Consider the following 207,907-nt stretch of genomic DNA (forward strand, 5'->3'; position numbering starts at 1 on the left):
ATAATCCTTTGCAAACCTTCTGTTCTGTAAAGGAATTTCCCAACCTGTACAGGGACATTAAAAAAGTTAGTTAGTGGCCTTCAAATTGCCATTGTTCCCACTGTCCACTTCTTAGATATGTGAACAAATGGAACAGAGCATTAAATACAACATTTCAGTTTAAGGTTTATGTTGTGTCTGGAGATCATTTAGAAAGCAGAGAAAGAGCTCCATAACAAGCGACAGATGACTAAACTCACACACAAAGGTTTAATGGAAATAGATACAACACCAGATAAGATGTTTACCCTGGAGGATCTGTCTGATTCATCATGGTGCCCCCAAGACCAAGATTGTGCAAATTCTACCAAAAGAGGGACTGACACCACGGCTAAACATAAGAGTCACCTTCTGGATGTGAATTGTCTCATTTGCATAGGGAAAACTCAACCCTTAGATGAGATGGATCTCAGCCAGTGGACAACATTGAAATCACCATTAAAAAGTCACAATGGAAGACTACAGTGTGGAGAATCTTTCTTCACAGTCAGGAGAGGCCTCAGAGAACATGAAAAAAGATGCTTTAGGTGCTGAACTTCAAGGGATTTTCTGCAGTGTGGAGGTTTCATTCACATGTTTTTTATAAAGCAGTTCAAAGTTACAGCCTTCAAAGTGTTTGGCTATAACACCCACCTTTGCCATGAATTACCAAAGATTATTACAAGCAAAGGATTCATCTTTATGGAATTTGTGTGGGAATTCATGGATCAGTGAATTCAGTGATTCAGTGATTCTGTCACTGTATTCTGTAGCCATGTTTGTTCCTACCTGAATCGCAAACTGAAATACAGAATAGTAAGCACCGACAACATGGAGGTCTTTGTTATTCCGCTGCCTGCATGCCAACCAATACCTCCCAGACTACACCCACTGGGGGGACCAGGTCTTGATAATGACCATCCCCATCTGTTGCTAGGCCATCTTCTTCCAAACCATCCATCCTGGACTTCTTGTCCAAAAAGGGTGAGCAGGGTACAGAAAGAGGAGCTAGATGTCCCTGATAAAAAAATTTTTTCATCTATAATAGATGATGTGGTGAGATAAGAGCTTCAGATGTTGGAACAGGAGCTCCCACCTATTTGGTTTCCCTCCAGGGAACAGAGCTCTGTTCCTCAGGAAGTGTCTATGCCTGAGCTGATAGGTAGTCTGTGTCTGTTGGTAAACACCCTTCAGGATATGGCAACCCAAAATAACAACAACTATAATAATAATGTGTCCACTGATAATAATAATCAACAGCCTGATCCCTTAACAGCAACATTTGGCCAACTCATAACATGACACCCAGTTTGCAGCCTCCTCTTCCTTATGTCACTAATCCAGTCGCCATGGTTGATCAATCAGCCATGTGTGGTCCACCCAATTTTTGGTCTTGTACATTCATTTCTAACATCATAATAACACTCTATAACACACTAGACTTATAATCTTTGCTTTTGTTTATGTTTTTGAATAGAACAGTTTTAGAATTTAGGATGTCTACTCTATATAGTTTTGCAAATAAATATAGGCTTTAGTTTTTTAGAGCATATAACTTTATAAGCTGTTAGGATAACATTTCTGCTATGTTTAAGATAAAAAAAACTTTTTGTAACCCAATAACTAAAAAAAACAGTTTTCATTGCAATGTTCATGCAGCCCCTTGATAAGCAGCAGCACAGCACCCATGCGCACCTACGCCGATGACAGTGACAGCCAGTTGTGGCTTACACGCACACAATAAAAATTATTTATTTATTATTTTGGGTAGCAGCCCCTCGACAGATAGGAGCACAGCACCCCTGCACACCTACGCCGATGACAGTGACGGTGTGCCTGACACGCACACAAAAAAAATTGACAAAAAATGACAATATATTTAATTTTTTTTCAGCTCCAGAACTTGGGCCCAGAGCACAGATTGATGATGACTGGAGTCGGGCAGCACTAGCTTGCATTGCCAAATTGCTAGATATTGTGCGGCTAAGCATAAGTTTTTTTAAAAAAAATTCAGCTCCAGAACTTGGGCCCAGAGCACAGAACGATGACGACTGGAGTCGGGCAGCACTAGCTTGCATTGCTGACATGCTAGTGTGGCTAAGCCTAACATGTACAGACACACAGACAATTATTAGAAAAAAAGACAGGATTTTTCAATTTTTTTTCAGCTCCAGAACTTTAGGCCCAGAGCACAGATTGATGATGACTGGAGTCGGGCAGCACTAGCTTGCATTGCCGACTTGCTAGATCTTGTGCGGCTAAGCCTAACACGCACAGACACACAGGCAATTATTCAAAAAAAAAGACAGGATTTTTCTATTTTTTTTTCAGCTCCAGAACTTGGACCCAGAGCACAGATTGATGACGACTGGAGTCGGGCAGCACTAGCTTGCGTTGCTGACTTGCTGTATTTTGTGCGGTTAAGCCTAACACGTACACAGACAAATATATATTACACAAAGAATACGCTTATTTGGGTCCAGAGCTTGGGTCCAGATGGACGCAGCAGACAGCACCAGCCCAGATGGATCAGCAACAGCCCTGATGGACACAGTAGACAGCACAGCACCAGCGCTGATGGATAAGCAGCAACAGCCCAGGTAGACACAGCAGACAGCACAACACCAGCCCAGAATGGATCAGCACCAGCCCAGGACACAGCAGACAGAACAGGACACAACAGACAGAACAGCACAGCACCTAACCCCAGCCCTACACTACCCACCCTCCCTGTTCAGTCTTCACAGCCCCTTATAAATAGAGACGAAAGCTCTCAGTGCGAGATTTCATCTCTATGGTTTTGCCTCCATGTCAGAGATCTGAGTAAGGCAGGAACATCCGAGCCATCTTGGATCCGACTTGGATCCTCTTCGTTCGGGTGGATTTGGATCTCTTAGATCTGGACCCGCCCATCTCTAGTCATGAGATATCACTATAGTACCCAAATCTGGGACAGGACCGACATTGATGCAAGTTTGTGCTCTAAAGTATGTACTGTAATACAGACATCCCACTTTCACTGCGTTTGACTCCCGACCCACTGGACATGTGCAGTGCTGTGATCTTCCATACGCCATGGAATACTGTAGTGCTATATGGCGTATGGCTTGGCTCCACTGGGCATGTGCCAGAAATCCCATTGCAACCCCTCCACTGGGCATGCACCATAGATCACATTTGTAAACCCCTTGGAGCTGGTTGACAGCCACCACAACACCAACCGTGCAGACATTGAAGCAACTTTGCGCTTTAAATGCACAGTCAGTTTGTAATGCAGAGACCTCTCTCTCAAACAGAGCCCACTACGAGTTACTGGTCATGAGAAATCACTATAGTGTCCAAGTCTGGGACAGCGCCGACATTGAGGCAAGTTTGCGCTCTAAAGTATGTACTGTAATACAGACATCCCACTTTTGCTGCGTTTGACTCCCAACCTACTGGACATGCGCAGTGCTGTGATCTTCCATACCCCATGGCATACTGTAGTGCTACATGGCGTATTGTATGGCTTGGCTCCACTGGGCATGCACCAGAAATCCCATTGCAACCCCTCCACTGGGCATGCGCAGTGCTGTGATCTTCCATACGCCATGGCATACTGTAGTGCTACATGGCATACTGTATGGCTTGGCTCCACTGGGCATGCACCAGAAATCCCATTGCAACCCCTCCACAATCCAATTTTTAATCCCTCAGGCCGGATGACAGCCACCACAGCGCCAACTGTGCAGATATTGACGCAAATTTGTGCTTTAAATGCACAGTCAGTTTGTAATGCAGAGACCTCTCTCTCAAACAGAGCCCACTACCATTTACTGGTCATGAGAAATCACTATAGTGTCCAAGTCTGGGACAGCGCAGACATTGATGCAATTTTGCGCTTTAAACGCATAGTCAGTATGTAGTGTAATACAGACATCCCACTTTCGCTGTGTTTGACTCCCGACCCACTGGGCATGCACAGTAGAAATAGACTCGAAACACCATACTGTAGCGCAACTAGCTTTGTGCTATGTGGGTACTGTATTGGAGCACCATACGCCCCTTTCTTGAGTACACAGTGGCATAAAGTAGCATAGAAATGCCAGGTGGTGGGGAGTTGTGGATAATGTATTGAATACTGAATATGTGAAGATTTAAAAAAAAAAAAAAGGCATTAGCCCCCTAGACCACATGGCTCATCCCATTACTACAGTAGTTCCTAAAGTTATGAAATCACTACAATGTCTAAGTCTGGGACAGTGCCGACAGTATTTACATTGGCGCAAGTGTGCAAATTCAACCGCACAGTCAGTGTGTAATGCTGTACTACTGTATAGTGTACCGAATCACCGCTTCTGTCAGCCAATCATCGGATGGTGATACAGAACATGCATTGGAAATCAGTTGCATGCGCTGTTTAGTTTAGGAAAAGTGACACCTGGCGGACAAAAGGTTGTATTATACATTATGACTTTTTGCCTGCACTACGCTATGCTACATTACAAAATTTTCTGTGTGGTGCGACTCATGGCGTGGTGTGTGGCATGCCTTGTGTGGCACGCCACATATCATATGGAGCAACAAACTAGCTGGGCACATCTGTATTGTAGACAAGAAGAACAGAGCAGGAAATGCATCATTTAAGATTTAAGATTTAAGTCTTACGTTGTGTCTTTCTTGAGAATTCTTGAGTGCCATGCCTTCTGCTTGGAGTGGATTTTCATCCCAGAAGGGATGAAGACATTGTTATTTCTTCCCAATGGACAGAGATCTGAAGAGATATAAATAACTACTTACAGGAAAAAAAGGCAATTTGGAGGCTGTTACACAAAACTGCCTTTGCTTTACTTGAGCTGCCTTCCTTCCATTGTGTACTCACATAGAGTTTTCAGCACAGCCAGGAACCTTGTTAGTGATCGGCCTGAGGCTACTTCCCCAAAATGTGGAAAAGATGATGTCCATCAAAATGAATTACAAATTCTATGAGAAAGACCTTTACCGTCAATTAAGTGCAAAAATTACAGAGGTACCTGTAATGGTGGATTCCAGCAGGGACAAATAAATATTGTGCGAAGAGGATGATGCATACATCACCCCAGATTATACCATCACCCAAGCCTATACCGTCATCCCATCCTGTGTTGTGTATAAATTACAGCTGTGCTCCCTGTTAGATTGGGAATTCATTGTTCATTTTAGTCGATGTGAGCTCCATTTTAGTCCATATCATCACCACACCCCCTACACATCTTCTGACCTGGGCTACAGGAGCAGCTGCACTCTGGAATACAGTTGCATGGAGTTGCCCCTCTGTCTCGCTGAAATTCAGGTAGAGGAGCCATGGGTAGGGACTGAGAGAAGGGATATTATAATCAGAGAACGCAGTTTTAGCCTCTTTATTAAATATTTTACTCACATAGAGTTTTCAGCACAGCCGGGAACCTTGTAGGTGATCGGCCTGAGACTACTTCCCCAAAATGTGGAAAAGATTATGTCCATCAAAATGAATTACAAATTCTATGAGAAAGACCTTTACCGTCAATTAAGTGCAAAAATTACAGAGACACCTGTAATGGTGGATTCCAGCAGCGACAAATGAATATTGTGTGAAAGGGATGATGTATACATCACCCCAGATTATACCATCACCCAAGCCTATACCGTCATCCCATCCTGTGTTGTGTATAAATAAATTACAGCTGTGCTCCCTGTTAGATTGGGGACTCATTGTTCACTTTAGTCGATGTGAGCTCCATTTTAGTCCATATCATCACCACAACCCCTACACATCTTCTGACCTGGGCTACAGGAGTAGCAGCTGCACTGCACTGAGCCATGGGTAGGGACACTATAATCAAAGAACGCAGTTTTAGCATCTTTATTCCATTTTTTTCAACCATATCCTCTATTTTCACCTTTGAAATGTTTATACAAATCTCAGCAGAGGCGTTTGTGATGCCATGGCTAACGTGCACACACACAGATAAAAAAACACCTTGAATGATTGATTGGATTAATTTTTGAGGGGAACTTGGGAGGGAGTGCACCCAAACGAGGCAGCAGTCTCTTGAAAAACAATACATGCAGCACCCCTGCACAGCTATGTTGCTGGTGATAAATGTGGCTAACGTGCACACACACAAAAAAAACACATTAATTGATTGATTGATTAATTGGATACATTTTTGGGGGCACTTGGGAGAGAGAGCACCTGAACAAGGCATCAGCCTCTTGATAAACAACACAGGCAGCACCCCTGCACAACTACATTGCTGGTGATAAGTGTGGCAACGCGCACACACACAAAAAACCCCACATTGATTGATTGATGGATTGATGAATTGATTGGATTAATTTTTAGGGGGGACTTGGGAGGGAGAGTACCCGAACTAGGCAGCAGCCTCTTGATAAATGACACAGGAAGCACCCCTACGCAGCTACGTTGCTGGTGATAAGTGTGGCTAACGCACACACACACAAAAAAAACCCCACATTGATTGATTGGATTAATTTTTGTGGGGCATTTGGGAGGGAGAGCACACGAACGAGGCAGCAGCCTCTTGATAAATGGCACAGGCAGCACCCCTGCGCAGCTACATTGCTGGTGATAAGTGTGGCTAATGCGCACACACACAAAAAAAACACATTGATTGATTGGATACATTTTTTTTTGGCACTTGGGAGAGAGAAAACCCTTGAACGAGGCAGTATCCTCTTTATAAATGACACAGGCAGCACTGTCTCCTGTGTATCTACTTTGCTGATAAGTGTGGCTAATGCACACACAGAAAAAAAAACACTTTTTATTTTTCCACTGGGGGGGAAAACACCCCTGAACGAGGCAGCAGTCTCTTGATAAACAACACAGGCAGCACTGTCTCCTTTGCAGCTACTTTGCTCATAAGTGTGGCTTATGCACATACAGAAAAATAAACACTTTTTATTTTTTGCACTGGGGTGAGAGCACCCCTGAACGAGGCAGCAGCCTCTTGATAAACAACACAGGCATCACTGTCTCCTGTGCAGCTACTTTGTGATAAGTTTGGCTAATGCAAACAGAAACAAAACACTTTTATTTATTTAGTCATTTTTTTTGTCACTAGGGGGAGAGCACCCCTGAACGAGGCAGCATCACCTTTTTTTTTGCACTGGGGGGGGTGGAGAGCACCCCTGGACGAGGCAGCAGCCCTTTGATAAATGACACAGGCAGCACTATCTCCTGCGCAGTTACTTTGCTGATAAGTGTGGCTAATGCAAACACAGAAAAAAACACTTAGTTTTTTTATTTGTTTTTGCACTGGGGGTGAAGAGCACCCCTGAATGAGGCAGCATCCCCTTGAAAAACACAGGCAGCACCCCTGCGCAGCTCATTCACGGGAAAAAAAACTTTCTTTTTTTCACACTGGTGGTGAAGAGCACCCCTCATGGACAGAGCACCCACTGGACAACACAGCAGCAGCCCTTATGGACTGCAGTGACACAGGAGCCACTGAAACTCCCCTCTTCTGTCTGCAGCACAGCTCCTAGTATAGTAGATAGAGTAACACAGGAACAGCCCAGCCCAGCACAGCAGCCAACCCTAGTATGGAGTGGACAACTGCCAGCCAGACAGCCCCTATGACAAGTGTGACAACAGCCAGCCCCTATGCAGCAGCCAGCCCATGACAAGTGACAACAGTAGCCAGCCCCTTAAACACAGTCAGCAACAGCATAGCACAGCCCCCTCCTTCCTCTTCACTCTCCACAACCAGAATGAACATGGCGGTGATCGCAGGACCTTTTATACAATCCAAAACCTGCGAGAATCCGACAGCGGGATGATGTTTTGCCTTATTTTGAGATCTGAGTCAGGCGGGCAAACCCGAGCCGACTCGGATCTGCCTCGTATCTCCTAAGTTCGGGTGGGTTTTGATCTCTGAAATCTGAACCCGCACATCTCTAGTGCCGACCTCCGTGTTTTGGTTTTGGATCTGTATCTCCTTCAAGGTTTTGGATCTGTATTTGGTTTTGCAAACCACCCTCACATGTTTTTTATTTTGATTGGATTTTTTAAATAAAAAATAGATAAAAAAGTTTTAAAAACAGCTAAAATCATGTTATACCCCTTTTCCACCAAAATTCCGGGTCTGACCTGGAGTTGGAACAGGATTCCTATCCGGATCAGACCCGGAATTTAGCCGGCGCCGACTCTGTATATTCCCGAGTCGGCGCCGCTCACACCGCAGTCGGGTCTGCATAGACCCAGCTTTTCCGGCGTGAAAGTGGACGCTTGGAGATGACGTCATCTCCAAACACCACTGAAGCCGGACCAATCGGCTGGCTTGCGGCGCACTGCAGGTCATCAAGACCCGGGGTGCACCGAACACACAGCAGGGTTTCACGGGCTAAGCCCCTGTTAAAGCCTGATATTTACCTGGGTTGGATTGCCGGGTCACTCGACCCGGCGATCCAACCCTCACCCCTTTTATACCAAGGAGCTGCCCGGGTTAACCCTGCAATAACCCGGGTTTTAGCTCCGGTGTAAAAGGGGTATAATTTATGCAATCCAAAACCCGAAATTCAGATTTAAAATCTGAATTCTGAACTGCAAAAAGATCAGAACTATGGCCCGGATTTATCCAGATCTCCTCAGGAGATTAGAACCAAGACTGGGAGTTACCTGGATTCACGAAATTTGGGTGGATTTGGATTTCTGGAGAACCGAACTGCACATCTCTAATTTTAAAAGTAGTCTAGCATTTTAGCAGGTGTTTAACAATTATCTGATTTTTTTACACATCCTCTGTAATGGGAAGGTGTGGAAATCCGAAAGTCCTTGAGATATATATGGAACAAACCAGCCACACTACATATAGTAAACATTTTAATGAGCAGAAATTCTAGCGTGATGACAGCATCAATAAGTAAAATTGTGATACATGCAATATCGACAGTCCCAATATGAACTTACTCTCCTGATTTAAATCATTTAGCAAAGAGGCCCTAATGCACATTATTTTAGTGGAAACATGGAAACATTTTTATTATGTTATAAAAGGGTTGGGTAAGAAATGCCGATGCTGGAAGTCCAACAGAGGAGAATCCTGAAGGATGATGTAAGGTCGTAAGCACCCTAACCCTCCCTTTGGGGTGCCTAACCTTAAAACTCCGGAGTGGTGCCTAACCCTAAGTCAGTCCCACGGGGGTGTCTAAAACTAACCCTGCCCCCTGCAGCCTAAACCTAACCCTCCCGGGGGGGGTGCCTGACCCTATCCTCCTCCCAGTGGTGCCTAACCCTAACCCCCTCTTCCCCTAGTCTGACCCTAACCCTTCCTGGGGGGTGCCTAATCCTAACCCCAACTGCAGCTAAGTGCTAAGGATGGCTGGACTTACCTTGAATGGTCCGGCGTCTTTCGGCATTCCGGCGTCGGGATTTCCATGGCTATCTTAAGTCCCTTGTCGGGCTTCTGCTGTTGGGATAAAGACTGACGGCATTTAGTCCACCAGTCTATAAACTACATCCCGTTATAAAAGTGATAGAAGGCAGGATGTTTACATTTCTAAGCATTTCTTTTGGGCCCCCAACCCTGAAGGTAGTTAGTTACACAAAGCCTCTGCACTTCCCAATGGTTGAATGTGGACATGGCTTGTGCATGTTTTCTGCAGATAAATAGCCACATTAGCATTTTATTGTCTTCTTGCTGCCAACATCCAGTGTGGGACTGGGGCATGAAGGGCCAATCGGGGAAATGCAGTGGTAGGAGTCCATGCTTCCCTTTAATAAATACATATATAGTAAATACTAAATACTGATGGTGCATGCATGATAATGTACCAAACTGATAACAGCAATGCACTATAATGTATGCAACAAAAGTCCTGGGAATGCAGTATAATATAACGTGTATAATAATAGGTACAATAGAGTAAAAGTATATAATTTGATAACACAGGGCCTGATTCAGCATACTGCATAATCGCAATTAAGCTACGAAAATATGCTAATTTCTGCCACCGCTCAGCCAGCATAGAGACGCCCACTACTGCTTTCTCACATCCATAATACCTCGCAGTCCTGCGTATACACCTATACCATTGGAGAACATCGGCCTCTCATGCACATTTACAGCAGGTCTGACCTGTCTCAGAATTTGCAAATCTCGTCGCACGCAGTGAGTACTCAAGCTGCGTAGGCAATCGCAGCAGCTAGTTTATGCACGCCCATGCAACGGCATTCAGATAGACAGGCATCCCTGCGTTTCTGCAACCACACCTCCGTCACCACCCCCAAACGCTCACGGCCTGTCACTCACTCTGCGATGGATTCCACAGTGCATCTGGAATCGAAGTGCAATTTCCACGCACGCGCAGTGCGGTGCATACACATGCGCAGCACGCACCAAAAAGCCGATCTGCGTACGTGGTTGCAGTTGCGATCTATTCCAAATCAGGCTCACAGTCTAGATCCTGACCCCTAGAGGAAGGGGTGTACCCTAAGGCAGTGGGGCCCACCGGGGATTTCCCCTGTACCCCTGTGGGCCAGTCCAACCTTGACAACATCTCACAGGATTGATGGAGAGAGTTTATCCTCAGTTAAAAGTAGGGGTGTGCACCGGCCACTTTTCGTGTTTTGTGTTTTGGTTTTGGATCTGGATCTTTCTTCGTGTTTTGGATCTGGATTGGTTTTGCCAAAACCACCCTTCCGTGTTTTGGGTTCTGGGTTTTGTGTTTTGGATCTGTATTTTTTTTAAAAAAAGCATAAAAACAGCTAAAATCACAGAATTTGTTGGTTTCTCTGCTCCTATGCTATTATTAACCTCAATAACCTTAATTTCCACTCATTTCCAGTCTATTCTGAACACCTCACACCTCACAATAGTGTTTTTATGTCCAAAAGGTTGCACCGAGGTAGCTGGATGACTATGCTAAGCGACACGAGTGGGCGGCACAAACATGTGACCCATCTAGGAGTGACACTGCAGTGGCAGACAGGATGGCAGTTAGAAAAACTAGGCCCCAAACTGTACATAATGCAAAGAAAAAAAAGAAGTGCAAGATGGAATTGTCCTTGGGCCCTCCCACCCACCCTTATGTTGTATAAACAGGACATGCACACTTTAACAAATCAATCATTTCAGCGCCAGGGTCTGCCACACAACTGTGGCTGAAATGATTGGTTCGTTTGGGCCCCCACAAAACAAGCTGGCAATTAATGTGTCCCTGCACAAACTGGCTCTACGGAGGCAAGATGTCATCCTCATCCTCCTCATCCACCGATTCCTCACCCTCTTCAGTGTGTACATCCTCATCCTCACAAAGTATTAACTCGTCCCCACTTGAATCCACCACCACAGGTCCCTCTGTACCTTCTGGAGGCTGGTCTCCCTGGAAGAGCTGATAATTCATTTTGATGAACATCATCTTCTCCACATTCTGTGGAAGCAACCTCCTATGCCTTTCGCTGACAAGGTTCCCGGCTGCACTAAACACTCTTTCGGAGTACACACTGGAGGGGGGGCAACTCAGGTAAAATAGAGCCAGCTTGTACAGGGGCCTCCAAATTGCCTCTTTTTCCTGCCAGTACAGGTATGGACTGTCTGACATGCCTACTTGGATGCTGTCACCGATGTAATCCTCCACCATTCTGTCAATGGTGACAGTATCATATGCAGTGACAGTAGACATGTCAGAAATTGTTGCCAGGTCCTTCAGTCCGGACCAGATGTCCAAACTTGGTCCTGCCTGCCCTGCATCACCGCCAGCGGGTTGCTTAGGATACCTAAGTTTTTTCCTGGCAGCCCCTGTTGCGGGAGAAAATGAAGAAGGAGCCGTTGACGTGTCACGTTCCGCTTCAGCTGACAGTGTGTTCACCAGCAGGTCTTTGCACCTCTCCAGGCTTGTGTCGGCCTGAAAGAGAGACACCACATAGGCTCAAGCACGGTGGCCAAAATGTAGTGGTCTGATTTCAACAGATTGACCACCCTGGAATCCTGGCAAAGCGAATGAAGGGCTTCATCCACAAGTCCCACATGCCGAGCGGAATCACTCCGTCTTAGCTCCTCCTTCACTTTCTCCAGCTGCTTCTGCAAAAGCCTGATGAGGGGAATGACCTGACTCAAGCTGGCTGTGTCTGAACTGACTTCACGTGTGGCAAGTTCGAAGGGCTGGAGAACCTTGCACAACACAGAAATCATTCTCCACTGCGCTTGAGTCAGGTGCATACCCCCTCCTTTGCCTATGTCATAGGTGGATGTATAGGCTTGTATGGCCTTTTGCTGCTCCTCCATCCTCTGAAGCATATAGAGGGTTGAGTTCCACCGCGTCACAACCTCTTGCTTCAGGTGATGGCGGGGCAGGTTCAAGAGTGTTTGCTGGCGCTCCAGTCTTCGGCACGCAGTCGCTGAATGGCGAAAGTGGCCAGAAATTTTTCGGGCCACCCAAAGTGTCTCCTGCACGCCCCTGTCGCTTTTCAGAAAATTCTGCACCACCAAGTTTATTGTGTGAGCAAAACATGGGACGTGCTGGAATTTGCCCAGATGTAATGCCCGCACAATATTGGTGGCGTTGTCAGATATCACAAATCCCCAGGAGAGTCTAAGTGGGGTAAGCCACTGGGCGATGATTTCCCTCAGTTTCTCTAAGAGGTTGTCGGCGGTGTGCCTCTTACTGAAACCGGTGATACACAGCGTAGCCTGCCTTGTAACGAGCTGGCGTTTCTGAGATGCTGCTACTGGTGACGCTGCTGCTGTTGCTGCGTAAGGTGATACATCTACCCAGTGGGCTGTCACAGTCATATAGTCCTTAGTCTGCCCTGTTCCACTTGTCCACATGTCCGTGGTTAAGTGGACATTGTGTACAACGGCATTTTTCAGGACACTGAGGACACTTTTTCTGACGTTTCTGTACAGTCTCTGTATCGCCTGCCTAGTGAAGTGGAATCTAGACGGGATTTGGAACCGGGGACACACTACCTCCATCAATTGTCTAAATCCCACTGCACTAATGGCGGATACCGGACGCACGTCTAACACCAACATAGCAGTCAAGGCCTCAGTTATACGTTTTGCTTCAGGATGACTGCTGTCGTACTTCATCCTCCTCGCTAAGGACTGTTGGAGGGTCAATTGTTTAGTAAAAGTAGTGGTGTTTCTACTTCCTCTCTGGGATGATGAACGACTCCCAGCAGCAGCAACAGCAGCAGCGGCAGCAGTAGGCGTAGCAATGCAGGATCCTCCAGAGGAATCCCGGATAGGAGAGTCAGTCATGCCAGTGACATGGCCTGCAGGACTACTTCCGATCCTGACTAAGGAGGAAATTGACGAGGAGGGAGTTGACGGTGTGGTTTGCAGGTGCTTGGATACAACAGGACAACGGGATTTAGGTGTCCCTGGACTGCTTACGGTCTTAGCCAAAGTTTCTGAACTTGACAGTAACTTTTTATGAACGCGCTGCAGGTGCCGTATAAGGGAGGATGTTCCTAGGTGGTTGACGTCCCTACCCCTACTTATTTCACCTTTACATATGGTACATATGGCAAGACAGTTGTTGTCCGGATTTGGATAGAAATATTGCCAGACCAAAGAGGTGGAATGTTTGGTCTTCTGCCCAGGCATGACCGTAATGGGCTTTTTCATCCCACGGACAACAACTGTCTCCCCCGGAGCCTGATTTAAACAAACCACATCACCATCAGAATCCTCCTCGCCAACTTCCTCCTCAGCGCCAGCTACACCAGTATCCTCATCCTGTTGTACTTCAACAGTGACATCTTCAATTTGCATATCAGCAAGTGGACTGTGGGTGCTCCTTTCAGCACTTGCAGGGGGCGTGCAAATGGTGGAAAGAGCCACCTCTTCCCGTCCAGTGCTGGGAAGGTCAGGCATCGCAACCACCACCACACTTGGACTCTCCTTGGGGATTTGTGATATCTTCTTAGAAAGCACAGTTCTTCGCTGTGCTTTTGCCAGCTTAACTCTTTTGATTTTTTTAGTGGGAGGAGGGCTTCCATCGTCATGTGAAGCTGAACCACTAGTCATGAACATACTAGGGATCGACCTTAGCCGTTCCTTGCCACTCCGTGTCGTAAATGGCATATTGGCAAGTTTACGTTTCTCTTCAGCTGATTTAAATGTCTTTTTCAAGGTCATTTTCCTGAACTTTGCCATTTGGGATTGTATGTGCCCTCTACTATGACATTGGGCATCGGCCTTGGCAGACGACGTTGATGGCATGTTATCGTCTATGTCATTACTAGTGGCAGCAGCTTCAGCACTAGGAGGAAGTGGTTCTTGATCTTTCTCTATTTTATTTTTATCGGAGAAAGTTTGGTCCTCCATTTATGTTATATCGATTTGATATATACGTGCGGCTAAACACAGAAAATAATTTTTTTTTTGGTTTGGACTGGAGTGTACTTTCGGGGGTTACAGCACCCTTAACGGTCAAGCCAGCCGGCCCTTTACTTATGACACAGGCGCACGCTTGGCACTACTTTGTTGATGCACGTGCGGCTACTGCGCACACAATTCACAAACACAGAAAATAATTTTTTTTTTGGTTTGGACTGGAGTGTACTTTGGGGGTTACAGCACCCTTTAACGGTCAAGCCAGCCGGCCCTTTACTTATGACACAGGCGCACGCTTGGCACTACTTTGTTGATGCACGTGCGGCTACTGCGCACACAATTCACAAACACAGAAAATAATTTTTTTTTTGGTTTGGACTGGAGTGTACTTTCGGGGGTTACAGCACCCTTAACGGTCAAGCCAGCCGGCCCTTTACTTATGACACAGGCGCACGCTTGGCACTACTTTGTTGATGCACGTGCGGCTACTGCGCACACAATTCACAAACACAGAAAATAATTTTTTTTTTTGTTTGGACTGGAGTGTACTTTCGGGGGTTACAGCACCCTTAACGGTCAAGCCAGCCGGCCCTTTACTTATGACACAGGCGCACGCTTGGCACTACTTTGTTGATGCACGTGCGGCTACTGCGCACACAATTCACAAACACAGAAAATAATTTTTTTTTTGGTTTGGACTGGAGTGTACTTTCGGGGGTTACAGCACCCTTAACGGTCAAGCCAGCCGGCCCTTTACTTATGACACAGGCGCACGCTTGGCACTACTTTGTTGATGCACGTGCGGCTACTGCGCACACAATTCACAAACACAGAAAATAATTTTTTTTTGGTTTGGACTGGAGTGTACTTTCGGGGGTTACAGCACCCTTTAACGGTCAAGCCAGCCGGCCCTTTACTTATGACACAGGCGCACGCTTGGCACTACTTTGTTGATGCACGTGCGGCTACTGCGCACACAATTCACAAACACAGAAAATATATTATTTTTTTAGCACTTGGGGGGAGCACCCCTGATGGACAGAGCACCCCCTGGACAACACTACAGCACTCCTTTAGGACTGGGACACTGCACAGGACTTTGGAGTGGACACAGCCCCTATGGAGAACTGACTGCACAACACAGTCCAGCCAGCCCCTATGGACTTTGAAGTAGTGGACACAGCCCCTATTAACAACAGCAGCACAGCACAACACAGCCAGCCCCTATGGACTTTGAAGTAGTGGACAACAGCAGCACTACACTACACTACACTACACAGCCCTAACTCCCACCCTCCCTCTTCACTGTCCACAGCCGAGTGAGAAAATGGCGCCGACGCGGGTACCTTATATAGGATCCAAAACCCGCGAGACTCGGAAGGCGGGATGATGACGTTTTGCCTCGATTTCAGATCCGAGTCAGGCGGGAAAAGTCGAGCCTGACTCGGATCAGACTCGGATCGGGGGGGTTCGGGGGGGTTCGGATTTCAGAAATCCGAACCCGCTCACCCCTAGTCTGCAGACATGTAACATTCGTTCCATGTATCACACTGAGTGGGCTGTGTACCACTTGGTTTAATGTAAGTATACCCGGAAAACACCGTCAGCCGCTCCTCATCCTCCGGGGATAAGCCACGTACCGCTGTCTCGGAAGCTGCAGCCATATATATACACACACACTCTCACACATAATCACATTTAGTCAGCACACACACAGTCACACTTAATCAGCACACACACACAGTCACACTTAGTCAGCACACACACATAAAGTCACACTTAGTCAGCACACACACAGTCACACTTAGTCAGCACACACACACACACACAGTCACACTTAGTCAGCACACACACACAGTTGCACTTAGTCAGCACACACATACAGTCACACTTAGTCAGCACACACACACAGTCACACTTAGTCAGCACACACATACACAGTCACACTTAGTCAGCACACACACACAGTCACACTTAGTCAGCACACACACACACAGTCACACTTAGTCAGCACACACATACAGTCACACTTAGTCAGCACACACACACAGTCACACTTTGTCAGCACACACACTGTCACACTTAGTCAGCACACAGAAAGTCACACTTAGTCAGCACACACACAGTCACACTTAGTCAGCACACACACTCACACTTAGTCAGCACACACAGTCGCACTTAGTCAGCACACACATACACAGTCACACTTAGTCAGCACACACATACAGTCACACTTAGTCAGCACACACACACAGTCACACTTTGTCAGCACACACACTGTCACACTTAGTCAGCACACAGAAAGTCACACTTAGTCAGCACACACACTCACACTTAGTCAGCACACACACAGTCGCACTTAGTCAGCACACACATACACAGTCACACTTAGTCAGCACACACATACAGTCACACTTAGTCAGCACACACACACAGTCACACTTTGTCAGCACACACACTGTCACACTTAGTCAGCACACAGAAAGTCACACTTAGTCAGCACACACACTCACACTTAGTCAGCACACACACAGTCGCACTTAGTCAGCACACACATACACAGTCACACTTAGTCAGCACACACATACAGTCACACTTAGTCAGCACACACACACAGTCACACTTTGTCAGCACACACACTGTCACACTTAGTCAGCACACAGAAAGTCACACTTAGTCAGCACACAGAAAGTCACACTTAGTCAGCACACACACAGTCACACTTAGTCAGCACACACACTCACACTTAGTCAGCACACACACAGTCGCACTTAGTCAGCACACACATACACAGTCACACTTAGTCAGCACACACATACAGTCACACTTAGTCAGCACACACACACAGTCACACTTTGTCAGCACACACACTGTCACACTTAGTCAGCACACAGAAAGTCACACTTAGTCAGCACACACACTCACACTTAGTCAGCACACACACAGTCGCACTTAGTCAGCACACACATACACAGTCACACTTAGTCAGCACACACATACAGTCACACTTAGTCAGCACACACACACAGTCACACTTTGTCAGCACACACACTGTCACACTTAGTCAGCACACAGAAAGTCACACTTAGTCAGCACACACACTCACACTTAGTCAGCACACACACAGTCGCACTTAGTCAGCACACACATACACAGTCACACTTAGTCAGCACACACATACAGTCACACTTAGTCAGCACACACACACAGTCACACTTTGTCAGCACACACACTGTCACACTTAGTCAGCACACAGAAAGTCACACTTAGTCAGCACACACAGTCACACTTAGTCAGCACACACACAGTCGCACTTAGTCAGCACACACATACACAGTCACACTTAGTCAGCACACACATACAGTCACACTTAGTCAGCACACACACACAGTCACACGTAGTCAGCACACACACTCATACTTAGTCAGCACACAGAAAGTCAAACTTAGTCAGCACACACAGTCACACTTAGTCAGCACACACACAGTCACACTTAGTCAGCACACACAGTCACACTTAGTCAGCACACACACAGTCGCACTTAGGGCCTGATTCAAACCCACTCGCGAGCGGCTGTCCGCTCGCAAGTGGGTCGATGTTCTGGACTGAGCATGCGCACGACGGAGGGAGCTCCGTCGTGCGCATGCACCAGATGCGACGAGCGAAGGAAAGTCCTTCGCTCATTGTGTCTGATCAAAGGGGGCTTGCTGTCGATGTTGATTGACAGCACGCCCCCTTTGGTAGGCGTGCCGGGGGCGTGCCTCCCTGACGGGGGCGTTCCCACGGGAACGCCTCCCATCAGAAGCCGGCCCACTGACATCACTAGTGATGTCAGTGGGAGTGATTTTGGCTCTGATAGAGCCAAAATCACTCCGGAGCTTGCGGTTGAAAACCTCAACCGCAGGCTCCGGCTCGCAGTTTAGATGGTCGCGATGGTCAAGACCATCGCGGCCATCAAACTGCACGCTCGTATAGCCTGTGGGTGGTGACCCACAGCTATACGAGCGTCCAGGAGGACGCTCCATTTTCATGGAGGCCGGCCCTCATTCAGAGCGTGCGCTCTGCTCAGAGCATACGGCTCTGAATGAGGGCCTTAGTCAGCACACACATACACAGTCACACTTAGTCAGCACACACACTCACACTTAGGGCCTGATTCAGAGCTGCTCGTAAGCGGCCGCTCGTTCGCTCCGAGCGATGTTTGCCCAACTGCGCATGCGTACGGATCATTATACGCATGCGCGAACCAGTCAGTGTGGCCGAAAATCATTTGTTCGCTAAATAGCGAATGCCTGCTATTTTGAGTGACAGAATGAGGCATATGTGGGTGGTAACAGGGGAAGGTGCTTGAAAACGGGGAGTGGAGATCCGAACGCAGGCGTGCTTAAAGGTCAAAACGGGCGTTTTAAGGGTGTTCATAATTAAAACAGCAGCGTCATTGACCACGTCACTGGGTTATTTTATAGCCAGAACTGCTCGCAAGATTGTGGTAGCAAAAACCAACCACAAGAATTGCGAGCAGTTCATACGCTGGTCGATGTATTCGATTAATCTAATAAATAGTGGACATGACGTAGGATGCGAGCGGCCAGGGGGCGTAGTTTTCCAAAAAACGACCGCAAGTTTTGTTCGCTCGTTCAGACCTAGAGGCGTGAACAGACCGCAAAGAGCGAACGGTTCATTTGAATAGCCACCCCTATTTTCTGGACGAGCGAGCGGTAATTGCGTCTGGCTCTGAATCAGGCCCTTAGTCAGCACACACACAGTCACACTTAGTCAGTACACACATATTTTAAATAACAAAACAACAAAACGTTTATGTCACTGTGACACTACATTTATATGCCCCACTCCACCCTCCACTTACCTGGTATGGGTGTAGAAGACAGGAAGCAGGCACTCCTCATCTCTTCCCTCTCTCCTCTATGGGTATGATCAAAAAAAATTATTTTATCATTCAGCTCCTCTTCGGCTCTTCCCACTCCCGCGATAGGCCACGCCACCTTTCCCATTCTCCAGCCACTTGGAATTGTGGGTAGGGAAACCTGGCTCCCCATTGGTTGACAGCGGCCATCTTTTTGTAGCCTAATATGGGGGCAGCCATTTTATTTTAGTCTCTGTTACCTGAATCGGATCTCTCTCTGTGCAGCAGCATGGGAGCCAGAGCATTGCATCCTGTGCACAGTTGCCAAGTCCGCTTATAACAAGCGGAATTGGGCTTCTTTTTTTTTAAAGTTACTTCTTTTTTTTGGAAGTAGCTTGTTGCTTGTTTTTGGGCTTATTTTTTTAAGGTTGCTTGTTTTTGGGCTTATTTTTTTGTGTGCATTGCTGAGGCAACCCTGGAGGTAATTAAGTGTGTGTGTCTGTGTGTTTTACACTGGTAGTGACAGAGGGAGGGGGGAAGGTTGTGTCTGGGGAATAGAGGGCAGTGGACAGGGTGAAGTTGTAGGGGACAGGCAAGAAGGAGAGGTAAACTAGATGACAGAAATGAGGCAGGTACATGGGGAGTTAGAATGACTGAGGCTGTTAAAAAGAGGGGATAATGGAATTAGACAGGTGACAGGAATGAAGGAGGTAAAGAAGAGGGGTGAGAGAAATGCAGACAAGAAGAGTCAGATAAAGGAAAGGTGGGTACACACTAGATGATATGTCGCCTGATCCTGCGGATTGGGCTGACATATTGTCCAAATCGGCCAGTGTGTACCCACTATGCATGACCCTGCGCACTCCTGCGGGTCGTCCATCAGGGTCATTCCGTCTGCCTGCATGTAGGGCCGATGGAACGACCCAGATGCAGACGCCGGAATAGTGGATGGAGCCGGTGCCCGACATATCGGATGTTTGGACACCACATCAAACAGTATGTATCGACCGCCTGATATATATTGCGTGGTCGGGCGTCGCATTGCTGGGTACACACATCGGCAAGTGTATACCCAGCTGAAGACTGGCAAGGGAATGAGGTATGAAAAGAGGGAGGAGGTAAAAATATGGAGGCTGGTGTAGAGGGAGAAAAGCAATAGAGGCAGATAAGGCTGTGCATACACTAAAATATTTAGGTTAGAGAAGAAGGGGAATAAAGGAAGTTAACCAGGTAGAGAATGAGGACAAAGAGACACCCCCATAGATTGGGCTTTTTTATTGGGCTTTTTAGGATTGGGTTGGGCTTGTTTTGGGCTTGCTTTTTGCTTATAGGTTGCTTGTTTTCCATTTCAGAGTTGGCAACACTGATCCTGTGCTGTCTGCCAGTGCCTGCTGGCCCTGAAATACTAGAATTGTATCGGCCCGGGGGGCAGATGGCACCCTGCCCCTGGCCCAGCCCGCCACTGGCCACACTACATATAGTAAAGTACTGTACAGTTTAATGAGCACAAATTCTAGTGTGATGACAACATCAATATGTAAAATTGTGATACATGCAAAATCGACAGTCCCAATAGGACCTTCCTCTCCTGATTTAAAGCATTTACAATAAAGACCCCAATGAGCAGTATTGTAGTGGAAACATGGAAACATTTTTATTATGTTATAAAAGTGATAGAAGGCAGGATGTTTACATTTATGTGCATTTAGTTTTGGGCCCATAACCCTGAAGGTAGGCACACACAGCCTCTGCACTTCCCAATGGTTGAATGTGGACATGGCTTGTGCATGTTTTCTGCAGATAAATAGGCACATTCACATATTATTGTCTTCTTGATGCCAACATCATGCAGGCAGAGCAGGCAACAAAAATCTTGGGGTCTGGTACACCTATATTTTTGGGGCCCCCATCCCGCACTGTGCCCCAAATCAATTATATCCTACCAAGTGCCCCCAAATAACAGTATATGCCGCACTGTGCCCTAAAATCACAATATATGCCACAGTGTACGCTAAAATAACATAATATGCCGCACTATGCCCTAAAATCACATTATATTCGACATTGTACCCTAAAAACACGTTATATGCGTCACTAACAGAAAAACAACCAAAAGGAGCAGAATAGCTTACCAGCACCGGGCTCTTTCAAGCGGGGGTGTAATGCCAGAGCAGGAGGACACACTTCACTGGATTCCTCTGCCAAAGCAAAAATGCCTATTCGCACTACTCGCAGCGGAGGGGTCGAATTGACTGCCAAATAAGATTTGTAAGAAAAGCATGAAAATGCGGGGAGACCATCCTGGACCCCCCAAAATGGATAATTTCATTAGCAGGATTGTATAGAAGGCTGTTTGTGAGAAATAGGTAGGTACTGTAGGTCTTTAAATGGTGTCAAATGGCTGATTTGTGTTTTTATTTTTAAATGCAAGAAAATTATAAAAAAAAACCTTTTTCATTTAATCTCAAACTAATTAAACGAAAAATGCAAAAATAAAAATCTAGGAAAAAGGTAATTTTGGGGTATTTTCAGTGCACCTTGAAATGTTTTTTTTCTAAATTATAAAAACAATTATTTTTTAACTAAAATATTATTCTAATTAAATTTGGGGTGACTAAACTAACGAAAAAGTAGATTTGGGGGTAATTTGAGGACTTTTTATTTTTTTTACCCCAAAAAATGACATGTAATTATTGGACTAATTAATATATTGGAAACTTCCAAATGCCTAATTAGTCATTAGGGGGGGTGTCCAAGGGGTTCAGCACAGAGGACCTCATTCAGAGTCGGTCGTAAGTGGCCGCTCGGTTGTACCCAGCGATGTTCACTAAACTGCGCATGCGTAAGATTCGCAATGCGCGTGCGCAAACTAGCTGTTGCGATCGGAAATGTCTCTCTCCTTGAACACAGCCAGGTCGTTAGTTTAAGTGACAGAATGAGCCGTTTGAGGGAGGTAACAGGGGAAGGTGCTTGTGAACGGGGGAGTGGAGATCCGAACGCAGGCGTGCCTGAATATGCAAACGGAGTTTAATGGGAGTGCATAATTAAAAAAGTAGTGTCATGGCACACGTGACATGGGAGGTTTTTACACTGGCTAGATCGTAGTGCTTGAGTGAGGTTATGGTCAGCCTTAAGCTCTGCGAGCAGCTCCGATGGGTCCAGATGGTCTCGATCAATCCTTATATCCCCAGAGATGACATGTGTTGCGATCGCAAAGGGGGTGTGTTTTAGTCTTACGGCCGCTTCTTACCCTCGCTCGTTCAGCCAGCGAGCCCATCTTAGCGACGCATCTTGCGATCGCTTCATTTTCATATCCGGCCCCTTTTCCCTTATGATAGAGCGGACCTAACGACCGACTCTGAATGAGGTCCAGTATCCCAACATTTTAACCTTAAAATAAAGATTTTCCTTTCCATCTCTCACCCTCAGGGAGGTGTGAGTGGAAAGTTCTGATTGATTCAGTATGAGTTGCTAATTGGATTGCAAAATGAATTCGATATGCGAATTCGAAGTGAAAATAGCAACTTGCACCTCGCAATTCACACCTAATAGGATTTACCCCTTAAATGGGCCCATTGAAGTCTATGGGGACACAGTGATTAGCCATTCTCAGCCAACCAGCAGGCCTGTAACCATGGTAGGGGCCGCTGGTTAGATTTGGCAGTCTGCACTCCGGGTGTATAAAATCGGAGATCTGACACCGCGAGAATGGTGCTTTGCCCCATTTTTGTTTCTCGGATGTACTCGGAACAGGTAGGTCCAGGTGGGTTCAGTTTTCAGGAAACTGAACCCACTCATCTCTACTTTAAATAGATTAGATAAAAGAACCTATGTAAGAGAATAATGCTTTGTGTAAGATTAAATATGTATTTTTGTGCAATTATGCATGCATCAATCAAAATACAGTGAGAGACATGGTAAAGCCTTTAGTTACTTGCATGAATTCACTATATGGTTACTGTTGCCAAATCAGCTTTATGTACAGTAAGTGACCATAAAGTAATCACTGTGAGCAAGATCTACAGTTTCCTGTGCTGCCTCAGGGATATGTCCAAAGGCTAACACGTGTCTAACATAAATTGGTAGCTGCTAATAGTGGTCTGTTTAAAGATGATTTGTCTCATTCCTTAAAACTGCAGCATATGTAGAAGGACAGTACTGTAGGTAGAGATGCTCCACCAATGTGTTACTGCCAGGAACCATTGTTTTTTTATGAGAATTCATGTAATTCATGTAATTCCACAGGTGCAAACCGTAAGAGTTATTGAAGGTTGGCAATGTTTCCCACACCGTGTAATACATTTCCCAAGCTGGGTATGGAATAGGATAAAACCGCAGAGGATGAAGGTAAGTGATGTTTCCACATATGCGATCGTTATTGTCCATAAAATCAGTTGTGTTACAGAGCTGTTTGACAGCACGGGTAAAGAGAATCGGCCCTTGTTGTCCATACACTTTGCTTTCATAGTACCGAACAAAATCTTCCAAACATTTCCTGGGAAAATAATGATGGGAAGAGAATCCAAAGGCAGCATTGCTGGAGGACCCAGAATGCGATGCAGACAGAAAGACCTGATTTGCGATGGTCTGCACTGAGATGATGTCAGTATCCATATAAATGCCACCAAATTTCCATATCAGTGCCAACCTACAGCCATTAGAAGCAACATGGACCCAATGGATTTCTTCTTTTAGATTGACCTGCAGGTAGAATATAAAACAAAAAAAGTGTCAGTATTTATTAGATAAAGGTAAATGGAGATTAGATGTTCCCCTGTTTTTTATATAAATGCATGTTAAAAATAATTCTGCAAAATAATTCTATACATATTTGCATATTTACAGGCTTTTAACTTTCAATGTTAATTCATTATGGATGCTTCTACTTACAGTTAATAACTTAAAATTCTCTGGAGGGTAATTAGGTTTAGAACTCGCATGGAGTTCTACCTAATTACCGGAGGAATTCATCATTCCTACTCTCCATAACTTTCTATTCCGAAAAGCTGTCATTTTTGCGATGACAGATTTTCGAGAAATAGATAGTTTTCCCTCTCTACACTAACTTACAGCAGCTGGAAACAGTGCTGCGCATGCACTGTTACATTCGTAAAACCAGCGCATGCGCAGCACTACCTACAGCTGTGGTAATTTTGTGTGTCCCCCCCAACCCCCCTCCCCCCTCCGCATACCTTCCCCCTGTCCCGCACTTACCTGGCCGCTGCAGCGCCTCCGGCTCCGGTGGCTGGTCTGACATGTGTTCTCCCGGCAGAACACTGTACAGTTTAGAAAAAAAAAAAGTTTTTTTGTCTTCTAAACTTTATTGTGTTCTGCTGGGATAACACAGTGTCCGAGCAGCTGCCGGAGCTAGAGGACGGACCAGAGCACCGGAGGAAGACGCGGGGGAACCTCACCAGCAGGAAGCGGGTAAGTGTCACCTGCTATTCGCCACCTCACAGTGGCGGATAGTAACTCCATCAAATTCCGAAAATACATAATTTTCGGAATTTGATGAATAGCATAATTTCCATATCCCCATACTAATGTACTAATGTATTGGCTGTGTGGAAATTAACGCAGCGCGACTTAACCAGGATGTTAAGATACTTCATGAATACTAAAATAACTGTATTTAAGGAAAATTACCTTAAAAACTTTATTTTAGTGTTGATGAATAGGCCCCAATTAGAGATGTGGAAAAAAAAATCCATTTCATAAACCAGTCTAAAACAGGTACTGCACCACATATTACAAAGAGAATTATCACCATGCACTAAAACAGGGATATGCAAGGAAAGAGACACCGTGCACCACTGGAAAAGATGCCAGAGAAGAAGAAAAGTGCCAATATCTGTAAGTGGCCAGAAGATGATATGTCAAGAGTATGCTGTTAGCAAAGGAGACAGTAGGGAAGAGCTACTACCTTTAGTCGGCTGTCTTCTATCCTGCATGACACATTTTTTTTTCTCAGAACCAGAGTACAGGGCCTTAACACAATCAGGCCACCAGGCTGTGCCCCATTGCCCAAGCATGCTGTTCAGTAGATGCCTATCTGAAGGCCACTAAAGCCCCTAAGACATCAGCTGGAATACCCCTTCACTTGCTTGGGCTACAGATTTTACCCCACTAGATCACCAGGAAGTAGGCTGCATATACTGAGGGGGTGTGTAGTCAGGAAGCTGACGGTCTAAAAGCTTTCCTTTTTTCCTTTTATGCGGGATGGTGTGATGGAGAGTATGAGTGGTGAGATACCCACTTTCAGGCTGCATTGTCTGGACATTTTGTGATGAAGATTGTATACACTTCAACATCGACGCAACATCAGATGTACCATCGACATATGTGGTAGCCTACAGTTTACACTAGCTACTCTCCATAAATCAAACTAAACATGGCCTCTGAAGCAATGTGTAACAGGTATTCTCTTTCCTTTATTTGTTACAATAGACCTCTCTATATTTCTTTCCCTTTAGTGCCTCCACCCAAGTCTTGGATTTTCTTACGCTATACCTGGAGCGGACTTGGGAACACCCCTGAATGGTAAGTATTGGTTTTGTGTCATGTTATACCTTAATTTCAGACTGGTAACCTACCAATGACAATTATAAATATGCAGCAGCAATTATTCATTTCACTATAACATCTATGTTTATACTCAGAATTACACACAAATTAGTTACATAGTTTATTTTACTGCGACTCTCTGTTCTGCTGAAGATGAATTCAGTTAATGAACAATGCAGTAATCACAACATTTTTGGAATAACATTTACACATTTATCAATTAAGCTGAGCATTAGTTCATAATATTTCTCTATACAAATGACATACTGATAATAACCCATTTCCTTTAAAGCTTTAAAGAGATTACCCTCTCATATTCTGTTCTTAAACTCCCCTTATTAGTCAATGTGAATGGCCATGCTCGTTGGTGCACATGCTAGTAGATTAATATGCATTTAAGTTCTGAAATCCCGGGGTATAGGGAATTCCTAAAATTAGTCGCTTCTCATCCAATGGGCTTTAGTAGTGATATGCAACAGTCTGTAGAGTTAGTCCTTATAATCTTCGGTTAGCAATTGTGTATGAATATTGATATAATAGGCAGAAGTCTATGGTGTCTGAGGGCCAGACCTATAATGCTGAGCTGGTGCTGGATGTTAATATAACTAATTTCTCTATATATACGTATCTGAGGTGTTATCCAATAGTGCTTACTATAATATTCTGAAGTATTGGTGGCCTGAAATAATGTAGTAGAACTTTACTTTGCATGTAGTCTTTAAGCTAATGCACTATTGGACTGATTTTAGACTTATCTCTGTCTCCTTCTTTCTCTTCCACAGACACAGCAGCGCTGACTAGACTCCTCCTAGGGGCTGGGCCTCAGACCCTCTGGTTGGCTGACTGTCATGTTTCGCCTTCTCAAATCTCAGTTATAAGCAGCACTCTCTCTTGATCCTCCCCCTAATATCTAATTGCGGTCACCTCAGCATCCCTCCTTCAATTAATTCCTGGTTTCCAGCTCTCCAACACCAGGCACAGCCTCCTCTGCTCAGGTAACCAGCCGTCACCCACTCTGGGAGAACTGCTCAACCGCCAGCTCCAACTGTGCCTTTACAAATTGTCAACAGCCCCCTTTCAGTGCCAGGGATACTGCAATAGTCCACAGTCCTCTGAATAAATTATCCCACTGTTAAACCCCTGCATATACATTACATTACAGTAGCACACTAAACATATTTATAAATTATACACAACTATAAATATACTATTTGCATGCTTATAGGTGCCTATTTTAATATTGCCAGGTGTTACAAATGGATTTGGAACTGGAATGCAGCAGCGTTCCTAGCCACTCCCATGACACTGCCAAAACATACCCATGAAACTGACCCTTTTTCGATCACTTTAGATCACTTCCCAGCAGGGTCGGTGTAGGGTGTTCGTAGCCTCCCTGCAAACTATAAATTTGCACCCTCCTCATTTCCATAATGGTCCCTTGTGTCCTAGCTCTCCTTGAACCAGGGGCGTATTTATAATGGGTGCAAGGTGATTGGTGCACAGAAGCCAGGGGAGTCACACAACACACCCTGCACCCAATTAATTATACTTACCTTTCTGTCGACCCAGCACAGTCTGCAGCGCTGCATAAATCACCAGGAAAAGTACTTATACTCTTACACGGCTACTTACTGAAGCCTCGTCAGGACGCAGAATGTGTGTGGTGCCGCTGGTGGTAATGAGGAGCCACTTAGCCAGGCAGGCTCAGTCCACTGCCTGGCTGTCATTCAACAGCATGTCATTCTCAGCGCAGCTGGGAGGGGAGGAAGGGGGGGACCCAGCCAGGGGAAAGAGCCGCTCGGTTTAGGGGCAGGCTCAACTTGCTGCTTGGCTGCCATTCAGTTTGACAGCACAGGCTCATCAGCAGGTTAGGCACAACAGGAAGGGAGGAAGTAGGGCTAGCGTAAACAAGAGTGGCGATGCCGCTGGTAGTGGTGAGCAGTGATGTGCGGGCAGTGTTGGACTGGGGGCTACTGGGGGCAGAGGTAGTTGTGGCTTCAGTGCAGCACTGGGAGGAGAATTCTGTGTGCCACGGGGCTACTGTGGCCAAAGTAATTGGCTGGACACTGAGGGCAGAGCCTCAGTTGCTGGCTGGGTGCGGGAGACCGGCGGTGCCACGGGGCTACCACTTTGGCAACAGTGATCGGGACACTGGGGGCAGAGGTAGCTGCTGCTTCAGTGCAGGGCTGGGCGGGGAACTCTCTGTGCTGTGGGGCTACCCGATCATTGTGGCCACAGTTGTCAGGACACTAAAGGCAGAGCCGTGGCTGCAGAGCTGGGTGGGCGACTTAGGGTGCCACGGGGCTACCCGATCACTGTGGCCAGGGATCAGGAGTAATTTGAGGCTGAGTTGTGATTGCAGAGGGATCGGGAGGTCCCTCTGATATAGGCAGCTGCTGGAAGATTAGCTTCCTGCAGCAGCCTAGGGAGCGTTTCTGACTGGTCGCATCAGATGTGACCATGTCAGTGAAAGCCCAGCCTGGTGTGATCACATCTGATGTGCCCACGCCAGGCAAGTGGTTAAAGTACCTGAACCTTTCTGTGTGTGTGTATTTATATGGAAAACATCAATTCATTACCACATCTGCAGCTGCTCCTACTATTATACCCCCACTCAATATTACTATACCCCCAAAACAGCTTCAATATACACACCCTGGTAACAACAATATACCTTTATAATATTAATACACCACCCAATCACATAAAAATTAACATAAACACACCCACAGATAACAATAACATTAATGTTCCCCACCCGCATATTGTATTCATTCACCCATACCCTTCCCATGCACTTACCTCACCATGAAGAAAGCTGCCTGGTCTCAGCACACTGCAGAGCTCAAGAGAAGGACTCGGAGGATACACCCAGAAGCTGGCAGCTAGGTAGAGGAGAGGATGGGACAGGGACTATGGAAGGAGGATAGAGGATGAGAAGGACAGAGACAGGGTAGAAGGAAGGGGTCAGAGACTCACAAAAGAGTAGGGGCAGAGTTTAAGGCAGTGGAGGAAGCAGAGACAGTCTTAGGCCTGTTTCACACTTGCCAGTTTTGACCGGGCGGCAAAAAACCAGGCAGTAGCTGGCTGGTTTTTTCAGGCACTCAGGAGCTTATTCAGACCCGGTCGTTAGTTTTACGAGCTCGCAACCAGGTCGATGTTGCTCCAGTGCGCATTCACACGACGGAGCCGGCTCCATCGTGCGCATGCGCGAGACCTGGCTAACGATGGGTGATCCGTCATTAGGGGTCTCGTAGCAGACGGGGCGAGTTGTCAATGTTGAGTGACAGCTCGCCCCATTTGCTGGGCGGGCCGGGGGCGTGCCCGGCCAAACGGAGGCATTCCTGAGCTGCGTGAAAGGACCCTCCTGCTTCCCTGCATCACTACATTTCACACCCAGCAAAAAAAGGGCTGTTTTTTTGTTGGGCCGGTCAAAACCGGCAAGTGTGAAATAGGCCTAACAGGCAGCAGCTGCAGAAGTGGCCAGCCCCGACCATGACAGCAGTCATGTGACCCACTGGGCAACTTAGGGGGAAGTTGACAGCCAGAACATGCTGGGCAGTGTCAACCCCCGCACCCCCAATGCGGCCCGCTAAGCCTCACACCCTCACAGAAAGGAACAGTGCCACCACCCAGTCCGAGCCTGCGTGCGGGTAAGGAGCCGTTTAGCTAGGCAGGCTCAGTCCGCTGCCTGGCTGTCATTTAACACCATGTAAGGCTCAGCGCAGTAAGGAAGAGAGGAGAGGGGAGGAAAGGGAGGGCCCCGGTCAGGAGAGGGTACAGCAAGGGGTGATAGACTGTGTGTGTGGAGAGCAGCTCAGGCTCAGCTGTGCCAGGTGCAGTGGCAGCCAGCAGCAGCAACAACAGACTCAGCAGCAGCTGCAGGGAGAGCGCCTTTCCAGTCTGGCACCTCTCTGCAGTGCAGGAACTGCTGAGCGGGTTGTGCTGGTCCTGCCTCCCGGTCTCCACTATGAAAAACAGCCAGGGATCGCAAACCTTTTCTCACCTGTTAACAATGCTGTTTGATTCAGACCCACTTGCTAGATGCGTTCACATGAAGCCATCATCTGCCAAAGTATGCAAATCCTGCGATTGCAGAACAAGGCATTAGCATGCCCACTATATCTTGGCGTGTGATTGTGGTGTGTATAAAGACACCCCCCAGCTTGTCCTAAGACACCCACTTTCTCTTAGTAACACACATCATCTCCAGGAAGTCTATTCAACAATTGGTAACATCGAGTAACATCGGACCCATGCGCATATCCATTTGTGGCTGACCATACCCTACCACAAGCACTGCGAGTGCTTCAGTGTGTAAATCAGCCACATGATGTGTCTAATGATGCTGTGTCTTAATTATGCATGCCTCTGAAATGGCGTTAAGACGCACAGACATGCTTGTAATTACACCACCACACCCCCGTTTCCATCCCAACCCCTGTCACAACCCACAAATGGCTCATCCTGTCACTCATTCTAGAGAGATGTCTGTGTACAAAGGGTGATTGCTTCACGATCGCATGGACTGGTTCACGCACATGCACTGCATCTTATACGCATGCGCACACTGCAAACATCGGCAGGCTACATGCGAACACAGCCTAGAAAATGGGTCTGAATCAGGCCCTGTGTTTGAAGTGCAGTGCCAACCTCATCAGTCCGCCAGGTAATACTGGCCACACTAGTTTTTTAAAGGCAGTCAGCAAATCATTGTTTGTTTGTTTTTTTATAGTGCAGGAAAGTCATTTATTAATATTACTAATAGTAATAATAATTACTTGGGGTGGTTTAAAAAAAAGTGTTTTTTGTTGTTAAAAGCAGGCAGAGATACTTTTATATATAACATTAACGGTCAGTTGGTCAAAGGCCACCACTTTAATACTATCTGTGCAGTGTGTCATGATCGGTGGACATTTTTTATTTTTTTAAACTGTAAAATAAAATTCAGGATTTGTTATGGAACATGATGATCAATCAATAGAACAGCAGGAGCAGCAACCAAGCACTAGTACTGCAGCTGCTGCCACCACCAGTCATCATGACGATACCACTACAACATCATCTACTAAAGTCAATGCTCAAGAGCATAGAGGATTTTAGTCAGGGCATCTAAGATCCCAAAATGCATATTTTACTAGATTGCCAAAGAAAAAAACACCTTTAATAAAGTGAAAGTTTTAGGCAGAAAAACATAAAATTGCCAACATACCATACACCACACTCGGTGGCAAATATTGGCTCTGACCTTGTCCTTTATTTATGAGTGTAGGTTCTGTAGCTGCCATCAGTCAGGCATCTTCTTCTGCCTCACATGACGATGCAAGAGCATCTCACTCTAAGTCTAGAAGAGGTGTCAAAAAATTAAAAACGTAATATCAGTGGTGAGACAAACCACATATGCAGTAGAACAAACTTTGTGTTGTTCAGGAACATCACAAATCCCTGAGGAAAGTCTAAATGTGTCCGCGAATGCTATGTGTGAGCCTGACCTTCCTGATAAGGTACTCATAGAGATGCCTCCTTGCACCAATTCTGCACCTCTCTGCCAATGTGGGAATAAGCAGCACAAGTCAAGACAATGCTGATCTAAATATTGAGGATGCTATGGTGGAAGTGCAACAGGATGAGGTGAATATTTATGTAGCTGATGCCGGAGTAATTGAGGATGTTCATAGGGAGGATGTTGATGATGAGGATGATCTTTGTGTAAGTGAGGCATCAGTGGAAGCAATTCTTGCCCTTGATAAGAAGAAGGCCATTTTCATGCCTGGGCATAAGATGAAAAATCCACCTCTTATATGTGGAATTATTTTTACCCAAATCCTGACAACAATTGTCTTGCCATCTATAGCATTTGTAAAACCACAGTACGTAGAGGTACGGACTTTAACCATCTAGGAACCTCATCCCTGTTACGTCATTTGCACCACGTTCATGAAAAGTTTTTCTCTAAATGAGAAACTTATGCTAAAAAAGTAACAACAAGCAGTCCAGCATCAGCTAGCTCTCTTCTCTCTGGTAGACCCCAGCACCTGCAATCTCTACCACCAACACCTTTATCATCAATATCCTCAATAATGATCAAAAATAGTGCTGCATCCAATTTGATAAAGCTAACTGACTCCTCCCCTTTCCAGGACTCCTCAGAAGAATCCTTGAGTACTAGGCCTGCTGCTGTTGGGGGTGGATCTTCATCCCAGCAGGGGACCAAGAAAACTACTAGTACTGTAGTATTTTACAAAAACAATTGGCTGTTAAACAATCCTTTGCTAGAGGAAGTAAGTACAATATGACATCTCTCACCCAGTTGCAAAGCGGATCATTGACGGCATGACAGCTATGCTAATATTAGATCTACGTACAATATCCTCCATTAATGCAGTGAGTTTTGACAGCTAATTAAGGTCCTGTGTCCCCACTACAAAATTCCATACAGATTAAATTTTACTAGAAAAGCAATTCCCCGCCTCTACATGGACGTTATAAAAAACATCAAAGAAATACAAAAAATAGGAATATGCGCTACTTCTTGGAAAAAATTGACAAAGTTATTGTTCAGATACCATCCAGGGGTAGAGAGTATCCCCCAAAGTCCAACTTGCTTTAACCCGTATTTTCAGATGTCATGGTAATTTTCCATGTTCCCTTGTGACACTCTGTCAATATGGAACCTGTGCTGTGAACTGCTTTTCAGCTTGTCTGGGGAAAATGCTAAAGTCTTCCCATTGTTCTTCTCACACTTCACATGCTCTCATGAAGGAACAGGCAATCTGGAGCTTCTTGACCACTTCTCTGGATGTTCGTGATCTTCTTTATCTGTCCCTTTGCTCTGGTGACGACTCAAGTAGCTGCAGAGGTATGACAGGGAGAGGAGAAGTAGAGTGCCCCTCTACTTTTCCTCTCCGTGTCACACCTCTGCAGCTGCTTCATTGCCTGTTCCTTCATAAGAGCATGTGCATTGTGAGAAGAACAAGGGGAAGACTTTCTACCCCTGGATGGTATTTGAAGAATAACTTTGTAATTTTTTTCCTAGAAGGAGTGCATATTACTATTTTTTGTATTTCTTTGATATTTTGTGTAGTATTGGTGATACTATTAGGATTGTTGCTGCTCCCGGTGTTTTTGCACAGAAGAACTATATTGTTTTATGTTATAAAAAACATAATTATTGGCCTACAAAATGCATTGTACCCACTGTCCACTTAACCACAGAAATGTGGTCAAGTGGAACTGGGCAAACTAAAGATAACATGACTGTGACATCCCACTGGGAGCACCAGCAGCATCTAAATGTTAGGAACTTAGGGTTAATCATGCAAGATCAAGTCTAGTGTCAGCCTTGAGGGCTGATTTGCATTGACTAGTCGTGGCCAGAGGGCTGAGGGAGTGGTGCAGCCCCTGGGCTGTTGTAGCAACCTTGAGGGCTGGGTTGCTTTTACTAGTTATAGCCTGTGGGCTGAAGGTGAGACACAGCCTTTGGGCTGTTGTAGCAGCCTTGAGGGCTGGTTTGCTTTTACTAGTAGTGGCCTGTGGGCCGAAGATGAGATGCAGCCTTTGGGCTGTTGAAGCAGCCTTGAGGTCTGGTGAGTCTTTTTATGAAAATGTGAACAAGACGCTGAAATGCTACCAATGTTGCCGAGTTGACACTGGCGTCGGTGCGCTGGATTGCACACTTGGGATGCTGAGATGCTACCAATGTCGCCGGGTTGACACTGGTGTCGGTGCGCCGGATTGCGCACTTGGGATGCTGAGATGCAGGGCCGTAACTAGGGTGGTGCGACCATTGCCATGGCACAGGGCACTGCAGGGCAGGGGGCGCTGTTTGGGCCTGTGAATTTTCCTGATTATTATAATTTTCACTTGTAGCTTCCTCTTCTTTTATCCCCAATATCTCCTGGACTCCCCTATCTCTTCCCTGGCCCTTCACCATGAAGCCATGGCCCTTTTTCAGGTGCGCTATCTTATGTCCCTATTTAAAAAATGGGGGAGGGCAATGCTCTCTCTGACACAGGGCACTAAAAAGTCTAGTTACGGCTATGCTGAGATGCTACCGATGTCACCGAGTTGACACTGGCATCGGTGCGTCGGATTGCGCAGCTAGGATGCTGAGATGTGACCAATGTTGCTGGGTTGACACTAGCGTCGGTGCGCCGGATTGCACACTTGAGATGCTGAGATTTGAACCGTGTCACTGGCTTGACACTAGCTGCCAGACGCTCTCATGCGCCCAGGATGGAAGTATACTCTGAACCGCTGGGATGACACCCGTGGCTGAGGGCAGAGATACACACTGTGCTGCTTAGATGACTTGAGCAGCACACAGCAGATGGAATGCAGACCGTGCCGCCTGGATGGAATAAACGGCAGTGAATAATACTCAAACTGGACACAGGTACTCGACTGAACAAACAGGAGACTGGAACAACCAGAAGCACAAGTAACTCTATCACCGGCATGGAGTGAAGGGCTTGCTGTAATTTAACAGATACATGGTCCAGTCAGAGCAAGCTCTGCAAGCATCCCTAATGACAGACCAGTATGCAGCTGGCCTGTGCAAACAGACAAGACAATTAATGAACAGCTGATACTGCACACAGGCAGACAGTTAATACTGAACACATGTGATCAGCACACAGACAGGATTAAATGCAGTGTCTCAATAGCAACTAAATGATCTGCTTACCGCAGATCCTAACAGTAATGCTGGGCATACACTCTACAATTATCTGTCAGATATCTGTCAAATCTGTCTGGTGGGAAGGAAAATCTGGTCCATTTTCTAGTGTTTGGGAGCAAATTTCTAATGTTATTTGCTCCCATACATTACCAGATTTTCATTCCAACCAGCCAGATTGGACAGATATCTGACAGATAATTGCATAGTGTATGCCCAGCATAAGCTGCATACACACATAAAGATTTTCTGTCCAACCATCCAACTAGTTGATTGGTTGGAATGAAAATCTGGTAAGTATGAAAGCAAATGACAATCAGCAATTTGCTCCCAAACGCTGGAAAATGGACAAAAACTGTTGTTTGAACAAATTGTTTAGATCAAACATTTAACAAACTTGTCTGACGACCATTTTCATCTGTTTTCTGGCATTTAGGAGCAAATTGCTGATCATCAGTTACTCCCATACCTTACCAGATTTTCATTCCAACCAATCAACTAGTTGGATGGTTGGACAGAAAATCTTTACGTGTGTACCCAGCTTAACAAATGCAAGCTTATTCAGAGGCAGCCTACTCTCTGTATGACTGGTTCACTAAGAGGCATACCGGTGTCAACCTCTTAGAAAAATTAAGGGATGACATTGAAAAATGGCTTACCCTGCTTGGACTCTCCTCAGGATTTGTGATTTCTGATAATGCCACAAATATTGTAAGAGAATTACAGGTAGGTGATTTTAAACACATCCCATGTTTAGCTCAGACAATCAATTTGGTGGTGCTGAAATGACAGGTGCATGCAGGAGATGCTGTCTGTGGCCCCAAAAATGTTTGGGACATTTTCAGCATTCAGCAGCTTCATGTACAGTAGAAGATTGCAGTACCTGTAAGAACAGTTCAGTTTGCCCTGCCACCAGCTGAAGCAAGAGGTAGTAACAAGGTGGAATTCAACCTTTTATATGCTTCAGCAGATAGAGGAACAGCAAAAAGCCATCCAAAGCTACACTATGAGCCATTAGTCCAGTGCAGTGGAGAATACTTTCTGTGTTGTGCAAGGTGCTGAAACCCTTCAAAGCAGTCAACTGTGAAATTTAGTCAGACACTGCCAGCTTGAGGCAGTTGATTTCCCTATTCAAACTTTTGGTGACCGTGCTTGATCCTAGGTTTAAGTCATACGCCATGTATTTCTTTCAAATGGTCAGAGGGCCTGATTCACTACAGATCGCTATTGCGATTGCAGCTGTGATTACGCGCGCAGATCTGCTGCGAAAATATGCTAATGAATGCAATCGCAAAGTGGTCGCACAGCCAGCATAGAGACGCCCACTACCGTTATCTCACATTTGTAATACCTTGCAGTGCTGCTTATTCATCGGGTACATCAAGTAACATCAGCCACTCACGCACAATTACAATAGGTCTGCCCTTACTCAGAAATTGCTAACCTCGTCACACACATTGAGTACTCAAGCTGCATATGTCGTCGCAGTGGCTAATTTATGCACACCTATTCAACAGCATTCAATAGGGCAGGCACGCCTGTGTTTCTCCAACCACTCTCATGTCACAACCCCCAATAATATAAAAAATATAAAATAATTTGAATATTTTTATTGTCATTTAAAGGCCAGCACTAGATTTTGCAATTTTTTTGTTTCCATTTTATAGATATAAATGTGGATTATTGATCATATAGACTAATATGCAAATGGCTTTTAAAAAATGTAACAGACGAATGTTGAATGAATGAATGTTGGATCGCTAATTAGTTATGACAATGAGTAGTCAGGCTATAAAAGGAGCGTCTTGGAATAACAATGCTACCCTTGATTAGGTGTGACACAGATAATTGGCTGAAAAGAGCAGCTAACTGAAAAAGTGTGCATGAATCCAGTACAGGATGGACCTCTGATGTGCTAAAGACTTTGTTGTAAGCTTTCACGTATGCTTCCAGGTATGTATTGACATATAATTAATGTCCAGTACCGCATCTTTCTGTTTTGAATTACATAGATGTTTTTCCCTAGAGGAAGGGCCATCTGGATTGCAGACTTTACTATTAGTTTTATTTATATAATGAAACTGTGTATTTTTGTTTTACTTATTTAAATACTTTGGATATAAAAGGCAGGGTCTTAGAGACTTTGGAAAGATGATATACTGCGCTCAGCTAGCATGTAGCAATATCTGTATAGTGTATGTTAACAGAATTGTTGGGCTAATATTATCTCTACCTGGATATTATGAAAAACAATAGGTATGCAAAATCCTACCAAACCACTTCATACTATGTTATAAAAGTCAATTTATTATCAAAAGGGCTAAACCATGAAAAACAGAAAAACTGCACATGCACACAAATGTATATCCTACCAAAGTATCAAGAATAGAATCAATTGTGGCTGAGAAAATACATGGGATATGAACATGTAAAGAATGAGCTGGTGAATATTGGATATCAGACTGAAGAAATCGTGCTATTATAAATAATGCAATGCACTAAAGTCATACTTGCCGACAATCAGCTCCAGCCATCCGGGAGGGAGCTGATTGTCGGCTAACAGCGGGGGGGCGGGGGCGGTCATTGGGGGTGGAGCCGGGGGCGGGCCAGCCAGTTGGTGGTACATTGGGGTTGGAGCCGGGGCAGAGCTGCACAATCGCGTCAACGTGGCTCCGCCCCTCTTCACAATGCCGTTATTTTCGGCAGTGGGAAGCAGGGGGTGGGGCCGCGATGATGCGATTCAGCACGAATTGCGTCACCGGCTCCCCCGCTGCGAGGGTTTCTAATCTTTTCAGGGGGGAGGACGGGAGGGTCGGAGGCTTCTGGGAGGCTTGCCTGCCTTTCCGGGAAGCCGGGAGTGGCACCCGAAAATCGGGAGGCTCCCGGCCAAATCGGGAGGGTAGGCAAGCCTGACTAAAGTGCACAGTCCCAAAATAGATCTAATTGCTGTGTGTCAGTCTTGTGAATCAAGAAGCGGCATCCCGCTGTATGAGATAGAAAAAGTCTGTGTTCAGTATAGAGTATGATGCCCGGGGTGATCTTCTCGGGGATAGGAGTACGATGTAATGCCGTGGAGATGTGGCCTCCTGGTGAGTATTCTCCTGTTTTTTCATCTTAGAGACTTTGGTCCCTTATACTGGACACACTGACATGGCAAAATTGTCAATTCAGGGGCTCAAATAATTTTTTACTTCACCATGATCTCTGTAAGATGTTCCATGCCTCTATTTTCCCTGTTACATTGGGAATTACCGCAGGCTATCTTGTACACAATTTCTGATATTGGGATGGGGTTCTAAGCAACTGGAACTCCATCAACTGTGTGCCTGAGGCACAGATGGACTTAGAGGTGAAGATGAGACAGAGTACACCTAAAAGGTGGATAAAAGAAAGGGACAAAACAAGGGGATTGGTTAGAGAGAGACAGACACAGAAAGAGAAAAAGGAGAGAGCGATATGCAGATAAAACAGACATACACACATACAAAGTGGTGAGTGGGTACAGACATTTTTGGGCAGTGGCAGCACTGGTGTCAGTGACACACAGTGCGGCAAGTAAACTCCATGCTTGCAGCCGAAAAGAGGCAATGCCTCTCTGGGATTGTGGACTAGGGCCCTCATTCAGAGACGTATGCTCTGAGCAGAGCGCACGCTCTGAATGAGGGCCGGCCTCCATGAAAATGGAGCGTCCTTCTGGACGCTCTATAGCTGTGGGTCACCACCCACAGGCTATACGAGCGTGCATTTTGATGGCCGCGATGGTCGAGACCATCGCGACCATCGAAATCGCGAGCCGGAGCCTGCGGTTGAGGTTTTCAACCGCAAGCTCCGGAGTGATTTTGGCTCTATCAGAGCCAAAATCACTCCCACTGACATCACTAGTGATGTCAGTGGGCCGGCTTTTGACGGGAGGCGTTCCCGTGGGAATGCCCCCGTCAGGGAGGCACGCCCCCGGCACGCCTACCAAAGGGGGCGTGCTGTCAGTCAACATTGACAGCACGCCCCCTTTGATCGGACACAACGAGCGAAGGACTTTCCTTCGCTCGTCGCTTCTGGCGCATGCGCACGACGGAGCTCCCTCCATCGTGCGCATGCTCAGTCCAGAACATCGACCCACTTGCGAGCGGACAGCCGCTCGCGAGTGGGTCTGAATCAGGCCCTAGATGCACACCCCCGGTTTCATGGTTTCCCCTAGATACTCCCCCTGCACTGCTGGCTCATCCCTAGTGAACAGGAACCAGGAGCTGCTGTGATGTTAGGGCCTGATTCAGACCCGGTCACAAGTGCTAAGCGCTCACAACCGGGTCGATGGTGGCCCATAGCGCATGCGCACGACGGAGCTGGCTCTGTCGTGCGCATGCGTGAGACCCGGCCAGCGACGGGTACTCCATCGCTCCGGATCTCGCAACAAAGGAGGCGAGCTGTTGATGTTGAGTGACGGCTCGCCCCCTTTGGTGGGCGGGCCGGGAGGGTGGCTGTCCAAACAGAGGCATTTCCATGAGAACGCCTGTCGTTTGGGGGCGGCCCCACTGACACGAGTGATGTCAGTGGAGAGATTCCAGCTCTGTTAGAGACGAAATCTCTCTGGGGCTTGTGACCATGAGACCCTACCACAAGGGCTCGTCGCAAGACCGGGTCTGAATCAGGCCCTTAGTGTGCAGTGCCTGACTCCCTGTCACTGAAGAGCTGAATTTTAGTGTTATCCCCCTCGGAGGGTGCACCTGGTGTGGTCTGCACCACCCTAGTTACGCCACTGCACATGGGGAGATAGTTGGAGAGAGATACACTAAAGTAAGCCTACCAGTACTGAAAGTAGGGAAGAAGAAGCTCTACTGAGTGATAAAAGTTACATAAACCACTGGTGCTCCCCATCCTGTTCTAATGACCCTGTGTTGAGTCCTGTCTAAGCTGGATGATTGGTTGAGACCAGATCTTAAGTTAATATCGGGCGACGCCATCTTGTGTTGCCCCTGATGATGCCATCTTGCGTCCTTAGCATGAAACCAATGTATACGATGCTATAGGTGATTATTAGCGTTGTGTGTCTGCATTGCTACCGCATATTGTTGAAAGTCCTACCATATCCCATACGCACATTAAATGAAACATAAAATATATGACGCACAGCGCACAGTGGCGCTGTTTATCATAGCACTCTACACATAAATGCACCATGAATATTAGCGACTTTACACAATACTCTCACACTTACACATACCAAAACTTATAAAAAGGTTCCTCCACATTAAAAGCTTAATATTAGAGGTTTTATTAGCAAATACTTATGTTGTGAAATGTAATGTATACAATATTTAAGGTACCTAAGCTAGTAGACCTATCATGTTTGGTACCATTCTAAATCACTGTTTATTTGCAGATTTATGGTTCAACCCGCAAATCAATAGCATCATGCATTTGCAAGATATGAACTATATGAAATTAGTGGTTAGAATGTGAAGCTGTGTATTTTACTAGTTTAAACAAAGTTCTTCGGTGGGAAAACCACACAAAGCAACATCTCAGGAACTGGGACATACCCCTAGTGATGCTATATGAACTGTCCAATGACCTGCATCGTACCAGAATGTCCAGGAGCATGACCCAATGGAAACCTGTTAACTAGTTTCTTTGTTCTGGGAGGGTATATAGCTTGCATACTGGTTATAGCATACAGCCATTCTTCTTGGATGACCACAGGCTTCTGGACTGATGACTGTATGCTGGGACCAGTGCGCACGCATATGTATTGGGCTGTATTGTATATTCTGTATTTAATTGTCTTTGTGCTAATTGTGCTAGATGAAAGCGTGTAACTATCTTTTATTGCAATAAGAACTTTTTGTGCGTTGGAACCACAATTATTGTCTGGATGGTGATTATTTCTCTCTAGCAATTTAAGGGTATTCATAGATGGGGGCTCGCAGTTGATATCACACCACCATGATTCGCACGATAGCGAACAGACCTAGATTCCGCACCAAAGGGTGGAAGGCGCCATAAGCAGGCAAGAACGCACTGTGTTTGAAACTCTGCTACCATTCAGAGGTGTGGAATCCATGTCCTTTATTGTGTGATCTTAAGGGGCACTGATTAGGAACTTGAAGACATGAGAGAAAGGTTAGTTTCTTTTATTGTCTGTCCATGTTTTGTTTGTTAGTCGCATTATTGTGTTGTCGACTAGTCACAAAATAGCGTAATATTTTTATTTCCGCTCTTTTGTGTATCAGTCGCATTATTGTGTATGCGACTAGGCGTACAATAGCGTATACGTGTTTCCGGTATTGCTGCCACATGTTAAAACAAATTGTTTAAGATTGCATTGTTGTATTGATGGTGTGATTACATTGTTTTGAGTCATACTGCCATATCTGAGAAAAAGTTTAATTTCTTTTCGGCGCAGAAAAGGATCATGATAGATGTATATTTGTGATGAGAATAGGGGTACTGTGTGTTCCCTATTACTAGGGGCACTGTGTGTTCCCTAGAGCTAGGAGTACTGTGTGTTTCCTAGGGTAGACATAGCAGGTGTATTGCAGAAAGGGGTACTGTGTGTTCCCTAGAGGTAAAATTGGCTCTCAGTGTGATAGCAATATCCATTGATCAGTTAGGTTCTTTGGGCATTGCGATTGAACCACATGGTTGGGGCAGACCATGATTGTGAACTGAGTTGTGGTGGAGGAAATCACTGCTAGTGGAAAGTACTCGAAAAGGGATTTTTGTTAGGGGTACTGTGTGTTCCCATTTGTTAGGGCTACTGTGTGTTCCCTATCCGGAAGGCAGAATATTGTATAGGCGGCATTCTGCTGCTTGTTGTGTAGGTTGACTGTAACGATTAGCGAGTTGGTTGTACACAGCGGGTGAAGGTGAGTGGACGCAGCCTGTGAATTTGTCCACCGGTCTAAATTTCTATTGAAAAGTTCAGAATTTTGGCCCAAGATGGGTGCTAAACAAACAGTGGAAACGTTAGATGATGCGCTGCTTTTGGAAGGACCGACAGGTTCGGCACAGCATATAATGCATACAAAGTACGGAGCGTATGCAACTACACATTGTGGTGTATGGATTAAGATGACGAGGAACTGTGTGAAACCTTTTCCGAAGATTGGCAGTTTTGATGTGGAAATATTGAACAATGTTAGAGACAGCATCTGTGTGGTGAAATCTCTGAAGAAAAGAGTAACATATTGCTTGAAGCTGTGGCAGCATGAGGGAAACATGTGGCTTAGCGGTGTGCACACGGTGCAAAATAGCGTCGTGCTCACGATGCAAGGGAGCGCACATGCAACACTAAATAGCGTTGTGTGCACGCCACAAGGGGGCGCGTACGCATGGCAAGGTAGCGTTGCGGAAGGTACAGTTAGTAGCGCAAGTGCACCTCCACTGCCCTACGTGGTGGGAGGTGTAGATACAGCCCATAACAACAATGATAAAAATGTAACAAGTACCCTCTCCTGAATAATTATAAGGAAAATGTTTATGAAGCAGATGATGAACCTGTTGTAATGTCAGCCATTTCTCATGCAGTTCAAATGTTAAATGTTCCTCCACAGCAAGTACAGGAAGTGCCCTCACCAATGGTAGTAGTAGAAGTGCTACCACCCGCAGAAGCTGTAGCAGAATCTGGTGTAAATACTATTATACATTGCAGTAGTAGACTGAACCCCCCAAGTACAAAGGCCAAAGGTAACGGTGTGGTAGGCATGCATCCAGTCCGGACAATAACAGTTCCCAGGTGGTGTGGTGCATACAAGGGAGGTAGCAATGCATTGTCCATGGATGAGAGCGGAGCTACATTTCATAATGACAGATTTCCTTGACCCTAGAAAAGAGTTAGCAAAGTGTCAGAGATTTATAAAAGATTTAGGTAATGCTAATGAGCCAACCAACAAAGATTGGCGTTATTGGTATTATGGGCATGTCTTCCACACAATACTGACGTGAAAAAGTTTATCACGGCTTGTGTATTGGATGGAGATAGTCCCTTAACTGACGAAAGTAATCAGGACAACATAACCCGCATAATCACCCAATTGGCCGTATATTTTCCAGTGGTAGTTAACTGGAGTAAATTTTTTACAATTAAGCAGAAGGAGAGTGAGTCTACAGAAGATTATTTCACCAGAGCGCTGCAGACTATTACCCAGTACACTGGGATAGAGGACATAAAAGATAGCACGCACCACAGGGAAATGGTCATCATGGTACTTATGGATGGTCTTAAAGACAATCTAAAGACCAGGGTTCAGACCTCACATCCTGGGTGGAGGGGAATTACGGTAGACACTCTCAGGGAAACTGCTATTGAACATGACAAAAACATTATCAGGAAGCGTGAAACACAGAGTGAGAAGCTAAAGGCTGTTAGCATTCAAGCTCTTGAAACAATGCATCCACAGCCACCAGACACTTACCTGCGCAGCTACAATTTCTCAATACATATCATCCTGCACAGTCATAAATTACACAGCCGTACCACACATAACACACACAGCCACAACCCCCATATCCACATCCTCAGCCATTATCTTTCCACACTCCCCAACCCACACAACAACAACCTTTCAAACCATACCCACCATGAAGGTGTTATAACTGTTAACAGAAGGGACCCCTAATTAGGAACTGTAAGGGGCCACCTAACCAGGGAGCTCCAAAACATCCCCAGAATGCAGGAAACTTCCAGCAATCACCTGTTCACATAGTGGCAGTAAATGCTTTATTGGAGCAGGACAGTCAGCTCTAGGGGTCAGGTCATACCTGTAGTCTACAGCCAGTCAGGTTAACTGGGAGTACTGGGGAAGAACCTGTAATGATGGTTGATGTAGCTGGTACTAAACATACTTTTCTTGTAGACACAGGGGTGACCAGATCAGTGTTAAAATCTCCATCTAATTTACAGGTGACCTGCAAGACAGTACCAGCAATGGGTGTAATGGGTAAAGTGCAGCATTATCCTTTAACCGAATCTCCAGAGGTTACTATTGGGCCATTGCATACCAGGCATTCCTTTCTCCTGGCAGCGGCGGCTTCTACTAACCAACTGGGAAGGGATTTGTTGTGTAAAATGGGATGAGTATATTTTTAGATATCCCAGAGAGAGTTGCACAGGAGGTAAGGGATATATTGGACTCTCCACAAAGGTTAATGCTTTACTCTACCATCCTAGAGCAAAGTCCATCACAGGTAAAGGAGATGTTATCTGAAATACCGGGTTCCCTTTGGCCCAAAGATGGACAGGACACTGGATTAATGGCAAATGTAGCTCCTGTAATGATCAACTTAAAAGTGGGAAGATAGGCTCCAAAAATCCCTCGGTACCCTTTAAAACCATAGGTGGAGCTAGGGGTGTATCCCATAATCGAGACATTGCTACATCAGGGGATTTTAGTCCATACAGCTAGTGTTGCCAACAGCCCCATCTTTCCTGTTTAGAAGAGTAATGGGAGGGGTTATAGGCTAGTACAGGACCTTAGAGGGGTTAATAAGGTAGTTGAGAGCTAATTCCCTGTAGTGCCAAATCCAGCTGTAATTCTCATGCAGATCCCACCAAATGCAACCCATTTTACTGTTATTGACCTCTGTTCTGCCTTCTTCTCTGTCCCTCTTCATCCTGACTGTCAGTATTATTTTTCCTTCACATACAAGGGGGTACAATACACATGGACACGGTTTCCCCAGGGCTTCATAGACAGCCCCAGTATCTTCTCCCAGGCCTTACATGACTGTTTACAATCCTTTCAACCTGCCAATGGATCTGTTCTAATACAATATGTAGACAATTTGTTGTTGTGCTCTGATCGTTTATGTCATGTTTAAATGATACTAAACTACTGTTGCTTCATCTCTCACAGAGAGGATACAATGTTGCTAAGGTCAAATTACAGCCATGCCAGACTAAGGTTAAATACCTGGACCCTGTCTAACCCAGGGCCTATGGCATTTGACAACTGACAAAATACAGGCCATACAGACCATGACACTGCTACAATATCAACAGCAAATCCGTACCTTCTTGGGCATGTGTGAATACTGCAGGATGTGGATCCCAGGTTTTTCTAGTTTGGCCTTACCTTTGCAGGAATTGGTGTCATCCTCAAAATCCGACCGTGTCACACACACTGAGGAAACAGAGCAGGCTTTCCTTAACCTTAAGGATAGTCTGACAAGAGCACCTGCATTGGGGATACCAGATTAAGAAAAACCTTTTGATTTATATTGTACGGAGGCTGATGGCTGTGCAGCAGGTGTCCTCACACAAAAACATGGTGATGCTAGTAGACCTGTAGCATACTAAAGTGCCCAATTGGATTGTGGCAAGATCACTCCCAACGTGTTTAAGAAGTGTAGCAGCAACTGCTCTTTTGGTCAGTAAGAGTGAGGATGTAGTATTAGGTCATGATATGATTGTTTATACACCCCATGCTGTACCTGCCTTGCTGAATTCTGCCCAAACCAGACATGTTTCCTCAGCTAGGTTCACGAAATGGGAACTAGCTCTAATAGCACCTGCAAATATCTCCATTAAACGGTGAAGTACGTTAAACCCAGCAATGTATTTACCATATGTGCCTCAGGATGCATAAAGGGTGGAGAGAGGTGAGTCGCTGGTGGAAGGTGAGTTTTGCAGGTATACTGATGCACATGATTGTATGGAATATTTAAATCAGACATTTACTGCAAGACTTGACATACGTGATACACCTTTAGAAAATATAGATGTGACATTTTACACGATTGGGAGTTGTCATAGACAAACTGACACTGAAGAGTTATGTACAGGTTATGATGTTGTAAATGATAAGGATGTTATAGAAGCCGAACCCCTTGGTCCACCTCACTTGGCCCAAGTGGCAGAGCTAGTGGCACTAAGAAGAGCGTGTGAGTAGGCAGAAGGCAAATCTGCTAATATATACACTGACTCTAGGTACACCTTTGGAGTCGTACATGATTTCGGAGCTCTATGGCATCTTAGAAATTTTCTGACAGTAGCAGGCACACCAGTAGCACACTCAAAACATATAAAAGGACTATTGACAGCGATCCAACTACCAAAGGCAGTATCCATCATTAAGTGTAAAGTCCACATGTGCGAGGAAGACCCAGTGTCACTGGGCAATAACAGGGCAGACGAAGCTGCCAATTAATCAAATGATGATGTTTCATACTATTGATATTAAGAAATTAATTGAGATGCAAAATTTGTGTTCCATTCAGGAAAAGGCAGTCTGGAGATCAAAGGGATGTGGACAGGAGTCCTCTGTACTCTGGAGAGATGGACAAGGTAAGCCGGTGGCACCCAAGGCATACTACCCAAGTTTGGCTGAGGCATCGCACGGTCTGACTCACCTGGGAAACAAGGTATGTGCAAGTTGGTCAGGGCGTATTGATGTGCACCAGGTTTCTCTTCCCAAGCTGAAAAGAGGGCAATGTCCTGCTTGACATGCTTGAGGAAGAACGTTGGAAAAACAACACCAACCGAGCCATCCCACATCCCTCCGACAGACGGACCTTTTCAGGTAATACAAATTGATTTAATCCAATTACCACCCTGCAGGAATTTCAAGTATGTATTAGTTTGTACCGATGTGTTTTCTAATTGGGTAGAGGCATATCCAGCTGCCACTAATACTGCTGCATTTACTGCTAAAAAGATCGTTCAGGAATTTGTATGCAGGTACGGTATCCCTAGAATCATAAAAAGGGATAGGGGTACTCATTTCACTGGTGACATCTTCCAGAACATGTGCAAGTTAATGGGTAATAATAGTAGGCTTCACACCCTATACCGACCGCAAGCCAGTGCCAAGGTGGAGAGGATGAATGGTACTATTAAAAACAAATTAAATAAGATCATGGCTGAAACTGGAATAGGTTGGTCAGAAGCTTTACCGCCAGTCCTTCATAGCATCAGAACAACTCCTAGACCCCCTTTTAATTTGTCCCCTTTGAGATACTGTTTGGGAGACAACCTCATCTGATTGTAAGTCCACAGGAAGACTTGAAGAGTAACAATGAGGTTACTGTAAAGTATCTTATAACAATGAGTAAACAGTTGAAACAGCAGCAGCAGAAACTTAAAATGTTGTCACCTGATATGCCAGAAACAAACTGTCATGATGTTGAACTTGGAGAATTTGTTATGATCAGAAATTTCTGACGTTCAGGTTGTCTGACAGATTGGTGGGAAGGTCTGTATCAAGTGTTGCTGACAAGTACGACATCCTTGAAAGTAGCAGAGAGAGATACCTGGGTCCATTCCACTCACTGCAGAAAGGTCAACTATCTGGTGGAGATACAAGGCGGAGTCAAGGCAGATAACATAGCCCTGTCAATTGCGAGCTTGTTCCGGGAGAGTTAAAGACTGCAGTGAGATACCTGAGCTAGGGAAATTTACAGCCCATTATTCCAGCAATGGAATGGTGGGCTGGGGTTGCATTCCTATTTTCTTCCAGAGTTCTCATCATCCTTTTTTGGTTCGGAATGTCTTGTTTCTGTAACGGTGGACAGATAATGGAGGGAGAGGTCGAATGTGATATCGATGGAGTGCAATCAGGAGAAGGAGCCATACAATCTCAAGGGCGGTATCTGACCAAACTCAGTACAGTAATTGCTAAGAGATCTGTTAGCCTGGAAACTCGGAGACAGTGTGAAGGGTTATCATCTGAGGAATATTGTATTTGTGAGTTTTGTGGGTCCCTAGTCGATGAGAGATGCATCCAGCCGTGCCAGCCTAAGTATAACCAGAATTGGGGTGGTTATCCTGTAGAGGATTATCATAACATGGTGGGCAAAGTTTTAAACCAGACTGACTGTTGGGTGTGCTCTCACGTGCCTCAGGGACAGCATAATGTAGGGTTAGTGCCATTTCCATTAAATGTCTCTGAGGTATTAGAATTGCAAAAAGGGAAAATGCTGGATGGAAAATTTCTTATGTCCAAACCACCTCATTTTAAACTCCACCAGTACCAAGTAGATAGATCACTTTTGTGTTTGAACATCACCAACTTCAACAAACCAGGAAGTTGGGAGGTGACTGAGAATAACCAGACGATGACCTTTTTACTAAGAGCCGATAATGAACCTATAACTTTTTAACTTTTACGCACAATTAGATTAAGTGGGGGACACTTCCAGTATCGGTATACACATAGTGACACCAAAGAAATGGTTAGTAGGGTACCAGAAGGGTACTGTGCCAGGGTTATACAACCAGAAACATGTGTTAGTTAGCTGGGAGAACATGAGATAGGAACATTTGCTAGGGAAATGTGTTTAATGATTATGATGCATTCTATTCCTTATGTTCTCCCCGATGATGTGTATTTTATATGTGGAAGGAAAGCGTATAAGTTGCTCTCTCCAAGTTCAGAAGGTTTATGCTACCTGGGAAGGGTACTTCCAGAGGTTATGACCCTTACACATGGTGAAATGCTTCGTATTCATAAGAATACACCATCTCCATATCTTCATACACAGTATGAACACCAAGACAAAAGAAACATGATACCTGGTGATGTACATAAAGCCACACAGTTGATTAGTGAAACAACTGGCTTTCAAGTTTTAGTAGCATTGGATCCCACCAGGATGCTTGGGGTACTTCAATTTTAGATATATACAAGATCTTGCCAAATTGATAGATAATATCACCGAGATATATGATGACATGTTTAGGTACAAAGGTAAGGAGTTACAGGCCTACAAGAAAGAACTTGTGCAACATAGGATAGTGTTAAATTATTTAACAGCTGTCACTGGAGGGTACTGTGTGACTTAGCCAACAAATTTGGTGTAAATTGTTGCACGTACATCACAAATAACACTAGTGACCCCAAGGAGGTGATAGACTGGAAAATGGACGAAATTCTGCAGCTAAAATGGGAGTTTCGGAAGAACCATAATGCTTCAGTGGCTGAAGTAGAGGAAAAGGTAGAAGAGTGGTTCTCATGGTTGAACCCTGTAAAATGGTTCTCCAGTCTAGGAGAGTGGGTCCAGGAAATTGTTGCTAGTGTAGGTAAACTCCTGATCCTCATATTGGTTGTCATTTTAGTAATTGAATTAGGTGTCAGATGTGTTCCTCCTGTGTTAAAGTGTGGAAAATTTAATGCTAGCGTAAACTGGGAAATAGTAGAAATAGTATGCATACTAAGGTAAATTAAGAACTGCATTACAATTCTGAACTAGAATATACCATCAGATGATGTATAGATTTAGCCATGCATGAAATGTATTATTAAATGTTATTTTAAACATCCTAAATAATGTAAGTCCCTATCCCCTTCAAGACTTCCTTTTATAGGTTAGGTGCATCCCCACATCTTTCCCATGATTTTCCGAGATCTGCGGTGTGCGTATAAGGGTAAATTTATGTCCCTCCCAGGGACACATTATTGATGGTTTAATGACCACATTGTGCCATCCCATAACATAAATTTAAATAATATTTCATAGTGTATGACTGAATAAATTTAAGACCAGAGTGTGAGAGCATATTGTTTGCTATCAAAGGGTGGACTGTCAAAGCCGGATTATTGGCTGAGACCAGATCTTAAGTCAATATTGGGCGATGCAATCTTGTGTTGCCCCTGACGATGCCATCTTGCGTCATCAGCATGAAACCATTGTGTACGATGCTGTAGGCGATTATTAGCATCGTGCATCTGCATTGCTACCGCATATTGTTGAAAGTCCTACCATATCCCATATGCACATTAAATAAAACATAAAATATAGAAGACGCACAGTGGCGCTGTTTATCATAGCACTCTACACATAAACACACCACGAATATTAGCGACTTTACGCAATATTCTCACACTTACACATACCAAAACTTATAAAAAGGTTCCTCCACATTAAAAGCTTAATATTAGAGGTTTTATTAGCAAATACTTATGTTGTGAAATGTAATATATATGATATTTAAGGTACATAAACTAGTAGACATATCATGTTTGGTACCATTCTAAATCACTGTTTATTTGCAGATTTATGGTTTAACCTGGAAATAAATCGCATCATGCGTTCACAAGATATGAACTATATGAAATTAGTGGTTAGAATATGAAGCTGTATGAGGTGTTTTTACTAGTTTAAACCAGTTCTTCGGTGGGAAAACCATACAAAGCAACATCTGAGGAACTGAGACATACCCCTAGTGATGCTATATGAACTGTCCAATGACCTGCATTGTACCAGAATGTCCAGGAGCATGACCCAATGGAAACCTGTTAACTAGTTTCTTTGTTCAGGGAGGGTATATAGCTTGCATACTGGTTATAGCATACAGCCATTCTTCTTAGATGACCACAGGCTTCTGGACTGATGACTGTATGCTGTGACCAGTGCATTGGGCTGTATCTTATATTCTATATTTAATTGTCTTTGCGCTAATTGTGCTAGATGAAAGCATATAACTTTCTTTTATTGCAATAAGAACTTTTTGTGCGTTGGAACCACAATTATTGTCTGGACAGTGATTATTTCTCTCTAGCAATTTAAGGGTATTCATACTCCCAATGCATGCTTTAACCTGGAAACCCACTTTAGACTTTTAGCACCACTGCTAATCAAATCACAGTATTTATTTATTTATTTATTTTAAAAAAAACTTTTATGCATAAAAATATAATAGTTTAAGAGATTAAAAACATTACAGATGTGCAGAATTCCAGAGCAGTGTGCTGAAAAGTTTCTCCTGGTAATAAGGCAAAAATTGAGGTGTTAGCTGCACAGTGGCACCTGTGGTGAGTATAACTACTATATCATAGAAGCCCTCCCTCCAACATGACCCCTTCCAATTGGTACAAATTGCTTTGCTCCTGGAATTCTTCTTAATTGGTGATTGCAGCCACCTGTGCTGAAACACCTATCTCATCTATTAACTAGTTCAACACAAGTGTCTGCAATCATTAATTAGGTGGGAAGTCCAGGAGCAGAGCATATTGTACTGGGTGGAAGGGGTCATATTGGAGGGTAGGTAGAAGTTGTCTGAGCCCATGTAGCATTGTGGCACTGCAAGCCCCAGCCAGCATCAAGACATAACAGCACAGGGTGATTGAAGTGTGTAGCACCAGTATGAAGATATCTTTGTTCCAGAACTATAATTAAGATTGCACCAGAAAAAAAGGGGATGTTGTTGTTAACCCCAGCCATTTGGAGACAGTAGAGGCAAGATCAAGGATCAGCCATTTTGTTTGATGCAGATACTATCTGTCAAAACCTTACTGTGATTTGAAGAATAGCAAAACTCAGACTGTATTAAAGTTTCATTTAACTACAAATCAGTAATAGTGTGCAAAAGCAGTATACAAAATTCTTTCTGAAAACCAAAAAGAGTTCAGCATGTACATTCTGTATCCTACTCTGTTACTCAGGAAACTTTGTGACTGTTAAATACTGTCAGTTCTGTGGAACCACAGATCCCATACCGTCCGGAAGGTCATTTGTCTTAACACCAGAGTATTAAACCACAACACTATTGCTATAACATAGAGAGTGTTAGTCAGTGCAACTATTGTGCCGATATAGGAACGTCATTTTTAGGCAATAAACTTTCTGCTGGATCTGATTTATTTCACCTGTTCACTGAAGGAACTATTGTCTGTCACCACTGAACCTTAACCTCCAGTGAGAGACTGAGATATTTTGTGGGACTTTATTTCTACTATGGGAAAGGATACACCACAGTGACTTCATCTTCCTAGAGGGTACAAGACTATTTGAGCACCAGGATACACTTTACCACATTGCTATTGTGTTCAGGGTTTTAGCTAAGCCACGTCTGTGCTAGAAAGTAGTTCTGGAACCTGATTGAGACACTATTGTGCGTTATCTGAAGGAAAGTTGCCTCTCTAATTTAATTGCTAGGTTAGTTATTTAGTGGTGTCTAGGTTCTTGTATGTTGAAATGTATATTTCCTTGTCCATTGAAGTGTCTATTTAATTGCCAACAGACAAGTTATTGAATTGTCCAAAGACATTTTGTTGTCCATAAATGTGTTATTGAACGTGTTATTTCTAGAGATGAGCGGGTTTGAATCTCAGATATCCGAACCCACCTGAATTTTGAAATCCGGGGTGAGAACTGAACATACGGTAAGTTCCCCCGCCGGCCCCGGATCTCAAACTGATGCAAAACCATAGAGACAAAATCTTGAGGCTCGCAAGCTTTCATCTCTATGTATATAAGGGACCATGAGGCGGCTGCCATTTCACTTCGGCTGTGGAGACAGAACACGGAGGGTGGGTAGTGTAGGGCTGGGAGAGGTAGTACATACCTGTGCTGGTGCTGTGCTGTCTGCTGTGTCCTGGACTGGTGCACTGCTGTGCTGTCTGCTGTGTCCATCTGGGCTGGTGCTGTTGTTGATCCATCTGGGCTGGTGCTGTACTGTCTGCTGCATCCATCTGGGCTGGTGTTGATCCATCTGGGCTGGTGCAGTGCTGTCTGCTGCATCCATCTGGGCCCAAGTTCTAGACCCCCCCAAAAAATATATTGTCCTTTTATTTTTTTTCTGTGTGTGCATGTTAGGCTTAGCCACACAAGATACAGTTGCAACCTAGTGCTGCCCGACTCCAGTCATCATCAATCTGTGCTCTCGGCCCAAGTTCTGGACCTGAAAAAAGCAAAACAAAACAATAGTGTCTTTTGTCTATTGTTTTTCTGTGTGTGTGTTAGGCTTAGCCGCACAAGATACAGCAGCAACGCAAGTTGCAACCTAGTGCTGCCTGATGCCAGTCATCATCAATCTGTACTCTGGGCCCAAGTTCTGGACCCGAAAAAAAAAAAAAAAAATAGTGTCTTTTGTCTCTTTTTTTTTCTGTGGGCGCATGACTGCACGTGTGTGAATTTTGTAACCATACCTTGGCTACACTACTGGTGCTTGTGGCACTGCTTCAATACCACAGAAAATATGGAGGGCTGTCACATGACTGGAGAGCAAAGCCAAGAACCACATGTTGTAGCTGCCACCAGCAGTCATCATGATGATGCAAGGCCATCAACTTTCTCATCCTTTATGAAAGCACATGCCCCAGGGCTTAATTCATGCATTGGATATGGTAAAGCTACTTTTACTGTAGTAAAGAAAAAAAATCAAAAGGCAAGCTGCCTTTAGATAAACAAAAAATTGGCAATATGCCATTCACTCCACGAAGTGGCAAGGAAAGGATAAGGCCTTGGCCTTTATTTATGATGACTGCTGGTTCTGATAGCCTTTCTGCTTGTAGTAGTAGTGGTGGTGGTACCATTAAAAAAATGAAAGTTGTTAAGAAGAGTAAAATGGCTCCGGAAAAACCAACTGTGTGCCCATAGAAATCAAAATCACAAATCCCCGAGGAGAGTGCAAGGTGTCCATGGTTGCCATGTGTGAGCCAGACTTAAATACTAGTGTACTGGAGGATCCTCCAAGTTCCAACATTTGTGTGCCCTCTGTAAATGTGGGGAAGGGCAGTCAACATCTTGTAGATGTAGTCAGTGAGGATGCTTCTGTGGAATTGCACATGAAGTAGGAGGATATTTTGGTAGTTGAAGGCGCTAAGGATGATGAGGATGTTGATGATGAAATTTTGGTGATGAGGATGTTGATGCCGAGGATGTCCTTTGTGCAAGTAATGCAACAGCTGTTGCCCATGGATTGAAAAAGCCTAAACCCATTGTTGTCATGCCGCGGCAAAAGACAAAAAATCCACTTCTCATGTGTGGAATTATTTCCACCACAATCCGGACAACAGTTGTCAAGCCATATGTAACCATTCCCAAGCAAGAGTGAGTAGAGGGAGGGACCTAAACCACCTAGGAACCTCCTTCTTGTTACATCACTTGGATTGCATTCATCAAATATCAAAGTGTATGTTGCCAAGTTCCGAAATTCAAAATGTAACAAGTACAGTGTCACCTACCTGCTCCCTCACTGAGGGATCCAAGTGCCTTCGATCCCACCACCAACACCTGCATCATCAACATCCTCATTCATCATCGGGAGTAGTCCTGCTTCATCCAATGTTATTATTTGAAGCATGATTGACTCCTAAGAAATCGAAAGCACAGATAGACAGGCGCTAAAGATACTAATATTTAATAAGAAGACCACAGTAAATAGTAAATTAGACACTCAAAAAATTAATAAAAATACATATAGGCCGCCGATGTTTCTAAGGCGGAGAAACGCATAGAGAGAAGGACGGGACGTGAGACCGCAAGCCGGGCAAGTGAGTCACTGACCACTCTACACTAACCACTTTACACGGAGGAAGAACAATAACGCTGCACGCTGCACACCGACGGGTGATTGCACCGGAGCCGATCCCTCTCCTCCGTGGATTACTGTGAGGCCACTGCATGTGAAAGATAAGTGGGGAGTACGGTATGACTTATGGTCACAACTGGATCGTGAGTGACAGACCCTATAAAGCATGCATCCTTGAATGTGCACTATTCTAAAAAAATTTTTTACATTTTTATTCTCTGATATATTGAACAGAGCTGTCTGCAGCTGTGCGGTCTACACGTATTAGGAGTGGCTTCAAATGTTAGAAACAGCCAATGCTCCTAGATGAACAATCTATAAGCCCAGCTCCTAAGGGCTCAATCTATATTCTAACTTTTTTTCAGAATATCACTGGACATCAACAGTCCCCTTAAAAATCCGTTGTGCCACATAGGCTGGAATACCTTTATTATGGTGTACTAATTAACATTCTCCTACAGTCTCAGATGTGTGAGAGACATTAATATATATATGTCTACACGGACCATCTAAGAGCTATGTAAACATCAACACCTTTAATGTTATTTGTGATTGTTTATATGCAAGCCACTATACACTGCCATTGTTGCTACATATTTACAATTTATCTTGCAGGTTTATTATTCTCTGCTTGGTGCAGATTGTATGCAATTACAACAAGTATTGCTTTTATTTTCCTATTCACTTTTTATTGTCTTAGTTGAAGCAATTCTCTAAATTTATTTATATATATATTTTTATTTTATTTTCATTATCCCATTATTATGTCATTTTAGCATTTCCTATCCTATATGTATTTTTATAAATTTTTTGAGTGTCTAATTTACTAATTACTGTGGTCTTCTTATTAAATATTAGTATCTTTAGCGCCTGTCTATCTGTGCTTTCGATTTCTTGGTAATTTGTTGGGAGGGTCCAGATTCCTCCACCTCTATGACGGCTGCTTTATACTAATTAATCCCCTGGTCCACTACACACTCCCTACATTTATCCTGGTCCACTGAGGTGGTTATAGTCCAGTGCCTATTTTTTGTCTGTATGATTGACTCCTCTCCTATCCGTGATTCCTCAGAAAGATCCTTGATGATTATGCCTGTTGCTGTTGCTGTGAGTGGATCTTCATCCCAGAACGGGACCAGGAGGAAGACTAGTTGTAGTTTATCCTCCAAAAAACACTTAATTGTCAAACAATCATATGCAAGGGCAAACAAGTATGACAGCAATTGCACAGTTGCACAGCGGACTACTGACACCATAACAGCTATGCTGGTATTAGATGTGCGTCCAGTATCCGCAATTACTGCAGTGGGTTTTCAACCGTTAATTGAGGTCCTGTGTCCTTGCTACCAGATCCCTTCTAGATTCCACTTCGCTAGAGCAGCAATTCCAAGTCTGTACAAGGACATTAAAAAAAACCTTATTAATGTCCTCAGAAATGCCGTTGTACCCACTGTCCACTTGACCACTGATATGTGGACAAGTGGGACAGGGCAAACTAAGAATTACATGACTTGTGACAGCCCACTGGGTAGGTGTATTGCCTGCAACAGCAGCAGCAACATCTACCAAAAGACAGCTGATACAGAGGCAGGCTACTCTTTGTATAACTGGTTTCACTAAGAGGCATACCATTGAGAACCTCTTAGAAAAACTCAGGGAAATCATTGCTAAATGGCTTACCCCACCCACTCTGACTCTCCTCTGGATTTGTGATTTCAGACAATGCCACCAATATTGTGAGAGCATTACATGTAGGCGAATTCCAACACGTCCCATGTTGTGCTCACACAATTAATTGGTGGTGCAACATTTTAAAAAAAATGACAGGGGCGTGCAGGAGATGCTCTCGGTGGCCTGCACAATATTCGGACATTTTAGACATTCGGTAACCACTTGTCGAAGATTGCATGACCAGCAGGTACTGTTAAATTTGCCCTGCCATCAGCTGAAGCAAAAAGTAGTAACTCGGTAGAATGCTACCCTCTATATCCTTCAACGGATGGAGGAACAGCAAAAGGCCATCCAGGGCTATACAAAGGCCTATGACATAGGCCATGGAGGGGGAATGTACCTTACTCAAGCACAGTGGAGAATAATTTCCATGTTGTGCAAGGTTCTCAAACCCTTTGAACTTGTCACATGTGAAGCTAGGCCCTCATTCAGAGCCGGACGCTCTGAGCAGAGCGCTCGCTCTGAATGAGGGCCGTCCTTCATAAAAATGGAGCATCCTCCTGGATGCTCGTATAGCTGTGGGTCACCACCCACAGCACATACGAGCGTGCAGGATGATGGTCGCGATGGTCTTGACCATCTCGACCATCGCCAGTGCGACCAGAAGCCTGTGGTCGGGGTTTTCGACCACAAGCCCTGGAGTGATTTTGGCTCTATCAGAGCCCAAATCACTCCCACTGACATCACTAGTGATGTCAGTGGGGCCGGCTTCTGACGGTAGGCATTCCCTTGGGAACGCCTCCGTCTGACAGGCATGCCCCCGGCACGCCCACCAAAGGGGGCATGCTGTCAATCAACATCGACAGCATGCCCCCTTTGATCAGACACAATGAGCGAAGGAAAGTCCTTCGCTCGTCGCGTCTGGCGCATGCGCACGACGGAGCTCCCTCCATCATGCGCAGTGCACACCATCGACCCACTTGCAAGTGGACAGCCACTTGCGAGTGGGTCTGAATGAGGCCCTTAGTTCAGACACTGCCAGCTTGAGTCAGGTCATTCCCCTCATTAGACTTTTGCAAAAACAGCTGGAGAAACTGAAGGAGGAGCTGAAATGGAGCGATTGCGCAAGGTATGTCAGACTGGTGGATCAAGCACTTTGTGAGGTTCTGATTTTGTTATGGACCCGGGGTGGTGATAGGAGCAGACACAGAAGCAGACTTAAAATAAAAAAGTGGAGTTTTTAGTAAGTGGCTTAGAAGACAAGTGAATGGCAAATGAAAAAGTACAGGTAGAGCACTAAAGTGCACTTGATAACTGTAGTGGGGGTTAATGGGAGAATGTCCAGATAGTGACAGGCAAGAACAGTCCAGTATACAAATATGGTGAGCTGTAACAGAATGCAGGTATGATGAGCTGTAACTGAATGCAGGTATGGTGAGCTGTAACAATTGCAGGCAGAGTTAGTGAAGTCCAGCTGGGAGTGAATGGAGGCAAGGTGCAGGTAAACAGCAGGTTCAGGTACTCAGGCAGGTGAAAAGGTATATGGAGGGTGCAGGGTAAGTCCAGCATGTTGGATCAGGCAAGGTTCAGGCTAGAGCATTTACAAGCAGGCAGGTAAGGCACAGGTACTCTCTCTCAGCCGCAGCTGAGAAACACGTTGCACTGGCAAAGGAAGGAAGGCTCTGGACCTTCCTAAATACTCAGTGCTGCGCTGTGACTGGCTGGAATGAGCACATGACCTACCAGGATTGGACAGCTGGAATCACATGGCCACAGGCAAGATGGTGGCGCCCATGACAATGGAACGGAAACACCGCCAGACCTCACCAGGCCTAGTGACAATGTGCCCGCACAGAACCACACGCAGCCAATGCCCCTCACCAAACACCAGCACTGCTGCCAGAGACCCCCCCACCATAACGTAATACCCGGTGACTACCATGCCGAAGAACCCTGGCCGTGACAGTAACCCCCCCTTATGGATTGCCTCAGGACACTCACCAGGCTTCTCCGGATGGGCAGCATAGAACCTCTTGATGAGTGCAGTAGCATGGATATCTCGGGCATAGGTCCAACAATGTTCCTCTGGGCCATAGCCCCTCCAGTCCAGTAGGTACTGCAAATGTCCTCTGAGGAGACGGGAATCCAAGACCTGGGAGACCTCAAACTCCATGCCCCTTTCAGTCTGGACACGGGGAGAAGCAGGCAGGACTCTGTGGAATTTGTTTAACACCAGGGGTTTCAACAGGGAGACATGAAAGGAATTGGGAATTTTCAGATAAGGGGGTAGCTGAAGGCGATAAGCCACGGGGTTAATGATTTCTATGATGACGAAGGGCCCGATGAAGCATGGAGCAAATTTCATAGATTGTATTCTAAGCCGTAGGTTCCGGGTGGACAACCAGACCTGGTCTCCAACTTGCATACGTGGTACTTTCCTACACTTCTTATCAGCTTGAAATTTGTAATGGGAGGACGCCTTCTCCAGGTCAGTACAAACTTGAGACCAGATTGATGCATATTTCCATACAGTGTCTTCTACAACTGGGACATCAAAGACGGGCAGGCCTTGAAATTCATGGACCCGAGGATGAAGGCCATAGACAACTTGGAATGGTGTTTGGTTCATGGAAGAGTGGTAGGAGGCATTATGAGCAAATTCAGCCCATGGCAGCAATACAGACCAATTGTCTTTGGAAGATGTCATAAAAATCCTTAGGAAGGTCTCAAGTCTTGATTAACCCTCTCAGTGGAACCATTGCTTTGTGGGTGATAAGCTGTAGAAAAATTTAGCTTTACTTGCAATACAGAACATAAGGCTCTCCAAAATTTTGCTGTGAACTGAACACCACGGTCAGAGACTATCCCAGCAGGAAGACCATGGAGACGGAAAATATGCTGAATGAACAAGTAAGCCAAGTCAGGAGCAGAAGGCAATTTCTTTAGTGGTATGTAATGGACCATTTTAGTCGAATCGGTTTACTACGACAGAGATGGTAGTGAACCCTTGAGAATTCGGCAGATCCGTGACGAAGTCCATGGAGAGATGCGTCCATGGACGTGATGGAATAGGTAGTGGCAACAACTCACCAGCCAGAGCCTGACGTGAAGATTTATGCTGGGCACACGAAGAACATGAAGAAATAAATTCCGACAAGTCTGCTTTCATGGATGGCCACCAATAGCCTCTCTTTAAAAATTCCAAGGTCTTCCGGGTACCTGAGTGACCTGCAAAGCAAGAGGAATAAGCCCAGGTGAGGAGCTGCTTCCTTAACTCCGGGGCCACAAAGGACTTCCCAGTAGGGGGCTGTAACTGTAAGGTGGTGAAGACTTTTGACTCCAAAACAGGGGTATTTTGTTGATTCTCTGATTTATCATCACAGAGGAAAGATCTGGACTGGGCATCTGCCTTTTGATTAAAGGCTGCAGACTGGAAGGTCAGGGTGAACTGGAACAGAGCAAAAAATATTGCCCATTGGTCCAAATGAAGACTCACGCACTGAAGATTCATGAGGAAGAGAAGATTTCTATGGTCCATGAAGACAGTGAAGGGAAACTTGGCCCCTTCTAGCAGGTATCTACATTCTTTTAATGCTAGCTTTACTGCTAAAAATTCTTGTTCAGCAATGGCATAATTTGTGTCGGCAGGAGAAAATTTATTGGAAAAAAACCCACAGTGATGAACTCGATTATCATCATAACGCTGGGAAAGAACTGCATCCACGGCCTCTGATGATGCATCCACTTCCACTAGAAACAGCCTATCCAGATCTGGTTGTCGTAAGACTGGAGCTGAAATAAACTCCTGTTTTAAAAGTTGGAAGGAAGTCTCTGCCTCAGGTGACCATAGGGCAGGGTTAGCGTCTTTTTGCGTCAACGTGGTAATGGGAGCCAATAATGATGAAAATCCTTTAATAAAATGTCTATAGTAGTTGGCGAACCCAAGCAATCTCTGGATGGCTTTCAAAGTTTGAGGATGGGACCAATCCAAAATCGCCTGCACCTTCTTGGGGTCCATTTCTAGATTGGAGCCAGAGATGACGTAACCAAGGAATGGCACACTGGAATCCCCAAAGACACATTTCTCCAATTTACAGTAAAGGTGGTTCTTTCTCAGACGGGACAATACTTCCTTCACATGTTCATGATGTTTTGTTACAGAAGACGAAAAAATCAATATATCGTCCAGGTAAACTACAACCGATACATACAACAGGTCCCGGAAAATCTCATTAACAAAGCCCTGAAACATGGCAGGGGCATTGCACAACCCAAAGGGCATCACAAGGTATTCAAAATGTCCATCTCTAGTATGAAAGGCGGTCTTCCATTCATTGCCAGCACGAATGCGGATGAGATTATAAGCCTCTCTCAGATCCAGTTTTGAGAATATGATGGACCCTGTCAAACAACTCTGTGATCAGTCCCATTATCTGTGGGGAGGTAAGACGATTGCTTGTTGCTCAGAAAAAACATCAGAGAACATCTGGTACTCCTTGGGAATAGCTAGAGATGTTAACGAAGCTGTCTTTCTTACAGGTTGTATTTTGGGAAGACAGGATTTCTGACAGTCAGTTCCCCATGAAAGAATCTGCATTGAACACCAGTCTATCCTGGGATTATGCTGGCGTAACCACGGTCGTCCTAAGATGATTTCTTGAGAAGCCTCTGGTATCACTAACAACTTTAAAGACGCGGAGTGGAGTGCCCCAACATGAACTAATACTGGTTGAGTTTCCTTGGTAACCACTCCTTTAGCTAGAGGACATCCATCTACAGAAGTCAGGGAAATTGCGTGCTTGAGAGATGGACAAGGAATCTGTAGTTTATCGACTAGGCTGGAAGTCATGAAGTTTCTGGCTGCTCCAGAGTCTAATAGAGCAGAGACAAAGACAAGTTGGGCTTGAGGTCCAAAGCTAAGGAAATTTGGAAATATTTAGTATTTGGGGACGGGCACATAACTCCTAACTTGATGTCCCCAAGGTCAGTTAGGAACAGGCGTTTCCCGACTTTTGGGAGCAGGAGGCCACCAGGTGACCCGAATCTCCGCAGTACAGACAGAGGTTTTTTAGCATCCTTCTCTGATGTTCCTCTTTGAAGAGATGGCTTTAGTTCACCTGCATAGGCTCCTCATCTATAGGAGGATGGGGTGGATGGGTAGGCAATGGAGAAGTAAATGACCTTTGCCGGTCAGTTCTGTGCTTTTCAGCCTGACGTTCTCTGAAGCGTAGGTCAAATTTGTTGCAGAGTGAGATCATATCATTTAAATTATTGGGAAGCTCACGGGTAATCAGATCATCTTTTAATCGATCAGAAAGGCCATGCCAAAAGGCTGAGGTGAGGGCCTCCTCATTCCACTTAAGCTCTGATGCCAAGATTTTAAACTGTATGGCATATTGGCTGACAGGACGGGTTCCTTGTCTCAGGGTCATGATGCTGGACAATGCTGACACTGTGCATCCAGGTTCATTGAAAATCCATGCAACTAATATCTCTGAATTTCTATGACCATATAGTCTTCATATACTGTTGCAGGTATTATTCAGTGTGCTGAGGTACAATAGGGGGTTAAATCCCCCTCCTTTTTTCTACTTAGTATGATCCCTCCCTTTCATGCACCTGATTAGTACTGCTAGATTGATTGAGCAGCTGCCATTTTTGTTTGTTTGTTATGAGTTGCATGAAGGAGCCAGCATTAGTAGGGCATGCTGGTTCTAGTAGTGCTAGTTGGAGTTCCCAGGGGTGACTCCCAGGTAAGCTGGCTCTCAATTTGGATGCATTTATGTATGTGCCTTTATCATGAGGCCTTACATTTGACAAAATTATATATGTGCCTTTATCATGAGGCCTTATAATTGGTATATTTTACATTTGGGGTGAGCGTTTGGGCGTAGGGCCCCCAGGACAGGTCTGGCTGGGCCTCCTCAGGGCATCACCACTTGATACACATAGTTGCTTTTCACATCACCTTTTATGTTTGTTTATTATTCATGTATTTTTTTCACATATATTTTAACCTCTCATTCCACACTTAATGATTACTCACGCACAGCTATACTTTACACTGCACTGTCACTCTTTTTCCATTTTCGTGTGATGCCCTGGGGGGGTCCTGGGCTGGACGTTTTTGGGGGTGCACTGCGCCCCGGACGTGAACCCCTTAGTGTTAGGGACTGCTGGTAACAGAGAATCCGTGACGTGGCCCAGCAGCCTCCCATGTATTTGCAAATGCATGCAACTAATATCTCTGAATTTCTATGACCATATAGTCTTCATATATTGTTGCAGGTATCATTCAGTGTGCTGAGGTACAATAGGGGGTTAAATCCCCCTCCTTTTTTCTACTTAGTATGACCCCTCCCTTTCATGCACCTGTTTAGTACTGCTAGATTGATTGAGCAGCTGCCATTTGTGTTTGTTCATCGAAAATCCACCTGATTGAAGATACAAAGTCTGTATAGTTATCCAGCAGCGAGTCTGGACACTCCCAGAGGGGAAGCCCAATCCAAAGCCGAGCCGGTCAACAAAGACACGATGTATGCCACTTTAGTTCTAGCGTTGGGGAAGTTATCAGGCTGTAATGTAAAATGTATATCAGACTGATTTAAAAACCACGACAGAGTTTAGGATTACCGTCAAATTTACTTGGCATGGGAAGATGTAGATGAGGGGATACCCTGGTCCCTATATTACCAGGCACAGGAGGAGGTGTAGTTGCTAATACCCCAGGGGTGATTAATGAGGTTTGCAGATTATCTTGGCATTTAGACATCTCCTGTAGGAACTGGGCCATTTGATGTTGCATAGCTTCCAGGTTTTCTAAACGACCAGCAATACAGCAAAATAAATCCACTCCAGACTCCTGTTCCATGGCTAGATCCATGGGGCCAGTGCAAACTGTGAGGTTCTGATTTTGTTGTGGACCTGGGGTGGTGATAGGAGCAGACACAGAAGCAGGCTTAAAATTAAAAAGTGGAGTTTTTAATAAGTTGCTTAGAAGACGTGGGAATGGCAAATGAAAAAGTCCAGGTATAGCACTAAAGTGCACTTGATAACTGTAGAGGGGGTTAATGGGAGAATGTCCAGATAGTGACAGGCAGGAACTGTCCAGTATACAAATATGGTGAGCTGTAACAATGCAGGTATGATGAGCTGTAACTGAATGCAGGTATGGTGAGCTGTAACAAATGCAGGCAGAGGTAGTGAAGTCCAGCTGGGAGTGAATGGAGGCAAGGTGAAGGTAAACAGCAGGTTCAGGTACTCAGGCAGGTGAAAAGGTATATTGAGGGTGCAGGGTAAGTCCATCAGGTAAGATTCAGGCTAGAGCGTTTACAAGCAGGCAGGTAATGTACAGGTACTCTCTCTCAGCCGCAGCTGAGAAACACGTTGCGCTGGCAAAGGAAGGAAGGCTCTGGACCTTCCTAAATACTCAGTGCCACACTGTGACTGACTGGAATGAGCACATGACCTATCAGGATTGGACAGCTGGAATCACATGCCACAGGCAAGATGGCGGCGCCCATGCCAACGGAACAGAAACACCGCCAGACCTCACCAGACCTAGTGACAATGTGCCCGCACAGAACCACACGCAGCCAATGCCCCTCACCAAACACCAGCACTGCTGCCAGAGACCCCCCACCATAACTACCTCACAGGTAATACCCGGTGACGTCCATGCCGAGAAACCCTGGCCGTGACACCCTTGATTCACTTCACCAGGATCCAAGAGTCATCAATCTGTTGAAATCTGAAAAATATATTTTGGCGACCATGCTGGATCCTAGGTTTAAGTCCTAACTTATGAGTTTTTTTTCCAACAGACCGAAACCTAAAACTATGCAAAGAGCTGTTGATAAAAAAAATTTCAGATGCAGCCACACGTGAAACGCCATAATCTTCTCCTTTAGTTTCTGCAGCTGCCAGGAAAAAAGTAAATATTCCTTACAGAATGCCTGCTGGTCATGCAGATCGTTCACCAAAAAATGACAACTGGTTGGGCCTGAGAGAACTGCCTACTAGTGACATGTCTACCGTGACTATGTGTGATACGGTCTCCATTCACAGAATGGTGGAGGACTATTTCAGAAATAACATCTTAATAGGCATGTTAGACAGTACCTTTCAGTACTGGCAGGAAAAAGAGGCAATTTGGAGTCCCATAAACAAACTGGCTTTGCATTACTTAAGTTGCCCACCCTCCAGTGTGTACTCCCAAAGAGTTTTCAATGCAGTTGCCAACCTTGTCAGTGATCGGCGTAGGAGGTTACTTCCTCCAAATGTGGAAAAGATGATGTTCATTAAAATGAATTACAAATTCCACGAGGAAGACCTCTTCCAACAATTACATAGAAAAATTACAGAGGCACCTATGGTGGATTCCAGCGGGGATAAATTAATATTGTGTGAAGAGAGGATATACACACTGATGGGGATGATGAGGATGAGGACGATGACAACTTGTAATGTACTGTAAAGCCAGTTTGTGTATGGGATCATTTTCATTTCCATGTCCAATGCACATTGGCAGCTTGTTTAATGGGTCCAAACAAACCAAATGATTGGTTTGTTAAACTGTGAATGTCCTGTTTCATATACAACATAAGGGTGGGCGGGAGGGCCCAAGGACTATTCCATCTTGCACCTTTTTCTTTTCCATTATGTGCTGGTGGGGCATTGCTACATGACATTTTAAATTAATATTATGGTTGGTTTGGGAACCAATGATTTGTTTTTAAATTAATTTATTATCAATTTTACAGCCAGGGGCTTCACCAATGAATTTATTTTTATTAATTATTCAGCCCGGGGCTGCACCAATGAATTGTTTTGAATTCATTCATTATCAATTTTACAGCTAGGGGCTGCACCAATGAATTTCTTTTTATTATTATTCAGCATGGGGCTGCACCAATGAATTGTATTTAAATGTATTTATTATCAATTTTACAGCCAGGGGCTGCACCAATGAATTATTTTTAAATTAATTTATTATCAATTTTACAGCCAGGGGCTGCACCAACTATCAACTATCAATTCTTCAATCCTCAAGGGTATCCCAACCATCATCTTTGCAGTCTTCAAATCTATTAATAACACTGTACAACAAATTAATACTTTACATTTGTTTCCTTTCTAAAAATAGTCATACATTACTAATTTGAGGTCAAGAAAAACTAAATGATTTCAGAATGTTTTTACTAGCTCTTTTTTTTTGAGCTACACTACTTGCACTATACTGTATGTACATTAGTAATATAGTCATAGTGAAAAGCTATTTTAAAATAATCTGATATTTTCTTGATAGATAATAAAATAACAGTTTTTTTAATTCAATCAATCACAAATAAGAACACAAAACGAAACAAACATACAGCATCTGAAACAAACATACAGCATACAAAAGTACTATATAATATAGTGGCCTATTCATGGGGGTTCTTTCTCTTTGTTTGTCACTTGTACTCCTCTTTTGGGGCATCTCTTATCACTGTACAACAGTAGTGATTCACCTACCCTGATATCTTTGTTCCATTGCTGAAATGTCTTGGTGGAATCGCTCGCTATGCTTGTCACTCAGTGCACCACAGTTATCTTGTGTGGGTAATCCTGTGATTTGCATATATTTGAATAGGGGAGGGGACAAATACGTGATTCATTTAATTGGGTTATTAGGCCCCGCCCCCTCTGCGTGGAACACAGATTGCTGGTAAGATTCTCTCCATTCTGCCCACTTCACTAGGAATACCCCTACATCATCATAAATGGGCTATATCTCGGAACTCAGAGCTAACTGAGAGTATTAAATGTCATATTCATTCTTTGCATGCTGAAATCAATTAGAAGTAACTATTTTCACATCGGAAACATTTTCATTGTTGTGCAGTGTATTTATATCAATCCGTTTTGAGCCAGCAAGCTGGATGCAACATTTTGGCCCTTTAACTAGATGAAAAAAATCAATATTGTGAGCTGTGAGCTGGTCAAAATTGACTGGAAATGAGTGGAAATAAATGTTATTGAGGTTATTAATACTGTAGGAACAAAAAAAGGCCCATTTTATGTGATTTTATTATTTTATTTTTTAAGAAAAAATCCAGATACAAAACAAAACACGGAGGTGAGGTTTTGGCAAAACCAATCCAGATCCAAAACCAAAACACGGGGGTTGGCGCACATCCCTAGTTATTTCCAGGTTGTCTTTATCCATCTTAACCTTTTTTGATCCAGAAAATAAAGGGTTAAAGGATCTTGATGTCAGTTATTGAGTTGATAGTAAATAAGCTTTACCAGTACCTTTGCCTCTCTGTTACTCATATTCATTCTCATTTCAGCTAAATCTACATTGCTAGGAAGGAGGAAGAACTACGTTGAAGAACGGAAGTAAGTCTTGGCATTGTAGTCACTCCCTTCCTCCAGAGTTACATTGCACCTCGTTCTGAGATTCGAATTTGGAGGGAAAATCCAAACTGAACCAAACCCATATCTCTACAAAATATAACTAGGACTTATGTAATATCTATCATACCCCTCCCCCCACAATGAATGCAAAGTACAATAGCCCTATTTGTAACTCAAATGAAAAAAAAATTATATATTTAATGGGGGGGAATTTGAAGGAATGGGTATGAAATACCTCCGGCCGCATGGCCGGCGGTTCGATTCCCATCAGCGGCAGCCTGACAGGAGCAGAGCGCAAAGCAGCGGAAGCCCGACAGCGCTGGAAATCCCAATCGTGGATAGGTAAGTATCCACTAACCTAACCCCCCTTACCCTAACCCTCCTTAGGGGTGCCTAACCTTAACTTCCCCCCCAAGTGCCTAACCCTAACCACCCCCTTCCCCGCTACCTAAACCTAAGTCCCCCGGGGGGTGCCTAACCCTAAGTCCCCCCCGGGGGTGCCTAAACCTAACCCTCCCTCCCCCTAGCCTAACCCTAACCCTCCCGGGGGGTGCCTAACCCTAAGTCCCCCCCCGGGAGCCCTAAACCTAACCCTCTTCCCCGCGGCTGTCCGCTCGCGGCGCCCGGCATCACTACGATAGTGATGCCAGGCGCCAGTCTCCCGGCCAGGGAAATGCGGGCATCTACATCTAGACTCCCGGCATTTCACCCTTGCCGGGATAAGACAGTCGGGAACCTGGCTGCCGGTATTTAGGCAGTCGGCTTCCCGATTGCTTCCCAATTTGAATGTCCATGAATTTTCCCACATGTCGCACACAAGAATATGGGGTTTAGAATCGTAAAATGGATAAAGCCGTGCAAAGTTTCATGTTATTGTGCCCAAACAGATGTTTCGGTGCCCAAAAACCGGACGTTTTGTGGATTTCTGCTCGCCACCTCAGGAGGTCGCAAGCAGAAATCTAGGCGCCTGTGGTATTTGCGTGCGATCAAAGCAACAATTGAAATGCTATGTCGGACACCCATTGCTGCAGCCATGCACAAAAACAACTGAATTCCCCCCAATAAATAATATTTTTAACACCATTGTGTGGTGACAATAAATAAACAATTAAGCAAAATAATGGTAGTAGCCGACAATTAACCTTTTATAGTAGTACATGGGGCCAAGCTGTTTGGATAGTGTTGGATAAAATAAATATATAAATATTTATTTTTCTATGACATATATTATTTGTGAATTACATTGCAATTCAATTATATTTGTGCTTGACACTCACTGTTCCAGAATTTTTTGGTCATCTGAAGTGTGGGTAATAGCAACTCATATTTTTCACTCATGCTCTATAGTAGGTGTTCTGAACTTCAGTCCCCAAGTTCCACTAACAGGTAGAGATGTGCGTTTCGGTTATTCAAAAATCCGAATCCAGCTGAATTTCGTGAATCTGGTCTCCTGAGGAGATCTGGATAAATCCAAGTCATGGTTCTGATCGTATATCGGTCCAGAATTCTATTTTAAATCTGAATTTTGGGGTTTGGATTGCACAAGTTACATGATTTTAGCTGTTTCTAAAAACTTTTTGTAATTTTTTTGTAAAAAATCCAGATCTAAAAGCAAAACCAAAAGACAGCGCATATCTCTACGAACAGGTCATGTTTTGTGGATTTTTTGTAATCAAGCACAGATGAGGTAATCTATTTTTCTGGGTCAGTAATTATCCTACCTGCTTCACAGACAGAAAACATAACCTGTTTGAAAACCTTGAGGGTTGATGCTTAGAATCAGTGTTTTATAGCAAAGTATAATGAAAAATGAATTGAATAAGACTTTTCATGCCTGATCTATTCTTTCTCACGGGAAGTAACATAGGTGGGTCAAATTCTTTTTCATTTTCTCTAATGCAAACTGGTAAACAATTGAATGGAGAAAAGCTAAAACTGTATTGCGTTTTTGCACATAAGAATAAGAAATTAATTGACCCCTCAGGATCCAAAAATTTTAAAATCTTGGGAAACTTTTGACCTGAGGTTTAGAAAATAAATGACAATGCAGAAGAAGACAATTTTCTAACTGGAATTTTTACATAATAGAGAACACTGCATACAAATTTACTTTTTTTTCTCTACCTTCAAGGGATATATGAATAAAGTATGATGCTTTACCTTTTCATACCAAGCGAGAAGTGGCGTGTCTCTAAAAACCTCTTCATATCTCAAAGGGAAGAAATACACATTCTTAAAATTTGACAGTGTTGGAAAATATTTCTTTGCTGTGTCTTCAGAGTTTGTATTATTCAATCCTTTCATGAAGTAAATCACTGGTTTTTCACTATACACTCGAGCTGCAGACTCAATAGCACATAACACCTGTGAAGGTTGGTGCATCCTGTCTGTGGTCTCCAAGAAAATAATACTATCACCCCCTCCTAAAATGTCTGATGGATTTAGAGAATTGGAGCCAATGTCTTCTGTTATTTTATTGGAAAACAGTCTATTTCTGAAGCCATTAAATATATCTCCTTCTGAGCAGAAAGACTTGTAGTGATGAACAAGCTGAAGATTGAAGGTTTTGTAGTGGAAACCAATGACTACCAATAGAAGAAAGAAGGTCAATCTCTTCCGGGCTTTTATCATTGTTGTAACTGGCAGTCAGACTGCAAGAGAAAGCACATTACTTTATGGTATGTCGAAACAATCTAATACAAGTTAACACAATTTAACATTGCAACAAAAATCTAAGGGGTCTATTTATCAAGCAGTGAAAAATGTGGAGAAGTGAAACAGTGGAGAACTTGCCCATAGCAACCAGTCAGCTCCTACCTATTATTTTATAGACTGTACTTGATAAATGCTACTTCAAAGATGATTGGTTGCTATGGGCAACTTCTCCACACTTTTCACTGCTTTATAAATAGACCCCTAAGAAACTAAAGCAAAAGAAAATGTATCACATACAGTAATATGGGGATGTAGTTAGTATCCTGGTGGTTGAAATGCTGGCACTTAGAATTACCGTGCTGGAATCCTGACACCAGTCAGAATCCCGGCGCCAGTAACCTAATTACTGGCATTATGACAGTAAGTATTTGGAGGAGGGTTAGGGTTAGGCTGAGGGAGGGAGGGTTAGGTTTATGGACAGGTTTAGGATACTAACTGAAAGGTGTCGGTATTCTAACCCTGCCACATGCTGGCATCGGGATTCTGACCACCTGGATCCTTATCGCCGGCATCCTGACGGTAAGTATGGTTAGGCACTAGGAGCAGGGTTAGGGTTAGGCTGTGGGGGTTGGGGTAGGCTGCAGGGGGGAAGGTTAGGGTTAGGCTATGGGAGGGAGGGTTAGGTTTAGGCAATGATTTAGGTTTAGGGATAGGTTTAGGATACTTAGTGACAGGTGTCAGTATTCTAACCCTGCCGCATGCTGGTATTGGGATTCTGACCCCCTGGATCCTGCACATAACACATTACAACAACTCTATAGTCATTTATACAGTATAGTCCATTCTTAATTACTCATTATGAGAAAAAGTATATTTATTGAAGGTGGATGGTGTTAAAATAAAAGTAGATTGAATTTTGAGGTGACATTTCACTCTTTCCACCATTAGTATTTTCCGGTGCATTTACAACTCTAGGAGCAGATTTATTTTCTTGGTGCAGTTTCAAGATACTTGAAATCCATTTGATGTAGAAAAAGTGCCAGTTGCTCAATCACAAAACCAATGCAGTTTGTAAATGAGCTTATTAGTGTCTTAAGAACATTCTTCTTAACCATTTAATACTCTTTTATTAAAATAAATAAATGAACAAGGACAACAGGAAACAGTGACACTTCATGTAAAATATGCAGGCTAGTTGACATTTATTATTTTCCATATCTGCCAACACATGAATATATTTTTCTGTGTCCTCTGCTGCTGGATCGGCACATACAGTATAAGCATAACCCGGTCCATGATGGCTAGTGACTAGAGATGTGCGCCGACCCCCGTGTTTTGGTTTTGGATCTGTATCTCCACTGCTTTTGGATCTGGATCTGGTTTTGGATCTGTATTTTTTCCCAAAAATGATATAAACAGCTAAAACCACACAATTTGGGCCTATTTTTGTTCCTACAGTATTATTAACCTTAATAACAATCATTTTCAGGCATTTCCATGCATTTTTAACCACCTCAAAGCTCACAATATTGATTTCACTATTTTTCACCAATGTAGGCCAAAGGCTGCAGCGAACTGACTGGCTAAAGAAAGCAACAGAGCAGCGGCACAAACGCACGGCAGTTTAAAAAAAGATAGGACATCTATGAAACATTGCCACACAGCAGTGGTTGACAGGATGGCAATTTAATAAACTATAATAATGTCAGTCGGTAATGCACCAATTGTGCCAAATGCATAGAAATGAGGTGCAAGATGGAATTGTCCCTCTGACACACTCTTATGTGGGATATTAAAGACATGCATAGTTTAACAAACCAAGCACTTTAGTGACTAGGACTGACACTTTCGTGGCTGAACTCCTTGGTTTGTTTGGGCCCCCACAAAACATTTTTTTGAAGGACTACTTTCAATTAGTGGTGGAGATTGCATGTGCTGGTCGAAACTGATGGAAACTGATACTAGAATGCTTGTTATTAATTTACAAATTATTATAAATTTGTTAAACAAATTGCATGAACTCGCTGTAAATGATGTAACAGGGAGGAGGTGCCTAGATGGTTAACGTCCTTTCCTCTGCTAACTTTGGCTTTACAAATGGTAGAGATGCCTTCACAACTGTTGTCAGAATGTAGACTAAAATAATTCCACACCCAAGACGTGGCTTTTATGGCTTTCTTTTTATCATGAGCAAGAACTGCTACCACTGGTGGCTGGTTACGCAAACCACATCCTCATTAGCTTCTGATAGGACACAAATTTCCCCCTCATCCTCCTTTTGCACTTCCTCCACACTATCATCCTCATTTTTTATTATTTCACCACCTAATACTAGCACAGCCATCATGGCGTCAGTGATCCGCTATGAAACTGGGTGACATATACTTACTTCCTCTATCAAAGGACTGTTTAATAGTCAATTGTTTTTTAAAATTACTACTAATTGTAGTCTTCTTGGTCCCTTTCTGGGATGAAGATCCACCCCCAGCAGCAACAAGTGTAGCACTCAAGGATCCTTCTGAGGAATCACGGATAGAAGAGGAGTCAGTCATACTTATGAAATTGGATGCAGAACTACTTCTGATCACAAGTGAGAATGTTGATGATGATGCAGGTGTTGGTGGTGGAGATTGCAGGCGCTTGGATCCAGATAGAAGGGAGCAGCTAGGTGACACTGAATTGATTGTTGTTTGTTTTTTTTGTCCCCGAAGTTTTAGAATTTGAAATACCTTTTCCAATTTGATGAATGCGCTGCAAGTGACGTAACAGGGAGGAGGTTACAAGATGGTTAAGGTCCTTACCTCTACTCACTGTTACTTGGCAATGGTTACAAATGGCTTGGCAAAGGTTGTCCAGATTTGGCTGGAAAAAATAATTCCATACAATGGAAGTGGATTTTTTTGTCCTTTGCCCAGGCATGGCAACAATAAGATTTTTCCCACAATGGGCAACAACTGTTGCCTGATTTACAGTTTTTTCACAAAAATCCTCATCATCATCAACATCCTCATCATCCTTGTTGTTATCGCCAACTACATAAATATCCTCCTCATCCTCCTCGTGCAATTCCACAGAAGCATCCTCCATATCTACATCAGCATGTTGACTTGTGCTGCTCATCTCCACATTTGCAGAGAGCAACAAATGGTGGAAGGAGGATCCTCTTCAAGTACAGTATTAAAAAGGTCAGGCTCACACATGGCAACCACGGACACGCTTGGACTCTGGGATTTGTGATTTTTTCGGAGCACACAGTTGGTTCCGGTGTGTTACTTGTCTTAACAATTTAAAAGTTTTTTGTACCTCTCCTACAAGCAGAGGGACTTAAATCATCACTAGAACCACCAGTCATAAATAATAAAGGCCAAGGCCTTATCCTTTCCTTGCCACTTTGTGTAGTGAATGGCATAATGACAATTTTTTGTTTCTCTAAAGCTGACTTAGCTCTAGATTTTTTTTTTCTTTAACAGGGTAAAAGTAGATTTTTTTTAGCCTGACTTTTTGGCCTGACTTAAGCCCTGGTACATCGGCCTTCATAGATGATGTTGACGGCCTTGCATCATCATCATGACTGCTGCCGGCAGCTACAAGACTGGTATGTGGATCCTGCTCTCCTGTCATTTGACTGTCCTCCATACTCACTGCGGTCTTACAGCAGTGTCACCAAGCAATTATAGCGCAGCTAAGTTGCGGCTAACGCACACAACAAACCACACACACATTTTTATTTTCACACTGGTGGTGTGGCAGGCTAACATGCACACACAAAAATTGTTTTTATTTGAACACTGGTAGTATGTGGCAGGCTAACACGCACACAAAAAAATTGGATGGATAGAAATTGAATACTACCTGCGCTTACTCTTGGGGTAGTAGTATGAGCAGCGGGCACTAGGAGTAATCCCCTCTCCTAATTAGCAAAAGTAAAAACAATAGTTGTGCCTGCGCTTGAAAGATGGTGAGGTGGTAATGAGATAAATGAATATAGAGATAACTAAGTACAAATGGTGAGTATTTTATTTATTTATAAGTTGCAGAGTTTTTATGGAGTCACAGTGCTCCTTGTCTACTAAACACTTCTGATGCAGGGTGGGAAGGGGGGAAGGTAGGAAGGTATAAGGAAGGGGGATAATGATGGATGCCGGATGGAACACGGAGGTGACTAGTGCCAAAATGGTTGGGACTAGTAATTGTTGTTAGAGGGGGTTGTGTGTGTATAGCACACTGGATATGATCATTGAGGGTGGGTAATTGTCACATGGAGCATCCAAATAGATAGTGGAAAAACAGAAAAAAATTTAAAAAATAGGATGAAAGATGGATAAAAATGATAGAAAAAAATTCTAGGTAATGGCGCTCTGGAGGGGCGGCGTCCCGTGCCCTCCGGTCCGTCAGCTTACCCTATGTCCTGTGAAACACCACGATCCTCCACTGTCCTTGGTGGTAATCGACCCGCACATCTCTGCCACTGGTCCATGGCTACTGTAATAGTAAATAACTACTTCAGTGCCCCGTCGGCCACCCACCTGGCTTGTATAAACTATGGTAAGACTGATTATTACCCTTTGCTCCCCCCCAAAGGGTCACCCCAGTTTCCCGCCGGGCCCATCACTACTTGCTTGTACTGAGTGTGGTCGGGGGTCGGATGCTGGCATTATGACGTCATGCGCATGATGCTGTGCAGGCCCTCCTCACTGTATTCCTGGCCTCCTGCTGTGACATCCATCCACCGAGGAATAGGCTCAGCAGGAAGGGCAGCCAGGAACCAAACTGAAACTGACCACTGCCGCCTGCCCAGCACATAGAGAGGCAGTTCACCTGTGTGCCTGCAGCTCTGCACTGTCCTCCACTGTCTGTCACAGCGGATTTAGGGTAAGTAAAAGCGACATCATGACAGAGAGTGTTAATTTTATTAAGATTGACAGTGATCCCAATTAATTATACATATAGGCAGCTCTGGTCTTCATATATATATGTGTGTGTGTGTGTGTGTGTGTGTGTATGTGTATATATATATATATATATATATATATATCATCCACACCGGCGGCACTCAGGTACATAAAGGCGTCTCAACACAGGGGTATATACCGACGTTTCGGAGCCATTTATTGCTCCATCATCAAGGTCACAAATACAATACAAACATCACATATTTATACAAACACCTCACCTAAGTGGACCCACGTGTTCCCACGTCCGGTTCCGGGTCGCATCCGAGTGACGTCCACCAGCCACCGCCGGCGCCCACGTGTCAGCCGCTGGAGAGAGGGGGCGTTCCCAGGATGAGTCACCGTTACCCAGACAACAAGCATAGGCCAAATGCCCATGCCCGATATCCGTCTAGGACAGACTCTAATCCTGGCCACGTCATCCCACACCTCCAACATAACACACCCACGCGAGCACAATCAGCCGGAAATCTGGTTACACACATCTCAACGGACCTCATACCCAGATAACCAGGGAAACTATATCCACACACATATAAATATACATACATATAACATCATATCATAAAGAATACATACATTTATTAATAAACATCTATATAGAAAATATTAACTCATAGAAGGTAGTTATAACAAATTCCTGCTCGCAATTTAGTATATAATCCACAGATACATTAACACATAAGCACATTAGCACAATCAAGGGACCCATCACTCTCAGCCCCATATACCAAATCTATTCAAGTATACATAAGTACCCAATAGATTCACCCAATCTATCATATATATATAACAAACTATGCCTGTATAACTAATGTGCCACTTAAATACCTACCACAAAGAACCTAGATATTACTCCATATCGCAACCCTAGTTGCAATAGGTCAATTATAGAAAGCAGTGGAGCCCAAGATTCTCATTTAGACCCCGTGGTGCCAAGGAATCCAACCTGTAGATCCACCGCGCCTCACACTGTAGAAGCTTAAGTGATCTATTGCCACCTCGAAGGGCTTTTGGCACATGATCAATGATCATATAACGTAACAACGACACATTGTGTCCACTTTGTGCGAAATGGCGTGCCACCGGTTGATCACTACTGCCTGAAGAAATGGCAGCACGGATCGCTGACCGGTGTAACGCCATTCGCTCTCTTAGTGTTCTATCGGTCTTTCCCACATATGTGAGTCCACAGGGACAGGTAATAAGATAAATAATAAACCTAGTAGTACAGGTTACTCTATGCCGTATCGAATACTTATGTCCACTATAGGGGTGACAGAAGCTGCTACCTGTAGTCAATGAGCGACAAGTCAGGCAGTCTAAACACTTAAAACATCCCAGCTTAGGACGAAGAAAACGATCAACATTAGTCAATCCTAATCCTGTAACATCAGTTCTCATCACCAAGTCACGAATATTGCGTCCCCTACTATAGCAAGACATGATACGAGTGTCCTGTAGATTTAAATCAGGGTCAGTACCCACAATAGGCCACAATTCCTTGGTAACATTACGGATCCTATTACTGTGAACATTGTAGTGGTTTACCCATGGTATGCATCGTTCAATCTTATCTGTCACTTTCCGTGATTTAAGTAACTCAGCCCTAGGAATCATAAGTGCTCTGTCTTTAGCCTGACAGAGAATCTCCTCCGAGTATCCTCGTTCTCTAAATTTTACCATCATCTGTTCTATTTCTTGAATGGCTATCGACTCATCGCTACAAATTCTGCGAGCACGCAGAAATTGCGAAAAGGGCAGACCATATTTTAGAGGTTTAGGGTGAAAACTCCCACTATGTAGAATAGTATTCCTGTCTGTGGGTTTACTGTATAGCCGAGTAGCAATCCTATTATCTACCAGTGTTACCTGAACATCCAAAAAATTAACACTGCTATCATCAACAGAAAAGGTAAACTTAATGGGACTGTTAGATAAGTTATGCTGCTCAATGAAACTGAGTATTTCTAACCTAGTGCCCGTCCATATGAGAAAGATATCGTCTATGTATCTGGCATAAAACAGAATTCTGCCAGACACATAGGCGTTCTAAAAAAAGATCTCATCTTCTGCCTGAAACATGTAAGCATTGTCGTACGAAGGGGCCACATTTGACCCCATCACCACGCCAACGAGCTGAAGATACAAGTCACCATCGTACATATAAAAATTCCTAGTAAGAATCATTTCAAGCAGATCGATCACAAGGTTAACATCTGGACCAATATATACTGTACTCTCATTGATCAACTTCCTCACTGCCCTTAAACCTTCTTCATTAGGAATTATCGTGTATAAGCTGCTTATGTCAATGCTGCATAATAAACTACCGGTGGGTATCTCAGAAAGCTCAGAAATTCTATTTCAAAAAGTTGTGGTGTCCAACAGGAACTTGGGGTGTTCCTTGATGCACAGCTGCAATAGTGTGTCTAGATACACAGCTAGTGTCTGAAACAACGACCCCCTGGCCGAAATAATCGGTCGTCCGGGGGGGTTGTCCAGGCACTTGTGTATCTTAGGTAACGTATACAATAAAGCTGTGATAGGACACTGTGGAATCAAAGCTTCACACAACTCATTAGAAATAATCCCTTGATCAACTGCACTTAGCAATTTCTCACGTAGCTGTTTAAGGAATATATCTGTGGGGTCCCTGTCTAATTTCCTATACACCAGTGCATCTGAGAGTTGCCTCTCTATCTCTTGTTTATACAATGACAAATCTTGGATCACAATGGCCCCGCCCTTATCCGCAGGGCGGACCACTATGTCCGTGTACTGTGATAAATCTTGTAGCGCATGCCATTCACCAGCAGATAGATTATTATATTTATATGTCACCACATTAGAATTTTTAGAAGATAATTTAGTTACTTTCTGGTTAAGCATGCGTGAGAATCTTTTTATTGCCGCATTGGTGGACATAGGTTCAAATTGCGATCTTCTCTGTAGCTTGCGAACTGTACCAGGAATTTCAGATTGTCCCTGTTGCATAGGTTTAGGCAAAGCCTTAGCGCCATTGTAGAATTCATGTAGCTTTAGTTGTCTTGTTAAGCGATATTTTTCTATCTCCAATTGCATCCCATCAAATTTAACAGTGGGCACAAAAGACAGACAACGACTTAGAACTTTCATTTCTAGGTCAGTCGATATATGGGAAGAGATATTAATTATTGACGTTTTCTCTGGAGAGGTGGTCTCCCCATCCTCCTTCGATTGCGACCGCGGCCCCGTCCTCTGCCATTGTCTACCCCTTCTGGTATATCTCCTCGCCCTCTTTGGGTAATACGGTTGTTCCCACCAATTCCTAAAGGGGCCATGTAGCGAGTTTGTCTACCGAGGCTATTATCTGAGTCACTGGTGTTAAAGTTGTATGTGGATGAGTCAGAGTTATTCTGCTCCCTCCGAGTTCCCCGTCTATCTATACGGCGCTGTTCATTACGGCCATTGCCAATCCAATTGTACACACGATTATGTTCGTAATCTGCCGCCACTTTCACCATCTTGAGCTTCTTAAATTGAATAAGATCATATTTATATTTAGCCACTTGGTTATTCAATTTCTCCAACCAGTCAATGCTTGTGTCAGCTTCAAAAGCAGTTTTATGTTCCTTCTCAAAGCTAGATATTTTCTCTTTAATAGCTGCAAGCTCTTGCCCCGCTTCCTAAATCACAAGAAGCATAAGGTCGTAGCTGCACTTCAATAAGTGCACAGCTATCCACCTTTTGCAAAAGCTCATATTGTGGCGGCCTATAGTGGGGCAATTCCTAACACGGAAACCCCGGGGAATCCGTTTTTGTTTATAATAGTCACTTAAAGTTACACCATGGTAGTGAAAATCAAGTTCCTTCTGCTTTAGTCTAAGCCAATCACGATATAGCTGCTGTAACGATCTAGTAGCGTCATCATCATCAAAGCATTCTTTAAACAAGATTGCTTCTGCTTCAGAGTCAGAGAATCTGAGTGTACTACCTTGTGTTAAAATAGCCATATTAATGGTCTCATAAGTCTCTTCTTCAATTCCATCAGTGCCTTCAGCCATGATGTACAATTGTCAAACCTACACCAGTAGGAATCAAACAAAATGATGAGGAGTCTTGTAGTAAATAAAAAATGTATGGGTGCCTGCTCAATGTAAGTTGCTCCTGAATAGCAGCCTACATCAATACATGTTCCATATCGAGTGGCACTCCCAACACTACACACCAAAAAAGGCCCTGGTGCCCTCCGTCAGAGACCAACTCGAGAAGGTCCCAATGTATCATCCACACCGGCGGCACTCAGGTACATAAAGGCGTCTCAACACAGGGGTATATACCGACGTTTCGGAGCCATTTATTGCTCCATCATCAAGGTCACAAATACAATACAAACATCACAAACACCTCACCTAAGTGGACCCACGTGTTCCCACGTCCGGTTCCGGGTCGCATCGGAGTGACGTCCACCAGCCACCGCCGGCGCCCACGTGTCAGCCGCTGGAGAGAGGGGGCGTTCCCAGGATGAGTCACCATTACCCAGACAACAAGCATAGGCCAAATGCCCATGCCCGATATCCGTCTAGGACAGACTCTAATCCTGGCCACGTCATCCCACACCTCCAACATAACACACCCACGCGAGCACAATCAGCCGGAAATCTGGTTACACACATCTCAACGGACCTCATACCCAGATAACCAGGGAAACTATATCCACACACATATAAATATACATACATATAACATCATATCATAAAGAATACATACATTGTTTCAGACACTAGCTGTGTATCTAGACACACTATTGCAGCCGTGCATCAAGGAACACCCCAAGTTCCTGTTGGACACCACTACTTTTTTAAATAGAATTTCTGAGATACCCACCGGTAGTTTGTTATGCAGCATTGACATAAGCAGCTTATACACGATAATTCCTAATGAAGAAGGTTTAAGGGCAGTGAGGAAGTTGATCAATGAGAGTACAGTATATATTGGTCCAGATGTTAACCTTGTGATCGATCTGCTTGAAATGATTCTTACTAGGAATTTTTTTATGTACGATGGTGACTTGTATCTTCAGCTCGTTGGCGTGGCGATGGGGTCAAATGTGGCCCCTTCATACGCCAACGCTTACATGTTTCAGGCAGAAGATGAGATCTTTTTTCAGAACGCCTATGTGTCTGGCAGAATTCTGTTTTATGCCAGATACATAGACGATATCTTTCTCATATGGACGGGCACTAGGTTAGAAATACTCAGTTTCATTGAGCAGCATAACTTATCTAACAGTCCCATTAAGTTTACCTTTTCTGTTGATGATAGCAGTGTTAATTTTTTGGATGTTCAGGTAACACTGGTAGATAATAGGATTGCTTCTCGGCTATACAGTAAACCCACAGACAGGAATACTATTCTACATAGTGGGAGTTTTCACCCTAAACCTCTAAAATATGGTCTGCCCTTTTCGCAATTTCTGCGTGCTCGCAGAATTTGTAGCGATGAGTCGATAGCCATTCAAGAAATAGAACAGATGATGGTAAAATTTAGAGAACGAGGATACTCGGAGGAGATTCTCTGTCAGGCTAAAGACAGAGCACTTATGATTCCTAGGGCTGAGTTACTTAAATCACGGAAAGTGACAGATAAGATTGAACGATGCATACCATGGGTAAACCACTACAATGTTCACAGTAATAGGATCCGTAATGTTACCAAGGAATTGTGGCCTATTGTGGGTACTGACCCTGATTTAAATCTACAGGACACTCGTATCATGTCTTGCTATAGTAGGGGACGCAATATTCGTGACTTGGTGATGAGAACTGATGTTACAGGATTAGGATTGACTAATGTTGATCGTTTTCTTCGTCCTAAGCTGGGATGTTTTAAATGTTTAGACTGCCTGACTTGTCGCTCATTGACTACAGGTAGCAGCTTCTGTCACCCCTATAGTGGACATAAGTATTCGATACGGCATAGAGTAACATGTACTACTAGGTTTATTATTTATCTTATTACCTGTCCCTGTGGACTCACATATGTGGGAAAGACCGATAGAACACTAAGAGAGCGAATGGCGTTACACCGGTCAGCGATCCGTGCTGCCATTTCTTCAGGCAGTAGTGATCAACCGGTGGCACGCCATTTCGCACAAAGTGGACACAATGTGTCGTTGTTACGTTATATGATCATTGATCATGTGCCAAAAGCCCTTCGAGGTGGCAATAGATCACTTAAGCTTCTACAGTGTGAGGCGCGGTGGATCTACAGGTTGGATTCCTTGGCACCACGGGGTCTAAATGAGAATCTTGGGCTCCACTGCTTTCTATAATTGACCTATTGCAACTAGGGTTGCGATATGGAGTAATATCTAGGTTCTTTGTGGTAGGTATTTAAGTGGCACATTAGTTATACAGGCATAGTTTGTTATATATATATGATAGATTGGGTGAATCTATTGGGTACTTATGTATACTTGAATAGATTTGGTATATGGGGCTGAGAGTGATGGGTCCCTTGATTGTGCTAATGTGCTTATGTGTTAATGTATCTGTGGATTATATACTAAATTGCGAGCAGGAATTTGTTATAACTACCTTCTATGAGTTAATATTTTCTATATAGATGTTTATTAATAAATGTATGTATTCTTTATGATATGATGTTATATGTATGTATATTTATATGTGTGTGGATATAGTTTCCCTGGTTATCTGGGTATGAGGTCCGTTGAGATGTGTGTAACCAGATTTCCGGCTGATTGTGCTCGCGTGGGTGTGTTATGTTGGAGGTGTGGGATGACGTGGCCAGGATTAGAGTCTGTCCTAGACGGATATCGGGCATGGGCATTTGGCCTATGCTTGTTGTCTGGGTAACGGTGACTCATCCTGGGAACGCCCCCTCTCTCCAGCGGCTGACACGTGGGCGCCGGCGGTGGCTGGTGGACGTCGCTCGGATGCGACCCGGAACCGGACGTGGGAACACGTGGGTCCACTTAGGTGAGGTGTTTGTATAAATATGTGATGTTTGTATTGTATTTGTGACCTTGATGATGGAGCAATAAATGGCTCCGAAACGTCGGTATATACCCCTGTGTTGAGACGCCTTTATGTACCTGAGTGCCGCCGGTGTGGATGATACATTGGGACCTTCTCGAGTTGGTCTCTGACGGAGGGCACCAGGGCCTTTTTTGGTGTGTAGTGTTGGGAGTGCCACTCGATATGGAACATATATATATATATATATATTTATATATTCTATATATGTATTGGGAGGGATGTGTGGGTTGTGTTGGGGAGGGGGCCCAGAGATATCTGTGTAATGGGCCCCAAGATTTCTGTTGCCGGCTTGTCGACAGTAGATGTATAACAATATTCTTCCTTTATCCTTATATCCAGCCACTTACATAAGAACTTTCAAACATATTACCCATCTGACCAATCAAAACTCCTCCCCTTTGGGACCAGAAGTCAGATGAATTCCAAATGCGTTTCAATAATGACTTCCAGCTTCCCTGTAATGTTTAGAAACCAGAAGCTCAGCGCTTGGTTCTGCATTCCACCTGCTTATTTGGTGGAATGCATTGCGTAGACACAGTGCCATCCCTCCCCATGGTGTCACCCGGTGCGGGGAGGGACGTTGAGTTGCGTGATGGAGCTATGCAGCGCCAAAATTGGGCATGGCCTCACAGAAGGGGCATGGTCTTGCAGCCAAACCCCTGTTATCACTTAGAGGCAGGAGGCGGGGGTGGAGGTGTGTTCAGTGCCGGCTGGCTCCCACACAGTGTCAGGAGCCGAGTGCTGCATTTAATTATGCAGTACAGCACCCAGCTCCTGTCACTTAGGGGGAGCCTGCACCTTGGTGTCACCCCTCGATGAGTGACACCCGGGTGCGGCCTGCACCCCCTTGTGATGCTACTGCGTGGACAAGATATGCACATTCCAATGACAACTGGTTTCCATATAATGTTAGAAACCAGAAGTTCAGCATTTTGTTCTGCATTCTACCTACTCAAAGGGTGTAGTACATTGTGCAGGGAAACAGGGAACATAAATATAAGTTCCACTTGCACATTGCAAAATAAAGAAATAGATGATAGTTTTTACTAAATTAGGAGTTATTGCATAATGACATCATAAGAAGTTATAAACATCAGTACTTCTCATAAAATTCCATTATATTTAGTACATATAAGAAATGCTATTGTTCACAATACACATTCCATATATAGACAATAGCATGTGTAATTATATATTATATATATATTTTGTGATGACTTGGGGTATTTAGCTCAGTAGATCGGTGTCAGTGGTGCAGTGTTTAGTGATCAAATGAGGACCCATGCAGATCTTCCAGGTAAATAAATGGAAATGGTACTTTAATGTCAGCATAATCGGGAAACAAAAATAACAAACGCCTAGCCCATCAGGGCAACTAACTTACTTCTTCAACCATCTCTACCGTGGGTGCAGCTAATCTGCTAACAAAGTCTCTCACAGTCTCTGTGCCTTCCCTGTATCCTCCAGGTATACAGTCGGCCCTGGCTTCCTCAGCCTGCAGCCCAGCTGCCTCAATGTCACTCAGTCTGAGAGTTTGTGGTCCCCCTTGCCTCCTGCAGGTACAGACCCAGGCCTCCTGGCCCCCAATGGCTCGCTCGTCTTCACTGGGCTCTCTGCTGCCACAATCCCACATGGACTGTTTCCCACAGCAGTCAGACTGGTCTGCCTTCTCATCAACCCACACATGAGCTCTATCCACAAGGCAGCCCTTACACAACTTCCCAGAATCCTTTTCTTCTCTGTGTGGGCGGATCTCTCCTGCCCCACACAGAATCTGCTGCTCACCAGTGCCATCTCTGGTGATACTGCCACATATCCCCCTCACCAGCTTGAAACTCCTGAGTTCAGCGACATGGGACAAGGCATTCTCATGACAAAGTCCCTCTTCATTATTCTCCGAACCATCCACCGGATCCAAGATCATCCCGACTCTGGTCATTTCTGGCGATCGCATCCTCCAAGTTCCAAAGGTAATTTTTCTCCTTACTTTTTTCCTAACTTTATGGTACCAATGGTGGTACTTGCTTTCTTTATGCAGTACTTGAGGCTCACCCTTGGCTACTGCAACAGGTATTAAGAACTTGAAGTAACTTTTTCCAAAGCGACATATTTCATCTTTACTCTTGCCACTTAAACCTATTAAAGGCACATCTTTAACTTTCAGCCTTAAAGCCCTGTATTGGCTACTGGCATATTTCACCGATGGCCCCTTGGAAGAAGAGGAGCCAACATTATCCTGAGAGTTACCAGCATCACAACTTCTGTACCTTGGCTTTATGTCAACTGACAACGTACTGGCACAGTCAATCTCAGATTCCGGACTCCTGTGTACACGTAGGATACTTGAATATTTACTCCATTGATCCACATAATTTATCTCACGGTTTTGATGGCTATCTGCCATTTCATTAAGGCATAGATCTCTTGGATTTTCTGGTGCCCCAATTTTTGAGCCTTGAAAATATAATGAACAATTTCAACATGTTCCACGAGCACAGGTTGAAGTTCACTCTCCACAGAGGTCTTATTTCCCAATTCACTTTAGCTGGACTACTTGCTTCAAGCTTTATCATGTGAGACCACTCCACTTCCTCATAGACAAATACAGCAGCACTGTAAATTACATCCTGCTTGCATGAAGGCATTGTTTCACATACATGAGTATGATTCTTTACAAGACTCCCAGAATTAACTTTCTCCAAGGCTCTGCTTTGTGCTGCAAAACTGTGTGATTGAGTCACCTTCTCACCACACTGAACACTCGGCAACAAGAGAGTCTCATCCTTTGAAGTCATCACTATCTCCATAGACTTCTGTACATCCTGTACCTTTGCTTCACAGGTCATGCGATCACCATCTGTATATGTCAGTTCTTTATTATCAACTTTGGACACAGTTTTACAATCTGGACCTGTGCCCCCTTTGGAGGACTTCATACCCTCAGCTATCACTGCAAGCTGAAAGTCACTGCAAGGAATCTCATCCACTTTTTCAAGACGGACCTTTAAGGAATTTCCCAACTCCGATACTTCTGTTCCTTCTTGTACACTGGTTTTGTTAATGAAGACATCTCTATGGTCCCATTGCTGCTGAAAGACATCATTATGGAACATCTTACTTAGTTCCTACAATTCATTGTTTGTCCGTTGCTCATCACACAAGACACTCGGCACCGGTAGCATATCACTCTGTGTGCCAGCATTTTCAGGATCAACTTGAGCCAATTGCTGCTTGTGGTTATGTACTTCTGCCACACTGGGTTCAGCAAAGACATCAGACGCCATTTTAGGTCCAGAATCCAACTTCAGAATGTTATTTAACTTCTTTTCCTCTTCTGATTTTCTTACTACCGTGTGGAACTTTATTTGAGCCATAGACAGCTGCTCTTCCAGCTGGGCAATTTTCACCATGGCGCTTTCTAACTTGTTCTCTGAATGCCACAGAGTGCGCTCCACAACTTCGTGTTCAGCAAGTCTCAACTTTTGTACAATTATTTCAGACTCTGCCACGTCCAATTCACTCTGTAACTCCAGTTCTTTGGTACTCCTCTCCACTTGGAATCTTTACAACTGGTTCTGTGTACTAAGTAAACACTTCTCCAGGTTCTCACTCTGTTCTTGCAACTTCCAAGCCCTGCCATGGGCAAGGTTAAGCTCTTTCTCCAAAGATTCACTTTGCTTTGCGGCTTTATGCAGACTTTCCTCCAGGAGTACATTTCTTTCTGTCAGACATTCTGAAACTGCTTTAGCTGCAAGTAAATTGGAATGGAGAGTTTGTACTTGCTCCTTACAGCTGACTTTAAGACGGACCATCTTCATCTCTTTTCCTTCACGGTCAGTCTCCCACTGAGCATGAGTCTGCAACATCTGGAGATACTTCACTTTTACTTCACAACACATTTCCGCTAGAGAATTTCTCTCCAATTCACAATCTTTAAGCTTTACTTGAGTGGACACAATTAAAGAGGCTTTTTCTTTTAATACCAGAGTCAGATCCACCATTTTCACTTGCGTGCGCTCTACATCATTCTGATGTCTCTGGACATATTCTTTCAACTCTTCTACTTCCTGCTGAAGTATCACACACTTTTGCTGCATTTCAACAATATCTTGCTCTAAAACATCATTCTCTGCTAGGAGCAGATCATTCTCATACTTTGTAACACATTGGAACCTTTTAGCCTCCTCAAGGCATTCAGACATAACCGCTAATTTGAGATCTGTCTCTTTAAGAACTTCAATTTTTTTTTATTTCTTCCTGCTGAAATGCCATTTTCAAAGACGACAACCCACTCTGTAACGTCTTTTCAATTTCGGAGACTTGTCCTCCAAGTCGCTTATCTGGTCACAATAGCGCATAAATGTTTCACGCCAAACTTCACACAGAGAAATGAAATGAAATGAGAAACAAAGGCATAGAATCAAGCAACCTAATAGCAATAAGAAAATGTAAATAACTGAAATAAACAAATCAGAATAAAATTAATAAATCCCCCCCAAAAAACACATTAGTGCACCAAAGAAAACCTGTCATAACAAAAATATCAAGATAGAAATTAATTAAACACTGTTAAAAAAAGGATATAAATATATATGTTTATAGCAGCCCTTAAGGATAGCACTCAATGGTATGTAAGCCAATGTTCAAAGAAAAACATTAAATGCTAGCTCCTCATTAAGCCCTCCAGGATGTACTGTCCAGAATCTGTAAATGAGTTCACATTCTTTCTGCAGTAGTTATCATTTAAATTCCACAGGCAACTGAAATTACATAATTTCTTTCATAATAGCCAGAGAGATTCAACAGCATATACCTCCTTCCATGTCCCCAGTGCTTTAGACCCCCCTTGATCAAATGTCTCAATTGAGACATTCATGAGACTAGTCAAACAGGATGTGATGCCATACTTACATAAACAAAAATGGTTATTCTCTAATGTAACCAATAAGGAAAGATTGACAATCCAACAACTGAAAAATAATAAATCAATCATCTTTCCCCCCGCCGATAAAGGCGGGGGCATGGTTGTAATGAATAAGAGTGATTATGTCAGTGAGGTACATAGACAACTTGCTGACTCTACATTTTACAAGGTACTGATGTTTGATCCCACTGGTGCCTTTAAGCGTGAGAATAATTTGATTATCCATATGGGCCTTTCCAATGACTGGCTGGATGAACATACTGATCATCCGGTGATCCCGCTCCTATACATCTTACCCAAAGTACATAAATCTCTCATGAAACCTCCGTGGAGGCCGATCATCTCTTCCCGGGGGTCTTTGTGTCAGTCATTGTCACAATACATAGACTTTTTCCTCCAGCCAGTCGTTGGTAATACCCCAGGCATATTGAAGGACACCACAGCCTTTCTGCTCAAGTTGAAAGACTTTAGATTGCCACCAGAAGGTTTCCTGTTAGTGACCCTTGATATAGTTAATCTATATACTATCATTAACCATGATGAGGGGAAGAATGCTATCAGAAAGGCCATTTCAAACAATATCTTGTATACGGGTCAACTTACTGAGTTTTTTCTCCTTTTGATTGATGTGATTCTACATAAAAATTATATTTTTGAATATTCAATTTGCCTCCAGCTACAGGGAATGGCTATGGGGTCGAATATGGCCACTGGCTATGCTAATCTCTACATGAATGACTATGAGACAGGACACAATTTGAATAATAGGTCATTCTCCAGGTATATTAAATTATACTGTAGATTAATTGACAATATTTTCTTTATTTTGTACGGGGACATGACAGCCCTTGAGCAATTTATTTTGGTCCTTAATAGATTAGACAGCACCATTAGGTTCACCTGCTCTAGCAGCCCTCAAGCACTCAACTTTTTGGATGTGACGATAGTCATTATTACAATTTATTTTGGTCCTTAATAGATTAGACAGCACCATTAGGTTCACCTGCTCTAGCAGCCCTCAAGCACTCAACTTTTTGGATGTGACGATAGTCATTATTAATCAGAACTTTGAGACTAGCATTTACAAGAAACTGACAGACTTGACATGGTTCTTCTGGTGGATAGTGTTGACCCAATAACTTCTAATAGTGGCAAACTTCAGCAGATGCTTAAAAATATGGGGACTGATTTAATACAATGGGGCTATAACCAGGTTGAGGTGGATGAAGCAATCCTTATATGTTTTCCCTTAAATGTTTTCCCTTAATAGGGAGTCCTTACGTAGGCTGAAGGATGGACCCATTCAGCCACCCTGGCTCATTTTCCCAACCACATACTCCATTTCCTCGGGCAGGATAAGGGAGTCAGTCCTAAAACACTGCCATATCCTTCAATCTGATCCGATTCTTAAGGATTCATGCCATAATAATCCCATTTTTGCCTACAAATGGAGTAGTAACTTAAAAGACCTGGTGACCAATGCTGATATTAGCTCGGGGATCGTAAATGATATCTGGCTATCACTCAAGAGTGGTGTCTTCCACTGTAGCCGATGTGTCAACTGCAGGTTTCTTTTGACTGGAGATAATCTTGTACACCCTACCATTGGACTACAGTTTTGTTTATGACAGCGGCTTAATTGCGAGAGTAAATACGTGGTCTGTGTGATCATATGTCCATGTCAGAAAATGTATATTGGCAAAACTACTCACATGCTAAAGGAAAGGATAGCCATGCACCGTTCCTCTATTAAAAAAGCTCTTTCTACTGTAGAACACAGCACACCACCAGTTGCGAGACATTTTGTCGATACCGGTCATAACATCAAGGATTTTCGTTTTATGGTACAAATTAAACCATCTAGAAGAGGGGGAGACCGTGGTAAAAAACTACTGCAGAAAGAATGTGAACTCATTTACAGATTCGGGACAGTATGCCCTGGAGGCTTAATGAAGAGCTAGCATTGGCTTACATACCGTTGAGTGCTATCCTTGAGGGCTGCTATACACATATATTTAAATCCATTTTTTGACAGTGTTTAATTGATTTCTAACTTGATATTTTTGACAGGTTTTCTTTGGTGCACTAATGTGTTTTTTTCTTTGGGATTTATTATTTTTTCTGATTTTTTAATTTCAGTTATTTACGTTTTCTTATTGCTATTAGGTTGCTTAATTCTATGCCTTTGTTTCTCATTTGATTTATATATGGGAGTATTGGTGCCTGTCCGACAGATTGGGTTTGTGCTCACCTAATACAATTACGGACCTATCGATGCCATTATACAAGTGATTTTCAATCTGTTTAATGATGATAGATTGTGTTTACACACCACATGTGTTTTTTATGCACTGGTGTGTAATTGGATAGTGGTCCTACGTCAGATCCCGCTGGAGAGACCTGAGTGGGCGCTGTACCCAGTGCAACTCTGCATTTCCATGGTTATGAGCTGGTGACATGGCGCCGCAAGTTCTGCTGGGTACCCATCAGCACGCTGGTGTTGTCGAGTGGACCTGGCTACAAGGGATAGCGGCGCAACAGGAGAGACTTATTCACGCTGCTGATTAGGCACCTCTTCTCCCTATTTAAATACCGTAGCTTGCTTGACTACTTCCATGTGCTCATGATTAAGGTGTTTGTACAATGAAACGGCTGCTATGATTGGTCACCAGGCATTTGATAAGTAACAAAAAAATGTTTAAATAATATATTTCCTATTTGTATGCAAAATTGGAGTGTTTTCTATGTAATTTTTTTGTGACTACAGCACCTATCATCTATTTCAAGTGTGTGTGATTTTTCTCCTTTTTTCTAGAAATATATATATATATATATATATATATATATATATATATATATAAAGCAGCAATAGCAGCAGTCCTGTTAGAGATGATCAGCGCACCAAATTGAATGCAAAAAAAGTCTTTATAAAGCACATAGCATGTATCCCATAATCAGTTCCACAAAGCTTCCAAGCATGCACAGACACTGTAATGACTGCATGAAAGCAGGGGAAACACTTCCCATATAAATATATAAGCATTAATACTCATCGCTTCATGTTAAGAACAATGATCAGGGTAAGCAACCCGATGCCCATGCCCGACAGCAGCCGTTTCGGTGCATACATGCACCTTCCTCCTGGGGCAGCATGTATGCACCGAAACGGCTGCTGTGGTGGTGGATTTCAGCGGGGACGAATTAATACTTTGTGAGGATGAGGATGTACACAACACTGAAGAGGGTGAGGAGTCGGTGGATGAGGAGGATGAGGACGACATCTTGCCTCCGTAGAGCCAGTTTGTGCAGGGACAGATTAATTGCCAGCTTGTTTTGTGGGGGCCCAAACAAACCAATCATTTCAGCCACAGTCGTGTGGCAGACCCTGGCGCTGAAATGATTGGTTTGTTAAAGTGTGCATGTCCTGTTTATACAACATAAGGGTGGGTGGGAGGGCCCAAGGACAATTCCATCTTGCACCTCTTTTTTTTCTTTGCATTATGTACTGTTTGGGGCCTAGTTTTTCAGACTGCCATCCTGTCTGCCACTGCAGTGTCACTCCTAGATGGGCCACGTGTTTGTGCTGCCCACTCGTGTCGCTTAGCATAGTCATCCAGCTACCTCGGTGCAACCTTTTGGAAAAATACTTTTGTGAGGTGTTCAGAATAGACTGGAAATGAGTGGAAATTAAGGTTATTGAGGTTAATAATAGCACAGGAGCAGAAAAACCCACAAATTCTGTGATTATAGCTGTTTTTATGCTTTTTAAAAAAAAAATACTGATCCAAAACACAAAACCCAGAACCCAAAACACGGAAGGGTGGTTTTGGCAAAACCAATCCAGATCCAGATCCAAAATCAAAACACAAAACACGAAAAGTGGCCGGTGCACACCCCTAATATCTATCTATCTATCTATCTATCTATCTATCTATCTATCTATCTATCTATCTATATATATATATATAATGTGTCTGGAACAGGTGGCACTCAGACGGCTTTCACAAAACTTCGTCAAACCCGGTTGTAAGTCAACATTTCAGAATATTTATTGAGTCCTTTGTCGGGATAAGGAAACAAATACAAAGACACACCTTACATACATAACACCACGTGACATCGCCGGAAGTCTGTGTGCAACACAGCTTGACAGTGCTAATTAACAGTGCAAAAATACCCAAAACTCATAAATCACTAACTACAAACAGGACATGATTCAAATGTAGCAGTATATCCATGCTCATACATGAAACCCGAGCTGCAGATGATATGTTACAATCAGATACATTTGAAACAGACAAAGCAACACAATAACACATGATGAAATGTCATCACTAGAACTTACGAGGAATGCATAAGGGTGTGGGTTAGGCTAGGGGAAGGGGGAGGGGGGGGAGGGTTAGGCACCCCCAGGGGAAGGTTAGGGATAGACACCTCTCCCGGGAGACTTAGGTTTAGGGTGTGGGGAAGGGGGGTTAGGTTTAGGCACTTAGAGGGGGGTTAGTGTTGGGCACTTGGGGGGAGGTTAGGGTTAGGCACCCCTAAGGGAGGGTTAGAGTTAGGGTAGGGAATTAGGGTAACAGTACTTACCTTAATTAGCGGTCGGGATCTTCACCTCTGCTGGGCTTCCGCTGTTGGGATTTGAACCACCGGCCATGCGGCTGGCGGTAAATCAAACAAAGTTTTGTGAAAGCCGTCCGAGTGCCGCCTCATCCTGTCACATTACATTGGTGCGTCCGTCAAGGTCGGGCACACAAGTGGAGGGCAACAGACGTGGCTGTTTGTTCACAGCAGGGGAGTGCCGGCCATTGCATAGTTTCTACTTTGGATTGGGTCCAGTTCCCAGCACTGGTCTGATCGGCAAGGCTCAAGATTTTTCACATATTCATCAGGTTGACATTCGTCTTTTTTGCTTTCACGTGTGTTCATATTAACAACACCGGCTGCAGTTTGAGCAGACATGGTTGATATCAAAGGCAATGCTACACAGATTCAGCTCGATCTAGGTGACACATTCAGCTTTTCGGAGAGTGAAGCAGAATCTATCATATTTGCACAATGCCTCCAAGATAACACTGTCACCTCCAATGAGAAATTTTTCAGGGAATGGATAAAATTAAAGAAGTGAGAAACAGACTTTTTAGTATCTCGGCATCACCCTTTCTGATTATTTCAAATGCAAAAAAATCCTGAGGGGGTTCAGGATCAAGAACGTCCCAACCATTGGATGCCATAACATATCATTCTGTAAGAAATGGGTGGCGATATTAAATAAGTGTTACCTTGACCTCGTGCTATTGGTTATCGAAGAGGCCAAGAGAGAACTGAACATCATGAGAGACAAATTAAGTGATTTTTGAGGCCACTCACAAAGGGACTATGGAGACATACTGAATTCACAGGTGGAGCAATACACCATGGAGCTGATCAAGTTCAAGAAAAATACATTTAAGAAAGTAAATGAGGATTATGAGAAACGTGTATGGGTGGCTGACTGGCTCTACTCAATATGCTACATGGTTTCAACGTAAAAGATACCAACAAAAACGTACTCTGTTTTAATACTGCCTCACCGGGTAGTTCTTCAGCGCTGTTGAGTGACAGTGACGGTCACTCTGATTCCTCACTCATCGCTGTTAACCCTTTAGGAGCTTGCACAAGGGCACATTCCTCAGGCCAAAGAGAACCCAGACGAGGAGGTTGAGACAGTACAAGTGGCAAAAGGCAGGCTCTTGCCAGCACAGGACTTAGTGTTTAATCTTTCTGATAGCATATTGACCAGTTATGAAATTAAGGTCCTCAATCGTGGTCTCTCCTTTGTTGCATATGTGGGCTTAGGTCATTTCCAATGGCAGGTTGAGAACTTCAAACTAAACAGAATGCTATGTTTGAAAGAATTCTTCAAGGAGAACAGACCCCCATGCCCTAACAACAGTGAGTACCTGAAAAAGTTAGAGCCATTCAATCTAGATCGTGTTTTAAACCTCCCTCTACTAACAGTTCCATTGAAACTTTTTCTCGTTTACTTAATGATGCTGTACTCACTGATGTGTCCAAGGAATGTGGACAGTGGTACAGATATCCTAATTTATCTTATCCTGAAAGGAAAGCTCTGCATGATTTGTGTAAATGTGAGGATATTGTTATCCGTCCCTCCAAAAAGGCGGGTTCGATTACCATTTTGAATAATCAGATTATAAATTGGAGGTTTATCGTCAACTAGCAGATACTGATACCTATGAGAAATTGAGGTTGAACCCAACCATGAGATTTAAATGTGAGCTAGATGACTTAGAAGCCATGGGGGTACAGGAGGGTTTCATTTCTGTTGAGACAAAAAAGGCCTTATCTATACAACACCCTATTGTCCCCATTCTGTATATCTTGCCCAAGGTACACAAGACACTGCACAGACCTCCGGGCCAACCGATCATTGCTGACAGAGGGTCGTTATATCATGCAGTGTCTGTATACCTGGATTGTCCTGTTCAGCCTTGCATTCAGAATGAATTTACATACTTAAAGGATACTACGATGTTATTGAACACTTTAAATTTTTACCTGTTAGCCGGGATTAGACAGTCAGGATGCCGACGGTCGGCATTTAGACCATTGGCATCCCGACTGCATACCGTTCTTTTACCTGTATTTTTGAACATTTAACTACATTCATCTACACTGCCTATATCACACAGCCTCCACTCCAGTTTTCATCTCACTTATTACCTTGTCCACACCTTTACTTCAACCACCCCCCTTATTCAGTTCCCACATTATCCTCTACTCTATTGTACCTACTTTTTCCTCCCTTATCTGCCACCTCTAGTCTGCTCCACTTGCTGTTCCCCTTTTCTTCTCTTCCAAGTCTTCCTTCCAACCCTCTGCTTCTCTCCCCCACCTTTCCTGCTCCTCCACTCTATACCACATCCCTCCCTTTATTGCCTTGTTACCCCACCAGTAAGTACCATTCCCACCTGTCTCTGCCTGTCACCTCTGGAGCAGCCAAGAGCCTGGGTACAGCAACATCCTGGGGGCCCTCCTGGAGGGGGTGTGGCCACTGCATTTTGGGATTGGCTGCACCTCTTTGTGAGTGGATCTAGCATGTGAGAAGCACCCACCAGTGGCGTAACTAGGGTATTTGAAGAACAGAGCAAATGTAAAAATTGAGTTTCTCCCATGTGCGTGGGCCTTCTGCCCCTGCTACAAAAAGTGGGCGTGGTCACTTAAAAATGGGGTGTGTCAACATGACACACCTCTTTATCATCACTCTGAACATTCCTTTCCATATGCACCTTAACACCAGTAGTGCCCCTTATACAGTACCCCCAGTATGCAATGTCCCCAGCTGTGGTCCTTCTTATGCTGGCCCATAGTAATGCCCCTTATACAGTACCCCCAGTAGTGGTCCCCCTTTTGCAGACCTCCATTAGTTCCCCTTATACAGTACCCCCAGTATGCAATGCCCCCAGTAGTGGTCCCCCTTATACAGCCCCTTATTAGTTCCCCTTATTCAGTGCCCCCAGTAGTGGTCCCCCCTTATGCAGTGCCCCATGTAGTGGTCCCCCCTATGAAGTGCCCCTAGTAGTGGTCCCCCTTATGCAGTGCCCGTGGCAGGCATAACCATGGCAGGCATGGCCACGTCCCTTGAGAAAAAAAAAGGGAAAAAAAAACATGTGCGCTGGGGAGGGGGCGCTGTGAGCCCCTCAGCCCAGTGCAAAGCCAGGGGGGGGGGCGCAATCAGTGTGATATGGCATAGGAGATAGCTATAATTTTCTGTATTCTCATTGGTATGCATTATTAATTGCCTAATTGTATTTTTTGTAGTGTGATCCAGTTATCAATCCTTAGCAGGATTGATTTTTCTGCATATACTACAATATCATTGTGTCTTTACATGAGACAACTGAATAGGAAACCATTACTGTCTGTGTTTGCAATAGCATGCCCTACCAATTATTTGATTGTCCATCTATATAGTACGATCTAGCTATCATCTTGATAGTATACTAATTATACATATATACTCTAACTACCATCATTTAGCGCTGTTCAACCACTTCTCTTCTATGCCACTGCATCCATTGGGCTGCTGCGAGGGAGGGGGGGGGCAGTGCCGGACCAGGGCCCCCGCTGGGCCCCTCTGGAAGCCCGGGCAAATTGTACCAGCTCCCTCTTCCTCTCGTCACCCCTGCCAGCTGTAGTCCCCCCCCATGCAGTGTCCCCAGTAGTGGTTCCCCTTATGCAGGCCCTCAGCAGTGATCCCCCCTATACAGTGCCCCTTATACAGTGGTCCTCCCTATTTAGTGCCCCCAATAGTGGTCCCCCCAGTGCAGTGCCCTTTGTGCCCCTATTAGTTAGCCCTTTATATAGTGCCCCCAGCAGTAGTCCCCCCACCATGCAGTGCCCCAGTAGTAGTCCCCCTTATTCAGGCCCCCAGCAGTGATTCCCCCTATCCAGTGCCCTTATTTAGTGCCCCCAGTAGTAGTTTCCCCCCTTCCAGTAGTAGTCCCCAGTAGAGGTTCCCCCTCCTGATGCAGTGCCCCCAATAGTAGTGCCCCCCAGTAGAGGTCCCCCCCAGTAATGGTGCCTCCAGTATTAGTAGCCCCCCCCCCGTAATGCAGACACACAAGTTTAAAAAAAAAAATACACTTACCTGAATCCACACTACGGCTCCAGCCACTGCTCCCGACGCTGCACGTCAGTCCTCCAGGGCTGGCGCGCTCTGCATTATTGGAGAGACATCATGACATCTCTCCCATTACCCACTGCAAGAGCCGGAAGACAGAACGCATGAGTGAGCTCCAGCTCAGCTCTTGCAGTAGGTGCCGCAGCAGTCAATGAGAGTCTGTCTGACTCTCATTGGCTGCTGGTTAACACACACATCGCTGCCTTGCTGGTGGCAATTTGTGTGTTAAACTGCACAGCCTGAGCCTGCCTCCCACCCTCCTCCTGGCACTATTGGGTAAGCGCTCAGGGGGAGGGAAGGGGCTTAGCTGTGCAGCACAGGACCAGTGCTGGGAGCAGGGAAGCCTATTGCCGGTCCTGTGTAAATTTGTAGCGCTGACCAAACACACTGCGGTCGGCACTACACTGCCTAACTAGATCAGGACGGATCATGGCCAACAGCACACACACACACCCCCGCACCGCCTGTCCTACAGCACCCTGGGCACATGCCCCACTCACCCTGCCCTAGTTACGCCACTGGCACTCACTCACAGAATCATGGCATAGCACCCAGCAGCAAGGACAAAAGTATTCACTATAAAGGATGGCGGGACAGTCCCTTAATATCTGCATCTTTAGCTGGATGTATTTAGATGCTATTATGTAACACAAAAATTAAAGTGCAACAACTTTATTTTGTACAGTTTTCATGTAAACAACACATAAATAAAATCTATTTTTAATTATAGAGATAAATGAACAAATAACTTAGGTTTGACATAACATAAGGTCATCTTAAAACACATATTCCGCAGCATATATCCTAACCCACTGCTCCATGCTCCTTCCTCAATTATCTGTGTTGCCCCTGTCTGTCTGCCCCTCCCCTTTAGAATGTAAGGTCTCGCGAGCAGGGCCCTCATCCCTCATGTGCTTCTCCTTCCCCTACTTATACTATCATGTACTCATCATAACTCCCCAATTGGCACCTAACACTTGGTTGCTAATGCCCTACTGCTTATGTTATGCAACTATGTTTATAAATCATGTCCTTGTCCTGCATTGTTTTGTACTGCTAATAACAGTTTTTTTTGTGTGTTCATTTCTGTACTGTGTAAGGCACTGCAGAACCTTTGTGGCAACATATAAATAAAGTATAATAATAATAGCTTAAACCAGTGGTAGCCAACCCTGGTCCTCAAGAGCAGGGCAGTTTCTAGGGTCTGAGGCTCCCAGTGCGAGCAGTCAAAATGCGCCCCCCCTTCCCTCAAGAAGCAGTAATATTGTGGGCGTGGCCTCATCATGGGGGGTGTGGTACCACAGTAAGGGAGCGTTGTCTTGAAAGACCACAGAATGTCAGCTGCTGTGACTACTGAGCCCAGGGGTGGCTAACCTGTCAGAGGCAAAGCGCTGAAAAATATATGTAGTTAAAAGAAAGACAGACATCATGCGCGCGCCAAAAGCGTGCTCAAAAATTGGGGTGTGGCCTAGCTGTCACAAACCCACGCCACACTTGTGTGTGCATGCCTTTGGTGTGACATTTGCAGAAGTATGACCTTGTATCACACCCGTTTTTAGTAAGGTTGGGGGTCGAGCCCAGCACATTGAAGATACAAGCCAGATCCACATAAAATACTAGGGATTACACTGCAACAAACCACTTCCACATAAAATATATTGGAAAAGCCAGAACCACAAACTATGTTTTAAAACCACACATGCCCCCTGTATTTATGCCCCTTATGCAGTGCCCACAGTGGTAGTGCAGTGCACCCAGTAGTAGTGCCCCCTGGAGTGGTGCCCCCTATGCCATGACCCCATTAGTAGTGCCCCCTGTAGTCATGTCCACATCAGTAATGTCCCCACAAGTGATGGTCCCTGTTGTAGTGCCCCAGTAGTAGCGTCCCAAGTTGCATTGCCCCCAATAGTAATGCCCCCTGTAGTAGTGTCCCCTGTATAAATTCCCCAGTATTAATGCCCCCAATAGTAATACTCCCTCTGTAGTAGTGCCCCAAGTAGTAGTGCCCCTGGGCCCTGAGTAATTCCCCCAGTAGTGGTGCCTCCTAAGCAATGCCCCCAGTAGAAGTGCCCCCATTGTAATGTCCCTAGTAGCAGTGCCCGGGTGCCCCCAGTGATAGTGTTTCCCCCAGCAGAAGTGCCCCCAGAGTAATGTCCCCAGTAGTAGTGCCCAGGTGCCCCCAGTGGTAGTGTTTCCCCCAGCAGAAGTGCCCCCAGAGTAATGTCCCCAGTAGTAGTGCCCAGGTGCCCCCAGTGGTAGTGTTTCCCCCAGCAGAAGTGCCCCCAGAGTAATGTCCCCAGTAGTAGTGCCCGGGTGCCCCCAGTAGTAGTGCCTCCCCCAGCAGACATGCCCCCCCTCCAAATATTGTCCTTAGTAAAAGCCGCGTGCACACACAAAAAAAACCCCACTAATACTTACCATAAGCCCCGCTCCGGCGTCCGCTCCGCTTGGCTGCTCCTCTGCACTATGGGAAAGACGTCATGAGTCATGACGTCTTTCCCATAGCGCACACTGGGGGAGCCATGAAATGGCTGCGGCGGCCATTTTCCCTGTACTGCGCATACGCAAATGTAACCCTGGGTAAGGGTTAAAGTGATGTATACAAGAGAAAATAGATGTCTAAGAATGAATTAATAATAACTATATCCATAAATATGGTATGGTGAAATGAATGTTATAACCTACATTAATTGTTATAATAGAAAAATGTATGTGAAATTCATATAGGATATGAGGTAAAAATATATTTCATTCATCTGTTTACAGCAAAATGCCATTTATGAGGTAAATGTTAAATATACTGTAAGAATATATGTGATGTGATGTAAATATGTGTAAATGTATGTGCATGTTAGATATCTATGATGTCAGTGGACTTTAGTGCTTCATGCTGCAAATATACATTTCATAGACATTGGTGATAGTTGCAGACGGGTGCGGAGTAATATAGATGGGAGTGAATAGGTTTCTGTCAGGAAAAAAGGATCCGGTGAGAGGGAGGATATAACAGCTGTTAGCAGCAGCTGAGAGGCAGTCTGCTGATCCCTCCCTCCTGTGCCTGCCCTCCTGTGACCTGGGCTGCCAGTGAGCAGCGATGAGCTGCCGGGCGCAGAGGGGCAGAGCTGTAGAGAGAGCCCAGCTGGAGCTGCGGAAGCAGGTGGGCAGCAGTACTCACCCTGCCTTATTGGTGAAGCGGAAGAAGCTTACCACTGACAAGAGGCAGTGGAGCAGCAGAGGTGGTCCCGGCAGTGGAGCTGAGCAGTAGTTACCAGAGGCATTTCCTGTGAGAGGAGGTAACTGCATGGGCTCGTCAGTGGCTCCAGCTTGACAGCTGATCGGCTGTCAGAAGGAGGGGGACAGACGCCCAGCACCACTACCTGTGAGGCGATGCTGGCATATAAAGTCAGCTGTACAGAGGGACCGGGCTTCAAGGAGGTGGTGAGAAATCTTTTAATGGAGCAGACTTACACTTAGCAGCCACGGTTACTCTGCAGTTTACACCACATCAAATAGAGAGGCCATTTAACGGGACGAGCAGCCTCCTGGCTGCCCCACAGCTAACAGACTGTGATAAGGGGATGTGCAGCTGACAAGGAGAGAGGGATGACCTCAGCCAGTGTGAGGATAATCCTTCAGTGTGGAATTCCTGAGGCAGCGTGGAGTATTCTAATAGCAGTGAGTAACTAACCCACTCTGTACCACCACACAATGACTGACCAGCTACTACAGTACAACGAAAACAGGAGGGCACATAGAGCTCTAAGGGATCTGTCAGTTGGGACAGTTATAAAATACCCCTGCATTACAATGTACTGTCATCAGGATATAGCTAGAATTGAAGCTTGGGGGAGCATGTTCTATATTTTTTGTAGTAACAGATGAGCAAAAGCTAAAAAGTAACTTATTTCAGCTGCAGCCATATAGGGAATATTCTATGCTATGTCAAAGTTTACAGCCTTATACTCTGGCTTCTGCATGTCTGGACTCTGAACATATGAGGTATCGTTAGCGTCCAGCTCTTAGGCTATTAATCCTTAATGAACTTTTAGCTATATAAGTGGATACCTATATGAAAGGGATACTTTGAGTGTTCACCTTGGATACTATTCATACAGGAGAATTGACGACCTGGACCAAATGTATTTAAGTTGTTAGTAGTGGTATATTCCAACACAGTTGAAGGCATATTTACCACCATATAGTATAACAGAAAAAGGACATTTTATTCTTCCGGATTCCAAGCCTAACTTAATTTATGGCGATAAACTGTGCATCTGCTTAAAACTGTACAATTTGTTACAATCCTTTAATGTACAATTTAGAAAACCACATATATGCTTTCATTGTATTGATTTTACAATTTGCTACAATGTTCAGTTAATATTTATGTATACTTATATGTACATGAAACTGTGTATGATTTTATCTCTGAGTGTAAAGGAAGTATTTATTGCCATATTATATTGTTGACACAAAGATTTTAAACCTATAATTATAGTGAATTTTATTCCTGGAGGAGTCTGACAGTCCTTGGATCTACGTGACCGAAGAAGAACAGGTCATATATATATAGATATGTATGTGATGTTACACTAATATTAGATGTCATTTCAATCTTCATACACAAACATCACATTACACTATCAGGACCTTATTGGTATTATAGTGTATCACATGGCTTACCCAGGCAAGCCTTATTTAATTAGCTTGTGTGGAGGCACTGGATTAATGATAATATAAAAGGTACACCGCTTAGAGGAATGCTAAGAGTGGGTACATTAGGAGTAACAATGGTGTTAGTAACCTGGTGACCCTTTAGAGGGTAAAGGAGGGTTACACAAACGAAGGGAAAATGGCCGCGGCAGCCATTTTCCAGTCGGTTTTACAGCGCCGGATCCCCGCACCGATGTGGGACTCCGGAGAGGTAAGTAATACTATGGGTGCAAGGTGTGCGGGGCCCCTCTGGACCTAGGGGTCCGTGTGTCCCACACACCCTGCACCCATTATAGATACGTCCCTGCAGGGAATCTCTGCTGTTTTCCAACCGCAAGTTGCTGTATATGTACCTGTGCTCACACAGCGATTATCATCTCTGCTGTTGTGTTTCTGCAAATACAAATATCTACCTTGCACAAGTGTGTGTGTATGTATATATATATATATATATATATATATATATATATATCCACGCTGTTTATTTCTGGAAGTACAAAACCTGGAATAGGTATGTATGACCGCTGGAATTTAGGTCGGCGGTTGAAAGCCCGATGCTGGCAGCCCTATATGTGAAGATCCCGACAGCGGAGGTAAGTATGCTATCTCTACCCCTTTCCCCCCCTAACCTCCCTAGGGGTGCCTAAACTTAACCCCCTCTCCCCACACCCTAAAATTAACCCCCTGGAGGGGTTCCTAACCCTAACCTCCCACCGGGGGGTGCCAAACCCTAACCCCCCCTTCCCCTAGCCTAACCCTCCTGTGGGGGTGCCTAAGCCTAAGTCCCCCCGGGAGTCCCTAAACCTAACCCCCCCTACCACAACTAAGAGGTCCCAATGCCCGGGTTACCTTCATTCGGTAGGATTTCAGCGGGTGGATAATGATGGGCATCGGGATTTCGTCTTCGTCATCATTATTCCCATGCCGGGATTTGACAGTTGGGAAGCCGGCAGTCGGCATTTCGACCGCTGGCTTCCTGACTACATACCTAAAGCCTTAGTAAATGCTATTCTGCTAATTACCAACTTTGAGCTATAGTATTTCTGCCATTCAATATATATGTTGTGTTGGATTCTGTGCTGCTGCTGTATCTGCAAACCGTTCAATTTATATACTGTGTTGGATTCTGTGTTGCTGTTACACCTACAAGCCTTGCTATTGTGGACAATTGTTGCTGACTGCTAATTCACCTGTTCGCTATCCAAACAGTCTGTCCTTCAATTAACCCTGTTGATGCTGGTTATGGTTCTGCAATTACCCTGACCTTGCGACTGCCTAAGTACAGGTAATTTTATTCAACTCTATGGGAACAACAGGTTGCTGTTATAGGCAGAAGATCTCAGTAGGAGGCTCTAGGTGTCTTATACATATGCAGGGGTGTTTCATAACAAAAGAATGTCATAAGATGTTGGATAATTTTAGAAGTATATGTAGGAATTGCAGCAGAATCCCAGAAAATCGTATCTATGGTGCTATGTAATGGACAAGTCAAATGTTCCCATGAGGAGTACTGATGGAAGTGAAAAGAGAGAGGTGATGGAAATCTAAATAGACCAAGATTATTATGAACAACCATATTACCCAGAAGAACTAAACAATTCAGTAGTAAGGACTGAGACATATGGAAAAAAAACATGTTTATTGAATTGGCTACCACAGCCACATGGAGCAATGCGTTCTGTGTAGTACCATCTATGCATGTAGGAGAGGCATATCAAGCTTGTTTTATTTGCATTCCAGTTTCTTTATGTGTAATAAACAAAACAGGGTTGTTGCAGGGACTCAATGCGACATGTACAGACAAACCATACTTTTTTCTAGGACAGGCAGATCCACATGATAATTCTATAAGGTGTCATGTTAGGAAGTATAAAATAGAATTACAACCCAGTGTCATGTTGGGATATCACTCATGAGCCACAAATTCATAATTTAGGAGACAATTGTGTTGTGATCTCACCAACACGGTACATACTGTGTGTTATATGTTTACAGTATGCCAAAAGGTGTATTTGTGTAATATAGCAATTTTCCTGGACACTCATTAGGACTATGGGCCTAATTCAGAAGTGTACGTAAACCCAATGGTTAGAGATCTGTGCAGGATCTGTACCGCACATGTCCAGGTCTCTTCAGTGACTATGGTCGCAGTGCCCCTAACTTTCAACATGATTGACATGCTTCAGCCATTTGGGGGCAGGAACAGGACAGCATTGGGCTGCACTCCTGAAATTGGGGGTGTCTGCCTCATTTTCTGGCAGTGCCGAGGCCAGTGTCTGTATCTTCTGATGCATATTTAGACCAATTTGAGTAACCTGAGTGTAACTCAGATGGCCAATCTTCATGCAAGTGATCTGATGCTATAATTGTCTCCCTGGCAGTGAAGTGTGATGAGGTAAATAGCTGGGGAGGCACTGGCTAGTATCAGAGCCAGATTTACACATACGTACTGTATATGAACCTGAGAGTTCATCCAGGCAATATACAAAGGTGCAGCAGAATACAGTGCTGGAAATTTGGTGTGTTTTGATCAGGGATGTATGGAAAAGGTAGGCAGGGGAGGCAGTGCCTCACCTGTCATACACTTTTTACTCCAGAGTTTTGACTCTAAAAATGTTTTGAATAATACAAAGAAGATATTTATAACATTTTTTTTTAATCTTTCTTATAGTTTTTATAGTCAAAACTCTGGAGTATAACAGCAAAGAAAAAGGAACCAAGTTCCGAAAAAATATTGTTCGGTAAACAAGTGTCCTGTCGAAGCCAGATAATTGGCTGAGACAGAATCGGTTTAAATTAAATCTGCACAACGCCATTTTGCGAATGACAATGAGACGCCATTTTGCAAATGGTCACCCAGCGCCATTTTAGCGAATCTCGCCCATTATAAGTACATACGGCGATGCTATTATTTAGCGTCGTACGAGTCCCACGCAATAGAAAGATGTTAAAAGTCCTCATTAGACAAATACAGACCGTCACTAAAACATATAAAATGATCAACCCTGCAAAACATGTACCATGGTGTACTCCACAAACACGTAGTCACACAATGCTAACTAGCATCTTTTCCCACTACCCCAATGATCCACTGTGTCTTTGCAGATTTCCGGTATCATCGGTGAGGAGATCGCAACATGTGTCTGCAAACTATGGACCATAGAGAGTTAAACATTAAAATGTACTCTGTAATGCAGCCAGCTTAGATTTATTATGCTGCTGGAAAAAGGACACAAAGGGCTGTTGGAGGCTGGATTGTGACCATACGAACTGACCTATGAACTATACTGTAACAGAAGAACCAGGAAGAAGAACCAATGGAATCATGCCAATCTGTTCTATTGTATTGCCTATCTCTGTAAGGGTATATATGTGAGCTCTCTGAAACTGGATCTCAGTCTTCTTGCTTTGCTGTTGACGGAGGTTTCTTCTTTGATGCTGGGATCTGGATCCAGAGCGCATGCGTACGTAACGACTGTACCTTGGGGCTGTATAATTTATTTGCACTAATTGTATTTAGATCACAGCATGCAACTATCTATTTTATGTTGAATAATAACTTTTTGTGTTTTTATAACCACAATCAAAGTCTGAAAGCAATTATTTCTTGTGCGACTCATAACGCTAAACAGCGACAATTATTTTAGAGTGTATAGGTATGTAGGAATCGATAGGTAGGAATCAATAGTTGGGGGCTTGCAGGGTGAAATCACGCTACCAGTCATACGGTAACACATGGTCAGCGATCTCTCAGCAAAAGGGTGGAGGCGCCTTAGCAGGAAAGAATGCATTGTGCCTTCGAAAATCTGCTACCACTTTGTTGCTGAGAGTCCACGACCCGTTATTGTGTGGTTCAAGGAGCACTGATTAGAATCCAGGGACAATGGAGGAAAAAGTTTGTTTTCCTTCGTTGATAGAATTTAATGTTAAACGGGGAAATCGCACAATAGCGTAAGGGTAATAATATATTTGGTGTAGTAGTCGCATTATTGTGTATGCGACTAGTCGCCCAATAGCATATACGTATTTCCTGTATTGCTGCCACGTGTTTCAAACAAAGCCGTTGAGATTGCATTGTTATATTGATAGATAGCATTGTTGTAAATACCTTGATCAGTGTTGCCATAATGTGGGAAAACGTTTATTTTTCTGTGCAGGAAAAGGGTGTATAGCAGTGAACATTTGTTGATAGGGGTAACATGTTCCCTAGTTAAGGGTATCGTAGGAACCTTAAGTGCTAGGCACCTGGTGTCGGCCTAGTGGCTCGGTAGTAGATACCGCAGTCTATACACATAAGCAGGTGTAGTTGTTGTCCTTGTTGTAGGTATCGGCTCTCAGTGTGATTGCAGTATTCAGTGATCACTTAGGGTTATTTGAGCATTGTAATTGAACCGCACAGTTGTGGCAATTTGTGATTGTGAACTGAGTAAAGGGTGGATGAAATTACTGGAAAGGGTAGGTGTTATTGGAATACCTAAATGCTAGCAGTTGAAAGGTAGTCAAAAAGGGATTAGGTGCGTGGAAGCAGCCTGGTTATTCTTCCATAGGTGTGTGTGCGCATCCTGCTAATATCGTCCACAAGTAAGTGAAAGTAGCCTTGAAGTTCTTTCACCGGTCTAAATCTCTATTGAAAAGCTTAGGGTTCCCCCAGAATGGGAGCCAAGCAAACGGTAGAGATGTTAGATGATGTGCTGCTGTTGGAATTGCTGCTTGGGTCGGCACGGCACATTATGCATACTAGGTATGGTGCTTATGCAACTAGGTACTGTGATGTATGGTTTAAAATGACGAGGAAGAGTGTTAGACCGTTCCCCAGAATTGGCAGCTTTGATAAGGAGGTATTGAACAATGTCCGATATAGCATCTGTATGGTGCACTCTTGAATGAAAAAGAAATATAACAAGTGTTTAAAGTTGTGGCAGCATGAGGGAGATGCATGGCTTAAAAGTGTGCATGCGACGCAAACTAGCATCACGGGCACAATACAGGAGAGTGCACATGCGGCAGTAAAGAGCGGTGCGTCCACACCTCAGAATAGCGTGCACGCACGGCAAGGTAGCGTTGCGGAAGATATTGCCCGTGGTTCACGTGCACCACTACCGCCCTATGCTGATGGGGGTGGAGGTACAGTCGATGTAAAAACCCATAAAAGTGTAACAAGTAACTTGTACCCTCTCTTGAGTAATCAAAAAAGAAAATGCTTATGATGCGGATGATGAACCTGTTGTTATGTCTGCCATTTCCCATGCTGTACACATGTTAGTTGCTCCATCACAACAAACATGAGTGGTGGCCCCATCTTCATAAGTGATAGTGCAGGAAGTGTTAACATCCACTGCACTTGTAGAGGAGGTTGTTAACCACATACGTAGCAGTAATAGACTAAATCCCCAGCCAGTTAACAAGGTCAAAGGTAGCAGTGTTGCCGGTCTGCATCCCATCCGGACAGTAACTGTTCCAAATGGGAATGCGGATGCGAACGGTGTAGTGCCCACAAGGGAGGTAGCAATGCATTGTCCTTGGACAAGAGCTGAGCTAACTTCCATAATGAATGATTTCCCTGACCATAAAAAGGAATTAGCGAAATGCCAAAGATTTTTGAAAAATTTGGGTAATGCTCACGAGCTAACCAATAAAGATTGGCAAGTGATGTTAGGGGCTTGTCTTCCACACAATACCAACATGAAAAAGTTTATCACGGATTGTGTATTGGATGGAGATGGTCCCTTAACAGACGAAGATAACCAAGGTAACATTACCCGCATAATAACTCAATTGGGTGTATATTTTCCAGTAGTAGTTAACTGGAGTGAAATTTTCACCACAAAACAAAAAGAGAGTGAATCTGCAGAGGATCATTGTAACTGAGCTCTGCAGGCTATCACCCAGTACACTGGGATAGAGGATATTAAAGATAGCACTCATCACAGGGGAATGATCATCACAGTACTTATGGATGGTCTAAAAGACAATCTAAAGACCCGAGTTCAGACCTCACTACCTGGCTAGAGAGGAGTTACTGTAGACACACTCATGGAATCCGCTATTGAACATGATAAAAACAACCTCAAAAAGTGAGAGACCCAGAGCGAGAAGCTAATGGCTGTTAGTATTCAAGCTCTAGAAGGAATGAATGTAACATCACAGCCACCAGACACACATGCACCTGCACAGCTACATGCCCTCACCAATCCTGCACCACCACCACAGCCCTAACCCACTTATCACACACAGCCTCAAAACCCATACTATCCACAACCACCATATTACCCTCAAAAGCCTTATCCACACCCACAATCTTTCCCTATCTCTCAATCCACACAGCAACCCTTTCACCCACCCCACTCATGAAGGTGCTTTAACTGCAACCAAATGGGACATGTAAGTAGAAACTGTAAGGTGAAGAAGGTAGGACCCCCTAACCAGGGAGTACCTGGATATTCACATAAGGGATATACACAGAGTACAGAAAATTTCCAACAGTCACCAGCTCCAATTGTGGCCTTAAATGCTGTATTGGAGAATGAAAGTCAATGCTAGGGTTCAGGTCATACCTGTAGTGTACAGATAGTCAGGTTAACGGGAAGTACTAGGGAAGAACTGGTGATGATGGTTGATGTAGCTGGTACTAAACATACTTTTCTTGTAGACACAGGGGCGACCAGATCAGTGATAAAATTTCCCGCTAATTTACAGGTCACTAGCGAGACAGTACAGCAATGCGTGTAACGGGTAAAGTGCAAAATTATCCCGTAACTAAATCAACAGAGGTTACTATCGGGCCATTGCATACCAGGCATTCTTTTCTCCTGGCAGCAGCAGCTCCTACTAACCTACTAGGAAGGGATTTGTTATGTAAGATGGGATGTGTTATATATTGTACCCCTGATGGTATATTTCTAGATATCCCAGAGACAGTTGCACACGAGGTGAGGGATATGTTGGACACTCCCCAAAGGATAATGTATCACTCTACTGGTTCAGGTAAAAACCCATCTCAGGTAGATCAAATGTTATCCCAAATTCCAGATTCACGTTAGACCAAGGATGGACAGGACACTGGATTAATGGCAAATGTAGCTCCCGTAATGGTAAATCTAAAAAGTGGTAGGCAATCTCCAAAAATTCCCCAATACCCATTAAAACAAGAGGTAGCGTTAGGGGTTTATCCCATAATTGAGCGGTTATTACAGCAGGGAATTTTAGTCCAAACAGCAAGTGTAGCCAACAGTCCCATCTTTCCTGTGAAGAAGAGTGGTGGGAGGGGTTATAGGCTGGTACAAGACCTTATAGGTGTTAATAAGGTAGTAGAGAGCTAATTTCCCGTAGTGCCAAATCCAGCTGTCATTCTTATGCAGATCCCACCAAATGCAACCCATTTCACTGTCATTGACCTCTGTTCTGCTTTCTTCTCTGTACCTCTTCATCCTGACTGTCAGTACCTATTCGCTTTTACATACAGGGGTATACAATACACATGGACACGTTTGCCCCAGGGTTTCATAGACAGACCCAGTATCTTCTCCCAGGCCTTACACGACTGTTTACAATCTTTTCAACCTGCTAATGGATCTGTTCTAATACAATATGTGGATGATTTATTGTTATGTTCTGATTCATTTATGTCATGTTTAAATTATACTAAACTTTTATTGCTTCATCTCTCGCAAACAGGACACAAGGTAGCTAAGGACAAACTACAGACATGCCAGTCTAGGGTTAAATACTTGGGACATTGCCTAACCCAGGGGTTACGACATCTGACAAATGACAGAATCCAAGCAATACAGACCATGACGCTGCTGCAGAACCAACAGCAAATTCTTACCTTCTTGGGAATGTGTTGATACTGCAGAATGTAGATCCCAGGTTTTTCTATTTTGGCCTTGCCATTACAAGACTTATGGCCTGATTCAGACCTGGTCACGAGCGCTGAGCCCTCGCAACTGGCTCGATGGTGGCCCACAGCACATGCGCACGATGCTCCGGGTCTCGCACCAAAGGGGGAGAGCTGTCGATGTTGAGTGACCGCTTGCCCCCTTTGGTGGGTGGCCGGGGGGGTGGTTGCCCAAATGGAGGCGTTCCCATGAGAACGCCTGCTGTTTGGGGTTGGCCCCACTGACATCACGAGTGATGTCAGTGGAGAGATTCTGTCTCTATTAGAGCCAAAATCTCTCTGGGGCTTGTGGCCACGAGACCCTACCACAAGGGTCTCATCGCAAGCCCAATGGTCGCAATGGTCTTGACCATCACGACCATCATCATGGCTGCTCACTATAGCTGTGAGTGGTCACGCACAGCTATGCGAGTGGCCAAGAGGCCGCTCCCAAAAAAATATAGCCCGGCCCTGATTCAGAGCGAGTGCTCTGTAAGAGCGAGTGGCTCTGAATCGGGTCCTTAGTCTCTTCCTCAAAGCCCGATCGTGTCATACACACAGAGGAATCATAGCAGGCTTTCCTTAATCTTAAGAACAAGAGCACCTGCATTGGGAATACCTGATTATGAAAAACCTTTTGATTTGTATTGTACGGAAGCTGATGGTTGTGCAGCAGGTGTCCTCACACAATAACATGATGATGCCAGTAGGCCCGTAGTAGACTACAGTGCACAATTGGACACCATGGCAAGATCACTCCCAATGTGTTTAAGTGTAGCAGCAACTACTCTATTGGTCAGTAAGAGTGAGGATGTGGTACTAGGCCATGATATGATTATCTATACTCCCCTTGCTGTATCTGCTTTGCTAAACTCTGCCCAAACCAGACATGTCTCCTCAGCTAGGTTCACAAAATTGGGAATAGCCCTAATAGCACCTGCAAACATCAACATCAAAAGGTGCAGTACGTTAAGTCCAGCTACGTATTTACCATATGTGCAACATGATGCATAAAGGGTGGATAGAGGTGAGTCACTGGAGAAAGGTGAGTTCTGCAGGTATATTGATGCACATGATTGTATGGAATATCTGAATCAAACCTTTACTGCAAGACCTGACATACGGGATACACCTTTAGAAAATGTAGATGTGACATTTTACACTGATGGGAGTTGTCATAGATAAACTGACACTGGAGAGTTATGCACAGGTTATGCTGTGGTAAATGATGAGGACATTATAGAAGCCGAACTTTTAGGCCTGCCACACTCGGCCCAAGTGGCAGAACTTGTGGCATTAAGGAGAGAGTGTGAGTTAGCAGAAGGTAAATCTGCTACTATCTACACTGACTCTATTTATGCCTTTGGGGTGGTACATGATTTTAGCAGTCTATGGCATCTGAGAAAGTTTATGACAGCAGCAGGCACACCAATTGCACATTCCAGGCATATAAAAGGACTACTGATGGCAATCCAATTGCCTAAGGCAGTGGCGGTAATTAAGTGTAAAGCCCATACATGTGAGGATGATCCGGTGTCACTGGGCAACAACAGATCAGATGAAGCTGTAAAATGGGCTGCAGGGTTAAAAATGAATGTACCAACTGAAGAAATGATGACTTTTCAAACAACTGACATACTGAAATTAATTGAGATGCAAAATTTGGGAAAACGATCCCTACCAAACCATCCCACATTCCTCTGACCGACATTCCTTTTCAGGTAATACAAATTGATTTAATCCAATTACCACCCTGCAGGAATCTCAAGTATGTATTAGTGTGCACTGATGTGTTTTCTAATTGGGTTGAGGCATATCCAGCTGCCACTAATACTGCTGCGTTTACTGCCAAGAAAATTGTTCAGGAGTTTGTATGCAGATACGGTATCCCTAAAATTATTGAGAGTGATAGGGGTACTCATTTCACAGGTGATGTTTTCCAAAATACGTGTAAGCTGATGGGTATTAATAGTAGACTTCAAGTCAGTGCCAAGGTGGAGAGGATGAACGGGACTATTAAAAACAAATTAAGTAAAATCACGTTGGACACTGGACTGGGGTGGCCAGAAACACTACCACTTGTCCTTTATAGTATCAGGACAACTCCTAGACCCCCTCTCAATCTGTCCCCCTTTGAAATACTATTTGGTAGACAACCTCTTTTGATTATAAGCCCACAGGAGGACTTGAAAAGTAACAACGAGGTAACTGCAAGGTATCTTATAACAATGAGTAAACCGTTAAAACAGCAACAGCAGAAATTGAAATTGTTGTCACATGATATGTCTGAAACTGTCATGATATTGAACCTGGAGAATTTGTTATGAAATTTCTTGTGTTCAGGTTGTTTGACTGATTGGTGGGAAGGTCCGTATCAGGTGTTGCTGATGAATACAACTTCATTGAAGGTGGCGGAGAGAGATACCTTGATCCATTCCACTCACTGTAAGAAGGTCAACCAACTGGTGGAGAAACAAGGCTGAATCGAGGCAGATAACGTAGACCTGTCAATTGCGAGTCTGGTTCAGAAAGGTTAAAGGTTACAATGAGATACCTGAGCTAAGGAAATTTGTAGAACCTTGTTTTCATCAATGGATTGGTCTGCTGTGGTTATCTTTGTGTTTTCTCCCAGAGTCATCATTATCTTGGGTTGTTTCGGGATCTCTGGTTTCTGTGACGGAAGATATAGGATGGAGAGGGGAGCTGATGGTGATATCAATGGAGTAGAGTCGGGAGAAGGAGCAATACACAAGGGTGGTATCTGACCAAACCCAGTACAGTAATTGTTAAGATATCTGCTATTCTGGATACTCTGAGACAGTGTGAAGGTCTGTTGTCTGAGGATTATTGTATGTGTGAGTTCTGTGGGTCTGTAGTCAATGAGAGATGCATTCAACAGTACCATCCTTAGTATAACCAGTATTGAGGTGGGTATCCTTTAGAGGATTATCATACTATGGTGGGCAAAGTTTTAAACTAAACCGACTGTTGGGTGTGCTCTCACGTGCCCCAAGGACAGCATAATGTAGGATTAGTGCCATTTCCATTAAATGTCTCTGAGATTTTAGAATTACAAAAAGGGAAGACACTGGATGGAAAATGTCTTAACACCAAACCACCCCACTTTAAACTCCACCAGTACCAGGCAGATAAAACACTTTTATGTTTAAACATCACCAACTCCAATGAACCAGGAAGTTGGGAGGTGACTGGGAACAACCAGACGATGACCTTCTCACTAAGAGCTGATCATGAGCCTATGAATTATGAACTGCTATGCACAATTAGGTAGGGTGGAAGACACTTCCGGTTTAAATATACACTAAGTAACACCAAAGAAATGGTTGGCAGAATACCTGAAGGGTACTGTGCTAGGGTTATACAACCAGAAACATGTATTAGCCAGATGGGAGAACCTGAGATAGGATCATTTGTTAGGGAAATGTGTTGGATGATCATGATGCATTCTATTCCTTATGTTCTCCCCGACGATGTATATTTTATATGTGGAAGGAAAGCGTATAAGTGGCTCTCTCCGAGTTCCAAAGGTTTGTGTTATTTGGGAAGAGTACTTCCAGAGGTTATGACCCTTACACATGGTGAGATGCTTGGTATTCATAAAAACACACCATCACCATATCTTCACACACAGTATGAACACAGAGACAAAACAAATATGATACCTGGTGACGTGCATAAAGCCACACAGTTAATTAGTGAGACAACTGGCTTTCAAGTTTTGGTAGCATTGGATCCCACCAGGATCGCTCGGGGTACACTAAATTTTAGATGTATCCAAGATCTTGCTAAATTAATAGATAATATCACCGAGATGTATGATGACACATTCAGGTACACAGGTAAGGAGTTGCAAGCTTACAAGAAAGAACTCGTGCAACATAGACTAGTGTTAAATTACTTAACAGCTGTCACTGGAGGGTATTGCGTAACATTGGCCACTCAATTTGGTGTAAAATGTTGCACTTACATTACAAACGATACCAGCAATCGATAATAGACTGGAAGATGGATGAAATTCTGCAGTTAAAATGGGAATTTTGAAAGAACCATAATGCTTTAGTGGCTGAAGTAGAGTAGAAGGTAGAGGAATGGGTTTCTTGGTTGAACCCAGTGAAATTGTTCTCAGGTCTAGAAGAGTTGGTCTAGGAAATGATTGCGAGCATAGGCAAACTCCTGATCCTTATATTGTTTGTTATCTTAGTAAATGGCATATGTAAAAAAAGGGGCAAAAAAAACCAAAAGAAAAGACTCTTATGATTTAATAGAAAGTGAGATTAGTTGGTGCACACCTGGAACCATGAATGTACGGCTAACATCAAAATTAAAACTTAACTTTTATTTGGAGGTTTATAAATTGCATGAAAAATAGATTAAAATCAATAAAGTAGTGAAAAAGATGGAAAATAAAGTGATAGAAAAATCATAACCTCTGTGTCTCTTATTTGTGTTTTTAATAATTATTGTTTGTGTTTGTATGTCAGTATGTTTATTCTGATTTAAAAGGGAAAAACCCCATTGCATTATATTTCCTTCAGAATATTATTATTATTATTATTATTATTATTATTATTATTATTATTATTATTATTATTATTATTATTATTATTATTATGTTACATATAGCAACAATATAGACTCCATTGAATAATGTGGCAATTGTCTCAAAATTTGTTATATTGCTTGGGAAATCTCAGCTATCCCAGGCAACACTGTTGCAATCTTCTGTTTTTATTGAGATATATACTGATTCTTCAAGCAAATTTCTTTACTGATCTTCTAGTATTGTGGAGATATATCATTGCTCATATTGTTAAAATATCATGTATAGCCTCCTGTTCTGAATGGATGGCTACCATAAGTCACAGTGTGTGGATTTCCAGCTGCTGTTTATTCCTGCACATTTCAGAATCCCTAGTTAGCATGACAGTTTCTCCTGCCTCTATTGTGTCTAACAGCTTTGTCAGGCTTTCGGCATGGTTCACATTTGGGACTCCTGCTGATATAGTGTGTCCCTCTGCAATTACTCTCTGCTGTTATTGCAGTGAGAGTTACCTTGCGGTCAGCTAGCCGATGCTCACGTGGGGCTGACAAGCACCTGCAGTCTCAATTCAATTAGCACTACACACTCTGCCAATACATTGCATTCACTCTATGTTATTTTTCACAAATATTGACATATTTCAACTGACACATTTGTTTTTCAATTTTCACATAAGGAGACACAGTAAGTGCAACTGCCTATGCACATTTCACCGGAAGTTCGGCTTCGTCAGGGCAAACAGAGCCACACATGTTACTGGGTTTAAATACCCTATTCCCTAGTTACCATTGTCAAGGGGTGTGTCTGAGATTTAATTGGATCTAGAAGGTTTCTTAGGAGAATTAATTTCTTTTATATTTTTAATTTCAGTGTACGTGATTCTTTTGCAAATTCACATAATATATATTGGGAAATAATATTCCCTATTGTGTCTAGAATAAAAGGAAATCTAAAAATATGTTAAAATTAGTACTCCAGAAGATATACTGTTTAGCCCTAAGGCAAAGAACAAAAAATGAATGGGAAAATCATGTTCTCTAGTATAAAATAAATGTAGACTATATGAAAAATATATATATGTTAATTATTAGGAGTTATAAACTGTTTCATATGACAACAAAAGTGAATACATTGTAACATATATAGGAAAGATAATACTTGGAAAATGTCCCACTATTAATGTTTTACTAATATTTAAAACTAATATTGAGAATTGATAAATTGATATAATAGTGCAGAAATTGAAAAGAAATACATATTCAATAGAGTCCTAACAATGTGTATTATAGGGTGAAAAATTATTTATATTAATAATAATTTCTTACATAAAATATTTAAAATATGAATAAAATATTAATAATATTAATATTAAACATAATAAGTGAACAAATTATCATATATAAAAGTAAAATCGTGCATAAAGAACATTAATGTGAAAAAGAGAATATTAATGTGGTCAAAATCAAAAAATTAATTCATATGTTTAATTACTGAAGTGTGAGAAAAACTGTGCATATTAAATGGATGTATGCATGTAAATGTGCACACATATGTATGTATATACATGCATACACATATACATACATGCACAACTATGTTACATGTCCTCACCCTATTATGGTGAATAATAATCCTCTGTATCTGGTGCAAAATAATATAATATTATGAATATGTACACTAAATTAATCTATACAAATGTTTGCATACATCTTAAATGGGAATACTGATTCTATATTGGTTTCCAAATGTACTCTTAGTACATGAGTCCTCACTCCATCCCAATCCTTTATGTTAGTGGGTATTTATTAAATGTTGTTGTCAATCATACTTCTGTTCTTGTTGTACAACTATCCTCTTTATATACATATTTAGAGATCATAAATCCTAACATATTATTGTTAAATGGCATCTTAAATGATATGTTTGGTAATGATTGTTTTAGGTTAGGGATCTAGTTAGATCTTATTTGATTGATAACCTCTAGGTCTTGGAGGTGTTCTCTGATCCTTATTTTAGTAATTCTACCTAATTCAAAAAGACCATATAATTATTGTTTTCATTTAGTCCTTTTGGAATAATTGTGTCCATCATAAAGATCATCTTTGTCTCCCACTGTGGTAATTTCTTCATTAAGTCACCCCCTCTTATGCCCAAATGTATTTTCTCCAACCCATAGGGCTTAAGATGTTTGGGATTGCTACCATGTTTTGCCAGAAAATGCCGGGCAACACTAGTTAGTTGTTTAAATTTGTCTTGATCTATTCCAGCATTTCTAATGTTGCCCACATGTTCTAATATTCTCTGTTTCAGTTTTCTACTGGTCATTCCTATGTATTTTTTCTTGCAGTCACATTCCAGGCAGTATATAACTCCTTGTGTATCACAGTTTATATATCCCTGAATTTTATTCAGTTGATGGAATTTGTCTGTGAAATTGGTGGTATTCCTCAACCGCATGCTTTACATCGTCCACATGAATAGCTCCCATTAATTTTCTCTTTTCTCCTTTTATCTCTCTGAAAATGACTTTGTACCAATTTATCTTTCAAGCTGGGTAATTTTCTCCAGCTAATATTAACTTGATTTCCTATTTCTTTTGCCAATATTTCATCTGTCAATAGGACATGCCAGTGTCTTTCCAGAGTTGTACGAATTTATTTCCATTGATTACAGTATGTTCCTATGAATCTGACTTTATTGTCAGTATTCTGTTTGATTTTAGGTGTTAACAAATCTTTTCTCTCTTTTTCTTTTGCATACTTATATGATTTCCTGATGTTCCTCTTACTATATCTTCTTTTCAAAAGGCGTTACTCTAGTTCTTTGGATCTCACATTGAAGGTTTGTATATCCGAACAGTTCCTCCTTGTCCTAAGCATCTCTCCTTTTGGAATGTTTTCCCGGATTGCCAGAAGATGAGAGCTTTCATAATGTAGAGTACTGTTTGTTGCCATAGATTTTCGGAAAATGTCTGTAGAGATTCCTCCTAGTTCTGTAGTTTTAATGATCAAATCCAAAAATGTTATTTGATTTTGACTCATTTCAATTGTTAGTTTCAAGTTCAAAGACTTGTTATTTAGTCTTTCAATGAATTCTAGGAATAGATGTTGTGGCCCCTCCCAAAAAATGAGGAGGTCATCTATATATCTATACCAAGCATTGATATGCTTGGTATAATATTCCAACTCTTCATTGAAGACACACTCTTTCTCCCACCACCCGAGGTACAGATTGGCATACGTCGGTGCACATGTAGTGCCTATCACTGCACCTCGGGTCTGTAGGAAAAATTGGTCATTGAACACAAAATAATTTTTTGTTAGGATAAATTCCAGTAGTTCACATATAAATGCATTGTGATAATTCTCTCTTTCCATTTTGAGAAAGTATTCAATAGCACATATTCCTATATCATGGTTTATGCTTATATATAGTGATTCTACGTCGCATGTGCATATCCAGCTCTCATTGGTTACATTTAGATCTTCAATTTTCTTCAAGACATCAATGTTGTCTCTTATGTACGATGGTAACTCAATGACAAATTTACGTAAATACGTGTCCACATATATGCTGGCATTTTCCGTTAAACATCCCATTCCAGACACTATTGGCCTACCTGGTGGTTGTTTGTCATTTTTATGAATTTTGGGGAGAGCATAGATGGTCGGGATTTGGGGGTTTTCTACCCAAAGGAAATCATACTCCACTTTATCAATGATGTTTCTGTCTCTTGCGTCTTTTATGATCTTGTGGAATTGTTTTTGATAATTTGATGTGGGATTGAAAATAAGTTTTTCATAACATTTCCTATCATTTAACTGTCTATACATCTCCTTAAGATATTCTTTCCGGGGCCAAAGGACTATATTCCCCCCTTGTCTGATGGTTTAATTACTATTTCATCCCAGGTCTCAATTTCTTTAAGGGCCTTCCGTTCTTCTTGATTTAAATTATTTTGCTTTTGACAATACTTTTTGTTTTCCATCATTTTATCCAAATCTTTGGATACTAAATTATGATATATTTGTACTTGTGGACAGATGTTTTGGGGCTGTACAAATTTAGATTTCTTTCTCAATTTGCTTTTTTTGCTATCTGTGATGGCTGAACTAACTGATTCTTCTCCCAGTTCTTCCAGAGCTCTTAAAGCTTCTTGTTCCAAATCAACTAATTCTCTGTTTATGATTTCACTACTGCTTATGTATTCCTCTGTTTTTTTACTAAAGAATTTTTTCAAAAGCAGTTTCCTCGTAAACAGGTGTAGATCTTTCTCAATGTCAAATCTATTGAAATCCCTTGATGGACAGAAAGTAAGGCCCTTTTTTAATACATTAATCTGGGTTGGAGATAGAACCTTATCTGATAGGTTTATAATTTGTAAAGTGTCCATCTCTAATATTTTTTGTGTGTTTTGTATTTCTTCTTCATCAATTTCTCTTCCCACTCTCTTTTGTTTCTCTTTCTTAGGTTTCTTGATCCCCCTTCTTGTTTTTTGCCAGGTCCGTCTGTTGCATTGTAGCCCCTCCTAAAAAACGTTTGTCCCATTGTTTACTACCAGAGGCTTCTATTGTTTCTCCTTCAGAGGATTCCATTTCTGATGTTGTGTAATTGGATGATTCTCGTCGTTCTTGTCTCGTTGTTCTATTATTCCATTTGAATATTTTGTTGTTTCTATCTTTTATTAATTTTTCAAATTCGTCTATATCTTTTTTATATTTCTCATACATCTTCCTAAAATTGTCCTGACTCTCATATTCTTTTAGTTTTTCACTTGTTTTTTTAATATCATTAGAGATTTCATCCAATTTTCTTACATCATGTTTAATCAGAATATTTATCAGATCTTTTGAACATTTTAATAAAGATGTTTCCCATTCCTTTTGCACATCTATTTCAAATGCAGGGAGGATTCTAGGACTTAGTCCTCTTGGTACTAAATTGTGTTTCAAATAGTTATCAAATGTGATTTTGTTCCATACTGTTTTGGTTTGTTTATACAATAAGTTTTTTAATGTTATAAGATCTCCTGTCCAATTATTCATACACTGTGTTTGATTTTCATGTATTGAGTCTCAAAACATGGAATTCATTTCTTCATTCCAGCGATCTCTCCTTATATCTAGATCTTTACTCAGACTAAAGGTGGCCATTTTATATTATTATTAGAAGGTTGTTTCAATCTTTATTATTTATCTGATTCTAATGCCTTACTATATTTATATGTTCGTGCTGGAAAAAAGAATACTGTGACAGCCACAGTCTTAATAGTTGAAAAACAATGGGAATAGTTCCTCACAGAATTTACATTATGTTCATGTATTTATTCATTTGTATTTACATGAAAAACAAAACCAGGTCCCATTGTTTTTTAATTGGCATATGTGTCAGGTGTGTTCCTACTGTGTTGAAATGTGAAAAATGTAGAGATAAGGTGAATCAAAGGAATGAAATTATGATGGTGGTCAGTAGTAACAATATGAATACTGAGGTAAATGTAGGACTGCATTACAACCCTGAACAAGAAGGTACCATCATATGATGTACAAGATTTAGACATGCATGAAATGTGTTATTAAAATGTTATTATAAAACATCTTAAAATAATGTAAGTCCCTATTCCCCCTCAAGACTTTCTTTATAGGATTGGTGCATCCCCACATCTTTCCCATGATCTCCCAAGATCCACGGTGTGCATATAAGGGTAGTTTTATGTCCCTCCCAAAGACACATTATTGATGGTTTAAGAACCACCTGGTGCCATCCTATAATATAACATTAAATAATATGTCATAATGTAAGCCTAAATTAATTTTAAAATCAGAGTATGTAAGCATGTTGTTTGCTATCAAAGGGTGGACTGTCAAAGCTGGATAATTGGCTGAGCCAGAATCGGTTTAAAATTAAATCTGCATGACACCATTTTGCGAATAGCAATAAGACGCCATTTTGCGACTGGCCATCCAGCGCCATTTTAGCAAATCTCGTCCATTATAAGTACATACGGCGATGCTATTATTTAGCGTCGTGCGAGTCCCACGCAATAGAAATATGTTAAAAGTCCTCAATAAACAAATACAGACCGTCACTAAAACATATAAAATGATCAACCCTGCAAAACACGTACCATGGTGTACTCCTCAAACACGTAGTCACACAATGCTAACTAGCGTCTTTTCCCACTACCCCCATACTTACACACTGCACACTTACATAATTCCCTAGCATTAAAGTGTAATATTCAAGGTTTATTCAGTATTAGTAATTTGTGAAATAAATGTTATTTGATATCTAAAGTTTAGTACATGGTAAGCAGACTGTGTTTGGTGTCGTTCTGATCCACTGTGTCTTTGCAGATTTCCGGTATCATCGGTGAGGAGATCGCAACATGTGTCTGCAAACTATGGACCATAGAATGTTAAACATTAAAATGTACTCTGTAATGTAGCCAGCTTAGATTTATTATGCAGCGGGAAAAAGGACACAAAGGGCTGTTGGAGGCTGGATTGTGACCATAAGAACTAACCTTTGAACTATACTGTAACAGAAGAACCAGGAAGAAGAACCAATGGAATTATGCCAACCTGTTCTATTGTATTGCCTATCTCTGTAAGGGTATATATGTGCGCTCTCTGAAGCTGGATCTCAGTCTTCTTGCTTTGCTGTTGACGGAGGTTTCTTCTTTGATGCCGGGATCTGGATCCAGACAGCATGCCTATGTAACGACTGTACTTTCGGTCTGTATAATTTATTTGCGCTAATTGTATTAAGATCACATCGTGTAACTATCTGTTTTATGTTGAATAATAACTTTTTGTGCTTTGGAACCACAATCAAAGTCTGAAAGCAATTATTTCTTGTGCGACTCATAACGCTAAATTGCGACAATTATTTTAGAGTGTATAGGTAGGTAGGAATCGTTAGTCCAAATGTGAAGGCTGCTGCTCACCACTCCCGAAAACACACAATTGTGAAGTAGTTAAAAGCAGGTGGAAAGAGCGCTGCACACACAAAGGTCACTGCAGAGGTTATAACATAAATAAATATTTAATTAATCTTTTCAAATATTTACCAATATAAAATATAGCAATATTAGACGATGATAATCTGAATTGCATGCAGTCTATTCATAAAAAGCAATCATGGATATCCACATAGTGTATATAAATAGTAAATAAAATGAAAAGACAGGTGGAAAAACAACTAAAATGTTCCACTAGGATGCAACAATGTAACTGCTATAGATCGTAGTAGAGATATATGCTGTCCAAAAGTTGAATAATGCAAAAAGAGTCAGTACTTGTATAAGAACAGTAATTATACGTGTAGCACTGAAAAATAGTAATGACGGCACTAGGCTGGATAGAAGATGGTTCCCAACAGCATGGATAACAGATATTCCAATATATCCCTGTAGATGCATATTAATCAGTATAGAAAAGAAGCTATGTAGCCAGCAGATCCGTGTCTGGCAGCACAGTGAGAACACCGCTCCTGCTAGCCAAGTAAGTACTGTGGCTATCTGCCTCACGGCTGTGTCTTTCCACCAGCCCTGTTGTAGAGCACCACGGTTAGAGTTCAAGCTTGGCTGCGGCTGGAGGGTTTGGCATGCACTAAGCCAATGTAGGGATGGTGTGGCCACAGTTCAAGAGTGGTAGTGGAAGAATCCAAATTGAAAGGCTAAATCAGAAGTGCAGTCCTGGAGTATTCCTAAGTATGAAGGAAAGGCTCTGCCTCACCTCACCGCACATCACTGCTCCCTGGTCGGAGTGTCCAGCTTTTAGTATGTACAATGCTAAGGTTATAAATAGAGATGTGCGGGTCCTGTTCCCAGAGAACCGACAACAACCAAATTCATAGGTACAGAGTTCAGAATCACTTTGGGGTTCCGAGTTGAACTGAGTCCCGGTTCAGTTCGGAACTCAGAGGGAGGGGGCGCTGTGAGCCCTTTAGCCTTGGACAAATCCTGGGGGGCACAATCAGTGTGATCACTCCCCCCCACAGGCAGAGGAGACTGCTGCTGCTCAGCGGCAGCAGTGAGTAGTGGGCCTAATTCAGGTTGGATCACACGTCTACGTTTGTACGCAGCCGGTCGAAGTTTGTGCTCTGCGCACCGAGACTTATGCGCCCATATCTTGTGCGTGCGGCGATGCCGTGCGTGGTTGGAAAGGGAGTGAGGCCTAATTAACATAGGCCACACCCCCTACATGAAGTTATTTGGGGTCATACCCGCATGGCATGCCTCCCGTGTAACATCAGGCTGGGGGCGAGCCCAGCACTCCGTCCCTAGATAGACTTCCCTCAGCCCTCTCTCTGCACTGAATGGATGCCGCGTGCATGAACGCAGCATCTATTCAGCTTCTACAGGGTCAGGCACCACGGCACAGCTGTCGCGGTGGGGGTGCCCAAGCTCCCGACCACCCGCGGGACACTTTGACATAAGAGTGGAACAGCGGGACATTGCCCGAAATGTGGAACTATCCCGCTGAAATCGGGATGTTGGGAGGGGTGTGCCCTCTATGGGGTGGCACCACTGTTTGACTGCACTGGTCAAACATGCCTCGCGGCGGCCCTGGCTATGTGCATACGTATGCATCACAGTGCACGTGTGCAAACCGGCCGCTTCGATCGGGAAGCAATTGCAGTGAGCATGCAGTCCAATAGCATATTGATTGACATGAAGTGAATGTTTAGGGGTGGAGAGGGGGTTGGTCGGCGTATCGTTTGAACGCCATTACAGAGGCATGCATAATTAAGCCCCTGTGATTGTATAGGCTGGCAGAGATCTAGATGGCGACAGGAAGTTTAGCAGTCTGTGAAGTAGGATCAGGTCAAACACAACTGTGTGAATTGTTCCGATGTTACTTGGTGTTACTGATTTTTTCGTGACTTGCAGATGCAGGTCATGGAAAGTGGGCAGCTTTATACAGTGATGGGCATCTTGGTATAGTGCTGCGATGGCCGTGCTATTGTAATCATTAGCATATTTTCACAGCAAGTGGGTGCATGCAAACGCAGCCGTGTGATCCAACCTGAATTAGGCCCAGTCTCCCACTGCAGCCCAGCACACAGCAACATGTGCTCTGCTGCTGACAGGCAAGAGGGATGGTGGGGCATCCAACAAGCCTGGGCCCGGGTAATTAGTACTTGATCCCCCTATCTTAGCGCCTCTGCCCCTCAATGCTACTCTCACTAATAAATCAAGAACTAACTGATGTCAGAAATAGAATGCCACAGAACAGGGATGTAGTAGATTTCCTATTACTCAGGGCAGGGATTGGATGTGAACATTTTAAAAGGAATGTGATACTTCAATATTTCAGACAATTATGATTCAATGAAAATAATAAAAAGAGCTATAGAATCTAGTAAGTAGTAGGATTGCAATTGGAATATTTTTGGAAAATTTGGACTAGGGTTTTCTAAATAGTTTACTCAAATCCCACACTACATAATGATGGGACTGATAATAATCTTTAAAGTTTATATAAGTATTCAGTGCTTGCCTACTATTGTGCAAGGCTTTAAGAGAATAAGTAAGTCAACTGCAAAAAACCAGCGCGCTCGTAATGGTAATGCATAAAGCTGACTCTCCAAAGACTGTCACTTACACAGTACATGTGTGAGACAATAAACATGAAAACAGACACACAAGAATAATACACATATTACTCTCCCTCCTATTCTACAGTACTTATACTTTCCACACACTAGAAACACAATGTAATGTCAGCAAGTCATGTGTCTCAGTCTACAGTATTACTGAAGTTTCTCTACCCTGTCACAATCTCTTTTTACCAGCCCCAGATGGGATAGTGCGCTCCACACTGTCAATAATGGGTCTCAGGCTGGCAAAATGCATCCAGGGCAGGTACTGTACACTTAAAACTTTAATTTTCTTATCCAATCACAATGCCCTAACTCAGGGTTGCCTACCCTCCCGATTCGGGCGGGAGCCTCCCGATAAACGGGTGCAGCTCCCGCCCCCCCGGAAAGTCAGGCAAGCCTCCCGCATGCCGCCGATCCCCTGTCTCCCCCCCGCCAGTACCTGATAAACCCCCTTCAGCGGGGGGCCGCTGATGCGATTCGCGTAATTTTGTCCCCGCCCCCTGCTTCACAATGCCTGTATTTCGGCATTGTGTAGCGGGGGCGGGGCCAAAATGACACGATCGCGTGGCCCCGCCCCCTGTCACACCCGGAAACTGCCTTCAGCCCGTCGGGCCACGCCCCCTTTTGCCGGCCACGCCCCCTGTTCTGCCGATCTGGCTGCTCCCTCCCGGAAGGAGCAGCCAGATAGTCGGCAAGTATGCCCTAACTGCAATATACAAATTGAACAAAACAATAAGGTATTAAAGAAAACCATTTGATTATGACGAATAATAAGTGTTAATTACATACTAAGGGGTGGGCTGATGATGCAAAATCAAATATTTCTGTATTTCCTCAATGATCATGTATTTTAATGAATGTGTTAAGGCTGATTCTTTGCAGTAACACCTGATGTTACAGGGTGAAATGCACCAAAACACTTGACCCATATTCAATTAGTTGTGAAATGTCTGAAACTTTTCGCCTATTGTACTTTCCACCGCATTTGCCTATTTGAGACGTGAATTTGCGGCATGTTCGTCCCCGCGATTCGCCCTATTCACTTACAGAACAGACGAAAATGAAAATAGGCAAATGCATAACAGGCTGAAAGTACTGAATAGATTGGGGAAATCATTCTGTACCCCAAAATAAGATGCACTGACACTGGAAATCATTACAGATGTGTACTATTAGCCCTAGTAAATGTACTTTGTGTCCTTAAGTTGTGTTAAAATCTTTCTAGAAGCATTATTTGTAAAAGTGGTGAAGAATGATATAAAACAGTGTTTTTTGTGGACAATAAATAGTCCTGTAAATTTTGGGGTACTTGAAAATGGGTGCTAGCATTTTTATATGTCTCTAAAGGCAGTTTTAAATGTAAAAGATCCACCTGCTGAATGCACCTGCAATCCTAAAAACACCTGACCTATCCATACAGCTCCCCCCCCCAAGAGACCTATTTTTCATTCTTGTCCCCCATTTTTTTAATTTTTGCCCCAAGAATGGCATGTCTTTTTTGGGGTGTTCTAAGGTTTTTTTTGTTTTTTTTGGCTGATTTGTCCTTTGGGGGGGGGTGGCGAATGAATTCCCCACATTTGCACCCCAAAATAGTGATTTTGCACTTTTTTCCGCCTGCCATTCATTCTGCCTGTTTCAGTGGATTGAGTTTCCGCTTAGGCGAATTGGTCCCGGAATTGAATATGGAGATAAGATGCAAACAGGCGAAAATCGGCAATAGGTGAAACTTTTTTGCTGATCGTGGCTTTTCGCCTCTAATTGAGTTGCACTGCGCACATGGCCCGATGGTTACCACCAAAAGATGCAGAACCAATTTGGATGCAAAGAGAAGTAATTTCGATGGCCATTTATGGCTGATAACAGAGGAGATGTCTAGCCAGACGCAGGAGTGCCGTGGGCATGTCGCGGTCAGCAATTGCATTTTTTATCCCATTTGCATTGGCACCGGTGGCTTTGTCCAGACATACATACTGCAAATCCGTAGGGCTGGAGCAATCTCTGATGGTGCTACCAATGGTGCATCTTAGTGCTGCATGGTGCATCTTAGTGCTGCATAGGTCAGCTGTGGCATTAGCATAAAGACAAATGCAAAATATGCGTTAGTGGCTCCAATAGTGGGCACCTGGCTCTGAATCAGACCCTCAGTATATATGAAATTATGATTCATAATGGATCCTGGCCTTGCAGATTATAGGAAATGGAAAACAAATGATATTATGAAAGTCCTCAAGTAACAAACTTACCAGTGTCAGCAGGTTACTATCAAGATGGACCACGGACCCCCAGATATACTCATAAGAATTATATGATCAGGATCTGTTATGTTGAAAAGGTGCTCACACAATGTAGTCTATAAACTATGACAGCAACCTAGTTTTTAGAGTACATAACGTACAACCCTAGACCTCGCAAGTCACTCCCTCATACCATGTATTAACAAAGCATGTATATACTGTAGCTCAGGGCATAATTGTGAAACACCTTTCTATGAATTGAGTACATTAAATGCATGGTATTTTGCCCTGAAGGTAGAATTGTTATTAAATTCTCTCTGTATTGACCTAAAGCACTGTGAACAGGTTATGGATGACAGAGCCGTAACTAGACTTTTTGGTGCCCTGGCCAATTATCCAATTTTGTGAACCAATCACAAGAATCATCACTCTGGAGAACACTGGTGCCTTTATGTTCGCATGCTAAAATTTCTTTGTCAAGAATCATAAGGTCGGCGTTGACCTGTTGGATCATCAATAGCATCAGGTCGAAGCTGCATTGATTTATTATAGAGCAACATTGTTTACAAAAATCTTTATTAGTCCGACCAATAGTCGGTTGGTTTCGAATACGAAAACCTCTTGGTATTAATTTTATCTTGTGGTACTGGGAGAGTGTAACTCTGTGTAGGTTAAGCTCAACCTGTCTTTTTTTCAGTTTAACGAGGTCTGAAAAGACTTCATTTGGTGTATCCGAGTCAAACTTCAGAGATTCAGTGTTGGAAAAAAGAATCTTTGACACATCTTCATCAGGAAAATGTATTCTTCCCAACAAATCACCGGCATCAAGATCCGTCATGTCCCAAAAGTTTATATACTGTTAAATGATCTCATTCATTGTTTTTTTATGATAGTAATAAGTTTTTGCTCATGATTTATATTATTACAAACACTCCACCAGCCTTCGGTTCCTGCATTTTTGTTGGACTTTATTTCTTTAATAACAAGTTTTTTTCCTTTTTTTGTGTATGATTTTTTAATTAACTCATTAGTTTTATATATTTGGGGTAGAATGTGTTCTATGTTTCTTTTTTTCTTTTTTCTAAAATATCTTTAAAATGCTTTTGTTTTATTTGTTGTATAGTTATTACATAGAATGGTTATTTATGTTCAGTTATTTTCTCACATTTTTTTGATACAGTAGTCTTTAAATTATTTGGGGTTAAGAATTAGTTGTTTTTGTCAATGTCATGTTCGTGTTTATAATTTATGAGGGGCATCAACCAGACTTCCAGCAGGACACTGTCTTTTGGTGTCAATGATTGCACCAGGCTAGAGCTGAATATAGTTTATTAAGGTCACCTAGGTTACTGCTACGTCATTGCTATGCGCCTTAGTCTCATGCCAGCGCTGGTCCCAGCGCCGCGTTTGTCTCCGAGGTGTGATGACACGCCGCTTCCATGCAGGAGTCCGGAGATACACTTCCGGGATGCGTTGTCTCGTGGTTCACAGTACAGGTGAGTGTCTTTGCTTGATTTTCAGGTTGGCGCCCTTTCTTCTGTTTATACAGTACATTTTTCTGGGGTAAGTGTGCCCATGATGAAGGTGTAAACACACCGAAATGGCCGTCGGGCCATCTACCACCTTTTCTGCATTTTAAGTCACCAGGCCATTGATAAGTATACTACACGTCTTTGCTGGTCCACACAGTCATTGTTTTTTACAACAAAGTGTTAGGTTGACCATTGTTTTAGTATACATGCTGCCTTGTTACACAGTGACATGCCTTTAGTGGATTATTACATACAGGGGTATTCATTTTGGAGCAAAAAGTCTGTGCTAGACTTTTCGCTCCACATCGCTGATTTTCCTGGGATAAAGTATCGGGCGCGCCCGCTTTATCCCCGTATTCAAGTAAAAAGCTACGAAAACAGGAGCAGGCGAAAAAAAACTGGATTTACCTGGAATAAATCGTAGGACCACCTAAAGCTGTCAAAACATGGGGGATCACTATGGGTGCCCCCGTTTTAGCCTGCAAATGAAAGTCGGGGTTTTAAATAGCAGCGGCAGGTGTTTTTTCCCCGACATTGAAGAAGTGATGCAGAAGAGCACTTAGGTTATTTTTTTTGTTTTTATAAGTGGTCCCTTCAAATTTAGGGTACATGAAAATTGGTACTAGCATATTTTTATGTCCCTAAAGTAATTTTTAAAAAATTCTGCAAAAATGCACCTGCCGTTAATAGCCTACTCTAGAAAACACCTGCCACATACTTGCAGAATAGCCCTGAACCTATTTCCCTATTTTTAAACCCTTTTTTCCATTTTTTTTCCACCTCAATTTTTAAATAATTTTTTTTGGGTGTCCCTATTTTTTTTGAACTTTTTTTGACACAGTTTATTTTTAAATGACATTCCCAGGGTTGCAGGCTTTTTTTTTTTTAAGCCTGCACCCCTAAACCCCAATTCTGCACTTTTTTTCACCACCTATTCAGGGGTGAAAAGTTATCCCCGTTTTTTTTCAAAGACTTTTCGAACCTGCGAAAAGTCTTTGAAATTGAATACGGGGATAATTGAAATCGACGAAAATGACGTCATCAGTGATAATTTTTTGCCGATTCCGAAATTTTCGATTCAAATTGAATACCCCTGATACTGTATATGTTTATACAATACAATATGACTACTATGTCTTTTTTGCATTTATAAAAAGCGTGCTGGTCTTTTTTTCTGTGCATTGCCACCGGATATTTATCTATCTATCTATCTATCTATCTATCTATCTATCTATCTATCTATCTATCTATCTATCTATCTATCTATATATATATATATATATATATATATATATATATATATAGTCAGAATAACTTCAGAATAAAGTCAGAATAAATTCAGGTTGCACTCAAGCAAAACATCAAGAATAAAACACCGTGTTTCCGCTCGTCAACGTTTCAATTCTATTTGAAGAATTTTCGTCAGGACATCTATATATATATATATAGAGAGAGAGAGAGAGAGATTTATATGTATATATATATACAATTGAAAGAGTGATATACATAGATACACATTTAAAGTGAAGATATTTATTTATTGTAATGTTGTAGCTACTAAAAATGTTATTACATTTTCATATACATTATCTATTAGGACAATGCAGATGAGCTAGCAGAGGGCGTGTTTGGTGGCCACCCTCCCTTGCACACTCCTCCCACCATTCCTCCCCTACCTCCCCTGCACACTCCTCCCATCTTTCCTCCCCTACCTCCCCTGCACACTCTTCCCAGCATTCCTCCCCCACCTCCCCTGCACACTCCTCCCACCATTCCTCCCCTACCTCTCCTGCACACTCCTCCCACCATTCCTCCCCTACCTCTCCTGCACACTCCTCCCACCATTACTCCCCTACCTCCCCTGCTAATCCTCCCACCATTCCTAACCTACCTCCCCTCAGCAGCGCTCCAGTCAATCCTCCCTTACCTCCCCTTAGCACCACTCCAGTAAATCCTCCACTACCTCCCCTTAGCACCACTCCAGTCAATCTTCCACTACCTCCTCTCAGCACCACTCCAGTCAATCCTCCCTTACCTCCCCTTAGCACCACCAGTCAATCCTCCACTACCTCCTCTCAGCACCACTCCAGTCAATCCTCCCTTACCTCCCCTTAGTACCACTCCAGTCAATCCTCCCTTCCCTCCCCTTAGCACCACTCCAGTCAATCCTCCACTACCTCCTCTCAGCACCACTCCAGTCAATCCTCCCTTACCTCCCCTTAGTACCACTCCAGTCAATCCTCCCTTACCTCCCCTTAGTACCACTCCAGTCAATCCTCCCTTACCTCCCCTTAGTACCACTCCAGTCAATCCTCCCCTACCTCCCCTCAGCACCGCTCCAGTCAATCCTCCCCTACCTCCTCTTAGTACCACTCCAGTCAATCCTCCCCTACCTCCCCTCAGCACTGCTCCAGTAAATCCTCCCCTACCTCCCCTCAGCACTGCTCCAGTCAATCCTCCCCTACCTCCCCTCAGCACTGCTCCAGTCAATCCTCCCCTACCTCCCCTCAGCACCGCTCCAGTCAATCCTCCCCTACCTCCTCTTAATACCACTCCAGTCAATCCTCCCCTACCTCCCCTCAGCACCGCTACAGTCAATCCTCCCCTACCTCCTCTTAATACCACTCCAGTCAATCATCCCCTCAGCACTGCTCCAGTCAATCCTCCCCTACCTCCTCTTAGTACCACTCCAGTCAATCCTCCCCTACCTCCTCTTAGTACCACTGCAGTCAATCCTCCCCTACCTCCCCTCAGCACTGCTCCAGTCAATCCTCCCTACCTCCCTCAGAACTGCTCCAGTCAATCCTCCCCTACCTACCCTGAACAATCCCATTACCATCACTCCTCCCCTGGCCCTGCTTTATCGTAGTCTTCTGGGGGCTCCAACTGGGCTGCTTCATCCCAGGAAGGACCTGCGGTTGAAGGTACATTCAAGAAAAAAAAAGCAATAACACATAATCAAAACACAATTGTATTTGCAACAATTACATTTAAACATATGTTGAAGGGAGACATTTCACAATACAAACCTGTCTGTTAACATTTTCAAAAAGCCACAGCAGGCTACAGGCCACTTTGCAAATGTCAGTATAGCTATCAGGTTAATTGTACAGAAGGTGTCTGTAAATGCAGCAGGGGTTTTCAAAGGCAGCACTGTCACATAGCTTGCAGTGCTGGGTTTATCATTTCGAGCATGGGTGGGTGATGTTTTCTACAGTTATGATTGTTTTTCCTTTTTTAATTAACATTAAAAATAATTTTTGGGTTTAATTTCAGATGTGCCACAGGAATGCTTGGCCAATGTGGTGAGGAGTGAGATTGCTGTCCTGGCCCAGTGTGTCCAAACAATGGGGGAGGCCATATGTCACATCAGGAGGGCCTTGTGAAGATTTTTGTTTTCTTGCCTATTTGAGGAAAAATCACCACAAACAACAGTTTGCGGGGATTTGCCTCTAATATTAAGTATCCCACAAATGTATTACAGAGGGAACGCAGCAGGTATTTCCGATATCTGCTGCAATCCCCCCAGTCCCACTTGCAGCCACACACACCATAGGTTTCTATGGGGGATACTATGATGCCAAATGTAGCAATATCCAGAATGTAAAGAATTCCTGATATTCTCCAGAGCAGATAACGCCTATACGATCTTTGGGCTACACCGCGCACTATTAGCTGAGGTAGGGATCCGCAAGAACCCTCCACGGCTACGACAGATGTGCATGTGCAGTCCCAAGGACTGTGCATGCACACCGCCCCCTGCACTGGCCGCCAGCGCTCCCAAGACATCACAGGGACGGCCTCCTTTCGGATCTCGTATCCCTGCATGTCCCGGATGATACATCCTGCCAATAGGAACTCTTTTTGCAAAGCAATCAGGGCCATTACTGGCATGCTCTGATCGCATTGCAAAAGCAAAGATTGATGAATGTGCCCCTATATATACACATTGATACATACACTGTTTTTAAAATACAAAAAAACATGGATGGAAGTAACCTGCAAAACAATCATTTCCTAACTGACATTTTTATATCTAGATATCCAGATCTCTATATATATTTCAAAATCTCTCTCTCTCTCTCTCTCTCTCTCATATATATATATATATATATATAATGCACAATGCATATGCATAATGCATAATGGGGGTGCTGTCCTCCTAAAGAGGGCACCGGAGCAAGGATGGACTACGTGTCCAGAGACACAGCGTGGAGGAGTGCCGGAGGATTGTTTTTCTTTATATATATATATATATGTATGGACAGCGCTCATTCACTTAATCAGGTATGTGCTTTTGATATGCATTGGTGCCAGCGCTGTAGCAGAACGGTAGTGTGCCCTGTGCTGCACTGCCCCCCCTCTCGCTCACCCCACCGCCCTCCTCCCCCTGAGCGCTTACCTTTTCCTCTGGGAGGTGGGTGGAGGGCGGGGATCTTCGTCGGCATTGCTGGTGCACCGCACAACACTGCAGGTCTCTTCCTGCAGACCTCTCCGGAGCCGGTCTGTTCGTGGCCGGTGCCACTAGAGGATTTCGCCCTGTGCAGAGGCACCGGCCGTACCACCCTCCCTACGGCCCTGATTGGTGTGTCTTTACAGATCGCTATGTGGAGAGATCTGCAGGAATATTGGTATGATCGTATATTATATAATACCTGTCACTCACTTTGTGAATAAATCCTCTGTGTGGGCATAGTCGCAAAACAATAGCTGCACGTGAGCAGTGCAACAAACATGCGTGCACAATGGCAAACAATCGCTCAATCTGCACATATATCAGCATTGCGTATATCTCTGAATCAGGCCCTCTGTGTGTACGGACTCTGGTCACATGCGCAGTGCGACTTAGATGCATATACGCGATATCAACATTTTGCACCAATTATAATCAGACCCTCTGTGTTTAAATATATGCTGTTTATATAACAGTGTTATCTTAGTTTATGAGTAAGAGTATTTTTGTTTTCACTACTTGCAAAATTATTTTAAGGTGAACGTTTAGAGGCTGCTCTACTGATCTGACTTATCGTGGGAGGACATTTTTTAATATAGGCACGACACTGTTACATTGTGTTTTTGTTGACCACATTTTCACAAATGTATTTGTCCAAATCATTTATTTATGCTTGATAAAGAAACAATTTGTGATGTGAACCATTAGTTATACAATATAATGGATTACAACAAAAATGATTATTACTAAAGAGTGTTACTGATATTTACAGTATGTTTTGTTTGTTATTTGCTGAGTTGAGCTATGACAGCTATTGAATCATTATTTGCTATTATTATAACCTAAACCATTACACTAGTGATTCTTCAATACTCTTTTTAAATAACATGCAATGAGCAAAATGTACTTTAGGGGTCAGATTCAATTACCTACAGTATTTACTGTGCTGGTAAAGCTCAATTTAATCTGCATTTAGCCCATGTTGTAAACCCTTATATATCGTGCTCTAACCAATGATTCCACGATAAGTGCCAGAATCTATGGGTTTCCCCACACGTTAAATCTCAGAGGGTGCATTTAACATGAATTTTTCCTATCAGCTATCAGCCTTTTCTAAATCGAATTTGATTTTGTTTGATTTTGAACAGTGATTTGATGTTCGATTTTGCATGCCCATGTACAAATCGAACACCAAATCCCTCTGAAAAACAAACTTCAAATCCCAATAAAAGGGGTCCCTCTCTCTAGGGCACCTCAGGCCTTGGCAGATAGCCCAGGGCAATCCCCGGCACCCCTGGCCAGAGGGTGCATGGTTGAGGGTGTAAAGTGTGTGTGTAAAAAGATATAATAACATTTTCTTTTACAGTCGAACCACAGTTCTTAGCAATTAACCCCTGCATGCTGGAACTTGGAGAACCACAAGTACCAGCATTTGGGGCATTAAGGGGCCGCTGGTACCTCTAGTTCACCTGTAAAATAAATGTTAAAATAAAAAGAACACTCACACACCATTTAAGTATAAGTTTATTACACACATACACACTCACACATACTCATCTACAATTCCTGGACAGGTCCTCTTGTCCAAGTAGGCATCCAGCATCTTCTTAAAACAAAAAAAAACAAGAAGACCGAACCACAAATTCATTACCGTCCTCTAAGACAGTACTTCCCGAATTACAGAATTCCCCAGCCGCTGCCTTCACCTCTCTCAGCCAATGAATGGTTCCCACCATTGTCTTCAATGGTGAGAACCGCTAAGTTACTAAAGTCTGAGAAATTCAGTTTCATACAAGAATGCGGCTGCCAGTAGCTTAAGGGATATACTGCAGTGGATGGGTCTGAATTAAACCTTAAGTCTTTATAGATAGAAGAAAAAATTTGAAACTGTCCACTGGATAAATTTGAGAGGCATTTCTTCTTAACAGGCTCCTAAAGTGCCGCACACCAGGATCCACCTCCCTTTTATCTCCAGACTCTCTTCTTTGCACTAGGAAGTATGAAAGGGGGCCTGGCTGCTGCCTCCTCCGATCTGTCTTGATCCACCCTCAGATTTGGGCAAGTCAATGAAGCTGCACCTTGCAGAATTTTCCTCGTATTCCGGTTATATACAGATGAGGTTGACCTTAGCATGTAGCTCAGCCCGGGTCCACCTCCACCTTCAGCAAAGGGCGGTAGCCTTGGTCTCTCCATCTAAAAGCTCTGGTCACAATCCCACCTGTCAGCGCTGTTCTGTCTCCCGGGCTCAGACATCTATGATGAGAAAACGATGAGTAAAGTTGCGCAGCTCCTCTCCATTAGATAGTCTTCTCAAAAAAAAAACAACGGTCCGGTACAGGGTCCTTTTTATAGCCTTCTCTCCTCTGTTCCAGCTGGATCTGCGTGCTGTTACCAATCTCCTCCAGTCACTTTGCTCCACATTTGTCCGAGCAGGGCTCCCCACTTTTAGTTCAATTCGGGGAGTCCCATTCTTGAGGCCTCCTCGCAGACCTGAATAGGCTAGGAGTGGTTCAATAGTTCTATACTGGAGGGGGTAGCGAAATAGGCTCACGGGCGCAATCTGGGTAGCCTGGTGGGGTAGGAGGGGCAGAACTATGGGAGACAATGGAGGCATCTGCCGCCAGGCTCCAGCTCTGAAGAGGCACCTCCTCCATTGTCCACAACATATTCACCCCAATTAGGGCTGTAACTATGCACCCAGAGTGTACCGTCCCGGATGCCCAATACATGACACCCCTTCCCGGCACCTGAGAAGCCACCATACACTAGTGGAGAGCTCCATGTCAGATCATCAGCTGCTGCCTTTGTCTATCTATAGCCTGTCTGCATGCGAATTGCTATATTACAGTGTCAGCGGCTGTGATGGGTGGGGGGGCACCAAATTCTAAGTTGCCTCTGGGCGTCTGGGATGAACTTACACCACTGTGGGGTAGCCTACCTTATGGCTCTAGCTTCACGGCGTGCAAGTTGCGCATAGGACATGCGGCTGTCACTGCATTACAGACACTGCCAGTTGGCTTGTTGCTGACCTCGTTATGATAAACGCTGTTTGGTGGGAGTGTGGGACCAGGTAGTAGTGTGGGACCAGGACATCCACTATCCGACTTTCATAATCTATCCAGCAGCACCCTGCTCCCCTTTTACAGCTTTCAACAGGCATAAGAGGTACAGATTGGGCATTTTGAAAAGGGGGTGTGGGACCATAAAGTGAATGGAGATAAAGTCCCAGCCAATCAGCTCCCAACTGCCATGACACAGGCTGTGTTTGAAAAATCGTAGTTAGGAGCTGATTGGCCGGCACTTTATCTCCGTTCCCTTTATCTCCATCCAAAGCTTAGTAGCTTTATCACTGTATTAATAAATGCATTGTTGTTTTTCTATGACAAATTTGGTTATTAGCCAGATTTTAGCTTTCAAAAGTAAAATGTGGCTCTTCAAGACGTCTCATTTTTCTCAGGTAGCTCCCACACCAATTAAGGTTGGAGACTACTGATATAGAGCCTAATTCAGACCCTCTCGCAAGCCGCCGCTCGCTCGTTCCTGGCCGATGTTATGCAATTGTGCATGCATATGCATCGTAGTGCGCATGCGCGAACTAGGCTGAGCAATCGGGTAGCAATCGCTCGCCCAGCAGAGACAGCCCATCTGAATGAGTGACAGGTCAAGCCGTTTGTGGGTGGTAACAAGGGCAGGCCACTGGAAACGGGAGTGGAGGTGCGAACGCAGGCGTGCCTAAGCAACTTAACGCCGTTTCAGAGGTGTGCATAATTAAAAGGCAGCGTCATAGTACACGTCACCTGGTTGAATTATGCACTGAAGTGCTCGCAGTGCTTGCAGCAAAGTATAGTCAACCTCAAGCGCTGCGAGCACATCCGATGGTGCTAGATGTACCAATGTTTTCATGCACTTCCAGGAGATGACGTGGGTGTCTTATGAATGGTTGGTGGGCTGTCTGCATACACAAAGTGATCGCATAGTAAACATAGTAGACGTGCTAATGCCTTGCCTTGTGATCGCCTGCCTTGTTGGGCGTGCGCTGGATTTGCATAATCAGGGAGTGAGCGACCGCATCTAGCGAGCGGCTCTGAATCAGGGCCATAGTGTATAAGAGATCCCCTCTGGTGCCAAAAAGTCTACTCAGGGAGTAGGTTCAGAATGTCCCAATCCCCCTCCCTCTCAGCATGGAACTGTCAGCAGACACTAATACCCCTTTTACACTAAAATCCCGGGTCTGACCCGGGAATTTGAACACTGGTCAATCCCGAGTCGAACCCAGCTTCAGACCCTTAAGTTACAATATTATATCAGAGTATAACATGACACTTCACACTTGCATGAAACATAAAGGGGCCTATGTTTCAAACCATTTTTTACATAATATGCAGAAACTGCAGTTTCTGCATAATTTTATGTATCAATCCTATGTTCTAATAGCACAATGCAGGAGATTTCACAGAAATTAGTACTTCAGATCACAGTCCCCATTATTATCAATGGGAATACGATCTGCCCCCTATGTACTAAACTCCAAAAAGCAAAGATTTCGGAGTTTAGCCCTGGTAGTTTACACCATCTTCAGATGGTGTAAACTACTGTTTGCCTATGGAGGCTCCAGGCGCAGTAGAGAAATCTTTCGATCTCTCTCTCGCAGCCCCCGGCTAGCCCCAGAAGCTGACGCTGTGCACATGTGTGATACCCCTGAAGTGATCACTACCTTATTTCTAAAATATGTTGATATGTAATTATAAATTTGCACTATAGTATATATAAATAATTAAAAAGAATGTTAGTCATATATATTACACAATTTATGCATGTTTGACTATGGGTCAGTTTGTGTATTTACACAGCATTAAATAGTAAAGAAAAGCTGTTTGATGTGTCAGCACCCTCCCACCTCCCCCCCACCCCCCCCCCAGAGAGGACATTGGAGCAGGCTGCCCTCCCTGAACTATTGGGCACTGATGGGCGCGCGGCAAGGAGCAGGTTAATGCCACCGCCACAGAGGGAGAGGGGAGAAGCGGCTCTATAGAGACCTCGGTGGAGTGAAGCAGGAAGCGGCGCATGCGGTCGGCAGGAAGCGGACATGCACGCGACCGCTGGTTTATAAAGAGCACCCGCGGGGACTGCCGGGAGAGCTGCCTGAGGGGGATAACAGAGCGTTTCATCACCAGAGGACAGGGTAAGGAGCGCTACACTTACTGGAGGCTGGATGGTGAGGATCGTCGCCACCAGAAGGAGAGCCAGGTGCGGAGCAGCCAGAGAACTGCAAGGGACACTGCTGGGAGGAAGCAGCATCAGCAGGGGCTGCCCACCAGCCTTCCCCCTCAAAGTGACTGACAGCAGTGGGCTGGCTAGGAGGAGAGGGAGCTGGTACTGGTACTGGAGCTGGGAGTCTGAGTGGCAGCCTGGGCAGAGCTGGAGAGACGGAGCATGTAGAGGAGCTGGAGGTTGAGAGACAATATACTGGAGGGGTAAGAAAGCCACTGTTATCCCCACAGACAGACACTCAGTGACTCTAGCGCCCAATAAATAGAGGAACACAGTGGCCCATTGTTGCTAACACACTTTAGTAACCCCAGTGTTGAGTTTGGGGTTTACAGACTGAACTCATAATATTAAAATTAACCCCTACTATAACCTAGTGGAGATAAGGTACAACAGTTATCAGCAGTGCTAGTATAAAACTACAATGCCAGTACTGGTAATACTTCAGCTAGGATTGGATGTTGCTAAGTAGAGGACATGCTGACTGAAATACAACCGGAGAAATCCTAATGCAGGTGCAGGGGAACTAGCCAGGAGAGATTGCGATTGAATAACTATAACTAACTCTAATTGGCTTTAAACAGCTACAGTTGCTTAGTTACCGTAGTGATAGTGTTGCGTCAAACATTGTACCCAGGCAAGATGTCAATATTACTCCGCAAGAGAAGTCAGAGAGGATTACATTGTGAACATTAATAACAGCGGCAAGTAACTGTCTAAGAAGCATTAGTACAGGACATTGCATAAATAGAGTATCTTCAGCGTCAGCACAGGCCCAGGCTTCCATCTTACAAGCAACAGAACAGCCTTAACCACTAGCTCCAGCATAGTAAAGTAAAAATTTGGAGGCAATCCTTCCTTCTGGTTTAAACAAGTTTTAATGTGCACCACTGAAAGAAGGTCTGGCCAGACTTAAAGCGCATTGTACGTCCCTAAATTAGTTAATGGCATGCCGAAGTAACTGAACACTAGTTTGTTTTGTGCACAAAATAATAGAGCAATTTATTTAATCCATTATTGTTGATATACGTTAGCATTTCCTTATTGTATGCCTAATACTTAACCCCTTTTCTCATCAGCCGGGACAGAAGTTCCTGAGTTCCAGTGTTAATAAAAGAAATGGATCAGAGTGTACTTTATTAATTTTAAAGAGTGTCAATGCCTATATATTGTTAATGTTTAATGTAGGATTAATGTGCAGAATTGTCTTTTAATATTTCAGTGTTATTTAATAAATACTTATTGTGAGTGCTTCCTATTGTCTGTATCTAATACTTTCCTTTCGGATGAGTTCAAGAACCCAAGGTAATCTGGAGACAGTGTTATTCGGTAAGGAATCACCCAAACACAGCACTCCTAGAACTGTACACCCTCATCTTGGTGTTACACATGCGCAGTGTCAGCTTCCCCAGGGAAATCTTTCACTTCCGGGGATATAACTTGTGGGGACAGCGGTTACCGCTTTGTTTGAAAAATGAGCTGATTGGTTGGTACTTTATATCCATCTACATTATCTTTCTCCAAGGCTCAGTACATAGGGCCTACTGATATCAGTCGTGATGTCAGTAGTGGACTTCCTGCTCTATTAGAGCAGGAAGTCCACTCGGCATTGCGAGTGCTGAGACCATACCTTAAGGTCTCCTCATAATGCCGATGGTCGCAATAATTGCGACCATCGCCAGGCCACTCGCACAAGCTGTGGGTGGTCACCCACAGCTTTGCGAGCGACCTGGAGGCCGAAAAAAAAAAAGAATGCACTGATTCAGAGCGAGCGCTCGCAAACAGCAAGCGCCTCTGAATCAGGGCCATAGTGTGTAATTAAGGGCCGTATTCAATTAGAAGCAAAAAGCCATTTTCCGCTAAAAGTATTGCCGATCATAGCTTTTCACATGGTCAGAACTTATCTCCAAATTCAATTCCAGCGGGTTTTCACCTAAGCAGAAAATCAATGCAATGTAATAGGCGAAAAAGATTTGACTAAGAATAGCAGGAGAAAAGTGCAACATTTTTATTTAGGGATGCAAACGTGTGGAAACCACTCCGAACCCTTGGGACAGCCCCCCAAAGGACATCTGTGTAAAAAAATCCAGGGAAAAAAACAGAAGAACACCCCAAAAAAGTACTTTCATTTTGGAGGCGTAAAAGTACAAAGTGGGGGGACAGGCATAAGAACTAGCAAAATAACCTTCTTAGGGGTCTGGAAGGATGGGTCAGGTGTTTTTAGGATTGCAGGTGCAGCAACAGGTGCGTTTTTCAAATTTTTGAAAACTTCACTTTAGAGACATAAAAATATGCTAGCACCCATTTTTAAGTGCTCCATATTTAACTGGACTTATTTTCAGCAAAAAAACTGCTTTATGCCATTCTTCACCACTTTAACAAAGACACTAATAACAAGGATTTTAAACAACTTCAGTACCCCAAATAGTTTTATTAGGGCTATTGGAACACTGCTACATTGATCCCCAATGTTAGTTCATCTTTTTGGTGGGTTCTGACTGATTTCCCCTATTCTGACAGTACTGTCCTTCTGTTCTGCATTCGCCGGTTGCCGTTTTTGCCTGGTTAGTAATTGAGTAGTGCGAAAAGCGGGTACGCGCACGTTAAGTTTTAGCATCCAAAACATGCGATATAGGTGAAAAGTCGGACAGGCGGAACTTTCTCGACGATGCAAAACTAATTTAATACGGCCCTAAGTCTAGGCCAAGCATTAAACAGTAAATTATGCTTTGCGAAACGTATGATGAATTAAAAGGTACACAGTCCAGTGGTACCACGTTTCGTGACATCCTTCCCCAACTTTTTAAACTTGAGCCCCAGTGTCTTCTACAGATGCCACTGCAGGTTTTATATGGTTTCCTGAAAGTTGAACCATGTTTGCCATGTGCAGCCTCCAGCATACACTTGTTGCTCCATGATGTTTTCTCATGGACACCAGCACTGGTCAATTCCCCAAACCTCTGCAGGTAGTCTCAGTCTCCTGCTCCCGGAGCTACTCTGGGCCCTATTGCTGGAGCAACCTACCCACTGACTTTCCCTGGTTGTTTGGGGTCCTGCCTGGCTACGCCTCCACCTCTCCTATTTCCTTTCTGATCTGGGTCTACTCATTTCCCCAGTCTGTGTCTGCTTATAGACCAGCTTCTTGCAGTTTTCCTTCTGTTCCCTATCTCGTACAGGCACTACTGACAATAACAGCATGCAGTCATCAATCTCCTGCTGTCTACACTGCCTACTCTCCTCCTGTAACTGACTGTCACTGATGCAGCCCTGCCCTACGTTATTTTGGCAGTCTGCACAGTTATCTATGCAGTGGTCTACATACTTCTCTAAACCTAACCATATGAACTGCTGCCTGAGCCCAACTCAAGTTCTCCATTTTCCTTGGTGATTGCTTCCACCTGCCCCATGGGCCTGAGCCAGGAACCAATCCTGATATTTTGGTGGGGCTACCACCCTGCACCTATGATTTAGACTGGACACCATATGCAGTAATCCATCTAACCAAGCACATTCCTCTACCAACCCTGTTTCATATGCTATATCTGCCATTGCCTGCATCTCTGCTAGCTCTGGATCTAGTAACTGAGGGCCTGATTCAGACATGTACGCAATGTCGATATTTACACAGATCGAGCGATTGTATGTCATCGTGCATGCGTGTAAGCCGCACTGCGTATGTGTAGGGAAAGCATTGTGATTACACTCGTACAGAGGAACCACTCCCAAAGTGAGTGACAGGTAGGCAGCATTTGGGAGTGGTAATGGGGGGCTGTTAGAAAACCGCAGGCATGTCCGACTGCTTAAAACGCCGTTTCATGGCCAAGCATAAATTAGCCATTGCAATCTCCTTTAGAGCAGGAGAGCTCTCTGCGTGTCATGAGAGCTGCAGTGTTTGCAGTTGGTCAAACTTGATTTACATGCTACATGACTGCCTGATGTGCATCAATGTTACCGATGTTTATGCTGGTGGTCGTTGTTGGGCTCAGCTATGCTTTGGAAACATTAGCATATTTTAGCAACTGCGATCCATGAGAGAATGCAATTGTGATTGCATTAGCGTACATCTCTGCAGTCTAAACCCCCCTCAGGATGGTCTTGACCAGTGGTGGATTTTGCCCCCCCCACCCCCTCCCCCAGTAAAATCTATCACCTCAGTGTAGTCAGTGCAGTCAGTGACTGCACTGGCTACACTGTGACTGACAGTGGCTTCCTATTGGAAGAGCCACCTGCCAGTCACAATAGGTAGTCTCCGGGGGAGGTGTCTCCTCCCCCTGGGACTACCAGTCCAGGCTGCTTTTCCGCCAGCCTTACCCGGCTCATTGGGGCTGCAGACGATGCAGCCTTTGGAAGCTGGTCATATGCGCATGCCCAAAATGAGGCCCTGCTGCTACTGCACATGCGCAGGTCCCAGCGCCTTTCAGAGCGATTATGCAGCAGGCGCCGGGACCAGGGCAGGGTAAGTGATTCTCAGCAGTGGCAGTCCCCCTCATTGAAGAGAGTAGGAGGCGCAGCTGGTATTGACTACTCCCCATCAGATGCCCAGAAATCAAAAATATGGGTTGCTGGCACCCAGTCATCTCATCACTGTTGGTGGTACTTTAGGACCGGAGTTGAAAACCACAATAGATGATTTTAGAAAATCACAGTTTGATGTTATGCATGAGCAATCTATACAATTTAAAAGTATTACCATATATCTCAGAAAACTGACACATACCACTAAAGCATCCAAGTTCACCAGAACAAGACAGACAAATACTTTAGAACAGATAGATAGATGTATGCTTGACCTGGCACAAGTTATTTGTGATCAAAGCAGCAATCAACAATGATCAAACAAATCGTTGCTGCAATTGCATATCTACAATCAGGGCAAGCACAACACTTACCAGTGCCAAGTACAGCTACATCCAGCAGCCAAACAGAGAACCCATAAACATCTGCTGCAGCATCTGATCGGTATGATTTACCGCCGGCCTACAGCGGAAGGCCAGCGGAGGTGAAGATCCCGACTGCGCTACAGGTAAGTATAAACTAACCTAACCCCCCCTAACCCTCCCTTAGGGTCGACTAATCCTAACCTTCCCAACCAAGTGCCTAACCCTAACACCCCTCTAAGTGCCTAAACCTAACCCCCCCTTCCCCGCTGCCTAAACCTAAGTCTCCCGGGGGGTGCCTAACCCTAACCAGCCCCTGGGGGTGCCTAACGCTAACCCCTCCTTCCCCTAGCCTACACCTAACCCTCCCAGGGGGGTGCCTAACCCTAAGTTCTCCCGGGCACCCCTAACCTAACCCTCCCCCCTGTGGCTGTCCGCACCTGGCTTACCTTCGATTGGGAAGCCGGGCGTCGGTCTCCCGGCGTAGGTAAAATGATAGGCGCTGGGATCTCGATGACTGTCATTTAACCCTTGCCAGGATTAGACAGTCGGGAAGCCCACGGTCGAGATTCCGTCCGTCGGCTTCCCGACTGCTTCCCAACTATTCCACCAAAAGGGAATGTGAGGACGCAGGAAGGACAGAATGGAATGTCAAGAGGATCTGATCTTGAGGACATTCTGAAAAGAAAAACAACATATTAGTGTGATACAATCAAAAACAGGTTTTAGTAATCCGTGCGCTTCACACTTACGAGTGTAAATGCAGCAATAGGTTAATATGGTGTACACAAACAATTCACCAAAAAAGATTCAACAAATAAAAAACAGGGTAAACCTTGCGCATAAACCTCAATGGGGAATTACTCTTCAATAACAATGTTTTGGAATTGCCATAAAGTCAACATAAAAAATCCTTATATTGAGTGTTGTTGTATTAGTTCATCCGGGTTAAAACAGTACATATATCTGTCCTCTTCTTAAAAATATACACTGGTCTGCTTCACACAACACATTGGTCACTTGCTAACTTCTTCAAAACACCCTGGAGAGCTTCTTGTTCCTCAGAAACAGATAAAGGAAACAAGAGAAGGACCACAATGGTGTAATAAAGTTTTATTATAGTGACAATGTGTTAAAAAATAAGGTAGAGGCTGCATACCACACATCCAGGTGTACAATAACACCATACAGCACACGAATAATATTTACAGGGTACCTCCTGGGCTCAAGAATCCACCCTCTCTGCTTGGGTCTGGGACCGCTGTTCCTCCAATGTCCACCAACGCGTTTCAGCTTACTAAGAGCCTTTCTCAAGGTGTGTAAAGCTAGACCAGATATCCTTGTTTATATCCCCCCTCCCCCAATATGATTGGTTCACAACTTTTAACATTGGTTTGGTGGGGAAAATGCTTGTTTCTTAATTGTCATACAAATAGGTACTTTCTACAATGTTGGTACCTGTTTTATGTGAATCCCAAGATCTCCATTATTTAGAATTAAATAAATGAACTGGCGTGTGTTCCACCGCGATCTTCACGTGGAACGCAAAGTACTTCCGGTATTCGTACTCGGAAGTGGACCTCTCATGTATCACGCTGCGTTCCACAATCAACACGCGTGGAGCACGCACACTTCCGCTCATTCTCTCATGGCTCCTTTGGGGAAATTGTGTGCGCTCCACTGCCTTCTCCCCATGGAACGTATGCGCTTCCGGCTCATGAACTGTGTCATCGCTTGTGGCCGGTTGCGCTCCACAGCACATCTGTGTGGAGCGCATGCACTTCCGGAGGTGGCTGTAATGCCTTGACCTCCTGGTTGGAATGCTTGCAAATTTGCGCATCACCCTATTGGTTGCCTGGTGCGCAGAAAATTCCGGTGATCTCCACCGGGAGTTCATACTATAATAGAATTGTTAATAAGTCTCTATTTTAATGGTCACGTGAAACGTGATCCTTAATGAGACATATCCACAAATAAATATTTATCATTATATAGAAAAACGGGTAGGGTGGGAGTCGCATTTACAAAAAAGTATTTTTCATAAACATATGACTTAAAAACTCACATGAAGTGAACATAAATATTTAGATAAAAGAATATATACCTATAAATGACCTTAAAATGAGAAGAGATTAAAAACCTAAAATGACCTTGTAAACATATAGATGACCATCAACTAAGAGAAACAGAATAAAACCATATACAATAAAACGAATATGTAGAGAAACAAGTTCCAGTATTAAAAATACCTTCTGTTGTTAAAATATATTCTTATAAAAACCATTTTAACTCAAAATCCATATTCATCCCTTTGGGGTGAAGGGTCCCCATTTCATAAATCATCCTCATTTCAGTCTGTGCTAAATTGTTATCAATTTTCTTTTTTCTCCAGTTTTTCTCCACGACCTTTATCCCTATTACTCTATTAATCCCCTTGGTGGAGCTGTTGTGATGTTCTTTAAAGTGATTGGACACTGAATGTTTGTCTTAACCCTTCTTTATATTCCTCACGTGCTCTGACCATCTTTCCTTCAAGGAACGGGTAGTGCGCCCAATATACTGGAGACCACATTTGCACTCATTTAAGTATATACAGTTGATGCTGTTACAAGTTATGAACTGCGTAATATCATGTGTTACACCTGTAGTTTTTGAATGGTATTGTTCTAATTTATTTGGTTGTACTAGATGATTTTTACACATCTGGCACAGCCCACAGCGATAGAACCCTTTGGATTTAATTCTGCTCATCTTTTCAAAGGAACTGCACTTTTAACCAATCTATTCTTCAAATTATCAGCTTTTCTATATATAAACGAGGGTTTCTCTGGTATAAAAGGTTTTAAAATTGGGTCTTTTTGTAAAAGATACCAGTATTTCTTAATCAGTTTTTCCACTGACTTATATTGTCCATTGAAAGTAGTGATGAATGGTATATCTAATTTATTATCCTCCTTTTTTCTAGTTTTGGATAGCAACAATGTGCCTCTATTGACCTGTTCCATTTCTTTAGTCGGAAAATATCCAATTCCTTTCTGGAATACCCTTTAGCCACAAATTTGTTTTGTAAGACTTCCACCTGCTCTGAAAATACTTGTTTTTCTGTACAGTTCCGCCTGATTCTTCTAAATTGGCCTTTAGGTATATTTTTTAGCCAGACTGGGTGATGATTACTCATCATATTTATGTAGGCATTACTGTCCGTGGGTTTAGTGTGGTTTTTGGTATGTAAACAATTTTCCTTGATATAAATATTAAGATCTAAAAACACAATTTCTATTTTACTGTAATTGCATAAAAGCTGAATATTAAAATCATTTTGGTTTAAAATACCACAGAAACTTTTTAAAACTTCCTCCTCCCCTTTCCAAATAAATATATCGTCTTTGAATCTATACCATAATTTGATATTATCTTTATATTCGTTATTAGTCCATATGTGTTCTTCTTCCCATAGACCCATAAAGAGGTTCGCGTATGAAGGGGCAAAATGAGTTCCCATGGCGGTCCCCCTTTTCTGTTCATAAAAGGTGCCGCTGTGCCAGAAAAAATTGTTATTTAAAATAAAATAAATACTGTCTAAGATAAAATCTATTTTCCTCTCACTCATATCACTTTGGTTTAAAAAGAATTGGGTGGCTTCTACACCTTTAGTATGTTCAATAATGGTGTAGAGACTGCTCACGTCTGCTGTTACTAGAATGTAGTCATCTTGCCATTCTAAATCTTTTATCTTGGTTAAAATATCCGTGGTATCTTTAATATATGATTTTAATTTTATAACTTCAGGTTGCAGATGAAAATTCGAGAAGTGTGATAGGTTAGAGGTCACTGATTCTGTGCCGGCGACTATTGGTCTTCCTGGGGGATCAATAAGGCTTTTGTGGATTTTGGGTAGCACATAGAAGACTGGGAAAGAGGGGTTTATCATTTATGATGTATTTAGCTTCATTTTCTGTGATGGTATTGTCTTCTTGATATCTCTCTAGTAACCTAACCAAATCATTTTAGATCAGGTCACTGGGGTTTGTTTTTAGTGGTTTATAGGTCGTTCTATCATTTAATTGGCGCAGGATTTCTTTCTCATATTTATTGGTATCCATAATGACAATACTCCCCCCTTTATTGGCTGGTTTGATTGTTATTGTCTCATTGTTCTGTAGGTTTTTTACTGCTTCAGTTTCCTTTTTATTCATATTGTTCTTAATGTTATTCCATGCAGGTTTAATTTCATCTAATTCTTCACATATGGCTTTTTGAAAACTTTCAATAAAACATTCACGATTGTATGTGGGATTGAAGGTTGATTTAGGTTTGAATATTTCCCTTTTACTGTTATCTACTCCTTTCTGATTGAGGACGTATTTTTTTTGAGAAATTTTTCTAATAAATTTTTGGAGGTCAACATAAGTTTAAAATTTGTTCAACTTTGAGGCCGGGGTAAATTTTAGTCCCTTTTGTAGGGCTGAATTCTCATCCTGTGAAAGGATGTGTGTACTAAGTTTGTAGATTTTAGTTTCTACTAGGTTTTCACCGTCTGTTTGATTCTCCTTAGGTTCTGAGATTTTTTCCTTAACCCCCTCACCCCTGGATCCCCTTTTGTGATTATTTTTCTTTTTCTTTTTACTTTTATTTATGGTCTCCTGTTCTTTTTCCAACTCCTGTCTAAAAAATGCTGGTCATTTAGAGCCCTAAATCTATTCATGGGCCTTCCTCTTTCTGTTATTAAACTCAGTATTCCAAGCAGGAAACATACAAAATAATTTAGAGAATTCTCTATCTAATGAAAACTTGGAGTACAACATGAAAAAATTAGAATTTATCCTGTGTAAGGAAAGTAAATTATGGTGGGAAACTGCCACACTTGAAAAATATGTGGCAGAAGGAATGATACCCAAAGGTCTTTTAATCAAAAAAACACCAGCAGGAAATAGTGGGAGTAAAGAATTCTATTTAAAATGGGAAAACATTTTAGAGGATTGTTCGTTTGCCCTTATCAATCTAATTATACAAGAAAGGAAAAGGAATTTAAGTGAAATAGAAGAACAACTAACTAAACTCACTACACTAATACAACCTTATAGAGAAAAAGAAGATTATTTATTACTAGAAAAAGACATGAAAGAGAGAATAGTGAAGAAAGAAAAGGAAATTATACTAAGAAAACAAAAAAGTTTTTAAGAGATAGGAACAATGAGGAAGATAATGCAAGAGATTTTGAACAAAATTTTTCTCTCTCAGACAGTATGTATTTACAAGAAGGGGACACGAGTACACCTTGTGATTGTGTAGAAGAGGAGAAATTCCCTTCTAGAAAAAGTGATAAAGCCCCAACTAGATTTGAATGGAAACGTAGAGATAGAAAGAGAACAGAAAGACTCACTCCATATAGAGAATCTAGATTCAATGAAGTAAAAAGATATCCCAACAAAAATAGGAGACCATTCGAAACACGTAATCATGAGAAACGTCACAGAACACCTTTTGTCAGTGATCGATATGTAATTAAAGACGAATGGTACTCTGATCACTATCTTCCAGAAAGAGGAAGACCCACGAATAGATTTAGGGTTCTAAATGACCAGAATTTTTTGACAGGAGTTGGACAAAGAACAGGAGACCATAAATAAAAGTAAAAAGAAAAAGAAAAATAATCACAAAAGGGGATCCAGGGGTAAGGGGGTTAAGAAAAAGATCTCAGAACCTAAGGAGAATCAAACAGACGGTGAAAACCTAGTAGAAACTAAAATCTACAATCTTAGTACACACATCCTTTCACAGGATGAGAATTCAGCCCTACAAAAGGGACTAAAATTTGCCCCGGCCTCAAAGTTGAACAAATTTGAAACTTATGTTGACCTCCAAAAATTTATTAGAAAAATTTCTCTAAAAAAATACTTCCTCAATCAGAAAGGAGTAGATAACAGTAAAAGGGAAATATTCAAACCTAAATCAACCTTCAATCCCACATACAATCGTGGATGTTTTATTGAAAGTTTTCAAAAAGCCATATGTGAAGAATTAGATGAAATTAAACCTGCATGGAATAACATTAAGAACAATATGAATAAAAAGAAAAGGGAAGCAGTAAAAAACCTACAGAACAATGAGACAATAACAATCAAACCAGCCGATAAAGGGGGGAGTATTGTCATTATGGATACCAATAAATACAAGAAAGAAATCCTGCGCCAATTAAATGATAGAACGACCTATAAACCACTAAAAACAAACCCCAGTGACTGGATCGAAAAAGATTTGGTTAGGTTACTAGAGAGATATCAAGAAGACAATACCATCACAGAAAATGAAGCTAAATACATCATAAATGATAACCCCTCTTCTATGTGCTACCAAAAATCTACAAAAGCCTTATTGATCCCCCAGGAAGACCAATAGTCGCCGGCACAGAATCAGTGACCTCTAACCTATCACACTTCTCGAATTTTCATCTGCAACCTGAAGTTATAAAATTAAAATCATATATTAAAGATACCACGGATATTTTAACCAAGATAAAAGATTTAGAATGCAAGATGACTACATTCTAGTAACAGCAGACGTGAGCAGTCTCTACACCATTATTGAACATACTAAAGGTGTAGAAGCCACCCAATTCTTTTTAAACCAAAGTGATATGAGTGAGAGGAAAATAGATTTTATTTTAGACAGTATTTATTTTATTTTAAATAACAATTTTTTCTGGCACAGCGGCACCTTTTAAGAACAGAAAAGGGGGACCGCCATGGGAACTCATTTTTCCCCTTCATATGCGAACCTCTTTATGGGTCTATGGGAAGAAGAACATATATGGATTAATAACAAATATAAAGATAATATCAAATTATGGTATAGATTCATAGACGATATATTTATTTGGAAAGGGGAGGAGGAAGTTTTAAAAAGTTTCTGTGGTATTTTAAACCAAAATGATTTTAGTATTCAGCTTTTAAGCAATTACAGTAAAATAGAAATTGTGTTTTTAGATCTTAATATTTATATCAAGGAAAATTGTTTACATACGAAAAGCCACACTAAACCCACGGACAGTAATACCTACATAAATATGATGAGTAATCATCACCCAGTCTGGCTAAAAAATATACCTAAAGGCCAAATTAGAAGAATCAGGCGGAACTGTACAGAAAAACAAGTATTTTCAGAGCAGGTGGAAGTCTTACAAAACAAATTTGTGGCTAAAGGGTATTCCAGAAAGGAATTAGATATTCCGACTAAAGAAATGGAACAGGTCAATAGAGACACATTGTTGCTATCCAAAACTAGAAAAAAGGAGGATAATAAATTAGATATACCATTCATCACTACTTTCAATGGACAATATAAGTCAGTGGAAAAACTGATTAAGAAATACTGGTATCTTTTACAAAAAGACCCAATTTTAAAACCTTTTATACCAGAGAAACCCTTGTTTATATATAGAAAAGCTGATAATTTGAAGAATAGATTGGTTAAAAGTGCAGTTCCATTGAAAAGATGAACAGAATTAAATCCAAAGGGTTCTATCGCTGTGGGCTGTGCCAGATGTGCAAAAATCATCTAGCACAACCAAATAAATTAGAACAATACCATTCAAAAACTACAGGTGTAACACATGATATTACGCAGTTCATAACTTGTAACAGCATCAACTGTATATACTTAATTGAGTGCAAATGTGGTCTCCAGTATATTGGGCTCACTACCCGTTCCTTGAAGGAAAGATGGTCAGAGCACGTGAGGAATATAAAGAAGGGTTATGACAAACATTCAGTGTCCAATCACTTTAAAGAACATCACAACAGCTCCACCAAGGGGATTAATAGAGTAATAGGGATAAAGGTTGTGGAGAAAAACTGGAGAAAAAAGAAAATTGATAACAATTTAGCACAGACTGAAATGAGGATGATTTATGAAATCGGGACCCTTCACCCCAAAGGGATGAATATGGATTTTGAGTTAAAATGGTTTTTATAAGAATATATTTTAACAACAGAGGGTCTTTTTAATACTGGAACTTGTTTCTCTACATATTCGTCTTATTGTATATGGTTTTATTCTGTTTCTCTTAGTTGATGGTCATCTATATGTTTACAAGGTCATTTTAGGTTTTTAATCTCTTCTCATTTTAAGGTCATTTATAGGTATATATTCTTTTAACTAAATATTTATGTTCACTTCATGTGAGTTTTTAAGACAAATGTTTATGAAAAATCCTTTTTTGTAAATGCGACTCCCACCCTACCCGTTTTTCTATATAATGATAAATATTTATTTGTGGATATGTCTCATTAAGGATCACGTTTCACGTGACCATTAAAATAGAGACTTATTAACAATTCTATTATAGTATGAACTCCCGGTGGAGATCACCGGAATTTTCTGCGCACCAGGCAACCAATAGGGTGATGCGCAAATTTGCAAGCATTCCAACCAGGAGGTCAAGGCATTACAGCCACCTCCGGAAGTGCATGCGCTCCACACAGACGTGCTGTGGAGCGCAACCGGCCACAAGCGATGACACAGTTCATGAGCCGGAAGCGCATAGGTTCCACGGGGAGAACGAGGTGGAGTGTACACAAATTCCCCAAAGGAGCCATGAGAGAATGAGCGGAAGTGTGCGCGCTCCATGCGTGTTGATTGTGGAATGCAGCGTGATACATGAGAGGTCCACTTCCGAGTATGAATACCGGAAGTACTTTGCGTTCCACGTGAAGATCGCAGTGGAACGCACGCCAGTTCTTCTATTTAATTCTAAATAATGGAGATCTTGGGATTCACATAAAACAGGTACCAACATTGTAGAAAGTACCTATTTGTATGACAATTAAGAAACAAGCATTTTCCCCACCAAACCAATGTTAAAAGTTGTGAACCAATCATATTGGGGGTGGGAGGATATAAACAAGGATATCTGGTCTAGCTTTACACACCTTGAGAAAGGCTCTTAGAAAGCTGAAACGCGTTGGTGGACATTGGAGGAACAGCGGTCCCAGACCCAAGCAGAGAGGGTGGATTCTTGAGCCCAGGAGGTACCCTGTAAATATTATTCATGTGCTTTATGGTGTTATTGTACACCTCGATGTCTGGTATGCAGCCTCTACCTTATTTTTTAACACATTGTCACTATAATAAAACTTTATTACACCATTGTGGTCCTTCTCTTGTTTCCCTTATCTGTTTCTGAGGAACAAGAAGCTCTCCAGGGTGTTTTGAAGAAGTTAGCAAGTGACCAGTGTGTTGTGTGAAGCAGACCAGTGTATAGTTTTAAGAAGAGGACAGATATATGTACTGTTTTAACCCGGATGAACTAATACAACAACCCTCAATATAAGGATTTTTTATGTTGACTTTATGGCAATTCCAAAACATTGTTATTGAAGAGTAATTCCCCATTGAGGTTTATGCGCAAGGTTTACCCTGTTTTTTATTTGTTGAATATTAGTGTGATAGTATAACTAGCATATTTTTGTCTATTCCATTTTTCCACTTGTGTGTTTAGTGAAATTTTGTATTCTTTATTATTCAAAAAAATCATAGAAAATACACTTAAATCATAAAGAGAAACATTTTTAGTAGACTTTGAAAGGTAACCCTTTTATATTCCCCTCATGTGGCTCTTAATTGTATGTCACAATATTACCCAGGTCAGCCCCATCTTGTTGTAAGGCAATTTTGGGAAGCATATGGCATGCATTTTAATATGTTTCTCACCTTATTGGGAGCATAAAGGAGTGAGTAGACCACTGGATTTATCTAGGCACCTGAACCTGTTCTTCAATAGCCCAAATGTGCATGTTATCGTGTTCCTAGTGGAAATGTGTTCCCCATTGAATTTATACTGAGCTATAGTTTGTGAGGTCAAAAGTGACGTCATAAGCCAGGTTTAACACCAATATCATGAATTGCATGCAATGAGCGAACACAAAAACACGTTTTGTCATTTAGAGGGAACTTTCAAGTTTTTTGGGTGTTCACAAAGCCTGAAAATGCATAATTACCTGATTTTTGCACATCCACATAATATACCTACAGTACTTTTCTTTTCTTCCCTCTGAGAAAATTGGAGGTGGTAATTGTGTAGGTCTGGCAAATCCCATAATTACAGCCCCTGTGGAGCAGAGAAAGTAATTGCAGTATCACACAGAGGTGGTGAGGCCAGGATGATGTGATTCGCTGAATTTTCCCATTCTCCTCATTTCACCAGGAAGTGGGCCAACTTCTCTAGGGTAACCTGCTCTTCCAGGAGTCTGGACATCATTCAGAGGCGGTCGCAAGAAGCGATCGCTCTCTCTGAATGAGGGAGGGCGCTTCTTGTTTTTTGGTGCGGCCTCCTGGTCGCAAATTAAGCTGTGGGTTACCACCCACCGCTTAGCTTGTGACCAGGGTGATGGGGGCTTGCAACCAGACCCTAAGGTTGGGTCTGGGCACTCGCAAGCCCCAGGGAGCTTCCTGCTCTAATTGAGCAGGAAGCTCCCCACTGACATCACTGATGATGTCAGTGCGGCCGCCCACAAAACGGCTCCATTTTGGAAACCACCCCCCCGGCCCGCCTACAAAAAGGGGAGAGCTGTCGATCAAAATCGACAGCCGCCCCTTTTGTAGTGAGCTCCAGAGCGAGAGAGTTTCTCTATCGCTCCGGGGCTTGCGCACGCACAGTGCGGCCGCTGCGCATGCACAGGGCCACCCATCAACCCGGTTGTGAGCACATCGGTGCTTGCGACTGGGTCTGAATGACCCCCTCTGTGTGAACTCCCTCAAAATCAAGAATCTCCAGCACACTCTAGGTGAGATGGCAAGTATAATCCCTACTGATGAAAGAGATTGGAGATCATCCTATATTTGTCAATGAGATGCAAATGAAACATACCAGCCACACTATGGACCTCATTCAGAGTCTGTCATTGCGGCCGCACGGTCGTATGCCACCGATGTTCGCTAAACTGTTCATGCGTAAAGTTCGCAATGCGCATGCGCAAACTAGCCGCTGCGATCAGAAAATTCTCTCTCTTTGAACACAGCCAGGTCGGTAGTTTGAGTGACAGATTGCGGTGTTTGTGGGTGGTAACAGGGGAAGGTGCTTGAAAACGGGTGAGTGGAGATCCGAACGCAGGCGTGCCTAATTATGCGAACGGCGTTTAATGGGAGTGCATAATTAACAAAGTAGTGTCATGGCACACGTGACATGGGAGGTTTTACACTGACATGATCGTAGAGCTTAAGATAGGGTATGGTCAACTTTTAGCTCTATGACCAGTTCCGATGGTTTCCGATGCTCGCGATTAATCCTTATATGGCCGGAGATGAATTGTAAAATGCGTACGAGAAGGGGGCGTTTTTTTTGTGAACCGACCGCATCCTCCCCTTGGTCGGCCAGCTAACGATCCGACCTTAGGGACGCAACATGCGAGTGCATCATTTGCATATCCGGCCCCTTTTCCCTTACGACCGTGCGGCCGCAACGACCGACTCTGAATGAGGTCCAATGTATGGTGAATATACATTAACGCAAACAAATTCTGGTGTAATAATATCAGTATTGTCTAAATAATATAGAAAGAAAGCTTCAATTAGCAGTATATTAGTAGAAACAAGGAATTATTTTTAAATTAATTACGTTCCAAAAGTAATAGAAGGCAGGATGTTTCCACTTGGCTGATATGTGCATTTACTTTTGGTCCTACAACCCTGAAAATAGTGACACACATGCACAAAAAAACTCCTGCCATAATTTTGTAGATAAGTAAATATAAATATATATATATATATATATATATATATATATATATCTACCTACTATATAAAATCGAAAATTTGTCCTTCTGTCATTCTGTCCTTCTGTCTTTCTATACAAATCCACAGTTTACAAGCCAAGATCGTGAAATTTTACATACGAGCATATTAAAACACGGCATAGGAAAAAAAATAAATTTGAAATCGAAATTAATTACTGTTCATTTTTAATTAATTAAATGGTTAAAATGGTTTTTATAAGAATATATTTTAACAACAGAGGGTCTTTTTAATACTGGAACTTGTTTCTCTACATATTCGTCTTATTGTATATGGTTTTATTCTGTTTCTCTTAGTTGATGGTCATCTATATGTTTACAAGGTCATTTTAGGTTTTTAATCTCTTCTCATTTTAAGGTCATTTATAGGTATATATTCTTTTAACTAAATATTTATGTTCACTTCATGTGAGTTTTTAAGACAAATGTTTATGAAAAATCCTTTTTTGTAAATGCGACTCCCACCCTACCCGTTTTTCTATATAATGATAAATATTTATTTGTGGATATGTCTCATTAAGGATCACGTTTCACGTGACCATTAAAATAGAGACTTATTAACAATTCTATTATAGTATGAACTCCCGGTGGAGATCACCGGAATTTTCTGCGCACCAGGCAACCAATAGGGTGATGCGCAAATTTGCAAGCATTCCAACCAGGAGGTCAAGGCATTACAGCCACCTCCGGAAGTGCATGCGCTCCACACAGACGTGCTGTGGAGCGCAACCGGCCACAAGCGATGACACAGTTCATGAGCCGGAAGCGCATAGGTTCCACGGGGAGAACGAGGTGGAGTGTACACAAATTCCCCAAAGGAGCCATGAGAGAATGAGCGGAAGTGTGCGCGCTCCATGCGTGTTGATTGTGGAATGCAGCGTGATACATGAGAGGTCCACTTCCGAGTATGAATACCGGAAGTACTTTGCGTTCCACGTGAAGATCGCAGTGGAACGCACGCCAGTTCTTCTATTTAATTCTAAATAATGGAGATCTTGGGATTCACATAAAACAGGTACCAACATTGTAGAAAGTACCTATTTGTATGACAATTAAGAAACAAGCATTTTCCCCACCAAACCAATGTTAAAAGTTGTGAACCAATCATATTGGGGGTGGGAGGATATAAACAAGGATATCTGGTCTAGCTTTACACACCTTGAGAAAGGCTCTTAGAAAGCTGAAACGCGTTGGTGGACATTGGAGGAACAGCGGTCCCAGACCCAAGCAGAGAGGGTGGATTCTTGAGCCCAGGAGGTACCCTGTAAATATTATTCATGTGCTTTATGGTGTTATTGTACACCTCGATGTCTGGTATGCAGCCTCTACCTTATTTTTTAACACATTGTCACTATAATAAAACTTTATTACACCATTGTGGTCCTTCTCTTGTTTCCCTTATCTGTTTCTGAGGAACAAGAAGCTCTCCAGGGTGTTTTGAAGAAGTTAGCAAGTGACCAGTGTGTTGTGTGAAGCAGACCAGTGTATAGTTTTAAGAAGAGGACAGATATATGTACTGTTTTAACCCGGATGAACTAATACAACAACCCTCAATATAAGGATTTTTTATGTTGACTTTATGGCAATTCCAAAACATTGTTATTGAAGAGTAATTCCCCATTGAGGTTTATGCGCAAGGTTTACCCTGTTTTTTATTTGTTGAATATTAGTGTGATAGTATAACTAGCATATTTTTGTCTATTCCATTTTTCCACTTGTGTGTTTAGTGAAATTTTGTATTCTTTATTATTCAAAAAAATCATAGAAAATACACTTAAATCATAAAGAGAAACATTTTTAGTAGACTTTGAAAGGTAACCCTTTTATATTCCCCTCATGTGGCTCTTAATTGTATGTCACAATATTACCCAGGTCAGCCCCATCTTGTTGTAAGGCAATTTTGGGAAGCATATGGCATGCATTTTAATATGTTTCTCACCTTATTGGGAGCATAAAGGAGTGAGTAGACCACTGGATTTATCTAGGCACCTGAACCTGTTCTTCAATAGCCCAAATGTGCATGTTATCGTGTTCCTAGTGGAAATGTGTTCCCCATTGAATTTATACTGAGCTATAGTTTGTGAGGTCAAAAGTGACGTCATAAGCCAGGTTTAACACCAATATCATGAATTGCATGCAATGAGCGAACACAAAAACACGTTTTGTCATTTAGAGGGAACTTTCAAGTTTTTTGGGTGTTCACAAAGCCTGAAAATGCATAATTACCTGATTTTTGCACATCCACATAATATACCTACAGTACTTTTCTTTTCTTCCCTCTGAGAAAATTGGAGGTGGTAATTGTGTAGGTCTGGCAAATCCCATAATTACAGCCCCTGTGGAGCAGAGAAAGTAATTGCAGTATCACACAGAGGTGGTGAGGCCAGGATGATGTGATTCGCTGAATTTTCCCATTCTCCTCATTTCACCAGGAAGTGGGCCAACTTCTCTAGGGTAACCTGCTCTTCCAGGAGTCTGGACATCATTCAGAGGCGGTCGCAAGAAGCGATCGCTCTCTCTGAATGAGGGAGGGCGCTTCTTGTTTTTTGGTGCGGCCTCCTGGTCGCAAATTAAGCTGTGGGTTACCACCCACCGCTTAGCTTGTGACCAGGGTGATGGGGGCTTGCAACCAGACCCTAAGGTTGGGTCTGGGCACTCGCAAGCCCCAGGGAGCTTCCTGCTCTAATTGAGCAGGAAGCTCCCCACTGACATCACTGATGATGTCAGTGCGGCCGCCCACAAAACGGCTCCATTTTGGAAACCACCCCCCCGGCCCGCCTACAAAAAGGGGAGAGCTGTCGATCAAAATCGACAGCCGCCCCTTTTGTAGTGAGCTCCAGAGCGAGAGAGTTTCTCTATCGCTCCGGGGCTTGCGCACGCACAGTGCGGCCGCTGCGCATGCACAGGGCCACCCATCAACCCGGTTGTGAGCACATCGGTGCTTGCGACTGGGTCTGAATGACCCCCTCTGTGTGAACTCCCTCAAAATCAAGAATCTCCAGCACACTCTAGGTGAGATGGCAAGTATAATCCCTACTGATGAAAGAGATTGGAGATCATCCTATATTTGTCAATGAGATGCAAATGAAACATACCAGCCACACTATGGACCTCATTCAGAGTCTGTCATTGCGGCCGCACGGTCGTATGCCACCGATGTTCGCTAAACTGTTCATGCGTAAAGTTCGCAATGCGCATGCGCAAACTAGCCGCTGCGATCAGAAAATTCTCTCTCTTTGAACACAGCCAGGTCGGTAGTTTGAGTGACAGATTGCGGTGTTTGTGGGTGGTAACAGGGGAAGGTGCTTGAAAACGGGTGAGTGGAGATCCGAACGCAGGCGTGCCTAATTATGCGAACGGCGTTTAATGGGAGTGCATAATTAACAAAGTAGTGTCATGGCACACGTGACATGGGAGGTTTTACACTGACATGATCGTAGAGCTTAAGATAGGGTATGGTCAACTTTTAGCTCTATGACCAGTTCCGATGGTTTCCGATGCTCGCGATTAATCCTTATATGGCCGGAGATGAATTGTAAAATGCGTACGAGAAGGGGGCGTTTTTTTTGTGAACCGACCGCATCCTCCCCTTGGTCGGCCAGCTAACGATCCGACCTTAGGGACGCAACATGCGAGTGCATCATTTGCATATCCGGCCCCTTTTCCCTTACGACCGTGCGGCCGCAACGACCGACTCTGAATGAGGTCCAATGTATGGTGAATATACATTAACGCAAACAAATTCTGGTGTAATAATATCAGTATTGTCTAAATAATATAGAAAGAAAGCTTCAATTAGCAGTATATTAGTAGAAACAAGGAATTATTTTTAAATTAATTACGTTCCAAAAGTAATAGAAGGCAGGATGTTTCCACTTGGCTGATATGTGCATTTACTTTTGGTCCTACAACCCTGAAAATAGTGACACACATGCACAAAAAAACTCCTGCCATAATTTTGTAGATAAGTAAATATAAATATATATATATATATATATATATATATATATATATATATATATATATATCTACCTACTATATAAAATCGAAAATTTGTCCTTCTGTCATTCTGTCCTTCTGTCTTTCTATACAAATCCACAGTTTACAAGCCAAGATCGTGAAATTTTACATACGAGCATATTAAAACACGGCATAGGAAAAAAAATAAATTTGAAATCGAAATTAATTACTGTTCATTTTTAATTAATTAAAAAACACAATTTTTGCATAGCATTCGCCCTCTACAGGTCAGGTATGGAATTAGAAAAGGATTTAGCTTATCTAATATTTTTTCTTTTCTATCTCTACTATCTACTATATAAAAGCAAACATTTTTCCTACTGTCTTTCTATACAAATCCACAGTTTACAAGCCACAGTTTACAAGCCAAGATCTCTCATGGTTCTACACCTAAAACACCAAAGAAGAATAAAAGCATTGTCCTGTTTGGTTTATTGCTAGATGCAGATTTGGATACCATTCTTCTTGGGCCATCTGCAAGGTCAATAATTTGATTTTATAAAATGCATTTTGCTACGTACTAAGGAATTATGGAATTTTATTCTGTAGCATATAATCTAAGTCTCTGAACATCATTTACTATGGCTCTCGCGTGGAGTTTACAGTACCTTTTAAATGCTGTATGAATTTATAACCACTATTGATTAGGGATGAATTTCGGGGATCCAGGGCGATTGGAGCCAAGCTCGGATCCCTCCCAAGGCAAAACCTTGCGATCCCGCTGATGGGTTGCGAGGTTTTGTATTGAGCGGGCTTAACACTGATTGGCTGAGAGAGCCGTCTGTCACGGCTCTCAGCCCATCAGCGTTAAGGCCATTTAATATGCACACAGGAAGCAAAAGAAGATGACGCCCGCCATCCCTCGCTGCCTGACACCGCCAGCACCTCCCGCTGCCAACACCGCCGGCACCCCCACTGGCTGCATCTCCCACTGACGACACCAGCACAGCCGACACTGCTGGCACCCCTGTACTGCTGCCCCAGGTACTGAGGACACCATCAGTGACCCCCTACACTGCCGACACTTTCGGCACTCCCACACTGAGGACACCACCAGCATCCCTGCACTGCCGACACAGTCATCACACATGCACTGAGGACACTGCTGGCACCCCCGCTCTGCCGACACTGCCGGCACCCTGCATTGAGAACACCCCTGCACTGCTGACACAGTCAGCAAACCTGCACTGAGGACACCGCTGGCACCCCCGCACTGCCAACATCACTGGTACCCTTCACTGAGGACACTGCCACAGCACCGCAGCACTGCCATTCCACATACTGAGGACACCGTCAGAAACCCCTGCACTGCTGACACAGCTGGCAAACCTGCATTAAAGACACCACTGACACCCTTTCACTGAGGACACTGCCAGCACCGCAGCACTGCCATTCAACATACTGAGGACACCTTCAGCAACCCCTGCACTGCCGACACAGCCAGCAAACCTGCACTGAAGACACCGTTGGCACCCGTGCACTGCTGACATCACCGGTACCCTTCACTGAGGACACTGCCAGCACCGCAGCACTGCCATCCCATGTACTGAGGACACCGTCAGCAACCCCCGCACTGCTGACACTCCCACACTGAGGACACCACTGGCATCCCTGCACTGCTGACACTGTCAGCACACATGCAATGAGGACACCGCTGGCACCCCTGCTTTGCTGACACCACCGGCACCCTGCACTAAGGATACTGCCAGCACCCCCGCACTACTGCCCCATGAATTGAGGACTCCATCAGCGACCCCACACTGCTGCAACTCCCACACCGAGGGCATCCCTGCACAGCTGACACTGTCAGCACTCCTGCACTGAGGACACCGCTGGCACCTCTGCTCTGCTGACACTGTCAGCACTAGGTACTCAGGACACTGCCAGGGCCCCAACTCTGCCAACACCGCCACAATGCCAACACTGACGGCACTTCCGCATTGGGTACAATACTGGCACTCTTGCACTGAGGACACCGCCAGCACCCCGCACTGCTGACACTGCTGTCACGGTAAGTGCACTATTGGTGTATCCAACCCACACTGTATAACACACTGTATCTGTGTTGGAACTTGGAAGCTGAGCTGCCACATGTTAGTGCCTCACACTGTGTTGCTTAGCTTAGTCAGCCAGCTAGCTGGATGCAACCTTTTACCCTTAACTAAATGAAAAAAATAATATTGTCAGGTGGTCAAAATTGATTGGAAATTACTGGAAATAAATGTTATTGAGGTTAATAATACTGTAGGAACAAAAACAGGCCCATTTTATGTGATATTAGCTGTTTTTATGATATTTTAAGAAAAAATCCAGAACTGAAAAACAAAACTGTCAGGACTGTGACTATTTCAGTACATAAAGATAGACTACTTTTCCATTGTGGTCATTGGAGGAGCTATCCTGCTTGCCGGCATGTTTCTCATTCAAGGGAAAGAGTGTTAAAGTGATCATTTGTTTCCCAGGTGTCGTCAGGTTGTGGGATTCCTAGATTGCTCATTATTTCAAACCTGATTCCATTTGGGTCACATGTTCTGAAACTTCCAATGGATCACAGACCTCTAGTATAAAGCCTGTTACTAACTGTGTCTCAGTGTCTGTGCAACGCTGCTTTCAGGTCTTTTCTTGGACTCCTGCCAGATCCCCGCTGTGCCTGTGGATTGCTGTGGACTTTGTTGCATTCCAGATGAACTTCTGATGTCAGTCAGCCACTGCACTACAGGGCCCAGCATTCCTATTGCCTAAGTATTGCTTATTGCTCCATCACTGCAGTTTCACCATTTTGCTGCACTATAACTTTTCCTGTTGTTTTTTCCGTTCCTGTGGATATTGAACTCATCCTTGTTACAGTTGTCAACTGCACTGGTACAGTGTCATTTCTGCATCACAGGGCTCAACCCCGCTCCGAACCCTAGCTACACTACAGGGCTCAACCCTGCTACAATCTTCTTGGCATCACGGGGCTCAACCCCACTCCGAACGATAGCCACACCACAGGGCCCAACCCTGCTACAATCTTCTCCACATCACGGGGCTCAACCCACTACAATCTTCTCTGCATCACGGGGCTCAACCCCGCTCCAAACCCTAGCCGCACTATGGGGCTCAACCCTGCTACAATCGTCTCCATATCACGGGGCTCAACCCCACTCCGAACCCTAGCTACATTACAGGGCTCAACCCTGCTATAGTCTTCTCCGCATCACGGGGCTCAACCCCGCTCCGTACTCTAACCACATTGCAGGGCTCAACCCTGTTCTGGAATTTCATTACCTTACAGGGTTTAACCCTGCTCCATCTTCATTATACCACAAGGCTCAAGTTTTCTTCTTCTCTCACCGCAGGTCTCGGCCCTGTTCCAGAACTATATTATTCTGCAGGGCTCGCTCTGCTCTGGATTTCCATTACTACAGGGCTCTACCCTGGCCAAGGTCCTCAATGCCATCCTGAGGTGTTAGCCTCATATTGGTCTCTGGGTTCTCTACCACGTTAGTTCTTATATGCATATATATTTGGGGATTCTCTCCTATACTTATGATTGCATATATGAATCTCTGTGCTGTTTGAGACTTTATATGAGACCTTGTTGATTATAATTCTTTTGTAAATAAATTCTATTTTACTTTTATCCTGTGCTACTGAGTTTCATGGAAAGGTCATTCCTAAGGCCACCCCAGTTTATTGTTCCTAGTAGGCCTGCCTCCCTTCAGGAGTCTCAAGTGTCGACAGCCGTGACAAAAACACCAAGTAAAAACATCCAAAACCAGATTCAGATCCAAAACCAGGGGAGATCCAGATCCAAAACTAAAACACAAGGGTCAGCACACATCTCTACCATTGATATTAAGCCAGGCTTATTATGAGTCTGAATATGGTAACAATTGCTATCTGCATCCATGAGGAGAGATCCATCTGATTTAGAATCAGGCCCATAAAGAAGGCAACTATACTGGGATGCAAAAACGCAGCTCTGCAGCACAAATTTTAATTTATACTTGCTCATGCATGAGCTTACACAACTAGATGGTGTCAACAGTGGCAACCAAACTTTTTTGTCTACCTCCTTGGTTGATGGACTGCACTATGGAACACACAGAGGCTACTTCCGGTTCATTCCTTTGTCAGCCCCGAAGGGTAAAACCAATTGGATGAATTTTATACACCATGGAGACCCTGAATGCCGGAAACAGCTGCACAAGGAACTGGAAGTAGTTGCTGTGCATTTCATATTGCTATCCAGCAACCAGGAAGTATACAGTCATCCTGGTATCAGAGCAACAGAAGCTCTTGGCCATGTTTACACTGTACATCCGACAAATTTTGAATACTTCTATTTCCGAAGTTTGCTTTACACCGTTACAGGTCCTACTTCCTTTGAAGACCTTAGGACTGTGGATGGGGAAGTTTGTCACACTTTTCGGAGGCCTGCCTAAGAAGTGGTTTGTTGGAGGATGATGTGTAAACAAACATTCTTAAAATCCCGGGCATCGCCGGGTACTCCAGCTAGTGTGTGTGTGTATATATATATATATATATATATATATATATAAAATAATGGCTATAAAAAAATAATAATTAGTGTCAAATTAAATACATATTAAAGATTTGCTTCTACCCAAAACACATGAGAGCTGGACAGCCAATATGATGGCGTATTAAAGATCCAAACATAACCGCTTATCTCTAATACATATATAAGGGATCGGTATGAAATTCTGACAGTCAGGATCCTGGCGGTCAGAATCCCAACGCCCGGATCCTGACAGGGTTAACATACCGACATTTTTTGGTCAGTATACTAACCCTCCCCCTCTCCCTACCCTAACCCTCCTTCTTTGGTGCCTAACCCTAACCTCCCCCTATAGTGCCTAAACCTAATCGCCCAATCCCCTACCCGCACCCTAAACCTAACCTCCGCCCTTAGTGCCTAACCCTAACCCTCCGCCCTTAGTGCCTTACCCTAACCCTCCCCCTAGTGCCTAACCCTAACCCCTAAACCTAACCCTAACCTTTGCCCCCTCACCCCTGCTACTTACCTTCAGGATCCCGGAGGGTGGGATGCTGGCACTGGTATTCTGGCACTGGTAATGTAAGCGTCGGCATCCCGACTGCCGGGAAGCCGAACTCATCCCATATATAAGTGCAATTATGCCTGCATCAACCAAAAGACAATGAGAGACATGGTAAAGTCTTGAGTTACTTGCATTAATTCTGTTACTGTTTTCAGATCAGCTTTATGAACAGTAACCATGAAAGTGATTGCCGTGACCAAGATACACATGTTCCTGTGCTGCCTTATAAAAGAGTCCTCACATTCCTTATCACTGCAGCATATGTAGAAGGGCAGTACTGTAGGTAGAGTTGCTTTACCAATGTGTTACTGCCAGGAACCAATGTGTTTCTTTTATTAGAATTTATGTTAACCCCAAGTGCAAACCGTAATTGTGCCTACACACTATGTGATGTGCTCATGATGCAATATCATTTCCGATTTCCCTTGAACTCTCTTCGGCAGCTCCCCGACAGTTGTGGGCACAATTTGGTGCGAAAAGTGTAAAATTTGACCCACGATCTCACGATCTATAATCAACTGCATTATCACCAAATTTTATCAATCCCAATACCTAGCCTGCTCCATGGTATATGGAGGGTCAGATGCCAGATTGAATAGGCCAATACACACATGGCGCAAGTACACATTGTGGCCCAGGCTTCCAACAATCTATCCTTGCGCCATGTGTGTATCCACCATTACCAATCAGCATCATCACCACTGTATACCATAGGGTAGGTATTGGGAGTGATAACATTTTGGGGATACTGCAGGCAACAACAATAACAATAAAAATTTAGATTTGGTATAACCCTGGAACATCCTCCTCTGCATCTATAAGGGCACTATATATAGCCTGGCTTGCGATAGGATGGTTAGTGGGTGGGGAAGTAGGCTGCGACTGGGATGGGGGCATCACAGAGGCAGTTGGGGCAGGTGGGCAGAGCACAGGGTCACCAATATAGGTCGCTGGATACAAATTGTTACGCAGCGCCGTGATGAGCAACTCATATACCAGCCGCTGGAATTCGCTTTGAGATTCAGCACTCATTTGCTGCATGGTGCTATTTATATGAGAGGTGAAGTGATATAGGTGGTCTGGAGGCCTTTTTAAAAGCTCTTCTGCCTGCTGTAAAAATTGTCTGTAGGCTCCCTGCTTAGCTGTTTTTTCCCAGGACTCTTTCTCTTTTGCTGGGAAGGTGCCGTAGGTCCTGGGGGTGGTGTGGTTGGTGGGGGGGCATGGGGATATCAACACATCCACCTCACTGTCACCAATGATGCTTCAATCAGGCATAAATGCCAATTCCAGTTCTTGTGTTGGAGTCTGCATTGAAAAAAAGGAAAAAAAAATAATGTTAATGTTTTGACCAATATCTTTTTCCCCCCCTTGTTTCCTATGAGTGGAAAACTATCGCTGAAGACTTTGAATGGTGTTGGAATTTCCCTAACTTCGGGGAACCATCGATGGGAAACATATCCCCATAACCCCACCTGCCAACAACGGATCCTACTATTACAATTACAAGGGTTTCTTCAGCATTGTTCTCATGGCAGTGGTGAATGCAAATTATGAGTTTGTCTTTTGGGATGTTGGCAAGAATGGCTGTGCTTTGGATGGTGGGATGATGGGACGGCATTCTACCAGAGGCTCATCTCCAAAACCCTCAAATTGCTGACAGTGGAGGAGACCAAGCACGGGCTAAACTTCATTTTTGTGGCTGACTAGGCTTTTGCATTACACGAAAATGTCATGAAGCCATATGCGCAAAAGGGGCCTGACAAGAGAGAAGTGGATCTACAATTATAGGCTTTCAAGGGCACGCCTGATTGTGGAAAATGCATATGGAATTCTCAGAAACCGGTTCCGCATTTTCCACACCAGCATTAACCTGCGTGTGAACAAGATAGACTGGGTCATGTTGGCGTGCTGTGTTCTGCATAACTTTTTATGGCGCAAAACAACCCAACAAAAGGCATCAGGCACAGCTATGCCAGAAGACCAAGACAATCCAGAGGAGATTGCCCAGTTTACATCAGTGGAAGCACCACCAATGCAAACCACAGGGACTGCATGGGCCAAACAGGTGAGGCCTATTTTAATGGGCCGGGTGCAGTGTCATGGCAGGAGGACTGTCTCGGATAATTACCAATTAAGTGGATATATGTGGAACATTGAAAAAGTGTTTAAATAAAATGCACTGTGAGCCTGATTCTTTAAGGATTGTAATTGCAAAGCTGCACTCAGGCAGCTTTGCAATTGCGATCCTTGCAGATATGGTAATGCAGCAAGAGGCATCATACCCCCTGTGCATTACTTAACCGAGCTGTGTTGTTCAACGCAGTATCGGTTAATCTGCATACTATCGGCAGCTGCGGTGACCCATAGGGTCCCGAAGCCGACCATTGCAGTTTAGAAGAAGAGGCCAGGAAATCTCGGTCAGCCGATGGAGATCCTGGCCTCTTCCCTCCTCCAACGACGGTGACACACCTCCGTTTTGGGTAACGGGGGCTATCGCCACTCCCTCCCCTCCCCCAAATGGCAGCAGACTGTCAATCACTAACAGTCTGCTGTCAGTTTGCAAGTGGACTCGCAGACCCATTCTGCACACACGCACAGAATGGGTCTGGAGCCTGCGCAGATTCCCAAACATCGGGAATCTGCATTCAGCAGTGCACTGGCATGCACTAGCTTGAAATATATGTTTAGTTGTTTAGTAATGTGTATAGTTTAAATTTTTTAAAAGTTGTTTTTGGTTTGTTTCTGTTGTTATCGTGTTTTTATGTTAAGATTAATTTTAATACAGATTGCATTTTACAATAAAATTTTTTAATTCTGTCAATTATATTATTGTGTGCAAAATATGATTTATATATATATATAATTTATAGACACATTACACATAGGTGGTCAGTGGGTGGGTGATGCATTATACACATAGGTGGTCAGTGGGTGGGTGATGCATTATACACATAGGTGGTCAGTGGGTGGGTGATGCATTATACACATAGGTGGTCAGTGGGTTAATGATGCATTATACACATAGGTGGTCAATGGGTGGGTGGGTCATGCATTATACACATTTAGGTGGTCAGTGGGTGGATGGGTGATGCAATATACACATAGGTGGTCAGTGGGTGGGTGATACATTAGACAACAGGTCGTTAGTGGGTGGGTGATGCATTATACACATAGGTGGTCAGTGGATGGGTCGCATTGGTGGTCAGTGGGTGGGTCGCATTGGTGGACAGTGGGTCAGGCATATTCATTGGTGTACAGGGTTTGCATATACATTGCTGCTCAGCAGCACAAGTATCAAATACTCCCCAAATTAGGTCAGGTCGCACAATCACGTGTGCTGAACAAGGTATCTGTGAGGTTCTGGTTTTGTTGTGGGCCCGGGATGGTACAAGGAGCAGACACTGAAGCAGATTTAAAAATAAACGTGGAGTTTTTAATGAGTGGCTTAACAGATATGAATGTGGAAAAACAAAAAGTCCGGGTATAGCACTAAAGTGCACTTGGGAAACTGTAGTGAAGCAATGGGAAAAAGTCCAGGTAGTAATAACAGAAGGTAGTCCAGTATTCCAGGGTTTGTGAGGCTGAAATGAGTTGCAGACTGAAGTGAATGGCAGGCTCAGCTGAAGTGAGTTGCAGGCTGAAGTGAATGGCAGGCTGAAGTGAATTGCAGGCTGAAATGAATTACAGGCTGAGAAATAATGTCTAGGGAAACTGCAAGTGGAGGCAAGGTAGGGTAACAGCTGACACAGGTACTCAGGCAAGGGAGAGGCAAAGGAGGAGGCAGGAGCCAGCAGGGCTGGAACAGGCAGGGTGAAGCAGGCTAGGTAATGATCCCAACAGACAGGTGAATGAGCACAGGAACTCTCTCTCTCAGCTCTCGCTGAGAAACACGTTGCACTGGCAATGAGAGGAAGCTCGGCACTCCCTTAAATATCCAGTGCTGCACTGTGACAGACCAGAGAGAGCATGTGACACACCAGGATAGGGCGACTAGGTCACATGACCGGAGGCAAGATGGCAGCGCCCATGCCAGAGCGGAATGGAAGCACCACCAGGCCTAACCAGACCAGAGTGACAGTATGCCTGCACAGCACTACGCGCAGCCAATGCACCCCGCCAGATAGCATCGCCACCGCCAGACGCCCCTCGCCATAGCATCCTCACAGGTAATACCTGCTGGCCGGCATGCCAAGAAACCCTGGATGTGACAGTACCCCCTCCTTATGGGTGGCCTCAGGACAGTCACCAGGTATTTCAGGATGGACAGCATGGAATTACCTGACGAGTACTGGAGCATGGATATCCTGGGCATCAGTCCAACAGAGTTTTTACGGGCAATAACCCTTCCAATCCAGAAGGTAATGTAATTGACCCCTGCGGACATGAGAATCCAGAACCTGGGAGACCTCGAACTCCACACCTCTAGCAGTCTGGATACGAGGGGGAACAGGGAGAACTTTGAGGAACTTGTTTAGGATTAATGGCTTAAATAAGGAAATGTGAAAGGAGTTTGGAATTCTTAAGTAAGAGGGAAGCTGAAGGCGATAAGCCACAGGTTTGATGATTTCTGTGATTGAGAAGGGTCCGATGTAACGTGGGGCAAACTTCATGGAAGGGACAATGAGGCGTAGGTTCTGGGTGGACAATCAAACTTGGTCTCCAACTTTCAAGCAAGGTACCTTCCTTCACCTCCTGTCTGCTAGTAGTTTGTAGTGAGAGGATGTCTTCTCCAAATCAGTGCACACTCGAACCCATATGGATGCAAATCTCTGCACAGTATCCTCTATGGCTGGAACATCAAAAGCCATCAGGCTCAGGAATTCAGGTACTCGAAGGTGAAGACCATAAACCACCTGGAATGGAGTTTGATTCGAAGAGGAATGATATGAGGCATTGTGTGCAAATTCGGCCCAGGGCAGTAACTCGGACCAATTGTCTTGGGATGATGACATGAATATTCTTAGAAAAGTCTCAAGGTCCTGGTTGACTCTTTCTGTGGATCCATTACTTTGTGGGTTGTAGACTGTGGAAAAATTGAGTTTTACTTGCAGAATGGAACATAAGGCTTTCCAAAACTTTGCCACAAATTGAATGCCATGATCTGAGACTATATTCGCAGGGAGTCCATGCAGGCGGAATATATGCTGGACAAACAAATGAGCCAAATCAGAAGCTGTGGGTAGTTTTCTTAGAGGGACGTAATGGACCATCTTCAAAAATCTATGCACCATGACCCAGATGGTGGTGTAGCCCTCTGAACTTGGTAAGTCCGTTACAAAGTCCATGGAGAGGTGCATCCATGGACATGTTGTAATGGGTAGAGGCAACAACTCACCTGCTGGGGCTTGATGGGAGAATATGTGCTGGGCACATGGGGTACATGAAGAGAAAAACTTCAATACATCAGTCTTCATCGAGGGCCACCAGTAGGACCTTTTAAAAAATTCCAGGGTCTTCCAAGTACCAGAATGACCTGTGAAGCGTGATGAGTGATCCCATGTGAGCAGCTGCTTCCTTAACTCCGGGGCCACAAAGGTTTTCCCAGTAGGAGGCTGTAGCTGTGTAGTAGCAAACACCCTTGATTCCAGCACGGGGGTACTGCGTGAGGTTTCAGTATTGTTGTCTCAGGGAAATGATCTAGACAGAGCATCTGCTTTCTGATTGAGGGCTCCAGAGTGAAAGGTCAGAGTAAAATGGAATCGAGCCCATCGGGCCAGACGTGGACTTACACACTGGATAAATTTGAGGAAGAGGCAGTTGCTATGGTCGGTGAAGACAGTAAAAGGGAATTTAGCGCCTTTCAACAGGTATCGTCACTCTCCAAGTGCCAGCTTAACTGCCAAAAGTCCTTGTTCACCAATAGCGTAATTTTTTTCAGCAGGAGAAAACTTCTTGGAGAAGAAGCCACAAGGGTGAACTCGGTTATCCTCATACTGTTGAGATAGAACTGCTCCCACTGCCTCCAAAGATGCATCTACCTCCAACAGAAAAGGTCTATTCACGTCTGGTTGTCTTAACACTGGAGCAGTGATAAAAGCTTGTTTCAAAAGCTGGAAGGCTGTCTCAGCTTCAAGAGTCCATAGAGTAGGATTAGCACCTTTACGAGTCAATGCTGTGATGGGAGCCAACAGGGACGAAAATCCTTTAATAAAGCGTCTATAGTAATTGGTGAATCCGAGCAGTATCTGGATGGCTTTCAATGTCTGGGGTCGGGACCAATCTAGAATTGCCTGAACCTTTTTGGGGTCCATTTCCAGACTGGAACCGGAGATGACATAACCAAGGAATGGCACCCTGAAGACACATTTCTCTAGTTTACAATAGAGATGTTTTTTTCTTAAATGAGACAGCACTTCCTTCACATGTCTATGGTGCTCCTCTAGAGAGGAGGAAAAAATCAGTATATTGTCCAGATAAACAACTACGGAGACATACAACAAATCCTGGAAAATCTCGTTGATGAAGCCTTGAAAGACAGCAGGGGCATTGCATAAGCCGAAGGGCATCACAAGTTATTTAAAGTGTCCATCTCTGGTATTAAAAGCGGTTTTCCACTCATCTCCCGCACGGATACAAATAAGGTTATAGGCCCCTCGTAGGTCTAATTTAGAAAAAACAATGGATCCCTTGACTCTGTCGAATAGCTCTGTAATCAATGGAAGAGGGTATCGATTCTTGACTGTTATGCCATGAAGGCCTCGATAATCTATGCATGGTCTTAACCCACCATCCTTCTTCCCGACAAAAAAGAATCCAGCACCAGCAGGAGATGTAGAGGGCTGAATGAACCCTTTCTCTAATTCTCCCGGATGTACTCGGACATTGCTTTGGTATCCAGCAAGGATAGAGGATAGGTGCAACATCGAGGAGGCATCTTATCCGGTTGCAATTCGATGGGGCAATCCCATTCCATGTGAGGAGGTAAGATATTAGCTTGTTGTTCAGAAAAATACTCTTTGGGAATAGCTGGAGGTACTAATATTTTCCTCATAGGTCGTATCTTGGGAAGACAAGATCTCTGACACTAAACTCCCCATGAAAGAATTTGCATAGAGCACCAGTCTATCCTGGGATTGTGCAAACACAACCAGGGTAACCCTAGAACGACTTCTTGTGAAGCCTCAGGAATCATGAGAAATTTTAGATACTCAAAATGGAGTGCTCCAATGCAGACTAGCACTGGTTGAATCTTCTTGGTGACAACTCTGTTAGCCAGAGGACGTCCATCTACAGCAGTCAGAGAGATTGAATGATCCAGGGTAGAACAGGGAATTCGTAATTTATCAACGAGACTAGAGGTCATAAAGTTTCCGGCTGCTCCAGAATCTAGTAGAGCATTGACAAAGGCAGGTTTAGGCTTGACATCTATGGCCAAGATCAGGACAAAGTCTTTGGAAGTTGGGGACGGACAGATTACTCCTCATTTGATGTCCCCAGGGTCAGTTAGGAACGGGAGTTTCCCGACTTGCGGGTTCAGGAGGCCACCAGGTGACCCGTTTCTCCACAGTATAGGCAGAGGTTTTTTGATATTCTTCTCTGGCATTCTTCTCAGGAGAGATGGGATTGATTCACCTGCATTGGCTCTTGATCTGTAGGAGCAGGAGAAGGACAGGTAGAGGAAGGAAGAGTGATGGACTTAGTATGGTCATTTCTTTGTTTCTTGGCCTGATGTTCTCTAAAGCGGAGATCGACCTCGTTACAGAGAGATATCAGATCATTTTGATTAGTAGGAAGGTCGCAGGTGACCAAGACATCCTTCAGACGGTCGGAAAGCCCATGCCAGAAAGCTGAGGTGAGGGCTTCCTCATTCCACTTGAGCTCTGATGCCAAAATCTGGAACTGTACTACATATTGGCTGATGGGACGGGTTCCTTGTTTCAGTGACATAATGCTAGATGAGGCTGATACAGTTCGCCCAGGTTCATCAAAAATCCTCCTGAATGATGTTGCAAAGTCTGTATAGTTGTCTAGTAGAGAATCTGAATGCTCCCAGAGTGGGGAAGCCAAAGCCGAGGCGGGACCAGACAATAGAGACACCAGGTAGGCCACTTTGGTTCTAGGAGTGGGAAGGTTGTCAGGCTGTAGGGTGAAATGTATATCGCACTGATTCAGGAATCCGCGGCAGAGCTTGGGGTTGCCATCAAATTTACTTGGCATAGGAAGGTGTAGTCGAGGGGATGCCCTGTAACTGGTATTATCAGGCGGAGTAGTAGAGGTAACTATAGTTACATTAGAGGTAGACAAGGAGGTTTGCAGATTATCATGTCATTTGGATATTTCTTGTAGATACTGAGCCATTTGATGTTACATATCTGTGATATCTCCTGCTTTATCTTCTTGATGAATGACCCGATAACTTAATTTTCACAATTGCAGGTGAAAATTTGCATTTTTACCTGCTTTTGTGAAAATTAAGTGATGATGAATAGGCCCCTTAGACTGGTTTATAAAATGTATTTTTTAATGCACATCAAAACACACAAAAAAGTAAACATGCATATAGACATATGTGTTTTGCTATGGGTTTACATATATCGGTCTTTATTTTTACCCACATCTCCAATAAACTGGAAGGGAAGGAGAAGTATCCTTAAACAATTGACATTAGAAATTAAAAGCCTGTAAATTTGAAAATATGTATAGAATTATTTAACAGAATTATATTTAAAATCCATTTATATAAATAACAGGGGAACATCTGATCTCCATTTTTCTGTAGTGTTCCGGCCTATAGATAGACAGTAAAAAAGGTCGACAATGTCTAGATAGACACCAAATGTTAGACAGTCAAAAGGCAGACACACTAAGGGTAGACATGTAAGAAGGTTGACAGGTACAAATGGTCGACACAATAATGGTGGACACATTTTTTGTTTTATTTATAGGGTTAGTCACTTACTGTAGGGTTAGGGTTAAGCACTTACCCTGATGCTTAGGGTTATGCACTTACCCCGATGGTTAGGGTTAGGCACCAGGAGGGAGGGTTAGGGTTACGCACCAATGGGAGGGTTAGGGTGAAGATTAGGGCTAAAAATAATTTAAAAAATCATGTGTCGACCAATTTTGTGTCGCGACATTGTATCATTGATGTAACCACAAGATTAACCTCAATTAATCTTGCGGTTACGATGTAGCGGCTCCCACCATAGACGGCTATGGGGATTTCTCACCATAGACGTCTATGGGTGACACAGGCTGGCCGCATTCAGCCAATCAGGGAGCTGCTCCGACGGAGATGCTCCCTGATTGGCTGGCGGCCCCTTCACTGATGGGGCACACGTGTGCCCCGGTCATTTACGCGGAGCAAAGGTATGTGTACACACATACCTTTGCTGTGTCTGGCATGGATCTGGTTTTTTTACATTTTTTTATTTTAAACCCTGGATTGCCTACTTGGAGAAGAGGATGTGATCTACGCATAGGAGAGGTGAGTATGGATTTTTTTTTCAGGTACACCCCTATGGATTACTTCGGATACTAGGTGAGTATGTGTGAGTGTGAGTGTGAGTGTGCATGTATGTTTTATTAAAATTTTACTTTCATGGGGTATGTTTGTTTATTGATGTATTTCTTTAGTTGTGGAACTACAAGTGCCAGCGGGCCCGTAATGCCCCGCATGCTGGTATTTGTGGTTCTCCAAATACCAGCATGCAGGGAAGACTTGCTGGTACTTGTGGTTCTACAACTAAAGACAATATGGAAAACTTATTTTTACACTTTACACTATCAACCCGGCACCCACCGCCCTAGGGTCCCGGGGATAGCCCCGGGCTATCAGTCTAGGCATGGGGTGCCCTGGAGAGGGGTACCCCTTTATTGGGGGGGTACCCAACTCCCCAGGGATCCCCGGCCTGGACTGACTAGTGGTCAGGGATAATGCTTTGGCTGGGGAAACCGGTGAAAGGTTTTCCCTGGCTGTGGCATTATCCCCCCGCTAGAAAGAGTTCGGTGCTGGTTCTGGAATTTTCGTTTTGTCCCCTGATTTTCCAGAACCAGGACCAGCTCAACAAAGCCCTGTGCTGGTTCTTAATATACAGGGGCCGCCTACGCATTTTGGCCCCTGTATTTTTAGAACCAGAACGGGCTTTATAAAGCCGGGGCTGGTTATGCTTTTGGGGAGGGGGTGCACGTTTTTTTTTTTTTAACACACACAGAAGCCATCACGGATCTCACTGATCTGTGATGGCTTCTCTAAAACTCGCACCTTTTAACGCTACTCACATTAAAAGGTGTCAGTTTACATAGTCCTAAACTTACCTGCACTCGCAAATGCAGTAGCCTCGAGCTGAAAAGTTTGCAGGCTATTGAATTTGTGAGTTTCAGTACAAACTCGCACCTTTTTAAAAGTGCGAGAAAGTGCGAGTTTGTACTGTTACTAAAACTGACAACCTATTACATTTGGCCCCAGATGTTAGACAGTCAATAGGTTGACTGGGACAAAAGGTCAACAGGGACAAATGGTCAACACACTGAAGGTAGGTAGACATGTAATAAGGTCGACATGTACATTTTACATAAGTACACACAGAAACATGTACATATCTCATGGATATGTGCATGTTTCTGTGTTAATCTGACCTGCTCAGGATGTACTCGCTAGCCTGAAGCAGGTCTATTATTTGGGGACTTTTGGTAATCTTTTTTTTGCGAGTCTGAAACAGACACTCTATTACATTGGGCGAGTTGATTGTTTTCAATGTGAAAACATCTGGATGCAAGTTTGAGAATGGAGAGTTTTAGTAACTCTGAAAAATGCGAGTTTTAGTGAACAGACACTCTATTACATTGGAGAGTTGTGAAAAATTGCGAGTTTAGCCCCAAACTTGCAATTTACCAAAACAGACTACCTATTACATTTGGCCCCTGGTGTCTATCTAGACACTGTGGACCTTTTACAGTATTTGAATACTGACACTTTTCTTTGTTTTTATTCTACCTGCAGGTCAATCTAAAAGAAGAAATCCATTGAGTCCATGTTGCTTCTAATGGCTGTAGGTTGGCGCTGATATGGAATTTTGGTGGCCTTTATATTGGAGATGAGCGGTTCGGATTCTCTGGAATCCGAACTGCTCCGAACATTGGGGATCGGAGTCCATCCAAACGCTGTTCGGGTGTTCCCTGCCTGACTCGGATCCCCATTCAAGGCCGAGCGGCAGCTGTGTGTTTGTAATAGCAGCCAATGAGAGTCACACAGACTATTATTGGCTGCTGCATGGAGGGAGCCGGTTGGAGCTCACTCATGAGCTCTGTCTTCCGGCTCCCTCTGCGCGTTGTACAGCAGAGCAGAGCAGAGCGGACGGCGGCGGGAGTGGGGATTCAGGTAAGTTTTTTGTCTTTTATGTGTGTGTGTAAGGGGGCATTACTGGGTGGCATACTACTACTGGGGGACTGCTAATGGGGGGCAAACTACTACTGGGGGCCTGCTAAGGGGGGGCACTACTAAAACTGGGGGCCTGCTAAGGGGGGGCACTACTACTACTTGGGGCCTGCTAAGACGGGGCATACCACTACTGGGGGCATGTTAATGGGTGCACTACTACTGGGGACATGTTAATGGGGCACTACTACTGGGGTCCTGCTAAGGGGGGGGGCATACCACTACTGGGGGCATGTTAATGGGGGCACTACTACTGGGGGCATGTTAATTGGGGCACTACTACTGGGGGCACTGCTACTGGGGGGCATACTACTGGTGGGCATACTAGTTAGGGCATGCTAATGGGGGCACTACTACTGGGGGCCTGCTAATGGGGGCACTACTACTGGGGGCCTGCTAATGGGGGCACTGCTACTGGGGGGCATACTACTGGGGGGCATTCTACTGGTGGCATGCTAATGGGGGCACTGCTACTGGAGGGCATACTACTGGGGGCATTCTACTACTGGGGGCACTGCATAGTGGGCCTTACTACTAAAGGGACTGCATAGGGGGCACCACTACTGGGGCCATTGTGTAAGGGACACCACTGCTGGGGGCATTGTATACGTGGCACTACTACTGTGGGCATTGTATAAGGGGCATTACTACTGTGGGCTTTGTGTATAAGGGTCACTACTGTGGGCATTGTGTAAAGGGTCACTACTGTGGGCATTGTGTAAAAGGGGCACTACTGTGGGCATTGTGTAAAAGGGGCACTACTGTGTGTCATAACATAAATAAGAGACACTACTCAGGGGCACTATGTGCTCTGTAATGTGAATAAGATTGTGCACTGTGACTCCTTGGGCCGTAGCCCACTTTGTAAACAAGTACTGTGATTCTGCTGGCCGTACCCCACTGGGTGAGTGCACTACTTTTCATTTCTGCCACTGCTGTGTGGCAATGTTTCATACTGTAGATGTGCTTTAAATTGTGGTGTCTGTGCCGCTGCGCTGCTGCTTTGTCGCTTAGCAACCAGTCAGCTCATTGCAACCTTTGGCCAATAATGTTGAAATATTGAGGTTAATGATACTCTAAGAAGAAAAAAATGACCAATTTATGTGATATTAGCTTTTTTTTGTCAATTTAAAAAAAAAAATCCAAATCCAAATCCAAAGCCAGTCACCGCAGTTTAGCAAATTCATATTCAAATCCAAAGCCAGACGACGAATTAGAATCAAATCCGGCAAAAATGGTCCGGTGCACATCCCTACTTTATAAGTACACTGACATCATCTCAGGGCCTGATTCAGAGACGAACGCTATTTGCGTACGGACGTTCTGAAAAAGGGGCCGGATATTTAAATGAAGTGCTCGCTCTTTGCGGTCTATTGACGCCTCTATGTCTGAATGAGCGAACAAAACATGCGGTTTCTATTTTGAAAAAAACGCCCCCTGGCCGCTCGCATCATACGTCATCTCCGCTATTTATTACATTAATCGAGTACATCGAAAGGCGTCTGAACTGCCCGCTATTCTTGTGGTAGCATTTTCCTACCGCAATCATGCGAGCAGTTCAGGCTAAAAAACAACCAAGTGATGTGGTCGATGACGCTGCTTTGTTAATTATGCACACCCTTAAAACCCCCGTTTTGACCATTTGGCACGCCTGCATTCGGATCTCCACTCCCCGTTTTCAAGCACCTTCCCCTGTTACCACCCACAAACGCCTCATCCTGTCACTAAAATTAGCAGGCATTCGCTATATTGCGAGCACACGATTTCTGACCGCACTGACTGGTTCGCGCATGCGTACTAAAACCCATACGCATGCGCAGATGTGCGAACATCGCTCCGAACGAACGAGCGGCCGCTTACGAGCGGCTCTGAATCAGACCCTCAGTGCGGACCATCCCACATCAGATCTTTCTGGCTGCAGAGCATTCTGGGTCCTCCAGCAATGCTACCATTGGATTCTCTTCCCATCATTATTTCCCCAGGAAATGTTTGGAAGATTTTGTTTGGTACTATAAAAGCAAAGTGTATGGACAACAAGGGCCGATTCTCTTTACCCGTGCTGTCAAACAGCTGTGTAACACAACTAAGTTTATGGACAAAAACGATCGCATATGTGGAAACATCACTTACTTTCATCTTCAGCCGCTTTATCCTATATTTTACACAGCTTGGGAAAAGTATTACCATGTGTGGAAAACATTGCCAACCTTCAATAACTCTTACGGTTTGCACCTGTGGAATTACATGAATTCTAATCATAAAAAAACAATGGTTCCTGGCAGTAACATATTGGTGGAGCATCTCTACCTACAGTACTGTTCTTCTACATATGCTGCAGTTATAAGGAATGACACAAATCCTCTTCAAAGAGACCACATTTAGCAGCTACCAATTTATGTTAGACACGTGTTAGCCTTTTGGACATATCCCAAGCACAGGAAAATATGGATCTTGGTCACAGTGATTACTTTATGGTCACTTACTGTACATTAATCTGATTTGGCAACAGTAACAGTAACCATATAGTGAAAATCATGCAAGTAACTAAAGACTTTACCATGTCTCTCACTGTATTTTGATTGATGCAGGCATAATTGTACAAATATACATATATAATCTTACACTAAGCATTATTCTCTTACGTACATTCTTTTATCTATATTTTCCTACCTACACAGTAGAGATGAGTGGGTTCAGTTTCCTGGAAACTGAACCCACCCAAACTTACCTGTTCCAAGTACATCCGGGTCCCAGCTTCAATCTTCTCCCCAGCTCCGGAAACAAAATTGGGGCAAAGCACCATTCTCGCGGTGTCGGCTCTCCCATTTTATGGACCCGGAGTGCAGACTGTCAGATCCAACCAGCGGCCGCTACCATGGTAACAGGCCGCTGGTTGGCTGAGAATGGCTAATCTCTCAGCAAATCTACATGTCCCCATAGACTTCAATGGGCCCATCTCAGCCATCTCAGCCAACCAGCGGACTGTTACTATGGTAGTGACTGCTGGTTGCATCAGACACACAAGCCTGCACAAAATATATATTTTTTAAATGGCATGGGATCTCCCTATCCTAAGCATAACCAGCACGGTGCTTTTTGAGCCAGTCCTGGTTGTGAAATTACAGGGGGAAGATTATGTAGGGGTCCCCCTTATTTTACACAACCAGCACCAGGTTCCTGAGCTGTGAAAATAGGGGGTGAAAAAGACTTAGGGGTCACCCGTATTTTACACAAGCAACACTGGGCTCTTTCTAACAGGGATGTAATGCCACAGCTGGAGGACACAATTCACTGGGTCCCCTGGCAAAGCATTCAGCACCCCCTACTAGTCAGCTTAGGCCAGGGATTCCTCAAGACATGAGGAACTTCCCCAAATAAAGGGGTCCCCCTCCCAGGGACACCGCAGGCCCAGGCCAATAGCCCAGAGCTATGTTTGGCACCCCTGTTGGCGGTAGGTGCTGAGTTCATGGTGTTAAAGATAGTATTTTTTTTCTATCGTCTTTAACATGGGACTATAGTTCCTAGCAAGTGTTCCCTGCTTGCCGTTACTTGGAGAACCACAAGTGTGTGTGAGTGACTGATTGTGTGTGTGTGTGTGTGTGTGTGAATGTTTAATAAAATAATACAATATTTGGTGTGTGTGTCTTATCTTTTTTTGACTATTTCTTTTACAGGAGGAATACAGACACCAGTGGGTCCTTAATGTCCCACATGCTGGTACTTGTGGTTCTCCAAGTACCAGCAAGTTAGGCTTGCTGGGACATTTAGTCCACTGTAAAAAAACAATAGTATTTTTTCTATTACACCATGAACTTAGCCACCTATCACCACCAGGGGTGCCAAGTTTAGCCCCAGGCTATCAGCCTGGGCCTGGGGTTTTGCTGGGTTGGGGGACCCGTTTATTGGGGGTTCCACACTTCCCAAGGAAATCTCATCCTCCGCTGACTAGTAGGGGGTGCTGAACACTTTGGCGGAGGAATCCAGTGAAGTGAGACCCCTAAGTAATTCTCCCCCTGTATTTTCAGAATCAGGACTGGCTAAGGAGCCCGGTGAAGGTTGTGTAAAATATGGGGAACCAATAAGTAATTTTTCCCCATATTTTCACAACCAGTACCGGCTCAGGAGTCCGATGCTAGCTGTGTACAATACATGGGATCCCTACATTTCCTACCCCCACCCATAATTTTACAGCCAGGACCGGCTCAAAAAAGTACCGGTGCTGGTTGAGCTTTGGGAGGGGGGGGGAAGGACATTTGTTTTTCAATTCTTTACACACAGAAGCACTACACAGATCACACTGATCAGTGCAGGCTTCCACAAACATGCTGTGAGGTGGTCAAAATTGACTGAAAATTATCAGAAATTAATTTTATTGAAGTTAATAATACTGTAAAAACAAAAACGGCTCCAAATTAAGTGATTTTGAAAAAAAATACAGATCCAAAACCAAAACGTGAAGGCGATTTTGGCAAAACCAAAGCTCAATGACGAAATAGAACTAAAACCAAAACACGAGGAACATACAAAGTGATTCTAGCTAGCTTTTTTTTTTCTTTTTAACTGAGGACAAACTCTAACCATCAATCCTGTGAGATGTGGCAACAAGAAGTCAATAATAAGAAGACAACATGCAAAAGCCATGTCCACATTTAACTAGGGGTGAGCGGGTTCGGATTTCTGATATCCGAACCCCCCCGAGCCCCCCCGATCCGAGTCAGATCCGTCATGCTCGACTTTTCCCGCCTGACTCGGATCTGAAATCGAGGCAAAACGTCATCATCCCGCCTTCCGGGTCTCGCGGGTTTTGGATCCTATATAAGGTACCCGCGTCGGCGCCATTTTCTCACTCGGCTGTGGACAGTGAAGAGAGAGGGTGGGAGTTAGGGCTGGCTGGGCTGTGTAGTGTAGTGTAGTGCAGAGTAGTGATGTGCTGTGCTGTGCTGCGCTGTGCTGCTGTTGTCCACTACTTCAAAGTCCATAGGGGCTGGCTGTGTTGTGCTGTGCTGCTGTTGTTAATAGGGGCTGTGTCCACTACTTCAAAGTCCATAGGGGCTGGCTGGACTGTGTTGTGCAGTCAGTTTTCCATAGGGGCTGTGTCCACTCCAAAGTCCTGTGCAGTGTCCCATTCCTAAAGGGGTGCTGTAGTGTTGTCCAGGGGGTGCTCTGTCCATCAGGGGTGCTCCCCCCAAGTGCTAAAAAAATAATATTTTTTGTGTGTTTGTGAATTGTGTGCGCAGTAGCCGCATGTGCATCAACAAAGTAGTGCCAAGCGTGCGCCTGTGTCATAAGTAAAGGGCCGGCTGGCTTGACCATTAAAGGGTGCTGTAACCCCCAAAGTACACTCCAAACCAAAAAAATATATATTTTCTGTGTTTGTGAATTGTGTGCGCAGTAGCCGCACGTGCATCAACAAAGTAGTGCCAAGCGTGCGCCTGTGTCATAAGTAAAGGGCTGGCTGGCTTGACCGTTAAAGGGTGCTGTAACCCCCAAAGTACACACCACTCCAAACCAAAAAAAAAAATATTTTCTGTGTTTGTGAATTGTGTGTGCAGTAGCCGCACGTGCATCAACAAAGTAGTGCCAAGCGTGCGCCGGTGTCATAAGTAAAGGGCCGGCTGGCTTGACCGTTAAAGGGTGCTGTAACCCCCAAAGTACACTCCAGTCCAAACCAAAAAAAAATTATTTTCTGTGTTTGTGAATTGTGTGCGCAGTAGCCGCACGTGCATCAACAAAGTAGTGCCCAGCGTGCGCCTGTGTCATATGTAAAAGCCGGCTGGCTTGACCGTTAAAGGGTGCTGTAACCCCCAAAGTACACTCCAGTCCAAACCAAAAAAAAACAACATTTCTGTGTTTGTGAATTGTGTGCGCAGTAGCCACATGTGCATCAACAAAGTAGTGCCAAGCGTGCGCCGGTGTCATAAGTAAAGGGCCGGCTGGCTTGACCGTTAAAGGGTGCTGTAACCCCCAAAGTACACTCCAAACCAAAAAAATATATATTTTCTGTGTTTGTGAATTGTGTGCGCAGTAGCCGCACGTGCATCAACAAAGTAGTGCCAAGCGTGTGCCTGTGTCATAAGTAAAGGGCCGGCTGGCTTGACAGTTAAAGGGTGCTGTAACCCCCAAAGTACACTCCAGTCCAAACCAAAAAAAAAATATTTTCTGTGTTTGTGAATTGTGTGCGCAGTAGCCGCATGTGCATCAACAAAGTAGTGCCAAGCGTGCGCCTGTGTCATAAGTAAAGGGCCAGCTGGCTTGACCATTAAAGGATGCTGTAACCCCCAAAGTACACTCCAAACCAAATAACAAAATATTTTTTCTGTGTTTGTGAATTGTGTGCGCAGTAGCCGCACGTGCATCAACAAAGTAGTGCCAAGCGTGCGTCTGTGTCATAAGTAAAGGGCCGGCTGGCTTGACTGTTAAAGGGTGCTGTAACCCCCAAAGTACACTCCAAACCAAATAACAAAATATTTTTTCTGTGTTTGTGAATTGTGTGCGCAGTAGCCGCACGTGCATCAACAAAGGAGCAGCGCCAAGCGTGCGCCTGTGTCCCATAAGTAAAGAGCCGGTTGGCTCATTTCTTAAAGGGTGGTGTAACCCACAAAGTGCACTACTCTCCAGCAAAAATAAAAAAATATTTTCTGTGTTTGTGTACGCCTTAGCCGCTTGTATATGTCATATCGATATAACATAAATGGAGGACCAACTTTCTCCGATAAAAATAAAATAGTGAAAGATCAAGAACCACTTCCTCTTAGTGCTGAAGCTGCTGCCACTAGTCATGACATAGACGATAACATGCCATCAACGTTGTCTGCCAAGGCCGATGCCCAATATCATAGTAGAAGCCACATACAATCCCAAATGACAAAGGCCCTGATTCAGACCCGGACGCAAGTGGGCGTACGTACGTTAGGCGTACGTAAAAAATATTTAAATTCAAGCACTCGCTCGTATTTTCGTACGCAGATAAAAATCCACCCCAAACTCAACAGACCCCTCCTCTAACTAACGAGCATGCCAAATAGCGAGCGTACATCCCCAAAATGGCTTGAAGGGAACGCACGCACAAGTACAAACCGGAAGTGGGCCTGTCAGATTCCGATTACCTGCTCGTTTATTCTGCCTACCTCCCTCAATCGTATCCTGACAATCAATGTATCAATTAGCTTCATTTTTTTTTTTTTTCAACACAATGCAATAAACTTTAATCTTGTGCGTGTTTGTGTTTACCCGCAGAATACGTACGGCTTAAACATTCGCTTTTATTGGTCAAAATACATGTTAGCCCCAATTAAACAAGTGTTCTATTTGTTTGGATCCCCGCATATTTTCTGGGGTTCATTTCTTTATTTAAATTTGCTTACGCATGTCACTGCATCAAGCCTATCATAACTCTCAAGAGATTTCTGGCCCTGTCGAACACATGACTCATACACTAACCAATAGAATTGGTCCTGTTAATTTCCAAAATACATTAGCCAATCAAATTTTTTTTTGGTGCTTTATTAAAATTCATTTTTTAAAAATACACCATTGCCATCATGAGAGCCGCCGCATTCACCAGGCGCGAGCTGCTGGTGCTCACGGAGGTGATGGACAGGCGGATCACCAGGCAGCCTCCACCCATCACAAATCGCAGAAAGCGTTCCGCATATGCGGAGGTACGTCGCCGCCTGCGCTCCTTCGGCTCACGCCGACATATCGGCCAGATGGAGCGCAGGTGGTCGGACCTGCACCGGCGGACACCCCGCTTGCTGGCATGCTTTCGCATGCAGATCGCGGAAAGTAAGTTTTATGGACTGTGGTTTTCATGTTTATCTTGTGGGCCCTAACTGCGTGTGCATGTTTTCATGTCTGTCCGATTTATTCATTGTACTCATATCTGCATGTGCATGTTTTCATGTCTGTCCGATTTATTCATTGTACTCATATCTGCATGGCCATGTTTTCCTATTTGTGTTGTCTTAAATTTTTTTTTTTTTGATTCATGTTGAAACTAACCACAATTTTCTTAACATCTTTTAGGGGCACAGCAAAGACTACGGCATCATCGGCAGACAAGATGCCGGTCACGGCCCCTCTCGCCAACCCCCAATTCCTCAATTACCCCCTCCTCCCCAGACCCTGTGGCCGAGATTTCGGGGCTACTTCCCCTCCAGCCCAATTCCCCCTCTCCTCCAACCGCCCCTCCCCTGCCCCTAGGTTTGGGGAATGTAGCCACCTCCGAGGAGGTCGAGGGAGTGGCTTCTCGCTCTGGCGTTTTGGCGAATGGTATGTTTTTGTTTTTTGCTTTTTGCCACCACAAACTGTTTGTATGTAATCATGTGTCGTCCCCTTTTTGTGGGCTTTTTGTCGCCTTTTTGTTTTTTTTGGGGTTGTCTTTACCTGTTCCTGCTGATTTCACCATACACATATCACACCTGTGGGCATTTTTTTTGGGCCCTTGTATTTTTGGCCGACAACATTTTGGGGTGCTGGGTTTTATCCGTCTAATGATGGTTTTTTTCACAAGCTTTTAAGTTTTGGTTTGCTTGTTTTTTGTTGTTTTTGAATGTGGCTTCATTATTGATGTATTAATCCCCAAACTTTTGTCACCCACAGAGGAACAGAGGCGTCGGGCTGAAATATGTCAGTGTGTGGCCCGTATGCGGGAGCAAGTCACCGGGCTGCTGCAGGGCCTTAGGAATTAGTTTTTTTTTAATTTTTTTTTAAATTTGTTTAAAAATAAATCAGTTTTAATTAACGCTCTGTCTCATGCGTTTTTTGTAAATCAAAGATTCTTTACACTGACATAAGTAGACTCTTCAAGCAAGGATTTCCAATTATTCTCACTAATGATTGTGTGTTGTATTTTGAAGGCAAACAGGCACAAGAAACACCTACCAGTACCAATGTAATTTTCCTTTTTTGGGGTGGGCAACATTATAGTTTACAACATTTTACAGGTTCCTATTTGGTGTGCAAGCTGCTTAGGCCGATCTTATGAAGCCAACTGATTGTACAGGATTCCTTGGTGTGTTGGTTTGTACCCCGAAAACATATTACATTTTAGCTCAACTTGCTTCATTACTGGGTTACCCCTTAGGCAAATGTAACGTTTGTGAGCCTGGTTACACTTGCTTCTAACGTGCCCAAAAAGGAACCAAATTACACTCTCAAAAAATGTATTCACAACATAAATCAAAAAACAAAGTGGTCACTCACAAACAAAACACACAGTGATAATCAGAAATACACCACATACCAAAAACAGGAAACAAACACACAACAAATCAAGAACTGGTTGACGAAGGTCCATGCCCACATGATTCCACAAATATGGCGTTGCAATATGGGTTACATAATATATTCCATAAGTTTCCACATAAAGGTTTTTGAAGGGTAGCAAGAAGTAGTCATCGTGGGAGTGCCAAAGATTATGCAAACAAACAGAAGATGGGGAAAAAATTAATAAAAAAAAGATGAACGCAAACAAATCGTAACACATTGGGTATAAACACTGTTGTTTGGTCAATAATTACCTAAAAAATCTGGCCACTACATAATCGCGTATGGCCCCCCCACATACTGACCTCCGACCAACCTCGGGGGGGCCATCCTCAGGTAAGGCATCCTCTGGCTGCATTGGGACACCACTCCTTATGGCAATGTTGTGAAATATCCCACACAGGACCACAATTTTTGAAACCATATCCGGCAAATACATGCCACCAGAGCGGTGGAGGCATCTGAATCGGCCTTTTAAAAGGCTGATACAGCACTCCACCACTTGCCTGGTGGCTGTAAGTGCGGTATTAAACTCACTTTGTGGGCCTGGTGTGGGAGCCAAATAAGGAGTGAGCAGCCAGGGCATGCAAGGGTAGCCACTGTCTCCTGTGAAAAAGAATAGACAACATCAGGAACACTGTGTATCAAGCTTAACATTGTTATGTACTAAAGATCTCCACTTACCCAGAAGCCATGCCTCACCAGCTTGTAGGTTGGTTAATTTGTGCCATATCCCTGATTGCCGGATAACGAAGGAGTCATGTGCACTTCCTGGTAATTTTGCATTCAGGGACAGGATCTGGAGGGAGGCATCACATACCACCATTACATTCAGGGAGTGATAGTGTTTACGGTTGCGAAATATGGCCTCCAGCCGTGCTGGAGGCTGAAGTGGTATGTGAGTACCATCCACAACCCCTATGATGTGTGGGAAGCCAGCTATTTGGTAAAAATTGGCCTTGGCCACACTAAGGGCACCCATATCCAAAGGCATTTTAATAAAATGATGGAGGTGCTTGAAAAGTGCCTCCATCACTGCCCTCAGGATCCTGGAAAAGGAGGATTGTGAGATGCCCGCCACTATTCCCACCGTTGTTTGAAACGATCCTGAGGCACAGAAATGTAACACCACCATAAATTGCGTCAGTGGTGGTATTGCTGTAGGACTGTCAATTTGCCGCTCAAGATCACTCTCTATTAATGAGAGAGTGTCTATGATGATTTTGGGAGGAAGACGGTAGCGTCTTAAAACTTCATCATCAGGCATTTCAAAAAGGGTGACACGTGTTTGAAATATATGGGGCCTTGCACGCCTACGATACCTACGCCTGGGACGAGACTGAGGTTGGTCGGCTTCCGGGAGCATGGCCAGAACAATCCGACCCAGATCAACCTGAAATGGCAAGATTTGAATGTAAGGCTTTTTACCCACCCCAAAATAATATTAAAACAACTTAGCTTGATGATACCATCCATTGCTGCTTACATGCCGGGGTATTGTCATGATACGTCCAAACTGTAAATATTCCCAATATTTAAAAAAATCTGTTTAGTCTGTGAATTTATGTTTGTAAATTTGGTGCAAGACAAAACATAAAATAGGCGAAACACACATTTGGCCAACGAGCAAAACGACATTGCACACAGTACGTCAAATTGGGTTCAAATGTAAGCAAAAAATGCTAAAGGGAAAATACAAACAAATTTACAGGATGAATAAGCATTTAAAAATGTGCTAATTAGTTCGCCAATACAAGTCACTATACAAACAGATAAAAATGCGGTAATTAGTTCGCAAATACAAGTCACTATACAAACAGATAAAAATGCGCTAATTAGTTCGCAAATAGAAGTAAAAAAATGGACTTACCAAGAGCTAATATATAAGATTCCCGATCAAAAGGTCTTTGGGGCCGAAACAAATAAAAACCTAACAGAGAGGAAATTAGGAAAAAAAAACTTTAGAAAAATATGAAAAAGAAGGAGACACAAATTGAACCAAAGTTAGACTTCCCAAAACTTACCAAATCTAGAAACGAGGCCAAAAAAAACACCAACAAAAAAGCGTCCGGAAAATAAAAACGCAACTATAGCAAACAAAATAAACTCCCAACAACGCCAAATCCAAAATCCGCAAACAAGAAACTCCGACCAAGGTAACCTCCAACAATCCAAAAACGCCACCTCGACTCGAGACACACCAAGCCATAAATAGTGTTTAGTTTCCCGCACAAATTAAGGAGGGATCATAGGAACGCACAATCAATGATGCGGCCGCAAAATAAGGACGCATGTATAAATACGTCACGAAACACAATTAAAATTCTGGTGTATTTCTTGTTTGGAGCTCAGACCAGGGAAACAATGGCCAACAGTCAGGTGGTAAGTATTTCATGCATTTTGTCTCAATGATTAATTTGAAACATAATATTGGGCAAGTTGTGAAGTTGAAGATTCTGCATATTTACACAAATAGGTGAGGAGGATGATATGGAAGAGGCTGCTGGGCCCAGTATTCCGGGCAAAGCTGCCAAAAAGAAAAGGCAGCCACAATTCACAAGAAAGGAGATGGAGGTTTTGATACAGAAGTGTGTGGACATCCTGCCACAGGCAGACAGGAATATGAGTACAAGCCAGAAGTGGAAAATGTGGGAAGAGGTAGCCGTTGCTGTCAATAGGGTGGGTGATTATGTCCGTCTAGCCCGGGATGTCAAACGGCGGTAAGTAAACACTTGCCCCCCTAAAAACAAACCACATTTTAAACAAAAGGATAATGGTTCCAATTTTATCCCACAGATGGGGCGACTTCAAATATCGCCTAAAGCAAAAACTGGCATACAGGGCTAGGCATGCAAGGGGGACAGGTGGGGGTCCCACCCCTGTGTCATTGGAGTTGACCGATTTAGAAAAGCTGGCACAGGGGTGTGTGCAGCCTGTGGAGGTGTTTGGCGTGTCCAACATGGATACGGACATGCCAGACTTTGCGGCTCCTCATGTTGTCCCAGGTAAATATTGTGATATCACCAACTCTGAAATGTTATTTTGCCAATATGTAGATTCTAATGTGACTCTTTTCTCATTTTTCCAACAGAGACACAGGCGGATGAGTCTGCTCCAGAGGGGAGCCTTGGCCGCAGAATTTCTGCTGGCTCTGCAGGGGAGGAACCAGTACATCCGGCTGAGGACCCTGCAGAAGCCAGTCCAGGGCAATCCCCCTCGCAGGCAGTGGCCCTCCTCACAGAACTCAATTTCAAATCGGATTTCCATACGGAGATTCTGCAGAGGATGGACGCCAGTCTGATATGGGTGGCTGAGGCCCTGGAGCAAAATGCGGCGGCCAACGTGACCATTGGTCAGGCCCTGGCGGAAAATACCAGGGCCAACATCCGCATCGCCAATGCCCTGGAGCAGCTCGTTCGCCAGCACATGGTGGAGCCGACCTCCCTTCCTGCCGGAACATCAGGATCCTCCACCTCTGGCACAACATCAGCCAATCCTCCAAATGTGCCTAGCCTTGTGCCTAGTCCAGAGGCCACAACATCTGCCTCTGGAGAGGCCAGCCCGATGACATCCTGGACCCGGTCTGGCGCCCTCCCTCCCCCAGCCAAACGGGTGAAAAAACGGTGACAGCAATGGCTACTTTTCCCACACTCCTTCTGTGCTTGGCTCATATTCCTTTCTGGACAAAACTTCCCTCTCCTTTCTTGTGAATTGTTTTTAATTTTGTGTTTTACGTTTCATCAAACTTTTCTATTGGCCCAATTATTGTAACTTTGGGAATGAACCCTGCAAAAAATCTTTTTCTACAATCTGTTTTTTATTTTAGTTTTTGTTGGAGCAATAAAATTCAAAAAAAAGTCTGCAATTGTATTCTCACATTATTGTCAAAATGGGTTACATTTAATCCTGGGCCAAAAGGCAAAAACATGCAAAAACCACATTTTACATGAATTAACAAAAAGGGCTCTTTAAGGAATGTTTAAAAATTTACATAACGATGCAAATTCACCAGGCCAAAAGAAAAAGGTAAAAACAAAAAAAAAATGATGACATTATTGTTACAATAGGCCCAAACCAACAAATTGAGGCCAAAATAAACCCTCCAAAATGTACGCAAATTGATTGTGTAATCCTGACATTAGCAGCTATGATTTCCACCTGCGTACGCTTTGTGCTAACCCAAAAAACTGCTTTCAAAACACATACCAAGCCGGTTTTCAATCCAACACTAATTGCTGTTCTGACCACCCGCGATTAATCGCTGCAACATCGTGGAGTGCCGGGAAGGAGGAGAAGGCCATCGCCAATGTGATCGAGTAATCCAGACCCTAAGCTGTGCGAGCATTTTGAAGGGAAAGAGGATCATCCAGTGACATATGAGTCGGTCCGAACACATTTTACGTTCGCATCTGCTAATGTATGTACGCCCCAAAAACGTCTCGCCACGACTGCGTTTTTCCATCTCCACCCCCGTCAACACCCAAAAACGCCCTGTTCTGTCAATCACATTGGACATGTCACTTCCTGTACGCTATTGTATGAACGAGTCAAAATAAGCTCGCAATCTGCCATACGCACATGCGCAGTGTTACATCGACGCATGCGCGGTTAGTCAACATCGGAACGCAACGAGCGTATTGCTGTTAATGAGCTGCTCTGACTGAGGGCCAAAGTTCAGGAAAATGACCTTAAAAAACATTTAAATCATCTGAAGAGAAACGTAAACTTGCCAATATGCCATTTATGACACGGAGTGGCAAGGAACGGCTAAGGTCTTTCCCTATGTTCATGACTAGTGGTTCAGCTTCACATGACGATGGAAGCCCTCCTCCCACTAAAAAAATCAAACGAGTTAAGCTGGCAAAAGCACAGCGAAGAACTGTGCGTTCTAAGAAGATATCACAAATCCCCAAGGAGAGTCCAAGTGTGGTGGTGGTTGCGATGCCTGACCTTCCCAGCACTGGACTGGAAGAGGTGGCTCTTTCCACCATTTGCACGCCCCCTGCAAGTGCTGAAAGGAGCACCCACAGTCCACTTGCTGATATGCAAATTGAAGATGTCACTGTTGAAGTACAACAGGATGAGGATACTGGTGTAGCTGGCGCTGAGGAGGAAGTTGGCGAGGAGGATTCTGATGGTGATGTGGTTTGTTTAAATCAGGCTCCGGGGGAGACAGTTGTTGTCCGTGGGATGAAAAAGCCCATCACGGTCATGCCTGGGCAGAAGACCAAACATTCCACTTCTTTGGTCTGGCAATATTTCTATCCAAATCCAGACAACAACTGTCTTGCCATATGTACCTTATGTAAAGGTGGAATAAGTAGGGGTAGGGACGTCAACCACCTAGGAACATCCTCCCTTATACGGCACCTGCAGCGCGTTCATAATAAGCTACTGTCAAGTTCAGAAACTTTGGCTAAGACCGTAAGCAGTCCAGGGACACCTAAATCCCGTTGTCCTGTTGTATCCAAGCGCCTGCAAACCACACCGTCAACTCCCTCCTCGTCAATTTCCTCCTTAGTCAGGATCGGAAGTAGTCCTGCAGGCCATGTCACTGGCATGACTGCCTCTCCTATCGGGGATTCCTCCGGAAGATCCTGCATTGCTACGCCTCCTGCTGCCGCTGCTGCTGTTGCTGCTGCTGGGAGTCGTCCATCATCCCAGAGAGGAAGTAGGAACACCACTACTTTTACTAAACAATTGACCCTCCAACAGTCCTTAGCGAGGAGGATGAAGTACGACAGCAGTCATCCTGAAGCAAAACGTATAACTGAGGCCTTGACTGCTATGTTGGTGTTAGACGTGCGTCCGGTATCCGCCATAAGTGCAGTGGGATTTAGACAATTGATGGAGGTAGTGTGTCCCCGGTTCCAAATCCCGTCTAGATTCCACTTCACTAGGCAGGCGATACCGAGACTGTACAGAAACGTCAGAAAAAGTGTCCTCAGTGTCCTGAAAAATGCTGTTGTACCCAATGTCCACTTAACCACGGACATGTGGACAAGTGGAACAGGGCAGACTAAGGACTAAATGACTGTGACAGCCCACTAGGTAGATGTATCACCTTACGCAGCAACAGCAGCAGCGTCACCAGTCGCAGCATCTCAGAAATGCCAGCTCGTTCCAAGGCAGGCTACGCTGTGTATCACCGGTTTCAGTAAGAGGCACACCGCCGACAACCTCTTAGAGAAACTGAGGGAAATCATCGCCCAGTGGCTTACCCCACTTAGACTCTCCTGGGGATTTGTGATATCTGACAACACCACCAATATTGTGCGGGCATTACATCTGGGCAAATTCCAGCACGTCCCATGTTTTGCTCACACAATAAACTTAGTGGTGCAGAATTTTCTGAAAAGCAATAGGGGCGTGCAGGAGATGCTTTGGGTGGCCCAAAAAATTTCTGCCCACTTTCGCCATTCAGCGACTGCATGCCGAAGACTGGAGCGCCAGCAAACACTCTTGAACCTGCCCCGCCTTCACCTGAAACAAGAGGTTGTGACGCGGTGGAACTCAACCCTCTATATGCTTCAGAGGATGGAGGAGCAGCAAAAGGCCATTCAAGCCTATACATCCACCTATGACATAGGCAAAGGAGGGGGTATGCACCTGACTTAAGCGCAGTGGAGAATGATTTCCGTGTTGTGCAAGGTTCTCCAGCCCTTCAAACTTGCCACACGTGAAGTCAGTTCAGACACTGCCAGCTTGAGTCAGGTCATTCCCCTCATCAAGCTTTTGCTGAAGCAGCTGGAGAAAGTGAAGGAGGAGCTAAGATGGAGCGATTCCGCTCGGCATGTGGGACTTGTGGATGAAGCCCTTCATTCGCTTTGCCAGGATTCCAGGGTGGTCAATCTGTTGAAATCAGACCACTACATTTTGGCCACCGTGCTCGATCCTAGGTTTAAAGCCTATGTGGTGTCTCTCTTTCCGGCTGACACAAGCCTGCAGAGGTGCAAAGACCTGCTGGTGAGCACACTGTCAGCTGAAGTGGAAAGTGACATGTCAACAGCTCCTTCTTCATTTTCTCCCGCAACTGGGGCTGCCAGGAAAAAACTTAGGTATCCTAAGCAACCCGCTGGCGGTGATGCAGGGCAGGCAGTACCAAGTTTGGACATCTGGTCCGGACTGAAGGACCTGGCAACAATTTCTGACATGTCTACTGTCACTGCATATGATACTGTCACCATTGACAGAATGGTGGAGGATTACATCGGTGACAGCATCCAAGTAGGCATGTCAGACAGTCCATACCTGTACTGGCAGGAAAAAGAGGCAATTTGGAGGCCCCTGTACAAACTGGCTCTATTTTACCTGAGTTGCCCCCCCTCCAGTGTGTACTCCGAAAGAGTGTTTAGTGCAGCCGGGAACCTTGTCAGCGAAAGGCGTAGGAGGTTGCTTCCACAGAATGTGGAGAAGATGATGTTCATCAAAATGAATTATCAGCTCTTCCAGGGAGACCAGCCTCCAGAATGTACAGAGGGACCTGTGGTGGTGGATTCAAGTGGGGACGAGTTAATACTTTGTGAGGATGAGGATGTACACACTGAAGAGGGTGAGGAATCGGTGGATGAGGAGGATGAGGATGACATCTTGCCTCCGTAGAGCCAGTTTGTGCAGGGACACATTAATTGCCAGCTTGTTTTGTGGGGGCCCAAACGAACCAATCATTTCAGCCACAGTTGTGTGGCAGACCCTGGCGCTGAAATGATTAGTTTGTTAAAGTGTGCATGTCCTGTTTATACAACATAAGGGTGGGTGGGAGGGCCCAAGGACAATTCCATCTTGCACCTCTTTTTTTTCTTTGCATTATGTACAGTTTGGGGCCTAGCTTTTCAAACTGCCATCCTGTCTGCCACTGCAGTATCACGCCTAGATGGGTCACGTGTTTGTGCCGCCCACTCGTGTCGCTTAGCATAGTCATCCAGCTACCTCGGTGCATCCTTTTGGACATAAAAACACTATTGTGAGGTGTGAGGTGTTCAGAATAGACTGGAAATGAGTGGAAATTAAGGTTATTGAGGTTAATAATAGCATAGGAGCAGAAAAACCTACAAATTCTGTGATTTTAGCTGTTTTTATGCTTTTTTAAAAAAAATACAGATCCAAAACACAAAACCCAGAACCCAAAACACGGAAGGGTGGTTTTGGCAAAACCAATCCAGATCCAAAACACGAAGAAAGATCCAGATCCAAAACCAAAACACAAAACACTAAAAGTGGCCGGTGCACACCCCTACATTTAACAATTGGGAAGTGCAGAGGCTTTGTGTGACTACGTTCAGGGCTGTGGGCCCAAAAGTAAATGCACAGAAATGTAAACATCCTGCCTTCTACCACTTTTATAACATAATAAAAGTGTTCCCATGTTTCCACTAAAATACTTCTCATTAGGGCCTTTTTTCTAAATGATCTAAATCAGGAGAGAAAAATAAATAAAGGGAGAGTGCTGGACAGAGGTGTAATCTCTATATTATATTTATTGGATCGCTATGAACAGTAAAAACCCAATAAAATAACAAAACACACAATGGCAAGTAGATATAATTAGGACCAGGGTCGACCAATTGTATAAATTAAAATGTCAGTAGTCATGAGCACATCAAAGATGTAGTGTAAACTGTAGGTTAGTGCAAATCAACTGATGATAAATTAAGCAGCAGTTGTTAGTAGGAGCAAAGCTGGATAGAAGCGCCATGCATTCAGAGCAACTATATCAGTCATAAGCATATAGATGAAGCTGCATTAGTAGGGAGCAACAGACCTTGCACACATAGCCAGACTCGAGTTAGTTAATGGTGGAACTCAAACAGGTAAAAGAGCAGGGTATATTATGCTAAAACCACACAGTGGTATCTCCGTGGGGGATACTGAGCTCTAAACGTATCCACTTTCTGCAGGCATCCCGGTCAGAACAGTGATGAATGAACTACCTGTAATCCTGGAGTTTCCGGCAGTGTGATGGTTCTGCGTGAGCCGAGGGATTCGAGCCTCACAAACAGCGTGTCCGGCAGGGTGCTGCCAACAACTAGGGAGTCGGCTGAGCCTCTGCGAGCCACAAGGTGTGAGCCGCAACAAGTGTGGGAGGGAGGGAGGTGGAAGAAGGCGGGCGGCGTCCCCATCACCAATGCTGAATCTCCGTCTCCAGTGCCGCAGAGCCTCCAGCTGGGAGGAGCAAGGCAGGTATGCTGACTCAGTGGATGCAGCCAATCAAGTGCTCTCTAGGTCAGAATCCTGGAAAGGTCACCTGATGCGTTTCTCTGCGAATGAGAGGGGTCGTTTCATCAGAGGTCAGGAGAGTAAGGTCACGAGAGTAAGGTCCTATTGGGACTGTCGATATTGCATGTATCACAATTTTACATATTGATGTTGTCATCACACTAGAATTTGAGCTCATTAAAATATACAGTACTTTACTATATGCAGTGTGGCTGGTTTGTTACATATACTGTATATCTCAAGTACAGTATGATTTCCACATCTTCCCATCACACAGAATGTGTTAAAATATAATCAGATAATTGTTAGACACCTGCAAAAGTGATATATTCCTTCTAAAAGCCAAACTTTGCCCCAGGTAATGCATTTAAATATCTTAAACCAGAACTCAAAAGTGAGGAAATATCCTACTGTATTTATATTGCTATTAATAAAGTATATCCAGCGGTGTACAGAGTAAACATAAAAAACAGTAATGGTATCAGAACATGATGCAGTTCGATTACAGGCATCCGGAATGTTGGCTGACAGAATCCCGAAGCTGGAAGACCGACATGGTACTAAAGATAGGCATCTAAATCCTGATGCCTATCTTTCTCATTTCACATCACCAAATTCGACTATTTTGTGCAGATCCACCACATAAAATTCAGATAAAAATAAAAAATAAATTACAGGTTGTAATGTAACAAAAAAAGGTAAGAAGCCAAGGGGGGGGGGGGGGTGAATACTTTAGCAAGGCACTGTAAATCCTGATGCCTATTTTTAGCCAGATGCCAAAATCCCAATGGCCAGCATCCCAAATGAAGGTAAGCGGGGAATCGTAGCATGTAACCACGGGGGCGGAGGGTTAGGATTAGGCACCCCCGGGCAGACTTAGGGTTAGTCACCCACCCGACAGGTTAAGGTTTAGGGTGTGGGGAGGTGGGGTTAGGTTTAAGCACCACTAGGTAGTCTTAAGGTTAGGCACCAGCCCGGGAGTTTTAGGGTTAGGCATCACTAAAGGAGGGTTAAGGTACTTACCTGCCCCAGTCGGGATCTTCATGCTTCGGCCTTCCGGCATCGGTATTTTACCTACTGGGAATAGACCGGCAGCATTACATACTGATTCCATCAGAACAACAGTAAAATATACTTTGACAGAACACAGCATAAGTACCAAACATTAGTTTCACACCACATATCGTATAGGATAGATACTGGGGCATGGGTAGGACAGATCACTGAAGCTAGCAGGAACATACTGTACAGTGGGCCTGATTCAGAGCTGCACGCTCTTTAAGAGTGCTCGCTCTGAATCTGGGCGGCCTTTTTTTTTTTTTGCTCGGCCTCCTGGCCGCTCACTAAGCTTTGGATGACCACCCACAGCTTTTGCAAGCGGCCAGATGATGGTCATGATGGTCGCGACCATCTGGCTTGCAACGAGACCCTTGTGGTAGGGTCTCATCTGCCGCAAGCCCCAGTGAGCTTCCGGCTCTAGTAGAGCCGGAAGTTCACTACTGACATCACTGGTGATGTCAGTAGGGCTGCCCACAAATGGCAGGCAACCTCAGTTTGTCCAGCCACCCCCCCTGCCTGCCTCTAAAATGCGGCGAGCTGTCAATCACAATCGACAGCCACTCCGTTTTGGTGCGAGACCCATAGCGACGGAGGCGGTGCATGGGCAGGGTGCAAACATCGACCCGCTTGCGAGCGCACAGCGCTTGCGAGCGAGTCTGAATCAGCCCTAGAGGCAAGTCGCAGGTGGGATCAATTCAGTACTTTACTCAATTTAATGTAGAGCAAAGTGTGGGTCACTGAAGGGGAGAAGGAGACAAGGAAGAAGAGCACTGGTGATATGGCATTTGCTAGAAAAGGACAAGAGAGAGGAGGGCCTTGCCCTTAAGATTTTAAATACAGTACTTAGGGTAAGGTGTGAACAGTTGGAGGGTGATCTTGAAGTATAAATTGTGGGGGGTGGAGAATAACAATAATTATGATGGGTGCTAGTGGGATTTAATAAACAAGTATATTTTAAGGGTGTGTTAAAGCTGGGGAGACTGGTTGAGAGTATGACTGGGTAAGGGAATGAGTTCCAGAAGATGGTGGCACCTCAATCACAATATTGGAGGAGAGTGTGAGAAGAACTGACCTGGGAGGACGAGAGGCATTGTTCAGAGAAGAATGGAATGGTTGGGACGAAGTGTAAAGAGAGATTAGGATAGAGCTGTAGGGTGTGGAAGAGTAAGTGAGTTTTTTTTTTTATTGAGATAGTGAGTCAGAGAAGCAAGTTGCAGGGGAGAGGCAGAAGTCATACGGCAGGAGGTGAAAGTGAGATGACCAGTGGTGGTAAGAATATATTGAAGTGTGGTGATGCGAGAGAAAGGGAGGAAGTTACAAAATTCTAAGTGGAAAATGATGACAGTGTGAATAAGAGTTTTGTTGGCATTGGGGATAAATAAGGGACAAATTCTGCTGATGTTGCAGAGTTGGGAGCAGCAAGGACGATGGATGGCTTTACACGAGGAGTGAAGGAGAAAGTGAAATTGAGGAAGATAGTCTGAATTCAGAAAGAAAAACACAAATTGTTTCACAAGCATAATTTTTATCCTCCAGATATCATCATAATAATGCATTTAGTCAATCACTTACTGCATTTATTTAAACCAGGGATGGGGAACCTCAGGCCGGGGGCCCCCGGAATCATTTGGTCTGGCCCTCAGAGCTTTTTTCTGCTTCCTCATTTGGATAGCAGGGTGCCTATAATAGCACCCTGCGGGCAGAATTTATGCAGCAGTTCCATCTGGAGCATCCTTATGATGCTTCAGATGGTCACACCGCTGTCATTACAGCTCCCCGAAGCAACCTCAGGATGCTCCAGGCATTGCTGTAATCACTGGCGATTTTGGCCCCTGTCCCCGTGTGACATCACAAGGATAGGACATGGCCTGCACCGGGCCCGCAAATAATGTTATATATATCAAAATGGCCCTCTGCAGAAAAAAGGCTCTGACTTAAACAGATACAAATTCACAAAAATAGGTGCATGGTACCACAAAGTATCATGCACACATTTGGCTGCTTTGTCACCTGTCACAAGGCAGACTGCTGGTGCTTCTTACTAGGTCTGGCATAGTGTGAGTGCTTTCTCTGTGGACCTTTGGGTCTGGGGACCTCCATCATGGTCCGGTCTGCATGGTGGGTCTTCTGCTCCCTCACCGTGGGATTTTTACTATACATACAGGCCACCATATTGTTGATCCGAAAGGCAGCTGCAGCCTCTCTTCCTTGTAAACTCCAATTATGTGACTGAATCAGGCTGATCACTGGTGTACATTGCTGTAGGTGGCCCTTAGTTCTGGCATTTGTTTTTTTCAGAACATTTTCTTAGCCTCTGTAAATACAGTTCCCAGGCTTCTTGTGTTCCTGTGTCTCCAGTTTTTTTCTGGTGTTCAGTGGGTCTATTCATCATCACTTAATTTCTACAAAAGTTGGTGAAAATTAAGATTTTTAAATTAAGTGTCCACCCTATTCATCATTAATGTAACACAGGAGATATCACTGATATCTCCTGGTTACAATTGTCCATTAGATATCAGTCCCCATACTAAACATGGATGTGGAAATTATGAAATTCATCAAGTTCCGAAAAGGCATTTTTTTCAGAACTTGACAGTGATGCTGTTTGCCAACCAGAGATGCCATACAGCATCTGATACAGCAGAGGGATCTGAAAAGATTCCTCCCTGCTGTGTCCTCTTACTTCAACAAATTCCCTCCCGGCTCCCAGAGCAGTCCTTCTGTAAGCCGGAGCCAGGAGAGGGCACAGCAGTGGCAGCCATGAATCTGCACTGGTCTGCAGGTCTGACCGGAGGGAGGAGGGGGGTGGCCCAATTCTCCAGAGGTGGCTGCGGATGATGCAGGAGCATTGCAGAGGATGAAGTGGGGTATCAGACACTGCACAGCCACACGGGGGACCAGAGCTGTAGGTCTGAGGTAGGTAGGGGCAGGGGCACCGAGAGGGGGGGGAGTGGGTACAATTTACCCAGGCCCGGGCTTCCAGAGGGGCCCAGCGTGGGTCCGGGTCCGGCGCTGCCCCCTCTCTCTCCTCACTATCTCCCAGCACACAGCGTGTGCTGAGATGCAGTGGGAGATTGCTGTGGCTGCTGCTTAGCAGCCGCTAGCAATCTCCTATGCCTGAGGGGGGGAGCGATCACACTGATCATGCCCCCCTGGCTTTGCGCCGGGCTGAGGGGCTCGCAGTGCCCCCCTCCCCGGCGTGCAAGGTTATACGTAACATAAATATATAAACTCGCAACGTGTTTAATCAGAATTATTTACCTTTTAAATCATTTGGATAATTTCCTTCCATAAAGATAATGATGCACACAAAATGTTATAAGTAAAATGTTTTTATATTCATCAAATCAATCTTCATAAAATCAATGCTTGTTAAATTACAATATAGACGATACAAAGATGAGAGAGAGAGAGAGAGAGAGAGAGAGAGAGAGAGAGAGAAAGTAAAATGGTTGCTGAGTGAGAGTGTGTGTGGGGTTGTTGGGGCCCTTGTCCTATTGTTCAAACCGCATGGTCCCTGAACACAAACTCCATGTCACAAAACTCACATAATGTTGTAACTTCTGTAAATCATATATCCATTAATGATCATAATTATAATAACTATAACAACCTATTTGTACTATACAACACCAAAACTGGGTAGACTACCTTTCACACGGTAATTATTACTTATACCAAATCTATTTGAACTATAAAATCCCCAAACTATGATAGTACATAACTTCACAATACTATCACAATATGGCTAGCAATCCGCAACTCCCATGGGACCACAACCACTAGCTGAATTCAACCTGAAATATTCACATTCCATACTACAATATTTCAACCAGATTCCATTATATAATGTTTCAGAAAGTATAAACTACTAAACAGTGTACATTACTTATAAACTTATTACAATGTAATTGACCACTACTGAATTATGGGTTCCTTCATCACCAGCTGATATCAAACAATTATATATCTACAGATTGCAATATTTTACCCAATTTCCATCTTAATCTTAACTACACAATGTTACAGTCAGACCACAAGAATACAACACACACTAAACCTATCTTTCTCAGACTATGCTATTATTCAAGCACATGGTGGATCGTATGAATGCACTACAGTCTCCATTAAACACATGTGAATAGACAAAGACTACATGATATCATCCACTGTATGCATTGCTACATATTCTACACTACAGAGTCACCCATATAGCTTGCTGTTAGAAATTCACTTCACTATTGAATGTTAACCCAGTGTTTTCCGAAACTACAATACAAACGTGTTACACATATAGTCTACTACATATTGAGAACAAACTTTCTACAAATACCCAAATAGGCTAACTAATGTACAGTTTACTTAACCATTATGAGAAGATATCTCCAGGCCTCCTGGGGAATGAAGCTGCATTTTGGCCTCCTTCTGGGGTGGGGGGAGTCTGCTCTGCCTGTGTCCCTGGTGTCTCCTTGCAAGAATGTGTGTTTCTCCAAGTGTGTGCCTGCATCTGTGAGAGACCCTTTGTCTGATCTCTGAAAATCCAACCGTTTTTCTATTACCTGATAGGTGTGTTCAAAAAGGGGGTGTTTCAATCCTTTACTTTGAAACTCATGTCCAATCACCTGTGAGGAGGCTTCAAGAGGAAAAAGCCTCTTGCCGGGGGAATGTTGTGAAGTGTGAACACCTTAACAAATGCTAATTAGATTGTAGTTTCAGTTGGCCATCTCTATTGATTGGACTGGAATAACAAGTTCTCTGGGCTCACTGATTAAATTTCATTTATATTTGATTCTGATTGTATAAGGATTTATTATTATTGATTTTAATATACACACTGTAGCACCTTATTAGATAGATCTTTCCAAGAAGTACTTCAAATGGATAGACAAAATTATTGAAACCTAGAGATATGTTTAAACACTCTCAAAAGGAGATAGATCAAAACAGAGATATATCCTTTGTTTGTAAACAGAAATAACAGTTTTTGGCAGATTAGAGACATTATAGTAAAAAATTATAGGGTGTTAAAACAAGACAACATCTTACGGGACATCCTACCATCAAAACCTTTAATTAACTATCAATAAAATAGATAACTAAAAACTATACTCGCACCAAGTCACTTGAAAAATATAAATACCATAAATAATAATTCAACAAATGAGATAAACACCAGTTGGTTATTTTTAAAATCTAATGGGTTCTATAGATGTTGGAAATCTAGGTGTGGGACATGGCAAGATGTACCACTGAAATAGATATACCAATTTCTAATGAAAAATACAAATTAGTTCTTTTATAAACTGCTACTCCAAATTTATTATTTACTTACTGATATGTGACTGCGGCCTCTTTTATGTGGGATGCACAATAAGATCTCTAGAAATTAGGTTTATGGAACACCACCGTAACATCATTAACAAATATATTAAACACAGTGTTTCACAACATTTTATTGACAAACAGAATAGTGACCCTTCTTGACTTAAAATCATAGGATTAGAAACCATTTCACCTACTGCTAGAGGGGGGAACAGATTCAATAGACTTTGCACTAGGGAAGTCTATTGGATGCTTAGATTTAATTCCCTTTACCCCGATGGTCTCAATGAGGCCATCAAACTTAACTCTGTGATTAATTAATATGTCTCATAATGCAGATTGTAGTGTGATATTACCGACTGAATTCGCATTGCGAATTCAGGCAATATCACAGGGATTTATTACAAATACCTTGCAGGGACAGAGCTTGCGAGAAAGCTCTGTCACTGCGAAAAAAATACAGTGACTAGTGCCCCGGGCACTAGTCACCGGCCGCCGCAGCTACCCCCCACGGTGCTAAGCCCTGCCCCCGTCATTAAGCCCCACCCCCCGCAATCGCGATCTCCAGCATTTTTTTACAATTTATTTTTAGTAACTTTGGTCGGATCACATTTCCCATTACAATTATGGGAAATGCAATCTGCTTGCTAAAAATAAGTGATACTTAGGGATTGGAGTAGAATTTTATGAATTCTACTCCAATTGCCCTTTAGTAACTTTAGGTGATACTAAAATAATGTGAAAAGGGTGTGAAAACACCCTTTTTCACTTTATTTTAGTAAAAATAATGTTAATAAATAGAGCCCATAATCCTTACGATAGGTATCTTCTAATATGGATCACAGTATACTATGTCCATATGTTGTGTAGGGAACATCACTTTTTATCTCCTTTGATATGTTAGGATTGAAAGAATCTGACTCATTAAAACAGATACACTCTTCTTTATTCGGAATTGTGTTTAAACTTAAGAGGGGACTATTGTATGGATATTAATATTGAGACAGTTAATGGGATGATTGTATAATATCTTTCTCATTTTATAGAACTATGAGAGAATTTTTTTACTTTATTTTTCTGATATATGAACTTTTAATAATAATAAAAATATAAGAATGTTAATCAAAATATGATCAATATTATAATATACTGATATAATTATTATTATAAACATGAGCTTTTGTACATAGTTAAGTTTAGCCAGCATAATGGATATCAATATGGATATACAGATCTATTGATCTGAATACACTTTCATATGGATATTATATTTATTTTCCTAACTGTGAAATGTATTACCCTTAAATTAATTGTTTTGATATAAAGTTTATTAATAAACACTAACTATCTAACTTGTGATAATAAAACTCTTGTCACATGATCGGAAAGTTGAATGCTGGGTACCGTAGTGTTTTTCATAGTCATTTGATTAAACTGGTGAAAGCAATGTGACATAGCATCACATGACTTGGAGTGATGACTGTCGGTAATTGTAATATAAATTGTTCCCCCCATGAGACCTATCACCAGCCTCTATGCAGTCAGGTGATCGGAACACATTCTGTCATGTGTGGATGGTTAAACACGTGACTGGTAGTGACTGCTGACATATTGCGGTGCACATGGAGACTCCGAACTATCACGGCCAGGTAACATTGTGGCGTCATGTGATAGAGGATCATGTGACACCACTGTTGATATTGGGATCTTTTCTGTCAAATTAGATATCGGTATAGGGTCACGTCACATCCGGACTCTATGTATAATATTATTTCTCCCTAAAGACTGTAGAATTGCTCTAAATCTGTTACTAATAAAATATTTTTATTTGTTGAGGTTTAATAGTTTTAATCATGTTTGATGGACGGTTTTGATATTAATATGTATCACAAGTGTTGCCAATCAACTAAATACCTTAGGGTATTTAAAGCACCTCTTGCCCCATAGATCCTATACTCCTAAAGAAGCTGGGTGTACAATTTCCCAGCAAAACATTTTATTAGTTTTCCTTGAGAGACTCGTAAATCCAGAATTTGTAGGACTTTGAATTCCTCCCCATGCTGAGTATGGATTTCTGGAGAACTATTGTTTAAAGTGTAGAACCAATTAATAACCAAAGGAAATATGAAAACACTTAGGTGTCAGCCAAAGTTTGTAAGAAAGTGGATTAAGCACTCAAGGGGTCCAATGTAGCATAGAGTAAAGTTATAGATGGAACGTTAGCCATATATTGCAAGTAGAGATCAATATTTTTTCTCCAGGTCTCAAGTTGGGGATTGATTTTTGTGTTTTTATCAGCATAGAACTTGTTCCAAGGTTTTTTTAAGATTGCCTTTGAAGTCTCAGAGTAAGGATTTTGTGAATGGAATGGCAAAAGTAGGTAGAGAGGGAGAAAAAGGGCATGATGATAAAGACCATAAACAATGTAGAATGAAATACAAGAGGAGGATTTTTGGAAATGATTTTATGAGCAAACTCAGCACAGGGAAGAATTTAAACCCAATTGTTAATGAACTCCGTGATGAGAGGAAGAAGACACAATTTTTAATATTTAATTGCCCCTCTATTCAATACGGAGACAAAGTTCCCCATCCTTTATATTAAATAAATAAAATCCAGCACCAGCAAGAAAGGTAGATGGGCAGATGAAGCCTTGCTGTAGATTTTCTTTAAACTATTCAAAATGAATTGAGTCTCCAAATGAGAGAGTGGACACATCCCTTTACCAAGGGGGAGCTTTTCTGTGAAGCAAATAGATGGTGCAGTCTAATTCCCGATGAGCAGCAAACCAAAAAGCATCCATACATACTGTAAGGATAAATCTTGCAGCGAGAGAATCAATTTCGCTTGGGTTGTCTCATGTTTTTCCAAATTTCTCACCAGGAACTGGACCTGATTAATATTTGATGTTAGTTTAGCAGCAGGATTAATTTCTAGGCCAGGACTTATTGTTATACTGTACAGTGAATTCAAGGACCCTGATCCAATCTACCCTGATTTAACACTACTGACCTGGAGGTGACAGAGTCTAATAAACTCCCTGGTTTTCACCAAAAACCGACAAAAAGTTAATAAATATTCTTAATTCACTTCTGTCACAAAAACACCTGCGGCTCCCCACCGCAGGCTCCTATATCGTCTGCTTCGGGTGTTCAGCTGCCGGGCAGGGGTCTCTCTGGGGATTCCCTTCCTCCAGCTATGGCCTCTGCTGCTTCTTCCTTTTCTCTCCAGTGTTTGTGCACAGGGTTTGCTGCTTCCTCCAGCATTCTATGTGTGGCAGTTCTCGCCGTCTTCTGGTACTGGGCGCCGTCATGTTCCTCTAACAGACTGTCCAATCGGAACCCAGATCCCAGCCACCTGACTTTAGCAGCCAATCACCAGCCAGGATTTTCTGGAACTGCAGCAGTTTGCCAATGCACTGTCAGTCACAGCCTGCACTGTGTGAAGATGTTCTGTGCTTCTCGGAGTATGCTCTTAGCTCCTGCTGCTAGCTATCCTGATCTGCCTTCTATACCAGTTAGCAATTCTGGCTCCAGCCTGGATTCAGCCAATACTGGTCCCAGTCCGATTTCCTGCAGTCCTGGTTCTAGCCCGGATTCAGCCAATACCAGTACCCGTCTGTTTTCTTGCAGTTCCGGTTGCAGCTCAGATTCAGCTAATACCAGCCTCCGTCCAGTTTCCTGCAATTCTGGCTCCAACCCAGATTCAGCCAATACCATTCCAAGTTCACTTTCCTGCAACTTATGTTCCAGCCTGGATTCAGTCACTACCAGTCTCAGTCTGGTTCCATGCAATTCTGGTTCCAGCCCAGATTCAGCCAGTACCGGTTCCAGTCCGGTTTTCTGCAATACCGGTTCCAGCCCAGATTCCAAAAGTCTTAGTACCAGCTCCTAACCCAAATCCTGTGGATCCAGGTTCTGACAGTCCTAGTTCTTCTCATTGCTCTCACTGTTACTCCCAGCAGCTTTAACAAGTTGTTCCTTCTGTGTGCTACTCTTCTTCCCTATCCAGCAATGCATGAGTAGAAACTTTATTAAGCCACCCAGCTTTGTTCACTTCACCTCCAACCCATCTCCAACCTCAGATTTCAGTCCAGGTACAGTACATCAAATTCTCTAGCCCTATCAATTGCAGACTGTGTCTAAACATTCTACATTCTGCTGCAGCCACAGGTAATCCTGCAAGCATGCATATATTATCTATAGCATTCTCTAGCATCCATTTTCTGCTGCTAGTATATTTGCTTGAGGAACAGCATTATTAAACCACATAGCATCATCCACACTCCAGCTCATACAGCTAGCCCAAGGGTCCCTAACCCGAAACACCCCTAGTGCTGTGACAGGCATGACATAGGATGGACTGCGGACAGGAGCTGACACTAGAGCATTTGAGGTGAAGCTGGAACTTTGAGGAGTCACAAAGAGAATGGATATTCTAAAATGCTGAATAGATCAGCAATGCATGAGGCATAAGGCACCACAGAGAAGGACTAAAGTTGAATACACTCAGGGGCAGAACTATGGGAGACAATGGAGGCTCCAGCTCTGAAGGGGCATCTCCTCCATTTTCCACAACATATTCACCCCACTTAGGGCTGTACCTGGAGTGTACCGTCACGGTCGCCAATACATGGCACTCCTTCCCGACACCTGAGAAGCCACCATACATTAGTGGAGAGCTCCATGTCTGACCATCAGCTGCTGCCTTCATCTATCTATAGCTTGTCTGCATGCGAATTGCTACATTACAGTGTCTGCGACTGTGACTGGGGAGGCACCAAATTATAACTTGCCTCCAGGATGAACTTATGCCACTGAATACACTGAAACACCTGGGACACACTGTAGATAGGCATCAGGTGTCTAACAATTATCTGATATTTTTACACATCCTCTGTGATTGAAAGATGTGCAAATCTTACAGTACTAGAGATATATATGGAACAAACCAGCCACACTACATATAGTAAACATTTTAATGAGCACAAATTCTAGTGTGATGACAACTTCAATATGCAAAATTGTGATACATGCAATATCGACAGTCCCAATAGGACCTTACTCTCCTGATTTAAATAATTTAGAAAAACGGCCCTAATGCTCGGTATTTTAGTGTAAACATGGAAACATTTTATTATGTTACAAAAGGTTTGGGTATGAAATCCCGGCACCTCAATAGCTGCCGGATGAAATGCAGATGCCAGAAGCCCGACAGAGGAGAATATCGATGGAGCATGTGAGTACCCTAACCTAACCCTTCTTCCCTCCTAACGCTCTCTTAGGGGTGCCTAACCCTAAAACTCCCAGGGTGGTGCCTAACCATAAGTCCCCCCCGCGGGTGCCTAAACCTAACCCTCCCCCCACACTCTAAACATAACCCTCCCAGGGGGTTGCCTAACCCTAACCTCCCCCCCATTGGTACCTAACCCTAAACCCCCTTTCACCTATCTTAACCATTCTTGAGGAGTGCCTAACCCTAAATCCTCCCCGGGGGTGCCTAAACCTAAACCCCCCCTTCCCTCGCGGCCAAGTGCTAAGGATGATCCGACTTACCTAGATCGGTCCGGCATCCTTCGGCATTCTGGCGTCGGGATTAAGTTAAGCGTCGGTATTTCGATGACTATCTTAAGCCCCTTGTCAGGCTTCTGCTGTCGGCATATAGGGCCTGATTCAGACTTGGGAATAGAGAGAGATATCTCTCTCAACTGTGAACCTGAACAAACCATATTGCAATGCAAGGGTTGTAAATACATACATTTTACATGTGGGGTAAATACTGGCTGCTTTTGCATGTAGCCCACAAATACTGCACAGCTTTATTATTACTCTACAATTTAGTTGTCAGTTTGGAAACACTCCTCCCATATCTAAATCTCTCTGCACATTTTAAATCTGCCCCACCTGCAGTGCAGCATGGTTTCACCAAGATGTAAGACCGAAGGCTGTCAATTATTTTAAGCCTAAGAGACATTAAACCACGTGGTTTTGAGTTTTGCCAGTTTAATAACGTGTTGGATATTGCCCCTTTAAGTTTAGCTGGTCTTATGCAGCCAATGAATGTTTCATGGGGAGTGGTCTAAGAGTATTTAATGGAGTGATGTTTCCAAATCTGCCTCTTTGTTACAGTTTTTTCTGAATGGACAGGGAAGTGCATTTTTGTGATGTGTATTTCTTATTGCTGTTTCTTCTTTCTGCTGATCTTTTCTCTGCTATTTTCCTTTGTTCCTTTCCCTATATTCCTTTTCCTTTCCCTCTATTTCTTTCCCTCCTGGGATTCCTTCCTTTCCCTGTCTTCCTCTATTGCTGCATATGTGCCGCCCTTATCACCCCTCGATTCCCCCACCCAGCTGGCTGCTTGTATGTGCTGCCTGGCAGCACTGCTGCTGCAGGCTCCAACATTGGAGAACCATTGACCCTGCACTAGCTTCTATGGCTTTGAGGCGGGCGGCGCTGTCTCCAGCCTCTGCTCCCACCTCCCCCTTTTTGTTACCCAGTGCGGCGGTAGTGACCCGGCGCAAGCTGGTCCTGAGGCGATGGCCGCACTGTGCAGTCAAACGGGGCCACGGCTGAGCCTGTTGCCGCTGGCCTTGGCTATGTCTCTCTTTGATCAGTGGCGAGCAGTGGTAGCTACTGCCACTGATCAGGTTACAGCAGCATGCCATTGGTTCGGGCCCCAGGCTGGGGCATGGCTTTGCCGCGATTCATGGCTGCCATATCTTCATAATGGGGGGCTGCTGCTGCCTGCTCTGTGTGCAGCCCTCCCAGGTGCCTCATACTACCCCATCTGTGCCCCAGACCAGGAGGGGCTGTGAGCCTGTGTACAATTTGTTGGTGCTGGTGGGCAGTTGGGGTCTAAGACTATTGCCCTGAGAGATGGTGAAAAAATAAATAAATAATAATAATAATAATAATAATAATAATAAAAAAACACATTAGAAACAGCATGTAATACTACAGTGGCATGTTTTTAGGATCCCCTCAATGTCACAAATAAAATAATTAGCACTACAGTCCCTGTTGATGTTTTAAAATGTGTTGCCAGTAGTAAATAGGAAAACCAGTAATGAATGTAGATGTACACCGACTAGGATATCTGGAAAACAAGCACTGTTCGGGGTGCACTGATATAGACCATCTATAGGATAAATGATTAATGCTGGATAATACACCATCCAGTACATAAGGGGACCAATGTGTACATCTATGTACAGGGTAGTGCACGGTTTCTTTTTCTGTCCTCCCCCAGATTCCCCAACTTGCTCAGATGATCTGTAATGGAGCCCACATATGAAATAAAAAGATTCAGCTCAGACAGGATGTCCCTACTTTTACATATAACTGCTTACTGTGTTTGCTGGTCCTGTATATGCCAGAATTATTTCATTCAGTACATTCGTATTATTTATATTATAGCTGGTGTAAGTACTGATTATGCCCTCTTACAGGTAAAATGTACAAATGAAGCATTTTGGACACCCATCGGTAGAGATTCTGCATTTGCCACTGAGCCCTGTTTCTTTACAAACAAGGGCTGTTAGGATTGTCCAAACGGGAAAGCAGACATTCCCTTCCTTTATAGCGATGAGGTCGCGTATGGGTCCAGTAGCGGTGGGCTCTCCACTACTGCAGCAGTGGCAAGTGCATCAGCTGCTGTGGGTGCTTGGGTCCAGGGTGCCAATTCCACTACTGTTACGCCAGCAGTTATGTAGTCTCCCATGTATATAATGTAGAGAACTAGGCAGCCCTGGCTCAGCCGATCCATGGTGTTATACTGTACTGTGCTAGTGGTGTATGGCCAGCCTGCGGGGGAATACTAGAGTGAAGAGAAACCCAGCAAACAGTGGCAGTTTTTTATGCTGGGCATTGAGGTCCCATTGGGGGAATAGAATGCTTTAGTGATGCACTATCTGACAGTAAGGGGTAGCTCCTTTGGCACTGCTTTATTTATGTATGGCACCTAGGATCTGACTTTTATCTGCTTTGAATCATTGTTCTCAGTCAATAGAGGAGATTGTATTATATATTCTGAGCACTTAACTTGAATTTACAGAGTACATGTGTTACAGTGAGATTCCACAGGGTGCACAGCTTATTACTGCAATCACTGCCCCAAGCAATTATCACGGGAGTGGGAACACCTATGGGAAGCTCCATTTGCATCTCTTCTCAAATATACATTGCACCTATATTAATGTGAGTACTACTAATTATGTTCTGTCTACCACCATTAGTTCAGGTCTCCTAAAATATCCGTAACTTATTTAGGGTATAGTATAAACTAACCAAGATAAAACAGGTGGCCGTCATACTAGGTAGCTCCCCATGCATTCCGGAACCCTGGATGGCACCCTCTGTCCATTTCATGCTCCTCTGTACCCACCTTTGCCATTCCCCTGGTTTGTTACACCCATGCTGGATGTATTGTCTCCCGTGGCTGTGGCGCACCCACCCTCTAACCAGCTGCTGCTATTGCTGCCCTCCATACGCTGTCATTTCGGGCCAGCATTTTTTAACCCCTTTGCTAGCATCATAGTCTTCCACCCCTGGGTCATCAATTGATCAGTCATCAGCAGTTGCTGCTTCCCCATTGCTTCCTCATGTTCAGATGCAGCTGGGCCCATTTGTTAGCCAGAGCTTGTTGAGGGGGTTGGGGCTCGGGCACCGGGTGAGGCGGCCTATTGCTCCTATCATAATTCTCAGGCGGGTTTTTTCATTATATTTGCGGGGTGCTACCCTGAAATCCGCCCTTAGCTATATCCCCATAGGGAAGTGGCTGAGTACTCCTGCTGTAACACTCAGCTCCAGTTTTACAGACGCAGCTGTTCCGATTATTTTTTTGGCTTACCTCAATGGTATGTGGTGCGCTTCACCTTGGCCGTTCACGTGGGTTGCGTAGGGCTTCACTAAGAACATGCTGTTGCTTTAGCTGTATCCCATTGTGGTTGCTTTAGAACTCTAGGGGGACCGCTTGGGTAACGTGAGTATGATTTTGTTGCGACAACCTAGGTGTGGTGCATACGCTTGACCTCAGAGTTCGTCCTCTCTTCCGGTTGTTCGTTTGCTAGAATTAATTGTTCTGGTAGCCTGCTGCTTAATATCCATTTTGTTGCCAGTCATGTGCCTGGTATAGTTTGGGATTGCGTATACCATGTTGCAGTTCAAGTATTTAGCCCCTCAGGCTATTTTGGCCAGTGACCCGTGTCCTCCTTATGTTTGGCAGTTCAGCATGCTGGCATTTTAGGAATTAGCTTTGAAGGCCATTGCCCTGGACTTTGCGCTGTTAGTAGGTGGGTTGGCTGGAATGAGAGCGTTTTTTCTGTTTTTCGGTGGCTCAGGCACATAAGAGCTTGCAAAGTCATGCTGACATTTATTTGGGATCTGTATTTGGCTTAATTTGGCAGGCATGTCTATTTTCTCTGTGTTGTATGACAGGCCTGTCCCCTTCAGGTCCTTCATACTTTTGGGGGCCTGCAGGGGTTGGTCCAGGTCGACCCCTAAAGCGATTGACTGCAGGTGTTCCATTGATATGTCCATATTGATTGCTTTCCTTGCTGGCTGCAGTCCCTTCAGTTTGTTCTATTTTTCAGCTTTGTATGCTTGCTGTTTAAATTAGGTTTTTGCCATGACGCTTCATGTAGCGTTTTTTCTGGGACTGCAAATTAGTTGCCCCCTTTAAAAGGGTTGACCCACACCTCACTATTGGGGACATAATTTATATGCCTGGAAGCAATGCTAGGCCTTATACAGCGCTCCAGTGCGGACCAGGCTGGTAGAAGGCGCTGGCTTCACTTCAACCATATCCCATTCCTGCAGTTTCTCCGGTGGTGCTGGTGCGCGCTTTTGAGTAGATGCATGACGATGGGATGGGACATGGTTGATGTACAAGGAGGTATCCCCGGTTACAAAATACAAGTTTTGTCATGTTTTGCAGCATTGTTTGACTTTTTCAGAGCTCAAGCCGGGTAAGTTCGGTACTCACTCATTTGGAATAAGTGCTGCTTCATCTGTGGCCTCTGCTGGCTTATCCGATGGGGATAACCAATCCCTTGGTCGGTGTCATCCTGCTGCATTCCGTCATTATATTCGTCCGGGTTTAGCTATTTTGCTCCAACATAGCTCAACAGAGGCCTAACCACTCACCGACCTACTGCGGAAGTCTATGAGGAATTTTTTATTTTCCCCCGGGTACCCAATTTGGTTCTGAGTTATATGATATGGTGTGATGGTTAGTTTAGTTTTTAGTTTTTAGCCTCAAGTCTGGTTAGCTACGTTGTTGCCTCAAGTCTGGTTAGCTACGTTGTTCCCCTCCACCTTCCCCTGTCTTTGTTACGTTTCCATGTCTTGTTGGTATGGTGTGTCTGTGGTTTGACTGCTTTGTTTGTGTTTTTTCTTTCTGTATTCTAAGGTGCTGCATCTGTGCGGGAATAATCATATCCACTTAGGTTATGCTATGTGTACATATGAACGCCATTCAAAGCAGTGTTATAATTATGTTTGAAATAATACTGACAGAGTGGCATTTGGTTTAAATAACTATTTAGAGTTATAGATTTAATGAATGATAATATATAGATATCCAGGATACTACCATATATTTCAGAAAAATATTGGAAACACCGGTTTTGTGCCGAGACACTAGTTTAATTACACGTTTTTCTTACCTATATAACACTTTAATTTCTTTTAATATTTCACGGACTGCATAATTTCTATACATATTTTCAAGACTAATCAAAGTTATAATTAATTCTGTGCATCAATTGCAGACAATTTTTCCTCTCTACCCTTCATTGGGAATGATTTAAGTCAGCAAGCTGCATTGTATTTGTGCTCTTTTGTCATTAGATCCGTTTGATTGATAACAGAAGCCCTGCTTTCCTGCCAGTTGTGTGTTCTTTCATTGTCCGCAGGAGTGTGTGGAGGAATGTTGGTTCTAGTGCAGTTGGATGTGCCTAGGAGGAAGGTAAAATACCGTAGTGGTGAGCTACATGTTGGAGAATGATGGTGGTCAGTAGTGGCTCCAGGCACGGGCAAGCTGGTCCATCACCCGGAGTGCTACTGTTTCCGGAGGGTGCAAGAAATGCCCACCTCCCTCCCAGCACTATGGGATATATTTAAGCTCAGCTGGGAGGGAGCGGAGGAGGGAAGGGCCGCCAACACAGGACAGCGCTGGGCGCAGCATAGCCTAGCGCCGGCCCTGATGGTGGTGTAGTGGGGAATGTTGGTGGTATAGTGGAGAATGTTGGTGGTGTAGTGGAGAATGGTGGTGGTATAGTGGAGCTTAAGTTTATTCAATTCCGCGATGCACACTTGTTTTGTGTGGATGGCATGCATTTTAGTCCTGCAGGATTGCCTAATTTTCTGCTGATTGAGGGTGTTGTTACAGGGTTGAGTTATGGTGGCGGCGCATCGGTTTAGTCCTCGCTTGGCGGGAAAGAACGACACTTGGAGTTAGTTTATGTTAATAGGTAGACTTAGTGGGTGTGCTCTCATTGAAGTGGAGTAAGGCGACAGCCAATTGTCCTGGACGGGAAATGGCTATACCACCTGGATCGGTGGTTGAAGTTAAAGGAGAGTTGATCACCAATGCTTGGCTTGTGTGTTTGTGTTTGTTTAAGCTGTTGGTTGTTATTGTCCTGTGCGTTCTTTTTGTGCC

The 207,907-nt window shown here is 43.7% G+C and overlaps 1 protein-coding gene and 1 pseudogene across 2 annotated transcripts; one reads left to right on the top strand and one right to left on the bottom strand.

Annotated features, from left to right (window-relative positions):
- Nucleotides 1-20,828: 20,828 nt before the first annotated feature.
- On the bottom strand, nucleotides 20,829-139,797 carry LOC148534450 (alpha-1,4-N-acetylglucosaminyltransferase-like). Of its 2 annotated transcripts, none has more exons than XM_088466870.1 (3): nucleotides 139,580-139,797; nucleotides 67,908-68,398; nucleotides 20,829-23,889 (listed from the first exon to the last, which is right to left on the bottom strand). In XM_088466870.1, exons 2-3 carry the CDS (start codon nucleotides 68,376-68,378, stop codon nucleotides 23,293-23,295), a joined length of 1,068 nt encoding a protein of 355 aa, XP_088322996.1. In that variant the 5' UTR covers nucleotides 68,379-68,398; nucleotides 139,580-139,797; the 3' UTR covers nucleotides 20,829-23,292. The 2 variants fall into 2 exon arrangements, with proteins under 2 accessions (XP_088322996.1, XP_088322995.1); XM_088466869.1 differs by lacking the exon at nucleotides 139,580-139,797 and adding an exon at nucleotides 123,010-123,109.
- Nucleotides 139,798-165,701: 25,904 nt separating this feature from the next.
- On the top strand, nucleotides 165,702-173,767 carry LOC148534451 (alpha-1,4-N-acetylglucosaminyltransferase pseudogene; annotated as a pseudogene).
- The last annotated feature ends 34,140 nt before the right edge of the window (nucleotides 173,768-207,907 follow it).

This window comes from Taudactylus pleione, unplaced genomic scaffold, assembly GCF_031769625.1.
Source record: "Taudactylus pleione unplaced genomic scaffold, aTauple2 ptg000066l, whole genome shotgun sequence".
In the NCBI taxonomy this organism is placed as follows: Eukaryota; Metazoa; Chordata; class Amphibia; order Anura; family Myobatrachidae; genus Taudactylus; species Taudactylus pleione.

Bases quoted from the DNA above. Each gene is read 5' to 3' on its own strand.
- LOC148534450 (XM_088466870.1), bottom strand. From the start codon at position 68,378: ATGATAAAAGCCCGGAAGAGATTGACCTTCTTTCTTCTATTGGTAGTC. The intron at 23,890-67,907 runs GTAAAGCATCAT...TTCTACCTGCAG, and splicing joins TTCTCGCTTGGTATGAAAAG to GTCAATCTAAAAGAAGAAAT.